The sequence below is a fragment of the Plecotus auritus genome (genome assembly GCF_963455305.1).
Source record: "Plecotus auritus genome assembly, chromosome: 8".
NCBI classification, from domain to species: domain Eukaryota; kingdom Metazoa; phylum Chordata; class Mammalia; order Chiroptera; family Vespertilionidae; genus Plecotus; species Plecotus auritus.
In genome coordinates this window covers 43,499,822-43,788,179 of record NC_137782.1, presented here as the reverse complement: position 1 = coordinate 43,788,179, position 288,358 = coordinate 43,499,822, and the positions used below count along the sequence as shown (strand labels likewise).

Below are 288,358 nucleotides of genomic sequence, written 5' to 3'. Positions count from 1 at the left end.
AGTGGCGTTAGAAGAAGTTTAAGTTTAAAAAATTTGGCTCTCAAAAGAAATTTCAATCGTTGTACTGTTGATATTTGGTTCTGTTGACTAATGAGTTTGCCGACCACTGCCCTAGGAGACATATCAGCAAAAATATTGCTACATGAGATGTCTGAGATTTTACTGTCTGTTTTCTTCTAGGATTTTTCTGGTTCCGTGACTTACATTTAAATCTTTTATCCATTTTGAGTTTATTCTTGTTTATGGTGTAAGTTGGTGGTCTAGTTTCATTTTTTACATGTACCTATCCAATTTTCCCAACGCCATTTATTGAAGAGACTGTCTTTACTCCATTGTGTGCTCTTGCCTCTTTTGTCAAATGTTAATTGAGCATAGTGGTATGGGTTGATTTCTGGGCTCTCTGTTGTGTTCCCTTGATCTATATGCCTGTTCTTGTGCCAGGACCAGGCTGTTTTGATTACAGTTGCCTTGTTGTATAGTTTGATATCCGGCATTGTGATCCCTCCAAATTGGTTCTTCTTTCTCAAGATTGCTGCAGCTATTTGGGGTCTTTTGGGGCTCCATATAAATTTGTGGAATATTTTTTCCAGGTCTGTGAAATATGCCATTGGTATCTTTTTAAAAAATATTTTTAGTGATTTCAGAATGGAAGGGAGAGGGAGAGAAAGAGAGAGAAACATCAATGGACCTGGATCTGCTGGTCACTCAGTCCAGTCCTTTGCGGTGGTAGCCCCGTGGGCTGAAAGGAGCTCGCACACCACGGTAGGAGGTGGATTCCATCCCGCCTCAGTCCTGGACTCCACGGTGTTGTGAATCTCCTCTCAGTTTGTCTGCCGTCAACTCTAGGACCCATCACAAATAATCTCTGGGTTCCACTGTGAGCATGCAGAGACCCTCTCCCCACTGTGATTCCTCCTCCGTCAGCCCCAATTGCATGAGGCCTTGACTTTATTCCTAATTTTAGTTTGATTCACCTACTATGTGCGGAGAAGTGTCTTGGACTGAATACTGGTAGACGTTCAAGGTCCTGTGTTAAGTTTTCCTGCAGATGTCGCTCATTTGGTGCTTCCTGGGGCACATCTACTGAAGATGAGGGCTTCACTTTGCTCTGTCACCTGCCTTCATTTCTTTGTCTGTAGAATGAAAACGGCCCTTTTGTTCTCTGGCTGTTTTGAGGGTTGATTTTTGTAACGTGTGCAGGGAGCAAGGTAGGAAGACAGGTATTACCGGGATTTCCCTCAGAGGTTGGCTTTTTCCCTGCACAGCCTCTTAGGTAAACAGGAAATGCTTCACAAGACAAAGCCAATCCCCTCATCTCACAGGCGCAGCCCAGGGCCTGGTCGGCGTTAAATCCCAGCCTAGGAGGACTGGAGCAAGTCACCACCACCACCACTGCCACAGGCAGCGGGGAGCTCCAGGCCGGCAAAGACACTTTCCATCAGGGAGAGATAGAGCTCTCTGACCTAGAATGAGGGGGAACGGAAAACAATTACAGTGAAACCTCTATTTGTTGATGAAAAGTACTGCAGCTGAGGAACGCAGACTGAAATACTACTGTGCTGTGACGTAAGGCTGTCCAGGCAGAAATAACTACCACAGAGCAAAAGCCTGCAGAACATTCCAGACAGCTGCCGAGTCTAAATGCTCGGGGGCTCAGTCCCCTGATGAAACGACTGAGGATGCCCTAAAATATTCATGCTCTGCCCCAGGAATGGAAATGTATTTCCCCATCAAGATGGTGAGATAAACACAAGGGAGGAAAGCAGCCCGTTGGGGAAGAAACGGGGCAACCGGGCTCTGGGACAGAGGGCCCGCTAGTCCACTTTTACCCGGGCTCGTTTTCCCAAGGAGTGGAGACTGTTCTCTCTGCATCTCTGCTTCTCCGCAACACACGTCACTCTCCTGTCGCCTTCCCTGTCCCTCCCTTTCAGGTGTCAGGGCTCTTGTGCAAGTATGTGCTGGTTTAGCGAAGGTAATTTAGTTAAAAAAGAGCTTGTCTCGCTTCTTTGAAATCTTGTCCCTCTTATTTCCCAGCTCGGTTGTATCTCTCAGCAGTTTCTTCTTTTCGTTAAGGAACAGCCAGATGCAATTATTAAAGCAGGCGTTTTTATGGGATGCATTTGAGGAAGAAAATAATGAACACTGTTCTGTCTTTTCATCTGTTTTTAAAAACTTGCAAACACTTCACCTAGTATAGACTGTGTGCCAGAAATGCTTGTGTGTCTGCATAACTATTAATATATTTGATCCCCATAGCTGATACTGGGGGAAACTGAGGCACGGGGCGATTGTAGGGTTTGTCCATGGTCATAAAGCCTGCAGATGGTGGAGCTTGGTAAGAACTAGGCAGCCAATCAGGGAGCCCTTGATGTGGTCCTTACACCACGTCAGACAGAAAAACCATCTGCAATCCCATATGATTGCATGGTGGGGACCTTGTCTCTCACACACACATTGTTTTGCAGGATTCAGGTGATCATATACTAGTACATTCACTTTCATATCCTGAATTCTTTGTTTTTACTATGTGGTGTTCATGCTTGTTACTTTTCGTGGCTGCACAATCGTCTAATACGACTGGCTACGCCCCTTTTGTTGGATAACTGGGTTGCTTTCAATTTCTCACCAAGAAACACTTCAAAGAATACCTTTGCATTGTGTATTTCCCAATTATTTCTTTAGAATACACAGACCCAATTACCAAAAGCTGTGACAAAATTGACAACTTATCAAAGATCCACCCAGCAGTTTTTTTGTCCCATTGTTTTTTAGATAGTGGGGAGGGAGGGAGAGAGAGACACGTCAACTGGTTGCCTCCCGCATGTACCCTGATATGGGGTGGGGAGTGAGTCCAAAACCCCAGGTATATGCCTTTGACTGGGAATCAAACCCAGACCCTTCAGTGCACAGGCTGACCCTCTAACCACTGAGCAACACAGGCCAGGGCACACCATGCAGTTTTAAAGGAAGGCTAGCTATCCCAGAATAGTCTAATGGGCAGAGTGACAGGTGATTTTTTTTTTGAACAAAGAATACAAAAATAGACCCATGCCCATTTGGGGATTTTATAACTATACGATAAAGATTATATTTCAAGTCAAAGGAATAACATTTGATTATACACTAAAGAGAGACATTGGATAATCTTTAGGGAAAAAGGAAGAAGTTGGCTGCCTACATTACAACATTCATAAAATAAGTTATTGATAGATTAATATACAGGGGTAGGTAAAAGTAGATTCACAGTTCTGAGTAACGCAAAACAGTTTATCCTTGTGTTAACTATTGCATTTTCTATGTGAACAACTATAAACCTACATTTGCTAAATATATGAAAATGAAATACGTAAATAAGAGGATATCATCTTAATTTGGGGGTGTGGAGGTTATTGTATTAGCGTAAGACCAAGACCAAAATATTACATAAAGAAAAAAAGAATAGATTTGGCCAAAGATCTCATAAAAATCGACAAATGGGAAAAGTATGCATAATTTATTCAATAAATGTATTAATCTGATACATAGAAGTCAAAAAGTCCTGGAGAAGACAAGCAAAGAGAAATATGCAAAACACAGACAACTGGTGCCCAGAAATAGCATCTCACACATTCACCAGCCGTTTGTGTGGCTAATTTTTAGCAACAATCATAGAAATACAAACTAAGAGTACAGGATATTAATTTTCAGCGATTAGATTGCCAAAGACTAAGCTATTAATACCAGTTTTATGACGAACATGTGAATAAATAGGCACCTCCTGCTATGTGACACCACATTGGGGAAGGAAAACTAACTATCAGAATGTGAGAAGTGCTACTTCTGATGTGGCAATTCCACTGATAGTTTATCTTTAACACTCAGCACACACTCGGTTTTATTTTTATTACATGCATGCCTAATCTCTCTTGTAGAACCTTTTTTACATGTAAAGTTTGAAAAAGATAATGTTCATCAGAAAGAGGTTAGATGAAAAAGGGCCTCTGTCGGTGAGTGGCGCACACAGAGCAGCCTGATTGCTCTACATGTGGAATCCACATCAAGAGCGTTTGGAAGCATAACTTTTTGGTACTTGGGCAGCTGGTGATCGTTGGTCCTGGCACCCCCCCCCCAAAAAAGTTAAATACACTATTGTCATATGTGGAATTTTATACTGTTGCAAATGAAAATGAGGATCTCTGCTGTGCTGACATACACAAATGTCTGTAATGTCATAGCAAGTCACAGAACAGAACGTGTGTGAAGCTATTTTTAAGATACTGTATGTCTAGGTATCATGCAGACTTCTATATACTATTGTACACATACACACAATATTCTACTAGACACACAAACATGCACACACACATCTACTTCCAGAAGTCTGAGAGAACATACAAGACACTGGCCACAGAGGATGGGAATTATGGGAATGTTTTCTTTCAATTGCTGCTCTTTTTGCTTGTATGCTGAATTATTTATAGGTAGCAATTCCTCTTATGATATAAACAGTGCACGTATTTAAAACTTAAGGTGAAAAGACCGTGGGACCTGAGCACTTTCTATAGCACTGGTGCATGATGCCAAATTATTTCCAAACATGTTGGGCCAGTTTGCTGCACCGAGTCCCATGTCAACCACATCTCTTCGGCCTCTTATGAAACTGAGCTCCGTGCGCGAGTTCTAAGAAAAGGGCAGGGCAGCTCCTGGGCCGGCCGAGCAAGCCCCTCCACCTGTGATGTATCCAAATTCTTTCTCCTCCTCTGCCTGCCATCTCCTGAGCTCCTGTTGACATCTGACCTCTAGCAAACGCATGGGAAGAAAAGCCACCAGTAACAGAAGTGAGATTCCAACCTGTCAGTTTTGCTCTCCACTTGGGCCACTGGTAATAAGTTTAGTGACAAAGTGTTCAATGACTAACATTAAGCAAGGGAAGGTTGCGATTACTAGTATTGTGGGTTTCAGCCATCCATCGAATTCCCTGCCTGGGGATTCACGGATTTCTGAGTCCTCTCAGTGTGCGGATGTTGGCCTCATCTGCACCTCCAGTGTGCTGACTCCCTTTCCTTCCCATAGCTCTTTAACACCGTGTAATTGAGTGTTCTTTGTGTATATTGAAAATTGTCTCTATCCTCCTGTTAGAATATAAACCCCCCAAATCAGGGACGTTCATTGTTTTTTTGTTTTTGTTTTTTAATCTCAGAGAAGAAGGAAGAGGAGATATAGAAACATCAGTGATGAGAGGGAATCATTGATCGGCCGTCTCCTGCACGCCCCCTATTGGGGATCAAGCCTGCAACCCAGGCATGTGCCCGTGACCAGAATTAAAAACAAGTCGCTCACCCCAGGATATTTTTCCTTTGATCTTTTTAGGGAGAGTGGAAGAGAGAGGGAAAGACAGAAATATTGATGTGAGAGCAACACATTGATTGGTTGCCTCCTGCACTCACCCTGACCAGGACCCTGGCTGGGGAGGAACCTGCAACCAAGGTACATGCCCTTGACTAGAATCGAACCCGGGACCCTTTGGTCCTCAGGCTGACGCTTTATCCACTGAGCCAAACCAGTTAGGGCTAAACAGTGTCTTTTATCCCCATGGTAAAATGACTGGTCTCTAACAATCTTTCCAAATAGCCACTAATGAGTTAATGCAAACTTTTTAACGGATGGCAGGTTTTGAGCATAAGATATCAAACTGAAAAGATTAGTATCTTTTTTTGCTCACAGTTTAGAGTCCTTGGATCTCAACATTGGGAGTCCATGTAACTCAAACACAGATCAAAGGCTTGCCTGTGTTCCACAACACCCCCGAACATTCCCTGGCCTGGGCCTAATCAGGACCAGCCCCAGAACTCTCCAGGCCACAGCAAACAAGCTTCAACTTAAAAGGCATTCATTTTTAAAATTTGAACTTACATTAATCTAGAATCTATCTCACGGTGACTTACATTTCTACCCTAATCCTGTTTCCCCAGCCCCCACCCCAGAGCCTTGTAAAGTAAGTGCAATTTCCTTTCCATGTGGTGGACGGACTTGAGTCTGCCATAAGGATGCTCTGTAAACCTGGCTTCTCCAGGCTGACTACGTTCAGTCCTCAGATTAGTGCTGTGCGTTAGCATTTTCATTTCTCTCCCTCCCTGTTTCTACCTTTTGGAAAGAGTCTAGTTTGCCAATGACCATGTCCTATTGAGGTGACAGCAGTCCAATAAATGGGGTCATAGGTTACATTTTGCTTTGCAGAGGTTTATCTGTTTGTTAGTGATGTCATGAGACTCCTCACTCATTTTAAATGTGGAAATAGTGTTCACAGCAAGCAGGGACCTGAGGGCCAGCTTGGGAAGGCTTCCTGCTCTACCCATTTGACGCAGAGGGAGTCTAGGTCCAGAGAAGGCCGACCTGATGTTGAAAAAGGAAAATAACTTAGGAAATCTCCCAGGAAATTGTTGAGGACTCGGTGGTTGGTGGGCAACATTTACAGTGCTCAGAGCATGGGTGAAGGTGTGCCAAACCGTGCTGCTTATGGGTGAGGGCTCCTGATCCCACTTTCTCACCTCCATTTTACTTGACATAATATCATTTAAGGACTTAGCTTATATGACCTCCAATTTATTAAACATCTCCTTCCATAAATAATGGTTATCATGATTTCATTTGATGTAAGCACTTGTATGAAATAGGCACAGGTGACATTCAAAACATTTAACAACCCGTCTGCGTATCAAGGAACCATAGCGGACAGTGGATACAGACATGGCAGCAGACACGCCAGGTGAGCATCAGTCAGCCTTGGAAACAGGTATTATTGCCATTTACAAACAGGGAGACAGGCTCAGAGGGTTCATCGAACCAAATACATTTTCATGTATTTGAAACATGAGGATATCTTGAGTGTTTGGGAGAGATGGAATTTCCTGTCGGCCTGTCTTAGAGTAAGCTTTAAGGGGGAGCATCACGTTCTCAGAATATGTATGTGCCATATAATCTGCTGTGACATCACACAATGAAATCCTACCTGACCCTCCAGATTGTCACCACGGACATGGTATTTCAGCTGGGCGTGACCTGGCCGTTAGGCTGAGCTAGAGAGGAAATGAAGATGATGCCGTGGAAGAGGGGTTAATAAATGCATTCCTGACACTGTGATTGTCTCATGGAGAATGCCCCAGAGTCAATACTGAGAATGGATTGTGCATCCGTGAGTGTTGTGAGGATGAATGTTGAAACTGGAGCTTGAATCACACACTGGTGTTAAAGTCATTAGCTTCCGGGAATTTATTTCTGAAATGCACAGAATTCATAAGCTGTACTGTAATTCTAGTCATTTATACTGAACACACACCTATGCCATTTTTAAAATTTAAATGCACACAATGCTCTAAGCCTCTAGGCATTTGTATTGAAATAAATTTCCGTTCTCCTGACACATGTGCCCTACCATCTATGAATTAACTGTTCCTGCATTACTGATGGGGATAGACTGATATTTCTGTGTAATTTCCATTTGCATTGTATTAAAATGTTCAAGATGCATTTTCTGTGAAAGAAAGTATCATTTTATAAAAGTATTCACTATTCCCCCATATGGAGATGGCAGATGCCGCTCGTATAATCCTCAAATTACTGCACAGAGTGTCTTTAGGCTAACAGACGTATTTCCTGTGTTACAGCATGGAGTGCTGGGTGATCACCAGCATGTGTGATCAGTCTGTTCTCGAGTGACCCATCTAAATTTGTTTGCTTTTACTTCGTGTGTCTGTGGTGTCATTCCTAATGAGACTTTGCTCCTTTTCCTTCCCTTAGCTTTTCCATAGGCATAAAAATTGAAAATAATAATAAAGCTGCTCTATTTCCTTGATTTAGCAACACTACCTCTGAGTGATTTTCAACTTTTCTGTGCATGGAGAACTTGTGAAAATGCAGATTCCTGGACCCACTTTAGGGATTCTAACTTTGAAGTTCTCAAGAGGAGCCCAGGGGTCTGCATTTTTTACAAATGCCCCAATTTCTTGACAAATGTAGAGTGTAGGTCATGCTTTGAGAAATATCAATAAGTACATTAATACTACAAACACAGTTGTAGTCCATGTAAATTACCTTCCCACATTTAAGTTGCCACTGAGTCAACCAAGTCTTACAGGTTTTGTTTTACTTCCCTTCCAACCTGTCCCTGTGCATTCATCTACTTATCTATCATCCACCATTATCCATCCATCCATTCATCCATCCACTCATTCATCCATCCTTCTATTCATCCACTTGGCTTCCATCCATCCATATTTTTAACAATTTTTAACAATTCCTAATGCCAAGACAAATGATCATTTGCTATGAAATACCCTTACTGGTTTCTGGTTAGTTGATGTTCAGCTGCCATTTGAGAGCAAAGGTTAAATTCCTTTTTAACCATAGGGGACAGCAGCTACACAAAGTGGGTGGTACAAAACACAATGAGGCGTTACATGGGTGGATTTTGTTCTCCAAGCAGATTCTGAGTTTTTAATATCCTGTTCATGCACTCAATGGAAAGAGTAATTGGTCACATTTTGATCTTTTCAGTAATATCCACATACCCGAATAGTAATCATATTCATAAAGGGCAATTTAATGTAAATGGGTAGAAACAGCCTCTGTAGATGACCTCGGAACAATGAGGGAAGTATTGCAATCCACACAATCTCCTCTCTATTCAGATGGTCAACTTGACTTTCTTTACGAGGAGTGGCAACTTTGCCAGTATCTACATAGAATATGGTGATAACTAGTAGATATTTAAGTCGTTTAAGTTTGGACTTTTAACCACGTTTAGCAAGCTCCCTTTTTTGTCTTTTTTTGGAAGAGGGATGGCGGAAAGACTGAAAACAGATCTCTGATATTCTACCCGGATCGCAGAGAGACATGGTCTAGGGTATACAAGTCATCTATCAGGTGTCCCTGACCCTCTGTAAGTGGCAACAGCTCCCCTACTCCCTGAACATCCACCCCTGTCCTCCTAGGATCCTTCTGAATGATACTGGCCAAGTTCAGATCAAACTGAACTGTAAGACGGCAACTGTGGGTAACTTGGGTGCCGACCTTCAGAGAGAGCTGCCCAGTGATCAGGTAAGTGGTGTCATCACTAGGACCAAACACCTGACACCTTACAAGTCCCCACCCCAAGGCCTCTGGTGATAGAGCCTCACAGACCTTAAGCCACAGCACAAGGAGAGGAGGGCAACATTTCACCAGGCAGATACCATCTGTTCCAACCATGGCCTTCAGAGGGCAAATGGGTTTTTTCTTATAAGTAAAGCAATTTTATTCTTGAATTGTAGACAAAAAGGTGCCTCTGTTATATGCATTTAAAAAAATATAGAATAACTGACAATACAATTTCTGTTTTCCTTCCTTTATTTTTAGCTAAACTAAACAAATTTTCTTAGATTTCTGGGTGGCTACTTAAATTTTTTTTTTCTATTGTGTTAAAACATATAAACTGTGCCAATTGGACCATTTTCAGAATACAGTTCAGTGACCTTAATTACATTTATAATGTTGTGCAACCATCACCGCTGTTAATTTCCAAAACTTTTTCATCATTTCAGAGGCAAGTTTAAGTCCCATAGATAGTCCTAGACTGAATTAAGCAGGTAAGAGAATAAGAAGCAAGCTGTAATGGGTGATCAAGGTAATATATTTATTATGAATATGGAACTCGGGTTTTTGAACTAAGGGTTAAGCTCAGGTTTCACATCGATGTTCACTGGACCTGCCGGCTTCTGATTTTGCCCCTTTTCTTCAGAATGCCTTCTTCCCTTTCACAGCATCTGGATGCCGTCGGTATTTCCCTTGTACTGCATCCCAGGGGGTCTAAACTTGCCCAGGGTTTTGTGTTTTGTTTTGTTTCTGCTGTTACCTTTTCCAGAGAATATGCTGCGCCGAGTGCCCCACAGCAACATGCAGTACAACCTGGCAGCCACCCTGATGCATTATTTCAGGGCTTAACCACCATAATGGCTTTTTCCTCTTTTGACCGGAACACACCTCTTTTGATCCATAAGTGAGACTTGTTACTAGTGGCAGAGCTGGTGCAAGCCCCACCCCTGTCAGCAGGGGCAGTAGGCAGACAGGTGTGAGGTTCAAGTTTGGGTCAATTCCTCTGGGCCTACAGCACATTTGTAAGTCCCTAACATCCAACTGGAGCCCACTGCAGAGGAGCTGGAGGGATGGTGGGCTGTAGCTCCTGAATTTCCCCTTTGCACACGCCCTTTCCTTCCCTGTGTAATCCAGGGCTGATGGAGTGGATTTCTCTGAGGACTCTGCCGTTGTCAGTATATTTGTATCTATGGAAACAGTAAGATGCTTTTGTGAATAAGGGAGGAAGGTGTTCAAACCTCCCCTTATAAACTGTCAATGCATAAGTTATTTCTGGCTTTAAACATTATTTTTAACAAATACATATTTTTACCGTATAAACATGCAGGAAACACTCTTTAAGAATTATACCCTCCGGGGTGTGTAATGGGAGGCGTATGGTTTCAGTTATGCACTAGGGGAAATGCTGGGAGTCAGAGGGAAGAGAGTGCAATGCAAGAAAAGTGTGTGTGTGTGCATGCATGCATGTGTGTGTCTATACATGTGTGTGTTCCATGTGTGTGATTCTCATGGAGTTACTCCTATTAGTATTTTTGTCACAGCAGCGTGGGGAAAGGCTATTCCAGCAGATGGACCTGGAATTTGATGCTAACACATCTGAAGCCTTGGAAGCAAGGAAGTGAACATTGTGGGCTCCGGTCTATCCACTGGGAGTGGCAGGTGTCCCAGGGCAGCTGGCATTCCTGCATCCTGGCGGTTCCTGGGCCATGCTGATCCTCCCAGGCAAGGGCAGGGAGCCCACTTGGAATCTTTTCCTCAATCTAGGCGGGAGATTTTGATGTTGGTGTATGAGGACCGAGTATAGAATCACAGACATGGGTTGGGGTGGGGAGGGAGGGGGGTGGTGAAAAGGAGAGAAACATGAAGGCGGGGGGAGGCCTAGGCAGGACACCTGCAGGGGTGCACCCACAGGCCCCCTGCCCACACCCAACCGCAGCTTCCTCCCGACCAGCACAGCCCTAAGAGCTCTCTGAACTAGTGCCCAGGAAGACCAGATCCTTCTGTGGATGAGGCAGGGTCTAAGCACAGACACACTCGTCCATACTCAGATCACATTCAATGAGAAACGTGCGTGCTGAGTTATATGGAAAGGAGGGGTGTGCCGACGAGTCCTGCCCACATTCTTCCACCTGGATTAGCCAAGGTGCTGGTGGTGCACTCATTACTGTTCCCACCAGCCTCATGGAGCTCATGGCTGTTTCAGTGGGGGTGCAGATGGAAGGGCAGCCCAGGCTGTGATTGGGCTGAAGAACTCATGATTATGTGACATAAGTCATGGTCTCTGAGCCAGCTCACAATCTTATGTCACATAGTATGGAGAGGAAACTGTGAAAGGACCAGGGAACATGACAGTCACAATCACACCTGGCTGGTCTGGGCGCAGGAGAGCGGTGTTCTCTATCTTGCTACAACCAATGCTCTCCCTCAATCCAATACCCCTCCCCCCTTCCCCCAGCTCCCACCAAGATCCTGGAAAACACGTCAAGATTAGCACACACGGACCGGCTGGTTATCAGAGTCAGCAACAAGAGCCGACATTCATTGAGTGCCTTCTAAATGCCAGCAATCATGCTCGGTGGGATTGTGCAACAACGGCAAGGCAGGTCCGACCTGTCTTCTGCTGCTGCCGAAGAAACCAGAACTCATGGAGGTAATTTAGTGATAGAGCCCAGGTTGAAACCTAACTCTTCCCCCAATGGCCTGGTAAGCAGTTCACTGAGCTTTGCAGTGAGATTCCGCTCATAGCAGAGGAGCAGAGTGGGAGGAGGAGACTTGGGCCGGCCTGGACCAATCCTGTCACTCCCTCTTACAGTAGGGTCATTGCAGGCAGGTGCCCCCAGACTTGTCTTCTTATCTGTAGAATGGAGATTATGGTGACAGGGGTGTCCACAAAAATTACGAGGTACACAGTGACCACTCGCTAAATTCTAGCTGCTGTTATTATAGAAAATGAAAAGCAAAACAGCAGAGAGCATAAAACTGAAGACGGATTTGATCTCAAGTGTTAATGTGGCCACAGTTGTGCTTTGCCAAGCCTGGAAGGGGCCTGGAGGAGGGTAAGAGCAGCCGATTAGGATGGGGTGTATGGGCATCTTTGCAGAGCTCTCTCTTCCAGGACAGGTGAGTGTCATCACTACTTTGCATAGGGGAGCCCTGCACCTCCTTTCAGGGAGCAAACACCAACTGCACTTGAGTTCTGTCTGCAGAGCCCACTGGGGACTCTGTAGTAACCCCCAGATTTCAATGCAATTTGAAGAGCTTCCCTTCTTACAGCCACCTGAACTCCTGTTTTATTTTGGTTTTGATTTACAAAAATACATAACAATCCAAAAAAAGTCATGGTCTCTGAGCCAACTCACAATCTTATGTCAACAGTTACTGTCCACATTTTCAGTGATGGGCAAAAGCAGTCTCCCAAAGAGGGCCCCAAAGCAGCCATCCACTCAGATGCAGTCTAGGGACTCAAATGTTCATATTTACCAGGGGAGTGTGAAGATAAAGAAGTAAATGAATCAAAACAATTCAAAGTTAATTTGATAGTATTTAAACTTCTCTCTATATAAAAGCCTATGCGACTGAACTACTGAATGTCGACTGGTCGCTATGATGTGCACTGACCACCAGGGGGAAGATGCTCAACACAGTGTGCTCCCACAGCCAGCCTCCCGTGGCCCCAATCACCAGCCAGGGCAGGGGACCCCACCTGTGCATGAATTTGTGCACTGGGCCTCTAGTTAGTTATATATTCTTGTTTCTCTTCTGATTGCTTTTAAACAAAAGAGGAACTTCTCTGCCTCGTAGGCATGAATTTGTCTACCCTTGACCTTGTACAAAACCCCCTGAGAATGTATGAAGAATCAGTAGCCCTGCTGGGGTCTTTCTGGTTGGAAGATGAGTAAGCAAAGGAGCCTCTGACATTTCTTTTCACTGACGTTTTGTTCTAAGTCCTTTTTCTCCACCTCAAGTACATTTTCTGCTGAGATTCTGCAAAAGGGCACCAGGATGAGGGATGAGTCAGAGCCCATGTACTAATAAGTGTATTGAGCCACACGGGCTGTGAGACTGAATTGCGTGTTTCACAGGATTTGCACATGGCACCCGATCTGTCTGTGCATGAGAAGCTCATGGGCCAGCATCTCTGTCCCTGTGGGTTGCTGGGTAACCCCTTAGGCCAGGCTCTGGATGCACCAGGATTAAGAATCTGAGCATCTTTATGTACTCAGTGTGGAGTAGAAATGAGGTTGGGATTTGGTTCCTCCAAGGGGAAGCTTCATCCCCCAAAGTTCCCAAACTAGGGGTGTAGCATACCTGTGAAACTGCAATGAGGGGAAGTGTCATTAGTCACAGGTGCAGAGTCTTGGTTCAGGGCATGTTGGATCTGGTCCAGGTGAAGATTCCCACAGATGTCCATGTGGTAGGTTCCTGGGGAAACCCAGGTGTTGGCTGGTGGAAGGAGTTGAACAGCTGAGGTCGATGCTTAAGCAGGGGGTGTTTAGCTGTGGAACAGGAACCCTCTGACTAGGGGAACCCAGACCCCAAACATCAACTCAGAGCAGAAAAGGCCTCTCGCTGCCTCCCAGGGTCAGGAAGCAGAGTCCATGTCTGGTTCTGCCAGGAGCGTGGGCCTCAGAGAGTCCTCTTTTCTGAGGGTGTGGCTGTTACTGCACTGCTCTTGTAAAGAAAGGTTTTACAACCACGTAGAGGGAAGGGACACAAGGAAAGGAGGGAAACAGAAGAGAAAGGGGTGTCCTCCCCTCCCCTCTTGTAGTAAGAGTCTGGGTTTGGGGTTCCCCTTCTTCATCCCGCTGTGGGTCTGTGGGTGTTCTTTGCTTCACTGCACTCAGTGCTCAAAAGAACCCCCGGGGTGTCCTTGGGAGGACCAGAATTTCCCTGTCTAAGAATGCTGCAATGACCACACCCCCCCAGGGGCATCCCTGATGACCCTTCTGTCAGAGCCGGCTGGAAAGCCAGAAGATAATCGAATTTGGCTTTTGCATTCCACTTTTAAGTTATTTATTATAAAATGAATCTACCTGCCCAGCCCGTGTGGCTCAGTGGTTGAGTGTTGACCTATAAACCAGGAGGTCACAGTTTGATTCCCAGTCAGGGCACATACCTGGGTTGCGGGCTCAATCTACAGTAGGGGACATACAGGAGGCACCAGATCCATGATTCTCTCTCATCATTGATGTTTCTATCTCTCCTTCTGCCTTCCTCTCTGTTATATTTATATATATATACACACACACACATATATGCGCACACACACACACACATATATATTTAAAAAAATAAAATGAATATACCCTATTCTGAAATTAGATTGTGGTGATTTAGTAGAAGTGCCTCAGCCTGAGAGGGAATGATCAGGGCTGTGGTCCGAGGACTCCAGGAGCGCCCTGCAGTGACCCGGCAGGGGCTAGAGTGCAGGAGGCCCAGGACCGGGCCACCAAGGACTTCCTTTAATCAAGAGTTAATGCCTTTTGTTTCCCTCTGGAAGGTCCTGGAGCCTGGAGAGGCCCTGACTTGTTCATGACAGTGGGGCTTTGTGCTTCTCTGTGAAATAAAACTTTTATCTCAGAAGGGAAAATGTACCCAATGCAGGATGTCATAATCGCAGTATTCAGATCTTTCCCAACTCTGGTGGGAGGGGAGGAAGCTGTGGGTTCGCTGGGGCATAGGGAAAGTACCAGAGAAGTTGGCTCCTTGTTCCTTTTTCTCCTTTCTGGATTTCTGTTGTAAGGTATCAAAGATACACAGGAAATTTAATTCTGAAACTTGGCTTTGACTTATTTTTCCATTTAACCCTTCAAATGTCAGGAAAGACCTGACTATGTGGCCAGGGGAAGTAACTTTGGGTGAAATTCCCACATGTTTGGGTCAGCACGAGTAGGGGATAAGGAATTGTAATACTCTGCTGCCAGCCCAGGTGTGTCTCCTGGGGAGAGGCTGCCTGTGTGTGGACGTCCCTGGGAGAAGCTGGCTTTCCCTGAGCACAGGGCCCAGACACTGATCACAGCCCCCTTTCTGTTCTCCTGAGGCCTTGGGGGCTGGCACCCCTGGGCGAGCGCAGGACTCTGCAGCTCCACCAGATTCTCTGTCTCACTCTGAGGGGATGCTCAGGCATTTTGGCCCAGCCTGCACTAGTGTCTTCTAGAGGCCTTGGCACAGCCAGGCAACAGACCTGTGCAGAGAGGCAAGGAGGGGTGTCTGTGCAGCCACAGCCCTGAGAGCCTGTGCTCCTACCTGATACTGAATAGGAGGCCTGCCCGGGGTTAAAGTATGGAAGATGTGTTTTTAGGACTGGGAACTCCAGTGTGATGGCCTGTGGCCTGGACTAGAAAAAAATAAATAATGGTGTTTCTTCAAAACCAAACAAAACCCCCTGCGCGGCCTGCGTGTGCCTGCAAATTCCTGGGAGCAGAAGGCAGGTCTGTTTCTCTGGGCCTCTGGCTAAGGTTTCACCCAACTCACTTCGAGCAGTTGGAATGAGGTCACCGCCTGAGTGGCTGGGCCTCGGGGCGGGCTGATGAATGGGAAGGCCTTGCCAGTGCTATGGGTGCTGCCAGAGTTGAGTCGGGACTTTCTGGTTTGCCTTCCCTCCCAACACCGCCCAGCTCACAGAGGCGCAGGAATGGGCTTTCGGAGTCAGGGAGGCCCGGGGCCCCGCATCCACGCCACCCCTGGAAGCCACAGGAGCGGAAAATCGGTCTGTGAATGTGGGGACAGAGCAGAACATGGAAACCATCTTAGAAAAGACACCACGGTCACCCACCCCTCAGCAGGAGAGGGCTTACACATTGTCAGCCCTCTTTGGCTGTCTGTGTTTGGATTTCCTTGGTGGTGGTGGTGGGAGGGGCCATCCTTCCTGGTACTGCAGTCTCCCCAGCAGATTCACTCTCTCAGAGGAGCAGCCTTTCTCCCCCAGCGCAGGGCTCATGGCCTTTGTCTCTGCTGGGGGCCGCGGCGCCCCCTGCTGGCAGTTCTCCAGGACTCCTCCTCCTGCTCCTCCTCCTCCTCTTTCTCCCTTCCTCTTCCTCCTCCTATTTCCCCTTCCCCTCCCCCTAATCTTGCTCAAAGTCTTGGAGGCCCTGTCAGACCCCCAGAGGCCAAGCAGCCCCCCAGCCCTGCAGAGGCAGCTTTCCCCGAGCTCAGAGGCACTGAGGAAGGAGGGGTTTGCTGGAAGAACTCGGCTTTTTCAGCTGGGCAAAGAATCCTGTGCTTGTGCCCACGAAAGCTTTAGGAAATTGACTCATTTAACCTTTCCAAAGATGTTATCCAAGCTACCAAGTCTTGGCACTTTCAAGGCCTTTTAAGTCAATGTGCCAAAAAGCTTTAGTTGGGGATTAAATGCAAAATGCTAAAATTTCACTTTTAAAAACACAAAGTCTAAATGCAATCTAAGCACATTGGAAGGAACACCATGCCAACCAGGCCCTTGGAAGAGCCCCCCCATACCCCTTCCTGCCACCCCCCACCCCATTTGTGCAAATGCTGCTTGCCCGGAGCTTCATGAACCCAAATCCTGGGAACTTTCTTTTTCTGGCAAGCAACCTGAACGTTTGAGCTCACAGAGGGGATGTTTCAATCCCTGAAGGATGGAAGTCAGTGTGTGTGGAAAGCCGACCCTCCCAGCTCCGGGTGGCCTCACAATGGGCCTGAGACCCACGTCTCCTGGGTCCCCTGGCCAGGTGATCCCCTGGAGGGGCGTGCCCTCTGCCAGGGCCCAGCACACCATAGGTCCCCAATACTGAAGCAGAAAAGGTTGCATCTGCCAAGGGATCCACAGCAAGGCACTTGGCCGGCAGGAACCGCGGATGGAGGGCTGGTGTTCAGAAGGAAAAGATGATGCAGCCCTGACATGGAGGCAGAGCAGGCCCCTGAGCCACCCACCACCTCCCACCACTGCAGTGTGCACACCAGCAGTTTGCTTCTGGGACTGAACATGTGGTGCTTGGTGCTTCCCGGCAGCTCTTCAGAAACTCGTGAGTAAATATTTCCACGTGCAAGAAAAGGGCCCTTTGAAATGCAGCCTGTTCTGTTCGGGAGAGACGCGCAGGAGGTGCCATGGCTTTGGTGGCAACACCCATGATTATTCTTCCGGTTTGAAAACATGTGCCCTTCCATTTGGACCCGGAGATGGTAAACACTGATTCCCACGTGAATTAAATTAGTGCGACAGTCCCCTTTGATGGTTCAAGAAACAATAGGGTGACCTCTGGCTGACAAATTATGCCTTCATTTAATGCTTTGATTATCTGTTAAATTAAACACAGTCCAATTCAGAGCCTGCACCCCGCCTCACACTTAATCTGCATTTGTTACTCTGCCCTCGGGTCTGTGGCTGAGTGTGTCCCCCAAAGAGATTAAAACAAAACAAAACAAAACAAATCTGACCTGTCACTAGTGCTGTGAGTTTGAAAAACCACATGACCAGATGTAATGTCAAATTAGTGGGTGAGAGGAGAGAGTCTGTCACAGGATCTCATCGTTTTCTATTCATGCAGATGACCTTTTTTCCTGTGATGAAAATATTCTGACTAGCAGGCCTGCGTGCGCTGTGCTCAGAGGAAGGGGAGAGCAGAGGAAACTCCCTGCTCTAAGGTTTCAGCAAAACCACCGAAGTGAAAGCAAATTCTGCTCAGTCCAAATGCGTCATGTTTAATTCAAGTGAATTTCATTCACTCATCTGCTCTGTAAATATTTATGGGAAGCCTAGTTTGTGTCCCAGGCTGCCACCTCCCAAAAGGCAAGGATTCCTTGGGAGAACTCGAGACCACCATGTGGCAGAAATGCTCACTGCCCGTGTGTTCAGCGTGGCCCCTTCCGTCCCGACGCGGTAATGTGACTGCACACACCTGACCTCAGAGCTCCAGCGTGGTTTGTGGTGGTGGTGGTGGTTGTTTTTAAATCAAACTGCTGTTTAATCTAAATCTTAACACTAAATCTGGACTCTCTCGAATATGTCAGTGATATTTACCAGATGATAGGAGCCGAGTCTTGACTACACGGAAAGAAAATAAAAATGTGGGTGTCCTCTTTCATTCTTAGGGCTCTCACTGTCACCATAATCAACGCCCTGGCACATTAATGGAGGTCTCTCCCCTCCCCCCTTCCCCCTCCCGGTGCCCTCATTCTCGTAATGTAAACAGCTACTAATAGCCCCTATTCTTCTTTGTTCAAACAAACAATAACCTTCATAACTGAGAAGGAAATTAGTGTATGGAGAAAGCCTCATGTTTGGGTGCTTATAGCTCTTTCTCACTACCCCTCCTCTCCCCCGCCCAAGAACAAAGTACGATAGTAATCTCAAGAAGAATTCACATTTAAAGTTTCGAAAACAACAGGACTAAGATCTGTCTTTAAGAATGCATAGCCACTCTTGGGATTGAAATTTAAATATGTTTCTTCTCTCGAATGTTCTAACTGAGAAGCTGAAGCTGGGGCAAGAGAGTTGTCGGAGGTGTGGGGAGTCGGAACCCCCAGCTTTGGTTGTGTTCCATTTAGGGTAAAACCTTGGGGATGGGGGCTAAGCTCCTTCACCAGATTAGGGGCTTATGGTTATAAATATCTGAGGAGTGGAAATGAAAGATGAGCTGGAATCTGACCAGAAGCCCTGATTCCTTCCAGCTTGAAAGGACTGGCCTCCTGCTTGACCTCAGGGCATAAGAAAGCTCCATCTGATTTGGATCTGAAACCCTGGGAGAGGCAGGGGAGACTTTGCAAACTTTGTTGTTGTTGTTTAGTCCTCATCAAAGGATCTTTTTTCATTGCGGGTGTCGGGAGAAAAAACATCAATGTGAGAGAGGCACACATCAATTGGTTGCCTCCTGCATGTGCCCTGACTGGGGCAGGGGATTGAACCTGCACCCCAGGTACGTGCCCTTGACCAGGAATTGAACCCACAACCCTTCTTTGCTCAGGCTGATGCTCTAACCACTGAGAACATGGGCCAGGGCTGTAAACATTTTTTATTATTCTGTGGAATAAATTCAATTTGGGTCTACATTTCAAGAATAATCCATTTTCAGGATATCTGCTTTACTTCATTTGTTCCTTATGTTCTGGCCAATTGACATCCAGGAAGTCATTGGAACAAGACAGAGGAGCTGTGGGTTTCGGTGTCCAGTGACCTGAACTTAAGCCCCAACCTTGTAATTACTTTTATGTGAACTTGGCTCATTTGCACCATGGGGATGACGGTCATCACACCGCCTGTCAGGCTGGGGATCATTAAGATTCTCTTTGGCTTCCATATGTATTTATTTGACATGGGCCTTTTCTAGGTGCGAGGAATACAGAAATACAAGACACAGTCCCTTTACTTAGGAGAAATGCTTCTTGCAGAGAGTGGCAGATAAAAATGTTGGGTAAAGCATAGTCCTTGATTTAAAGGGATTTACAGTCTAGGGCAGTGGTCGGCAAACTCATTAGTCAACAGAGCCAAATATCAACAGTACAACGATTGAAATTTCTTTTGAGAGCCAAATTTTTTAAACTTAAATTTCTTCTAACACCACTTCTTCAAAATAGACTCGCCCAGGCTGTGGTATTTTGTGGAAGAGCCACACTCAAGGGGCCAAAGAGCCGCATGTGGCTTGCAAGCCGACCACGGGTCTAGGGAAAAGACAAAGTAAATACTTACCCATTGGTGCAGTGCATATCATTTTAAAATGCAGTGAAATTTGTCACCTGCTGCAATCCCATCACCTAATACCAAAGTTAGAAGGACAAGAGCCCCCACTGACCCCCCCGCCCCTGCTTCCTGGTTCCCTGATAGCGAAAGCTTAGCTGTGGGACCTGGACCCACCAGGACTTGGCAACTGTGGAATGTGAAGCAACAAACAAAGGAGCCGTTAGACTTTGTGCACAGACACGTAAGGGCTAGCCCTCAAATCAAGTCCAGCACAGCCCGAGCCCTCTTTGCCAGCTTCCAGAGCAGCCTGGCTCTGTGCATCTCACAAGTCTTGTTCTTCAGCCTCATGTGAGCCCGCTATCATTTTAACATCTGAACACATCCAAGAAGCTCAAACTATTTTAAAATTCATACAGAAGGGACTCAAAACAGCCAAAACCATTGACAAAGAAAAGCAGTTGGAGAACTCACCCAACCTGCTTTCAAAACTACTACAAAGCTACAGCGATCAAGGCAGTGTTCAAGAGCATAGACTTGGGAGTCCAGAAATAAGCCCATCTATTAAGGTCAATTGATTTTCAAATAGGGTACCAAGGCCATTTACCAAATGGTGCTGGGACGTCTCCAAAAGAATGAATTTGGAGCCCTATCTCATGCCATATACAAAAATTAACTCAAAATGAGCCAAAGACCTACAACACAAGAGATAAAACTATAACTTTAAAAAGGAAGCACAGGTATCAGTTCTTAGGACTTTGGATTAAGGTTTCTGAGATATGATACATGAAGCTCAAGCAACCAAAGAGAAATAGTAGATAAATTGACCTTTATCAAAATGAAAAACGTTTGTGCCTCAAAGGACACCTGCCAGAAATTGAAAAGAAAACCCACAAAGTGGGAGAAAATATTTGCAAGTCATATATATGATAACATTCTAATATTCAGAATAAATAACCCTTACAACTCAACAACAACACAAACACACACAAAAAAACACAATTAAAGTATGGGCAAAGGACCTGATACATGTCTTTTCAAACAAAATTGACAGTTGGTCAATAAGCACCTGAAAAGATGCTCGATGATTAGTAATGAGAGGACTTGAAATCAAAAGCAAAAATGTTTCTCTTTACCTCCCTCTTCCCCAATTTCATTCTACTGGTATAATCAGAGGCAGAGGGAAATTGTAGATACTCACTTTCTAATATGATCTTGCTGTGTTCCAAGGAAATCAAATAAAGGAAGAATGTAAAAATTGATCACCTACTTTATTTTGTATGATTTTTGCCAACACATTCTGTTAAAGATTTAAAAATCATCATCATCATCATCATCATCATCATCATCATCATCATCATCCTCCTGGTTCACAATTGCTTTTTCAAAGATAGAAACTCACATATTTGAGAATTCAGCCACTTGACTTCGCTACACTATTACTGATTCATGATCACTAGGGTTGGAAATCATTTATAATTCCATGTACTAATCAGTAGAGAGCATGTTATTTTCTGTGCAGATGGAAGGCCTTCACGGCCCCAAGTCAACACAACTGCTCGGCAGGAGGAAGTTAGCGCTGACCAGGTGGTTTAGTTGGCTGGTGTCGTCCAGAGTACCAAAAGGTTGCTGCTTCGATTCCCAGTCAGGGCACATGCCTGGGTTGTGTGCTTAATCCACAGTAGTGGGTGTGCAATAGGCAGATGATTGTGCTTTGCTCTCACATCGATGTTTTTCTCTCTCCCTCTCTCTCTAAAATTAAATAAAAAATATTTAAAGGCACAGGTTATACCGTACAGGGATGGGCAAGAGTAGGTCTACAGTTGTGATATAAATAAATAATATAAGAATACACTCTGTTTCATATACCCACAACTGTAAACCTACAGGGAAGTATATTCCTCCCTGATGTCACCTCTCCCCATCCCCAACTTCACCATATCCTGACTTTGTGTTAATTATTCACTTAACTTCCTTTATAATTTTCCCACATTGCTAGGTATCCTTAACCATATATTGCTTAGTCCTGCATGTTTTTTGAAGTCTCCATAAGTGGAATATATTGTAGACAATGCACTTTTAGATTGAAGTTTACGTTTGGGATGCAGTCCACAGATCCTGATGTATGTAGCTCTGTGTCACTCATTGTTACAGTGATAAAGAATTCCATTGCATGAATATACCATGATCTATCTACCCCTAGGAGGATATTGTTGCTTTTTATTATGTTATTTTAATATTATTCATATAGTATATGTAACAATTACTATACATTATTATTTATAAGCTGTAAGCATTTTCTGAATATAGGCTCCAATACATAAAAGATTGAACTGTGAGTTGGTTAATTTTCTACATAGTTTCTTTGGAAACCAAAGATTTGACAGATGGAGTTATTGCCCATCTCCTTTATTCTCTCTTGGCCTCCCTTTAAAAACAGTAACCTTGTTCTCCAAGCAACATGTCCTCCAAACTGTGACACCAACTCGATGTCAAAGCCCCAGTGATATCAAATGATGTCCTTTGATGTCGAAACATCACTTTATGTCAAATGTAATTTAACTTGAAGCCAAGTTTTCTTCATTGTAATGATAATATCATTTGTCATCTGTCTTTTCTCCACCTTCCTCATTTTGGTTATTGGAACAACACCCCAAGTGGTGCTGGTTTGTTAAATGGCAGGGCCACTACTGATGTGAGTCTGTTGTGAGGAGCAACCTCTGAAGATGGTTCCAAAGCCCTTTGTGATGCACAGAATGTTGGTTATTAAAAATAATCAAGACATTCATGGGTCCAAACAGGCCTCAGGAATACCATAGCAACAAATGAACAGTAATTGCAGCATTACAAGCTGTTTCCTCAGCTACACTCTCACGCAACCAGCAGGCATGCTGTGTCCTTAGGTGGAGCTGCCACAATCCCTGGGACCCAGGTGCAGGCCCAGACCAGATGGACTTGGCAGCCAGGTCCAGGAGGAAGCATGGGTATGCTCTCTCATTTCCAAACTCTCCGCTTCCCGCCCGCTTATTCCCATACACCTCCTCAGCACCCACAGGGATGTTGTAGATCTGGGCACCCAACATCCCAAGTCAGTTCATCCAAGTCACTGAAGAAACTACCTGTGACCCCAAAGTTCTTACCTTGATGGACATCCAGCTAAAGCCAGTGCAACAGATGAGGCTGTGAGCAGATGGTAAGAACATAGTCCATCTCTCCAAGACTAAAGTCAAGAATGAAGCGTTAAGGGCTATGGCTCCCTTGGCCTTGGGGAGTCTGGAAAAGCTCATACAAAATGAGTTTTTTCCCAGTTAATTTTGGAAATTGACATAGCCCCATTTCCCTACAGCAGAGTCAATAAAGGATTCACAGGATATGTAGGATTCCACCATGACTGAAAGCATCATTCTCCATAATAATCTCAGGAAGTTGCCAACATGAGAAGGAAAGACCCCATTTTCTAGGAAATCCTTTGGCCTTACCCATCTCAAGGGTGTGGCAGGTGGCTAGAGATGCCCAGGTTAGGGAGGGCTGCCGAGGATGGAGGTTCTTTCCCATTGGCTCGTGAATGGTAAACCCTTCTGGAAAGATAGACAAAAAGTGAGAGCAAGGGGTTGGGGTGGGAGAAACCAGGCAATAGAGGGAAGAGAGGGGGCAGAGCCCCTCTTTGTTGCTCCAGCTTCCCTTTTGGGTAGTGGCTTGGTATCATTCAGGTCTCCGTGTTTGAGCAGCACTTCCTCTGCACTGAGCCACGTTAGCGCTTTTCTTTGCCTTCTTTGAGTGTGATCTGGATACTGGAGGTTTTACTCTGGGCATCTCAAATTCACTTTGTTTCCATGGTTACAAAACACTGTGCTCTCCCTGACCCACAATGCATCGGGGGCACACTGGCTGCCTGATAATGATGAGATGGTTTCCCAGATGTGCAGACCTCCTTAACCCACCCGGATATTGGAAAGCCAAAGGCCTCCTGTTGCATTTGCTAGCTGGCAATCCTAATTTTGAGTTGAGTATTTTGCAGGGAACAAAATAAAGAGTATTTGTACTACAAGTTACAAATATTGAGGTGTACTCATCCAATAAATGGGAATATCAAGGGAAAAGGTTGGAATGCAGGGCAATGTCAGCAATTGCTTCAGGGCCCGGTGTTTCCTCTTGCCCAGCTCAATCACTTGGAGAGAGGCAACCCGGTCAGGGAGGCCCTGTGCTGTGATGGCCAAAGGCCAGGCAGTAGATCGAAGGCTCTGGATGTAAGTGTTTTTCTTACAAGCCGTGGATAACTTATTTTCTCCCAATTACCATTCTCATGTCTGTAAAAGAAGTAACTTGCAAGGGTTTGTTGAGAGGATACAATGAGATAAGTGAAGGATTTGCTACAGTATGTATTATGCACTTGATAAATGATCATTACTATTCTTGACATGACGATTTAAAAAAGTCATTGATTCCTGTGATACAAACAGTGCAAAGGATGTTGGTGGGATTTAGAGTGAATGAACTGATGACTATGATGATGATGGTGGTTGTGGTGATGATGATAAAGTTATTGAGGTATTAAAACATAGAGCCTTTCATGTAATTTTGCCCACATTTGCTCCACGTAATGAGGGCAGTAGCATAATGCTTACAAGTGGCAGTCCTGGAGCACAATGTGTGGGTTCGAGTTCAGACATTGCCTCATCATGGGTGTGAGGTCTGGCTGACTGAACCTTCACGTGTCTAGTAAAGTAGAGATGAAGATAACACACTGGCTGATGAGAGCTCTGAGTGCACTGATATTTGTCAAGGTGCAGACCAGACACACACAGCACAGGAGGAGCAGGACATCCAGGATATAGCCGAAAACCACTGCGTCTTCCTCATCCCTCACCCACCTCTTCACATGCCCCGCAAGCTGCTGCTTCCTGCCTCCTCGGAGGAAATCTCCAGCCGGTCCTCAGAACCTTTCTAATAGCTCTTGAATCATACAAAAACGTCTAGTCACTTCTTGGCATAATAACAGCCTATTTCAGACGTTCAAGTGCCCAGTCCCTTCTGATAATATACCAACCTTCATTTAAAATAGAAGTGTCTCTCTTTCCCTCACATTATACTGGTTTAAGAATGCATCTGTAGCACTCTTTTTAATTAAACTTTTTATTTTGAGATGATTATAGATTTTCGTGCAGTTATGAGAAATAATACAGAAAGATCCAGGAACCCTTTACCTAGTTTCTCTCAGTGGTCACATCTTTCAAAGCTGTTATCACAACCAGGATATCACATTGATACAATTCACTGACATCACCCTGATTTCCCCAATTTAGTTTGTACTGACACCTAATAGAACCTTAACAAATAATTGTTGAGTGAATGAATGGCTAACACCATCCATAGCACATTGTAACTATCTATCTATCTATCTATCTATCTATCTATCTATCTATCTATCTAAAAGCCTAAGTGACCAGTCAACAGGTCGCTATGACATGCACTGACCACTAGGGGGCAGACACTCAATGCAGGAGCTGCCCCCTGATGGTCAGTGCGCTCCCACAGTGGGAGCACTGCTCAGCTGACCGATGGGTGCCAGACGCAGGGCTCACGACTGGCCGCCGCAGCCCGGAGACTGCACTGGAGCGGCAGCGAGCCTACCGAGCTGCTGTGGCGGCAGGCGCAGTGGGGCCAGGATGAGCAGAAGCGGCAGGCAGGAGCATTGGACTGCCAGTTTCGGCCCGTTCCCCGCAGTCTAAACTGAGGGACCCAGGGCCTGGCTCATTAAAAGTGCTCTAAGACTTGCTTTTTTATGGGTAAATGAGTGAATGGGTAGAGTACCTTCATATGTTCCAATCGTTTCCTTTTATAGATGAAAAGACTTGGACCCTAAAGGCAAGGTGTTTCTCTAATTTGTGTTCTTATTTATGGTGGTCCTCTCACATTCTGCTCATATCAATGTTGTTAATATCTGGAATTGTCCTAAAAGGTAGTGACCTTGTTTATCAAGTTCAAGTTCCCTTTTTGTAGATTCAGTAGTGCTGTCTGAAAACTTCCAGATTGAGTGTAAAGGGTGCCAAGAGAATGGAGAACAGGCCTCATTAATTCCATGAGAAGCACCGTGATTAAGAGGACAGCCTCTGGTATCATAGGGTCCACTCACTGTGGGACATTGGGCAAGTTACTCACCTCTGGGTTCCTCATCTGTGACATGGAGGACAATAACCACTTAGGGGGGAAGTTAGGCATGAGAGATGTCCAGCAAATGACTTTTATTGTTTCCATTTTGCTGTAGACATCTACCAGGAAGGGTCAGCTTTTCCTCCTGGTGCACCAGATTTCCTGTGAATTGGGCTATACATTTGCATAATTTGCCAGTTGTACATGAACTGCAAGTTGATGGAATGAAGCTGACTAAGAGGAAGATATGGAGTCTGGTTGGACACTTTCTATGGGCTCTTCCCATGGATGGATATCTTTCCCTGGTCCCATTCCTTCCAGAATCCATGTCCTCCCCTCCATCCTCTTTCAAGTTGTTGTCTGCAAGGAGATGTGGATCTTTGCCACTGGAAACCACCCAATTAATGGAGAATGTTGGACTCTACTCAACACTAAATCTACTTTATAACTTTTTAATGTCTTTCATCTGGTGTCTCGAACTTCTTTAAAAGGAAAAGAATTTCAGCCCTGACCAACACATCAGTAACTTTCAAAGACTTTTCCTTGAGAAGACATAGTCACTTCTTATCTATAAATTAGTTTTTCGAAAACAACTGCCCATAGTCCACTTTGCCAAGTGCAAGATCTCTTGATGACAAAAGCTATTGTTCATATCAGATGACAAAGGAGGGTTTAGTCACCACTGTACTTGCTTATGTTCCAAATAATGGAAGAAATGTCTTTACTTTTTGAAACAGAAAGTAGTTACAGCTGTCTGGCCCATATACTTCAGGAGAGACTCAACCATCATAATTAAATGGGCAGGTCAATGCTTCCCCTTAAGTAGGAATAATAACCAGTTACTGTTGAAAGTGATCTTACACTCCGTCACTCACTGACTCCTCACAGCAACCCAGTTCGCTGGGGAGGAACTATGCTGAACTCATTTCCTTTTATACTCTGAGACAGAGAGCCTATGCCATAGGCCTCAGGGACACAACCACGGGTGGTGGTCTGGGGTTTGAGCCGAGGCATCTTGCAGGAGAGTCTGTTTTGTCTTGTGTGACATTCTTCCCTGTGTTCCAAGGAAGGCCCTGGGTTAGTCCTGCACTGGCTTGGAAGTCTCAGTATGAAACACATGGTACCATCTTGAGTAAAAGTTGGAATAAGTTTAACATTCAGTGTTCCCTTATCAAGCAGACATAGTACCTGTGTTTCAAAACAGAAAAAAGTTTGGATATTCAAAAGGCATTGCTCTTATTTAAATAAATCTATACCCAGATGTGCAGGGGGAAAAAATCCCAGATTATGACAGCATTACCTACAGCTCCAAGAAAATCACCATCATTATGCTAGACTTCCCCTTCTAAATACACTCGATCCTATTACATTCCTTTGGAAAAAAGTAAACATCTCATGCTTCATCTACTTGTAATATACTTTCAGAAGCAACTGATTATACCTGGAGTGAAATATTTACTAAGACTGTGACTGGGATGGCTCCTGAACACTCAGGCGAGGGGAAGTTGGTGGGTGAGTGGGCTATTTTTAGGATGGCTGTTTTGTAAGCACCTCAGACTGTGATTTGTATTTCCCGTATTTCCTGACAGTAGAACATTAAGGATGTGTTAAGAAGCAGAAACCTGCTAACTTTGTGGATTAGTCAAGCAGTTGGTAGTCTAACAATGTTATGATTGGCTAGAACACAAAATAAATATAATAGGATAATACAAATCAATGAAGATGTCGGTTGCTCTTTTGAATACATTCCAAATTTGAGCAATAGAGGTCATCTTTAATTTCTGGTTCCAAAAGATTAAAAGTCTTACTGTCTCTTACTGCACTATTCTTTCTTTTTTTTTTTAAACTTTTTAAAAAATATATATTTTTTATTGATTTTTTACAGAGAGGAAGAGAGAGGGATAGAGAGCCAGAAACATCGATGAGAGAGAAACATCGATCAGCCGCCTCCTGCACACCCCCCCACCGGGGATGTGCCCGCAACCAGCAACCAAGGTACGTGCCTTTGACTGGAATCGAACCTGGGACCCTTCAGTCCGCAGGCCAACGCTCTATCCACTGAGCCAAACCGGTTTCGGCACTGCACTATTCTTTCAACAGCTCTAGGATTTTTTATGTTTTTGCTCAAATTTAGCAACCATTTATTGCCATCAGGGCCAGGCCGGAACGTTCTGCTCAGACCACGCAGTGATGTGGGTCTACGTGGGTCGCTTGACCCCGCGGCCTTTATTGGGGCTCAAGGCAGTGGCTGTGCCCTCCTGGGTTGGAGAAAACAGAACTAGTGACATATGGTTATCAAAGCACCCGAGGAGCCGGGCTGGAACAGGAGGCGACCATCATTGCTCCATGGGCCTTGAGATCGGGAGCACGTAGAGAAAATCTGAACCATGGCTCAGTGTGTAATTCGGCCCTCAGGGTAAGGATGGGAAGGAACAGGCAGGAGCACGGATAGGGGCGCTGTTGTCCAGCAGAAGCGTGAAGAGCAGCCTGCAGGTGGACAGGTGTTTGGGGTTTTAGCAGTGCCCTCTCTGTTCCCTGGGGGGGAAAAGATTGTTTTAAAACTTGCAGAAAAAAATACCACTGAAACCCCCCACAGGTGGTCTCATTGCTAAGTGGTAATAACATTTCAGTTTGTATATCAAAGAATAAATAATGATATAGTTTCCATTTAAGATAGAATAATTTTCTATCACATATCTAAAAGCATATTAATTAAACGTGTGTGGCACTTAGTGGCCAATAAAAGTATAAATATTTTAAAAACTAGTCATTAAGGAACAAAACGCAAACATTCCAAATAGACCAGGACTGTGTTTTTTAGTTTGTTTTTTTTTTTTTTTTGGTCTGTTTCTGATGTTATGACATGAACCTAAGTGCTGTTGACACTTTAGTGTATGTGATGAGCCCAAACCCAACAGTGTATAGTGTCACATTTTAAAAGTGTATTTGTCAAGAAATCATGCTTATATCACCTAATTATTTTAAAATGCATTAAATGGAGAATACCACTGTTTCAATGGGAACAGCCAAAATGTATGTGTGTATATATCCTATATAATAAAGAGGGTATATGTTAATTGACCATCACACCCTCACAAGATGTTGGCACCCACAGCCACAAGATGGCAATGCCCAGTCCCCTCAGCCCTGCCGGGGGCCTCAGGTCCTCATGCATCCCCCACTGACTGAGGCTCAGGCAAGCAGGGCTGGCTGAGGCACAGGCAAGCCTCGACTGGCAGCTGCCCAGCTGCCCAGGGCCAGCTTGAGGCTCAGGTAACCAGGGCCAGCCGAGGCTTGCTCTACCGGCAGTGGCAGCATCAGAGGTGTGATGGGGGCGTTGCCTTCCCCTGATCTCCAGGCGGCCTCCTGCCCCTGAGGGCTCCTGGACTGTGAGAGGGGGCAAGCCAGGCTGAGGGACCACCCCACTCCAGTGCATGAATTTTCATGCACCAGGCCTCTAGTCCTATATAATGAAAAATGATCAACCTTCATGCTCAAATGAATGTTAGTGCAATCTTTAATGGCATACTGATCAAAAACACCTTTTAAACTTGCCATTGCTTCTTCATTACAAGTTGATTGTAAGATGTGCAAAATTCTCCTGGGGTGCTTGCGATTAGAGATACTGAACAGGGAGCTTGGAGGCTGAGCAGAGGTCAGACGCAGCGCAGCCTGTTCGATAATGAGCCCTTCCTTTTCCCTAGCCACAAACGTGCTTGCATTTCTTCATCTGTGCGGTGGAGAGAGATTGCTCAATGAGAAAGCTCTCTGACTGAATTAAGATGCTCTATTTAGATTTGGGGCCAACTTCCTTTATTGCCCAGTCTTCGTATCAACTTCAGGAAACACTTTTAACTTAGCCCTGGTGCCCATGAGCGACAGGGCTGGGGAAGAGGAAGTGAGGAAAGGAGGAGGGTGGTCCCACTAACACAGTGGTCGGCAAACTGCGGCTCGCGAGCCACATGCGGCTCTTTGGCCCCTTGAGTGTGGCTCTTCCACAAAATACCATAGCCTGGGCGAGTCTATTTTGAAGAAGTGGCATTAGAAGAAGTTTAAGTTTAAAAAATTTGGCTCTCAAAAGAAATTTCAATCGTTGTACTGTTGATATTTGGCTCTGCTGACTAATGAGTTTGCCGACCACTAACAGGACCAGCCCTGCCTGAAGAAGTAAACGTCCCTGGAGTTTAGAGAAATGTGAATGTATCAAGGCTGATGATGCAGCATTTGCACAAACACAGCTAGGGTCTGATTTAGGCTCAAAAAGCCGTGACTTTACGGAGCTGAGCTCGCAGTCCTATCACTGCTGAACTCTGTGCAGATTCACACCTGGCCTGTGAGTCCTCACCTGCAGGCCGGGAGGCTCCGTCCTGCATCGACGCAGGTGTATTTCGTTACACTTCACATCCACATATGAAGAGGAGACTTGCTGTCATCTCATCCACTTCCCAGCAGTGTGGTCCTGGGAAACCCACTTTTCCTGTCTGTGCCCCATTTACTCACCTGTCAAGTAGGGTCAGTAACTGCACTTGCCTTTATCATTAGAGCAGGAACCCAGTTAACAGCCAGGAAGTACTGAGAACGGTGCCTGTCACATGGTACACCGCAGAGTGTCTGTCATAAAATAAAAGTGTCCAACAGATCCATTCATCTCCTGAAGCACTGGACCCATCAGGGCGCATGGAATCAGGTTTCCTGGAGAGTTAGGTCTTTACCTAACTCTGACTGTCATAACCTTTACTGGAGCACAGACTGAAGTAGCACTGTGAGCTGAAAGTGTCCCAGAGAAAAAGGACAGACCCAGAAGGAAAGCAGTCCCAAACTGGGGTGCATGAGCAGAAAGCGGTCACTAGAGTACAGGTCACAGGCTGCTAGGGAACACAGCAAACCTCCAGACTCCGGGGATGGGCCTCCAGAGAGAAGCCACCTGTGGGAGTCCAGGGTCCCCTTCCTGCCCGACTGGTCAGGGGACCCCACAACCACCATTTTCCCTGCTCTCCTGTCTGTCCACCGGGGGGACAGAATGACCGACAGTTCTTACCTTAATAATAACTCTTCATTCCTCAGTCTCTCTTCTCTCCAGACAAAATAAGTTTCCTCTAATGTTTTCTCAGCCGCCCTCTTCTCTAAACTTCAATGAAACATAGCTAGGAATATGATAAGCCATCATTATTGAGCTGCTGAAGCTTCGTTCGAGTTTTCAAGTTCAGAATTTTTGTTAATCATCAGAATTTCCAGTTATCAAAAGGTCAATGCTGAAAGCAGGGTGGGGTGGGAACAGGGGGGCCCCACCCTCTTCAGCAATGTTTCCCACTGGTTTTGCCAAAATTCCCTCGATGCTGTGGCCTCTTCCCATTCCTTGGGATGGTTCTGGTATCGAAATGGGGTTTCCACAGTTTTCCCCACTCTCTAGGGGCAAGGACATTGCTCTGAGCTTCCAGTGGGCTTGAAACTGCATGCTTGTATTGCTAAGTTCTCCACTGAAACGTAAAATCTGTTTATTAGCTTTGAAAACTATGCTACTTAAAATGTTGAAAAGTATCCCAGTGGTCCAAGTTGAAAGAAAAGCCACCATCATGCAAATGGCTAAAATGAGACTGTATCCATTTGTCCCCTTCAAGTTCAGGACTGCTGTTTGAACTTGCAGTTGACTGCCTTCGCCAGTGCAAATGTGATCGTATGCAGGACACACCCAAGCTGGGAGCATCTGTAGGTCTTCAACATAGCTGTCTGCAGATAACCCATTCAAACGGCCAAGGCGCCCTTTTGTGCTTGCCCCGGGACAGTGAACTCTAAAGAGCCCTTCCCTTTGTTTTCGCTGTTATAAGGTAGACATGTGCCTGGTGTGTGTGCTCTTCCATGTCGCTGTCACTGCTGACGTGTGGCTTGGAGATGCCTTTTCCAGTGAGCAGAGAACCTCCATTCCCAATCCATTTCTCACCTTTAATCTGGGGAGGCTGACAGAGCCCCTTTGAGTCATCTGGCTGCACAGATGCAGAGCCAGAGCCGGGAGAAGAAGACCTGATGGGGCTGGGTGTACAGGTGGGTGAGGAGGGCCCGGTCAGCAGAGAGCTCTGGGCTGTTCCAAAGCCTCACGTGGCTGCTTGTTTTCTCGTTGGTAAGCAAGTTATACCTTCCCATCCTGTTGAGCTTGAAGTCAAGCCTCGCCTCCTTGTATTCAGAGAGGACACATCGCCCAGACATCGATACACAGTGCCATACACACCCCCAGGGGAGCCGGCACTGCACTTCCGCAGGTGGCCGCTCACCCACACTTGACTGTGCTTTCTGAGTAGGGACTGCTTTTCTTTTCCAAAAGTATTCGTGATGTAGAAACATTTACTTTGCATTGAAAGTTAAACAGCATGCAGAACCCTACAAATCCAGGAGAAGTTTGTTACCATTTTACCTTTCAATCCTGCGCAGCGGATTTCCTACTTTGCTTTCTCATGGGGTCAGTGGAGAAACACCTGTTGAAGCTGTCTGTTCCTTTCCCCCACCAGCTGGTAGAATGAGTTCTGTGAATTGGAGGCTACAAGCAGCAGAGACCTAGCCTGTGGCCGAACCTGAGGTCAGAAGTTCAAGGTGCAGGTGGCAGCTTGCAGTTCCTCCCGGGCTCTGCAGGAGGGCTCCTGGCCTCTCCCAGCTTCTGGGGGCGGCTGGCAGCCCTCATCAGCCTGGGCTCCAGTCTCTGCCTCTGTCACCACATGGCATTTTCTCTGTGTGTCTGTGTCCAAATTTCCCTTTTGAATTCTGTCCCCATTAAACAACGACTCCCCAGCCCCAGCCCCAGCCCCAGTCCCCGGCACCCACCCTCTCCTTTCTGTCTCTATGAATTTGGCTACTCAGGGTCCCTTGTATAAGTGGAATCACACTGTGTTTGTCTTATGTGACTGGCTGATTGTACTGACATCATGTCCTCCGGTCCATCCTCGCTGCAGGTGTGTCTGAACTTCCTGTTTAAGACTGGATCATATTCTGTTGCTCAAGCGACTCCTAGACACCAGGGTTTGCAAATGGCTGGTGCTGGTGCTGCAGGCCTGGAAGGGGTGGCCAGTCTTGGGGCCCAGCAGGTGTACAGGATACTCATTCACTCTCGGTCCTCACTATTCCTCCTGAGGGTCACAGCAGGTCTGTGTCTCCATCTTACAAAAGAGGGAAGGCCCAGTGGCTCCCCCAAAGTGAGACAGGCAGTCAGTGTCTGTCTGAGTGCCCTGCCAGATGGTGAGACCTGGGGAGCAGACCCAGCTCCCTGTCCTGCTCCCAGTTTCACCTCGAGGTGCCCCGAGATTGGCCACTTGGGAGGGTTTCTAGGCATTCGTGTATGGACTGTAGACTATGGGTCACCCAAATTGAGGTTCAAACCCTGCTCGGCGGTGTCATCTGGCCTGGAACCTGGATCAGGACAATGAGCCCTTAGTGAGTCCTGGTGTCCGCATCTCTAATGTTGGTAAAATAGTAGTATTTACTCCATAGAATGATTTGAGAATTAAAACCACAGCCCTAGCTGGTTTGGCTCAGTGGATAGAGCGTTGGTCTATCCACTGAGCCAAAGGGCCCCCGGTTTGATTCTGGTCAAGGGCATGTACCTTAGTTGCAAGCTTCTCCCCGGCCCGGGCCCTGGTCAGGACTCGTGCAAGAGGCAACCCATCCATGTGTTTCTCTCACATCTATGTTTCTCTCTGTCTTCCCCTCACTTCCACTCTCCCTAAAAGTCAATGGAAAAATATCCTCTGGTGAGGATTAATAACAACAAAAACAAAACAACTCCCCCCTGCAACAAATACTATATGTGGAAGTAGTAAGGGCTCAGCAAGGAGGAGCCAGCATTAATAGTATTAGAAGCATAATTTAAGTGGGAAAACTGTGAAGTGTGGTCCATCCATATATTTCAATTTTATGCAGCCATTAAAAATTGTGTTTATATTTGGTGTTTACAAACTTGCTTAATGCATGAGGAAATGTTTATGCCACATTACATTTTTAAAGTTTCCAAAATTATATATGCTGTATGATTTCAATTATGCTTTTCTTAAAAAAGGCATAAAGACCTGGGAGGAAATATGACCAAATATTAATAGCGTGTATATCTGGTAATGAGATTGTGCATAACTATTTTTCTACTCTCTGCTTCGCTACTGTATATTTCCCGTGATGCAGCAACTGTCTTTATAATTATAAATATAATAAATAAAAGATGTAAGGGAATGTAAATATACACTAATCAAGCTCCCCCCCCCCCATCTCACAGTGGTCCCCAGCGCAGGCCACACGTGACAGCCACCAGGGTGTCTCCCTGTCCGGTGTCCGGCCGCACGCCCAGCCAGTTCATCCTCATGCAGCCCAGGCTGCATCCCCACTCCACAGCCTTGGTCCCGAGGATAAACACAACTGCAGCTTTTGATCAGAACCTTCAAGCAGCTCCCTGGTGCTGTTTGAGGGCCAAGGATGTCGTTCTTATTTTAAGTCCCAAGCACAGATGAAACTCCAGGATTAGAACTTGTTAGTTGAGCCCCTTGTTGATATGAATTACCAGGACCAGGGTAAACAGGAGGTGTCTGCATAATCCTTTATCCCAGTTTTAACCCGTTTCATCATTTCTCGGCACTGCCACCCCCTGGCTCTTGCTAACAAGCGGGGAAGGGGAAGAATGAGCCTCAAGGAAACCAAAGGGGCCGAGAGGGAGCTCTCTGCCTGGCTGGTGAGCGGACTGATCCTGAGTGGCCCTGGGCTCCCCAGGGGCAGACCAGAGTAGAGCCCCCTGATATGTTCCTGAGGTGGCATCGCTCTGAGCCTGTGATCTTTTAGTGAGCTTGTCGGTATCTGCCCTCTAAGGCGGCCCCTGGGGGAGGCCTGATGGTACAGGCACATGTATGCCCAGCTGCCCAGTGTGACTGTGCTCATGTGGGCAGTTGGGTCCCATCATCTTCCCTTCTTCCCCTCAGTTACATCCTCTTACCTTTCCTGCCCTTCATCCACAGCTGCTCTCCTGATTTGGAAACGTAATGTGGGAGACTGTTATGTTTGGTGACTACCAAGCACAGGTCAATGTTACTGTTTTCCTGGAAAGGTCCCTAAAATGTGTCTGTGTGACTGTCCAGGCTCTTCATGAAGGCTGTACTGATGCCGCTCTTTGCCCGTGCCACGCCTCCTCACCCCCCCACCAGCTCAGACCCGTCCAGTTGCATCCTGAGGGTGACAGGAGCCCTAGGAAGGGGACCCCACAGACCCACTGGGACTGAGGGCCTAGGACTGAGTCCAGCTGGTTCCAAGGCCTCTCAGGCATAGTCACCTTCCTCTCCCTCTGCAGGCCCCAGCCGTGGACCCACCAGCAGGCACTGGGCTTCCAAAGGTGAGCTCTGGGATAACGAGGCAGGACCGGCAGGTCTCTCATGCTCTGGTGACTCTCAGACTCCCTGCTCCTTCGTTCTCTCCAGTTTTGTCCAGACTGTCCTCCATCCAGAGCAGGAGACTGTGCGACAGAGTAAATTTCCCTGGAAACTGTTTTCTGAGCCATCCATGTGGTCTAATAGTCACTTTTTGAAAAAGTATATTTTTATTGATTTCAGAGAGGAAGGGAGAGGGAGAGAGAGAGATAGAAAGATCAATGATGAGAGAGAATAACTGATTGACTGCCTCCTGCATACTCCCTCTGGGGATCGAGCCCACAACCCAGGCATGTGCTCTGACCGGGAATCAAATCGTGACCTCTGGTTCATAGGTCGATGCTCAACCACTGAGCCATACCGGCTGGGCTAATAGTCCTTTATTGATGGGTTGATTAAATGCAGTGATCCTCACTATTCCCTGTCAGGTCCAGAGGCAACAGATCTCCGCTTTCCTCCTGGGAAGGACTTTCTAGGGTTTAACATCCGACTTCCCCACAGCCCTCGAGATGAAGGAGATGTGTCTGAGTGAAGGCAACTCCAAATTGTTCATCAGGACCCAACACACGTGGGGTCCCTGCACCCCTTCTCTCTGCACATTGCTGGGTCGTTCTCTCACCATCTGTGAGCACACCTCATGACGGTCTGAGAAGGAAATGAGAGGAAGGCATCTGTGCTTATGGACGGACAGGAAACCTCCATTTTTAAGCTCTTGATTCCAGAAGTGCCAAGTCACGGCGTTTTGCTGAATCACTCACACCAAGAAAAGCATTCGCTCTGTGTCAACTCAACGGTGATTTGCAGAGTAGCTGGAACTCCTTCTAATGCTGTACTTCTAAAAATAATTTATCCAGGAATAAATTATGGAATTGTGCTGAATTGGCAGGCTTTCATTTTTCTAGGAGACTGTGGTTTTTGCCAAAACTGTCCCAACCACTCAGAATAGATGAATATCAGCCATGTTGCCCTGTGTATACCCATGGGGCCCACATCCACAGACCCTCGGACACTGGGCTCCCGGGGCCGCTCCACGCTCTGCACTCACGCCGTCCCTGCTGTGGCCACCAGGCAAATGGCACAATTGGCTTTGCACTGCTGCGTGTCCTACCTGGAACCTTGCAGGTGGGGATGCTCCCAGGAGGGAAGTGAGCCGGACTCTTGTGGAGAACAACAAGGCAGCCCCGCCTGGCTCCTGGGGTCGGGCAGGCTGTGGTTCGAAGACCCTCCACCACTGCCAACTTGACCTTCAACAGGGGATGGTGTTCTCTGTTTGTAATAAAAATGGGGAAAGTAGAATTCTGAACTCCTTATTTGGCTACTCTTCCCAAAGGTTTGTGTTGAGAAAGCAGAGTGCCACACAGTGGGGATGCCTGGCCACGTAGGTGAGAACAGCCACTTCCGGACAGACATGCCAGGTATCCAAGCTCTCAGGGCCAACCCCACAACTGGAGGGGGTGCTCCAAGCACGATGGGGACACACAGTAACGGCTGGGCTTGGTGCCCATGCGGCAGGACCACAGCCCTGCATTTACTCCGGGACCCTTGCTGGCCCGCTGACTCGTGAACCTATGAAACATGACACTCTCCACACACAGTCCTTCCGAGTCTCATGACATCGATTGAACTTGGGGAACGTGTGTGGCCAGCGAGAGCCCCCAGGACCCGTGGACCCGCTGTCCTCACGACTCACAGGTTGAGCTCAGTCCCCAGCAGCTTCACAAACTGCCAGGCACCCAAAACCCTGGGGCCATTTTCGTTTTGCTTTTGTTTTCAAAACCTGGTCCTTTGAGGGGTTGGTTTTGTTTTGCTCCTGAGATGGCAAGCAAGGTGCAGTGTTGTTGTAGAGTTCAGACATCCCTCCAACGGTTTAACCTCTAAAAGAAGGCGATGGTCCCCACGCACGCCTCAGGCGATTTGTAATGACACAGGGTTCTCCGGGCAGACTGTGTGCTGCCCGAGCCATCTCACCTCCAGGTGTCACTGAGCAACACGCTGCTTTCCCTGCCCTGCTTCCGTGAAAAGAGCAAGGTTAACCCAAGCATTGCTGACTTCCTGCTTTTCCACCAGCGGCCCCTCGGTAGCAGCTGCTCACTCTGTGCAGAGGGAGGCCGGGCAGCCTGGAGACAATTTTCCAAAAAGTGGCCGCCACCTCCTGGGAGCCTGTGAAACTGCAGGACTCAGGAGCAAGGCCTGAGTCACCTCTGGTTTGTTTCTTCCTATTCCCCGTGTGCAGGTGGTTCCAGGGCCTCCTGTCAGTGGGTAGGTCAGAATGACCCAGACTCCAACTCACAGAACAATAACACAGGCGCAAGCCCCTCCTCTTGCCAGCAAATAAGAGTTATAAAAGGAATTGACGTCAGCAGACCTCTCCCCGGTAAGTCATTGTTACCAGGACGCAGATATTTTTAAAAACTTGTTTGAGGTCAAGTTCATTAAAATATAGCTTTTTGTGCAAGGCTCCTACCACACTTGACACTCTCATTGACCCCTCACCGCCCCCCCCCACACACACATACCAAGTAGGAAAGGGACAGGAACCGGTAGGGAAGGTTCACTGCTCAACTGAACAGAACCTGTCCAGAAATATGAGTCATTCTTTGGCGAATAAGTCCCTGAAATGAAATTGTACAGCTCGTTGTCTTTCTAAACACCGGCAGATTCACAGAAGCAGGATGACTTCAATGGGTGGGTTTTAACAGGTGACCAGAGAGGGCAAAGTGGGGGAGGGGACTGGGGACCTGCTCCTGAGTTTCAGAGGTAAACAAGAGAACTGAGTTTCAGAGGTAAACAAGAAAATGAACAAAGGGTGCATCTCCGAGATCCTGAGGTGAAATGAGTGTTCGCCTCGCTGTCCGAGCCAAAATGTGGAACAAGTCATTCTTTTTTTTTTTTTTTTTTTAACATTTTTATTGATTTCAGAGAGGATGGGAGAGGTAGAGATAGAAACATCAGTGATAAGAGAGAAGCATTGATCGACTGCCTTCTGCACATCCCCTCCTGGGGATTGAGCCCGCAAACCTGGGCATGTGCCCTTGACCGGAATCAAACCTGGGACCCTTCAGTCCGCAGGCTGATGCTCTATCCACTGAGCCAAACTGGCTAGGGTGAACAAGTCATTCTTCATTAGCTTTTGTTGAGTATGGACTCCACTGGCTGTTACTCCTGCAGCAACCCAGGGATTTCCACAGGAGACCCTATTTCCTGGCCACCAATATCAGGTCTGCTCCGAGATATTATCAAGAATTATGGCGGTGTTCCACACATGCATGAGCACACACACATGCAATGCACACATGCTCACACATATGTGCACACATGTGCATATGTGCACACCAATACATGCACACACAGTACACAGCACTGATGGCATTTGTAATTCACCAGAACAGGGACCTGCTGTTTCCGTCAGAGTGTACCCTTATCTGAGGGCCCAGGGCCCAGGGAATATTCAGTTCCTGACTTCTCGGTGGTTAGGAAGAAGCCAGGAGCAAACTTCCTGAAAAGGGCATTGGGGAAACATCCAGTCCCTGAGGAGAATTCAGACTGGCCATATCCCTGAATTGGCGGGCATGTGGGAAGGAGCCGTGAGAACCAGAGTGACTCAGTGGGACGTGGTTCCTTGGCATCTCTCAGATGGAAGTGCTTTGTCAATGGTGCAGGCAGAGAGCTGGGCTTTGTCAAGGGCGGAGCAGGAGCATCTTGGGGCCCAGGGATGTCCTTGCTGGACTGGGCGTCACTGAGGCCCATGTCACCTGCCCGAGTTCCTGGAGTCTGACAGTGATGCCCCAGGAGGCGTGAGGGGTTCTCGCAGACAATGTGATATAGAGGATGTCGCCTGCCCCCCTTCCTTTCTCTCAGCACTGACATGCCCCCTCCTAGTTTGTCCACTTAGAGTCATGGTTCCCATTGGGCAGTACAGACAGAGCACCTTGGAAGTGGGCTCAGGTGAGTCCTCCCTGCATCTACCTTGGCGAGGGACCACGGGGTTGGGGAAGGAGTGTGAGCCAGGAAAACCCAAATCTCAGGCTCAGCCCTTCTGCCTGTGCCCAAAGGAAGATCTATTCAGGGGCGGGTGGTGGGATGTGTCAGTGTCTGGGAGGAGTAGATTTGCCAAAAATTTGCACAGGGTCGCAGGCCCTGGGAGAGCAAGCCACGGAGGGAGGTAGCAACCTTTGAAAGTCAGGTAACCCCCAGGAGCTGCTAACTCTGAGGTCCCGTTCCCACCTGCTTACTTCCTGCCTGCTCCAGCTCCAAGCCGGTGTGTGTGCTGAGGCTGCGGACCCCATGCAGATGGGTCCACACTACTAGCATGCTGATGCATTGGGGTGGTGCCACAGAACTCTCAGGTCCCCTTCCCTGGGCATGTGTCGGTGTCTGTCGGATGCAACAAGTTGTCCTCAGCTCCCCATCCCTCCCACTTCCCGCCCCATGGTTTTCCCACTGAGGTCAGCCACTGGGGACAGGCTGGAAAATGCCTTCCTACCATGGTCATCAAGAAGCCCGTCCCAGGCCTCCCTCTGGGTGTGGGGGGGAGGGCTCCCGCTCCCGCTCCAGAGCACCTCCTGTGAGCCACATCTCAGGAACACCAGACCTAGTCGAGGCCATGAGCACTGCTGTTTTTCACATCCACGTGATGAGCTAGATTGCCGTTCATCTCACCAAGAATGCGCCACTGAAGCAAAGAGAGGAGAGAGGTATGTGTAACCTGGGTGGGGCGCTGTTGTTTCAGTGATGTGCGTGTGGTCACCCAGGGCCCCGCTGGGGCACTAGGTCCTTCCTCAGTGGCTCGAGATTAAACGATTAAACGCGGGCCTGTGGGGAAGAGGGCGAGGGCCGAGCAGCTCATACCTGACATGGACCATGTGCTTACCTGTGAAGCGCTAGCCTAAGTGCTGGACTTGCACGTTTCTTGTATGGGTCACACTTTATCCCTCAGTGATGCAGACGTGCTGATTCCTTTTTAGCGTAAAAATTAATTCCGCTTTAAAGTGCAGTATTTTGAAACGGTTGAAACGACTCTCTAATCTTTTTTGAACACCAGCCGACAGGCAGGAGTTTTCATGGTAGAAGTGGAGCCACCCGCCCAGCCGTTTATTGAAGCTTCTGCAGGGGAAGGTCAATAGAGGCTCCCCGTACCCCATCGATACAAACGCTGGGTAAACTGCTCACCCATCCCAGGCGCCACCTGCCGCCACTACCTGGAATACACCTCCGAGTTCTAAGCCTGGTGGAAACATGGGTTGGAGAAAATAAACAAATAAACCCGAAGGGCGGAGGGATGGTGCTCTGAGTTCCATTTCCTTGAACCCTTCAGGCATACAGGACGCTGTGGATTGAGCGGGGCTGCCTCCCAGGTGCCTCCTGGGGTCCGTGGGCCCGTGGTGGGTGCTGTGTCTATAAATGAATTCCGGTGCAGAGCAAGTCAGAGGCAACCCGAATGTCGTGCGTTCTCAATGCCAGCAGTGCCATCAACAGGCCTGTGACGCATGAAAAATGCAAACGGGATACCTTATCTCTCACGTCTACCTTTAATCACTGGCTGCCCACCTGGAATTACACCTGGCTCAGTGCTCTGGCCGGCAGGTATTACTCCACGGGAAGCTGTGTTTGAGGACAAGCATCAGACGGGCCGAATGTTGCTTCCAATAAGAAAGGATGGGCAGACAGGGCGCATCAGTGTGGACAAAGGGGCGTCAGCGCGTGTGGCAGGTCTCAGCTCACAGGTCACTGACCAGCGGGCCTTCTGGGCTCCCTCTCCCTGAGGACTCAGTCACACTCTTTCACAATGTCCTTTCCTTCCCCTGCCCAGCACCCAGTGCAAATTCCCACGACCGTAACCTGTGATGGTCCACGGGCGGCCCAGCTCCCGGAGATGGGGACTTTGTCTAATCTCTCTTCACTGTCTATACAACGCAGCACCTGGGGGTCCTCCACAGACAGCTCCTGGATGACGGCCCGGGATGCCTCGGACAAGCCCCACGCGTGGAGAAACCGTGGGTCCTCTAGCCCTGCTTCACAGCCCTGCTGACGGGATTCTGACCTTCACATTTAAACATTTGCTCAGCAAGTTCCTTTCAGTACTTTACCCTCAAAATAACCTGACCTTGGGCTTCGTGCATCTGAGTCACTGGCTGGTCGACCACAACGCCACCGGCAGCTGTGTCCCTGCGGCTGTCACAGCCGCTGGGCACGGAGTTTTCCATGAGTGATGTTGACAGTAATTTTGTGCTGAGGATCTGACTTCTTAAAAAGTGGACTTTTTTGCTCACACTGCTAATATCAAAACATGATACAGCAGACAGCATATCTCATGAGAGTTATTTTTTATTCACTAGCTGTTTGATACAGACAGTAACACCAGCAGCTTGGAGACCTGCCAGTTCTGAAACTTGCCTCCCACAGGGGAAATGTCCTCGAATAAGGAACAACCCTCCCCATAAAGTCAGGACCCGCGTTCCCCTGTCCAGAGACTTAACATGCAAAAAAGCACTCAAACTTAAATAAAGGCAACGCTTCCCAGCCCTGGGGTGGTTTTCACTGCTTTGAAAATATAGTTTTTGGGGGGGAGATGGGGATTTTAATCCTGGCCACAAAACCATCCCCCAAACAACAACCGCTTTGAAGAAGTGCAGTTGCAAAGAGTACGTTTGGAGGCTTTATTCTCATGGCAGAATTCATTCCTCGGTGCACACGATTGCGCTGCCTGTACTCACGTTGATGAAATATGCATATAAAATGGTACACGAGAGAGCCGGGGCCAAGGACTTAAGCAAGAGTGATGGGACTGAGAAGCAAGCTCCACCCCAGGATACAGGAGGAACCTTGTATGTCTGCTCGTCATTCCAGGGAGAGGAGGTGCTGCGATGCCTGAGAAAGGAATGCGGACACTGTGAGACCCACGGGAGGCAGGCCCGCAGGGCGGTTACTCCTCCGTCAGCCAGAGCAGTGAGGGAGGAAGCGAGTTGCCAGACTTGATCCAAAGGCTGCGTGTCCTGAAATGACCCATTTGTAGTTGGAATTTTTTCAACATGCGAAGGCTTGTGATGGGTCCAAGTGGAAGACACAACAATGTTTTGCTTTTCCTAGAATAAAATGAAATGATAGCAGAGCTGGACTGTAGCACACGTTATTCCCTCCCAAGACCATCCAGAACCCACCCAGGACTGTGGACTGGCTGAGACGTCCCGCAGGGAAAGGCCACCCGCGCTTCACCAGAAGTGTCCCTTTTCATTGTGGGACGAGGGGCCATGGACTCGCCAGAGCATCAGTGTGGTTCCCATCTAGGTCCTTTCGCTATGCGGGTTCCAGGCTCTGTGGGAGGGCTGGGGGTAGGTACCCGGCACGGGAAGTCGGAGCCCCTGGTGGAAACAGCCCTGTCTCCTTTCATTCCCAATCTATGCCAATGCCTTAATCTTAATGATAACTTCCTCTTGTATTGGGATTTCTTAAACTTGGGGAGAAAGAGTATATTCAAGGCTGGTATTTTGGTGAAAAGCATCGATCTTAGTACAAATGTCATCCCAGAAGTAAAAAAACAACAACAGTGTCTTGTTTTGATTTATAAAATTGACAGTGAAAAGGAATGTAACATCTTTCCCCACTCAAGATTTTCTTGTTTGAAGAAACCACACTCACTCGCTAGGAGGTAAGCAGGTGGTCTTTAAAGGGGGCGCGCAAAGAGGTGGCTCAGGGTCCATCTGAGCGAAGACGTAAGGACTGCGTTGAGCAAGACGGTATTATCTCATACAACAGCTTTTCCTGCAGGATATTAAAGTGCTTTATAAATATTAATGACCTCATTCATTCTCCTCACCTTGTATGAACTGAAGACGTTATAGGTGGCTGGTCACCCACCTCCCTGGGCTACTAGCTCAAGATGCCTTTCACGGCCGTGATTTCCAATTCAAAATGCTCTCACCTCCCTGTCACTCAGAGGTGGTACTGGTGCTGTCTCCTCTACTCACTGCTGCAGAATCGCTAAGCATTTCTGCCGCTGCCCAACCTCTTTCCCTTTTATACTTGTTAATTTAGCAAAATTAGGGAACATAGTTACATAGAAATAAGGGCAAGCCACTCATAAGCTGGTGATCATTAAAAATTAGCATGGATATTTGGTGTGTCTCTGCCCTGAGGATTTTCTAAATCATGGGATCATGCATTTCTGTTTCCTGTTTATTAATATCATTATTTTTAATATATGTAATTATCTTCAGGTATTATATATCTTTATTTTTAACAGCTGACTATTATTTCACTCTATGGGCATGCCACAATGAAATTAACTAAACTCTTATACATAAACACGGAGGTTGTTTCAACATTTTTGCTGTTATAAACCTCTGCCTCTGCCCCAGACAATTAGTCTGGTCTGTGTCTTTATGAACCATTCTCAGTGGCCAAACAATTATTTAAAAACTATCTACTCATCTAAGGGTTTTGTTTTGTTTTTTCTTTTACAAAAATGGTATCATTCCCTAAAATTCACTCCTGTCACTTAAAAATACATTACGAAAGTTCTTCCAGAGAAGTCTTTAAATAGCTGCATCATATTTCATAGGTACCACTCATTGTCCAGCCATTTCCCCTGATAGGCATTCAGGTTATCTCTTGGTGTTTGTCATAAAATAATCCTGCTCCTGAGATCCCCAAACATAAATGCTGGTGTACCCATGTGTTTTCTTCCAGGGGGTCAGGGCAAAGCAGTGAGATTGCTGAGTCCAATGGCATATTTGCAATGTGAATAGATTCTTTAGATCCATTTCTTAGAATTCAAGTTGTTCTGCCAGTTTCTCTCATGCCCATGCTCTTGCTAGAAATACCTTGTGTGTTAACATATACACAAGGAAACTGACACTCACAATAGAAATGGAACTTGCTTTAAGTCATACAGATAAATATTTCAGAGTCAGGACCAGGACCTCAGCCTCCTAGTTCTTTGGTCAGGACAGTTTGCATAGAAAAGAGCTTTTGGGAGGTGCTAGGGAGTTGATAAAGTGATAAAAAAAAAAAAAAAGATATATCAGTTAGCTATTGGTGTGTAACAAAGTACTCCAAAACTTAGTAACTTAAAATAAGAGCCATGTATTCAGTTACGATTCTATGGGTCAGCATTTAGGCTGGGCTCTGCTAGGAGGATCTTCTGTCTGAGTTGGGTTCTCCATGTCTGTGTGGTCAGCTGGATGCCACGGTCCTTCTCCCGTGCTTCTCATCCTCCTACACACTATCCCAGGCCTGCTCTCCTGGCAGTGGCCCAAAGAGAGTGTAAGTGTGTAAGACCAACCAAAGCTTAGGCTCAGAGCAGGGCATTTCCACTTCTGCTATACTGGATGGTCCAAGAGAGTCACAGGGCCAGTCCAGACTGGAAGGGTGATGAAATAGGACTTGCCACTTACTAGAAGTTGCAGAGCCTCCGAGCAAAGGGCTTAGGCAGAGGCGACTGAGAGAATGGGAGCCAAGCTGGCAAGCAATGAACCACATCCTCAGGTTCATTAAGTTTTCCCCACTTTCCAAACAATCACTCTGGTATCTTGACATGGCTGTTTGGAAAGTCACGGCTCTGTAAGACAATAAAGAATGTCATATTTGTAGTGAAATTTCAAGAAGTTATCCCAAGGTACCTGAGGCACATTTGGAGCACCACCATATTAGGTCAGACTTCTTTCCAATTTTAAAAATAGATTTGTCAGATACAAATTAACCACTATGGCTGTTCTAGTCTCATTACTTGTACTGCATTATATGGAGAGTTGCTGACTCATCTCTTCTTTATTGCTCTGCAGCTGTGAAGAGCACTGTTTGGGGTTGTTCTTTTGTGTCTTTTTTGGTGCATGCGCCTTTTTAAAAGTATGTCTCTGTAATTCTCCATCTCATACAATAAACAAGTGAAGAGGTGGGCATTAGAGGTCATAAAAATAGCGGGCAATAAGTGCAGTTAAACACAGTAAGCTTCCTTTTGGTATTTCAGCAAGAGTGTGCCTTGGAGATGAGAGAGGGATGTGGGACAGGCCCGATGGGCGACCCTTGGCTGTGACACAGGGCTCAGGCGAATGTAGTGTGTGGGTGCAGAGACAGCCCCTTAGGGTGATTAGGAGTGCCCAGGAGAGAACAAACTCTAAATTTAAAAACTTCTGGCTTTAGCCAAATACAAAATGGGTCTAGGATGTGGGTTGAGGATAGGGAGGGAGCACACACGTTAGTATTCTGGTTGTCCTTTCCTGCATCAGCAGCTCAGGGTGGAAAACGACTTCTGTTACATTCCTGTTTGTCGGTCGTTACAGATCAGCATGGAACGAAAAGAAACCGATGTGACACTCTGCTGACTTTCTACACACGGCTTCTTTCGAGGAGTGTGAGTGGGGCAGCCGCTGGTTCTTCCTTGCTGGGCAGAGGCCAGCAACACCAGCTGGGAGCCGGGTTCTGAAGGTGGGATCCAGCGTCCCGGCACCTTTCACGGTGGAAACCTGGAGAGGCACCTCAAACACGCGTGCCCCCCAGAACTATGGATTTCAGAGACTTTCTGTACCAGAAATTCCCCTCTGAGGAAAACAGGAGACACGGGAAAGTGGAGACCCTTTTGTTTATTTGGATGTATGAAAAGAAATGGGTCAGCTATGTGTTTCCATAGAGACTCATTGAAATCAGACAAACTGACACCAATACTGATTTATTTTCCTATTCAAGCCCCTTTAAAAGAGCACTTTAGTCTGAGTTGGTTCTTGAATATAAACAAGAAAACCAAGTTATCTTTCTCAATAGTTATGTCTGTCACTTGCAAATAGGACTTAAAAAAATAATAAGATTAAGATTATCCAAATTCACGCCATACCAGTTTGTGGAGTAAATATAGCACATGCTTTACATACAGGGGTTGTATTCTGGGCATTTTAATTCTAGTTCTTAAAGTCATATTTGTTCTTGCTTTACGCCAAACGGATTTGCTGTTGGTGACCTCGGCAGCCACGTGGTAAGGGTTTGGGTTACACACGTGAACACATCAGATGCACTCCTGGATGACCAGTTCAAATTAGACTTTTAAATCCAAGGCAAGATAAGGCGGGACACGTGGAACACAGCTGTGCACTGGGGAGTCCAGTCATTTGGGCCATTTTAACCATCGAGATGAATCGCAGCTAAACTGTCCCAATCCCCCTCAGGCGGTCGGGTCAGTAGGCATGCGTGGCCCCAACTCCCCAGTTAGAGCAAAATGGAGAAACAGCCCACAGCTGGGCCCCACCGCCCAGGAATGTGGGTCAGAGGATCCTGTTCCGTGTGGTAGGTTTTCCCTGTCTGGACCGTTTCCTTTGCTCAGCTCTTGACCTTTGCAGACAGAGTTAAGTGGGTCAGTTCTGAACCATGGGACATGGAGAGCAAGTCTTATCATTTGTTCCAGACTCGTGCGGCAGAGCCGGGGAGGCTGCGCGGCGCGTGGGTGGTCCGGCTGTGTGTGCAAGTGAGAGTGTGGATGAGAGGGCTTGTGTGCATGAATGTGAGTGTGTGTATGAGTATGAGAATGCGTGTGTATGTAGATGTGACTGTATGTGTGTGTGTTTGAGTGTGGATATGGGTGTGCCTGAGTGTGAGTGAGTGTGAGTGTGCCTGTGCTCTCAAAATGCAGTGAGGGAAGCAGCACAATCCATATCCTTCGTCCACAGTTAACCCTTAGTTGCCTGGGTCTTGACTTCCCCAGTGACCAAGGTGACCCAGGGTCATTCTTCCTCTTTTATACTTGTCTCTCGGAAAGTTCCTATCTTCACAGGTATGTTGGTGGGAGGAAAAGAAGGAAACAATTTCTGGAGTATGATGGAAAGGGCGGAAGTTGAAACGTTTGGCTAAAATTAGGTGAGGTTATGATGGATCAGCACAAAAGTGAGGAGCTTAAGTGACTGGCTTCCCTTCTGCACAGGGCAAGGATCCTGTGTCCTGTTTCTCTAGCACAAATGTTTGTCAAATAAATGTATTCTTCTGTATTTAAGCAATTCTTTTCACCCACATAGACAGGTGCCAGTCCAGAGCTGGTGTGTGATGAGAAGGCAGTGGTGCATAGCGCCTGGCAAGGTAGGAATGTGGACCTCCTGCACAGAAGGCTGCTCTTCTGTTTTAAAGAACGTGAACTGTCCACTCATGGGCAGAAGGGCTCTGGCCCCCCAACCCCTGACATGTGCTAGCGTGGTGGCAGTAGAGGGAAGTCCGTGCTTGTTCTGGGGTGTGTCTAGCCTCGCCGTGGATCTCCGATAACAGCCTCCTCCCACTTGTACATGGCTAGGAACCTGTAGACACAGTTCAGGGCAGTGGTCGGCAAACTGTGGCTCGCGAGCCACATGTGCCTCTTTGGCCCCTTGAGTGTGGCTCTTCCACAAAATACCACGGTCTGGGCGAGTCTATTTTGAAGAAGTGGCGTTAGAAGAAGTTTAAGTTTAAAAAATTTGGCTCTCAAAAGAAATTTCAATCATTGTACTGTTGATATTTGGCTCTGTTGACTAATGAGTTTGCTGACGACTGGTTCAGGGTATTGAGACGTTGTAAGGTGGTGCAGGTCATCCCTTTCCTCAGATTGCTGACCCTGAGAAATGAAATCAGTCGTAACCCAGGAAAGCCATAGAGGAGATTCCTTTTCCTTGCTGTTTTCTGGGAGTACCTGCCACGGTGGAAATCTACACACGGAAATTTAACTCACTAGTCCCTTCAAGTGCTAGACAAATCTGGAAAGTAATGCCGAGTGACAAAATAATAGCTATTTGTTGGTCTTCAAGTTATTTCTAAGGTGTTTTTTGTTGTTGTTGTTTGTTTGTAAGCATCCTGTTAGAAAGAGTAAACTACCTTAGCCCTGGCCAGGTGGCTCAGTTGGTTGGGTGTCGTCCCATCCACCAAAAGGTTGCTGGTTTGAGTCCTGGTCAGGGCACATGCCTAGGTTGTGGGTTCCATCCCCAGTCCAGGTCCTCGCAGGAGGCAGCTGATTGATGTTTCTCTCTCTCCCTCTCTCTCCATCTCCCTTCCTCTCTCTCTCTCAAATCAATAAAAACATTAAAAAAAAAAACAATAAAATAATAACTTAAAAAAGTAAACTACCTTAAAATAAAGTAAAAAAAAAAAAGAAAAGGCAGCCTTTCTTTGAGAATGTGAATTTATAAACTGATGAAAATTTATTATTCCTATTTACAACAGATTGTGTAGTATTCCAGTCCCCATACAGGCCTCTTTGATAAACACATAAGAATAATCTAAAAGCCAATGACCAAATAGGATAACTATGTACTAAAATTGTCCATATTAGTATCAAATTTTAAGAATTTCTTGCAAATTAAGAATGATAGACATTCTAACAGAAATACAGGTAAATAACATAGCAAACAATATATAGAGGAAGAAGAAAAAGGTCAATAAATATCTGAGTACTTTTGGCTAAAATTAGGTAAGCAAAGAAATGCATCTTAAAATAATGAAACTCTGGCAGCAATGAATGAGCACGCCCAGCACCCACCCAGATCTCGGGTTCTGAAGCCCGTCTCCAGTGAAAGGAACCAGGGTTCCTGGAAGACGTGACACTTTAGTGAAAACAAACGAAACAAATCTAGGTGGTCTCAAATAAGAAGGAAAAAAAGTGTGTTGCATTTTTAAAAAACAACACCTGGGAGAATACAGGCCCAAATGTAACACGGATGACACTTACCTGTGTACTGCTCAAGTTATGTTAGATTACAAAATTTAAAAAAAGTCATACCTAAATGAACATAACACTGTTGAAAAACAGACTGGGGCTTGGTTCACATTTAAAGCCATGGGCGTCTATTTCAGAAGTTGGTGTGTTCTGGAGGGTGGACTCTAGCAGCCTCACACGGACGCAGGGGCCGTGAGCCAGGGCAGACGCAGGGGTGAGACTCCACTGCACGGAGGGCTGTGGGCTCGCTGACCTTTTCTACAGCAATGTAAAGAGCTCCATCCTATATAATAAAAGCCTAATATGCTAAGTGCACAGTCGTCTGGTTGTCCGTTCAATTAATCAAAGCGTAATATGCTAATAATATACTAAGGCCTCTCAACCTCTCACTATGATGTGCACTGACCACCAGGGGGCAGATGCTCTGACCAGTAGGTTAGCTTGCTGCTGGGATCTGGCCTATCGGCACTGAGCAAGACAGGCCGGACAAGCCCTGGAGCCCTCCCGTGGTTCCTCCCAGGCTGGTCAACTTCCCGTGTCCCTCCTGGCCCCAATCGTGCACCAGTGGGTTCCCTCAACCTGTCTTGCGCCCTCTCGCAATCCAGCCTGAGGGTCCGCCCCCCCCCCCCCCCCCCCGCCACAAGTGCACAAATTTTGTGTACTGGGCCTCTAGTTTTCTTATAAGTGCAGCAGATTATAACAGAGTCCTGGCTTAAAGGGCTGACTTTGAATAAATCTGTCTCTTATTTCAAAGTCTTTAGATATGGGCAACCTAAAAAAATTGGGGAAACTAATGTTCCTGCTTCTAAGGAAAGAATGGGGACCAGCTTTCCTTACACTGAGATTCTATAATAAACACATGCAGGCCTATATACCCTGGGCTTTTTGTTAGGGCCAGTACTCTGCACAATTAGGTCAGGATTTGGGCCCAAGAGCAGGAGAGGTAGATTTATTCAGTGCTAATATGATTATGTGTGGCACAGGAGGCAAATATTTGCATGTGGGTTATGTCGACTAACACACAGTATAATCTTAAAAGAGGGTCCTGTGGGGAAACACGGGTTTGGGAAGCTAAGCTCTCACCAGAGACCCCAGGAGCAATCACAGCCCCGCCCCAGGCCTGCAGTCTTTCTGACCCACTCTGCAAGTCCATTTAATGAAGCCTCGTATCTTTTCGAATTGCCTTTCTGGCTCTAATATTCTGGAGCGCTCTGATTCGGGACCATGCAGCAGAAGCTCCAAAAATCCCACTCGTGGAGTGGCCATCTTTCCAAACTCAGAGTCAGGGTGCTGCTTCCAGAAGTATTTGTCCACCTAAAGGAGGAAGCCCAGGTACTGGCATTTCCAAGGTATTTCATTTGCTTTTGGAGATAACTAAACAGTATTATACAATGGCCCCCCAGCTCATTTAGGGTGCAGCGTGGATGGGTGAGTATAGCATGGATACCAAGCAAAGTCAGGAAGAGACTTGGTCTTTAGAGCTCTCACTCCCTTTCTTTCTGTCTTCAATTCTTTCCTTAGTTGGTGCCACACATGTCTCCCCCAAAGAGGCCAGGACCCAAGCACTTCCACAAAATTAGGTGAGGTTAAAGGAAGGAATAGGGGAAAGGGGCCCCCTTCATGGGGCCCACAAAATTAATACTTTTGGTTCCATTTCTTTCACGCTTCTCAATCTTTCATTTCCATTGTGCCTGACGCCTGACGCCTGAGGCTGGTAGACAAGGAGGTGATTGGAATAATTTACAGTAAGGTGTGAATGGTCCACTGCAGACCCTTCATTCTATGATCCTCCTCCCAGGCCACTTCAAGGAGTAGCTGAGAAATCCAAAGGGAATGGAAAGGTCAGAGTTACATTCATTTAAATAATATTATTTAAGCACTGTCATGGGTAGCCCGGAGTTCCCTGCCTTCTGCATGGAGATAGTATTGTTAATATTATACTTCTAAAGCTATGATTTCCAAACTTCGGCTGGTGCAGCATTATCAGGTAAAAAATGAGCATCTATCTAAATGATTGAATATATATATACATATACACACAATCACTGCACTGAAATGCTGACTATAAACATGCAGGTTTTAAAGGTTTTAAAATAAACAATATTTTTAAATTATTTTATTTTTACTTTAAAAATATATTTTTTGAACTCTCTCTAACTTATGTTTGAAAGAAAGTCGTAAGAATGAAATACTTCTCACATGAACACCACACACACACACACACACACACACAAAAAAAAAAACAAACAAACAAACAAAAAAAACAAAAAACAAAAACACTGAAAGAAAACCAGTGAGTGTCTCTTGCCTTTCTTCAGGGCACTCTGACCCCACCCAACAGGCAACAGGGGAAGGGGGAAGGGATTGGTCTGTACAGTGTTAGTAGTTTGATTAAAAAAAGAGAGAGATAAAGTTCTAGTGGCTTCTTCCTGTACCCCAGTTAATTATCTTGAGGGTGCATTCACTGATCTGCATGCCTTATTTAAAACGAGGGCAGGTTAGATCCAGGTTTTGTGGAACTTGGGACTGTTACAATTTCTGAGGAGATAATTTCTGAGGAGATGAAACTCTTTAAAGAAAAACAACACAACAAAAATCTTACTTTTGCAACTTTTACAAACTCCGTGACCCTAGGAACACATGACTAGGGCTCTCCCCAGGCGATGGTGGGGGCCCCTGTGAGGGTCTCCTAGCTGGGAGACAGCCTTGAGCAGGTTTGAGGAGGCTGCTCCTGAAATAAGCAAGCTCGAAAGAGAGCTCCTTTGCCAAAGGGTGCTCAATGGCCTGGAATTTATATTTCCTTCTCTGGTTGGGTCCGCTTCAACACACTCCCCTCTTAGAAAATCCTGCCTTCTGTGCTAAATTGTTTAAAGCACAGTGAACTCTGAGGTCTGGCGATGATAAGAATGGAGCAAATGTTTAGATAGCATCACAGCCATTCGCCCTGGCTGTCTGCTTTTCTTCACCCCCATCCCCTGAAACTCTGAGCCGAGGTCTCAGGATAGCAGTGCCCCTGGCTGGAGGAGGAGGATGCACAGCTTTCTGGTAAAGAACAGTCTGGACTTCCTAAAGTAAGTCACCCTGTCAGCTCCTGCCCACTAAGGGGGCCCCTTTCCCCTATTCCTTCCTTGCAGGCTAGAAATTTGAGATGAAACTGGTCTTGCAGAAATCTCTGCTGTGTTCCATGTAAGAGGGCGATGCAAAACCCAAGCAAAGGCAGTGGCTCCTAGAGAACTCTTATGTCCTGGAGAACACTAAAGTGCAGGAGGGGAGAGCCCTGTACTTGAAGCTGGGGTTAGTAAAGGGTCTAAGTGTGGACTCCAACGTGGTAAAAAGTGGGAATGCCCAAGAGAGATTTAATTTTTGAAAATTACAAATCCATTTCTCTCCTCTCCTTTCTCCACCTGTGCACACTGGAGAGGAGTGCCTGCCTCCACGGCATTCTTTTCTTATATTCCTGACATTTCTTCCATCTCTCTGACTTCTGAGTGTTGGAGGCAAGACTAGGGAGACAGCTGCAGCCCAGCGGTGCCGCAAGGTCCCCACGTCCTCTGGGGGACAGCAGTCTGCGGGTGCCTGCTTTTTAATGCCAAGAGGCAGTTCCTCGGGAGACCGGGGCCTGGGGACCATCAGCCTCGGGTCTGTGTCCGAACGTCAGGAGAGCTCTGGCTTCCTGGAAGTGACCCAACAACCAGCTTCCGGGCCACGTGGACGTACTGGACCGCGGCTCTGTGTCTGGACCACCCAGGATCACCCTGGACGACCCGGTTGATCTCTCTCCTCCGCGGGGACTCTTTCCTGCGCCCTCTCCTCCGTGGGAGCTGGTCGGCATTGCAGGCGCTCTTCAGCCCATCGCGGTGCTTCACCCCCGCAGGGTCCTCTAGCCGTGGCTGCCTGTTGTCTTTCGTGCTGGATCCAGGGTGCCCACAGGCAGTTTACTGTGCCATCCGCAGCGACCGTGGACGTGAACCTGTGGTTTCATTCACGTGGTCTCTTACGGTCACATCCAGGCCTCTTTACGAGGCTCCATTTTCTGAGCAGGTGCTGCATCCAGCCCACCTTGCAGAAGTAGGGTCTCCTCTGGCCCATCCACCGGAACCTGCTGGGCAGCCCCCGTGCCCCGAATCCACTCGGGACTGCAGGGCAATTCTCTGAACCAAAGTGATTCTCAGCTTGGGAGTGGGGGCGAGGTAGACCTGTTTACCCATCATGCTCAGGGATACCAGGCATGGTCTGCGAGCCACCACGTGATTGGCCTACTCCACGTGACCAGTGGTGTGCAGCCTGGGGACTGGTAGGCTCATGTCATGTGACTGATACATCCTCCAATCATCTGGCTGCTGGGGCTAGCATGCGCCTGGAGGCGGCTGTGCTGGGTTGGGACTGGGCCCCCTGTGGTTTCAGAGCTACGCAGACCCCAAGTCCTGCACCCTCCACTGGACTCAAATCCAGGCCCGCGTCTTCCTCCCTGGCCCGTGGGAGCCCTTAGAGTGCCAGAGGGTGAGTACCCGGGTTACTGGTTAGAACCCGCCGAGATGTGGACAGGCTGAGTGCGCAGGGAAGCATCAGTGCGCCCCCTGCTGGAATTTGTGTATAACATGAGCTCCAGAAAAGGTCAAATGCATTAAAAATTCATCAGGATAACAGGACACTTTACCTGGGACTTGGTTTAATGTAAAACACAGCTCTGAGGAAAGAGGGTCATGTTCTGAAACCCTGAGCCCCCGCATCGCGACAGTCAGGTTATTGAACAGAAACGGAGGTTTCTGCAGAGGGAACGATAAACCAATAAGCCAGCTGTTGGAAGGATTTCCTGCACGTTTAATAGTCAGGTGAGAACGCAGACATCTGCTGGGCGGGGTGGGCTGAACCACTGTCCTTCCACGTCCCTAAACTACCCTGCGCCCTCCACAGCCACATGCCAGCCTCGGGACTTTGAATGATGTCGTGTCGTACTCTGTGGGGGTCCCCGCTTCGCAGAAACTTGTGAAGTCTGCACGTCTGAGGATATACAAGTCCCCACCCGCTCTCTGTAGCTCAGGAGCCTGGAGCCCGTGGTTTAGGCACCACTGCCACCTGGTGGCCGCAGGCTCGAACTACACTCCAGGGCTTTTTTTTTTCCTTTTCATTTTTTGGAAGGGTGAAAGAAATTCCTTCTAAACGTTGAAAGTGTAAGCTTATGGTTATGAAGCTTCTTCAAAGTACGTGTCAGGAAAATGGAAGCAGCGAGTGTCCGGGCAGGATGGGAGACCTGGACAGTTTCCAGGGCTGCCTGATTCGGGGCTTCACAGGACTGCAGCCAGTTTGAAATGGTTTGAATTCCCATAGCATCAGGTGCCCCAGAAATGAAAGAGCCACAACATGTGACAAAGATGAGGTACCAATGATTTGAATGATCTTTCATTTGGGATTGTCTCTTTCACTCGTTCTCTCCATTTGGATCCCAAGTTGCTTTCAATGAGCCCATTTATAACATCTATACTTGAAACGCAGAAGAGGCAGACCTGATCCCACACTTCCACCCTTGAACTCTGGCTCTTGTTGGCCTGCACAAATTTGAAGGGATCCCAACTCTGATCAGAAAGAACCCAGCGAAGAATAAAATACCACTCCAGAAAATAACAGTCCTCCATGCAGGTGGAATCTGTGCCTCAGAAAACCAGGTTAGACAATTAATGAAGCTGAATAGCAGATGATGTCCCTAAATAAATGTCTCCTTGCTCTTCAGAGCCCTGCACTCCCCATGTTTATACTTTTAAACTTCAGGTTTCTAGAGGTCCTTGACCTTATACTTCGCTAAGCCAGTTTAGAGGAGAAGAGGTCAAAAGTGAAGAAAGGAAGGGACCCGTGTCTGTGGTAGGTTTGGTCCAGTGCTCTATGATTTTCTAGAGTTGCTTCACTTTTCACTGTGAAGTGAAAAACCAAGGCGGAGAGAATTTACACATGGCCCATGTTAAACAGCATGGAGATGCCAAGAATAAACTGTGACACTAGATCTCCCTGCATGAGTGCAAAGGATAGACTCTTCTCAAGCAGGCCTGCAGCCTGTTGGGGCCTGACTCATTCCCTCCTCCTCCTCAAATGGTTTCATGATAAACTTCCCAATGAGCTGCAATATTTTATGTCACCCCAGGAACTAAAAGTGAGGAAGGTTCTCAGCAGAGAAAGCATTAAATCCATGCTGTCCTTTCTTTCCATATTATGCATGAACAAGCTCAGTGCAGAAGAAGGCAGCAAGAGTAAGGATTTTTAGCCTGGTTTCAGGAAGCAGGCGTCTTAATTTTTAGAGCTGCTCTGTCACACACTTTATAGCTCCCTCTTCTAACTGCTAAGTGCCATAAATCTCTGGAGTCTCTGGTCTCAAAACTCACACATAAACACCAGAAATGAGTTGCCACTGAAACAGAGCTGGGAAGTGAGTGACCCGTAAATAAGGAGCATGTTCAGGCCTTGGCTGATGAAGTCCACTGTCCATCCACATGTAGGGAGTTGAGGCAGACTGCCATGCTTCCTGGTTATAGCAATCTGGGCAAAATGGGAGGCCTGAAGGTACAGCGCCATCTGGTCTAGATGCGGGCCTGCCCTTGGTCTAGATCAGGGGTCCTCAAACTATGGCCCGCGGGCCACATGCGGCCCGCCGAGGACATTTATCCGGCCCGCCGGGTGCCGCTGCCTGTCCTGCTTAGCAGCCGACTTGTCCCGGGCCCGCAGTGCACATAGGAATTTGTTCATAGTTTTTTTTTTTTAAACTATAATCCGGCCCTCCAACGGTCTGAGGGACAGTGAACTGGCCCCCTGTTTAAAAAGTTTGAGGACCCCTGGTCTAGATGCTTCCACAGTGCAGGTGGCCCTGGCAACAGGCATCTGAGGGTGGCTGTGATGAGGTCAGGGTACCTGGGCAGCAGCCCCGTTGGGAGTTGAAGACTGGCTGTGTGCCAGGCACTTGCTCATTGGTGATAGTGATTAAACTACACGGTGAATGGCCCTCCCAAGTTGGTCTCTGTCGGCTCTGGCAGTGTGCAAGAGCCACGTTGGAGGACTTACCGCAGACTTCTCTGGGATTCCTATCGGATGGGGACAAGGTGGCTGGAGGAGAACCTCAGAAATAAGGATAAGTTTTACTGTAGAGGGAGGGGCCTGCAAATTTCTTTTTTCTGCAAAGGGCCAGGTAATCAACACTTTAGGTTTTGTAAATTACACAGCTTATTTCAACCCCTTAAGTACTCCGTGGCACAGATGTTGCCACACACCGTGCCTGATAAGCCTGGCTGTGTTCCAATAAAACTTTATTTACAGGAAAGAGGTGGTGGGTGGGATTTGGCCCTCGGGCCTTGTTTGCCAACCTCTGGGATGAGGGAAGGAGCAGAGATGTTGTCATAAAACCCAAAATCCAGTTCCTGTTCCACCATGCACCAGATTCATGACCTTAGGCAAATTTTCTGTGAGCCTGTTTCACCATTAGTGAAAAGGGGTTGATGACACTAACTGCTCAGAGTTGTAGTAATGTGTGCACAGAATGAACATCAATAAATATGAGGCTCTCCATCAAAACACCCCCTGTCTTTGATGGTCATCTTTGCTTTATTTGTTGGACCTGACTCAGAGTGAATGAAGTTTCTTTCATTCTATTTGTATTCTGAAAGTAGGTCTTTCCAAACTCACTGATGTGCTATTTCAAGCTGTCTGGCACAATTCAGGGCTGTGAGGAATCCCCTGGCAATTTCACCACACTGGAACACTGGCTATCCTAAAATTTTAAAATTATAACAGAATCCAAAACAGATGTACCAGATCTAGAGAGGCTAGAGCAGCATTAATGTGTTCTATGGGAATGTCCTTCATAAGCACATTGTTAGGCAGCCATTTGTGATAAGAGCCAAGCAATAAAAAATCCCAGCGTGCTCTAAACACTGCAATGTTGGCAGTTTGCAACAAAATTTGGAAGGCCTGGAAAACTGAAGCAGAACTGACTAAATTTATGGCTCAGGCTTTCATGAAAATGAAAATGTCACTGGTCAGAGAAATGAGGATTTGGATGGGAAAAAATGAGGTCGTATTTAGATGAGAGGAACTCTTAAGTATGACACTGATTAGTACTTGGTTGTTTAGAATATGAACTGGGACAAGTTGCTGCTGGATTCTTTGTCAGGGCAAGTTCATAATATAATGAACAGGAGCTGTATAAGGCATGCTAACTCAAATACTGCAAGGAAGTAGAGATAGGGCAATTATGAACATTATTTATAAAAATTTATAAACTAGAACAAGAAGATGACAATAATGCTATTTTTATATCAAAACCCATGTCCTTGCAGAGTGGAAAAAAGCTGTTACAGAGATAATTAAAGCTATGTAGAATTGGTTTCCAAGATCTCATGAAAGTTGTACAAAGGAAAAGGAAGAATAAGGCTTTTAAAAATATAGCTATAAAGATTAAAAGCTTTGTCCCTAAGGCAAAGTATAAGAAATGCTGCTTTCACATGGTACTAGAAGTTCTAGCCAGAGCAGTTAGGCAAGAAAAAAAGAGATAAAATACATCCAAATTGGAAATGAAGAAGTAAAATTATTTCTACTGCAGATTACATGATCCTACATAATAATTCTTAAGGGTCCCCAAAAATGAATCCTGCTAGAGTTAATAAGCAAATTCAGCAAAGTTGCAGGTGTAAGATCACATACAAAAACTAGCTGTATTTTATACACTACCAATGAATAATTTGAAGAGGAATTTAGGAAATAATTCCATTTATAATGACATCAAGAAAAAATACAATACTTAGGAATAATTTTAATTGAGAAGGTGATAGATTTGTGTACTGAAAGCTATAAAACATTGCTGAAAGACATTTAAGAAGACCTAAATATGCAGCTGTAAGAAGAAGAATCTCTTACCCTTTGAGAAAGCATGGAGGGACCTGGAGAGTATTGTGCTAAGCAAAATAAGCCAGTGAGAGAAAGACAAGTATCACATGATCTCACTTATATGTGGAATCAAATGAATGAAATAAACTGACGAACAAAAAGGATACAGAGACATTGAAGCATGCAACAGACCGACGTATTTTAGAGGGAAGGGAGGGAGTGGGAAGAGATTAACCAGTGAACTTAAATGCATAGCCCATTGACAGACAATAGTTCGGGGACGGCCTGGAGAGGGGGAGGGAATGGGGTGGAGGGGGTTATTGAGGATAAAGGGATGGACATCTGTAATACTTTAAACAATAAAGATAAATTTTTTAAAAGGAGAGGAAAAAAGACCTAAATAAATTGCAAGACATGGTTTTATGGTATGAAAGACTTCATATTGTTAAGATAATAAAACAATTTACAAATTCAAATGCAATTTCTGACAAAATTCTAACGTTATTACAAGGAAATCTGAATGGCCAAAACAATCCTGAAAATGAAGAATGAAGTTGAAGGACTCACACTTTCTGATTTCAAAACTTAGTTCAGAGCTATGGTAATCAAAATAGTGTGGTACTGGCATAGGATAGACATACAGATCAAAAGAATAGGTTTGGAAATCTATAAATAAGACCATATCTATGACCAAGTGATTTTCAACAAGGGTGCCAGGATCATTCAATGGAGAAAGAATGATCTCTTCAACAAATGGTAGTGGGACAACTGGATATCCACAAAAGAAATGAATGAATTTGTAAAAGAATGAATTTGGACCCTTATCTTACACTATATATAAACAACCCATGAGTCAATCATCTAAATATGAGATCTAAACTATAAAAATTTTAGAAGAAAATAATAGGAGTAAATTTTCATAACCTTGGATTTGGCAATGGATTCTTAGATATTACACCAAAAGCACGAGCAGTAAAAAAGAGATAAATTGGAGTTGATCAAAATTAAAATGTTGTATCATAAAGTACATTTTAAAGACAGTGAAATGAAAACATACAGAATGGGAGAAAATATTTGCAAATCACACATATGATAAGGGATAATATCCAGAACATATAAAGAACTCCTACAACCCCAACAACAAGACAATCTGATTAAAAAATGGTAAAAGGGCTTGAATGGATGCTTCTCCAAAAAAAAAGAAATTATACAAATGGCCAAGAGGCACGTGAAAAGATGCTCATAATCATTAATCATCAGGAAAAGGAAACCACAATGGTGGCTATAATTAAGATTCAAAAACAAAGACAAAAGTGTTGGTGGGGATGTAGAGAAATTGGAACCACTGTATATTGCGGATAGAAATGTAAGAGAGTGTAGTTCTTGTAGAAAACAGTATAGATTCTCAAAAAGTTAAAAATAGAATCACTCTATGATCCAGCAATTCCACTTTTGAGTATGCAGTGATGCGCCACATTATAATCCTTCTTCTGTCAGTGACGTACTGCATGTACAACAGTGGTACACCATTTGTCCAGGTGATCAGCAGGCTGGAGCAGCTAGATTGGTGGAAGTGCCCTCTGTGATGTTCACACAAGAAAATCGCCTAATGATGTATTTTTCAGGACATATCCCTGTGTTAAGTGGTGCATGACTGTATACAAAAAATAATTGAAAAAAGGAACTCAAGCTGGAAACAATCCAAATGTCCATGGATGGATGATTGATAAAATGTGTTATAACTATACAATGGAATATTATTCAGCCTTGAAAGGAATGAAATTCAGACACATTGCTGAAACCTAGATGAATCTTGAAGATGTTGTGTTGAATGAAAGAAGTCAGTCACAAAAGGCCACTATTGTATGATTCTATTTATGTGAAAAGTGTAGAGAATATGTAAATCCATGGAGACAAATCTCAGCTTGCTTGGTGGTTGGTGGGGGGAGGGGCAATGAGGAGTGACTGCTGAATGGGCACAGGGTTTTATTTTTAAGTGATGGCAATGTTTTGGAACTAGATAGAGGTGTTGCTTTTACAATGTTGAGAATGTACTAAATGCTGCTAGATTGTTCAGTTTAAAATGGTTGATTTTATGTTATATGAATCTCACTTCAATAATTTTTAAAAATTAATAGCTAATAGCAACAACTACTTTTTAAAACACTGTATTAGGAGCTGATTATGTGATTTACATATATTACCTTTTAACATAACAATTCTATGAGGCTGTAGTATTCAATTTTATACCTGAAAAAACTGGTAGAGAGTGTTGGCCATCCGGTTGGAAATAGATAGATGATAACTTTATACAAGAAGGTGATAGAGTTTTTATTTGGTAGAATAATGATAATTGCTACAATTTATGAGCATGTACCACATATGTGGAGTGGTTTCTTCACAAAAACCCAAGAATGGAAATCACCTCCTGCCCTCCTTACAAACAGTAACTGGGCTCAAGGTCTTGGCTAAGAATGAACTGAGTGCTTCTAAGCAGTTATTTCAAAGTGTTGGGTAACAAAGGATGAAACTGTTGATAGGAAGTGGCTGAGGAATCTCTTTTCTATTCTTGATGGACTAAAAAGCACAGTTGTAAAGGTGGGGTGTGGGGAGAGGGTTGAGAGATGATTGATGTAGTAAAAGAAACCATCTGGAACTTTAAAACCAGTTATAAGCAGTATTTATGTATCTTCTAAAGTTTGTGGTTCTGGTTTTAGAGCTTGAAGAGGAGGTCAGGTCCCTAAGAACCCTCAGTCATTGCACAGTTTTTACATCAATTCAGAGTTAGTGTGATGCTGTTGCAATATAATGAGCTTGAGCCAAGCTTTGTTGAGACAGAGACAGACACACACACACACACACACACACACACACACACACAGAGAGAGAGAGAGAGAGAGAGAGAGAGAGAGAGAGAGAGAGAGAGAGAGAGAGAGGAATGAAAATGAGAATGAATGAGAATGAATGAGAATGATGGTGCACAGAAAACACCAGTTTCTAGTGTCTAGGCCAGAAGGAGGACATAGCCTAGAGAAGCAATCTTAAAGCCTTTCTTTATCTGTCCTGAGAGGTGGTAAAAATGGAAGAGGAGACAGAAAATGTGAACATGATGTTTGCATACTAGGCTCTTGTTTTCCTTCTCCCTTCTTGATCTGGGGACATGGCACTTTAAAATATCCACATGGAGAGACCTCTGTAACTTTTGGAGGCAAGAGAGCCATCAGGTCCCTAGTACCTTCCTTGTTCCAGCATGTCCCCTGAACCTGGAGCTCTGCTCCATGTGGCCCTCTCTGGGCTCTTGCCTCCTTGCCTGTAACGGCCCACTCTCACTGCTTTCCCATTATGCCGAACCTCTAATGGTTCCCCATGAGAGCCCAGGCCTCACGTCTCTACTTCTTTTCTGTGCTTTCTTCTTTGCCTAGAAAGTCCTCTATTTCTCTGTCCCTGTACTTGTCACGTGTCACCCGATATACCCATTTCTTCTTCTTTTTTTTTAAAATATATTTTTACTGATCTCAAGAGAGGAAGGAAGAGAGGGGAAGAGAGAGAAACATCAATGATGAGAGATAATCATTGATCAGCTGCCTCCTTCACGCCCCCTACTGGGGATCAAGCCCACAACCTGGGAATGTGCCCTTGACCGGAATCTAACCTGGGACCCTTCAGTCCCCAGGCCAACGCTTTATCCACTGAGCCAAACCGGCTAGGGCGTACCCATTTCTTCTTTACCTTGAATTAAACAGGGAGACCACCCAGGGCCTGGCTAGTGTCACAGTTATCCTTGGGTACTTGGTATCTAGCAAATAAATACCCCAAGAGCACCTAGAACAAGAGGGCTAGGGAGACCACGCCTGGGGTTCTCTGGTTCCATACACACCTGGTACTCAGATCACTGGTGCTTCTCAGTTCACCAAAAGCGGATCCTGTCCCATCCACCTGTATAATTTTCCCATTGTAGACAAAATAAGTTCTCAACTAATTGTTCTCAATTTGAAAAAAAAAATAAGCATTTAGGATAGCGCCTGTAATAAGGGAAAGACCTGATAAATGTTGAACAAATGAATGAAGAAGAGCAACCAGTGAAGCAACAGTCATTGAAATCACCCAATGGAATATTCCCTTTTCTGTGTTAAATCACCTCCCCTGAGCAGAGAGCAGGCCCTCTTCAAGGTGGCTCACTTCTCAGTTCATCACAAATTTCAACCTTCAAAATAAAGTGCTAAATTCAGTAAGCTGACTTTTAAATACAGGGTCATGTATTTAAGCACCTTGAGTTTCAAATTGGAGAAAAACAAAGAAAAGGGCAAGCAATAAAAAAAGGGTAAGTGTTGAAAATGTGAGCCAAAGATTTCTTAGAGTGGAAGAGAAAGAACCTCTCTGGAATTCAGAAAGTAACTCTGAAAATGAAGGGAACATGGGACTGCAGTGATACTTGAAACAAAGTCAAAGTCAGACGTAGAAGAAGCAGGTACCAGAAATGGAAATTCACAGGCGTGGCTTCAAGAGTGTAACTTTAAAGTAATTCCGTTTTGAGAGGAGGTAAGAACATTGTTAAAGGATCAATTGTGTCACTCACAGCTCAGCCTATGAGGGTGACAAGCACCGGGATGCCTCCCATACATCTGGCAAGTGACTTGAACTTGCGTCAGCAGCAACCAAAGGTTCCATCCTTATCAGCCAGTGCCACAAAATTGTCTTAAGGCAGCAGCAAGCAACAGCATAGAACAAAAAACCTTTTGCTCCATTTCATTTTGGAGATGCAGTAATATGGTTTGTGGGAGACACCACAGCAGTACCATTAACAACCAAAGAGCAGTTGACACCAGGTACTTCCCTTCCTTTATCAGGGTGGGGAAGGGTAACGAGGGGCTTCCTCAGTGCAGACAAGCGAGGCTCCACCCTTCTGAGGAATAGGAACCTGGGGTAGTTTAGAGGGAAGACTGAGAAAGGGCTGACTCCACATTGACTATCCCTTCATGCTCTCGAGCCTCAGTGTTCCCCCTGCCAGTGGGAAGAGTGTGGTCTCTGCCAGGCCGTCAGGGGCCGGTCAGAATGCCACAGTGGTTTATGATGTCAGAGGCACATGACGGTGCTTCTAGGAAGCTCTCGGCTGCATCTGATAGGAACTTACATAAATCCAAGTGGGTGAGATTGGGGTGTTCTGAAGTCCACACTAATCTGGTTCTGTGGCAGACCCTTTTCAAAAGTTCCAGGAGGTCAATGCATGATAGGTCGGAGGTCAATGTGGGGGCTTTGCTCTGAACTCTGACATTTGTCTCAAAATGTTGATTCTTATCATGATCAATCAGAGTGATATTACTGACCCTAGTTTGTAAATAAATAAACTGAGATTTATTGACTTTTCCATGAGGTAAGAAAGAAACATGACTGGAACCCAAGGCCAGTTCTTGTGATAATAGATTATCATTGAGCAATAAGGATGGGGTAATTGAAAATGATAAGACACCTTATCATGTCCATGGGAGGACTTCAACTAGTAACAACCAACTTTGGAAGTTCCAAAATTAGTTATTAATCATGTCCAGAGATAAACTATAACAATTATTTTAGGAATCAAATTCTCAAGTAAGTATCCTAGCCAATTTAAAGAGATTTTTAAAATAAGAAAGTACTTTCTATTGATCACATATTTACCATTTCTGATGCTGCTCCTTCCTTTGTGCAGGTCCAGGTTTCCATCAGGTATCACCTCCTCTGTCTGAAAGGTGTCATTTGACAGTTCTTATGGGGCTGGTGTACCAGTGGTTCATTCTTTCAGCCTTCCTATAGCTGAAAAACTTTTTATTTTTACACGACAATTCTGCTGGATATGGAATTCTAGGTTGGCAAGTTCTTTCAATAGAGTTGGCTCTCCTTATCTGTGGGTTCTGCAACCTCAAATTCAACCAACTGTGAAAATATTTGGAAAAAATGTTACATTGTTGCTGGCATGTACTATGTAGTTAGTCCTAGGATGGTTGTATCTGTACTGAACATGTACAAACTTTTTTTCCTTGTTATTTCCTAAACACTACAGTATAACAACTATTTACGTAGCATTTACATTGTATTAGGTATTATAAGTAATCTAGAGATGATTGAAAATGACCTGTTGGAGTCACCTATGGGCAGAGCTTTCCACTGAGAACACAACCCTCCATTGAGGGCTATAGCTGGGGGTTCAGACACACAGTGACATGTATGTCACTCTCTCTCAGGAACTCATCTGTGGGATTGTGCTCCTTGATAAGTTCATTCACTACATGGAATTGCACAGACATTATTCTCCATTTGAAAATGTTATCAACAACAAAAAAGACACCTTGAAATGTTTACTATAACATATCATTATGTATTTTGTTATAAATTTTACAAATTCTTTAAACAGGAATTCATCTTCTGTATTTAGAAAAGGGTTTACGTTCATAGTAAAGCTAATCCCTAAACAAATATGAAATACTGCATACCACAATGTGTCGCTGAATTAGTTCAACCTACGGGGAGACCTGTACCAGTAGATGGCTATGGTTCGACCAGGGTGGCTGTTGACTAGGGTGCTAGTGGTTCTGCTACCTAGGAACTGCCTACACAGCAAGTAGTTTGATGTCTAATCCAACTACCTGCCTGAAAACTTCTTTCACAGTGGATTGGTCATTACGCAAAGGTCTTCAGAAATCAGACCCTCTTCAGTGTTTGAAGTCCCCAGTATAGAGTCGAGTAGTTTGCTTCTGGCTCTGCTAATCACATAGTTCCAGTCCTGCCCGTTCATAGGCAAAGCAGGGCCTAATGATGTCCCTAACGTGGCAACATGGACTAAGGTGACTTAAAATAGCTTAATTCATAGACTTCTCATGATGATGTTAACAGGGAGTTTGGGCAAAATTTGTTAAGAGGGGAGAAGGTTCCAACAGAATCACAATTAATTGCAATCTTTTGAATAAATTAGGTGTTTTTCCCAGGTTGGTTGCTATATGAACATAAGTAACAATCTCAGAAATAAATTTTTTAAATTTTCATTTCTCTTTTCTAATTTTAAATTAGGATGGAAAATAGTTTTAGAACCTAGGACTTGCTTAGCAGGAGGTTTGGATAAGCTGCTATTTCTACCTCAGGAACGTCCAGCCCACCAACTTAGCAGAATCCTTTTTGTCTACTACTAACCCTAATTTTCATTACTGTGTTTGTTTTAAAATCCTGGCAAAAGCTTCCTTAATTTCAAAAGATGATCTGTAAATTTTCAGTTTTAAGAGATGTAGTTTTGTAAGAGGACAGAAATGGTAAAAGTATTCTAATTAAATTTTTAAATATATTTAATCAAAATGACTTCATTTTCGGGACAGTCCTTTCAGTCCTGTAGGATAACGTACACCACAGTTTTGTGTTCATTTTAACGGTAGGCTGGTGGGGATCTTTCAGAGGCTTGTATCTGGACATGCCAGGGCAGCTCACAGTATTTCCCAGCAGCACTGGCAGTATTTCCCTGCCAGTTTGTTATTCGTTTGTCCTAGTGTGCACGTGAGGAGGACATTTCATGCGGTTTTAGGAGTGTGAATCAGGTCTCTCGCTTTATGTTCCAGGCTGGTTTCTCACTGCATGTGTCTCAGAATGAAGCTCTCCGTCTCAATACAATGCCAATTCTACCTGGATTCCACAGAGCTCTGCTACCAGTACTTCTGAAATTCTGGTAAGATCTCTTTTCTTTCTTTTAGTCATTGAAATAGATTTTAGGCATTCCTATGACAAGAAATGCTTTTAATGTTCAAGCACCCCTTTAGTGATAATTAGCGACTCACTTCAGAGAGTGTCTTGCTGTGAAAGAGATATGTCTACTTTACCAAACAAACCAACGGTTCTGTGAGGGCAGAGGAGGAGCGAGTCTCTGTTTTCTTTATCAGAGACACTGAGTCATGTCTGTCCATCAGATGAGCTGGGGAATGAAGTCAGAGGAGTGGGATCCACGAGACCTTTTAGCATCCCAGCTCTTCCTGTAATCATCCTTTGCCTGGGGGCGGGAGGAGGCCTGCTCCTTAGAAGGCCCCTCTTCTCACCTGCAGCTGAAAGTCTCCCCGTGGGAGCGGGGGGGGGGGGGGGGGGGGGCGGGGGAGGGCGGTGGCGGGGAGGAGGCTGCAAGGTGCTGTCTGCACCCACTCATGGGGGTATTATGTCAGTGTGTGGCTTTTGGCACATAAGGGACCTGTTAAACATAGAAATAGTTTTTGCTCCCTGCACCATCTGTCTTTTCTTCCCTCTCAGTTCCCTGGCTCTGCTTGTTTTGTCTCTGTCTTCCTTGTGGGACCATTCCCTCAAATATCTGGAAAGCTCCCGTTGTCCATGTTTAATAAAAGTAGTCATGACTGGAGGAGTGAGAGTCAAAGCTGATGGGAAGTTGAGTGGTTGACTAGTGGTTCTCACTTTAAGGTAGGAGTTGGCATTTTTCCTCTGTGAAGCACCATATACTAGTAGAACTTAGGCCCTGCGGGCCATCTGGATTCTGTTGCTACTACTCCATCCCAGTGTGCTATACTAGTGTGTCCTAATTGACAGAAGCCATAGACATCCTTGAATGAATGAGTGTGGTTGTGTTCTGTGAAATGTTGTTTACAGAAGTGGGCAGTGGGCCAGGTGTGCCAGCCTCTGGCACAGTGCCTCGTCCATGCCCTCAGCTGTACCCAGAGTCCTTGAGAGCAGAGCGTCAGCTTGTCAGTTCCTTAGAGAAACCTCTCCAGTCTTCTGGGGCTGTGTGGGTCTGGGTGGAGGGATGTTTGGATTTGCAGTTCCTGGTACACACAGATTGAGGGAGTGGGATGGGAGTTGCTGTGAACACCAAGCCTGTGTCCAGCTTTATTCTTTTTTAAAAAAAATATATATTTTTTATTGATTTCAGAGAGGAAGGGAGAGGGAGAGAGAGATAGAAACATCAATGATGAGAGAGACTCATTGATCGGCTGCCTCCTGCACACACTCTACTGGGGATTGAGCCCGCAATCCAGGCTTGTGCCCTTGGCTGAAATCGAACCTGGGACCCTTCAGTCTGCAGGCTGACACTGTATCTACTGAGCCAAACCAGCTAGGGCCAGCTTTATTCTTTAACTTTCTTCCAGAGTAAATGGTGCTTCTAGATCCTGAGGGTTTAAAATACCAGCTGGCTTCCTGTTGACATCCATGAAGCAAACTCAGTTCAGCTCTCTCCCATTACTCAGCCAGGGACTACTCATCCACCTTGTGTTATCAGTTTATGGTTTTGATTTTATTTGTTCTCATGAGTTTATAACTTTTTTCCTTTCAAGTCATTCTGGCGGGATTTCAGGAGGACGTCAAAGCATCATACGTGTTCAATCTGCTAGTGTAACCAGAATCCTCCTGGGAAGTCTTAAAATGTTTACAAAGACCATGGGGAGAATGAGGTCAGGAGAAGGGAAAAAATAAAGAGAAAAGAAAACAAGTTGGAGATCAGAAAGGAAATCCTTTAAGTTTGGGGTTTTTTCCCTTCAAACACAGAGCAATGAAATGTTAAAACATCTTTTGCTTTAGACTTTACTATCTTACCTAATAATAGAGAAACATGTAAATTAAGCCAGTCAATGAAAGAAAAATACCACATGATCTCACTCATTTGTGGATAATAAAAAACATTATAAACTGATGAACAAAAAGATAGATACAGAGGCAGTAAAGCATCAAACAGACTGTTAAATTACAGCAGGAAGGTTAGGGAGAGGTGGGGGAAATAAGAGATCAACCGAAGGACTTATATGCATAAATATAAGAATAACCAACGGATGCAAAACATTGGGGGGTGAGGGCATGTATGGGAGTGGGGTGGGGGGCAATGGTAAGATATGTACACATATAATACCTTAATAAAAAAAATCTTAAAAAAATAAATAAATTGACCATACCTCCGCTACACCCACAGCCAATCAGTGAGTATGCAAATTAACCCAACAAAGATGGAAGTTAATTTGCATACATACCTGGGTTCTGGGAACCTCCTCGACACCCAGGTCACTCCCAACTGGCCATCAGAGGGTCGGGGGGCGCCCTTCCCAAGCCTAAATCCTCCACCAAGGCTTTAGGCTTGGGAAAAGGCCAAGCCTGTGACCAAAAGCAGACCATCCAGAAGTCAGTGCTGGGTTGCCCAGCTGCAGCCTGGAGACCCAACACTGACTGCCCAGGTGGCTGAGACCCAGAAAGTGAGTCAGGGTCTGATCTGCAGCCTCAGTGGAAGCTGTTGATCAGTGTACTTACCTCTCTCTTTCTCTCCCTCTTTCTTTCTGATCTTCTCCAGCAGCCAGGCTTTTCTTTCTCTCCTGGCCTCTGGGGGGGCTTCTGTTAAGCCCCGCCTCTTTGATCAGGCCCAGAGATAGGCCTGGAGATGCTGACTAGCATAGGAACTAACAAATGAGAACCAAATCTGGGTGCTGTGGGGAGACAATGGCTGCCTAGGAGGTGAAACTTTTGACACTGGCATAGGAACTGACCAATCAGAACCAAATTGCCAGCAGAGGAGGGCAGTTGGGGGTGACATCAGGCCTGCAGGAGAGGGCAGTTAGGGGTGATCAGGCTGGTAGGCAGAGGTAGTTAGGGGCAATCAGGCAGGCAGGCAGGTGAGCAGTTAGGAACCAGTGGTCCCAGATTGTGAGAGGGCTGTCTGACTGCCGGTTTAGGCCCGATCCTAGGGATCGGGCCTAAAATGGCAGTTGGACATCCCGCAAGGGGTCCCCAATTGGAGAGGGTGCAGGCTGAGTTGAGGGAATCCCCTCTCTGTGCACGAATTTCATGCACCAGGCCTCTAGTGTCAATATAAAAAGCAGCGAGAAGTAAAATAATAAATACGGTGAGGCTGGAGCAGAAATACAGGGAAGCTCTCTAATCCACTTTCTCCATGTTTCCCTGAGAAGCCAAAAAAACCACACTAAACATGAAATATGACTTCCAGGGGCCATTGCTTCTGACAACAGTGTTATTTCTGACAGTAGAGCAGTTTCTTACTCCTTCTCCGGGAAATGCTGAGGCAGGAACCACATTGAGGTCAGATGTGGAGAAATCATGACTTCAGGATGGCCCAGGGCTCGTCACTGAAGCACTTGCCAGGCGGGCATTATATCCCAGCCACGCAGAGGGAGCACCCGGTTTACCAGAGAGGTTCTGAGTCAGGGTTTCCTGTCATTGCAACTAAGTTTACACAGATAAAATACCACGGGGCTCTCAGAACTAAATAATTGATTTTTTAAAGTGCTGTTCTTCAGAGAAAATAGTGTTCCTAAAACAAAAGCATAGCATCGCATCACCCACCTCTGCCATCCCCATCAGGCACATGCACAGGCATGCATGCAGACCCCTTCACCCCAAACTTGCTGTTTTCCCTGGGACAAGTTCTATTACCTGACTTAGAGTTGAGCTAACTTACAGTTCTAGTGTATCTGAAAGCTGACTGCAGAGGGAGTTGGAGGGAGGTGCTCAGGAGCTGTTGGCCTTTACAGTGCGGGGCTGGGAAGGTCTCTCCTGTTTTTACTCCTGTGTTGTTACATCCTCAGTGTTCCTTGATTGTGTGGAAGGTAGTTCAGTTTGACCGTGGGGCTTACTGGCTGTTAGAAGGGCAAGGAAGGGGGAAGACTGGGAAAAGCGCATTTACTCTTCAAAACCAAACTCCCGCCCTAGCCGGTTTGGCTCAGCAGATAGAGTGCCAGCCTGCAGACTAAGATTCCAGTCAAGGGCATGTACCTTGGTTGCAAGTTTCTCCCCGGCCTGGACCCTGGTCAGGGCTCATGCAGGAGGCAACCAATCAATGTATTTCTCTCACATTGATGTTTCTCTCTGTCTTTCCCGCTCCCACTCTCTAAAAATAACCTCAGGTGAGGATTAACAAAAAACAAACAAACAACAACAAAAAACCTTCCTTCCTTCCTTCCTTCTTATTAGATGATATCACTGAAAACAGAGGCGTTTACTAACTTGCCCAGGGTCACCCTCGAAAGTGATGAAGCCAGGAGTTGAGCCCAGGCAGTGGAATTCTGGAGTCAGTCATCTCCAGGGGGACCACCACACAGGCTTCATGCTGTTGGAGGCAGGGGACCCAAAGTCCTCAGTTTCCTGTCGTGCTGAAAATGAAAGGCACAGACAGAGAGAATGTTGTTTGATTTCTATTTCCTTATTGATTTAGGATGTTAAGCAACTCTTCATGTGCTTATTGGCCATTAGTATATCTTCTGTTCAAGTTCTTTACCTATTCTTTAGTTGGGTCATTTGTCTTTTTTGTCGTAGAGTTGTAAGAATTCTTTATATATACTAGATTCTTATCAGACATATAATTTGCAAACCTTTTTTCCCATTCTGTAGGTTGTATTTTCCTTTCCTTGGTACTGCCCTTCGATGCACAAAACTTTTAATTTCGATTATCTAATTTATGTTTTTTCTTTCATTGCTCATGCTTTGGTTTTCTATGTAACAATCCATTGGGATTTTGATAGGATCCATATTGAGTCTTCATATCACACTGGTGATGTTAGCATCACCACACAATCTTAACAATGTTAAGTGGTCCAGTTCCCCCTGGTTTTCACAACACTGCCCCCTCCTTTTCACTCAGATCTCAGCCTGCTCCCTGTTTTAATTCCTGGCATAGTACTCACCACCGTGCTGTACTGTAGTTTACTCGTTGGGTTGGCTGTTTCTGCTAGTCCCTGTCCACTAGAATGCAAGCTGTTGGTACGCAGGATCCTGCCTGTTTGTTCTCTGCTTTACTCAGCATTTGGAATCGTGCCGGCACCTAGTAGATACTTGATAACTGTGTGTAATGATGAGTGAATGACCAGAGCGGGTATGCCAGGGACCTGAGCAGGAACAGTACTCTTCTGATCAAAAGTGACGGTCATGACGTTTTCCTGACGTGCAGACACGCCTTTTCTGTCTTCAAGCCCTAGGCTCTGCAGTGTGGCTGCACCTTCACACATTCTGTGTAAGAAAGGTGGTGGGATTGATTTTCACAGTTTAGAATGCATGAGCAGTAACTACTTGTTATTACATGCTTACGTTTCTCCCCATTTTATTCTAAGTTGTGCATTATCCATCAACCTATTAATATTACTAAAAGCTAAATGAAGTGAAAGTGTGTTTTGCTCCTTCATCTAGTCTGTAATCCCTGTGGGAAGGTGAGCTATTTGAATCTAGAGGTTTTACCCTAAGCATGTCCATCCTCCCAGCGATGGTGCAGCACCAGCAGCCTCCCTGGACAGGGCTTCTGCCTGACCCCCATCTCCTGTTGTTCAGAGAACAGGCACCACTCACCAGGGGCTGTCTCCTCTCACTCAGCGACTCCCAGCCTGCACAGGGTCAGAGTATTCTGGACTTGGCCCTGAGTGCAGTAGGAGGCATGCCATGTAGCGTGTGGGCAGCAATAGGACAGACATGCTGAGGGGCTGGCAGCAGGCCTGAGTGAGCACAGTGTGGCTGAGACTGAAGTTCAGGTGGGGACAAACCTAGACCCGAATCTGCTAACACATCAGAATATCCCAACAGCATATGTGTTGGCAGTGAAGCAAAGGCCAGACGCTGGGAGACAAAGGCTGGAGAAATGGGTGTTTATTCTGAACCCAGGGTGAAGCTGCATCGAAGACCCAGGGTCCTTGCAGAACAGGAAGCACTGGGCCAGCGCCCCAGCACCCACTAGGAGAAGCAGCAGGTTGGTTAACAGCTGACTTCTGACCTCTGCTCTCATTTCACCTTGCTCAGGAGATAGGTTAAGTGCACAAATACACCTGGAGCCAGGAAGATGCCGAAGCCCACAGGTACCATCCAAGTCTGCTTGTGTAGTGGCACAGAGCTGGCCTTCCTGCAGGTGCTCACAGCGAACCTGAGAGGGCAGCATAGTCCTCATGTGCCTACGAGGACAGTGGTGTTCCTGATCTCGGGTCCTATGGGAGTCCGGGAGGGAGGGCAGACCCCATCAGTCTGTCCTGGCTTGACTGTTACGCACTGTGCGGAAGTTGAGGTGGAGGCCTTGGAGAAAGCTGCCCTCGCTGCCCACCGCTGTCCCATGCGCCCTCACCCAGGTCCCTCCCTCAGCTCTATCGTGTCCTCCCAGCAACCCCTCTGTCCTGCCAACTCCTCAGGTGTCTTCTCAGAGGACTGTTTCACCCAGGACTGGGTTAGTGTAATTGGAGAAAACAGTTCTGTTTACTCTTTTGTTCAATGAATTGGTGAGTGCAAGAAGAAAGAGTGAGATGGAGAGTATGTGTTGACACAAAGGGGTGTAGGAATAACCCACAATAGACGAGTTCCATCATTTGCAACCTCCTCACCGGTTTCAGCGTAGAGCGCGTGGCAAGGATTGGTTCACATCCCCACCGTGTCGACAGCATAGAGTGTCTCTACTCTTTATCTGCATAGCCTGGTTTTACTTTGAAAGGAACAAATGTTTTAACCAAATAACCTTTTTAAGAGGATGTTATAAAATGATTTGGGTAGAAATGAAAGTGTATGGCTTTCTCTTTCAAAGGGTCATCTGTTGGTCTCCCAGGAGGGCAAGATATTTTTACCTGTGCTTCTGTCCTATTCTCTGAGAGTCCTTTTCTCCTGTCCTGTGTGTGCACTGTGCCACCCATTCTCTGTGCTGAGCCTCCTGTGCTTACTGGTCAGTACAGTGAAAGGAGGCCGTTGCAGACCTTCCCTCAGGAACGGAGTGCAGGTCAGGAGGACTCACGATGCACTGGTTTGACTACCACGCACAGATTGTCCTTTCCTGGGTGGATAACTGAAACATTGTCTGCAGGCTCCAGAGGAAACTGCTTGTGATACATAGATGCAAATGAAAACCAGGCTCTAACCCGGACATGGTGAGAGCTCAGGATGGGTTTGAGTCTGTGTACAATAGACCCTTTCACACTTCAGGGCAATTGAAATGTCACATAATTCTTAGAGCATAAAGTGTGGCTTGTTAATCCCTACAAACGTCTTAATGCTCTTTGTGCCGTGAAGGAGAGGGAATTGGAGCAGGGCCCCGCCTGCCTCCCATGTGTGCCCCGCGGCACCAAGAGCACACTGGGGCCTCACAACCCCTGGCACAGGCCTGTCCAGAGTTGTGGAGAATAAAGGAAGGGGGCCCAGCATCCTTCAGGGGTTGGAAATGTTCCACCAAGCTGATAATCGGAGACAATGAAGCGGTTTGAATGATTTACTAATTAATCACTATTGCAGTGTTCCTAATGACTAATATATAAAATACTCCTATAGGTCAATAAGACAAAGGTAACCCAGTGACTACACCCCAAAAGAAAAATGGTCAAAGATCCAAACAAGTATTTACAAAAGAAGTTGAAAGTGCCAATAAATGCGTAGAAAAAGTCCAACCTCACAAGTTGCTAAAGCAATGCAAAACAAAAATAGGGTAACATATACTTTTTTGGGTTCCACAAGATGGCAAGGGGTTCATCTCCCCAAAATGTTAGTGCTTAGTGTTGGTGAAAATTTGGGAAGCAGGTTCACTTGTGTGCTGCTGGTGGTGAAATGAGTAGGCAACACTTTCTAGAGTGTGACTGTCATCTCTCAGCTCCAGCAAGATGGCTATTTACCAGGAGGGCTCGTGAGTCTCTGTGGGGCCAACCCCATCACCAGGCTCCCGCAGCAGAAATACTTAGACACAACCAGATGTCAGGTAGCAGGGTCCCTCTGTTTCCTGATTGTGATAATTTATTAATCATGCTCCTATGGAGGAGTATGTGGAGTATTCCCAGGTTTTTGCTCCTGAGAACAGAGCTGTGTTAGAGAACATATACAACATTCCCCATGTGTCTGTGGGTGCACATTCGCCATTTTTCTCTGCTGTACTAGTTTCCTGGGGCTGCCAAGATGAAGTGCCGCAGACTGGGTGGTGTAAAGCAACAGATACGGATTCCCTCACAGCCTGGAGGCCACGAGCCCGAAATCGAGGTCCCGGCAGGGTCATGCTCCAGGGCAGCTCCCTACTTGTCACTCCGCTTCCAGTGGCTCCTGGTGATTTCTGATTCCATGACATAGCATTTCCTGGAGGGCACAGTTCCAGGATGGAGGACAGATGAGCAGTCGTCAGGGGTAAGGGCTGGGGTGGCTAGGGTAGTGAGCTATAGAAGGGATCTTTGTGATATTGGAGGCATTCAGTGTGCTTGGGGGACACAAAAACTATAATGCAATAAAACTGTATAGAACTAAACACAAGTGAATGTAAGTAAAATGGAATCTGACTAAGATCGGTACACTGTGTATTCTGGTTGTGATCCTGTGCTATCATTTTAGAGAATGTTAGCATTTAGTATTAAAAAGCGAATTTATTTACCTCCATGTATGTTTATGTTTCTTTGGAAGAACTGTTTGCCATTAATACTAAGTAAGCAAATGAATGTATAAGCAAATCTTGTTGCCCCTCCCTCCTGGAAACGCCTGGCTCATCAACAAGCATCAACTGGAATAGAGCATCGGTGCTTGCTGTGACCTGCCTGCTCTTCTGACTTTTAATAAGGCTCATATTCAGCCCACTGCCCACTGCAGGTCAGTATGTGTGGTGTTTCCCTCAGGTGAACAGGGAGAGGCCTGGCATCATCCCTCTGGTTCAGCTGCTGAGGAGGACAAGTGCCATCTAGATAAAGACCCCCTGCCCCTCAAGGTTCCCCAAAGTTCACTCAGATGCCATAGAGCCAAATATACCCATCCAATGTGGGGACAAGCCATCCCACTATTTTTATTCCCAGTGGAGTCATAAACAAATACAAGCTTCACATTAGTTCCAGTTTCCTTCTGGAGGTGTAGGCAGTTGTAACTTCATTCTTCTTGCCTGTCTTCCATGTGCTGTGCAGTGCTGTGCAGGGTGGACATGCAGGGGCTACTGGGAGTGGAGAAGTGTGGTTTCTGCAGTTGAGAACAGATTCCTCCAGGGTGCTTGACCTCCCCCCTCATCTCCCAAATTGCCCCTCTGTCGGTAGAATATGTTGTAGGCATCTATAGGCCCTCTCAGTGTCCAGGGTCCCTGGGTGGTCAAAGTCCCGAGCAGGGAGGGCCCTGCAGAGGGCAGGGGGTCCTCAGGCTTATCTGATCCCAGTCCAGTGGTGACTCAGGGACATGCGGGCTTGGGACATGCGGGCTTTCAGGATGGCCCAGAACCAGGGTGTGTGCCTAGAAGATGCAGCTTCGTCAAGCAGAGAAGGAACATACTGTCTGCCTTCTATGTCCCAGACATTTGCACAGATTATCACATTAGTTACCTCGCGTGCACAAACCTAGATGTTAAACTCCATTTTTCAATTGAAGGAATAGTCTTAGTGTGGGCATCTACCTTGCCCAGATCACAAAGAGCTAAGAAGTGGCAGAAACCCTGCACAGATGATGAATGACTGGTCATGAGAGTGAGTTACTGCTGCAACCCCTCAGCTGCTGCTCTCTGAGATGGTGCTGCCCCCCAGCGGCCCTGGAGCCCAGGCTGCTCCTTGAAGTCCTGGGCACCAGGGCTGGGCTCCTTTCCCAGGGAGGCTCCACTCCACAGCAGCGCCCTTATTGGTCTGCCCTGTGCTTCTCTTCGTTGTGATTGCTGTGTGAAGGGCCACTCTGTCCCTCTTGTCGAGTAAAAGGCCTCAACTTTGGCCTGTGACTGCCAGAGGCCCTGCTTTTGTTGTTATAGGGTTTATTTTAATTTATGGTTTGAGGTCCTGTTTTAGGTGACCATAGGCAATAGAAATAGTTAGGCTGTATCTATGTCATTGTAAGGTATATACCAAGCTTTACCTGTAAAAATAGTAGTAATGGACCCCAAGCCGATTGTTCTCACCTTCCAGTGCTTTTGACTTCTGCCTAGTCGTCTGGCACCTGGGCCAGACAAGTCCAACAGGTTCCTACTTCATGCTGGTAGCCTCACCTCATCTTGAACCTTTACTTGGTGCTGCCCACCACCTAAGTATTAATAAGTATTTCTGATGTTTCTTCATGGCATCAATGCACCCATGACCTCGGAGGCACCTCTTGTAGGGATGCCTCTCACTTCCCCCACCCCAGTTCAGTGTGCTCTCAGCCTCACTTTTTCCTCCAGCTGGGCCCCATGTGGGCTTCGAGGGGTTCTGCAAAGGGCAGCCAGACAGCTCCCTTCCTCGGGGCAAAACACACATCTCACTCTTTCACAAAGCACCAGTGGGCTGAGGAGGCCTGAGCATGGGGTTCTTGGTCAAGTCCATCTGGTGGACTTGATTCCTGGTCACAGTGGTCAGTGACCGGAAAACCTGCACATGACTCCGTGTCATGAGGGGTAAGAGACGTTTATGGTAGGAAGGGCCAAGTGGAAGTTCCTAAAACTGACCCCATTCCCTGTCAGTCCCAACCAGGTAAATGTGAAGCAACACCACACTCCTGGGAGCTGAGTGCCATATCCGGAGATAGGATACAGGCATGGGGTCCTTGTCACATCCCACTCAAGTCAGCTGTCCAGCTCCTGCAAAAATCTGATGTATTTTGGTGAATGCTGGTGGATGAGCAAGAACCTTGCCACATCAGTGACCCAGTCTATTAGCCTCCTCACTCATGCAATGAGCCACAGGCAGAGTAGCCTTGGTGACAGGGAAGGACGACAGCCTCCTCTTACCCAGGCTGAGCTGTTCCCTGCCACTGCTTGTACCCACCGGCAATCACAGACACATACTAAGCCCTCGATAAAGGATCCTACAAGGAATCCTGCAGTCTCGTGATGGAACCCTAAGTATACTAGGTTTCCTCTTACCCTGGCAGGGACAGGGACTTGTCCTTCCTGGATTTGGACCCTATTCCAGAGAGTGACACTCTAGGGCTTCTGAGGAGCCCACTCTGCCCTCAGGCATGTACCACCCAGAAGTATAGGGGTGGTAATGCTTTCTTTCCATTCGCCTGAAAGATGGTTCTGAATTGTATTTCATGAGGCTCCTCAGTTGGTCCCAAGGTTCATGGTGGCCCCAACTGGAGAATGCGTCCTTACATTGGTCCTCCTCCTGCTCCGGCTCCCCGAGGTCACATTTGCAAATGTACCACCTGCACACAAGCCTCTGTGCTTAAAGTCAAACCAAGCTGGGACACTGCTGCTCCCAAGAGGCCTTATGTAGAAAACAAGGACTAACGGAAGGAATTCTCTTGAGTGTCTTTGATTGAGGAAAACAAATCTCTCATTATTGTTTCCAGGTCTTACTTGATTTTTCAAAGGCACATAACTAATTTTTTGACATCTCATTTTGGCTCCAGAGAAACTGTCAGTCTCTGAAAGGATGGGTTTCTTTGGAGAGTTGAAGAGAATGAAGAAGGGATGAGAAAGAGGACTGAAGGCTGAGCAGGGGGCATTCAAAAGCTGAGGGTGAATAGGGCCAGTCTGTGGAACGCCACATAGCAGCCCATGTGGCGCCACACAGCCCCGTGCTCAGGGAGTGTGCCTGTGGGCACAACAATGGCTGACCTTTACTGAAGGCTGTGGGTGGGCTCGGCTGCTCCAAGTATTTGCTACACCGCTTAGTATTCATAGTAAGCTCTGACTGAGGCACTAGGTGCCTTCTTGTGCACAGACTAGAAACAAGGCAAGCTGACCCTTCTGCTGCTGGACTTTCTCAGTGCCCAGAGCTGGTGAGCCCAGCTCCTGATGGTGGGCTCTCCATTAACGTTGGATTATGGATGCGAATTGTCCTAAAATGATGGCATTGTTTCACTTTAGACTGAAGTTGTCATTGCAGGTTTTTCATCGTATTCAATTTGTATTCATTTCTGCTGCTGAGTGTTTAGCCCAACACCCAACATGTGGTGTGTCTGTCACCTGTCACAGGAATCTCAGGTGGGCTTGGTATTTTCCACCCACATCTTTGTTGTTTGTTTCAGATCTCATCTGAGGATGAAGTAAAAGCTTCCGTTTCCTTCCTCTTGTGGCTAAATGTCAGACATACCCTCCTTTTGCAGTTTTTTATGTAGCTATTTCCTGTGCCTTACAGGTAAGCTTCACAAATCATTGACTCAAAAAGCCAGAGCTGGAAAGAACATGAGCAATCACGTACTTCAGGTTAGTAAACTGAGCTCAGGGAAGTTAGGTGACTTGACACAACAAGGGGAGAACAAATCACTGTGAGAACTCTGCCTTCTGTCTTTTGTCAAGTCCTCTCTCTGTGGTGTCACTATACAGGAAGAATCTGGAATGCAATAGAAGTTACATAGTCTTTGCAAAGCATCATTTGAAATTAAACCTCAGTTATTGTAGGCACCATGTCCCAAATGATGCTATTACCAAGATCTGCCTCTGGGAGCAGAGGTTATATTCACGTGTTACGGGCTGAATGTTTGTGTCTCCCCAAGTTCATGTCTTGAAACCTAACCCCCAATGTGATGGTATTAGTAGATGGGGCCTTTGAGACATGATTAGGTTATGAGGGTGGAGTCCCCATGAATGGGACTAGTGTCCCTATGAAAGAGACCCCAGAGAGCTCCCATACCCCTTCCACAAGTGAGGACACAGTCCGAAGACATCTGCAACCCAGAGGAGAGTTCTCAACAGAATCTGACCATGCTGGCACTCTGATCATGGATTTCTAGTCTCCAGAGCTGTGAGGAATAAATTTATGTTGTTTATAAGCCACTCGGCCTTTGGTACTTTGTTATAGCAGCCTGAATAGACTAGGACAGATATCAAGAAAATTATGAAATAAACGTGCATGTAAGTGTGTTCCCAAGGCAAATGGTATTGAACAATGTTGGTGTGTGTTAAACCTCCTGCACCATGGGTCATAATAGTCCACTTGTTTATGTCTAATCAAAGATGCACTGATGGGGAGTTTTCATGGATGTGATTATGGTTATTTTGCTTTGAATATATGTCCACAGAAATGAATCTGCATTTTTGCTATTTCACTTTAATTGGGAAATATTTAAATTTTTTTGTACACATACCACAGATGGCATAGGAAATTATTTTAGGTGACACTTCAACAAATATGTTTTATTTAAATATCTGTGTATTTATTTCATATATATTAAAATATCTTTCAAAACACATATTTGATAAATAACTGGTAACCAAAATGTATAAAGTTAAAAAACTCAACAAGAAAACAACCCAATTTTAAAAATAGGCAAAGATCTGAATAGTCTTCTCACCACAAAAAAATGTACAGATGGCAAATAAGCACATGAAAAGGCACTCTGAATCATATGTCATCAGGGAAATGTAAATTAAAACAATGAGATACCACTACACCTACTAGAATGGCTAAAATCCAGAACACCGACAGTAGCAAATGCTGGTTAAGGATATGGAGCAGCAGGAACTCTCATTCACTGCTGGTGGGAATGCAAAAGGTACAGCCACTTTGCAAGACAGTTTGCAGTTTCTTACAAAATTCAACAATCCAGCAGCCTTGCTCCATGGTATTTACCCAAAGGAGCTGAAAACTTAGGTCCACACAAAAACCTGCACACAGATATATATAGCAGTAATTGCCAACAACTGGAAGCAACCAAAATGTCCTTCAGTAAGTGATGGATAAACTATGGTACATCTAGGACATGGAATATCATTTAGTGCTAAAAAATGAGCTGTCTAGCCACAAAGAGACATGGAGGAACCTTAAATGCATATTGTTTAGTTAAAGAAGCCAACCAGAAAAGGCTACTTACTATATGACTTCAACTATATGACATTCTGGAAAAGGCAAAACTGTGGAGACAGTCAAAAGATCAGTGGTTGCTAGAGGTTAGGGGGAGGGAGGGATGAATAAGTGGAGCACAGAAAAATGGTGCTGATCTCTGATATCACAATGGTGGGTATGTGATATGCATTTGTCAAATCCATAGGAGGTACAACACCAAGAGTCAGCCTTAAAGTGTGGGATTTGGTTAATACTAATGTATCAATATTGGTTCATTAAATGTAATTTATGTACCATACTAATGCAAGATGTTATCAATAGGAGAAACTGTATTTAGGGGGAAGATATATGGGAACTCTGTACCAGCTGCTCAGTTTTTCTGTAAGTCTAAAAAATTCTGTCAATTAAAAATAACTCACAGTTGTTGCTAAATAAATAGATGTTACCTATTATTATAAGCTGCCAGTGTGTGCCAATCACTGTTTCATCACTGGAAGTCAGGCCTGTGTAACAAATGGCAGGAGTCTGGGTTGCTCCTGAGACGGTGGTGGCAGCATCATGACTTGCCACCAGGTGGCGCTCCAATCTCTCGCTTTTTCTCTCTCCCCCAACCCCCTCCCTCTTTCCCTCTCCTCCTCCACCTTTCTCTCCATCTTCTTCTGAAACACATCCTAAAGAGGGAACCAGCTGGAGTGTCACCCCCACCATGAGCCAGGCCACAGCAGCTCAGGTGCACTGACTCTGAAGTAGCCCAGAGCAGCCTTCTTAGCCTTTTGGGGTCTTAGTACTGGCGAACCATTGGTGACTGACTGCACCATACACTGCATAGGAGGGTGTGGCATCCTGTCCTTTCTTTTTTCTTTTTTTGGTTAATCCTCAACTGAGGATATTTTCCTACTGATTTTTAGAGAGTGGATGGGAGGGGGAAGACACAGAGACCAGGGCCCAGGGATCCAGCTTGCAACTGAGGTATGTTCCCTTTGACTGGAATTGAACCCTTTAGTCTGTGGGCTGACACTCTATACACTGAGCCAAACCTGCTAGCGCCATCCTGTCCTCTCACATGTGGCTGCCTTTGTGCACCCCACCTCACAGAGCTGATGGCAGGCATCAGTGAACTGCACAAGTGAAGCTGGGCTTGCTAGTGAATCAACAGTGCATTTTCATTCTCATTACAGCCACGTGTAACTCTCACACTTGCGGTCCACGGGTGCAGGAACGCCTGCCCTGGGAGTGTGCTCAAGGGCCACTGGCTCCAGCTTTCATCCACTGGACTCTTCTTGGAAACAAAGCACTGTTTGCTGTTCAGGGCCCAAGCAGAAAGCCGACTAGAATATGAAGACTGCCTGGGGACCTCACAGAGCCACCAGCCCAACTTTCTCATGTTAGTGTCGGAGACCTAGAAAGGTAAAGGGACTTTCCTGGGGCCACACAGCCTGGCACCTGCATTTCCTGTGAAATCTATGGGAGAAAATGTGTTGGAGGTTTTTAAGCTTCACAGGGCAACTGTCACCCCAAATCGTTGACTATGACTATGGAACCTGCTTGTAAGCTGAGTGTGTGTCTAGAAGGGTGTATGTAGTTCACAGTGCAACTTGGCAGGTGCAAAGGGGTTATTTGAGGTTAACAGGGTGGCAGAAAGACTGTTTACATAAAACCTCTTAGTTTTAACGAGGAATAGAATAGATGAGGGTTTCCTGCCTCCAAATATGAGACACAATTAAGACCATATCTGCTCAGGAGAAAAGTGATCAGACTGTTGCCCCCCCCTCACCCCACAATAGAAACAGCTTCTCTAATTTTCTGCAAGTTATTAGCCAAGGCTGGAGGCTGGCGGGCCTGGAAAATGCTGATGGGTAACATTCCCATGGAACACTGGCAGGTGTGGTGTGTTTTTAAGTGGAAGTGTACACATAGGTTACACTCTGGGACAAAAATTTATGCCACTCAGATTCACACTGCACTGCACACTGCCCAGCAACACTTTCTGAAAATGGAAATTCAAAAGATTTATCGAGTGCCGTGAGACAACCTAAGTCTCCATCTTCCTTCACTAAATGGGGCTGATAGCTGCAATGCAGACAGGAGTCCATGCAACTGTGTCAGAAGGGATATACTTAATCATCCCTTCCAAGAAGGTTTATCACCTTTTCCCAGGAAATCAGCTGTTGATGAGTCTGCGGCCACAGTGATTCCATGAGTGACAAGAAGCTGCAAGCAGTAGGAGGAAAGAGCATCTCTTGAGTTGCTGGTCCAAAATGACTGTACCCTTTATGAGGAGCATGTTCCATCTTCTACCACCTTCTACACTAGGAAATGGGAGTCATAGTGGAAATAGGTGCCTCTGCCTTAATCCTTGGTGCAGGGAATAAAGAAAAAATATAGTCACAGATTCCAGAGGACAGGAGGCTGGGATCTGGGCATAAACACCGAGAGTAGAGATGGAGCTGGTTTAGGTAAAGACCACATGGAAAAAGCTCTGGGCTGCAGATCTGAAGGTCTCTGGAGAACTGTTCTATTTTGTTTTCCATGAACTGTAAGCAAGAAGTTACTTTCCTAATTGAATGCACTTAGTGCCACACTTGAAGTGGTTAAATGGTAAATATTATGCAATGTGTGTTTTCATCTCAATAAAAAGAAACAAGCAGTGTTATTCTCTATTGAAAGGGCTGTGGAATCTCCTTTGAAGTGCATCTTCCTTGCTGACTTACACAGCAGGAGGAATGTCAGATGTCTCCTTGAAGAGGAGGAAATGACTGGGGTGCAGAGACCCGCCTTGGGCTGTGACAGGACCCACCTCAGAGGACACTCAGGAAAAACCCAGGCTTTGCTACTTGGTTGTGTTTCTCAAAACGCAGGCCAAGCACAGGATCCCCTGTGGAACGTCCATGCCAAGACTTGACACAATGTTCATAGCAGTTTCACCTCCATCAGGCAAGCGCAAGGGTGAGGCAAGAGGAATATCTGCACAAACGTGAGAGTGATTGCCTCTTTAAGTTTTATGAAAGAAAAGTTAAGAAACATGGAGAATAAAATGAGAAGACCTACCATAAATCTGGTTGGAATTCCAGGAGAAAGAATGCAGCTAAGGCCATATTTTAGAAGTAATTCGTGAAAATTCCTTATGAATCCCTGAAAGTATAAATGAAAATCCAAACACAGGCACTCCAAAATGAATCGGCAAGACACCAATGGTGGAGAGAAGGTCTCAAAAGCTTCAGTGAAGCCAGGCCTGTTTGTCTCAGTGGATAGAACGTCAGCCTGCAGACTGAAGGGTCCTGGGTTTGATTCGGTCAAGGGCATATGCCCGGGTTGCAGGCTTCATCCCCAGTGGGGGGTATGCAGGAGGCAGCCCATCAGTGATTCTCTCTCATCATTGATGCTTCTCTCTCACCCTCTCCCGTCCTCTCTGAAATCAATAAAAATATAAATTAAAAAAAGCTTCAGTGAAAAAGGTGATCACCAAAACAATGAAGACTGATTCTTCATCACCGACGAGAGGCCAAGCTGAAAACAGAATATTTTCAGTAGATTAGAAAGAAAATAATTCTCACCCTAGAATTATTTAATTAGAAGAAACTATCTTTAAGAATGAAAGCAATATAGAGACATTTTCAGGTAAACAAAAATCAAGAATGTTTGCCACAGGTCATGCTTACTAAATGAAATAGTAAACATGTATGAGACAGAAAGAAAGCAGAAAGAGGTCAGAGATACAAGAAGGAATGTAGAGGACAAAAAGAATGGAACATCTAGGAACATCTAGACAAGTTAAATTGCTAAGTAAAATATCTTCTGCAGTTCAAAAGCAGAATTACAAAAACAGAATAGTATATAAATTAAGAGCAGGGTAAAAATAATGGTTAACATTGTATTTTCTTAAATATCATCTTTAAATTTCTATGTACCCTTGGGAGAATATAGTATATAATTTTCAAACTAGTGAATGGGAAAAAGTAGAATGAGAAATCAATCTAAAAGAAGGCAAGAAAATAGAGAAAAGTAAACCTAGATGACTTGGGACAAATTGAAAGCAAAAAATAAGATAATAGATAAATATTTTTTCATACTGTATTAAAAAAACCTCCAGAAGTATCAGAATACAAATAGTATGTTTATAAAAATAAACAAGCCAAAACACAACTCGGCATAACCCAAAAGTCCATTAACAATGGATTGAATGAATCAACTAGCATAATCTTACAATGAAATACTATACAGCAGTGAAAATAAATGAGTTAAAGCTATATGCATCAACATCAATAAATCTCACAAGCACAGTATTGAACGAAGACTCAAGACACAGAAGAATTCAGAAGACTTTAAGAAAAAGTTCAAAAATTGGACCAATTTACTAACACTGCATTTATTTAAAGATATCTAAATAAACTTGTACAACTATAAAGTCAAGGGATGATGCAGTACCAGGAGAGCAGTTACTTCTGGGAGAGGATGTCCTCAGGGAGGAGCAGATATGGACTTCCAGGGTGTTGGCCCTGTTCTCTAACTGTGCTCTGTGTGGTTCTGAGGAGCATATACTAACTAATAAAAGGGTAATATGCAAATTAACCATCACTCGGTCACAAAGATAGCCACAAGATGGCAGCGCCCAGTCCTCTCAGCCCCGCCCGAGTTCCCCAGTCCAAGGGGGGCGGCCGCTGAGACCGGGCAGCATGAGCAGCCAGGTGGAATGCTTGCTGCTTGCTTTAAAGCCTGGAGCGGAGCCAGGGGTGCCCTGCCCAAGCCACAGCAGAGGCTTGAGCGGAGCCAGGGGACCCTAACCAAGCCACGGTGGAGGATTGAGCGGAGCTGGGGGGCCCTGCCCAAGCCGCGGCAGAGGTTTGAGCAGAGCTGGGGGGTGGGGGGGGGGGCTGCCCAAGCCACGGCAGACGCTTGAGCAGGTCCAGAGACGGGGGAAGGAGAGGGCTGCCAGCCGCGACTTGCCAGCAGTCCCACCTCTGCACATGAGCTGCAAAGGAAACACATTTTCTGACCACTCATTGGGTAAGCTCCCTGTATGCCACTGGCAGTGTTCTTGGTAACTTGGGTAATAAGAATCCAACAAGGTGATCTAGGGTTTTTCCACCTCACTCCTGGAGGAAAAAAATGAAGGTCCGCTGCTGGAGGGCTAAGAAATGTCATATCCTGCCCTAGCCGGTTTGGCTCAGTGGATAATGCCTTGGCCTGAGGACTGCAGGGTCCGGGTTCGATTCTGATCAAGGGCATGTACCTAGGTTGCAGGTTCCTCCCTTGCCGGGGCCCAGGGCTCATGCAGGAGGCAACCAATCGAAGTGTCCCTCTCACATTGATGTTTCTGTCTTTCCCTCTCTCTTCCACGCTCTCTAAAAATCAATAGAAAAATATCCTCAGGTGAGGATTAAAAAAAAAGAAATGTCATATCCTATGAAAGACACATCTTGAAAATGCCTAAAGAAAGTTGTCATTTTTTCGTGGTGAAGGAACTGGAGTCCGTGTTGATGAAAACACCTTGGTGGCTGTGGCAGCCAGCATTGGCAGCAGCAGCAGGGTGATGGGGGTGGCGCCTTCCCCTGATCAGCCCAGTTGCCTTCTGAAGAGGGAGGCCAGACTACAGCTGAGCAGGCCTAAGTTGTCAGTAGGACATCTCCCGAGGGCACCCGGACTGTGAGAGGGGGCAGGCTGGGCTGAGGGACCCACCCCTCCGCCCCCAGTGCATGAATTTCGTGCACTGGGCCTCTAGTGTTTTATAACTCCTTTTAATATCCAATATAGTTATCAATTTTAAAACGAAAGGAAGAGCAGCCTTCTACAGAATTTTGAGACGTCTAGGAGGGTAAGTCTAGGAAACCAACCTACATATACCCTACCAAGACTGAATCATGAATAGAAAATATGAACAGACCAATAATGAATAAAGAGATTGAAACAATAATAAAAGACCTCCCACCAAAGAAAAGCCTAGGACCAGATGGTTTCATCAGTGAATTCTATCAAACACTTAAGGAAGAATCACACCAGTCTTTCTCCAAGTCTTCCAAAAAACTGAAGAGAGGGAACACTTACAAACTCATTTTGGGAGGCCTGAATTACCCTGACACCAAATCCAGATAAGGACAGTAAAAGAAAACTATAGGACAATATTCTAGATGAACATATACATTTATATGTTTTTTAAAAAAATACTAACAAAATGAGTTCACCAGCACCTTGAAAGGTTCATACACCATGACCAAGAGTAATTTACCCATGGAAAGCAATGCAAATCAATAAATGTGATATGCCACATTAATAGAATGAAAGATAGGATTCATCGTTTCACTTACATAGATGCAGGAAAATAATTTGACAAAATTCATCCTTTCAAGAGAAAAATTCTCAAGCAATTTGATATAGAAAAATGTCCCAACATAATAAAGGCCACATGTGACAAACCCACAGCTAACACCACACTCAATGATGAAATGTTCAAAGCTTTCTTGCCAACATTAGGAACAAGATAAGGGTGCCCAATCTCACCACTTCTAGTCAACATTGTACTGGAAGTCCTAGCCAGAGCAATTAGGCAAGAAAAAGAAATAAAAGGCATTCATATCACAAGGGAAGTAAAATTGTCTGTCTGCAGATGATGTATTTGCTATGTGTATCAATGGTAAAAAGAACAACAGGAATATGGTGATAGGGATACAGATGTCTTTTATGGATGAGAATCTGGTAACTGATCATGTCTACTACTTTATTTGGGACAAGAAATCTGCAGTTCCATTTCCTATTCACCTTTTATAACTACATAGGACTTTATTAGGTACTTAATCCCTTTGATTCTTTACTTTTTTCCTTTATCCACATGTATAAGTTGCTTCAATTTTCAGAAAAAATTAGGGTGTTCATTGATAAGCAAATCATCATAATCCAAACTGATTTGTAAGTAGCCAAGGATTCTTATGATTTGCCTACAACCTATTTTCTTAGCCTTATATCCCAATCCTCCTCTAATATGCATATGGAAATACTGTCATATTGTATCTAAACTTAGTAGTTTTCTGCTTTGATACAACTAGTTGTATAGGATTGTCAGTTAAAATTTGAGACTTGGATTTGCCTACAGTCTATGTAGCCTGAACCAAATCACTTAAATCTTTTGAACCTCAGTGTCATCTGTAAAATGGTACTTGTAGGATTGTTGCAAGGATTAGAAGTGTTTTATGTAAGAAGTATTTAAAAGCAGCAATTAATAATTATGAAATCCCATTAGCCATTCACTGGCTGGCCAATGTTGGTTAGAAACGCTGAGCTTGTTTCTTATTATGATTATCTAATTTTTTTCAGGAATTGGGTGAATACATGAAAACATAATTGAAGCTATATAAAGGACCAATTTTAGTTTCCCCCCTCTTTACCTCAACCTGGAAAGTCCTTACCAACCATATACCAAGATTGAGTTGAGATTCTTTCCTATTTTTCTAACTGTTCTTGCTTTATCTCAAGGTTCTCCGTGGATTATTTAAACCTCCATTATAATATTTTGACTAGTTTTGTGTCTTTCCTGACCCATGGTTCCAAGTTCTGTAACATTAGGTTTCTATTCCCTCATATCTTGCATGTAGTTGGTGATCATTATTTATTGCCTTGAATTCCTTCTTCAGAGAATACTAAGGTGACTTACTTGCTTTGGGCTTGCTTCAGCCAATGATCACTCCTTCCACAGCGCAGCTTCTTAACCTCCTGGCACTTTGCTGTCCCGTTTCCGTGAGAATGTTGTGGGAGTTAGAATGGTCAATAAAGGAAGATCACCACATTTGGAACCATGTGGCTTTCATGTACTCCGTGGGAGGACGGGCACACTGAGGTCTGCTCAGTCAGGTCCCGGGTCTGGGCGCAGCGCTCCCCAAGGCTTTCCTGACTCAGCAAGGTATGGGCACACGAAGGGCCCTTCCTTGGTGGGGTTTTCCATTTTACCCCGGTGACCCACCTGAGAAGCTTCCTCAGCACCCTGCTGTCCATAGGGCACTTTTCCTACTTATAGCCCCAAGACTGTCCCAGCGGGTAATTCGGCCACACGCCGGTTTTCAGGTGAGGCCGCCATCCGAGTCCCGGCTACCAGGTGACGCCGCTCGCCCTCCGAGCGCACCAGGCCCGAACGCGCATGCGCACGGCACCCCTCCCCGCCCCCACCACCCCCACCACGGCCCGCCGGGCCATGGAACCCGCCGCGGTGGGCGCGGTCCTAGCGCTGCCGTTCGCCTTCTCGGGCGCCTTCCCCCCGTGAGGTCCGCTCGCGCTCGGCCGAGGTTCGGCGGCCGCCTGGGCCGCTTCGCCCGCCTCCACGCTCGGCCGGGCGCGCGCCGCGTCCGCGCGGCCTGTCCCCGCGCGTGCGCGCTCCGCCGAGCGTATGTGTGTGAGTGTGTGTGCGGCCGAGGGGTGGGCCGCCGCCGCCGACGATGCCGCGGGGCCGCCCCCCGAAGCCCAAGGAGAGCAAGGCGCGCGGCGACACCGGTAAGCGGCCCCGGCCGGCCGCCGCTGTGCCGCTCCGCGCGAATGTAGTCCCCGGATGCGGCGCGTGGGGCTCCAAGAACGGCCGGGCCAGGCGGGGCGGCGAGGGGTCGGGAGGGCCGGGGCCGGGAGGGCCGAGGACGCCGCTGCGTCCGACCGTCTTGCCACCGCCGCCGCCGCCCGACTGCCGGTCGCAGGCGCGGGCGGAATGATACGGCGCGGCCCTCCGCCGGCTGGGCCTACTTTCCTGGGCCGGCGGCGGCGGCGGGCCGGGGGCGAGGTGCACGCAGCCCTCCTCCTCCCTTCTCCTCCTCCCTGTTCTCTCCTCCCCCTCCCACTTCCCTCCTCCTCCCTCCTCCCCCACCCCTCTCCCTCCTCACTCCTCCCTCCACCCTATACCCTCCACCCTCCACCTTTCTTCAACCTCCTTCTGCTTCCACCTCCCGCGAGTCCGGCGTCTTCCGCCCGCCCGTCAGCGGAGATCGCGCCCCGCCCTGCCCTCCGCCGGACTGTGGAGGCCTGTGGGTGCTGGTGCCGGCGCAGCCGAGCGGCTGGCGGGGCGGGGAGCCGAGGTGACAGCCGCGGCCCTCGCCCTCGGTGTCCCCAGGCCACAGGGCCGCACCAGGCTCCTCTCCTCTGGGACGCTGTGTGGTCCTGAGACTGACGCGCCTGGGCATAGGCAGAGCCCAGTTGTTGACTTTGTGCCCCTGTCCTGCAGGAGGGATGCTCAGGCTCGCGGAGCACAGGTGCAGGTGTGGGGCTGGCGCGCACTTTGCCCATGCTCCCCCTGAGGTCCTCAGCGAAGGGGGTGCAGCGCATGTAGGGAAGTTAGGGACACGCTGTGACGGGCCAGGTTGCAGGCATTCCAGCCAGGACTGACCCTTCATGTAGCCTCGAGCGTGGGCTACTATCCATGTGCGCAGTCGTACCTGGGTCATAATCACCACGCTTGTCATTGGTGATGGTTGGTGGCTGTGAGGAGATCGTGAAGGCCCCTCAGCCCGGTGGCCTTGTCCTGTCGCTGTGCATTTACCTTATCTTGTTAATATGCCTCCCGCCAGAAACCGCATCAGGCTCACTATCTGGGTCAGCAGGAAGAAGGCTCAAGACACAGAAGGACTTTCCTGTCCTACCACGTGGCATAGGCGGTCACCTGGTTTTCCACAGCGCCCCGCCCTGCCCACCTCCTGGCTGTGGAGGCCTGGCAGGTCTGTGGCTTCACCACAAATGTGTATTTCACCCGGGCCTCTATGCTTCCCACCTGGCAGTCATATGTCCCTCAGGTGCACTTCTGTAGGAGCCTTAATTGGTCTCTGCTCCTCTGTCCTGTCAGCCTCAGGGTCCCCTTAAAATGTAAATCAGGGGTACACTCCCTGGTTAAAACTCTTGAATGGATTCCTCCACCCCTTGACCTTGAAATCCAGGAGCCTCAGGGGTCCTAACTGCTGTGGCCTTGCCCAGCTCTTTTCTCAAGAGTCCCTTGTCAGATGCCACGGTGTTTCTGTGTCCGGCCTTGCTGTCCTCATTCGGAGAGTCTACCCCCCCTCTCATGCTGTAGGTCTCAGTGTCCCAGCTTCCTGAGCTTTCCCTCTTACTGTTGCTCTATCTACCACGGTGGTTCTCAAAGTGTGCTTTGGGGACCCCTGGGAGTCCCACACACTTTAGGGCTCTGCAAGGAAGGCATTTTCAAAGCGATACTAAGACTGTTTGGCTTTGTTACTTGGTTCCCATTTGCACTAATTATACAACAGCAATGAGGTCTTAGCACAGTGGTGGCACCAAACTGTGAGGCTGCATTATCTTCATGTATTTCACTTACAAACAGCATGTTGCAACTGGGTGAGTGCAGAAACAGACATGGGGATCCACCTGTCATTGAGGGAGCATTAAAAAGACTTGTAAGCCTGGCTGGTATGGCTTAATGGTTGAGCATCTACCTATGAACCAGGTCAAAGTTTGATTCCTGGTCAGAGCACATGGCTGGGCTTGCAGATTTGATCCCCAGTAGGGGGCGTGCAGGAGGTAGCCAATTAATGATTCTCTCTCATCATTGATGTTTCTATCTCTCCCTCTCCTTCCCTCTCTGAAGTCAATAAAAATATATACATATTTATACATATATATATATGTAGTATACACTGAGTGGCTAGATTATTATGATCTCTGAACATATAATAATTGGCCACTCAGTGTATATCCTATATAATAAAAGGCTAATATGCAAATTGTCTCCTCGACCAGGAGTTCAACCAGCAGGCAGGCTGGCCAACCGCCCATGTCCCCTCCCCCGGCCAGGCTGGCTGGACCCCACCCATGCACAAATTCATGCACTGGGCCTCAAAAATATATATATATATATATATATATATATATACACACACACACACACACACACACACACACACACACACACTGAGTGGCCAGATTATTATGCGTTCAGAGATCATAATAATCTAGCCACTCAGTGTGTGCGCACACACACACACACACACACACACACACATATATAAAGACTTGTAAAAGTGAAAACACTTCTTACTACTATTTTGGAGTTTATATTTTTCATAAAAATATGTATGTTAAATAGATTTATTTTTAAGTGAATAAACATTTAAAATTGCTCAGTTTTAATTGCTAATAGAGCAAATATCAACAGATACAATCTATATAAACTTAAGGTCTTTGGGTTCTCGGTAATATATAAGAATGTAAAGGGGTCCCAAGACCAAAACATTTGAAGACCCTTCTCTCAGTTTACACTTTTAGTAATGTTTCTTATAATCTGATTTTTTTTGTCACCCATTATGAATTTTATTTCTAAGAAAAACCTGGAAGGTAGGTGGGGATTTTTATAGATAGGAGAAGTGAGGCTTTGAGAGGGAAAGTGATTTGGAAGGTCCACCCAGCTAGTGAGTGTCAGAGTTGGGATTTGAATCTACATTTGAGTCCAAAGTGTGCATTTCATGTTGCTTTGCCTTGATAAATGTAAAGCCCTATGTATGGGCTCATTAATGTATTCAGCAAATATTTTAAAGCACTTTCTGTGACTGGTGGCTCTCTTCTGGTGGCTGGGGATACAAAGTTCAGCTGCAGAGACAAGATCTCTGCTCTGGCTTGTCAGGACAGTGTTCCATGCTGGTGGGAGCAATCTATGGCAGCAGGGAAGTCTGGGCTGCCCAGAGAAAATGATGTCGAACAGAAACCTCATGAAATGTTTAGGAGTGGCCTACTCCTAATCATTTGGAGTAGTAATTAGATGGGACTGAAGTAAAGAGGTATGCCTCCTCTCTAAGTTGACCTGGGACTTTTTAATGAGCACTTGCTTTGTACCTGGCCTGACTCTGGCGATAGAAAGATGAGTGAGGTAGGACTATTTTTCTGTATCTTAGTTATTTTAGTTTGTGTTTTTTTTCAAGAAAAAAAATAGATTTTAAATAAAATAATATTACCAAACTGTACTAACAAAGTAATTATACAAAAGTTGTAGGAAATATTAAAAATCTGCAAATAACAGGATTACTTCGTGCCTGGCCTGACTCTGGTGATAGAAAGAGGAGCGAGGTAGGACTTTTTTTCTGTAGCTTAGTTATTTTAGTTTTTTTTTTTTCCAAGAAAAAAAAAGATTTTAAATAAAATAATATTACCAAACTGTACTAACATAGTAATTATACAAAAGTTGTAGGAAATATTAAAAATCTGCAAATAACAGGATTACTTCTATTATATTCTAAAGTATTTTTTTCTCTGGCTCTATTTTTGTTCACCAGTTTATGTTGTTCATTATATTCCACAAATGAGTGAGACCATGTGATATTTATCTTTTTCCGACTGGCTTATTTCGCTTAGCATAATGCTTTCCAGGTCCATCCATGCTGTTGTAAATGGTAAGAGTTCCTTCTTTTTTACAGCAGCATAGTATTCCATTGTGTAGATGTACCACAGTTTTCTAATCCACTCATCTGCTGGTGGGGACTTAGGCTGTTTCCAAATCTTAGCTACTGTGAATTGTGCTGCTATGAACATAGGGGTGCATGTATACTTTCTGATTGGTGTTTCTGAGTTCTTGGGATATATTCCTAGAAGTGGGATTACTGGGTCAAATGGGAGTGCCATTTTTAATTTTTTGAGGAAACTCCATACTGTTTTCCATAGTAGTTGCACCAATCTGCATTCCCACCAGCAGTGCAAGAGGATTCCTTTTTCTCTGCATCCTGGCTAGCTAGCACTTATCTTTTGTTGATTTGGTTATGATAGCCATTCTGACAGGTGTGAGATGGTACCTCATTGTCGTTTTGATTTGCATCTTGGATGATTAGTGACTTTGAGCATGTTTTCATATGTCTCTCTCAGCCTTCTGTATGTCTTCTTTCGAAAAGTGTCTAGGTCCTTTGCTCATTTTTTGATTGGAGTGTTTATCTTCTTTTGTTAAGTTGTATGAGTTCCCTGTAAATTTTGGAGATTAAACCTTTATTGGAGATATGGCAAATATGTTCTCCCATGCAGTGGGCCTTCTTGTTTTTTGTTGATGGTTTTTGCTGTGCAGAAGATTTTTATTTTGATGTAGTCCCATTTGTTTATTTTCTCCTTAGTTTCCATTGCCTTAGGAGCTGTATCAGTTAAGATATTGCCATGACATATGTCTGATATTTTGCTGCCTGTGCATTCTTCTAAGATTTTTATGGTTTCCCATCTTACATTTAAGTCCTATATCCATTTTGAGTTTATTTTTGTGTATGGTGTAAGTTGGTGGTCTAGGGTCTAGTTTCATTTTTTTTTTTTTTGCATGTATCCCTCCAATTTCCCAACACCATTTATTGACGAGACTATCTTGATTCCATTGTATGCTCTTGCCTCCTTTGTCAAATATTAATTGAGCATTATGGCTTGAGTCGATTTCTGGGTTCTCTGTTCTGTTCCATTCGTCTATATGTTTGTTCTTGTGCCAGTACCAGGCAGTTTTGAGAACAGTGGCTTTGTAATATAGCTTGATATCTGGTATTGATATCCCTCCTACTTTGTTCTTCTTTCTCAGGATTGATGCAGCTATGTGGGGTCTTTTTTTATTCCATATGAATTTTTGGAGAGTTTGTTCTAGGTCTGTGAAATATTCTGTTGGTATCTTAATGGGGATTGCATTGAATCAATAAATTACTTTGGGTAGTATGGACATTTTGATGATGTTAATTCTACCAATCCATGAACACGGTATGTTCTTTCATCTGTTTATGTCTTCCTCTATCTCTTTTTTTAATGTCCTGTAGTTTTCTGAGTACAGGTCTTTTACCTCCTTAAATGTATCCTGCTACCTTGCCAAATTCATGTATTAAGTCTAATAGTTTTTTGATGGAGTCTTTGGGGTTTTCTATGTAAAATATCATGTCATCTGATATCTGAATAATGACAGTTTTACTTCTTCTTTTCCAATTTGGATGCCTTTTATAACTTCTTGTCTGATCACTACGGCTAGCACTTCCAGTACTATGTTGAACAGGAGTGGTGAAAGTGGGCATCGCTGTCTTGTTCATGTTCTTAGGGGAAATGGCTTTAATTTTTGCCCATTGAGTGTGATGTTGGCTGTAGGTTTGTAAAAAATGGCCTTTATCATGTTGAGATATGCTCCTTCTATTCCCACTTTGCTGAGAGTTTTTATCAAAAATGGGTGTTAGATTTTGTTGAATGCTTTTTCTGTGTCTGTTGAGATGATCATGTGATTTATGTCTTTCATTTTGTTTATGTGATTTGGTTTGCGAATATTGTACCAGCCTTGCATCCCTGGAATAAATCCCAGTTGATCATGGTGTATGATCTTTTTAATATATTGCTGGATGCTATTTGCTAATATTTTGTTGAGGATTTTAGCATCTATGTTCATTAGCATCTATGTTCATTGACCTGTAATTCTCTTTTTTTGTAGTGTCTTTATCTGGTTTTGGAATTAGGATAATGCTGGCCTCATAAAAAGGGTTTGGAAGTGTTCCTTCCTCTTGGATTTTCTGAAATAATTTGAGGAGTATAGGTGTTAGTTATTCTTTGAATGTTTGGTAAAACTCCCCTGTGAAGCTGTCCGGACCTGGGCTTTTGTTTGGTGGGAGTTTTTGATTACTGCTTCTATTTCATCGGTTGTTATTGGCCTATTCAGGTTTTTTTATTCTTCCTGATTCAGTTTTGGGAGATTGTATTTTTCTAGGAATTTGTCTATTTCATCCACGTTGTCCAGCTTATTGGTATATAGTTGTTCATAGTATTTTCTTACAATCCTTTGTATGTCTGTGTCAGTGGTTACTCCTCTACTTTCGTTTCTGATTTTATTTAAGTCCTCTCTCTTTGTTTCTAGTCTGGCTAATGATATATCAATTTTGTTTAGTCTTTCAAAGAACCAGCTCTTGGTTTCTTTGAGTTTTTGTATTTTTTTTTAGTCTATATGTTATTTATTTTGGCTCTAATCTTTATTATTTCCTTCCTTCTACTTACTCTGGGTTTTTATTGTTGTTCTCTTTATAGTTCTTTAAGTTGTAGGGTTATATAGTTAATTGCTGACTTTTCTTTTTTTTTTTTTTTTGAGGTATGCTTGTAGTGCTATGGACTTCCCTATCAGGACTGCTTTTGCTGTGTCCCAGAGATTTGGGGTTGTTGTGTGTTCATTTTCATTTGTTTCCAGAAAGTTTTTGATTTTTTTTCTTTTCCTTTTTTTAAATATATTTTATTGATTTTTTACAGAGAGGAAGGGAGAGGGATAGAGAGTTGGAAACATCGATGAGAGAGAAACATTGATCAGCTGCCTCCTGCACACTCCCCACTGGGGACATGCCTGCAACCAAGGTACATGCCCTTGACTGGAATCGAACCTGGGACCCTTGAGTCTGCAGGCCGATGCTCTATCCACTGAGCCAAACAAGTCAGGGCTTGATTTTTTTCTTGATTTTGTTGGTAACCCATTCATTGTTTAGTAACATGCTATTTAGCCTCCATGTATTTGAATGCTTTGGGGTGTTTTTACTGTAGTTGATTTCTAATTTCTTTCCACTGTGAACTGAGAAGATACTTGGTATGATTTCAATCTTCTTGAACTTGTGGAGACTTATTGGTGTCCTAACATGTGGTCTATCTTTGTGAATGATCCATGTGCACTTGAGAAGAATGTATATTCTGCTGCCTTGGGGTGAAATGTTCTACAAATGTCAATTAAATCCATCTGATCCAGTGTGTCCTTAATTTTTTATTTATTTATTTTTTAAAAAATACATTTTTATTGATTTCAGAGAGAAAGGGTGAGGGAGGGAGAGATAGAAACATCAATGATGAGAGAGAATCATTGATATGCTGCCTCCTGAATGCTCCCCACTGGGGATTGAGCCCACAACCCAGCATGTGCCCTGACCTGGAATTGAACCATGACCTCCTGGTTCATAGGTCGACGCTCAACCACTGAACCTCGCCAGCTCAGCCCAGTGTGTCCTTTAGAGTCTTTGTTGCCTTGTTAAGTTTTTGTCTGGAAGATCTATCCAGTGAAGTCAGAGTGGTGTTAAAATCCCCTACTATGACTGTATTGTTGTCGATCTCTCCATTAAAGTCCTCTAGAAGTTTTTTTTTTTTTTTTTTAATGTATTTAGGTGCTCCTATATAGGGTGCATATATGTTTACTGGGGTTATATTCTCTTGTTAGATTAATCCCTTTAGTATTATGTAGTGACCTTTGTTGTCTCTTGTGATGGCCTTCATTTTAAAGTCTATTTTATCAGATATGAGTATTGCTACTCCAGCTTTTTTTTTCTTTTCCATTGCATAAAAAAATTATTTTAATCCCTTCACTCTCATCCTGAGTGTGTGACTTTTGTTTTGAGGTGGATCTCTTGTAAACAGCATATAGTTGGTTCATGTTTTCGTATCCATTCAGCTACCCTATGCCTTTTGATTGGAGCATTTAAATCCATCTACATTTGGGGTTATTACTGATAGGTGCTTATTTACTGCCATTTTAATTTTGTATGGCTAGGTTTCTCTCTCTGTTTCTTCTTCTCATTACAACAATCCCTTTAGCATTTCTTGTAATGCTGGCTTGGTGGGGCTGTACTCATTTAGCCTTTTTTTTTTTTAATCTGGGAAGCTCTTTATTTGATCATCTATTTTGAGTGAAAGCCTTGCTGGATATAGTAATCTTGGTCTCAGATCCTTGCTTTTCATTACCTTCAGTACTTCATGCCATTCCCTTCTGGCCTGTAGAGTTTCTAATGAGAAATCAGATGTCAGCCTTATGGGAACTCCTTTGTAGGTAACAGTTTTCTTTTCTCTTGCTGCCTTTAAGATTCTCTCTTTGTCTTTAATTTTTGGCATTTTAATTATGATGTGTCTGGGCGTGGGCCTGTTTGAGTTTTTCTTGTTTGGGGTTCTCTGTGCCTCCTGAACTTGTGTGACTTTTTCCTTTACTAGGTTAGGAAAGTTCTCTGCCATTATTTCTTCAGACACCTTTTCTATGCCTTTCTCCCTTTCTGCCTCTTCTGGAACACCTGCTATTCTAATATTGTTACCTTTCATTATCCCACAGCTCCCTTAAGTTGTCCTCCTGTTTTTAAATTGTTTTTTCTTTTTGGTTCTCTGATTGAGTGATATTTTCAACTCTGTCTTCTAATTCACTGATTTGATCCTCAGCTTCACCTAATCTGCTGTGTATTCCTTTCAATGTGCTCTTTATTTGTGTTATGTCATATTTTATTGCAGACTATTCCTTTTTCATAGTTACTATATCTTTTTTCATACTATTGAGCATTTTTAACATCATTACTCTGAACTCTGTTTCAGATAAATTTCTTATCTCTGCTTCATTTATCTCTTCTTCTGAGAATTCTCTAGTTCTTTCATTTGGGGATTCTTTATCTCCTAATTTTGGCTTTCTGTTTGGATTTGTGATTATGTATTAGGTAGATCCTCTACACCTCTCAATCTCTAGTGCAGGACAGTGTTAAAGGCTGTTTCTGACTAATTACTAGGTGTACCAGTTAATAATGAGGATTTTTTTCAATAGATGGAGTTATACATATGTTGATATATATGCGATTTGATATGTATGCTATTTTGTTTTATTGACAGCAAGCTTCAAAATTTCATATGTCAACTTTTCTGAAGGTGTTAACATAGATATTTTTGTGCTTAAAAATGTCAATTTTCGTGCCAAAAAAAAAGTGCATTTGCAGGAAGTTTTAATTCATTACTTTATTTTGAAGAAAAGTGCTGCTAAATACTTCGGGAAGCTTATGGTGAACATGCTCCAAGGAAGATACTTGTGAACGCTGGTTTAAACACTTTAAAAGTGATGATTTTTATGTGAAAGACAAAGAATGTCCAGGTCAACCAAAAAAGTTTGAAGACCAATAATTATACAAGCATTATTGGATGAAGATTCCTGTCAAATTCAAAAACAACTTCCAGAAAGATTAAACGTTGCTCAGCAAACAATTTCTGATCATTTACAAGCAATGGGAAAGATTTTAAAGGAAGAAAAATGGGTGCCACATCAACTGAATGAAAGACAAGTGGAAAACCAAAAAGTCATCAGTAAAATGTTGCTTCAACTGCATGAAAGAAAGTCTTTTTTGCGTCGAATTGTGACTGGAGATGAAAAGTGGATTTACTTAGAGAATCCCAAATGCACAAAATCCTGGGTTGATCCAGGTCAACCATCAACATCGACTGCAGGGCCAAATCACTTCGGAAAGAAGACAATGCTCTGTGTTTGGTGGGATCAGGAAGGTGTGGTGTATTATGAGCTTCTAAAACGCAGTAACTGTTAATACTGATCGCTATGGACAACAAATAATCAATTTGAACCACACTTTGATGGTGAAATGACCAGTATGTGCCAGAAGACAAGGCAAAGTAATTTTGCTTTATGATAATGCACCATCACACACTTCAAAACCAGTTAAAGACAAGTTAAAAGATCCTGCCTGGGAAGTCTTAACCCACCCACTGTATTCACCAGACCTTGCTCCTTCAGATTACCACTTGTTCCAATCGATGGCACACACACTTTCTGAGTAGTACTTAAAAACGTACAAAGAAGTGGAAAATTGGGTCTCTGAATGGTTTGCCTCAAAACAAGAAAAATTCTATTGGGACGGTATCCACAAATTACCTAAAGATTAGGCAAATGCGTAGCTAGTGATGGACATTACTTTGAATAAAGCCGTTTTGATGTTTCTCTTGAAATTATTGTGTTTTCTTTGATTACAAAATCTGAATTATTAACCGGTACACCTAGTACCGTAGATCAGGCATAGACTGAAAGCCTCCAGAGACCGCCTCTGCTTATGGACTGATAGGATTCTAACTTGAATTGCCCCCCAGGCAATCATTATCAGGTGTGATGAGAGGTTTTTTTTGAACAGGGTGGGGCAGTTTCTTCTGCTTTGAGGCTAATTGTTATTTTTAATCTCTTAAGTGGCCTCAGGGCAAGGTGTTTTCAAATAGGGTATGTCGATGGTCTTCCCTGCAGGCAAAGTAAATGTCTATGTGGGAAAGATGTCCTCTGCTGTGTGAGGGAATGACTCAGCCCTGGAAACCTGGGGTGTCTGCCTTCTGAGCTCTATCCCCCAAGTCCCCAGTCCTGGCTTCTCTCACAGCTCCAGTCCACTTCACCCACCCCCTGCGGGAGTACAAGGTGGGTGGCTCCACAGGGAATTTTGTGTGTTGGCCCTTTAAGAGGGTACCTGAATTTTCAGCTGTTAGTCCCTGGCAAATAGCACCCTGCTGCCTTTCACAGCCAGAAGTTATGTGGGTACCCTCCTCAGTTTTGGTGCTCTCTACTGGGGGGCTCAGCTTGGGGATTAGATCCCAGAGTTCTTAGTGGTAACCCCCCACAGCTGAGATACCTCTTTGGGACTTCAGTTGCTGTCCGTGGGTGCCCGGCCAGCCCTTTCGCACCTCTGCCCCTTTTACCAGTCTCTATGTGGTCTCTACTTTGGGTCCTCGGGTATCAGGGTTCTCTCCTGCGGGTTTTCTGTTGATTATTCAGGAAGTTTTTATTTATTTTAGTTGTAATACCAATTTATTCCTGGGAGCATGTCCGTGCAGCATCCACTTACTCTGTCGCCATTTTTAATCCTATTTTAGTTTTCATATGGAGTAATGTGACCTTGATGGAAACCACATTTAGGGTCTTGTATGGCTTCATCTGTTTTTTTCCAGTAGAATGCTTGAAAGTTTCCTTCCTAGCTTGCACCTTCAGTTGGCTTCCTGCTCAGTTTCTGTTTTCTGGTGGAGGGATGTTTGTCCTACTTCATTTCTAGAAACCTGAGACAGGTAGATCATGAACTAGACAGGTAACAAGCTTTCTTGCCCAGGTTGCCAGGTCAGACCATGGCAGGTCTTGGATGAATTCAGGGACTGCACCTTTCCCTTGAAGGAGAGGAGACCACTGGGAGAGGCTAAAAGGGGCAGAACTTGAACTTTTTATGAGGCAGCAGCAGATGTGGAGCCTCTGGTTTTAAGGTGACTTATTTGCTTTAGCAGCAGAAGGAGGGGAACAGTTCAGGAGAGACAGATTCTGCTTAAAAATAATAACTTACTAGTCATATCAGGTATCTGAGGATGAAAATATTTCTTCAAAGAGGAGCACCCTTCGCTCTCAGTAATTGAACTTCTATGATAGGCAGAAACTTAAGAGCATTGAGAATTTTGAGGAAAGTGTGATTATATAACACTTAAAGTGTAAAGATTTTACGACCCGGAGCCAGTAGCAAGTTAATGTGGGTTTCACATCGTAGTCTGTGACACCAACTAGTCTGGGACAACCACACTGAACCATAATTCTTCATCACATAGAGTCAGTTCACCAGTTTTTTACTAGGTTATCCTGTATCAGAGTCTTTACACTGTCTCTATATTAGGTAAGATTTGCGCTGAAGGAATTAGATGTGTTTTTCAGACCACTCTTCAGCCTACTAGTAGAACTTGACTTGAAATGTCACCAAAAGCAAGCCTCGCTGGTGGCTTGCTTTCACTTTTGGCAGTACATTAGGAATCACCTGGGAACCTTGCTGGGTCGATTACATCCCAGCCTGTGAGGCGGGACCCAGCATCATTGCTTGGAAGGCTCCCAGGTCACTCCACCATGGGAGTCAAAAAACATTTCATTATTAATTTAGTGCAGGAATTTTGAAAGCAGGTTTTAGAATAGAATGTGGATATAGTTAAGAACGAAGAGAATAAAAATTAGGTATATTTTTTCCTTAATAGAACCATTTCATTCATGAATAAAGTTGTAGTTTTAAAAATTATGTTAATATTTCTGGAAACTGCAGTTTGCTTTACTGCCATTCTGCCAGAAGAATTTTTGAAACTGTTGCCAGCTCTCTCCAGTCCCTGCCCCACCTCCTGTCCCGGGGATTTCAACTCCTGCTCTCATGAAGATGCTACAGCAGGCTCAAGGACTGCTGGCCAGAGTTGGAACTGCAGGCTGTTTACTCAAAAGAGGTGTGGAATGCCTGTCAGCACACAAGGTGTTTGAGAAATACAAGGCTTTCTGGAGCTTACTTGAGTCTTTAACATAACCTCTGCTGTACTTCCACATTTGTAAATTCTAATATTTTTGGGTCAAATTTGCTATGTGACCTATTTGCTATATATAGTTAATAAGTATTATATATATATATATATATATATATATAGAGAGAGAGAGAGAGAGAGAGAGAGAATGAGAATATTTTTATTGATTTTAGAGAGGAAGGGAGAGGGAGAGGGAGAGAGAGAGGAACGTCAACGATGAGAGAAAATCATTGATCGGCTGCCTCCTGCATGCCTCCTATTGGGGATCAAGCCTGCAACCTGGGCATGTGCCCTACCAGGAATCAAACCATGACCTCCTGGTTCATCGATCATACTCAACCATTGAGCCACACTAGCTGGGCAATATGTATTTTATATTGATGCTCAAATTATAAGACTTGGAGTCTACTTATTTTAAAGAATTAGAGAGATTTAGGACATCTTTATTTTATGACATCATGGACAAATGTCAGTGAGTATTCCATAGTTTTTCTTTAAAAAATATTATTGATTTCAGAGAAGAAGGTAGAGGGAGAGGAGATTGAAACATCAATGATGAGAGAGAATCATTGATTGGCTGCCTCTTGCATGCCCCCTTTTGGGGATGTGACCTGACTGGGAATCAACCATGCCCTCCTGGTACATAGGTCAACACTCAACCACTGAACCACACTGGCCACGCCATAGTTTTTCTTATTTGAAAATACCTTTAAATTTACAGCTGTTTACCCAACTGGATTTAGAGAAACACATTGCGAAGCACATTGAGGATTGTCCAAAGCTTTGCAGCCCTTTATCTTCCGACACTAAAACTATCTGAGGGAACAGTTTCTGCTCTTGCTGACTTATTCTTGCTTCTGCAGTTTTCAGAGGTAGATTGAATTAATGAACTAGCATTTATATTTTGACTGGAGTTTGTTTGCTGAGTGATTTAGGAACCTGTGTTCCTGATGACCTCTCAGGGTGACTTAGAAGTGAAATGCCCCCAGGATCTGTAGTGACTTAGAAAAAATTGGAAGCAGCAGGCAAGAGTACAATACTATGGCTTTGGTGTGTGTTTGCGGGTGTGTATCAGGTCTCCAGAGTTGAGTTTTAGGTTTCCCAAACTCCTACTGAGAAGAATTTAGGATTCTGCAGCTCAGTCCTCTCAACATTTCTCATTTGTAACCTAAAAGCATGTCAATTTAAAAAATTCAAGATGTCATTAATGTCATTTAAAATTCTCAAAGTTTTGACATAATTTGGTTTCTAAACAATAACCAAATAATTGATGCGATGAGAATAATAACTGGTATTTATTGTCTATACTTATGCAATTTTATAGATGGAGTTTTAACATTGAATGCGGAGAACACTAATTATGCCTATCAAGTTCCAAATTTCCATAAATGTGAAATCTGTCTACTGTCTTTTCCAAAAGAGTCCCAGTTTCAACGCCACATGAGGGATCACGAGCGAAATGACAAGGTAAGTATTTTTAAAAGGGGCATCAGAAATGTGAGCGTTGAAGCTGGAGGTGTTGTAACATCCACCTGTGAATTGAAATTATTTACTATAATTTAGATTCTTAAATTGAGGAGCATTGTATATTATATAAGTACATATTTTTAGCTGTATTTGTATTCCTAGCCATTATGAGATCAAGAGGGAAAGTGAGAAATTGTCTAGGGAGTCTGTGTATGGAAGTTCTTAAAATATGCCCTTCTCTAGTATTTTCTGTTTCCTCTATGAACACAGAATTGGTACATGCTGATGTGTTTTTCTCTGGCAGGGCAGTTACCCTTATGTGTCTTCATTGTAAAATGGTGTTCAGTTATGTTAGATCGAACTTCAGCAGGGAGCATGCTCTCTTACATAGAGATTTGTATCCTTTCTTGCCAGGGCCTGTGATGAGAGTGTTAGTATCTTAATGGGACGGTTTGCCTGATAGATGGAAAGTGACAGCTGAAACTGCAATGAGAAAGTGGTTGCGACTTTCCATTAGGTAGGAGAACGTGAGCTAGTCAGCCTTGTGAGACCAGAGCATACCAGCTCTCTTCTCTGGAGCCAGGGCCTGACCAACTTCGCTTTACTGTCCCCGTGAGTGATAACATAATGCTAATACCACTTGTGGGGAAAATCTCAAAATACTGACTCAGTCCTTTTTAGGGCCTTGATATTTCAGAGGGAAATTAATGCCAGTGGTTACTTTTTCTTTTTGCATGTAAGTGGCAGAATACCTTCCATTTGGGGAACATTTTAGACTTAGATAAGCAACTCCGTTAAAATCCAGTAAAATTCTTATGATTCTTATTTTACCTGAAGTGATTCTGTTGACAGCAGTGGAGTTGGTTGGAAAAAGAGGGAAAATTGCGCCAGTGTGAAGCCCCTTCATTTTGTCATCAGAGAGCCCATACCCTGGCACACTGAGGTGCAGCACTCCTACCAGAACTCTCCTCTTGCTTGGATGGGTGTGGTCCTTACCACGCCTGAGACATTCCCTAAGGAACTTTATGTGTTAATGTGGGATTTATTGACTTGGAAGTTTCTTAGAAAGATTGTAGATCATGGTACTTGTTAATATTTGAATGTTGTTTACTGTGGAAAGATTGTATTTCAGAGACTTCTTGACTGTTCTCTCCCAACAGCCACATCGCTGTGACCAGTGTCCCCAAACATTCAATGTTGAATTCAACCTGACGCTGCACAGATGTACCCACAATGGGGAGGACCCGACCTGTCCTGTGTGCAACAAGAAATTCTCCAGAGTGGCCAGCCTCAAAGCGCACATCATGCTGCATGAGAAGGAGGAGGTAATATTTTGGCCTGCCCTTTGTTAACTGATTCTTAAAAGGCCTCTAATCTGTGGGGGGACCTTAGGTACAAACTAGTTTACAAAGCCTTTCATGTAGATTTCAGGGAGCGAATGTTAAATTTGCCTTGGCTGATCTCCAGTTCACTGATGAAACCTTTTATTTTCTGCCATATCAGTTGGGGTAGAGACACTTAATATATATTTGGAGAATCAAAATATGTCTGCATTGGCTAGAAAAGCCCCTCTTAAATTTTCTGCCTGTGAAGATGGCTCCTGGATCCCCTGACCTGTGTGCATTTGAGAGAATATATAGAAAGCATTTGTGATGATACACAGCAGTTACGCACCGAGTGAGCAATCCAGAACTTATAGGATGGCCGGGTTGTGTTGCTGTTGCTAGGAGTGGGGCCTCATCCTAATATATAAAAACCCTGGGTCCGTCACGACCGGAGGCTTGACCAACTGGAAGTCAGTCCTGCAGTCAGCGCTGCAGCTGCAGGCGCTGTGCCCCAGCTCTGACTGCTGAGGGGTCTGCGAATCAGGCCCAGAGAGAGGCCTGAAGAGAGAAGCAGGGTCTGATTCGTAGCCTGTGTGGCAGCTGTTGATCAGCACTTGCCTCTCTCTTTCTCTCCAGGCCGGGCCAGCAGCCATGCCTCCATTTCTCTCCAGGCCTCCACCAGGGCTTCTGATCAGCCCTGCCTTTCTGATCAGGCCCCATTGATAGGCCCAGAGAAGCTGACTGGCATAGAAACCGACCAATCAGAACCAAATCTGGGTCAACTGTGAGGAGCCAATGGCTACCTAGGAAGCGGAGCTTTTGACGCTGACTGGCATAGAAACCGACCAATCAGAACCAAATTGGCCAGCAGAGGAGGGCAGTGGGGGGTGAGATCAGGCCTGCAGGAGAGGGCAGTTGGGGGCGAGATCAGGCCAGCAGGGGAGGGCATTTAGGGGTGATCAGGCAGGCAAAGGCAGTTAGGGGTGATCAGGCTGGCAGGGAAGGGCAGTTGGGGGCAAGAACAGGCCGGCAGGGGAGGGCCATTGGGGGCAAGATCAGGCCAGCAGGGGAAGGCATTTAGAGGTGATCAGGCAGGCAGAGGCAGTTGAGGGCGAGATCAGGCCGGCAGGGGAGGGCAGTTAGGGGCGATTAGGCTGGCAGGCAGAGGCAGTTAGGGGCGATCAGGTAGGCAGGCAGAGGGGTTAGGGCCAATCAGGCAGGTAGGCAGAGGCAGTTAGGTGCGATCAGGCAGGCAGGCAGGTGAGTGGTTAGGAGCCAGCAGTCCCAGATTGTGAGAGGGATGTCCGACTGCCAGTTTAGGCCTGATCCCTGTGGGACATCCCCCAAGGGGTCCCCGATTGGAGAGGGTGCAGGCTGGGCTGAGGGAATCCCCCCCCACTCCGTGCAGGAATTTCGTGCACCGGGCCACTAGTTTCAAGTATAAATGGCTGTTGCTTTAAAAATATTACCCCCTACCCTGATTATTATTGTAGAAAATTAGGAAAATGCAAAAAAGTAAGGAGGGGAATGTGAAAGAAACCTGTAATTTTATCTCTCATGGCTAATTACAGATAACTATTTGGTAAGTTTTTTCTCCTGAGACAGAAAAACAAATATAGTATTTAAATTACATACATAAAATTTCCATCCTAAAAATTGAGTTCCTACTTTCTGTGCAGGCTTGTATATTTTTTGTATGTCTTTAATTTTTAATATAAAATCATTTATTTATCTTTTAAATCTTATTGTATGAGTAATGCATGTGTAATTTGGGGAAAGTTGAGTCTACATCACCAGAGATTCCAGTCCTCACAGGGCACTCTGCGCATGCCCAGGCTCCCCTGCATTCCCTCCATGCAGCCCTGTTATTCTGTGCCTTTTTTCTTCAGTCAACTGTCATAGGTGATGTCACACAAAACCTGCTGGTCATAGATTAACACTTACATGGTGTGATGTTGTGGTCACAGGTCACTGTGGGTAGACATGTAGGTTGTTTTCCACTGTGGTAAACCTGGTGCAAACAGAGCCACATGAGCAAATGTTCCCAAGGCAGGCAACTTTGTACCCAGAGGACATTGTGGTTGTCACTGCTATGGGGAAGGAGTGCGGTACTGCAGGCATCTAGTGACCAGAGACGCTCCAGAAGGCCCTTCAGTGCATAGCCCTCCTCTCCTTCCCAGCACACACACAGTGATCCTGTTCCTAGAAATGGAATTGCTCAGTCAGAGCAAATGTAAATTCAGAATTGGATAGATCTTGCCAAATTATCTCCAAAGAAGTTCTATCAATTTATGTGCCACACCAGCACGGCCAAGGGTGAAACCTGAGGAGGGGCGGTGAAGGATTGAAGAAAAGACAGACAAGAGAATACAGCTGGGGCTTGGTAGATTCCGTGCCTGGATGAGGACACAAAAGACCCAGCCTGCAAGCCGATGCTTTATTTTATAGTCTGATTAAAACAAGGGTAGATTAGCATGCATACAAATGTTCTTGTTTTGGCAACACTTGCTGAACCTCCTACAGCTACTTAGGAAGGAATTAGGGAGGGCTACAAGGTCAGGCTTAATTATGCTAGGAGAGCTCTGCCCTCCAGGCTGGGACTTGTTTGTGGCCCTGCCACAGGTCAGCTGGAGGCTTGACCCAGAGCCGCTCCCTACAAATTTATACTCCAGCCAATAGTGTATGAACATGCCCCTTTCTTCATAGCATTTTCAATATCTGTGTTATAAAACTTGTCTTTTCCAGTCTGGTAGTTTAAGATGATATGCTTCTGTTGTTTTAATTTGTATTTCCTTAATTATGAGTAAAGTTTAGCATCTTTCCATGTTTATTAGCCATTAGTATTTTTTTCTGTCCTTTAATTTTCTTATTTTGGGGGAGTGGGTGGGGATTATGGGTATATTATAGATATGTGTAAGCTGTTTAATATATCTAGGACGTTAGTTTTTTTGTCTTTTCTCGGTTTCTGATTGTCCCCTCACCCCGGTGTAAACTTGTAAATTGTCAAATACTTATAAAATTTTAATCTGTTCATTTACAGATTCTGGTTCTTGTGACTTGCTTAGAAATACTTAACACGTCTGCAGTTTTTATTTTTTAAGTCTCACCACGTCTTTTAGAGCAGGTGCACACACAGTGCAGTGCACACCCCATTCCAGAGACCACAAGTTCACACTGATCCAAGTCCAGCCACCATCCCAGCTTCTGTGAGCCTCCCCCAGTTCCCACGTGTGTCCTTGAGCACAGCAAGGACGTGGCTTCCACGTGACAGCACAGTCTCCTGTGTTCTGTCTGCAGCAGCATCACAGTTGGGTAGCTCACCCTACTAAAGGCATGCAGGGTGGAAGGGGACTCAGGGTCATTTGATTCAGCGTTCTTTCTATTTCAGGGCCACCCTGACCCATTCTTCCAAGCCACAGCCCTTAATGAACTGCCCTGCATTAGGGTTCGGTTGGTCTGACCACAAAGACAGCCCAAAGCAGAGCAGGGACTGAGAGCTGGAGAATTAGGTGATGGGTATTTGATTTTTAATCTTCTCTTAGAAGACCGAAAGATACAAAGAGCAGTCTGTCCCTTCTGTCCCCTCTGCTGGGCCTTGCCTGGGGAGGGACTACCTTGATTTTCTGGTTTGTCTTGTTTCTCTTTGGAATGATAAGCAAATGTTTGTGTACTTCTTATTTTCCTTTTCTGGTTTATTATTAATGTGAACTTTAGAATTTTGCCTACTTAAACATGAATTTTTATTTTGGCTGCATAAAATTTTTAGAATGTTTCAGGAGAGAACTGAACATGTTTGCAAAACTGAATCTTTATCAAAACATCACTCAGTAATGTTTTGTTCATATGGATTCAGTGCATTATTTAATTTATTCTTAAATGTTTAAGATTTTATTAATATCATTTGGAGGTCTTTCAGTTACATGTTGATGGGATCTGATTAGAGTACATGCATTTTCTCCATGAAGTCAGCTTGCCACTTAGCACTCATTGAAATTACCCTAGAACAGTCTGTGTCTAGGGTAGAAACTAGCTTCTGCTTCCAGCCTGGAGAACTTGGCATAACTCTGACTGATAAGGTGGAAGTCTGTTAGCTGCCCCTGAGGCACAACTGCCCCTCCCCAAAGATGTCCCCTGCGCATCCTGGCTCCTTGGCCTGCTGGGATAAGGCGGTAATGGTGATGGAACTTCTGTTATGTGGCCTGTTTTGGTTGTGGCTCCGGGTATACTTCACCCTGTGTTTGCCATATGAGCAAACTGCTCACAAAGCAGAGTTTTTACTCAGAAAATTCTGACAAATCTCTGATTATAGTCATGCCAATAGGTCTTACTTACTAATCTGATCATTAGGTAAGATAGTAAGTAAAAAGCAGATGGATCTGAGCCAGAGCAATAAAAGAGTAAGGGTGGGAAAAGGAGGATAAAGAGTCCAGTTTTATTTCACAACTAAGACTGGAGACTTGGAGTTGTTGGTGGAAAATGAATAGTTTGAGTAATTTCTTCTCTCCTGACCCTTTTGTGGTGCCATAAAAATTCAGGAGCTCAGAGGTGATTTTTTAAAAAGAGATGCAGCAAATTATGTTAGGTATTTTTTTCTTTTGATTGTTTCTTAGAAAGAATTTTCTTTATTTTCAACAAGATACTGACAATCTAATAATTTGTTAGGTCCTTAAATTATTATATAATAATACCAATTTCAAGTTATTTAGTTGAAATCATTATGGATTGCTCAAAATATTTTCCCTTCATTGTCACTCTTCTCTTTTTTTGTTAATCCTCACCTGAGGACATTTTTCCATTGATTTTCAGAGAGAGTGGAAGGGAGGGAGAGAGACAGAGAGAGAAACATTGATTGGTTGCCTTCTGCACCAGGGCCAGGGATTGAGCCTGCAACCGAGGTATGTGCCCTTAATTGGAATCAAACCTGGGACCCTTCCACTGAGCTAAACTGGCTAGGGCCAACCTTGTCCTTTTCTGCAAAGGATGCTCTGAGTAGTGTCGATGAGCAACCTCATTTTAATGTCAGTTACATACATTTCTAAGACTGTACAGTACTTAGAAAGCACTGGTGGAAAGAAATAGCTGTATATTTTGTTATTTGGGAATAACAGTTTATGCCATTGCTAGGTTACACTCATTTCTTTTTCATCTTTGGACAGTTCATTTTGAGAATCATCTAAGTAAACAATTATGTTACCAATCCTTGTGAGTGAGCTCACTGAACCTTGGGCTAAATTGGCAGTTTCTACTGTTCAAGTCATAGTGAGGACTTCCTCTGTGCATGCTGTTCACCTCTTACACATTCACTCACTTCACTGCAGTTCAGATGTTGGGTGAGGGCAGGGTACCGATGTCCCTATTTCACAGACGTGGAGTGGTTAACCCATCCAGGTGCATGTAGCTATCATGTTATCTAATTGAAATATGAGTTATTTAAAATTTATAGTAGCCATATTAAAAAATCATAAAAAGCATAAATTTTATTTTAATATATTTATGAAAATGTATCCAAAATATTATAATTCAAATATTAAAGTGCTTGAGCTCTTTTTTTTTTTGCAGTAAGTCTTTGAAATATTTTGTGTATTTTATACTTCCTCTACAGCCCTCTTCAGACCACCTGTTTCAGGTGCTCAGCAGGCCACGTCTGGACAGAGTGCCAGACTTTTTCTGTAATCCACTACCTATAAACCAAGTGAAAGAATGATAGATGTTTTCATCTAAAACTTTATCGGCTTCCCTTTTCTTTGGAGGTGGTCTATCAATCTATAATCTTAACTTCTCTTCTGACCCTTTTGTGCTGTCGCCATTCTGTAGAGTGTTCATAGCATAGATTGACAAAATGCCAGTCACCCAACATCCAACTTGAAACAATTTACTTTGCTCAAAAATTGTACTATTCTCTCCTCCTTTTCCCTGTTTTTCTATCTTTTTCTACCAACCAAAAAAAAAAATGTTTTTTTATCTTCATATTTAGACACTAGAGGCCTGGTGTACGAATTTGTGCATGGGTGGGGTCTGGCAGGCCCGCCCAGATGGGGGACCATCAGGGGCTGGGCCAGCTGGGGGGAGGGGCCGCGGGTGGTTGGCCAGCCTGCCCTGCCCCCTGATCGGGGTGTTGGGGGCCGATCGGGGGTGGGGTGGGTGGGGGGAGGTGCCACGGCAGGGCTCCAGGTGTGTCTGGCCCGTCTCGCTCAGTCTGGATGATAGGCTGGACCCCAGCAGCAAGCTAACCTACCAGTTGGAGTGTCTGCCCCCTGGTGGTCAGTGCATGTCATAGAGACTGGTCGACTGGTTGACTGTCTGTCCCCTGGTGGTCAGTGCATGTCATAGTGAGCGGTTGAGCGGCTTTAGCATATTATTAGCATATTATTAGCATATTATGCTTTGATTGGTTGAACGGCCGACCTGCTGACCAGACACTTAGCATATTAGGCTTTTGTTATATAGGATAATGATATATTTTTTGTGAGGTGAGAATAGTGTCTGTTCCAGAGGGAAGTATAATTTGCATATCGACCGTCTACAATACTGGCTGTGCTCATGGATGGTGTTCCTTTTGCAGAACCTCATCTGCTCCGAGTGTGGGGATGAGTTCACTCTGCAGAGCCAGCTGGCCCTGCACATGGAGGAGCACCGCCAGGAGCTGGCCGGGGGCCGGGCCCACACCTGCAAGGCCTGCAGGAAGGAGTTTGAGACGGCAGCGCAGCTGAAGGAGCACATGAAGAATCATTACAAAATTAGGTATGAGCCTCTACTTGGGCTTGGGAAAAATTTGTATAATGTATTAAGAATTGGCAAATTTTGCTGTGATTGGTTAAAAATATTAGCTAATCTGGTGTAGTGTCAGGATGTCTTTTATAATGTGTAGCTCATATCTACAGTAGGAAAATTGAGCTCAGAAATTAAAAATAGGTTCCAGGCTGTCTGGGTAGACAGTTTTAGCCAGTATTTTAATGTTGAAACTGTAGAACAAGGTGCTGGTGTTGTTTTTACGGGCAGGTAACACTGTGTAGAGTGGATCAGTGAGGTTCAGTTTAGGTCCTTTTTAATGCATTGATTTATTTATACTGTCTCACTCTTTACAATTTACATGAGCCTGACATGGTGCTTAGCACACATGTAGAAACACGTATGTCAAGCCATGCTACTTGTATGTCTCCAATTTGCAGATGTATGTGTGTATTTAAATTTAGGCATGGTTACTAATATTATGAGCTCTAAAACTAGACTATTAGGGGTAAACATGTGCCTGGTACGGACCAAGTGAAAGAATCAGTCAGTGCAACCATTTCAGAAGGTGGTTGTATTGAGAAGGAAGTAAAATTGCATTGATCTGGGCAGTGAGAGCCCACCAGGCCAGGCAGGTGCTGTGGCTGAGTTTGAAGGACACAGGGCCTGGGACTGTGGGGCCTTTCTTGGAGGCTACCGTGGGAATGAGGCTTTTATTCTGGGTGCGGTGGAAGCCATCAGAGCATTTTACACACCGAACGGCCTGCCCTGACTTTAGGTGTGGTGTGGCTGCCCTGTGGTGGGGTTGAAGCAGCAGACCACTGAATCGGCACCATGGGGAGACAACATTGTAGAGGGACACGGGGTCATCTTTGGAGATGTTCTGGGGTGAAACCAGCAGCCTTTGGAGATGCACTTGAAGTCGGGGTCAGGGAGAGGGAAGCATGGGCCCTACTCCCCAGGCGTAAACTTGCACATTGGGGGTTGCCCTTTCCAGTCACAGAGAGGAGCAGGCTAGGAATAAAGGAAGAGTTTTGCTTGCGACACACTGGAGTTGAGCCACCCTGAGCCATCCCCAGAGGTCGAGCAGAGTTAGAGGTAGGGGGTTGGTGCTCAGTGGAGGTGTCAAGAGTGGTTGAAAGTAGGACTTGGGAGGTCACCATTATCAGGTGGTGTGAAATGAAGGGACAGGAAGAAGTAGCAGAGGAGCAGGTGGAGGTACAGATTACAGCTGCGCAGACTTTGGTGTCTGACCATCACAGGCGAAGCTTGTCTGTGAGAGGCATTCCACCTCAAACACAAACTGTTTCTCTGTCATTACACTTGGAAAAATGAGTTCTTATGATACTGGATACACAAAACTAATACATGTATGTGTGTACGTATGTGTGGGTGGGGGACACACACACTTATATGGGATTGACTTTTCACTGAAGCATGTTCTCCTGACCAGCCAGTTAACCTTTCTGGAAGGATTTTACTGTCGAGTTTGTAACACAAGGGAGACGACTTCATGAGCACCCCTTTTATTATACTAGGATGTCAAGTACGAGGTCATACAATCGGAATGTCGACAGGAGTGGATTCACGTACTCATGCCCGCACTGTGGAAAGACGTTTCAGAAGCCCAGCCAGCTCACTCGACACATCAGGATACACACAGGTGTGGAACATGCTTACCTCTGGATGACTCATGATGTGGTGCACAGGAGAGAAATGTGCCCAGAGCCCACTAGACCTAGAATTTAACTTTGGCATTTCCATAGTTTGCTGTGTAATCTGGGTGTCAATTTTGAGATTTTGGGCTAGGCAAGGGGATATCTGAGTCTGCAGTCACAGGGGGTTGTTCTAGCTGGAAGGATGGTTTGGGGCCCTGAGTCTGGGTAACCAAAGTATTTCTGTTTTAACCCGTCAGAGGCTCTCACAATTCTGTGTCCATTCTCCCCGCTCCCTAGGTGAAAGGCCCTTTAAGTGCAGTGAATGCGGAAAAGCCTTTAACCAGAAGGGGGCACTGCAGACTCACATGATCAAGCACACAGGCGAAAAGCCCCATGCCTGTGCCTTTTGTCCTGCTGCCTTTTCTCAGAAGGGGAACCTGCAGTCTCACGTGCAGAGAGTGCACTCGGAGGTAAGCCGGGCCTGTGGGCTGTGGGTTTCCCAGGTGTGCGGCTGCTCACGGGGCTGCGGAGGTGACTGTCAGCACAGCCGTGAGACACGGGCCTGTGGTGGGACACTGAGATGCTCCAGAAACCTCCTCTAAAGATTAGTTGCTGAATATTATTCAGTCCTGTGATGAATCTCTTCACAAGGTGTTAGGAATAGACTGAAAGTCTTATGTAAGTTCAAGGCAGCCGCCACAATGTAATAACTGAGGTGGGCTTGATGATGGTGAGAGAATAGGTGCTTGGACCTGCCCCTTCACTTCCTGCCTTCCTCTGCAGGCTGTGTTGTAGTATTGCAGCAGCTGACATGCAGTGCTGGGACTGGTGATGACAAGTTCACCTACCATTTGACAATCCTTCCTAACTTGCGCACTTTATCCCATGAATGCTCAGTCAGAGTTATATCTGTATCTGTCTAGCCTTCATTTCAGGCTGTGTGCAACCCTTTAGGAAATTGAGAACATACATCGGACATCTTCTTACTAAATTATAATAACTGACAACTACTTTTTTTTACTCTAATATAAAAAAGACTGTGATATTTCATTTAATCTCATGCTACAATATTGATCAAAGAACTGGGTCATTTATTCTAGAGCTATCTAATTTAAAGGAAAAAGTAATGTTAAAGGGTTACATTATTACTGTCATTTTTAATGCAATGGTCAATTATGTGTCCTAATTCAAATGTTTTTATCTAATAATTAAGTGTAAAAAATAATTTTTTCTCCTATTCTTTAAGGTCAAGAATGGCCCTACCTATAATTGTACAGAATGTAGCTGTGTATTTAAAAGTTTAGGTAGCTTAAACACTCATATCAGCAAGATGCACATGGGTGGGCCACAGAACTCCACGAGCTCTGCAGAGACTGCTCATGTTTTAACGGTAAGTTCAGTGAGCTGGCTGGTAGAATATTCTTTTACCAAAATCTATCATCTCATAATCTTTAAAATTGAATATTACTTAGAATATTATTTATTACCATGGAGGTGCTATGAAGTTTTTCTACGTGGTTGTATGGTGCTACTATTTTTTAATTAGTAAAGAACAATCAATCTTTTAAATTTTAGAATAGTGTTAGATGATTCTGATTTATGGACTATCACCTGAACCAATAAAAATAAGACAAATAGAATCATCAATTTATTGAATTGGAATTCCTGCAACATTATTGGTAATTACCAGTGAATATTCTTTATCATTATTCTATAATTTAAAAATCAAATATCCTTTTAAGCTATATTTCTCCCTAAGGTGACAGTGATAATTTTTCCTTAGACTTTGGATTTTGGTTGGGGAACTAAATTGTACTTTTCAGTACATGTATTTAAAATTGTATGACTTCACACACACACTTACTCTTTTTTTTGGAGGGATTCTATAGCTCAGCCTCCTCAGTCTGTTACTTCCACCTCTCAATTGATAATAAGTGGCAAAATCTAAGCACAGTGCAGTGTCATGGCAGTAGACCTTAGACAGAAGTGTGAGAGTGTGGGTGTGTGCTTACAGTGAGCTTGGCTGAGAGTCTGTGGCTTCCACAGCTGCCTCCTGCCCCACATGAGTGTTTGTCTTTAAGCATCAGGCTCACGGTTACTGTTCGTTTTTTCCTTCCTTTTCTCACAATATTCCTAGCTTGGGATTGATACCTCAGCTTACTCTCCATCAGGGAGGGTGTTGTAAATAAGTCAAGAAACTGGGGAATGATTAGTGCCTAATAATTAAGTCTTAAAATTCTATTTTGGACTGAGTATTTTTTAAAGAAATTTTCATTGTGTAAATCGACCAAATAGTAAGAGTTTTCACCATTTCCTTCAGCACAAGGCAAATCAAATATGTAGATGTAGTGACTAATCTGGAATGATAATCCAGATAATTTAAAAAATTATCTTGATAAATACCTGAAAATGCAGTGTAGGGTTGTGGAAACCTGAACACTTCCTCTCTTTCCCTGTTGCACAATGTGAGGGCCCAGCATCGTTGCACGAGCCAGTTTCAGGACTGCCTGGGAGCCCATGTTCAGCCTCTGGGTCAGTGGTTCTCAACCTTTCTAATGCCACGACCCTTTAATACAGTTCCTCATGTTGTGATGACCCCCAACCATAAAATTATTTTCGTTGCTACTTCATAACTGTAATTTTGCTACTGTTAATGAATCGTAATTGAAAATACCTGTGTTTTCCGATGGTCTTAGGCTCTACAGCAGTGGTTCTCAACCTGTGGGTTCTCAGCCTTTCTAGTGTCACGACCCACAGGTTGAGAACCGCTAGCAGGGTCGCCTAAGACCATCGGAAAACACAGATATTTACATTACGATTCATAACAGTAGCAAAATTACAGTTATGAAGTAGCAACGAAAATAATTTTATGGTTGGGGGTCACCACAACATGAGGAACTGTATTAAAGGGTCACGGCATTAGAAAGGTTGAGAACCACTGCTCTAGGTTCTTTGTGGCTCTTGTTTTGCATCTCACTTTAAAAAAAAAAAATATGTTTTTATTGATTTTAGAGAGGGGAAAGGAGAGGGAGAGGTAGAAACATCAATGAGAGAGAAACATTAATTGGCTGCCTCTTGCATGCTCCCTACTGGGGATCAAGCCTGCAATCCTGGCATGTGCCTTGACCAGGAATTGAACCAGCAACCTCTTGGTGCATGGGACGATGCTCAACCAACTGAGCCAAGGTCGAGGCTGCATTTCATTTTTCTAACTCTTGGCCTTTTTGCTCTACTTTTATGGGTTTTCCTCAGCTTCATTTTATGATTCTCTTATTGATATTTTTAGCTACAATTTTTAATTTCTGGAGCTCTCCTTCATAATCAGCTTGTTTCTTTTTCAAGACATGCTTTTCTGGTTTATTGTACTTTCCTTGGAAACCTAATTAGCATTTTCCTTCTAAAAGTTCTCTTCCTTCTAGAGTCTCCTGCCTGGGGTCATCTGCCAAGGCTCCCTCTTTCAGATGTAATTCTTATAACCCTTGTGCCCATTTGTATTTTGGAATGAGGCAACAACAAACCCTCATGTGAACTTTTCACAGAGGATGGAGCTGGTTCATCTCCAAGGTCCCTTTACCTGAGATGGGCCAAGGAACCAGTTCCCAAACTTGGGGTCCCTGGAGGCAGCACAGAAAGGACTTTGTGTTTAGTCTGGGGACCTAAGTGCCACAAAAGGCTTCAGGTTCTCCCTAAATCATTGTTTACTTTTATTTCTTTTAGAGCCCCCCACCCCCTTTTTTTTTTGCCTGAAGGTAAAAGCCTCACTGCCCTCTTTCACTGGAGGAAGCCAGGGGTTAATTGTCAGTCCAAAGTAGTTTTCCCATGGTTTTTCTTTTCTTTATTATTAGACTATAAAAATAATTTTTAGAGCAGCTTTAAGTTTACAGAAAAAGCGGCAGGGAAGTCCATTCTCCCCCTCATTACTAACACCTTGTGTGGGTGTGGTGCCTTTGTTAGAGTCCAGGGCGGAATGCTGTGTGTTATCAGTAGCCAGAGTCCACTCTGTGCTGTGTGTGCTGTAGGTTTTGACAGACGTGTGATGTCCTGCATCCACCATTACAGAGCATACAGAGTCGATTCTCCTTCCTCTGCTCCACACCGTGTTTGTGACGAGGCATTTCAGATTCCTGAGTTTCTGAGGAATTGGATCAGCCCTCTCCTCAGATGTACTGAGCTGTAGCTTCACAGAGCATGTATTCCTCCAATGCTTCGCTTCTCCAGAAGAGTTTTGAATTTTTTGCCCACAGTGGATTCTTTCTTTTTTTTTTTTATTGTTTAAAGTATTACACATAGTAGTACATATATCTCCTTTTTTTCCCCCATTGACCTTCCCCCAGCCTCCCCTACACCCTGTCGCATGCCCTCATCCCACCTCCCCAGTGTCTTGTGTCCATTGGTGTGCTTATATGCATGCATTCAAGTCCTTTGGTTGATCTCTTTCCCCCCATCCCCAACACTCCCCAACCTTCCCCCTGTAATTTGACAGTCTGTTCGGTGCTTTACTGCCTCTGTATCTATCTTTTTGTTCACCAGGTTATAATGTTCTTTATTTTCCATAAATGAGTGAGATCATGTGGTATTTTTCTTTCATTGCCTGGCTTATTTCACTTAACATAATGCTCTCCAGGTCCATCCATGGTGCTGCAAATGGTAAAAGTTCCTTTTTTTTTATAGCAGCGTAGTATTCCATTGTGCAGATGTACCATAGTTTTCTAATCCACTCAGCTGCTGATGGGCATTTAGGCTGTTTCCAAATCTTAGCTATGGTGAATTGTGCTGCTATGAACATAGGGGTGCATATATCCTTTCTGATTGGTGTTTCTAGTTTCTTGGGATATATTCCTAGAAGTGGGATCACTGGGTCAAATGGCAGTTCCATTTTTAATTTTTTGAGGAAACTCCATACCGTTCTCCACAATGGCTGCACCAGTCTGCATTCCCACCAGCAGTGCACCAGGGTTCCTTTTTCTCCGCATCCTCACCAGCACTTGTCGTTTATTGATTTGTTGATGATTGCCATTCTGACAGGTGTGAGATGGTACCGCACTGTCGTTTTGATTTGCATCTCTCGGATAATTAGTGACTTTGAGCATGTTTTCATATGTCTCTTGGCCTTACTTCTGTCTTCTTTCGAAAAGATTCTATTTAGGTCCGTTGCCCATTTTTTTATTGGATCATTTATTCCTTTTATTAAATTGTATAAGTTCCCTGTAGATGTTGGAGATTAAACCTTTATCAGTGATAACATTTGCAAATATGTTCTCCCATGCAGTGGGATTTCTTGTTGTTTTGTTGATGGTTTCTTTTGCTGTGCAAAAGCTTTTTATTTTGATGTAGTCCCATTTGTTTATTTTCTCTTTAGTTTCCATTGCCCTAGGAGCGGTATCGGTGAAGAAATTGCTTCGGCATATGTCTGAGATTTCTCTGCCTGTGGATTCCTCTAGTATTTTTATGGTTTCCCATCTTATGTTTAAGTCCTTTATCCATTTTGAGTTTATTTTTGTGTATGGTGTAAGTTGATGGTCTAGTTTCATTTTTTTGCATGTATCTGTCCAATTTTCCCAACACCATTTATTGAAGAGACTCTCTTGACTCCATTGTATGTTCATGCCTCTTTTGTCAAATATTAATTGAGCATAGTGGTTTGGGTCGATATCTGGGTTCTCTATTCTATTCCATTGGTCTATATATCTGTTCTTGTGCCAGTACCAGGCTGTTTTGAGAACAGTGGCTTTGTAATATAGCTTGAAATCTGGTATTGAGATCCCATTTACTTTGTTCTTCTTTCTCAGGATTGCTGTGGCTATTTGGGGTCTTTTTTTATTCCAGAAGAATTTTTGGAGAGTTCGTTCTAGGTCTGTGAAATATGCTGTTGGTATTTTAATGGGAATTGCATTGAACCTATAGATTGCTTTGGGTAATATGGACATTTTGATGATGTTGATTCTACCAATCCATGAACATGGTATGTTCTTCCATCTGTTTATGTCTTCCTCTCTCTCTTTATTCAGTGTCCTGTAGTTTTTTGCATATACGTCTTTTACCTCCTTAGTTAAGTTTATTCCTAGGTATCTTAATTGTTTTGGTGTGATGGTAAATGGGATTGTTTTTTAGTCTCTTTTTCTGTAAATTCACTATTGGTGTATAGAAATGCCATAGATTTCTTGGTGTTAATTTTGTATCCTGCTACTTACCGAATTCATTTATTAAGTCTAATAATCTTTTGACGGAGTCTTTAGGGTTTTCTATGTACGAAATCATGTCATCTGCGAATAAGGACAGTTTTACTTCTTCTTTTCCCTTTTGAACGTCTTTTATTTCTTTTTCTTGTCTGATAGCAATCGCTAGTACTTCCAGTACTATCTTGAATAGGAGTGGTGAGAGTGGGCATCCCTGTCTTGTTCCTGTTCTTAGGGGAAATGGTTTTAGTTTTTGCCCATTGAGTATGATGTTGGCTGTGGGTTTGTCATATATGGCTTTTATGATGTTGAGATATGATCCTTCTATTCCCACCTTGCTGAGAGTTTTTATCAAAAATGGGTGTTGGATTTTGTCAAATGCTTTTTCTGCGTCAATTGACATGACTATTTGATTTTTCACCCTCAATTTGTTTATGTGATGTATCACGTTTATTGATTTGCGGATATTGTACCATCCTTGCATCCCTGGGATAAATCCGGCTTGGTCATGGTGTATGATCTTTCTGGTGTACTGCTGGATCCGATTTGCTAGAATTTTGTTGAGGATTTTGGCATCTATGTTCATGAGGGATATTGGCCTGTAATTCTCTTTCATTGTGTTGTCTTTATCTGGTTTTGGTATTAGGGTGATGCTGGCTTCATAGAATGAGCTTGGAAGTGTTCCTTCCTCTTGAATTTTCTGGAATAGTCTGAGGAGGATAGGTTTTATTTCTTCCTTGAATGTTTGGTAAAACTCCCCTGTAAGGCATCTGGCCCCAGGCTTTGTTTGCTGGAAGCTTTTTGATGACTGCTTCAATTTCTTCCATAGTTATTGGCCTATTGAGGTGTTTAGATTCTTCCTGATTGAGTTTTGGGAGGTTGTATTTTTCTAGGAATATGTCCATTTCCTCCAGGTTGTCCAGTTTGTTGGAATAGAGTTGTTCATAGTATTTTTTAAATAATACTTTGTATTTAGGTGGGGTCTGTTGTTATTTCTCCTCTTTCATTTCTGATTTTGTTTATTTGGGTCTTGTCTCTTTGCTTCTTGGTGAGCCTGGCTAGAGGTTCATCAATCTTGTTTATCCTTTCAAAGAACCAGCTCTTGGTTTTGTTGATCTTTTGTATTGTCTTTTTGGTCTCCATGTTGTTTATCTCCGCTCTGATCTTTATTATTTCCTTTCTGCTTACATGGGCTTTTGTTGTTGCTCTCTTTCTAACTCTTTGAGTTGTAGGGTTAGGTAATTTATTACCATTGTTTCTTGTTTTTTGCAGTAGGCTTGTAGAGCTATGAACTTCCCTCTCAAGACTGCTTTCGCTGTGTCCCATAGATTTTGCATTGTTGTGTTTTCATTGTCGTTTGTTGCCATGATGTTTTTTTATTTACTCTTTGATCTCTCTGGTAACCCAGTCATTGTTTAATAGCATCCTGTTTAGTCTCCATGTGTTTGATTTTTTTGGATTGTTTTTATTGTAGTGATTTCCAGTTTTGTGCCACTGTGATCTGAGAAGATGCCTGATAGGATTTCTATCTTCTTGAATTTGAAGAGACTTTGCCTATGTCCCAGCATATGGTCTATCTTTGAAAATGACACCTGTGCACTGGAGAAGAATGTATATTCTGTGGCTTTGGGGTGAAATGTTCTGAAGATGTCAATTAATTCCATCTAGTTTAGTGAGTCATTTAGGATTGATGTTTCTTTGCTGATTTTTTCTTTAGAGGATTTGTCCAATGGTGATAGTGGGGTATTAAAGTTTCCTACTATGATTGTATTGCTGTCAATCTCTCCCTTGATATCCTCCAGGAGTTTTTTTTATGTATTTGGTGCTCCTGTATTGGGTGCGTATATGTTTGTTTACCAGAGTTATTTCTTCTTGTTGGATTGCTCCCTTTAGTATTATGAAGTGGCCTTCCTTATCTCTTTTTAGGTCCTTCATTTTGAGATCTAATTTGTCAGAAATAAGTATTGCTACCCCAGCTTTTTTTCCATTTCCATTCGTCTGAAAAACCTTTTTCTATCCCTTTACCCTCAGTCTGTGTGTGTCTTTTTTTCTGAGGTGGGTTTCTTGTAGACAGCAGATATATGGGTCATGTTTTCTTATGCAATCCATTACCCTGTGTCTTTTGATTGGGGCATTTAATCCATTTACATTTAAAGTTATTATTGATAGGTACTTGTCGCCATTTTTATTCTTTACCCCTGTGTTCCTTCTTCGCTCCCTATTTCTGTTTTTTTGTTTGTTGTTGTATTTTTTTTTTTTTTTTTTTTTTTTACAGCAGACCCTTTAGCATTTCTTGCTGGTTTGGTGGTGATAAACTCCCTTAGTCCTTTTTGGTCTGTGAAGCTCCTGATTTCACCTTCAATTTTGATTGATAGCCTTGCTGGGTACAGTATTCTTGGATTCAGACCCTTCCTTTGCATGACTTTGTATATTTCATTCCATTCCCTTCTGGCCTGATGTGTTTCTGTTGAGAAATCAGTCGCTAGCCTGATGGGGGATCCTTTGTAGGTAACTTTCTGTCTCTCTCTGGCTGCTTTTAATATTCTTACTTTGTTGTTGGTGTTTGCCAATTTAATTATAATGTGCCTTGGCGTAGGTCTTTTGGGGTTCATTTTGCTTGGGACTCTGTGAGCTTCTTGGATTTGTGTGGGTTTTTTCTTCCCTATATCAGGGAAGTTTTCTTTCATTATTTCTTGAAACAGGTTTTCTATTCCTTGGTCAGTTTCCTCTCCTTCTGGCTCCACTATTATGCAAATGTTGTTTTGTTTCATGTTGTCCCAAAGTTCCCTTAGGCTCTCCTCCTGCTTTTTAATTTTTTTTTCTATTAGCTATTCTATTTGGATATTTTTTAATACCTTGTCTTCTAGCTCACTGATGTGGTCCTCTGCTTCTTCTAATCTACTCTTGATGCTTTCTATTGAGTTCTTTACAGCAGCAATGCCATTTTTCATTTCTTCTTGGTTCTGCTTCATTTCCTCTTGGTTCTCACACATATTGTTGAATTTGTCTTCCATTCTTTTCAGCCACTTTATGACCATTTCTCTGAATTCTTTCTCTGACAGGTTGCTTGCCTCTATTTCATTTACTTCCTTTTTTGGTGATGCCTGCTTTTCTTTCAAATGATGGCTGTTTCTTTGTCTCCCCGTGATCTTTCTTCTGCGGGTGTCTGCTTATGTAGTTCTCTCTCTCCTGTGTTGATTTAAAGGCACAAAATACAACACAACAAGGTACAATGCACAAGGCACTGAACACAAATGTATTCATGATATTAATAACCCCAAATAAAGGTGACTATCAGAGAAAGGCGAATTAGAGGATAGGAGAGAAAGAAGAAGAGAAAAAAAAGGAGTGCAAAAATGAAATTGGGAAAAGGAACAAAAAGTAAGAGAGAAAAGAGAGAGAATAAGAAAGAAAAGGGGAAAAAACTATATATGGGGAGAAAACTCCAATAGAACAGCCACTAATCCCAACAATTGCCAGCAACAAGTACCTGGAGATGAATACAAACTACAAACAACTAATATCAAGGAAGTCGAGGGAAAACAGAAGCAAAAAACAAACACAAAACAAAAAAACAAAAACAAAAAGCAAAACAATCTCACAAATAAGCATAAATATAATCAATATAATCAACAATCAAGCAAACAACAACAAAAGGACAGAGAGAGAAAAAATTTTGGATAGTGAAGAAAGAGAAGAGAGAGGTGTGTATGGACTTGGAGCAGGGTATTGGAAATTAGATATATAAGTAGGGTGAAATTTTAACAGGGGGTAAAAAGAAGGAATAGGGAAAATCTAAAGCATGAATAGGGTAAGAGAAACAGGACAACAAAACGTGGAAAGTGAGGAAGAGAGTGTTGGCATGAAGGTAAAGTTTAGATAGAGTAAAATGATGCTAAAGGAAAGATGAAAATAGAATGTAGAACACTAATCCCAAAGTAAAATCAAGAGAAAATAAAATACTTTTTTCTAAAAAAAGGTAAAATAGTAGTAGTAATAATACTCATTGAAAATAATAATTGAAAAGGTAAAATCAAGTGAGGAAAAAAGAAAAAAAATTTAGTTTCTTAAGTAAAAGATAAAATGTGCAGTAGTGAAGGTCATTCACTTCCTCTACTGTTCTGTTTGGCACACCTGTTTCCTAGTCAGGACAGTTTTGAAGTTCCCTGCGTTCTGCTGCTCCTCAGTGTTGTAAGGCAGTCCTGATTTTTAAGCAGGCAGTATTTCTCTATTTCATATTTTCCTTTATTTGTTTTCACACAAGAGTCAATTTGTGATTCAACCCCTGGGTGGCAGTGTTTCTGGATTGACCTCCGGGTCTGTAGGTCCTCTCTAGCTAGTGTTTAGATTTGTTTTCCCTGTGGTACTTAATACTGGTTTGGTGGAGTGGGTTGCCCCAGAGCTGGTTCTCTGATGGTTATTCCCCGCTCTGATCCCCAGGTTCCAGAAAAACAACTTTCCTCTGCAGTCTCTTAGAGCGACCCCAATTGGGTGATCCTATGTATTGGGCTTAGTAATCAGAAGCAAGGATTTAAAGAGGAAAAGAAAAAAAAAAAGAGCCAGAGTAAGTGTGCGAACTCCAGGGCTGTGCGCAAATCTGTGCAGTCTTTTTTCCCCTTGGGTCTAAGCAGCTGGCACATTTTTAAAATTTTTAGGTTGTCCTTTTGCGCCCAGATCAAAATGAGTTGCTTTTTAGAGTTCCCTTCTGTTAGCAGCTCTGCGGACCCCCTTCCACATTCACGGATCACGCCAGCCCCAACAGCCACGGATTTTCCTAGGCGAAGACTTCCCCAGGTCTTCAGCTCCCGCAGTGCGCGTGTTTCTCTCTCCTGCCGGGAACAGAGACCTCACCTTATCCCAGTCGAAATCTGACCTTTCCGTGGTGGAGTGTAGAGCTCCTCTGAATCCTCATGCTTGCGCCACTCGGGGACTGATGTTCTCGGGTTCGCAGCTGTCCGGTGGGTGCTGTAGTTGTAGATTTTCAGGCTTCCGATAACATCCACTTTCCCCTTCAAGATGGCGTGGTCTCCACATCCGAGCTGGTCGCTCTGGGAGGGAACCCAGCAGCAGTGGGGGCTGCCCGGTCAGGGGAGCCCCATCCAACAGTCCCCCACAGTCTCCTGGAGTATAGCTGTCCCTCGACTCACCAACAAACACTCCCCGTGTGACCACACACTCTCCCTTTGTTTTCTCTCTCACACACTATCTTGCATTCTGCCTTCCGGTTGGCAGCCATCTTTTTTCTCCAGATTCTTTCTTATTTCCTTTATTTTGTAACTCTTTCTATCCTTTCATTCTAATAGGTAACAGGAGTCTGAGGTTTGCTCAGTCCCCATCTTGAATTGCTAGTATCTGCTAATACTTAATAAACTTTAAATGCTTGTAGTAGAAAATTCACTGAATATGATCTTTTAAGAGCCAGTGTTGTGCCAAAACATAAAAATTAATGAGACAGTATATTTAAAATTTGGGATAGAATTAGATTTTAATGCTTATAGGGAAGTTATGCTTCTTTCTTTTTTAAAAAAATTGAAGTACTAATTAATGTAATTGTTTATATTTTTTAATAACAGGCCACGCTGTTTCAGACTTTACCTCTTCAGCAGACAGAAGCCCAGGTCCCGTCAGCTGTGAGCCAGCAAAGCTCACAGGCGGTGACTGACGTCATCCAGCAGCTGCTGGAGCTGTCAGAGCCTGTGGAGTCTAGCCCGGTGCCCCCGCCTGGCCAGCCGCTCAGCATCACCGTGGGCATCAGCCAGGACATCCTACAGGTGAGTGCACTCCAGTTTTTGGCTGTGTCTGTGGGAGTCTGGGCATTGCTACTGGGAAAGAAATAAAGGGCGCTTGTCAGAGTAAAGGAATCTTCACTGAAAATGTGTCCTAATTGAATAAGTTATAGTGAAGTAAAATAGGCTTATTTAATTACTTGTGGACAGTGCAGAATTCTAAATGATTTATTAATCTATACACTTTTTAAAAGTTTAAAGCCCTAATTTTTCTAAGTAAATTTACTTTAAAAGAATGGGCTTCTCAGAACTTTCTTGTGTCTGTCCCTGTTGACATAGCAATGTTTCACTGTTTCCTGAGGTTGTGCTGTAACTATTTGGAATCACCTCTGTGCTGTCTGTGTGTGTGTGTCCCATGCACGTTGGGGAGGCAGTGGAGGAGGAGGGGGAGGGTAGAGAATGGAGTTCTTTCCTGGTTCTGACCAGCCAGCCTCATGTCCAATCTTCATTTCTAAACAGATGGCCTTGTTCCTCCTCCTCTCTAGTATGTACTTACTATAAAAGCTAACCTCTCCTCCACCCTGTGGGGACAAGTTGGCCAGATGTCACAACAGCGACTATCTTAAGAGTAAACCCAGTGTAACTTAAAACTGATTTCCAAATCCTTTCAGAGACAACCAGAGTTGTCTGAGGTCACATACCTAAAAGTCAAATTAATTCACTAAAATCCCCTTTAATTGGGAAATTTCAAAGCTTGCTATACCATGTTTGGGTGGAGGTGAGATGTCAGATATTAGAAGGGATATGTCAGCCTCAAACCTTTGGTTGTGTCACTTACAGATGGTTCCTTGGAAATGCAGACTTACGTTTCTAGGCGGTAGCATTACAGTTCTGTAGGTAAGGCTGACTTGGTTGCAGGTTTGGGGCATTGGATCTCCTAACCTTCGAGTTTTTTCTGTCTCAGCAAGCCTTAGAAAACAGTGGGCTGTCTTCAATTCCAGCTGCAGCACACCCCAGCGACGCCAGCCACCCCAAGAGTTCCACTGTTCAGGGTCAGGATCCGGACCTTCCCGACGTGCCCAGTGAGCCAACTGACCCTGTAGATGCGGAGCCGGAGAAAGAACAGGAGAGCCCAGAGAAGCCAGACAAAAGGGAAAAGAAGCTGATAAAGAAGAAATCACCATTTCTACCTGGTAATTTCATTGTGCTTTAACCTTTAGATGTTTGCTTATTTTGAAGAAATACCTTTCTTTTTCTTCTGAAGGTGATGATTGTTGAAAGTTCTGATAATGTCTACCTCATAGTTAGTATTCGTTTGATATTTAAAATTGAAAACCAGGAGATAAATTTGTTAAACTATCTCTTTTCCATGGGCTGCCTTCTTCCCATGATTCGAGTCTCCCCCTGACTCTTTCCAAGGGCTTGACCTTAGTTGTCACTGACCCTTCTATGCTCTAGCCCATGGGTGGGCAAACTTTTTGACTCGAGGGCCACAATGGGTTCTTAAACTGGACCGGAGGGCCGGAACAAAAGCATGGATGGAGTGTTTGTGTGAACTAATATAAATTCAAAGTAAAGGAGCGGAGGGGAGAGCAAGAGAACCGGATAGAACAGCCGGATCCGGCCCGCAGGCCGTAGTTTGCCCAAGGCTGCTCTAGCCTTTCTTGCCTCTGAGGCTGTGCATTCTGGCTACACTGCTATGGCTGCCTTCGCCATCTCTTCCCTTCCTTCCTCCAAGTGACGGTGCCACCACCGCTGACCTGGAAAGTGCAGCGCTCTGCTCTAAAACCCCAGCCTTTCCCTTATACTCATCTCTGCTTCTTGGCCTTTGAGCCTCCATAATCTGCCCCACAGGTATGTCCCGTCTTCCCACCCCTGCTCTTTTGGTGCAGACTTACCTGACAGTAACGTGGGACTCCTGCTGTTCCTCAAGGCCTCACCTCTTCTGCATGCCATGCTTCCCGGCTGTTCTACATCAGGAAGGCCTTCTCCCTCCCCTCCTCGAATTCCATACCCACACTCCTGTGGGTGGCGCTCCTCACAGAAGTTCCCTGCAGAGGGCTCCTCCCCTCCTTTCTCTGTCCTGTGGTCTCTGTTAGCGGTTGTGGTAGTGGAGTAACTTGTGTTCCTTTCTGAATTCCCTGCTCCCTCAGCATGTCTCTTTGCACAGGGACAGGGTTACTACATCTTTCTTGAATAAAATAGATTCCTGTCTTTTGGGTGGAAGCTTTCCCATGAAAATATTTTCTTAGTGGCTCTAACTCTCTACCTCTCCCAGTTGTCTTGGGGGGAACTGGGCTTTCTTGCTACACAGCGTGGAATGATGTTTTCATCTCCGTTCACTTCTGAGTATGTATTTCCTCGTTGTTAACAGGTGGTTGTGAAATCCTCCTTTCTCAGCCCACACAGCACTATAGCCTGCTCTCCTTTCCCCTGGATCTGCCCTTCCCCAGGCGAAAGTGGACAATGGAATTTGAACAGTTTTTCATCAGGATTTTCCTAGTAGCGAGGAAGGCAGGAAGGAAAAAGGGCTGTTTGCAAAATTTGTGTTATGACAGGACAGCCTGGCAGGTCACAGGGTGCTTGCATTTTGAATATCTACTCTCCATACACCTGTTGAATGAGCGGAGATCCCCAGTGGGGGGTGGAGGCTTGCATCCGAGTTAGCACTGGCTGCATCTGTATTCGTCATGCCGGAACTTCTGAAAGTGCACTGACATAAAGGCCAGACCTGCTTCCTGCGAGTCCAGGTAGCAGTAGCTCCTCAAACTGAGGAAGGTGGGCTTCATTCTGCTGCCTCTCCCAGCTCTCCAGGGGTTGGGATCAACTTCTCTTCTGTGCTGAGCATTAAACAGATTTCAGAATGGAGTTCTGGTCAACCTTACCTATAGTATTGTAATAGGGAGGGTTGTGCTTACAGAGTTCGTAAAGATTCTACAAGTTAATTTTTGAATAAGTTAAATACATATATACAGTACTGAGCAAGGTTTTGCAGTTCTAGTAAATTTTAGATTTAATTTTTCATTTCTGTCTATCACTCCTTTTCCCTTTATTTTTCTATATGACACTTTTTATTTTGGCCAGTATTTTCTTTCAATTTTACTATGTAAAATATACTTTTTAAAATAAAAAATGTGTAACATTGGTGCTTTTAAATCAGTTAATTTATGAAATCATTAAATCATAACAATTCACAAATCATTCAATGTGTAGGACACACATTGGTGTTGAAATAATTTAAAGAACTGTAGTTGTGATGTAGCAAAAAATTTGCTTTATTATATTTCCCCCATACTTTGTATCCACACACAGAAAAGAAAATTAAAATTTTCAAACATTTTCTATTCAGTAGTTAAAAAAATACGCTGTTTTTCACTGCTATGGTCTTTATAAAGGACTTGAGTTAAAGTTTTAAATAATAAAAATTAAGGTACCAGGATAACTCTGCTGTATGTTTCAACAATGTTTTTATACTGAACAATTTGAATTGGCATGTAAACAACTTCTCTTGTCACATATCTGTATTTGGGGGAAATTATTCCCAGTGTATAGAAAAATCCCATATACTGCAGTAAGCTGAAGGTAGTGTTAAAAAGACCAGTATGAATGACAGGAAAAAAAGTGCTTCTTTATGAAGTGTTGTGTTCCTGATGCTGATGTGAGCACGGGAGACTCAGACCCTAGGGTTGGCTCTCTGGAAATACCCTTTTAGGTAATTTTTAAGAATTTTGGCATCAGGCTCTTGGAGTGCTTGGGAGAACTCTTAGTTATTTCTGTAGCTATCTGCATGGAGGGTAGGTGTTCTCATTGAATGCACCGCACACATTCTGGCCATTTGAAATGGATGGTTTCCAGTGGCCCTGTGCACACAGGTGAAGTGATATTGTTTATGCACCTGCCTGGCACAGAGGGTGCTAGGGCATGTGTGGAGGCACTGCGCCTCTAAACTAATCAGCAGCCCACCTATCCATCTTCATGTGCCCGGGTTCTACCAGCTTTGGTCTCTGCCATTGGATCTGGAATTCGACTGTCCTTGGGTGACAGTGACATTCTAGGAACCTCACACCGCATGACTTTGCAGGAAGCTGAGTGACCCTCCCTAAAGAGCAGACCGTTCTCTGCTTCTGCTTGGCGGACAGCACTTCTAAACTGCACAAAGCAGAGGCAGGACTGTGTTGTAACCAGGTTCCTGCACCTGGTCCCTAGGAAAGAGCTCCCGGAGGCTGCAGTTCCACTTCCAACATGTGCTCTGAGGTGGGTGGGTGAACAAGACTCTGCTTTCTCCAGGAAGATAGTCATGCTGCCACTCCCTGCTGAGGGCTGGCAAAGACTTTGTAAATAGTCCAGATATGCTGCTGGTTCTGCCGGCAGGGGCGGCGACATGGCCCACACAGGCTGCTAGAGACGCCTGCTTTCCTCACCTTGTGCTGTCAGTTTTTATAACAGAATTTAACTTCTCCATTAGTGTCCAGAAAGCTCTGCCGTGCATGTATGATTATACCACTACACCATGTTCCCTTTGAGGGCAGGCCCATATCTGCGGTCGCCTGTGGCACATGGTGAGCACATAGTGCGTGCTCTGCTTCCGGGGGAAGTGATGTGGTCTCAGAATGTACCTCGATTTTTGCATTTACTGGCATCTGACCTTGGGCAACCTAGTTAACCTTGAAAATGTCAGCTTTCTCCTCTGGAAAGGGGGCAATCCTAGCTAATAAAAGAGTAATATGCAGATTGACCATCACTCCAACACACAAGATGGCTGCCCCCATGTGGTCAAAGATCCTGCCCCCATGTGGACACAAGATGGCCACCACAAGATAGCCAGCAGGGGAGGGCAGTTGGGAGGGACCAGGCCTGCAAGGGAGGGCAGTTGGGGGCGATCAAGCCTACAGGGGAGGGCAGTTAGGGGTGACCAAGCTGGCAGGGGAGAGCAGTTGGGGGCGACCAGGCCTGCAGGGAAAGGCAGTTAGGAGGGACCCAGGCCTGCAGGGGAGAGCAGTTAGGGGTGACCAGGCCTGCAGGGGAGGGCAGTTAGGGGTGACCAGGCTGGCAGGGGAGGGCAGTTAGGGATGACCAGTCTGACAGGGGAGCAGTTAGGCATCAATCAGGCTGGCAGGGGAGTGGTTAGGGGGTGATCAGGCTAGCAGGCAGAAGCGGTTAGGGGCAATCAGGAAGGCAGGCAGGCAAGCAGTTGGGAGCCAGCAGTCCTGGATTGTGAGAGGGATGTCCGACTGCCCGTTTAGGCCCGATCCCAGTGGGATCAGGCCTAAACGGGCAGTCGGACATCCCTCAAGGGGTCCCAGATTGGAGAGGGTGCAGGCTGGGCTGAGGGACACACACACTCCCGTGCACGAATTTCGTGCACCGGGCCAATAGTGGTAGAATAAAAGGAAGAGAATTGAGAAAGTCCATGTAAAGTATGTAGAATGGTGTGACACATAGGAAGTGGTTAGTGAATACAGATAGTTCAAAATTATTTTGTAGATAGGTGAAACTTGCTCATGCCACACAATTCAAAAGATACAAATGCTATACAGTGAGAAGTCCCTTGGTCATCCTTGTCCTTTACCCATCCTTCCCCAGGGCAGCTGCTGTCACTGGGTTTTTTTTCCTGTGTCTTTTACACAGGCCTGGGCATATTATTACATGTTTCATACTATTGTTTTTAGCAGGATGGGTGGCATACTGTATATTATTTTGCAGTTTACTTTTTTCTACCTATCTTATTTTATAAAATGCCTGGGTCCTATCCCATTTCAGGTTAGGTGCAGTCTTTTGCTAATACAAACATGCTGCAGTGGATAGTTTGTGGCTGTGTGGTTTCACACATGAAAATGCATCTGTAATGCACATCTGCAGAAGTGTCAGAGGTTGCACAGGCTAAGCCCTATAAAGATTTCTTTAAGGTTTTAATTTTGAAATAATTTTAGGCTTAACTGAAATGTTCCAAAAACAATACAAAGAATACTCATATGCCTTTCATCTAGATTCCTCAAGTATTAACATTTTCTTACATTTGCTTGCTCTTGACCTGGGTTTTCCCTCAATTTTCTGAGAGTGACCTGCAGATATAGTTAACACCCTGATAACTCTTAACTTCTTGAGGGTGTATTTCCTATGACCAAGGACACCACCGTCTTGCATACCTTTAGTGCAGTTATCAACGTCAGGGTGTGAAAGCTGATCCAGCCTGCAGACCTGATTCATTATTTGTGTTACTAATGTGCTTGATTAACAAAAAGAAAAACATTTGTAAGTACTTTAGAAAATTTGGTCAATATCACCTACTTCTTTGCTTGGAGTCTTTGGGATTCACATGCCCAACAACATAGGAGCACCTGTCCCCTCACAGGGAAGAGATTGTTACCAGAGCTCTGGGATCCCTTTACTCCTCTCCTGGGTTAAAACCATTCTTATTGTGGTTCTAATTTCATTTCTTAGAAGGAGTATGGTTGAGCAGCTTCTCATGTTAAAGAGCACCTGTGTTTTCCATTGGATGGATTTGATTTTTATTTGCTGTGATTAATATGCTAAGGATGATAGTATCTTGTGAGCTGTATTTATAGTTCATGTCCTTTTCTGATTTGTTTGCCTTTGTGTGTGTGTGGTTTTTTTTGTTTGTTTCTTTCTTTTTTCTTCTTTTTTTTTTTTGTTTTGTTTGCCTTTCTGAGTTAAAAGGGAGAGAGAGTTTGTTTTTATATAGCCAAATGGAGAGAAATATTTTGTTTTCATATAGTCAAATTGGTCAATGTTTTATGACTTTTGGACTTGTGTAATAGACTTCACCACTAACATTATGGATAGCAACCTCTTTTATCTAACAGTTTCATACTTTCATATTTTAAACTAAATCTTTGACTCAACTTTATTTTGTTCCTAAATGAGCACCCAGTGTACAAACACATTTCTTTATGTTGCGGTTTCCTCAATGAAGTGCAATGCCACCTTTCCCATCTGTTATCCTCTCAGACCTGTGTGGGTCTGCCTGGACTTTATTGTACCTCACCCATCTGTGTTTTTATTCATGTGTTGTGGTACCGAATGGTTTTAGCATTAATAGGGAGCCCAGTCCTTTCTTGCTACACTTTTTTGAAAGTGTATTTTTGACTGTTATCACATATTTTTCCATATCTGCTTTAGAATCATCTGCTAAACTTCCACAACTGTAGTTCTAAAAAAGTCCTATTGATATTTGTATGTAAATAATTTAACTAGGGAGATTTGATGCCTTTATAATGTTAATCTTTATACCAAAGAATAGAGTGTGCACTTTCATTCATTCAGATCTTTTCTTTTTCAAATTTTAGTCGTATTTTAAAATTTTCTTCTGGGTATAGTTTGCCGATATGGAGGATGCTGACTTCCATGTATTAAAACATGGGCCTTTTTCTGAGATTTTTTTGGGGGGGCATGTTATCATATCATTTGTAAATAATGATTTTATCTTCTTCTTTATAGTTTACTAGAGGCCCGGTGCATGAAAATTCATGCACTCGAGGGGGGGGTCCCTCAGCCCAGCCTGCCCCCTCACAGTCCGGGAGCCCTCAGGGTCGGGAGGCGACCTGGGGATCAGGGGAAAGCGATGCCCCATCATACCTCTGCTGCTGCCACTGCAGACAGCGCAAGCCTCGGTCGGCCCTGGTTACCTGAGCCTAGGCAGCTGCCATCTGAGGCTTGCCTGCACCTTGGGCTGGTCTGGGTGTCTCGGGGGCTGAAGGGACTGGGGGACTCCGGAGGCAGGTGTGTGGAGTGGCCGCGCCTGCCACCCCGGTGGGACTGAGAGGACTGGGCGCCGCCATCTTGTGGCTGTGGGTGCCGCCATATTTGAGGGCGTGGCAATTAGCATATTCCCTCCTTATTGGCTGTGGGTGCCACCATCTTTGAGGGTGGGATAGTCAATTAGCATATTCCCTCCTTATTGGCTGTGGGTGCCACCATCTTTGAGGGTGGGACAGTCAATTAGCATATTCCCTCCTTATTGGCTGTGGGCGCCACCATCTTTGCAACAGTGTGAGGGTCAATTAGCATATGTCCTCTTTATTAGATAGGATACAGTATGTCTCTTTATCTTACCTAATTTCATTGGCTAATATTTCTAAACACCATAAATTAATGGCAGTGATAGTGGACTTTTTCCTGACTTTAATTAGGATTGCTGTATTTTTCTATTAAGTCAGATGTATTGGGATCTGTTTTATTCATCTCCTGTTTTAGAAAATTTTTTGGAAGTTAAGACTAGATGTTGAATTTTAGTAAAAGCCTTTTTATCTCAACAATGATTATAATATATACTTTTTCTTTTAAAATTTGATAATACATTTGAAGAGGAAGGTTGTTGCCCAGCACCCAGGAAGGTTGCCATGGGGAATGCAGCTGTGGTTTTCTCCATTTTCCTGAAGTTTGTCAAAGGGCCAGATCTGGCTTCAGTTTTCCATTGTAGCCCTGGATGGGCCAAGCAAATGTGCAGGCCAGATTTGTAACTCTGCCTCATCTATCCCCTCAGATAATTAGAATCTGGTGACAATCTTAACTCACATAAAGATAGGTTCTCATCTTTGTTTGGAAAACATTTGATTTTCCACAATGATTTCCTAATTTTGACTAATAGTATAGTTCCTTCTTACTTTGTTATACCTTGCTTTTTTTATTTGTCATGAAAAGACGTTTAGATAATTATTCCACTTTCTTGAATTAATTTTTTCTATTAATTTTAAGCAGTCTTAAGTTTTAGTCTCCCTTAATACAAGCAATATGACCATGAACTAAATGTCTTTTTCTTATTTTGAAATCATTTCCCTGTTTCCTACTCTCTTTTTCTCCTCGTGGTTGTGTTCTTCTCGTTTCCATTGTTTCACTTTTTTTTAATGTTATTTTTCATTCATTTTCCTAACCTATGTTAGTCTTGCAAAGAGCAGTGTGTTCAGGAAAATACATGTTCTCTTCCTACAGTTACTCGCACAGTGGAGAGTTCTGGTATTTAATGGTAGTACGGAGTAGGAAACACGAGATTTTCTTTTTCCTGCTAAAACTACGTCCGTGAAGCAGATCCTCGAATAACCTCATTTTGTTATAATGTTGATGAGGGAAAAACAACCGGATTCCCGGCCAGGCCCCAAGTCTGTGCGGTTGCGTTTTCCCATGTCTGCGTGGGCTTTCTCTGGATCCGGTTTCCTCCCACGTGCCAAAGCTGTACACGTGATGTGCGGTGCCTGGCGTGTCTACACTGCCGGGTCTGAGTGAGCGTGGGTGTGCGTGAGCGTGAGCGTGACCCTGTGATGGAAGGACGACCTGTCCAGGGTGGCCCCCCACTGTGCTCTAAGCTCTGCGCCGCCTGACCCTGAACTGGAATCAGCGGGTTGGAAAAGGATTATCTTGTTTTTGTTCATTTTTCTTAAATGTAGGATAGTTTACATTTATTTCACTGTTTAATACTAGAATGAGTTGGGTCTTAATTTGGAAGTTTGGCGATGTGTTTTTGACCAGAAAAGTACTATAGGAATCTGACTCGTTAGCCTGGGATGCGGTTGGTTTCTTTGTAGTGATTTGGCTTTAAGTCATAGTTTCCACAAACCTCTTAGCATTAAGTGAGGTCTTACTGTACAGACACAAGAGTTAACATAAATAGCTAATGTTTCCTGGTGAATTTCATTAACTTTGATTTTAAGTGGGTTCTTTATATTGTATGTCTATTTCACATGAATAAATCTAATTAAAAAATTTAAAAATAGTGATTCTGCTTAATTTTGTTTTTAAAATTTTTTATACTTTACAAATCATTCCGGTTATTATGGTTCGATAAGTTATACTTGTGATTTTGTTTTCTAGTAGGAATAGTTTTAAACTTGATTCAGAGTTGAATATTTACAGTTACAAAAGAACTTTTGATTTTGATCATGAACTCGTTTGTGTTATATATATTCTTTTTCATAACTACGTATGTTACCTTTTATAGCATAAGGACTTACCATTTCTGAATTATTTGCATTTTTTATTAGTGATATTGGATAGGTTCAAACAGTACAACGTCATTCCTTCTCATGTTGAGTCAATTTTGGAATCACTGTTTTTAATTCACATTCACAGTGGACTAAGTCTGCAACTAACTCTCGACTTAGTCACATCACCTGTCCAGTTAGCCCTCTTGTCTCGAACAGGCTATGCTTTCCGTTCTTGGGACTGTTAGGATTTTTTGCAAGATTAAATCATAACTCCCACTAATTGCAGTAACGATGGAAATTTCCACCATTTCCATAACTGACCAAGTATCTTCCGCTGTGGCGAAGAGAATCAGGGCTTTTACAGTTGCGGGGAGCTGTTCTCCTGACCCTAGGGGGACATTAGGCGCCTTGATACCTGGCATCTCACAATTTGTCTCACTGCGCTGCAGGGTCCATCCGCGAGGAGAACGGGGTCCGGTGGCACGTGTGTCCCTACTGCACCAAGGAGTTCCGGAAGCCCAGTGACCTCGTGCGCCACATCCGCATTCACACGCATGAGAAGCCTTTTAAGTGCCCGCAGTGCTTCCGGGCCTTTGCGGTAAAGAGCACCCTGACTGCGCACATCAAGACGCACACGGGCATCAAGGCCTTCAAGTGCCAGTACTGCCTGAAGAGCTTCTCCACATCCGGGAGCCTCAAAGTGCACATCCGCCTGCACACAGGTGCGGGGGTGGGTCCGCTGTACGCAGACCGGCGGTGCCCAGCAGTCTGGGCAGCGCCACCGAGCGCCATCAGGACTTCTTTTCCTTCCTTAATCCTGTTTATGGATGGCGTCTGTAGGCTAGGCTTGAGGTCCGTACTGGCGGAGAAAACCCACGTGACTGTGGTCCTGTGGCTGCCGGCAGCAAGAGGGGGTCAAACGTAGGGCTCAGGAAGGAGCACATTAGAGCAGAGGGTGAGAGAGACCACCTTTGGGCAGCCAGGCTCAGGTTTAGACAGTGGGCCTTGGTAAGGAAGAGCAGCATCCCCCTTTGCGAAGACCTGACCACTGCAGCCGCCGGCACCCTTAAGGCAGGGATGGCACCCACGTCTCCTCTAATGTTCAGATATTTTGTAACCAGTAATAAGTCAGAAAAACTTATATTCGGGCTCTAGTTTTACTTATAACAGCTTTATTGAAATATAATGTACAGATCATAAAACTCACTGTGTTAAGGTGTACAGTTCAGAATTTTCACACATTTTTATCATCCCCAAAAGGAACCCTGGAGGTTAGCAGTAACTTGCCTGACCTGCCTGAGGTTCCTGGGCTAAACTGACCATGGGAATGAATGTTTGAAAAAGCTGAAATTAGTCAATTTTGTTATACGCCCTTCTCTGGAATCTGTATTTTCATTTACCAATAAAATTGCAAAAGAAGGAAATTTCCTTCAGAAAAGGAAAGTGATAGTACAATATATTATTACTATCAGCAGCAGCAGCGGTGTTATTATTTACAATCAATAACAGCTTGTTTCCTAAATGCTGGGTTCTCTCTAAACACAAGTTCACACAACCCCAGCAAAGCCCAGAGGCAGGCATGTGACTCCAGGCCACAGATAATGGCTTGAGAGAGAACAGTTCATACGCTTTAATATTCGTAAGGACTTCTAGTACTTTGACTATCCATATTTTACTTTGCCCTGAAAATAGTACATTTTTTAACTTAAATGCTTTTATTACATGCCTTAACATCTATAATATGAATTATATGCAAACTAGGGAAAAGAAGTGATTTATAATAGCCAGGAAACTATAAGCATGAAATGACAAATTGAATGTTCAAGTCAATAGTAAAATATTAAAATTTTATATTGGCATTAAGATGTATTTCCTTGAAATAATTCTATGATTACTTATGTTTTTATTAGGAGTCAGACCCTTTGCTTGTCCTCACTGTGACAAAAAGTTCCGGACCTCAGGCCACAGGAAGACACACATAGCCTCCCACTTTAAACACTCGGAGTTGAGAAAGATGAGGCACCAGCGGAAACCCACCAAGGTTCGTGTGGGCAAGGCCAGCGCTCCAGTCCCTGACATTCCTTTGCAAGAGCCAATCCTCATAACCGACGTAGGTAAGGTTCTCTTCCCTCTGGGACCTCTGAAGGCGTATGTCATGCTATGTATGGTCACAGCCTTACGTAGTTTCAGGCTGGCATTAGTGCAGTTCTTGTAAAGCTTTGCTATGTTATGGGCCCGTATATTACACACTTCTAGTTTAAATCCTAGTTCTGTTTAAACTGCTACTCAAATTATGTTCTTGGTTAGAAAAGAAATATGTGTAAGTGAAAGAAAAATTTCTTCCTGAATGGAACTCTCAAAGTCCTAGCTGGTTTGGCTCAGTGGATAGAGTGTTGGACTGTGGACTGAAGGGTCCCAGGTTTGATTCCTGTCAAGGGCACAAGCTGGGGTTGCAGGCTCGTTCCCCAGTAGGCAGCCAATCAATAATTCTCTCTAATCATTGATGTTTTTATCTCTCTCTCCCTCTCCCTTCCTCTCTGAAATCAATAAAAATATATTTTAAAAAAGCATAGGTGGTCATTATGTGAAGTGCACTTTGTACTTTGATGTTTTATCTTAGAATTTTTATCTGGTGTGTAATCAGTTATTATTTGGGCTGCTTTAATCTTTGAGCTTCTAAGGAACTATAATTCTTAGGGAATTTGATTGTTTAGAGCATAAAAACAGATCAACACTTCCATGTTGTTAGTAGTTAGAATACTTTGATATCCTTATCTGGTTTTATTAGCTCACAAACAAAACAGACCAATTTCACTGAATGTGTAATGTATTTAATTTTCACCACAGTTTTAGGTTCTCAGTGGTTTGTGTTATTCCTGAAAAGTCCGGACAGATTAAACATTTATTTAATGGCCCTAGAATTACCCTTCATGCTTGAAGGTTACCCTCATATTGCCAGTTTTTTCAGGTTACCATAAATCAAGTTAAAAACCTATGGGTTTTTTGACCTTAAGTTTACAAATCCTTAATTGAGTGAACTAGAGTCCTGATTCTCCAGACTTTTTCCAAGGTTAAAAATGGCACATATTTTACACGTTGGCTTCACAGATACCTGTATCTTATACCAAATTAGTGGAAGCGGAATTCAAAAGGGAAATGATTCATACAGATAGCTTCATGCTATAAAATGTAAAATATCATAAATATTTATTTTCATGCTTACCTTCTTCGTTACGTATATTTGCGTCTGACTCTTCTCTCAGACTCTGGGCTCTTTGGGGGCTAGTATTTAATAGATGTGACTAATAAACTTTGGGGGACATTTGATAAAAACACGTCAGAGAGAATTTTAGCATGTTTAGTTATAATTATTTGACTAAATTGGGAGATGAGATGTGCCAGTTCAGTCTAGTTACTTAAAACACAGTATGTTGTACATTGAAACTGTCACTTTGGAAAGTATTATAATGCATTAGAAATAACTTTTACAGCTTCATGGGAACTTAAAAACAGTCCAAAACTTCTCTATATCTACTTACGTAAACACTGGGTCCTAGAGAGGGTTGTAGCATTGCTAATGGGTGTATGACCAGCTTGTGCTCAGGGCAGAGCTGGTACCTAGGTGTTCTGGTTCTAGGCCAGGCCTATGTTGAGTGAAACTCAAGCCTCCCATGTCCATTAGCACCACCCTCAGCATAGGAATATGGAGAGTGCACCTGGCTTTTCACAGTCCTTGTGTCATGCTGTTGAGCACCAGTAGTCTGTACCAGCCTTTAATGTTGCTCATTTACTGCACTTTAGGGCTCTAGACATGCTGCCCATTTTCCTCTCAATGTTCTTTTTTCTAATTTAAGAATGAAATTTTAAATAAAACGTGCAGATTGAGGAAGTATTGGAGTTGGGTGTTCATAATATTCTGATCAGTAGCTGTTTATGGATTTTCAAATTATATATATTTAGGACATGTCTATTTTTTTTAAATTACCATTTTTCTCTCTGTATGATTATTTCGTGTGTGTGTGTGTGTGTATGTTTAAGTGTAATATTTTACATAGCATAGATGTTTGAGATATCTTTTCTTTGAAGTGAGCCAGGCTTTGGTTATCTCTTGTTTTAAGCCTTGATCTTCCAAGTTTATATTTGTGTTTTAATCTTATTAGTTTTAGTACATGTATCTTGCTTTTCTTTAACACATTTGTCTAACCTAGTATATCAAATTTATTGTATGTGTTGTTAATCATATATACTTATGGTGACCCAATGCACAAAATTTGTGCACGGAGGGGCGGGTTCCCTCAGCCCAGCCTATACCCTCTCCAATCGGATATCCCTCTTGCAATCTGGGACCACTGGCTCCTAACCGCTCACCTACCTGCCTTCCTGATTGCCCCTAACTGTCTCTGCCTGCCTGCCTGATTGCCCCTAACCCCTCTGCCTGCCTTCCTGATCTCCCCTAACTGCCTCTTAAAACACAGTATGTTGTACATTGAAACTGTCACTTTGGAAAGTATAAAAACACACCTGCCTGCCTAATCGTCCCTAACTGCCCTCCCCTGCTGGCCTGATCTCGCCCCCAACTGCTCTCCCCTGCTGGCCTGATCTCGCCCCCCAACTGCCTCTGCCTGCCTGATCACCCCTAACTTCCCTCCCCTGCGGGCCTGACCTCGCCCCCAACTGCCCTCCCCTACCCGCCTGGTTGCCCCCAATGCCCTCCCCTGCTGGCCTGATCTCGCCCCCAGCGGCCCTCCCCTGCCGGCCTGATCTCCCCTCCAATGGCCCTCCCCTGCCAGCCTGATATTGCCCCCAACTGCCCTCCCCTGCAGGCCTGATCTCACACCCAACTGCCCTCCTCTGCCGGCCAATTTGGTTCTGATTGGTCAGTTTCTATGCCAGTCAGCATCAAAAACTCCGCCTCCTAGGCAGCCATTGGCTCCTCACACTTCACCCAGATTTGGTTCTGATTGGTCGATTTCTAGGCCAGTCAGCATCTCTGGGCCTATCAATGGGGCCTGATCAGAAAGTCAGGGCTGATCAGCAGCCCTGGTGGAGGCCTGGGGAGAAATGGAGGCGCGGCTGCTGGCCAGACTGGGAGAGAAAGAGAGAGGCAAGTGCTGATCAAAAGCTGCCACAGAGGTAATGGATCAGTCCCTGCTTCTTTCTTCAGGACTCTCTCTGGCCCTGATTCGCAGCCCCCTCAGCAGTCAGCGCTGGGGCACCGCACCTGCAGCAGAAACAGTCAGCGCTGGGTGGCCACAGGTTGACTGCAGGACTGACTTCTGGTTGAGCCTTGGTTGTTACTAGTCGTTACAACTCAGGGTTTTTATATATTAGGATGTTTGTCATTTTGCAATATTTACATTCTCTTACTATTTGCAATATGTGAACACTCCTGTAAGACTAAGTTGTATTTTCCTCAAGCATCATAATAAGATGAAGCTGTTTTCTTCTGTTACTATGAAAGGGATTACAGGACATTTTAAGGATATGTTTAGTCTGTTTTTAGAGCATATTAAGTGAAATTTACTCATGCCTTTCTTTGAGATTAGTAATTTTCCCTTAAAAAAACCCCAAAACCATATTAAAGGACTGATGGATATAAGAAATGACATATAACCAACATCTTAGGACTTTTATGTATGCTTAATTCACCCTTAATTTTTTTCTTCAAAGATTGAGATCTTATCTTTAGCCTAAGTTTTTAACAGAACTTAGTGTTTGTAAAATTATTAGAGGTGAAAAACAAAGCATCTAAAAACTGAGGTCTATTATTTTACTTTCTTTAATAATTCAAAGTAGGGACCCCTCCCCCTTCCCCTCACAAAGGGCTTAGAATCTTCTTGGGTCTGTTTCAAAATACTTGTGCCTGGGTACCAATCCAGAGAGTCTGTGTCTGGGGGAACATGAAGTCACAGTTGTACATGCTAGGTTGTTTATCACGCATCGTGACAGTGCATAGTTAGAGGTGATGAAAACATCCAGCAGTACTGCATGCGATGTCCTGAGCATGTTGGTGCAGTGGGATTCCTTGCAGACCCAGACCTAGAGGATGAGAGGGATGCTGTCATATGCAATGACTTGAACAGATGTTAATGAACAAGTAATTACAGAACAGCATGTGTGGTTGATCCCACTTGTGTTTGTAGGTAACAAACCCTTTTGTTCAAGTGTGCACAAGCTGTTCATTTACGGTTTTCTCTGAGGTGTTCCTGACAAGCTCTTTTGTTTTTCTTTGTATGATCTTCTGAATTATTTCAGAAGAGCCCCAAAATGTGCAGTTGTGGAAAGGATTGGATGTGAAGGGATTTGGCTGGTGTAGTGCAGGCCTGTGGGGAAGGAAGGGAAGACAATTGGGAGACAGAGACAGCCACCCCTCAAGGCCAGGGCTCCTTAGCTTCAAAGAATGGGTCCTTAGGAATGAGACTGAGAGCTTCAAGGGAAGCATGGGACCAGGGACATTGTGTTGTGGTAAAGAAATTATGAACCAGACATTCTGTGAGGTTGTTTACGATGGAATACGTAGGTTCCAGAAGCCAAAAGGGAAAGAATTAGAGGAGTAGGGGCCAGTTGGGGTATGTGCTGCAGAGGTAGGTAGCTGGAGGGGGATTCTGCACCAGTGTGGGGGTACCACAGGGAGGAGGGACACATGTGGGTCTTGTGAGGGTTCTGAGCTTGAGGCTGGGTGCGGATTGCCAGTTTGCAGTCTCTAGGTAAGATTCTGAGCAGCTTGCTTCAATGAAGGTGAGATGTCAGAGCTGACAGTGCTACTGTCTGTCTGTGTCTGAAGGAGCTACACCAAGGGTGGCCTAAAGCCTGCGGGAGGAGAAAGTCGGTTTTAGGGAAAGAATTGAGCTCTCATGGGGGCTTTTGGGGAGATCAGGGACATTACCCATTATCAGTCATCTCGTGGGAGTAAGTGGTACAGCTGATGGGAGACTTCGGGCCAAGTGAGGTCATGGCAGAGGGCTGCCTGTTGTGAGGCGGGCGGAGAGCCATGGTGGGTTCATAGGGCACTCTCCTTAATGCTCCTGTAAACTGCAGTCACTCAGGTTCAAATGTGTATGCCTCCTGAAGTGCCTCAATAGCTCAGGGGCTTGATCAGGACCGAGTAGTCCATGGTCAGCCACGGGAAGCCTCTATCCGTGTAAAACCTGAATAACTTATGTTCTTCAGTTATTAATTTTAATGAAATGTCTGTGAAAAATGCTGACTTTTTCAGAATAAAAGATCATGTTAGAGTTATTTCTGTTTTGCATTTATTATTGGACCTAGCGTACAGTCTTTATACTACTGAGCAAATAAGGGATTTAAATTCCGATTAATCTCAATTTTGGATGTACTTATGTAAATTTCATGCCAACAAATGGTCATACAGAAAGTAAGTGTAGATACCTGTTAAAATTGACTGTAGAACCAAGGAACTAACTGACGATATAGGTATTCTTTATGTTGAAAAATGTGTATTTAATATTAACTTTATGAGTATTTCCCCATTGGTATTTTTTAAATAGCCAATTCCTAACACAGTGAAAATACATTTAGTTGCCATGTTGGAATCTATACTTTTAACTCCTCAGAATGTTCATCTTCTGGGTAAAACAGATGCTTTTGACTTTACTTTCTTAGTAGCACTGAATTATTCCTGATTTTCTTTTGGTTTGTAGGTCTTATCCAGCCCATCCCAAGAAACCAGTTTTTTCAAAGCTATTTTAATAATAATTTTGTAAATGAAGCAGATAGACCGTACAAGTGTTTTTACTGTCATCGTGCATATAAAAAATCTTGCCACCTTAAGCAGCACATCAGGTAAGGTTGCACATTAAAAAACGGAATCTGGAATAATGACAGTGATCTGGTGGTCTGGTGACTGGTAGAAATATGAAGGGTGGCTATGTTAGCTTTTGGAATTTCAGGTGTCACATTTGACCCTAAATATCAATTGGTAATTTATATTTTTATTCCTTAGTATCTTGACTAAAATATTTTAGCCAGAAATTGCCACTGAATTTTATTTACACTCCTGTTATATTTAAGTATTTGCAATTTCTAGGACATGTTGAAGAAGTATTTGGTTTGTTTCATTAGAATTATGCTCTTTCACATTTTTTCATGTATATGTATTTATCAGAGTTTAGGTTAATTTTCAGTGCTAGCAATAATGAAAGGAAACTAGAAACTTGACCAGGGGAGACAGAGGTCATGAGAAAAGCATAGAACCCAGAGAAGCCTGGGGCTCCAGTTTGTCTCAATTGCACATAATTGAGGCTGCATCTTGGGTGTTCTTGCTGGTGGAGGGGAGAGCGTGTCTGCTGCTCAGTGAAATCCTGTGCAAGAGTGCGTTCTGAGTTACAAAGCATTTGAAAGTGTCAGCAGCTCACTCATTCATTCACATACTTATTTGTTTTAGATCGCACACAGGTGAGAAGCCATTTAAATGCTCTCAGTGTGGAAGAGGCTTTGTTTCTGCAGGAGTGCTCAAAGCGCACGTCCGAACGCACACGGGACTGAAGTCATTCAAGTGTTTGATCTGTAATGGAGCTTTCACCACTGGTGGCAGCTTGCGGCGGCACATGGGCATCCACAATGACCTGCGGCCCTACATGTGTCCCTACTGCCAGAAGACCTTTAAGACCTCCCTGAACTGCAAAAAGCACATGAAAACCCATCGGTAGGTACAGTTCTGACGGTCACTGTAATAACCCTTATAATTTCTACTAGAAGCCCGGTGCACGAAATTTGTGCACGGGGGAGGGGGGGGCCCTCAGCCCAGCCCTGCACCCTCTCCAATCTGGGACCCCTTGAGGGATGTCTGAGTGCCCGGTGGGATCGGGCTTAAACGGGCAGTCGGACAGCCCTCTCACAATCCAGGACTGCTGGCTCCCAACTGCTCACCTGCCTGTCTTCCTGATTGCCCCTAACCGCTTCTGCCTGCCAGCCTGATCACCCCCTAACCACTCCCCTGCCAGCCTGATTGATGCCTAACTGCTCCCCTGCCAGCCTGTTTGCCCCTAACTGCCCTCCCCTGCAGGCCTGGTCACCCCTAACTGCCCTCACCTGCAGGCCTGTCCCCCCCCAACTTCCCTTCCCTGCAGACCCAGTCACCCCCAACTGCCCTCCCCTGCAGGCCTGGTCATCCCTAACTGCCCTCCCCTGCAGGCCTGGTCCCCCCCAACTGCTCTCCCCTGCAGGCCTGGGTCCCTTCCAACTGCCTTTCCCTGCAGGCCTGGTTGCCCCCAACTTCCCTCCTCTGCCGGCTTGGTCACCCCTAACTGCCCTCCCTTGCAGGCCTGGTCCCTCCCAACTGCCCTCCCCTGCTGGCCTGATCGCCCCCAACTGCCCTCCCTTGCAGGCCTAGTCCCTCCCAACTGCCCTCCCTTGCAGGCCTGGTCCCTCCCAACTGCCCTCCCCTGCTGGCCATCTTGTGGCGGCCATCTTGTGTCCACATGGGGGCAGGATCTTTGACCACATGGGGGGCAGCCATCTTGTGTGTTAGAGTGATGGTCAATCTGCATATCACTCTTTTATTAGATAGGATAGAGGCCTGGTGCACGGGTGGGGGCCAGCTGGTTTGCCCTGAAGGGTGTCCCAGATCAGGGTGGGGGTTTCCTTGGGGCGTGGGGCAGCCTGGGCGAGAGGCCTGTGGTGGTTTGCAGGCCGGCCACGCTCCCTGGTGACCCAAGTGGAGGCCCTGGTATCTGGGGTTTATTTATCTTCTACAATTGAAACTTTGTAGCCTGGAGCGGAGCCAAGCCTTCTGCTTGCTCCGTGCCGGCAGCCATTTTTTGGGGGATTTATGTATCTTCTATAATTGAAACTTTGTAGCCTTAAGCAGAGGCCTGGGCTGGCCAGGGTGTGCGGAAATCTTGGCTTCCTCCATCACCGAGGGCAACCCTAGCCTCCTGCTCTTTCCAGCTCCGTGGCTGCCACCATTTCTGTTTGGGTTTATGTATCTTCTATCATTGAAACTTTGTAGCCTTGAGTGGAGGCCTAGGCCAGCAAGGGCAGGCGGAAAGCTTGGCTTCCTCCATCACCAGGGAAACCCAAGCCTCCCTCCTGCTCTCTGTGGCCGTAGCCATCTTGGTTGGGTTTATTTGCATATTCGCTCCTGATTGGCTTGTGGGCGTGGCTTGTGGGCATGGCTTGTGGGTGCAGCGGAGTGATGCTTAATTTGCATATTACTCTTTTATTATATAGGATTGGTGCTACAGAGTGTTCTTGAGAAATAGTTGTCTTTGACTCCTGTGTTACTACTTCTAATTTGAGGTGTATGGGCTAAAAAACTGTCAGTGTCTAAGGATCTATTGAGAACCATAGGCATTTTTAATTTTTAGTATCAAATACTTCATATTGAGCTAAATATTCTGTAAGCTCTCTGTTAAAACTAATAGTAACAAGATATAGTGCTAGACTATGTCTAGCGTAATTAATTAGGTAGTGAAGATTTCAAAAAGACAACCATGGTCCATCCTATGATTCTAGGCATATCATCAGTGTATGGAATGGTTCTTAGTCTGTGTTGTTATTTAAAAGAATACACATTCTAGCCACCATATAAATCCATCATTAAAGTAGACATATATTTTTACTTGATGAGCAGGCACTCTCATTTCTAAATGGAGTGATCCAGCCAGCCCTGGCTGACCTGCATTTGTGGTGGTATCTGGAGCTTGTTCAGTATGTATTTCTGTGAAGCCACATAATTCTGTTTGTAATGGAAAGCCTTGGTAAGGCAACATCCAAGGAGACTTGGAAAGTAAGAATTACCAGGCTTATTATAGCAGAATACTAACCCTTCTGCCCTTAGAACATTTACTTTTAGGCAGTATTTTAACCCAGGGGTCTCTGCTCAGACATCACCTACAGTACAAACCTCCAATGTTAGAGTAAGTTAGCTGTGACAAGTTATCTTGGTATTACCCACCTGGCTACCTCAGCACACCTGACAGAATTGACCTTTGTGACCGTCAGAGGTGATTCCTTAGCCCGGAAGTTTAACTGCTTCTGGAGACCATGTGGGGAATATGACATTGGTGGTGTCAGTCTAGAGCAGGCGTCAGGGACATCCAGGCCTGAGAAATCATTGGTCTGGCCCTACCAAGGCAACCACAGGCAGGACTCAAAATTCAATAAATCTAAGAGCTTTTTTCATAGCAACATAAACTTATATTGAGTGAATTATATTAAGCGATGATGTTATAAATATCCAAATGGCCCTTGGCAGAAAAAAGGTTTCCCACCTCCGGTCTAGAGGAAGCTTGCTGTTACATACCCAGTTATATTTTATTGCATTTAGGGAGGAAATTACATGCTTCCTATGCATTCAGGACCTGGGGATTCCTCATTCAGGGTGCTCAGGCCACTGTGCTCTGCTCATGGCAACCAGAAGCCTGATACCGTCGTGCTCAGTGCGTGGTGAAGAGTGTTTTTCTCTGTCGGGAAAACAGCCTTTGTAATGCATTCTTTGTGGTGGTGGTGATAGCACGGTAAGGCCCTAGGTGTGGACTGAATGGCCAGCAACAAAGTTCCTCGGAAACAGGTCAGCATTTTGGCTGGGTCACCTCTGGTAGGTGGAGTGTCACATTGGCCACTGCTTCTCAGGATTCCACCCGGGGACAGGTGCCACAGTAGGTAGGTGGGTGTGTGGGTAAGGTGGCAATCTAAAGACTGGCAGGTCTACCCTTGCAGGGCTGGCATTTCTCTCAGGGAGTGTGTCCATTTCAAACCTGCCACTGAGCAGAGCAGCTGCAGTATTTCAGCCCTTGTGGGAAGTGTGGTGATTCCTGAAGCACCGTGACACACTGAAAACATGTCTAAAAGGTTCCATTAGTAAAAGCCATGGAAAAATCCCAAGCCAATAAACAGAAAACTGGCCTCCACATTGGTGTGCAGGACCATCTCCTTGCCTAGGGACCTGTGGAGAAGACGCGATACACCATGATGTCGCTGTGCAGTCACTATTATGGTCTGTGTGACAACCAGGCCCCAAGTCCTTGCTATTTTTTATTGTGTTCTTGTTCCCCTTTCTCAGCAAAAGTCATTGAGAGGTTATAATTTTTTTTTTTATTCCGCGATACTTTTTCCATTGATTTTTTTTTTAGAGAGAATGGAAGGGAGAGGAGAGGAGGAGGAGGAGAGGGAGAAACATGGACATGAGAGAGACTCACCAATTGGTTGCCTTCCGCTCATGCCCTGACTGGAGCCAGGGATCAAACCTGCAACCAAGATACGTGCCCTTGGCCCAGAATTGAACCTGCAACCCTTCAGTCCCAGGGCCGATGCTCTAACCACTAAGCAAAACCAGTCAGGGCGAGAAGTGATGATTTTGATATCATAAAGTGAAAAGATTTTGTGTGGAGCTATGAATGGAATTTGGGTTGGCAGATGCCTAAAATTCTGGAATGGAACATAGAGTGCAGCTCCTATGGGTCTGATCATGATGTCTTAGCAGACAGGTCACTCTTGTCTAAGATCATGTGTAGCCTGTTCAGCAGATAATTGTTTCAGTTGTATTTTAAGTTCTTTGACTTATTCACTTGAATTCATTGCTTAATTTTTCTTTGACAGCAAAATTGTTGACCTTGATGAAAATATACTTGACATATTTTGTATAGTAAAATCGCAGTCTTAATATTTTGCAAAATAGCAGAGTGGCCGCATGCCTCCTGGTCTGCTCTGTGAGGCAGCGGGTCATTGGTCACAAAGACGTCTGTGGTCCTGGCTGTGAGACAACAGGTCATAGGACTTGGTCCCTATCCACACACCAAAGTGTTTATAATATTAAAATCAGTCTGTAAAGGCACTGTCTCACTTTGCACAATTCTTTTTCTGAAACTTGAACTCACTACAATTTGTGTTGGGAGAGTTTTACTTTGAAATATGTGGCAGGCTTTTAAATTTTTATTCACTTAAAAATTTGGGATGTTGCCCTTCACTCTCAGTTTGCTGCCTCTGTGAAGGCACCGAGGCAGCGTAATTATTCTTCAGAATCATAACAGTATTTAATTTTTACCTGGATTGCCATTGTGACTTCAGAATGAAAACATTTAAAGATGTAACTTAATTCAGTTATTATGTAGTAGTAGTAATTTATGATTAATAAAGCACAGATTGTTCCTTAGCCTCTCTACCTGTCCCTGCTGCAGCATTTAACTTGGTGCTCATGGTTGGTTTTTTGAAGCTACGAGCTTGCTCAGCAACTACAGCAGCACCAAGAAGCCGCCTCGCTCGACGGCAGTGCCGTGGACCAGCAGGGTGTTCACGTGGCCACTCAGATGCAGGTGGAGGTCCAGAGTGACGAGCTGCAGCCCCCTGTGGATGCGGTCACTGCAAACCCCGATGCCATGCTCGACCTGGAGCCTCAGCATGTCGTGGGTGCGGAAGACACGGGGTTGGGCCAGCAATTGGCAGAGCCGCCTCTGGAGGCGGATGAAGGTACACATGTCAGGGTTTGACTTCTAGAACCATCCGTGTAGTGCCTTAGCCCTCATTCTCATTCAGGTTCTATGGTGTCTCCATCTCTGACTAGGTCACAGAGTGTGCTGTGTCTGTGTGTGTGAGAGAGAGTTTGATTTGAGACAGGACTTTTCGATACCTGTCTTTCCTGTAATCTACCAGCATCCCTTAGTACGTTGCAAAATGTTTCATTTCCAGTAAGTATCCATCTGTTAAATCATTGCTATTCTGGTACATTGCCATCCCAGGCTACTGCAGGTCTGCAAACTGTTTGTCACTGGTCTGCAAGGACCTCACGCTCCAAACCAACATGTTGCTTCCTCCATCGACAGGGTCTCACCATGAAAATTTCAGCGCGACTGTGAACAGTGAGCTTAGTGCCACTATCAATTATATCTGGCTCAGGCTTCTGTCTCGTACAGGCCTGTCAGCAGGCCAGTTCGCTGGCCAATTTACTGTTTTGTAGATGTCCCAAAATATATTTAATCTTTGAGCAGGATTTTGTAGTTTGTATCCTTTCTGTTTCCTGGAAGAATGCCCATCCACAAAGGTTTTAAGCAGTTGCTGACTGACTGCATTTAGAACTTCACGGAAGACTGTCTGAATGTCTGGGTGATGTAAAGTGCTTCTGAAGCACAAGGTGAAAGTGTCCAGATTGGTAGGCTGGAAATAACTTGCACTTCTTTTTGTGTTTTTGTTCCCAGACAGGTTTGTGGCTCCGCAGCTACCAGGGCACATGGACCAGTTTGAAGAGCAGGCTCCTCCGCAGCAGTCCTTCGAACCGGCTGGCTTATCACAGGGTAAGTGCTGGCCCCAAGTGGGGTCGTCGTGCGTTGTCCTCACAACCTGGTGTTTCTTCTAAGGCCCTCTGAAATCGGTGGTTTCAAACTAGAGAGTTTTTTGCATGACGTGTGTGTGTGCACGCACCCTCTGTTTTGTGGCACACTCACATTTTCTGGAAAGTGACTTTAACAACCATTTTATGTGCAGTTTATAGCCAGGAAAAAGGGATGGAGTAGAAGTGGAGACAGGGGTAACTGGGTGTTGGCGGCAGGCCTGTAGGCCTCTGCACTGCAAGGCGTGTGCTGAGCACAGCCTCCCGCCTGTTCACAGATGATTCTAGAGAATCCTGGTAAGAACTGCTACTGATTCCAACTCAGAAGTAGCAGTGTTCCTTTAAACATCTTTAATTATAAAACTAACTTTTTTTGTGTAACTCATAATTTTTATAGAACTCATTCTCTAATTTATTTTAGATTTTACAGTACCTGATACATACAATCAGCAGACTCAGTTTCCACCTGTGCAGCAGCTGCAGGATTCTAGTACACTGGAGTCTCAGGCCCTGTCCACAACTTTCCACGATCAGAACCTACTTCCGGTTCCCAGCTCTGATCCTATGAACGTGGTGAGTATTTATGGCAGAGACACTTGTCCTTATTGAGCACATCCTTTTATTCTTCAGTGTAAGTATTTAGGATTCCCCTACTTAAGAGTGCATACTAACTGTTGATAATTAAGATTATTGTGTTAGCTGTGAAAACTTAAATGTTTAGTATACAGGGCTTTTTCCTTAAAACATTTTAATTTTACTAAAAGATTTCCTCAGCTTGATGTGGCTTTACCTTTTTAGTTAAATGTCAGGATGGCCAGTGGAGTGCTGTGTAATAACATCTGAAGAATATTGTTGCTTTAGTCACAAAACCAAACATTTTTACGTGTGCATTCTTAAAAGAAACATGTTAGAATGGAAACATAATGAGCACTGACATATGAAAAATAAATATTTGAATGCATAATCTTAAAAACTTTATCTCTTAGTCAACTTGAAGACATTAGTTTTGGTTTTGATTTTTCCATTTTGGAAAATTTTCAGTAGTTATAAAAATGATTGTCCAATCAATTGTTCTCACTCTTTAAAAGCTTCTTTTGGTAGCCTTGCCGCGGTGGGTTTGGGCTGGTGGGAGCGTTCTCCGTAGGCACATGGCTGCCCCTGGAGTGTTCTGTTGTTTTTCTCCCGTGATTTTGTGATGATCCAGGAGATTTAATATTTTCAGAAACTAGGCCTTTGAGTCACTGTCAGGGTAGAGTAGATGAAAGGTGATCTCTTAAGAACTCTTTTTGTGCTTGATTAAACTTTGTATTAAAATAAGTTAATGGGAAGTAAATAAAATAAGTGTTTTATAAACTCGGTATAAGTGATTTCTATTATTAATCTGGCCCAGTGACTGCAGTGAACTACTTGGAGTTTCTCCCTTTTAACTCCACATTTATGAATGTTCTTTTTATTGATTGTTAGTTGTTTTGTACTTATTCATAGATACTCAGGTAGCCTGCTTTATACTTCCGTTAAATTTCAGACAGCTCCTTTGATTCAAGAGCCATCCCAAGAGGAGCTCGATCTGCCGCCACCACGCCGCCAGTTCCTGGAGGACAGTGAGGACCAGAGCCGGCGCTCCTACAGGTACACACACCTGCTCGATGGCCAACTAATACCACCTGCAGCCGCTGCTGAGAGCGCCTGCCTCACCATTCTGAGGACTCTGCAGTTTAATTCTCTTAAAACCCCTGGAGATAGGTTCCATTATCATCTCCATTTCTCAAATAAAGCATTTGGGACAAAAGACATTTACTTGCTAACATTTCTACAGCTGGTAAGTGACAGGGCCAAGGTCTGGATGCAGTAGCCTCTCCCTGGCCTGTACATTCCTGCTCAGCTGTATCTTCCTGTCACCACTATAAGTCATTACTGTGTTTGCAGACATAAATTTATATTGTGCTTTTTTGTCCAAGGCTCTTCTGTGATATATATAAAACAACCTGTGTGCCAGGTACAATATGATTATAAAGACAGTTTTTAAAAATTCATTCATTTGCTCATTCTCCCTCCTTCCATCCACCCACTCACCATCCACCCAGCAGTGTGTGCTGAGCAACCTCAAGGAATCACGTACTGCTATGGATGTTCCGAATACCTGGTGAGAAAAACAGACAAGGCTTCTGCCCCAACTCAGGCTAGGACAGTGAATAAAATACATGTGTTCTTATACAATTAAACATGAGTATATATGTAATAAGAAAATGTATTATCTTTATAGAGACTGTCTTGAGCTTCTAATATTTTAATAATTTTATTATTTGCTTAAAATACTTTTTAAAGTTTATAATTTTTTTCAGAGCCATTTAAGAAAAAAATATGCCTCATTATTTACTCTTTAAAAAGATGTGAGCTACCTTACCACAAATGAGTGGTCTTAATTAAAGCTTTTGAAAATGGGTTTGTTTTGCTATTATTATGAAGCTTATACTTTTTGGGAGGCCAAGAAAGTCCTTTGTTTTATTTTCATAGGATTTGTTTCTTGTACAACATCTGAAGTGCTCTGAACTGGTGTTCTTACGCGTTAGATTCTGTACTTTAAAAAGTGTGTTATCCTGAGGTCTTCGTGAATTCGCAAATTCAAAAATATATCAGAGCAGGAGTTCTGAATCTGGGGGTCTGTGCCCTCTTAGGGGGACACATAGATGAGCTTGAGCGTCAGTGATGCTCTTAATGTTTCATTCACAGTTTCATTTATTCAACAAGTGCTTGTTTGCTGATTTTTAATTTGGGGTTTTGCATTGGCATTTTAAGTGAAATAGTCTAATGTTTGGCCATGAACCCTCCGTGACATCACCTGGGCAGTCCTGGATGTCTAGCTTTGCACCCTTCTTTCATTCAGCCTATATTAAGAACCTGTTAGGTGCCAAGCACTAGGGCTGGATTAATGAGCAAAACAGGAGAAGCCCTCAGTCCTCATGGAGTTGACATGCTAATAAATAAAAAGCTGAATGAAAGGAGGTGCAGCTGTTAAATGACAGGGCCAAGGTCTGGATGCAGCAGCTGAATGAAAGGAAGTACACAGGGCCTGGAATGACACACAGGGCAGGTGCTGAGAGCGTCTGTCCACATAGCTGACTGAGGAGTGATAGTTGCCATCAAGGGGAATGTGTGATTCTGGATCCATTTAAAAGGCATAACCTCCAGAATTTATTATAGGTAAAGATGTGGGAGAAACAAGAGTTAGGGGTGGCCCCTAGGTTGACCTGAGCAACTAGACTGATGGAATTACCATCGCTGGAAGGGAAAGATCCTCGGGTGAATGGGCTTTGGTGTCAACACCAGGACTTGATTGCACCCTTGGATGCTGTGCTTCGATTGAGTGGTGAGGATGGCCAGCTACTGGCTTCTCACAGGGTCAGGGATACATCCCCCAAGACATTGAGAACATGGAGCCTAGAATGTTAATTGTGTTACTTCTTTTGTCATATTATTACTTCTTGTCCCATAATTACGACAGATGTGGGTGACAGTGAAGTTTTCTAGAGATGTGATTGCTGGGCAGACTCTTGTTTCACAAGAGCCTTTTCTGTGGGTCCTGATCCTGGGAACTCAGCAAGTCACATGATTGCTGTGTCGGCTCCTGCGTTTTAGGTTGTTGGACAGTTTGGAAGAATAACTTTGTTGTCAGTAGTCACTGGGGAGAAAGGAAGTGGCATTTCACAGGCAAAGAGGGGTCCCATTCAGTGTGGGAGAGTGGCCGGAGGTGAGGCACGTGTGCTGGGGCCGGGTTGTGGCCGGGTGGTGAAGGTCCTGCCTCAGACTTATCTCCAACAGGCCATTTCTTCTCGGCCCTGCCAGGATCGCTTTGCTGTGGTGGTTGGTTTTAATGAATAGATGTGACTTTTTTGAAAAATTTGCTTTCCTCATTGGAGAACTTTTCTGAGCAAATACCACCTGGTTTAGTGCAACTCAGTTCTCAGTAGATTATTTTCTTCTACTGACACGTGGACCAGAATCCATCTCCATCTCATCTGCAGAATTAACTTTCAGAAATCAGCGGTGATACTGTTGGCTTGCTTTTCTATATAGTATTTAATAGGAATCCCACTGAACTGCACCCACATACTAGAGTGAAATTTCAAAACATGTTCACAGTCAGTCAGCCTTTAGACTCCGTTGGACACTGGAGGAAGGAGAGCTCTGACTGTGTAGGTTCCTGGTCTTAGGCGGAGGGATTCACTGACTTCCTACTATAGACTGAAAGTAGGAAATGAAAGAAGTGGGGGGATATAATGGGATAAGCTTTCTAAATCTTTTTTTTTTAGTTTTTAATATATGAATAGAAATTTTGAAATGTGTAATTATTTCCATTCTTAAAGCAATTTAAATATATTCCATAACAACTGAGGGGAAGCATAATACTGTATATATATATATACATTCAAAGTGGCTCCAATAAAATCTGGTTTGTAAAATGTTTTATGAATTGACTTTTCCATGTGTCTAACTCAGGAATGATTGACTCTTAAGCAAAGGAAGCTTTCAGTGTCTGATGACTTAGTAAAGAAAATAACATCTAGTAAGTTTTTTTGTTCTCTAAAGAAAGACTATAGTAAAATACTATGCCTGCTGGGGAATCACTGTAGGATTTACTGAGTATGTTTAACCCTGCAAATACTTTGAGCAGAATTGTTACTGCAGATATTATATAGTGTCACGTGTTGGAGACCCTCTAGTTTCTGACCATGGTTCGATGATTGGGGTGGACCTCGTGCTTGTTTTCATCTCAGAGGTAACATCTCACTCGTGCTGTGAGTTCACGGGGCCTGTGCTTTCCTTTGTGTTACAGATGCGAGTATTGCCACAAGGGCTTTAAGAAGTCCAGCCACCTGAAGCAGCACGTGCGCTCACACACGGGGGAGAAACCTTACAAGTGCAAGCTCTGTGGCCGCGGCTTCGTCTCCTCCGGGGTCCTCAAGTCCCATGAAAAGACACACACAGGTCATTGTCTGCCTGCCCTGGGATTGTATAGGTCTTGGTGTGTTCATGGAGTTGTGTGCCACTGCCACTATCCACTTCTGGGACATTTTCATCACACCCAAAACAAACTCTGGACCCCTCCATGCCTCAGTTCCACCAACCACCACCTGCTTTCTGTCTCTCTGTAGTTTCCCTTCTGGATGTTTCATGGAACTGGAATCCTACAACCTGTGGCCTTTGTCACTGGCTTCTCTCTCTCAGCGCACGTTCACGGCTCATCCACATAGTAGCATGGGTATCAGGGCTTCATTCCTCTGATGCCCAGTGGTTTTCTACTGCGTGGTTAGAGCCCACATTCTGTTTCTTCACTCAGCAACTCTGGACATTTGAGGTGTTTCTGTGTGGGGCTGTGCACATCTGCATGTAGGTTTTCGTGTGGATATCAGTTTTTATTTCTCTGTTTAGGAGTGGAATCCTTGGTCCTGTAACAATGCTGTTTACATCTTTGAGTCCCCCAAACTCATTCACTGGTCCTCCAGCACTGGAGGAGGGTTTCAGTTTCACTTCTCATCACAGCTCATTGTCTGTCCTTTATTAGGACCATCCTGAGAAGTGGGAACTGGGATCTGATTGTGGCTTAGATTCACATTTCTCTAATGGTTAATGATGTTGAGCCTCTTTTCATGTGCATATTGAGAAATGTGTATTCTAATTCTATGCCATTTTAAAATTAAATATACTCTTATTCAGATGTAAGAATTTTTTAATAGACTATCAGGTATATGATCTTCAGTTAAATCTATCACTTTTATCTCCTTAATACATTTAAGATATTAGTAACATCTGTTTAATATTGATATATATTCTGTATAAGGTTTTATTTGAAAACTAGAGGCCTGGTGTATGAATTCATGCACAGGTAGGGTCCCTCAGCCTGTCCAGAGATCTGGACCAATGGGGGCCATCTTGTCCAGTCCCGATTGGGGCCTATCGGGGCTGGCTGGCCAGGGGGAGGGACCGTGGGAGGTTGGCCAGCTGCAGGATGTTGGCTGTGGGAGAGCACTGACCACCAGGGGGCAGCTTCTGCATTGAGTGTCTGCCCCCTGGTAGTCAGTGCGCATCATAGCAACCAGTCGACAGGTCGTTCGGTCGACCGGCTCTAACAGTCACTTAGGCTTTTATACACACACACACACACACACACACACATATATAAGAGGCCCGCTGCACAAAATTCATGCACTGGCGGAGATGGGCTCCCCTTAGCCCGGTCTGTGCCCTCTCGCAGTCTAGGACCCCTTGGGGGATGTCTGACTCCAGGGATTGGGTCTAAGCCGGCAGTCAGACATCCCTCTCGCAGTCTTGGGCTCTCGCAGTCCGGGACCCCTTGCTCCTTACCGCTCACCTGCAGCAGAGGCAGGAGAGGCTCTTGCCACTGCTGTGCTCACCAGCTGTGAGCCCAGCTTCTGGCTGAGCAGCGCTCCCCCAGTAGGAATGCACTGATCATTGGGGCAGCTCCTGCGTTGAGCGTCTGCTCCCTGGTGGTCAGTGCGTGTCATAGTGACCAGTTGTTCCGCCGTTTGGTCGATTTGCATATTAGGGTTTTATTATATAGGATAGAGGTGTACTGCTTAAAAACATACAATGAAACAAGGAAAGGTTTTGCAGGCTAGTCTGTAGTTTGGTGGGTAGGCAGTGGCTTTAATGGGTGAGAGCAGGTCACCTGGAGCTCCGAAGGCCCTCCCAGGAGGCAGCAGAGCCGTTGCAGTAGAAGCCATGTGCCTTGATCCCCTGTGTGTTTAGAAAGTCAGGGTGGCCCCTCTGTGAAGAAAAGACAGGTCAGAGGAAAGTGCCCTTCTTGGCTTGCTTCCATGTCATCAGGAGAGTGGCCTTCTTGTTCGTACTTCATGTGAGAGTGAAGCTGTATAGAGGTGTGTGTGTAGGCTCTTCCTCAGGGCCCACTCTCTCTTTTGCTGTAGGAATGTGAAAAAAGATGGATTTGAAAATAATTTCTGGAGTAGGTCCCACAAACACATTGCTAGTTTAAATGTAAGACCAAGGGGCAGAGAGACCTTGAGGTTGTTCAGAGAAAGGCTCTTGGAGCTTTGATTTCACTGGGAGTCTAGGAAGATGTTGTCAGTGTCCATATTCTTAGAGTCAGTTCCTCAAAATAGGTGACCACAGTTAATGACCATTCTTTGGCTTATTGAACATATCTCTGTTGGCTTTGACTACTTACTAATCTAAGGTAACAAAGGACATGTTTTTCCTCGTTCCCGTTGTCACAGGAGTGAAGGCATTCAGCTGCAGTGTTTGCAATGCTTCGTTCACTACCAACGGCAGCCTCACCAGGCACATGGCGACACACATGAGCTTGAAGCCTTACAAATGTCCATTCTGTGAGCAGAGCTTCCGGACCACAGTCCACTGCAAAAAACACATGAGGAGGCACCAGGCAGGTCCCTCCGCCACATCAGCGCCTGGAGAGGCTGAGGGAGGAGGAGGTATTGTCCATTTTTTGATTCAAGGCTTATTAGCCAGATGCTAATGTAGTGATAAGTTAATGTACAAGTCACAAATAAAATTAATTTTTTTCTGATTATGAAGCAGTATATGCTCTGTGAAGCACAAATTCAGAGAGACCCAAAGAGAAGTTATCTCACTAGTCACCACAGACCGGACAGTCAGCCTCCAGGATGTGCAGTCTCCCTTCCAGGTGTACACACGTACAGACAGAGATCTTAATTTCCTAACCAGTAGGGGTCTGCCACAGTACCCCATGTAAGATTGTAGCCCACTCAGTCTTCCCTCCCCTAGTGTGTATCCTGGACGTATTTGATGTTGTTATACACAGGTCTCATCAGTTCAAACAACTATACGGATCCCGTCATGCTTTGTTCTGTCCTCTCCTGTAGACATACATGGAGCTTCACCTCATCTCGCTGGAATAGTCAGAGTGTTTAGGGACCTGTGCTCCCCACATTCACTGTCTCATTTAATTGACATGAGAACTATAGTTTGTGGGACTTCTCTCACTTTGTACATGAGCCTGCTAAATGTTAGACAAGCTGATTTGCCCGGTAACTGCAAGTAGTATGTAATTTCAACAGTATTATTTTGTGCTTGTATTTTTTGGGTTTATCAGTTGATTTATTTTGATCAAATTCCACAAGTAAAATTACAGTGTCAAGAATGTACACATTGTATATTTTGACACAGAATGCCAGTACACAGCATTTTAGTATTTTTAACCAGTGTTAGTCCGTATATAGCTTGAGGTATGCTAGTTTGAACACATGTCACAGGGCATCACCTCTGGTTTGGCAGCACTGTGTATCACTCATATATGTGGAATGAACATGCAGAGATGGGGTGTGTGTTTGGCGTGTACTCAACGAGATCGTATGCTTACTCCCCATCTGCTGTGCTAGACTGATTGCCATGGAGCTTTTTCTTCTACTTGGGGGAAGACGTCTTTAAATGTACCTTACCTTCCTCAGGTAGCAAACCCAACTCCACTGCTTAGTCAGAGAGCTCCAGCTTGTTAATCTGATAGGTGGAGTCTTTATATTTCTTTTTTCATCATCATGTGATTTAGTGAAGTAAAAAGAAAGAAAATAGTAACTTTTCCTTTCAGTGAATTGAAAAAAAATATTGGCCATCCATATGTTATTTCTAGAACCCCCTAGTTTGCAGCCAGTGACAATCTCTAAGTCTAACATGTGTGCTCTTGCCCATCAATCAACAAGTCATCTAATGCCATGAGTCAGTGCTGTGAGGACCGATGTGGAGGCTTGTTACGGCTTCATCACACGCTGCGTGTAGTTTCAGATGCTCCCCTTAGGTCTTGGTATTTTCCTACTTTGGATCAGCGACAAAAAGAACTTCACATGAAATCCCTTGTCAATAGAAGAAAAATCACCAGTTAAATTGTTTTTTGTTTTTTTTTTTACTCAAACCTTGTAATGGAAATTTAATTCCTTGGTTTTGACTGACAGTAAGCCTATCTGGCCTAACACCGCTGTCTTATTTTATATCTTCTGTTTATTGTGTTCTATTTCACTGCCCCTTGTTACTAAATGGCTTTTTGTTATGTTGGTTTTGTTCTGGGTTACTTTAAAATTTTTAATACAGTTATCCATATTACTTTATCAGTGTTGGTGGGGCCTCCATCTATAACCTGCTGTTCCAAACTCTTTCCAAGTTTTCTTGAGAATGTGGAATTTGAATTCATTATATTTTCTTTTTCTGGAATTCCTACTAAAAATGGCTGTCTCCCAGGACTATCCTTCTCTCCTTCCCCCCCGATCCTTTCTTCCCTTAAGTTCCTTCCTCCCCCACCCATTTCTCCCATCTTCTCATCTTTGGTCCCTGTATTCTAAGAGAAATCATCCAGTTATTCTTTAAATTCACTCATTTGGTTTTAGCCACTGTCCACTTTGCTAGCTAGTGTTTCTGTTGAACTTTTTTCAAAAAATTTTTTAAAAAAATATATTTTATTGATTTTTTACATAGAGGAAGGGAGAGGGATATAGAGCTAGAAACATTGATGAGAGAGAAACATCGATCAGCTGCCTCCTCCACACCCCCTACTGGGGATGTGCCTGCAACCAAGGTACATGCCCTTGACCGGAATCGAACCTGGGACCCTTCAGTCCGCAGGCCGACGCTCCATCCACTGAGCCAAATCAGTCAGGGCCAAAATTTTTAACCATCTGTGCAATAGTGACCTGCTCACAGCCAGACTTATCTTCCTTCTGTACATTTTCATAGCTGATTATTCTTGTTTTTAATCAGGGTGAGTATGTCCTTACAGTCATTGAGAGAATACATACACACATATATATTTAAAGACATGTTTTCCTTTCAGTAATTGGGGGCTGTTTGCCAGTTTATTGATTGGGCCTCTTATGGGCTGCTGCTTTTCTTTATTTGATGATAATTCATTTCCTGCCCATGTTAACAAATGGGTGACTATATTTATGAATACCCATGGCTGGTGTGGACACTGAAAGTCTCAGAGCTCACTGTTGGGCTGGCAGCTGTGGGTAAGAAGTGGACTTTTAGGCATAGTATCCCTCTGATGTCGCTGATCCGCCCCCAAGGTGCATCCTTCTTGGACTTTCTTTCTGGTGACCCTGCTTAGTTTCTCAGTACAATAGTGGTGGGAACAATCTCTTTGAATCTCAAATGTAGCTCCACTTAGTAACTAGTAAATTAGTAATTTAACCACACATACTTGTTTAGTCTAATTTACTTGTTCTGTGGAAACACATTTTTCATTAGGATTTGACCCTTTGCCTGTACTTTGTTTAGATATATGCATGGAGGAAGAGGAAGAAAATTCTGAAAGAAACGCATCTAGAAAGGTGCGTCCTGAGGTCATCACTTTTACCGAGGAGGAGACAGCGCAGTTAGCCAAAATCCAGCCCCAGGAAAGCGCCACAGTGTCAGAGCAGGTGCTGGTGCAGTCGGCTGCCGAGAAGGACCGCATCAGCGAGATGAAGGACCGACAGGCCGAGCTGGAGGCTGAGCCCAGGTTCGCCAACTGCTGCTCCTACTGTCCCAAGAGCTTTAAGAAGCCCAGCGACCTAGTCAGGTAGGCACGGCCTTGTGTGTGGGCCTCATGCTCTGTGTCCCTCTGGCCATTGTCACTGCAGTCAGGGAGGCCGTTTCTGAGCCTAGTGCCACTAAAGGCACATTGACAGGTTTCCTGAGTCCCCACTTCAAGCTGCTGTAGATTTTGAGGCTTCCTTTTAAGCTCATGCAGAATATTAATTAGAAAAGTGTTTGCTCTGTAAATTGCTCATACTTATTTCTACATGACTGTGGTATTAGTGAAGTTCTAATTGGAGATTAGTGATTCATTGAAGAGGACCTGGTGCACACTCAGTAGGGTGCAGCCTGTAGCGGGTACTGCCGGCCCCCACATTGCTGGTCTGCGAGAGCTCTTGTTTTTAGGACAGTGTACCCTGATTTCATTGGCCTTTCAAGTTTCATGTTGTCTTTTGGATTTGTTTATGGTTTGTTTTTGTTTTTTGCAGAGAGTGAAACTTAAAGGTTTTATTTGGCTAAATGTATTTGGTACCTAGTCCACATAATTTTTATTTATATGGATAGTTATAAATTTAAAATCACGAAGTTTGCTTGAATTGTGTATCACATAAAAAGGAAAAACACTGAATTGCTAATGCTTCTTGGCTAGGCATGTTCGAATCCACACGGGAGAAAAGCCATACAGATGTGACGAATGTGGGAAGAGCTTCACTGTGAAGTCCACCCTGGATTGCCACGTGAAGACTCACACAGGTAAGAGCGGGTCGCATCGCTGGTGCCCGACTGTGGCATCTTATGTTTGTTTGCTCCTTTGTATTGTGCACACATAAATACTTTCAAAATTATGGGAAGCGTAAAAACCAGGAACCATGATAAATGGATATAAAAGTTTTTTCATTCCTGATGTGGGAAAAGTGATCTACAAAGCACTAAGGAAAAGGGACGAGGTCTCAAAGATCCAGTTGTCAGTTATCTTGTATTCTCAATCAGACATAAATGCCAAAGAGATTTGGTTTATTGAAGTTTTGTAAACACTGGAATTTAGCATCTGATTACAGTTATATGGTAGTAATTCTTTTCATGTGGGGACAAATCTTATAAAGGAAAAAATTAATGTACAATTTCTGCGGCCACTTTCTCTCCTTCATCTAACTTGAGGGACTGAGGTTAATTAAGCTGTTCTGAGCCTTTGAGTCCTGATTCCACAGTGTGTCAGAGTGGTTGGGAGGCAGTTGCCACCCTCCACCTGGCTTGGACCTTGTTCTCCGCTTCTGAGCCACTGGTCTGAGCCTCCAGGTTCTCATGTGGAAAATTAGGAGTTAAGTGACTCTCAGTAAATGTTAGGGATGTTACTATGTTTTGTAGGATGATGACTGTTGAGGTAATTTATAGTCTTAATTTTTGGTTATAAGCAGAATTAACCAAAAGAACACAATGCAGTTTCACAAGTTTCTATAAAGCCCCATGATGCTTTCCTGGTGGGTTAATATTTGGAACTAAGTAAACAGGTACTTGAACCTATTGACATGCCTCTTCTGTGGACAGTTTTTCTGTTTGTTTGTTTTTTTGTTAGGTTCTGGGTGTTTGACCCTCTTGGAGACTCTATGAACTGCTGGGGTTTAGGGGGAGCACCCCACATGTCCTTGCCTCACTAGGTATATAGGTGTAGCAGCCCGCTGACTGCTCAGCGAGGTGTGGTGACATTTGTGGTGACTGCGCATGCTGGGGTTTCCAGTCCACTCCATGCACTTGGGAGGGAAAGCAACGTCTCTGAAAAATGTCAGGGCCTCTCTTGTCCTGGTCTGTGTCCCAGCTGCCTGTTTCTGGGGGAGCAAGACCACGACATTTCTGCTCCTGGGACTCTGCTGGGCAGCTTGATGCTCATGACAGGGCCCTCAGGTGCCTGCGAGGTCTTCATGACACGATGGACACAGTGAGAGGACTCGTCCAGGTGCTGGGCACACGGTGCTAGACCTGGGGCTCTGCAAGCCCAGAGCTCATGCTCCCAGGTGGCCTCTACCTGTGCTGGCTCCTGTGCAGCATGCCCTGTGCAGAGTCAGAAGTGGTGGTGGTGAGAGCTGGGCTATTGTCGCTCTCAGGAGGAGGGACTCTGTTCCCTTTCAGACCCTGGGTCACAGGCTCCACACTCACGCCGCCCACCCTTCCATGTACGTGACGCTGACTCTTGGCTCTTCACAGGTCAGAAGCTCTTCAGCTGCCATGTCTGCAGTAACGCCTTCTCTACCAAGGGGAGTCTGAAGGTCCACATGCGCTTGCACACTGGAGCCAAGCCCTTCAAGTGTCCACACTGCGAGCTGCGCTTCCGCACATCTGGCCGGAGGAAGACTCACATGCAGTTTCACTACAAGCCTGACCCCAAGAAAGCCAGGAAGTCCACACCACGCAGTGCACCCGAGGGGCTGCAGCCCGCCAGCCTCCTGAGCCCGGCCTCTGCTGACCCGAATTTGCTGATCATGAACAACTCGGTTCTGACCGGCCAGTTTGATCCAAACCTGCTTCAGCCAGGACTAGTGAGCCAGGCCGTCCTCCCTGGCTCCGTGTCAGGTATGGCTGCAGCTGGCGGGTGGGGACTGAGTAAGGGCCCTGAGACGTACCACGTGTCTACAGATGTGAGAAACGACTCTCCCTGTGTCTGTAACCTGGGGTGTGATCAGAGCCTAATGAAATGTAGTTGCTATGTTAAGTGTCGACTAGTCAGTGTACCCGCCCTGAGCCTCTTCTGATCTGTGATGGTGATGTTACCTCTCATAGGTGTGTTTTGTGATGATTGAATCAGACAATGTGTGTGTATGGTGTAAAGTGGGTTTTAGTGTTCCTTCACCAGATCATATTGATACATATGTAAAACTTAAGTTTTCCTATTAAAGAACCTTTCCTGATACTCGTTCCTTCTTGTTCTTTTTCTGTGCAGGTGGCAGTGACTGGACAGTGTCTTTGACGGATGGGAGCCTGGCTGCCCTGGAAGGTATCCAGTTACAGCTGGCAGCTAACTTGGTTGGGCCTAATGTTCAAATTTCTGGAATTGACACCTCTGGCATTAACAACATCACATTACAGGTGTGGCACCTGCCATGGTTTTCTGTGCTTGAATGTTATCTGAGTCACACAGCATGAAACTTCATTACAAATGTCTGTGCTGCCTTTCAGATTGATCCAGGAGTCTTGCAGCAAAGCTTACAGCCCACCAACCTGCTTGCTCAGCAACTGACTGGGGAGCCAGGCTCGGCCTCACACAACAGCTCCCTTCAGACAGCGGACAGCACGGTCCCAGCCAGTGTGGTCATCCAGCCCATCTCAGGCCTGTCCTTACAGCCCACGGTGACCTCTGCCAACCTGACCATCAGCTCGATGTCGGAGCAGGACTCTGTGCTGACCACCAGCAGCAGTGGTAAGAGCCACTCTTGTGGGCTTGGACTGTGGAGGGTCAGATTTGTGCTCATCATCATGAATTTGAGTTTAGGATGCTGTGATGCCATTTCTTCTCTTTTTAAAGCTCACTAAACAAATGTCTATGCCTTAACTAATGTTTACTCAATATATGCATATAGATTGCAACATTCATGGAATTAATTTTGTCCTATTGGCTTCCTATTTCATAAGGCTTTCTTATCTTTATAGGTGAAGGAATTAGAGGTGACTGATTTTATTTCAAATCTTTCTCATTTTGAAGTAACATTTTCACTAAAGTATCCTATCTAATAAAAGAGTAATATGCAAATTGACCGTACCTCCGCTATACCCACAGGCCATGCCCACAAGCCAATCAGGAGGGGATATGCAAATAAACCCAACCAAGATGGCTGCAGCCACAGAGAGCAGGAGAGTGGCTTGGGTTTCCCTGGCAATGGAGGAAGCCAAGCTTTCCGCCTGCCCTTGCCAGCCCAGGCCTCCACTCAATGCTACAAAGTTTCAATTATAGAAGATAAATAAATCCCAACAGAAATGGCAGCAGCCATGGAGCTGGGGAGAGCAGGAGGCTAGGGTTGCCCGTGGCGATGGAGGAAACCGAGCTTCTGCAGCCCTGGCCTACTTTGGCCTCCACTTAAGGCTACAAAGTTTCAATTATAGAAGATAAATAAATCCCAACAGAAATGGCTGCCGCCACAGAGCGAGCAGAAGGCTTGGCTCCACTCCAGGCTACAAAGTTTCAATTGTAGAAGATAAATAAATCCCAGATCCCAGGGCCTCTGCTTAGGTCACCGGGGGGCGTGGCCAGCCTGCAAACCACCACAGGCCCCTTGCCCAGGCCGCCCCATGCCCCAAGTGAACCCCCACACTGATCCGGGACACCCTTCAGGGCAAACCAGCTGGCCCCCACCCATGCCCCAGGCCTCTATCCTATCTAATAAAAGAGTAATATGCAGATTGACCATCACTCTAACACACAGATGGCTGCCCCCATGTGGTCAAAGATCCTGCCCCCATGTGGACACAAGATGGCCACTACAAGATGGCCAGCAGGGGAGGGCAGTTGGGAGGAACCAGGCCTGCAAGGGAGGGCAGTTGTGGGCAATCAGGCCAGCAGGGGAGGGCAGTTGGGAGGGATCAGGCCTGCAGGGGAGGGCAGTTAGGGGTGACCCGGCTGGCAGAGGAGGGAAGTTGGGGGTGACTGGGTCTGCAGGAGAAGGCAGTTAGGGGCAAATAGGCCTGCAGGGGAGGGCAGTTGGGGGGGAGCAGGCCTGCAGGGGAGGGCAGTTAGCGGTGGCCAGGCCTGCAGGGAAGGCAGTTAGGGGCAAACAGGCTGGCAGGGGAGCAGTTAGGCATCAATGAGGCTGGCAGGGGAGTGGTTAGGAGGTGATCAGGCTGGCAGGCAGAAGCGGTTAGGGCAGGGGTGGGCAAACTTTTTGACTCGAGGGCCACAATGGGTTCTTAAACTGGACCGGAGGGCTGGAACAAAAGCATGGATGGACTGTTTGTGTGAACTAATATAAATTCAAAGTAAAGGAGCGGAGGGGAGAGCAAGAGAACCGGATAGAACAGCCGGATCCAGCCCGTGGGCCATAGTTTGCCCACGGCTGGGTTAGGGGCAATCAGGAAGGCAAGCAGGCGAGCAGTTGGGAGCCAGCAGTCCTGGATTGTGAGAGGGATGTCCGACTGCCCGTTTAGGCCCAATCCCACTGGGATTCCAGTGGGATCGGGCCTAAACATCCCTCGAGGAGTCCCAGATTGGAGAGAGTGCAGGCTGGGCTGAGGGACACCCCACCCCCCGTGCACAAATTTCGTGCACCGGGCCTCTAGTTTTTAATATAAGAAGAGAATATTGCGTTTTAAGCCCAGCTTTGTTTTGTTCTGTAATGATAACCAGGGACTCAAGACCTTGCTCAAGTGATGCCATCACCAGGCCTGGTGTCCACCTCCAGTGGCCCCCACGAGATCACCCTGACCATCAACAACTCCAGTCTCAGCCAGGTCTTGGCACAGGCTGCTGGGCCCACCACGTCGTCCTCGGGGTCCCCGCAGGAAATCACCCTGACTATCTCTGGTTAGTCATTCACGTTCAGCATATTTTCGCCTGCAATCTAAGTCTGTCTTATTTGTATTATTTTTTCTGTACACTCAGCTTTGCATAAAGCCAGTGCCCAATACGTGTTTGTAATTCAGGTAAGAAATTCAGGCTTAGTGACAATGTTACTGCTCAAATTTAATAATAGAAATTAAAATTGATAGTTCCGTCACTTCCAGTTTAAGTGATTTTTTTCTGACATATTTTTTGTTTAGCAAAGAGCAGAAAACTGTTGCTTCACAAGTCTCATTCGTGCTCCATTAAACTAAAGGAATATAATCCACATAAACTGTGCGTTGTCAAAGATTATAGGGAGCTTACTCTACTATTTTCAGAATTCTCCTCAGATTATGTATACAAATGTGAACTATGGCAAACATTGAGAGGTAAATAAACGAGTGAGAATACCCTTTGGCAGTTTAAGTCACTTGAAACTGGCAGAAGAACCCTATGAGTCTGTCACCAAGCCCATGCATTCTGCCTTAGACTGCAGTATTCGCTGTCAGGTGTTTCTCCTGCGTGTCATTCATGCCCCCAGCGTGTTTTACCTGTTAGCTCAGAGCACATGTTACAGGTAGCTCTGCCCACAGGACCCTTGGCTGTGAGTAAATATTACTTCAGTTAAATTTTACAGTCTGTTAGCCATTCGTAAGTCATTTGAAGAAAAACATTACACACATTGGGTAAAAGGAGAGGCTGATCTTCACCTCCCTGAGTTACCTTGCACATATGCAGTGAAGATTCTGTAACTCATGTTTTCAGGCCAGTTGTTAATGAAAAGCTGTGTGAAACAGAACCAAAAAGTAAATCCTAGGTCTCCTGAAAACGGGTCCGCTCTGCCCATGGCAGTTGGATGGTTTCATTTGCCCGTACACAGCCCGCCGTGTGTGGCTTCCTGTCTTGTTTGTCTGTTTACAGTCCCAGAAGGTGCTGGTAATGACAGAGCAGAGTGCAGCGTGCTTTTGTCTTCTGATGCTTTTCCTTCCAGTTTTGTATAGTTGCCTTGCTTATGCCTAACCTGACAGCAGAATTTTTTTAAAAGCAACTTGTCCTTGTCCAGTCTTTCCCAAGAATTCTGTTTGGTACTCACTGAAGCGTCAGCAGGTTTAACTCTCATGTTCACCTGCTTCCATACTATTTGGTTCTATGACATGTGACAGTAGCTGAGGGGCTGGTATGAGCAGGTGTGGGACCCTGGTGGGAACACATGGCCGGCGCGCTAGAGTGCTTGTGAGCCTCCTGGTGGCAGTGAGCCCCTCCTACCGGGCGTCCGAGGTGCTGCAGCTTAGTTGCAGCTAAGGGAGCCAGCTAAGGGAGGTGCTGGTATCATTTTGTAGTATCTCTTTGACCCTTTTTAACACACTTTGCTACACCTGGTAGTCCATCACATTGGGAAATATTTTCAATTCAGTTTAAGTTTTATTCAACGAAGTGTGTAATTTAAGTGCCTAAATGCTGAGTTAAAGCAGAACTTTTAAGAAGCAATTGAAAAATACAGCTTAAAAAGTGTGAACAAATACTTTCATTTAGGGAAATGTATTTCATGGTCTTATTTTCACTTTTTTCTATAAACATGGTATTATACATACATCACACTTGCCAGAGTGTAAGTCACATGTTACTTTCAGATTTTACAGTATTAATTTCCATTTAGGTCAAGACCTTATTCAGCACAGTTCTGGTGGAAGCAGTGAGCTAAACGGGACGATAAGATTGTCCGGGGCCACGGTCAATAATCAGTCTGCAGGTGCCACCCTGACAATCAGCAATGACCAGCTTCTCACGCAGAGTGCAGCATTGACCTCTTCAGGTATGCATCTGATGGTGACATTGTGGGATCTGAAGGTCAGTGGAAAGGAGTGAGCCATCCGTTAGCACGACATCTCAGCCCCTTGTCCCGTCACATGCAGTGTCATTCCACAGTGGTTGATGGTGATAGAGGTCTCTGTAGAGTTATCAACCAATTGATAATTCTATCTCTTAAGGAACAGCGGTAAGTAATGGTATTCAGATACCTAGGGCATTATGTATTTATGCACACGGGCACTTGGATGGCTCCATGACAGCTGCCCCTTCTCCTCTGGGCTGTGAGGTCCTGGCTCGTCATCCTCTGTGCCCTGCAGTGTGAATTTTCTGCCCAGCCACAGTAGATAACACAATTGAAAGGCATCCTTCTAAGGTGTTGAGGAGTAGACTTTTATAAAAATAAATGAGCACAATTAAAAGGAAATGAGCTCCTATAAAATCACAGCTTCATAAGTAACTGTTAGCAGTTTAGGATGCCATACCTTTCTCATGTTCTTTACCTTGTAGAGATTTTATCAGTTTCTTAGCCCTCTTATTTTCCAGCTCTCTAGTTCATTTTTTGAGAAAAAGTTTGACCTATAGGTACTTGTATCCAGAGCTAGACTTTTTTTGTGCTTCATTGAAATGCTTTCTTATCGAGTAATTCATTTATTCAACAAGAGATTGTGTTGTGTACTGGGTGTAAGCATTGTACTAAGTCTGAGAACATGATACTGAGCAAGACAGACATGGTCCCCTGGCATTTTGGGTCCTAGAAACTAATAGAGCACAGACAGTTATTGAAGAATTCATGTAATTACATAAACAATATATACAGGAGATAGAATGGTGCCAGCGAGCAGGTCACAGGGGATTTGACTCAGTCCGGGTGACCTCTCTGGACACTGGGCTGAGCAGGAAGTGGCACTGTGGGCCCGTGGGGAGCACTTCTCCCAAACAAGTGACATTGTGTTACAGGCCAGTTGACCTCTGCTAGGCTGAGGCGAGGTGCTGTGGTGTAGAAGTTGGCTGGATCCAAGGAGGGCATGGGCACTCAGGACCTTAGAGGAACTTTCTGTCTACCCTCTCATTTGCTAAAGGGTAAACTGAGGCCTGAGTGATTAGGAATGGTCTAAATAGCATATTGACAGATCCAGCACCCCAGCGTCTGGCCAGTGATGGTTCCCACCAGGTCTCGGGCTTGAGTCTGCTCCAGGCTCTGTTCTTCCTGCATCTGCTCGCTTGTTCAGTTTGGGGCTCTGGAATCTGTCACAGAACTTACTTCTTACTCATTTGGGAAATGAGAGGTGTTTTATTTTTCAACTAAGGGGAATTTTTGTTTTATGTTTTAATTGGCTACAAATTAGGACTTTCAGGTTATAATTTGGTCTGTAATAAGTAAGACATCTGAGGTATATCATGTGCTTTTAAGTTACAGAGCAGACTTTTCTTTGAAAGTCATCCTTGTGTCTTTGTTGTTAAGAATGAGATAGGTGTTTTCTGACCACACCCAGAATCCTGTCCCTGGGCTGTGAGATTATCCTCTTCCCCCCTCTGTGTGGGTCGTGTTGGACCAGCAGAGTGGAAAGAGGGTTAGCAGGCTCTGGAGTGTCAGGAACCCAGGCTCCCCAGCCTGCTGCACTGGGCCTTGGGCTGGCCAGGGTGGTGTGACCTATGTCTCCAGTGAGCCCTCGGCACACTGATGGCCAGACAGGGAGAGTGCCTGATGTCTTCACTTACATGGACTGGTTTTGTGCTACTTGGTGATCCTGGAGTTTTGATCAGGTGGAGAGAGCGGGTGGAATGAGGACACATGAACTCTGAGGCTGTCTCGGCTCCAGTCTTGAAACTCCTGCCATCTGGTTAATCAACATGAAGCGTCTCCCTTCTACATCTGCCTCCTTGGACACGTGGTGATGGTGCCTCTTGAAGGTGAAGGTCTTGGCATCCATCTTTGAACAGTCCTGAGTTAGGAAGAGACTTCAGATAACTACTCCATTCTTGGTGTTAAGCGCATCTTTAGAGAGGTTTGCATATTCCATTAGTACTACTTATAATTAAGTAGCTGATCCCATCTGCACAGTATTGGTCAAGAGATTGTCATCTTACTTAGAGTATTTACCTTAGAGTCAAAGTCACTTCCAGACCAGGATTCAGGCCACACCAATGAGCCTAGGCATTACAGTGACCTTGTTTCAGATTAAACATGCCATTTCTAAGATAAACTCCTAGGGAGCAAGTGGCAGGCTCAGGCAGCATTTCTGTCCAGTTTTATCTGGATGGCCTGTGCTCAGGACAAGCAGATGTGAGGTGAACGGTGTGAACATGAACAGAGACAGGCAGCTTCTGCATGGGGCCTGATGGTTGCTCAGGGATCGGTGGACTCCTCTCTGTGGCTGGTCTCTGGTCCTGCTGGGACAGGGTCCTGGAAGTTCTTGCTGGAGTTTCCTTCCATGGTGGTAGCAGTGACGGAGGCTGTAGGGTCAGGTTTTTACTCTCCTTTCACTGTTCTTTCTCTCTGTTATACTGAAGCAGAGTATATTTATGTAAAAAGACTTTTGAAACTGTAGAAAGCTTGCCGTAAAACTGGAATCAAAGATTCTGTGGTTTCTGTGATGCCATTTCAGAAGTTTAGACAGTGTAGGTGCTGGTGACGACAGGCTTGCTGCTTTGTGAAGACTGTCTTTCCCACTCCCCCAGCTTTCCCACTGATCTGCTCACCTGACCTTTCTTGTAGAACTCGGCACTGCAGCCAGCAGCCTTTCTTCCACGGCTCCCGCGTCCCCGTCGGCCCTCTCTGCTCAGAACCTGGTCATGTCTTCGTCAGGAGTGGGAGGTGAAGCCAGTGTCACCCTCACTCTGGCTGACACTCAGGGCTTGCTCTCAGGAGGACTGGACACGGTCACACTCAACATCGCTTCTCAGGTAGGTGCACACCTGTCCCGTCCTTGACAGAGAGCAGTTACGGCACTCTGTCAAGGGGTGATCGGGAAACTTTATTAATTCTTCTCAAATATGTGTTCTGAACATTTTCTTTTGAAATTGAAGGTCTTTTTCTGATTTTAAAAAAAGGAATATGTTAAGTGCAAAAAGGGGAAAACAAGAAAATTTAGACAATACAAGAAAGTATTCCTTAAAAAATCTACTTCCCAAAGGGAACCACCGTTAACATTTCAGTGTATATTCCTTTCCACACCTTCCTGTGCACATACACTGACACATATTTTAAAGTTTTCAGAAAAGAGTTCCTGTGTATTTTGTGCAGTGTAAACTTTCCATCTGCCTGCATGCTGAAGGTCGTCCCCATCCATGGTTCCAGCCCAGGCTTTAGTGGCTGCACAACGTGGAGTTTTATAGATGAGTTTATTGAGGGGCGTATGCTGCATCGAGGACTCCATAAGTAGTCACTTATGTGCTCAAACGAGTCCCTGCCGGGGGAGTGCAGTCTCAGGGTGTCTGTGTCACATAATGCATTGAGTGAAGACGCTGAAAACTTGGGCAGCTTTAATTAGAAAATCATCAATAATTATAATTTATTCATCATAACTAAAGTAAGAGGTCAGTGAGCAGTTCTTTGCATTCGCTAGGTGACAGTTTTAGCCTGTCCCTTGGATGCAGCTGGAGCCAGAGCCCCGCCCTCAGCCAGCACGGGCACTTGGGAATCATGTGCCCTGGGGAGTGAGATTATTGTAATTTCTACCTCAGTGTAAACCAAATACAGTAAAGGAATAAATTTATTCAAGTAATCATGCAAACCAGAAACAAACAACTTCCATGTGCTACTTCAGTGGATTCCAGCTGACCATTGGGGGTTTATTTTATTGGGCTTTGCTTATTGAATCAAGGCATTTGCATTAGGAATATTTAATATTAGCAATTGAAACAGCAATAATACACTAGTAAATTACATTGTGTATAGGTTTTTAATTAAACTTTTTATTTTGAGATAATTGTAGATTCACAGGCAATTGTAAGAAACAGTTTAGAGAGATCCTGTGTACCCTTTATCCAGTGTCCCCCAGGGATGGCGTCTTGCAGATCTGTAGATGGTGTCACCTAGGCATTGCCATCCACAAGGTCAGGCACAGACCATATCTGCCTGCAAGGACCTCACACCTCCTCCCGGACGACTGCTAGTCTGTTCTTCTATAGCTTTGTCAGTTCAAATCAAGAAGGAATTGTCATTTCCCCTTGATAAGCCCACATGTGCTAAGAGTCTCCAATATCATTGTTTTTGGTTGGGAATGTTAATTTATGAGCCAACACTGATTCTTAGGTGTATCTGAATTTCGTATTTATCTTTGATTATTAAAATAGGAGATAGGAATTTATTAATTTTGATTGACACCATTTTTCCACATTGGTATTGTGCTAAAGCTTTGTGTTATGACCCCCTTACAAGGGAAGGTTACCCATCTGCCACGTCCCAACAGACACGTAGCAGATGGGTAACCTTCCCTTGTAAGGGGGTCATAACACAAAGCTTTGCTAGTACAGATGGCATCGTTTCAATCTATCCCATGTTTGGGTAAAACAATTTGATACATGGACATACCTAAAATACCATCATTTCACCTTTTTTAAAGGCACATATGGGAAGTAAAGAATCCAAGTCAGCCCTAGCCAGTTTGGCTCAGTGGATAGAGCATTGGCCTATGGACTGAAGGGTCCTGGGTTCTATTTTCAGTCCAGGGCACATGCCCATGTTGCAGGCTTCATCCCCAGTAAGGGGCGTGCAGGAGGCAGCCGATCCATGATTCTCTCTCATCATTGATGTTACTATCTCTCTCTCTCTCCCTTCCTCTCTGAAATCAATAAAAACATATTTAAAAAAAAAGCATCCAAGTCAATTTGAGAAGCTCTGCTTGTCTGGAGCTGTAAAAATGACTTTGTAGAGTCCCGTCTGCCCCACCTGTCTGTGTCCTACCCATTGCCCTGCTCTGTCTGCCTCAGGAAGTGTCTTTCCCGCAGGAAGTGGGCCCAGTGTTCTGTTATGGGTGAAGTTTTTTAAAGCCTTCTCAGTCCTCCCCCTCCTCCATTCTTTATCTTCCCTATGGGAACCCAGATTGTTTTGTTCTGGAGACATTGAGAAACAGCCTCACCTTCAGCTGCAGGGTACCTGACATATGGCCCAAGTGTCCTAGTGACTCCTTACCCTTCAGCATGAGGCACTGATGTTGAGTCTTCAAGTTAGTATGCTTCAAAAGAGCGTTTGGAGTCTGCGTAAGGTATGTTTAGAAGTAGCTTTGATTTTAGCAGTTCCAGTTCTGTATTAAGTTGTTTATATAGATTCAGCATTTGTAGTACAAAGTCTGGTCATTTAAGCTGAGCTTCCCCTCTGCACCCCCATCCCGCTGACCACATCTATTATTGCCTTGTCTCCGATTCCCAGTCAGTGGAGAAGGGTGTGCTAGAGTGGTCATAAGACTCATAGTAGTTCTGTGCAGTACAGCAAAGTGGTATGTGTATTTTTAACAAGGAAACATTCTTTATATGTAGTTTATAACAACTTTATAGTCTTCCATGTGCTTAAAAATTTGTGTGACCATCACCATATCTACTTGTAGGACACTTTGTGACTTTGTGCCATTGGCAATTAGCATCACTCCCATGTCCCTCTGGACCGCAAGCTCACCATGCCGTGCTGTGTCCTCCAGCCTCTGAAAACCATTGATAAACTTGCTGTCCCTACAGATTTGCCTGTTTGGACATTTTCCGTAAATGGAATCATACAATGTGTGGTCTTTTGTGACTGGCCTCTTCCACCTAGGGACTGCTTTCAACGTTTATCCATGTTGTAGCCTGTGTCATACTTCATTCCTTTTCATTGTTGGAATAATACTTCCTTATATAGATATCACATTTTGTTTATCCAGTTCATGGATATTATGGGCTGTTTCCCCTTTGTGGCTACTGTGAGTAGTGCTGCTTTGAGCATTCATGTACAAGGTTTCAAGTGGACATAGGTTTTCATTTGGGGTATAGATACCTCCAAGCGGAATTGCTGAGTCATATGGTGATTCTGTGGTTACCTTCTGAAGACCTGTCAACTTGTTTTCCAAAATGACTGCACCATAACAGATCTTCTAAATTATTACTGGATATGATAATGTTATGATGTCTAAAGTAGTGATTATCTTTGTTCGGCAGGGTCAGCAGTTCCCAGCCTTGCTCACCGATCCCTCCCTCTCAGGCCACGGAGGAGCAGGCTCGCCACAGGTCATCTTGGTGAGCCATACCCCACAGCCAGGGTCCACTGCTTGTGAAGAGATCGCCTACCAGGTACAGGGCACGCTGTCACTCACAACCATTCATGCTTTTTAAAAGCACAGACTCAGAAGAAATGGGGAATGAAAAGGTGGGTCCCCAGCAAATCCTGAGTGTGAATAGTATGAGCTGTGGAGGGTCCAGGGACAGCGTTTGCTGAACTGCTGATACTAGATATTGTTCCTTCCATGATTTATGAACCACACAGTGAAAGGTAGCAAACAATAATGTATGGATCTAGTCAGAAATTTATTAACATCTTCTACTTGCCTACTGATCAGATCTCACATGCTATTTACTCCCATTTAGTTTTTTTTATACGTTTTCTTGAAAGACCTTTGCTGATCTTCTATAGACTTGTTATATTTTCTCTCATATACACAATCATATGTTTGTGCATGACCTACTTGTCATTTGACTAGTCTTGTTTCTGAAAATGCATGTTGTCTCATACTCAGCGAATGATAGTTATAAATATAGAAGAGTCTAAACCAGCCGTGGGCAAACTACGGCCCGCGGGCCGGATCTGGCCCGTTCGGCTGTTCTATCCGACCCGCGGAGCCGAAAGAGTGGAGGGTTCTCTTGCTCTCCCCTCCACTCCTTTACTTTGAATTTATATTAGTTCACACAAACACTCCATCCATGCTTTTGTTCCGGCCCTCCGGTCCAGTGTAAGAACCCATTGTGGCCCTCGAGTCAAAAAGTTTGCCCACCCCTGGTCTAAACACTCTTTCCTTAAAGCTTTTCAGAGTTACAAATACAGTAACAATCTCTGAATGGAAGAAGCATTAACTTTATGCTTCAGCAATTTCAGCAAATGATTTTCAAGATAACGACTTACTGGTTTTTAGTGGGGCCAGGACTTTCCATAGAAGGTAGACATGACCAGCATAGGGAATTTCCCTCATCTTGCTGAGTTTCTCTTTGTACAAAGGTTGCACACTGGTCTCAGGGTCCCCAGGACCACGCTTACTTCAGTAATGCACTAAGGGCACCCACGGCTCAGAGACATCCGTGGTTGTCACGGTGCAGGGAGCGGCACAGCGAATGCTCCCCTCACAGTGAGGTGTTGGGTTCAGAAGCAGTTGTTTGCCGATGAATATTGAGTGTGCTGGTGGATCTGAGCGCCATGCGCTCGGGCTCTGTCACCGCATGCTTTGCGTGCACCACTCGTAAACCACGGTGTGTATCTGCACTCACAGAGCATCCTGAAGCTTACTCTAGTGGTTCTCAAATTTGTTTTTGACTCACAAGAAATATGCCTCATTCGGTGTCCTGAATATACATGGTTGTTTTGTTGTTTCTGTTTTACACATAGGACTCATGTAGACATGTGCACCTGACACAGTGTCACAGAATCACTCCTGCGGCACATTGGCATTCTCTCTGCTCTCCTGCCTGACCTTTGCTCTTTCATTCCATTCTCTTTTATTGAGTGCTGATCAATATTAGAGCACCCTATAGACACTCTGTGCTGTTTTCTTTAAAGTATATCCATTTTTGTCTTTTCTAGTATTACGAAGAAGTATTTGATAGGCTGGAAATAGAGAACTCCATCAGTTTTCTTCAGAATTGTTTATAGTTTTCTTTCACTAAGTCATCATAAATTTTTATCTGCAAAACTAAACTCCTACCCATTTTTTATAAGAGCTAAGCAGGGAAGGCCTCCTGCCTCATTCATTTATTTTGTTAGTTATTTTTAGGGTGTTGACAAAAGCTGAGCATTGTTTGTGGTGCAGTTTGCTAAAAGACATCCCTAGCCATAGCAATAGTACGTCTTAGCAATATCATTTCTGTGTGGCAACGCTAACCCTCGCACTAACAGCATTTTCTGGGTCCTTGCTGTGTGCCAGGGACGGTCCCTCATTTAACTGTCACTGAACCCTGACAGGCAGGTACTGTGATTAGTTACGTTTCTCAGATGAGGAAGCGGCCCTCATTGGGAAAGACAGCAATGTGGAAGCAGACAGGCAGCTGGCAGTCACTCTCAGGTGACCCCTTCTGTTCTGTGAACCCACTCAGGTCTCTCAGTGGGTGCCATCCTAGTCTAATGGCGCCAAGCCCCACGAGGATACGCCGGGCACTGTAGCTGGTGCCTATGGAGTGTGTCTGTTGTCTTCTGTTGGTTTGCCAACTGCACCATTGAGTAAAGTCCTGGATTTCTGACCCATCTCAGGTAACTGACGTCTCTGCTCACCTGGCCCCGGGCAGCCAGCCTGAGAAGGAGGGCCGACAGCACCCATGCATGGAGTGTGGCCGCAGCTTCGCATCGTCCGCACTGCTGCTGCACCACAGCAAGGACGCGCATGGCCGGGAGCGCATCCACGTGTGTCCTGTGTGCAGGAAGGCCTTTAAGCGGGCCACCCACCTCAAGGTACAGTGCCCTCAGCCGCCGCTGCAGCCCCTCCCCGGTGCCCAGCCCACTCACGGTCAATGAAGGGCACCACTCTTGAGTCACAAACGTTACTACAAATTTCATTGACAACTTGTGCAATTTTTTTGAGGAAAAAGTCAATTGAGGTAAGGGTGTTTACCAGGGTGTTTTAGTCCTAAGAGGGTTGGTGGCTACATGAGCCAATTGCATGTTTATACGTTAGTCATAGTCAGTGTCGAATGCAGATGAGAAGAACACGGAGAGACTGTTTGTCATTCCTCAGAGTGGCTAATCCTAAAAAAACAGTCAGCACCTGTGGCAGGTGTGGGGAGACTGAAATCCCCTAAGTGCTGGTGAGACTGGGCTTGGTACGCCTTCTGTAGGAGAATGAGGAGGCCCCTAACCAAGGGTCTCTGCACCTGCTTGTGAATCAGCACAAAATATATCCAAGGCCATTCGTTGCAGCATTGTTTGTAGCCACATGTAATTGGAGGACCTGAATGCCCGAAGGTGGGGCAGTTCCTGTGACCACGGACATTCCTTCATTCCTGTGTTGTCTTTAATAGGAGCACATGCAGACACACCAAGCTGGCCCTTCCCTAAGCTCGCAGAAGCCCAGAGTGTTTAAATGCGACACCTGTGAGAAGGCCTTTGCCAAACCGAGCCAGCTGGAGCGCCACAGCCGCATCCACACAGGTGAGGAGCCGTGGGGCTGCAGGGTCCTGGCACGGGGACCTTTGACCAGACCTCGTGGAACCAGGACTTAGCATGGAATACTTGTTCACCATAACACACATTGTGTGTAACACAAGGACCATGTATGCCGTTTGTCGTAATTTTATCACTTATCGCGGTAACTAGCCTTTAAGTGAAAGGTTTTGCTACTCTGACCGTGAGCATAAAGCGCAGTGTCAGGCCAGACTACCTTGTGGTCCCTCAGGGCTTCCTTCCTTTCTCTCGTCCTCACACTTCTCTGCCAGCTTTTCCTATCTCCACTGTCAGTCAGTCTCAGAAAAACACCCGGGCAAGGGAGCAAACTGTCTCCCTGCCTCTCGCCCCTCTCTCCTCACACAGAAACCCGTTCCTATGTCCCGGGCCCTGTCCTCCGCCTCCGCCTGTCTGGGCTCCCCTGCCTGAGTACCTTCTGCTCAGGGTAGGGCCTGAGGCCTCCTGGGACCTGCCCACCTTCTTGGTCCACATGCAGGCACCCAGCAGAAGTTGCACTGAGCAGCTTTCCCTTTCACTTTCCACTGTCTGAATTAACAGGAAAACAGTTATATGTTTTTTAAAATATTTCATATATCCTACTTTTAATCAAGTGGTAAGACAGTCTCATGTCCTGAAGGTCCTTTTGCTTTCCTGCCCCAATGGGTTGGAAACACTGTGTAAGCCCCTGTGCCCCTCATTTCTGGAGCCTTCAGGACTGTCAGCAGCCTCTGGCAGTCTCTCATGTGTCACCATGGAGCGGACTTGCCAGCGGGAGCAGGAAGGACACCATGGTGACCCCTGTGAACCAGCCCTCATCTGCCAGTCATTTCCATGTGTGTGCCCGGCTCCTGCATGTGCCCGTCGTGTGCATGTGCCTGTCTCCTGCATGTGCTCCTCGAGGGCAGCTCAGGCACTGACTTGGTTGCTCTTCCCTCAGGGGAACGGCCCTTCCACTGCACGCTGTGCGAGAAGGCCTTCAACCAGAAGAGCGCGCTGCAGGTGCACATGAAGAAGCACACGGGTGAGAGGCCCTACAAGTGCGACTACTGCGTCATGGGCTTCACCCAGAAGAGCAACATGAAGCTCCACATGAAGCGGGCACACAGCTACACTGGTGAGGCCCCTGCGCACATCGCGCCTTCTGTAGAGGGGGCTGGCGCTGCATCCTGTCCACGGGCACTGGGGAAGCCTTCCCCAGAGTGCAGTGAAGGCCACGTGTTAGATACAGGATGCCATGTGTGGGTCCAACCAGGCCGCTCTGTGCCCAGTGCTGTCTGTGTGCCTAGCTCTCATAGGGTAGAGTCAGGCCATCCTGTCCACAGACAGGCCTCTGTTAGTAACACACTAACACTGGGGATATTGAGGCTGTGGGCCCCCTGCTGTGTCCCACAAATCTGGGCCTGCACCAGTCTTTGTAAAGAGTGGGGTGATGGTCATTGGCTGGATGGGCTGCAGCGGCCCAGTGGCCATGCAGGGCTGAGCTGCTCGTGCTGTATGTATATGCTGACTAGAACCTTTGGTGTCTGACAGATGGGCCTCAGGTTCACTTAGGTGTTTGGGTGGTGTGGCCCGTGCGTGAAGCTGACGGGCCTGCATGGTGACTGGCGACCAGAGGAAGAGAGGACACTGTCATGGGGTTTTGAGGGAGAAAAAGTTCATTTTAACAGATACACACCAGGCCCTGCTTTACTTCCTATCAGGAAAAGAGGCGAGTTGTGAATGTTGTTGTCTGCCCCACCTCACTGATACTGAAGGAATAGCACCCTCACGGGTGGGTTTGTCCGTGGCCACTGCCATGTTCACAGTCAGTACCGACATCATCCCTGAGTCATTCAAACTGCGCTCAAATGGCTCTCCTCATTGGGGTGGAAAGCCCTCCATTTAGAAAGTCCTTGTCTGTATTCCAGCTGTCCTTTAACTGAGTAATTTTGTGCTGCTGGAGTCTGATCTGCCTGTGCTCTGTCTACCCTGCAGGAGCCTTGCAGGAACCCGCGGGCCCCCAGGAGCAGGGCACCGAGGAGCTGAGCCAGACCCTGCATCTGGAGGAGGTGGTGCCTGAGGCCGCCGGCGAGTGGCAGGCACTGGCCAATGTCTTCTGAGCAGCCCATGGCACCCTGGGACATCTCTAAGGTTCTGTGCTGTGCAGAACGAAGCACTTGGAATTTCTGTTTTGAAGCTTCAAGTGTTGAACATGTTACCATAGTAGGTTTTTAGCTATAAAATTATCTAAAGAATCATTGTCTTTCAGAGACTTAGGAAAAAAACCGGGGAAATGTAACCACATTGTTCTCATTTGTCTACAAATCACTGAACTCAGGTACGCAACAGGCAGTTTCACCCTCTGCTCCGTGGCCAGTGCGTCTAGTTACACACAAATTAACTGGATCTTAACTATCATTGTAGTGTGATTTCTTTGTATTACAAAGACAAGTTAACATGGAAAAGGTCATATTTTCCTTCATGCTTTATGTTCTAAGAAGCATAGCTTATAAAACAAATGTCAGGTAGGTGCACAAAGTCTAAAAAAAATGTTAGACCACACAGGGAAGTTCCTTTTCTCTGTGCATTTTGAAGGTAGTAGAACTGACTGTTTTTAGTCTGTAAGTTAATAGAACTAATACCTTGAGAAATGGCTGGACCAGTTCTCTCTGCATTAAAATATCTAATCATTAGTTATAAGAAGGCAGCCTCTGAGCGTAAACCTGGGGAGCAGAGTAAACCCGACACACGGATGAGGACAACTCGGTCTGCACGTGACGCTGCCCTGCCTCACCAGCGACAAGCAGGTCCACGGGCCAGATCGTTGCAGAAAGTACAAGCCCTTTGTGCCAACAGCAAGTGAGAGAGGAGCTTGGCCCTGCTCACCGCGACATTAGGTACTTCTGTAGTCGAAGGGCAAGAGCCCTCCTGAGCCCGTGTTTTCCTCCTCGTGCATCAGCAGGTGTGTGTTTATTTCAGGGAATTCTTGTCTCATCAATGGTGCCACATTCAACATGTCCCACACCAAGCCCCCCGTGCCGGGGCGGCGTGTCCTTCCTGCAGCATTCCAAAGATGGAAAGTTCTCTCTCCATGTGAATTTCCCCTTTGAAGTTATTTATATGTTCTATATATAAGTGCATATGTACATACAGATATATGGGCCTCTGTGTGGCTGAACAGTATATTTTGTAAATATAAGCACTCGTCCCCATTACAGAGAGAGCGTCAGCGCTTTTACCTCCCTGTGAGCACTTCAGACCAGTATTGTGTTCATTTTATTAATAAATGGGTCTCTTTTTCATTGTAACATAGAGCTGGGCTGTTTTTATTTTTCTGAAAAATAACTGCCTTTATGTTCTCTCATTTCTTCTCTGGTTTCAGAGGGCAGTTTTATTATACTGTAAATAGTGTACGGACTTTGTATATTAAGAGAGGAACTCGTTTCAGGTTCCTGAAAAAAAGAGACATTTCACTTTTATTTTTTTGAAAGGGCATCTTTTGATTTTTTTTTTTGTTTTTGTTCACTTTTGGATATGTATATAAGTAATATGGTGATATAAAAAAGCTTTTGTTATGTGAAAATATTTAAGTCAGAAAACTGTTAAATAATATTACTTTTTTTTCAAACTGTTGTGTATTGTATATTTTTTTAAGGGGAAAAAGCCTTATTTGACTTATTCTTGTGATGCTGGACTTATTATATATCTTGAGGTTTTCCTTGAATGTTGGTGTGTGTACCTGGCTGTAGTCAGTGTATTCAGAATAATGTAATTTTGCCAGAGTTTTAAAGGTTCTGCTTCTAATGCACTTTCTTTTATAATTTTGTATTAAAATATTTTAGAAATGTTCATTAATTTTGGTAAACAAAAATCCCAAGTTGCAATTATTGGAATTTAAAAAATTTTGTTCTTGCTAGTTTATTTATTTTGTTTTTAGCATTAAATGTCATCTCAGGACAATCTCTAAGAGGGTTTATTTAATTCTTAATTGTACTCAAGCACAGCCCTGCACTGTACCACGAGAATCTAAAACTACTTCTACGTTGGTTAAAGAAAAAGAAAAAACCCTATCAGCAATTCGTTTTGTGAGTGTTCTCAGTTTATTAGCGAGCAAATACAACATACTAGTGTATTATTTTGATTCACTTTCTAATTATAAAAGCTGCTTCTTTGCAAAACATTCCTTGAAAAGATAAGATTTTGTAAAGACAGTTTACGGGAGCCCTGGGTGGAGTGCAGATTGCTCTTTATGACTTAGTGGCCAATGAAGTCTCCTGACGAGAGATTTCCAGCCTTGCACAACCAGGACCATGAGGATAGATAACAGCATCTTCAGAAAGATCTCCTCTTAGCAGATCTCTTTGGAAGAACAATAAATAAAACATGAAGTTAGGAAGTGTGACCCACTTTTTCTTTTAGAATATTTAATATAAGGAAGTTTGACACATGAATTCATTCCAAGTTCAGAGAGTTTTTAACAGAAAAGAACTTGGACACTTTCCTTTCCCTCTGTGAACCCAGACAGTGAAAGCTCACTGGTGCCAGGTTGCGGGTCTGTGAGAGAGCCTGGGTGCGGTTCCTGTGACGCCAGGTCTCGGGAGGAACCCTGTGTGCATGGAATCCCATCCATTATGTTATTCCCATAGAATGTCAGTGGCTTAGGAAAAAGCATCCTTTCAGAAATGGAAACTCCAGTGCCCTTGCCCACACAGGGTGCCCTGGTCCACACGAGCTGCCCTTGCAGCTAGCCTTTGGCCTCAGTTACACCCCTCGGTGCTTGCAGGGGTGTGAAAGGAGACCACACCCACCTGGATATTGCCTGTGGCCCGTCAGGTCGGTGGGATGATCATAGACTGCCTGTGTCCTCTGGCCGTGTGTCCCTGAGGGGACGGAGAACACCTGTCCTCACAAGGAGTACCCAGTGGTCCTCCCCATGGCGAAATTCCAGTGCCATCCGATCTCAGCATTTAGCTAGGGCACCTTTCTTTAGGATAGTTTGTACTCCTCTGCCCATTGTCATTTTTAAGGAAATGTGAGTTTTTGTTTTACAATTATACCTAGTGTTCTCTAACCTCTTACGTAACATGTGCAAGAGGTGTGCGTGTTTAGTCCAGGTCTGAGGTTCTGCACAGTAAAGTGCATTCCCCTTCTTCATGTGGATTCCTCTCTGTGGAAGAATATTCTAACTTACGAAGAGACACCTTTTTTAACAACAACAAAAAAGATCCCTTGGATTTATGTAAGCGACACCTTTTTAAGAAAACATGTAAGATATATAGGACTGTGGTCTGGTTACATTTTTAGAGAGATCTCATGCCTTCTCTGCATACCACCCCCCCCCCCCCCGCCCCTAGCCCAGAAGTTTATTTTACAGTCAATACTCTACCCTTCCCCCTATCACCAAGAAAAAGTTAATCCAAGGGTCAGTTGTTGCTAATTAATTTCTTTTTTCTAGACTCTCTTGTACAAAGTGAGGCAGAGATGAAATTATGCAGTTGATACTTGTGAACCTAGATGTCTTCTTGTTTTGCCACTTTACTCGTGTGACGTAGGTAATTTGGAGTTTGTAGAATGGAATTTCAGAAGTGCCTACATACACATGGGGCCTCCGTGTCTTTACCTTATTCTAGTGAAAATTAGCATTTTAAAATCTAATGGCATCTTCTTCGTCATTTAAAAAGTGGGGCGGCAGACTTTTGGTTAGAGTTAGAAACCCTGCATATCCCTCTTAAAGAAGCAGTCTCTGCCTTGGGGAGGTTTCTAAGCAAATGTCACGCTTGGTCATTGCTGATCTCATCTGAATTTACGCGCTTCCTCAGTCATACCAATGAGTCCACACTCATCCTCTCATACCCACCCGCTTTGTATGGGTGCCTCGTACAATATTTCAGCACTAACACTGAACACTAAGTGGCCGCATCAGTGGCAGGAGCAGTGGGCAGTCTCGGCGAGGCTTTGCCGTTTAACCATTTTTATGTGTGGTGCTTTACAGCACGATGGCTTCTGTGTTCAGTCAAGATTTGTAATCTATTTGACCAGTTCTAAAATGACAAAGTGATTCACTCTTGATTCACCACTGAAGAAGAAAAATGTTTTTTTATTGTTTAAAGTATTACAAATAGTAGTACATATGTCTCCTTTTTTTCCCCATTGACCTTCCCCCGGCCTCCCCTACCCCCCGGCACATGCCCTCACCCCCCCCCCACCCACCCAGTGAATTGTGCGGGGGTGTCTCATTTTCAAACTTTTAGAAGCTGGTGGTTTATCCAGTCATTATCTTGTTGAGATAGTAAATGAAGGACTTTTGTCTTGGTTCCCTTTGTTTCTAGCACAGAGTAGGGACTCCATACACTTTGGGAGGAAAGTGATGTGACTGGACTTTCTCAGAGAGGCTGGTTAAGAGTCTTTGCCCCACCTCGTTGCCTGTTTGTGGGGGGATTGCTCTAATCATTTTTAAATATGGGGGTGGTGGGATGGGACTATTTCAAGTGATCAGATTGTGGGAAATGTATTCCCTCTACAGTGGATTGCTTAATTACCTAAAGTGCTTCTCCCAATGAATTTCCCAGAATACTTGGCTCTCTTACGATGTGAGATTGTTTGCATTTAAAGACAAAGGCATGACTTGGCCCAGCATCTTGTGCAAATCTGTGACGCGAGGTGACTTGGGACCTCAGGTTAGCTGAGCTCTGGCACTGACCGTTTATAAATTATCTCTGCATGATTTTCCAAATTCCTCCATCCTAGGAGGTTTGGGTAGAGAAGTAAAAAGGAAGAGGGTCGGTCAGTATTGGCTTGGAGTCCCTCAGCCTCACCGTGGGGCTGCCTGCTGCTGAGCATGGCTGCACACACACTCTGAGGCTGTGGGCTCCGGCAGACTCGGGCTGGGGGCCCTGCCATTGTCCCGCCTGGGGCTGCCCTTGCTGAATTTCACAGATGCACAGAGTTCAACACCACTGCTACTGAGGCAGAAAGGAACCCTTGGTGGTGTCAAAAGGAAAGCAAAATAAAAAATAATTTTAGTGGATCTTTTTGAAAGAGAATTCTTGTATAAAATCAACTATAAGCAAACATTCCCAAAATCACTTGTCAATGTCTCTGCAAGATAAAATGTGGTAAAAAGTAATTTGTCAGAGATTCCTTACTTCACATGAGCAGGGTGCTCACTGGTAAATGCATGTAAAAGATGGTTTAGCCAGGCCGGCATGGCTCAGTGGTTGAGCATCGATCTATGAAGCAGGAGATCATGGTTCGATTCCTGGTCAGGGCACATGTCCGGGTTGTGGGCTCGATCTCCAGTAGAGGGTGTGCAGCCGATCAATGATTCTCTCTCATCATTGATGTTTCTATCTCTCTCCCTCTCCCTCTCCCTTCCTCTCTGAAATCAGTAAAAATAATAATATATTTTTAAAAAGTTGGTTTAAAGATAACTTGAAGATTCTCTTGGTGGTAAATCAGAGAACCGACGCCCTCACAGTGACCCATCTCACCTTCTCTCATCAATGTGTGAGCCATGCCATGACATCGGTGCTAGAGGTGCTGGCCTGCTGTGTGCCGTGACCACAGGTCTGTACCCGCGTTTGCTCGGATGTGATGATTGCGGCATGTGGGCTCACGTTTCACGGACGCAAATAAGAGACCCCGTGCAAATATCATTAAAAGTTTATTTATGTCACTATTCAAGAACAGTGTGTTCTCCCCGTGACAGCCATGGCTGCTGTCGGGGGGTCATCTGCGTGGGGCTCACACCAACATCAGCTCACGCAGACCGCTCGGAGTGAGCAATTTGGAGGTTTTGTTTACCGAAGGTTTTTTTTTGTTTGTTTTTTGTTTTTGGGTTTTTTTTTGTTACCCTCTCATCACTGAGGCTATGAGTTAATAGACATTATATAAACCCACACTCAACATTCAGGATTAGATGGAATTAGAGGGGCCTTACGGAGGCCACTCCTCATCTTCATTCTACAGGAAAAGGAGGCTGCGGGGGTCTGGAGGGAAGGCTGAGAAGAGGCACTAAAACTCAAAAGGCACAATCAGTACGTTATGGAGGGGCAGGGGGTGTCTGCTCATATTAGAAGGGTACTGTGCAGAGGACAGCTTTTCTAGCCTCAGTAGCCAGGCCCAGCCATAGGTCAGGGTCAGGATCAGGGTCAGGGGCAAGATCAGGGTTAGAGGCAGGGGCAGGATCAGGGGCAGGGTGACCAGGGGTGGGCCCTACTAAGCCTAGTCACGCAGCACATTCACTCCCAGGATGCAAGCACACGGAGGGTTATTCTTCCACAAGGTTAGTGTTTGCAATGTGCACTGCCATGCTGAGCATGCCACCTGTCATGGTTGGCTTTCCAGTGACCAGGGTGACACTGTGCGGCCACCCCAAAATCTCCTACAGTCCACTTTCTCTGTGCAGGTCTCCCCGAGCTCTCAGCCGGGCTCTGGTGACGAAACAGGGCTCTGGAGGGGCCACTCTGGTCCCCGCTATGTCCTCGCCTGTTTCCTGCCACAGGCTACTGCCCGGCCCTTTTGCCTCCTTCCCCTCTCCATCACACATGAGGTCAGCCCATCTGGCGTGGGAGCACCCCACAGGGCCTCTGCGCCCACCACTCTGCTCTCTTCCAAGCTGCCCACCGGCATCCACATACCGAAGCTCCCGCGGGGGTGACGCCACTCCTGCTGCCTAGTCCTGTTAGGAGGTGAAGGGGCCTTAGGAGGTGAGACAGGGCAGGGACAGGAACTGGAGGAAGCGTGGCCACAGTCCCACCACCCGCACGTGTCCTGTGTCACAGCAGTGCCTCCCAGCAGTGGCCGAAGCCGGGGGTGGGTCAGCGTGCAAAGCAAGTCCAAGGACGGAGGGTCAGTGGGACGAGGCCGGGCTCCGGGGCGCCCGGCACGCCGCTGCGGAATGAGACTCCAGGACACTTTGTCTTCAGACAGAGTAGGAACAGTTGAACTGTTTTGTGTTTGTGTTGTCCATGTAGCTGTGGGCCAGAAACTCCCAGTAGGATGTGGTGTGCCTGACCCGACTGTGCGCACAGGCCAAGGCATTAGCGAGAAGTCGTGTCTAGAATGAGGGATGGACTGGATGGGACAGTGTTAAAACCCTAGGGCGGGATTATTAAGAAGCCAGGACAGGATTCTCGAACAGGAGTCAGGCTCAGCGTCTAGCCATGGGCGATCCAGAGCGGCTGTCTCTTCCCCCCTGAGAAGAGGAAACACAGCGTTAGGTGAGTGCTGGGCCCTCGGCCATGCTCCCCTTTCCTCGAAACCACTGGGGGCTCTCTGCCACTGGGTCTGTTGCTAGAAATTAAGCCACATAAAGGTGTCTTCGCTCCATCTCTCACCACTCCCTGATCAAGCGCTGAAATTCAGGGCTTCAGATGAATCACTGGAATTCAGTTCCCAGGATGTTCTTGGCTAGAAATTCAGTTCCAGGTGAAAAAGCTCAATGTCTTCATTAGTATGCTTGGAGTGAGCACCTCTCTGGTTTTGGCTAGAAATTCCCAGGGTAATGGAGGGAAGTTGTCTGTAAACAGTGACAGGGACAGGGACAATCTCACCCCTGGAGTGACACACCAGTTGCTGAACCTCACAGGGTTAAGGGGGGTGGGAGGTGGGGGGGGAGGCTTCTCCCTACTTGTCTGCCCCTCATCTACCTCGCCCAGACAGACTAACCTACAGGCGGGCTGTCAGCAAACTTGGACTTAATGGGGCTTAAAACCAGGAATGGACATGTTTTCTGTACAATCAAAAAAAAATTTTTGACATTGGCCTTCACTGAGACGGAGACAGCTGTGCAGGGCCCGCAGTGTGGAGGTGGCTCGGGTGTGGGAGCCCACTCTCTGAGAAGACAATACAGTTGGTCACTCATGTCATTGAGATGGACATGGGAGAAACTCGTTAATTTTGCATTCAAATTTTGGTCTCTTCCTCCTTGGGTTTCCCCTTTTCCTTAAGTTTCCACTGAAAAATCAATCTCTCAAAACAAAGACGTCCTTTAGAGTGAGCCCCAGGAAGCAAGATATACATGGAACATGCTGTTTCCCAGACAGTGAGCACTGAACTGATGCGGTCTAGTCTAATTCTGTGTTCCCCACGTGTGGCCCGCAGGGGAGTGTCTGGAGCAGCGCTCAGGCGGCCTCAGGGCTGCAGCTTTCTGGTGGGAGCCTTGAACCTCATCCTCAGGGCCCTCAGAGCTGCCCTCGGGGAAGTCTGAAGAGCCTGGCCTTTTTCTGAATTTCCAACCCCAGGGCGCCTGTAGAGTGTGACTCATTCCCGACCACAGCAGAACCACCACTACTATGCAACAAAGCACACGTGTGCTGGAATGGGTTCTGTTCCGACATCCTTTGTGAGGCAGCTTAAGTGAGGTTCCATTTACCCTCTGGATGGTTCCTGTTCAGATTAAGGCTGGTGGGCTTCCTGGTTTTATGTTCTGTTCGTGTACCTATGATTTATTGAGTACCTACCATGAGCCAAACCGTTCCATCTGTTCTCTTATGAACGAGAAAGCCCAGCCCAGAGGTAGCTTTCACATTCCCATGTTATGTGGGAGCTGCAGCTCAGAGGTGGGTCACTTCCCAGAGTCACTCTGGCGCTCCGCCTCCTGTTTCCCTCTGTCCTGTTTGTACCACTTTCAACCCTCTGCCTAAGGCACTGGTCTGCTTTGGGCAAGGTCAAACTGATTTGTATTTTAGGGCAGGGACAGAACAGAGGCTAAGGCAAAGTCACAGCTCTCCACTCTTACACGTCACAGTTTTTGGGACTCGCTCTGGGTAGGAACAGGTACTAGCTCAGGTGTGTGGGAATGAGAAACTCCTGCACATTTCAGGGTGGCTCCAAGTGGTTGGGATAGATGTAGTGTTCTCTGCCCGGTTTCCAACCATCAGCCCCAGATAGCCGAATCCGGGCCCTTCCCCCCACTTTTTCCTCTCACCACTGATTTTCTATGGTGAACGAGGAGGAGGGAGAAAAGACAGGGGACATGCTGCTACCTTAAATACTGTCAAACCTACCATTTCCACTCATCTGCCTTGAGGCCTCTCATCTCGGGGGGATTTTTAAAATCTGTTTTAACTGCTCCATGTTGAACATTCAGCCCCCATGTGATCAGAGTAGCAGAGCGGATGAATTTTTATGTAGTAAAATTGAATTAAAACCATAATTGAAATTTGTTTTAATTTGATAAATGGAAGCTTCCCTTGAACTGTATAGAAATTTTAGAATTTCTAAACCACTGCCTGTAAGAAGAATTTTAGGGAAACATTGGCCCTCATTAAGGAACAAATGGGTTCCATACACAATAACTGTGGGAGGTATAAATGGGTCCCTGCTCAGTGCCCTCCCCTCACCTGTTGGTCATCACTCATATGTGATTCATAGACACTAAGCTGGTTAGTGCAGTAACTAGTTCCCCAGAACAGGACAACCTGCACTTCTGGGACAAGAAGGAGATTGGTACAACTGCAAAAGCTGGGTTCTCCCCGGGAGTCTCTGGCGCAGGGAGTCCTGGGGCAGCGCAGAAAGGGTCCGGGCACCGCAGGCCATCCCATCGGTGTGGCCTCCGGCGGCTCTGGGCCACAGGTGGGAACATGGCTGTGCTGAGTGCAGGGCTGGGTTTGGACCCAACACTCCGGTAGGTCCAATCTGCCTGTCTCTGCCACATTTCAGAACTGAGGTGAGTGGGTCATGACAGCCTCCGTCTGGGGTGGAATTCACTTCCTTCCTCGTAGTTACATCGAGGAGTGGATCTGCCTACATTTTCCCTGACATCAAACCAGTTAGCAGCTCGGCTACTCACCACTCACTTCATGTTTTTAAGGCTTCCTCTGAACATCTGTGACTTTCCTAAAAGGCAGCGCCTGCTCTGTCCACACCACCTGTGCGCCCAGCACCACCAGATCTGGATACATGGGCTCCGCATGCATCTCCCAACCCCGGACACACCACACGCATGACTCATACTGAGTTAAAGGGCAGATCGGCAAATCAAAGGGTATTTGGATTACAGACCAAGTTATTACACCAAATTGTAAACTCTTGATGTTTTAACGAACCAGTTAAAGGGTCAGAGACCTCCCTCAGTGGGGATTTGGGCTGCAGGGCCCTGTGCTCTGTTGGCAGAGATGAGCCCTGACCCGGTGTCGCCTGGAGCTCACAGGGAGCAGGGTCCTGCCCTTTGGCTGTCACCTGCTCGCCCGGCCTTCTCTGGCCACCCTCCCAGAACGATAACCACCTTGGACTCAGAGGCACACGCCACCCTCATCACCCTCAGCCCCTTCCTGCCGGTGGTCACAGAAAATGGACACGTATTTTGTCCATTTTCTGTGAGCATCTTTAAGTCGGTCCCTTCCCAAGGCCCTTGTATGACTGGCCTCCAGGCGGAACCTGTCCACAGGGATGCTTCTCAGGGCCCAGTATCATGACCTTCCCCAGCATGAGGGGGTCAGCGCCAGGGACCCTCTGTGACCGTGAAGGCGTCTGGGAAGGAGCGAGGCCTCAGCCCCTCTGACTCCGAGAGTGGGTCCAGGTTAAGGCCTAGACGGGGCAAATGGCCCCTGGAGACCTGCACTGCAGCCTTTGCTGACCAGAAGGACATCCTGAGAGCTCGGGTGTCTGAGCATGGTTGTCGCTACGATTAGCAATGGTATCAGCTGCCATCCTTGCGAGTGACCTGCAGGCACCTGTGACCACATTGTTCTCATCACCTCTTACTGTCACAGCACTTTCCCCACATGTCGCTTTTCACAGAGCAGGAAACCAAGGCTCCGAGGTCACAGGCCATGGGCTCTTGGGCAACAAATATGAGCCTGGGTCTGTGGGATTCCAGTGTCATAACCAACGGGACATATGGGCTGTGGTTTCCGGGGTCTCTCACCTGGTCCAACCATCCCCACCCCATCACCTGGTCCTGCTCATTTCCTGGGAGGCGAAGATGCTGCTGCCTCAGGTGCCCCCTGGCTTCCAGGTGGGTCAGCACCCACAGACTCCCCCAGCTCAGCTGTAGCCTGTGGCCCATCTTGTCCTTAAGCCCTAGGGGTCTGGCCTTGATGGTTCACTGCTCACTGAGACGCCTGAGGAAAGGAGTGAGGAGGCTGGACAGCTGCCCCACCCACCCAGCGTGTCCCGGGACAGGGGTGGCTACGTTACCAGTTTGAAGAATTTGGAAAGCGTGCTCTGGGTGTCCTGGCCCTTCAGTCCCTTGTGAGCAGATTTGTAGTCGGCAGCTCTGCTCCCGTAGCCAAATCCAGGCTTCTGCCCCTCGGCTCCCTGCAAGAGAGGAGCACAGCTCTGGTCAGAGCCAGGCCCAGAGGCCCTGCCGGAGCGGCCTCGGTGACCCGAGGGCGCAGTGCCCTCCACTTGCGTGTCTCAGCGCTGGCCTGGCCTGGGCGAGGGCTCTGTTATGAGTTGTCCGAATGCTTTTATTTGAAAGATTGAGGCCTTTTCTACACCAGTGGCCTCCCTGCTTCTCGTTGTCTGGTCCTCAAAGAGAAGGTCAGCAGATGTCCTAGGACAAGGTAGAGAACCTTTGCCCACACGGGGCTGGAGGAAGGGCACCCAGAGTGGCTGTTCCTCACAGAGGCCTGGAGGAGGCCAACACTGAGTCTGGGGATGTGTCTGGGTTGTTTGCAAGGACCGTGCTCTCATTCACTCCGTCTCCTAGAGATCTCAGGAAGGCAGCTTGGGACAAGGTGAGATCCCTGGCCCACACCTTTCTAAAGTGTGAGGACGAGACTCTTGCTCTCTGGCCCACATGAGCCTCTCCCACCGTGCCAGGAACCATGGTGCAGAGTCCCGAGGGTGAGCGTGCAGACCTGGGCCCTGGACCCCTGCGCTGGTGCCATGGAGGGAAGGGGCAGGTCTGGGCAGGTGAGCCACGTGCCTGCGTCGTGCACCAGGGCTCAGCCCGGCGGCCTGGATGGCCTCTGCTCCCCTGCTCCCTAGCTGTGTGACCTTGGGCAAGTGTGGGAACCTCTCTGAGCTTCAGCTTCCTCCTCTATAAAATGCGGATGAGAACAGCCGCTTCCTCGTCGGTTGCTGTGAGGATCCGTGAGTTAATGGATGCCCTGCTCTGGGAACAAAGCTCTAAATTTGCCATCCTCATGCGGGGAGGGCCTCCATCCCTGCCTCCACCCACCGCCCAGCAGCCCGCCCTCCCTCTAGGGGCTGGAGACAATTTCCTCTGTGGGCTGAAGCCATGGCAGATGATAGTAGAAATATGAGAAAGTCTGTAGCCCTGGCAGGCTTGGCTCAGTGAATAGAGCGTCAGCCTGCAGACTGAAGGGTCCCAGGTTCGATTCCAGCCAAGGGCACATGCCTGGGTTGCAGGCTCTATCCCTGGGTTGCGGGCTCTATCCCCAGTGGGGGCCGTGCAGGAGGCAGCCGATCAATGATTCTCTGTCATTATTGATGTTTCTATCTCTCTCTCCTTCTCCCTCACTCTCTGAAATCAATACAGAAATATATATATGAAAGTCTGTGTCCCCAGTCTTTTCTCAAATGCATCAGTTTCCCTGGGATGTTCCACATGAGAAAGAAATGGGACAAACTGCGGTGTGGACACACGCATGTGAGCATTCAGAGTGAAGTGTCCCAGATGTAGGGACGATGCTCATAGGAGGTGACCCCAGCTGCCCACATCCCAGGGTAAGTCTCTACTCCATGGACAGGGTCTGAGGTTTCCCTTTGTTTTGCCAACAAGAAATAGGAGGCCGCCTATGTTTCTCCCCAAAGAATTCTAGGAAACAAAATGGAACCATCTCTTGATCGAGACTCCCAAATCCCCTCAGCCTACAGTTCCTTACAATCTCTTAAGAGTGTTTGAGGGCTGGGGGCCTCAGGAACCACCTCACCCACCCAGTTATGTTAGTGGTGCTGGAGCTGAGCTCTGAAGGCTCAGGTTCCCCCAGGTCACCTCTGTCACTCGACTGGGCAGGACTGAGCCACCTGTCCAGGGTCCCACCACACAAGCTGTGTCTGCACTGTCCTTCTCACTCAGCCGAGGCCGGAGAACGGACACTGGACACCGGGTTTGAGGCAGCTGCTTTCATGTGAAGGTCCGTTTCAAGGTTATCGAGTGGAGCAAGGACAGGGGAGTGAGGCAAAGAGGTCTGAGCCTCCTGCTAGAGAAATGCGAGCGCTGCCCTTGAGTCCCGGAGGCGTCCACAGACACACGCTCTCCAGAACGGAACCCAGAGGGGTGGGTGACAGTGAGGGGCTGCTGCGCCTCAGACAGAGAGCCACACTTCCCCACCCGGACGCAAACTCAGCCTGTCTTGCTCTCTTGTTTTTCTCCAAAAATAAAGAGCGTCTGAGAACTAAATTCAAGGATTGGTTTTCGGATTAATAATGTGCTTGACTTTTCCTCCTTTCAGATTCATGGTCATTTATAGCTTTGAACGACCTAGAATATATCAGAAAGCACACAGAGTGGTTGAGCAGGGCTGAGAACTCCCCAGAGGAAGGCAGTCTGAGCTGTTGGAAACGGATAGGCAGGCAAGCGAAGGCAGGGAGGAGTCTGCTTGGGGAAAAAGAGAAATGTAACACATTAACAGGACGAGAAATGAAGGGTGGGAGGAGTGCAAAGGTCTTTCTGGTTAACAGCGGGTCGAGGTGGCCTGGGGATGACTGGTGGGAAGAAGGGGGGACCCAGCCGCCAACACGTGCAGGGGGAACTTTGTGTCAAGCCCGGAGTCCGCGCCTGCAAAGCTAAGAGGCAGAGCACGCCGTTACTAACACAAGGCTCTGGGTCAAAAGTGGGTTTCTTTCTTCTGTCTCATCTCTATCTCCTCCTGGCACAGAAAGTCAACAATTAATTGTAGGTGAGTGCTAGCCCAGGGCCATTTCTACATTATTGTTACCTGTTTGCAAAGTCATTCGGTCAGGAGAAGGCTCAAGTATATTTATGTAAAATTGCAGCAAATATATCAGTTTATAATTCAATGTCATAATGCGTTGGAGGAAATCGGGGGCTCTATGAAATCTTTTCTCTACCTTATCTCTGCAGGCGTCTCCCCTCCCTCCAGTCCTCTCTCCCTTTCTCTTTTTTCTTCCCTTTTTAAAATTTTTAATCTTCTCTCATTCATTTGTATGATGCCTATTAATTGAGCATCTCGTATATGTGGCCTGTACTAGAGATTAAGGATATTGTGTTCCCAAGACACACCCAATCCCTGGCCTAGAGGTTATTCTGAAAATCGTAATTTTTATAAAGAAAGAACAATACTTAATATTTACCAGTAACAAAAGACTATACATTGGGTTAGAATATTTTAAGTTGGTTCAGATGCCAAATTTCACTAGTATCTAAAAAGTGAACAAATTGCCTCTTTAAGGTCTTCATTAAAATTTGTTCTGTGTTCAAGAGTCTAAAATTCCTCAGAAGGTTTTCCTGGATGGCTTAATATCAAAGGTGTAGTTATTACTAAGACACACACAAAACCCAATGTTTTGGGTGAGTTAGGTCATTATAACTCTGCATGTTCCCTACTGGGGATCAAGCCCACAACCTAGGCATGTGCCCTTGACCAGAATCAAACATGGGACCCTTCAGTCCGCAGGCTGATGCTCTAGCCCAGGCGTCCTCAAACTATGGCCCGTGGGCCACATGTGGCCCGCAGAGGACATTTATCCGGCCCGCAGGATGCCACTGCCTGTCCTGCTTAGCAGCTGACTCGTCCCGGGCCCGCAGTGCGCATAGGAATTTATTCATAGTTTTTTTTTTTAAACTATAGTCTGGCCCTCCAACGGTCTGAGGGACAGTGAACTGGCCCCCTGTTTAAAAAGTTTGAGGACCCCTGCTAGCCACTGAGCCAAAACAGCTAGGGCTGTTTTTCCTCATTGAAAAGTCACCATCTGGGGGTAGGCTGGCCATGTAGATGGTGCGTCAGCCGCAGGCCCACACTGCAGTGGTGCTTCCTTGTGGGAGCCCCATGGGACTTGTGGGGGCCTGTGGGAGGAGGGTTGTTGGCCCTGGGGTGCCTGTCACCGGTGGGAGGAAGCAGGGATATGACCTATGCGGAAGGGGGGTTGGCTGCTGCAGCAGCTGCTCATTTCCCCTCGAGGAGAACGCATCCTGGGTCCTGGGGACAAGCTGGGCTGCGAGGAAAGGAAGGGGGAGTGACCGTTAGGCAACTGAAACTGAGCAGAACAGACTCCCAGTGGCTGCGAGGACCGGGAGAGGAGAAGCCGCACGGACACGAGATTGTCACCTACCCAGCTGAATCTGCTGAGGGACTTTCCTCGCCCCTGGATGAGGAAAGAAAGAAATAATGACATTGTGATCAGTGCAGGGGAAAGTCCTTTTAATACAGAAGAAACACAATCACAGCAGCCTATGCTGAGACTGTGCACATGTCCCGTCCAAGGGGGTGGCAGTGGCCTCCTGTAGCTTCCAGGGAGGATTTAGGATAAGGTTTTAGAGGGAAAGTGAGAGGGGATTGATTAGCACTGTCTGCACGGTTGTCGGAGGAGCAGACGTCATGCATCTCAGCCTGTCTACTTGGGACCCACTTGGCAAAACTATGAGATTAAGTCAGGTAGCCATGAGCCCAACTCTCTCTTTGGTACATTTAGGGATTTCAGGGGAGGTGTGTAAGTAAAGTGATGACTAATGAAGATATTCAGAGGTCTTACCTTTCCTTGTGACGGAGGAGGTGTGCGAGGCGTCACCTGCAAAGACACAGGGATGGTGAGTGGCGGTGGGGTTCCTCCCGCAGAGCGGCCCTGAGCCTGTTTGTGAGACTCCTGTGTTGTTGGGAGTAGCCCATGTCTGCTAACAGTGTCCACTACCTATTAGGTGAGGGCCATCCCTCTGCCCGGCTCCCTGTTTCTGTCCTAGCTGAGTGAGAAGTACCGCGGATCTGAGAGTTTGAAAATACCCAGTGCTATTCAGATCTTCCAGAAGTCTCTAAAGGCGTTTGAGAGAATTGAAAATGGACCAACAGGCTCTAAACCAGGAAACGGACTCGCCTTGGCATGTGTTCCTGTGCACACTCCGGGCACGCTGACGGAGACCGTGAACGTCACCGCACCCCTTTCTGGGGTAGGAAGTAAGGATCCCCTGATATGCAGGGGTTCTGAAGGAACGCCACCTGGTCTGTGACTTTGAAAACTCATCAACATGGAAAGTATCATTTAAAATTGTTAGTCGCACAGAAAGTTTACAGTTAGAAGACTGCGGCTTTGCTTTTGTTTCTAAGACTTTTTTTTTTTTTTTTTTTTTTTGCAGTTTTAGGTTTCAAGAAAATAATGCACAGAAATTACAGAATTCCCATGGGCCCTCTCTGGTTTCCCTATTACCATCTTGCCTGAGTGGGTTCTTTAGTTCTCCCTGTGAACCAGTACTGTACCGATAATTAACTGAAGTTCATCGTTCACATGGGTTTCACTGTGTCGTACATGCTAAGGAATGTGATAAAGGTCTGAAGTGTGTCCACCATCACATCACATCACACAGAGTAGTTTCACTGCCCTGAAAATGCCCTGTGCTCCACTCGTTCATTCCTCCCTCCAACCACTGGCAACCACTGATCTTTTCACTGTCTCCACAGTTTTGCAAAGCCTGGTTTTTTAACTAAGCCCTCACAGTAAGTTAATTTCAAAAGGAGTGAGCTCTTTGGTAAAATAAAAGGTCAGTAAGTAGCAGATGCCACTGGGACCTTGGTGCCAGGTGCTAAGGCTGAGCTCCACCCCGAGGAGGATGGAAGTTTCATCTGGAGAAATGCTCATGCCCCTTGTGGATTAAAGCTGAGTCATGTGGGATATACTCAGACACCTAATGGATTACAGCTGAGTCATCTGGGATATACTCACACCCTTAAGGATTAGAGCTGAGTCATCTGGGATATACCCACACCCTTAATGCATTAGAACAAGCCATCTGGGATATACTCACATCCTTAATGGATTAGAGTTGAATCATCTGGGATATACTTATACCCCCTAAGGATTAGAGCTGAGTCATCTGGGATATGCTCATATCACAGTGGTCGGCAAACTGCGGCTTGCGAGTCACATGCAGCTCTTTGGCCTCTTGAGTGTGGCTCTTCCACAAAATACCATGTGCAGGCACACACGTACAACGCGATTGAAACTTAGTCGCCCATGAACAGAAGTCGGTTTTCAGCTCTCAAAAGAAATTTCAATCGTTGTACTATTGATATTTGGCTCTGCTGACTAATGAGTTTGTTGACCACTGTCATATCACATAAGGATTAGAGCTGAGTCATTTAGGATACACTCACACCCCTAAAGGATTAGAGTTGAGCCATCTGGGATATACTCACATCCCTAATGGATTAGAGTTGAGTCATCTGGGATATACTTATACCCCCTAAGGACTAGAGCTGAGTCATCTGGGATATACTCACATCCTTAATGGATTAGAGCTGAGTCATCTGGGATATACTCATATCCCTAATGGATTAGTATTGAGCCATGTGGGATATACTCACATCCCTAATGGATTAGAGCTGAGTCATCTGAGATATATTCACACACTTATGGATTAGAGCTGAGTTATCTGGGATATACTTACATCCCTAATGGGTTAGGAGCTGAGTCATCTGGGATATACTTATACCCCCTAAGGATTAGAGCTGAGTCATCTGGGATATACTTCTACCCCTAAGGATTAGAATTGAGTCATCTGGGCCATACTTACATCCCTAATGGATTAGAGCTGAGTCATCTGGGATATACTCACATCCCTAATGGGTTAGGAACTGAGTCATCTGGGATATACTTATACCCCCTAAGGATTAGAGCTGGGTCATCTGGGATATAATCACATCCCTAATGGATTAGAGCTGAGTCATCTTGGATATACTCACATCCCTAATGGGTTAGGAGCTGAGTCATCTGGGATATACTTATATCCCCTAAGGATTAGAGGTGAGTCATCTGGGCCATACTTACATCCCTAATGGATTAGAGCTGAGTCATCTGGGATATACTCACATCCCTAATGGATTAGAGCTGAGTCATCTGGGATATAATCACATCCCTAATGGATTAGACCTGAGTCATCTTGGATATACTCACATCCCTAATGGGTTAGGAGCTGAGTCATCTGGGATATACTTATATCCCCTAAGGATTAGAGGTGAGTCATCTGGGCCATACTTACATCCCTAATGGATTAGAGCTGAGTCATCTGGGATATAATCACATCCCTAATGGATTAGACCTGAGTCATCTTGGATATACTCACATCACTAATGGGTTAGGAGCTGAGTCATCTGGGATACACCCACACCCTAATGGATTAGAGCTGAGTCCTGTGGGATACACCCACACCCTAATGGATTAGAGCTGAGTCCTGTGGGATACACCCACACCCCTAATGGGTTAGGAGCTGAGTCATCTGGGATATACTCACATCCCTAAGGGATTAGAGCTGAGACCTATGGATACACCCATACCCCTTGTGGTCAGTGCAGTACTCCCCTCAGCTCTACTCACAGTGGAAGAGCACTCACAAGGTTTTTGAAGAAGTGGACTACGCGATTCTCATCTTGGGGCCGCTGTGACTTCTGGGGCAGGGAGCCGTAGTGGGTGGTTCTGGCTGCGTGGTGTGCATCCTGAAAGACAGAGCACAGTGACCTCAGGGCAGGCCGCACCCTCTGTTCCATCCCTCTGACTCCTGGCTGCATCAGGATCACTGGAATCAGGACTTTGTGCTGGGAATCTGCTGAAGCCGCCCAGTCATGCATGTGGTGGGGAGGGGACTCGAACAGGATCTCTGCTGTGAGACTCCCTGAGCTGGGAGCTCTTCCCATCAGTCCATGTCTGGGCCCCCAAAGTCAGCTAAGCACGGGCAAGGGGCCATGAAGGCCATTGAAGGGTGATGCCATCTAAGACGGGCCAGGTAGCCAAAGCTCAAATGGAAAACATCATTTCCTCAAGCTCCTGGTTTGGACAAATACTCAGGAATTACACACAAAACCACGGAAACAACAAAGACATGTGGCTTTGGGGTCGCATCACGTGGACCAGCCTGTTTCTCAAAATCAGTGACTCAGGCCACAGCGGCACTGAGTTCGCCCAATTTGGGAAGACAATTTGTGGGCCTGCACTCTGGCATCCTTCACCTGTGTGTGCCTCCCCAGCTGTGGGTCTCCCCGCATCACACCCTGGGGTCTGAGACCCTGCTGTCTCCCAGACTCCCCCCTGCTCGGCTTCCTGCTCACTCAGCTCTCAGCTCGCAGGCTCCCAGGTTTTCTTCACCACAGTCCTTGCACTCACCCCTCTCCCATCAGCAGGACACCTCTGCAAGGTGGCTCTGCCCTCTCCCTCCCTCCTCTGATCAACCACATGCAGCCTCTTTCCCCTGGTCTGCAGAGCCCTCGGAGCCCGAGGCCCTGGGAGTGTCCGGTTTCCTCTGCTTTCTGTCTTAGCTCTGAGGGGACTGGCCACCTTGCTGGCCTCTGAACAAGTGGTCCATGCACAGGCCCAGACTCCTGTGCGATGCTGGCTCGCTTGGCTCCCCCATGAGTGTCTGGTCCCTGCCACACACTTCAGCGGCAAAGTTGCTCCTTCCCAGTCCTCCTGGAGCCCAGGCTTCACACCGATGGCCTTGCATCCTCCCTGTCGCCCTTCCCAGCCATTCTCCCCACGGTAGTCAGAAAAGGTTCGGAAACAGCCCCTTCCTCATGTCCGGTGGCCCACCAGTGCTGGCCCACAGAGAGCACTTCTGAACAGGAGCCCCTCTGCCCACAGCGCCCCCTCTTTGCTGGGCATCTGCCCCTCCCTGGACTGTGCCACTCAGCTACAAAACTAGGCCATGTGTCCATGGGCACAGCCTCTGCGCAGGGCTCACTGCAGCCTGCAGTCCCGTCCTGGGCCTCTGTCGCAGCCCCTCTTCAAGGTGGGCTTTCTCCATCTCAGCAGCCTGCTCGGTTCTGGGATCTGTCAGCTCACCCATCCCCACCCTCAGACTGGAGCACCGGCCACGTGACGGGCTGGGCTTCTCTCCCCCCACATCGGGCTTCATACTTCCTGCTTCTAGGACCCACAGGGCGCCGAGTTATGCTGTGGGCACAAGAGTGTGGGCAGAAGCAGATGCTAGGGCATTTGAACACAATGATGTCCACAGCAGGCTAAACAGCCAGTCCTTCTTATTCTTATTCTCCTGATGTTGCAAGAACCTAAGTAATCTGGTCCCCTCAAGTTATCTTGCCTTTACCCAGTGCCTTTCTGAACTCACTGGCTAGTCCAAATAATTACACCAGTAAAAGAATGGGTGTAAACTTAAGAACAACAACAAAAAAACAACAACAACAGACGGGCCAGGAAACTGTTTAAATTGCTTACTTTAAGACAAACATTTTTAAATGTCTACTTTGCCTGGTGACGTTATTTATTAGATACCATCCTAATGGCTTGAAATAATTAAAAGAGCTCAAAATTTAGCACAACTTACTTGTCACTCATTTATGTACCATTTTCTGCAAACTGTGTACCGCATTTTGAGTTGTAGAAGCATCATCTAGCTTTAATTTAGTTTAGTGATTAAACTAAATAATGTCTTAAACGTTGCATACAGGTTTTTTAAAGAAATGAGATGTTCAGTTGTACCATGCAGGTCTCATATCATTAAAATGTATTTGTGCAGTGAGATAGTGAATGAAGGGTTATGTAGATAATAATATTGTTCACAAGTGAATTGTGCATGCCTGCTTTGAATGCTAAAAGAAAAACTCTATATTTTTGTGATTTTTATAATGAATATATTGGTCACCAATGGGAAAAGTAACTTAAATCTTTTAAGGACACATGAAGTTGGTAGGTTGCATTATACCTCTCGGAGCTATGAAATCAGGGGTCAGACGGGTTCATGGGAACAGCTGGCGATGGGTCTCTATGGTGCTCAGCACAGAGCTATTTGTGCAACGAGCGTTAACCGCCTGTTGAATGTGCACTGTTCAGATCACTGTTAATCCAGAGTCTAACGTACAAGAGATCATAGGCAAACAGAACGGAGTTCATGGAATTACACGATTCTTTTGTTGTCTCTGGAAGAGTTTCTGAGCTAGACTCAGATGGACTTCTGGGCTATAAATGGTCAGTTGCACAGATAATGTGATGTAGTCACATAGTTGTAATTGTATCATCATATTATAGTTGTAATGGCCTGTTACATAAAGAACATTTCGTCAATCATATTTCCATATGCTAACAGTAAAAAAACACAAAACACTACCATATATAATAAGCAAAATATTAGGTATAAATCTAACAAAACATGTAAAGAATATTTATGCTAAAATACAGAAAATGCTAGTGGAAGAAATCAAAGATGACCTCAATAAATGGAGAGATACTGTTGTCAAGGATTGACACAATGAAGATGTCAGTTCTCCCCAAGTTGATCTACAGATTTAATGCATTTCCAATCAAAATCCCATCAAGGTTTTGTTTAGACATCTACAAACTGATTCTAAAACCAAAGGAACTGCAGGAAAAAACACCAAAACACTACCATACAACTGTAAAAAAGAAGAATAAAGTTAGAGAAATTCCACCACTTGATTTTAAAATTTCCTGTGTCTATAGTCATCAAGCAGGTGGTGTTGGATGAGGGACAGATATACAGATCATGGAACATACTGGGGTCTAGAAATAGACCCACACACATATGATCAGTCGATTTTTGACAAAGGCACAAAGTCAATTCAACATAGAAAGAATAGTCTTAGTCTTTTCAACAAATGGTATTGGAACAAATGGACATCCACATTTTTAAAAATTGACCTCAACCCAAAATCACACCTCATAAAAAATTAATTCAAAATAGATCATAGCGCTCTATCTACAATGTAAAACCATATAACTTTAGAAGAAAACAATAGGAGAAAATCTTCATGACCTGGGTGTAGGCATCAAGTTCTTAGACCTGACACCAAAAACACGACTCATAAAAGAAAAAAAATGGTACATAGGACTTGATCAAAATTTAAATGTCTGTTTTGCAAGACACTATTAAGAAAATGAGTAGAAAAGCTACAGGACAAGATAAAATATTTATAAATAACATATATGACAAATGACTTAACACCAAAATATGCGAAGAACAATCAAAACTCCATGGTAAAAAACACAACTCAGTTATAAAATGGACAAAACACTCGAATAAACACTTAGTCAATGAAGATGGGCAGAAGGCAAATAAGCACATGTAAAGATGCTCATCATTACTCATTAGGAAGATGAAAATCAAAACCATGAAGAGATGCTACTATACACCTATCAGAAAGGCTAAAATACAAAATATCGACAAATAAAATCTAAAAGTTTGTAGAGGAAATGCTGCCGCCTATGTTCTTGTTTACTTGTTAGACCTGGTTCTTGCGTCGCATAGAGGACTGTGTAGGCACCTGGGATCATGGTCACAGCATGCATACATGTGGCCCTGCTGTGTCACCTTTCTTTCTTTCTTTCTTTCTTTCTTTCTTTCTTTCTTTCTTTCTTTCTTTCTTTCTTTCTTATACTCACCCGAGGATATTTTTCCATTGGTTTGAGAGAGAGAGAGAGAGAGAGAGAGAGACATCGATGATGTGAGAGAAACACATTGATTGGTTGCCTCCTGCATGTGCCCTGAACAGGGCCTGGGCTGGGGAGAAGCCTGCAACTGAGTTACGTGCCCTTTACCAGACTCAAGCCCTGGACCCTTTGGTCCACAGGCCGACGCTCTATCCACTGAGCCAAACTGGCTAGGGCATCTCTTAGACTCTTCTTACTCAATAGTAAATTCCCATCAATATGGCTTTTCATGATGATTAATGAAATGAGGATTCCTTGATGGCAGATTAATTAACATGATGCTGGAAAGTTTTAAACACCCTGGGAGGCAGGCCAGGGGGTAAAGGACAACCGTTTTATTTCTTTTTAGGGCAAATTGCTTTTTCCATTAGCCTGTTTCATTGCACTGTTTTTGAAAAATCCTTCCTTTTCCCTGCACTTGTGATAACGTCCTTCACCAGCAGGGGGAGCCCGCCTACTGGGTCTGGATGGCTTGCTCCTCTCCACATTATCAGGAAGAGATTTTAACTGTTTTCCAAGGTGCTGCCAAGCAGAGTTCTTCACTTGGAAGTAATGACAGGAGATTCGTTTCGCCTGGCACATCTGAGATCAATGACCATCAGATTGGCAGAGATTCGCTCCTTTGACTAGAGGGCTGCTTTATGAAGACAGAGCAAGGTATTTGCACCACCACCAGCATTGGTTTTGGCCAGAGACAAATTGATGGAGTCATTTCCTCTGAGAAGAAAATGCGGATCTTGAAAAAAAAAATCAATATTTGCTGTGCCTGTGGGTGTGTGTTGATGGGAATAGTTCTAGCTCTTTTTCTGTTTCTTGTCTGAGAGTGGAATTTAAGCTGAATCCCCCTCAGAATGTCAAGGAATGAGTTGCATGGAGTCATGGGGGTCTGGACATGTCCCCTCTGTGTGCTCCGGGCTCAGGGTCTGGGCTCGGGTCCCCTCACTGCCTCAGCGTCCACGTGCTGTCCTCTCTCCTGGGTGGGTGTATTGGGAGGGTGCAGACGAGAAGCCGAGACCATAACAATAAATCATCAGACACATGAGCAAAAACAAAGGCCACTGGGCTGTCAGTACTCACATTGCAGACTGCACGCCGGGTGTGGACAACCATCTCTCTGGTCTTTTATAACCCAAAGTCCAAATCCTGTCTACACTCTGCCCCTGAGAATGAAGCGTGTTCCCAGTGATATGCTGACTTAGTATAGTATTCAATGTCATTGCGTGTGCTCCAGCCTCCTTCAGGTCACAGGTGCCAACGGAAAGGGCATCTGTTCCTCGACTCTTAGTGAATTCTATGTGCCTGTTTGGGGGAAATTGGCCCTTCAAGTAGGATGTGTGCCTACTCCAGAGGGTGGTGCTGTCTGCTTCATGTCTCCTGCCAGATGGGGAGGGGCTGAGCTCTGGCGGACACCTCTGCCCTTTCATACATCTGACCCCGAGCATCGTCACTGCGGTCACCAAGGTAGCTGTCCCTCACACCAGTTCTGTCCACCTCACGACGCTGCTGGCTGTGGGTCGGTCAGCAGGTGCCCAGCGTGTCCCATCAGCGTCTAGCCCTGTGATAGGGACCTGAGCCCCCGGGGGCCACCCGCAGGTCACTCTACACTGTGATGCAGTCATCAGCGCCATTTCAGAATCACACACTAGGAGGAGGTCTCTCTGTTAATCCGTCTCAAATGGTCCCCATAGTAACGTCCAGTGGCTGACAGTGGTGACAGTTTTCTTCCTGGCATTTTCTTAATCAAATTCTAGCAATGCACATTTCTCCCCATGTCCCCAAAGGACGCAGCGTTAAAAAGGAGTAAGCCCGACCGGTGTGGCTCAGTGGTTGAGCATGGACCCATGAACCAAGAGGTCACTGGTCTGATTCCTGGTCAGAGCACATGCCCAGTTTGTGGGCTCGATCCCCAGTAGGAGGCATGTAAGAGGCAGCCGATGGATGATGTTTCTCATTGAAGTTTCTATCTCTCTATCTCTCTCTCTAAAACCCAATAAAAACATTTTTTTAAAAAAAGGAGTAAGAGGTGTTTCTACTCGCTTTCGAGCATGGGGTGTGTGTGTTCCTATGTCACCCTCCTGCCCCTATGTTGGGGGGCGGGGGTTGAGTGATGTGTTCACCAGGTGTCCTCACATTCCATCCAGGGCTCGGTCCATCCCGTTGTTCTGCCAGGTGGGTCTAGTGGGTTCCATGTGCGGTGACAGGCTGGGGCTCCTGACCTAAAACTCACAGCAGGTGGGGAAACTCACTGCGTGGACACATGGCAGAAGGCAAAGCTAACGGAGAAGAATGGACTTTTTAAAAACTTGGGTTCATTTTGCTTATCTTTTTTCAAAGTTTGTGACTTTAGGTTAAGTTTGAAGGTCAGATGAGCTAGAAAGTGCTCGTAGGGTAGAGAAAGTGAGTATTTGATGGAGTTAATTAGACCAGTGGTCGGCAAACTGTGGCTCATGAGCCACATGCGGCTCTTTGGCCCCTTGAATGTGGCTCTTCCACAAAACACCACGTGCGGGCGCACACGTACAGTGCGATTGAAACTTCGTGGCCCATGCGCAGAAGTCGGTTTTCGGCTCTCAAAAGAAATTTCAATCGTTGTACTGTTGATATCTGGTTCTGTTGACTAAGGAGTTTGCCGACCACTGGGTTAGACTCCTCAGTTAAAGTCTGGAGAACTGGGAAGTTGTGATGGTGCTCGCCCCTGGAAAATGAGTTCCCACTTGTTTCGTAAACACTGATAGTTCAGTACAACAGAGGCCGTCGAGTTCATGAGGCCAACTTTTTCCATTTGGTTCTAATTTTAAAAGATGCATTTCTATGTCATTAAAACCAGGGGCCAGTCAGCTCCCACTTTAAATGGGAAATACTTCTCAATACAAAAAGATTATATCATCGGCATTGTTCTATTTTGTTCACGTGATTAAAACCACCAGCCTCCAGCCAGCAAGCACAGGTCTGACACTTGCTCCTTAGTCCACATGTGGGATGTGGTGGAGTTCGCAGATGTCTACACAGTGGCACCAAGGGCACTGGTCCTTCCCTGAGGTGGTTTCACCAGTGGCCCGGGGAGTGAGGGAGGACAGGAATTTGCAATTTGTTTCCCCCGATTTTGCATCACTCTCAAGGCATGCAGACACCGGCAGTGAAGCGGTTGGTTGGTTAACCTGTTGGGAACCACAGACTGTAACAGTGTCGGCATTTTTTTGGACCACGGTGAGCGGGCAGCCCACCCAGAGGCAGACTCAGAATCAACAATATGATTTTTTCTTATGAAAGTGCTAATAAATCCCATATGTTTTTCACATTCTATTCTTTATGTCGAAGAAATGCAGGTCACGGTGAGACGGGTGGACTTTGTGCCCTGTTCTCCTGCGCACACTTCTTTGGCCTCTGAAGTCCTTCAGTGGCTCGGAGTCTGGTTGAAGCGATGCCTCCCCTAAAGGAGCAGTGGGCTGATCAACTTCCTGCTTCCTGCAGAACGCCTCCACCTGGCTGCCCACCGTTTCCCGGACAAAGCAGGTGAGAGGGGAACCGCTGCCTCTGTGCCTCTTTGAAGCCCCCGACAGGAAAGGGTCGTGACATCTTTATGTCCCCACGCCACTCGCCCAGGTGCAGGCTAGACGCCAATGAAATAAATACTCTCAAACAGAGCTGCGGTTTCGAGGGTCACCAGTTTGGGAATGAAGTGACACGGTCTGCAGGCTGAGCTAAGACATGTCCCTTCAAAGTCGGTCAGACAGGCGTGGCACTGACCTCCAGGTTTCACCCCATGACGCCCTGACATTCTGAGAAGGGGCCGGACGCTGAGGCTCTCCCGCTTCCATTGTTTATCTACATTTTTCTGAGGGAGCGCTTGCACCATTTCTGGTCAAACAGCCTCTGAGCTGTCTCAGGAGAGCTTGGATTGGTTTTGGTTTTGTTTTAGGCACGGTGGGCGTCTTGGGTTTTGCAATGTGGACAACGCTTTCCCGTCTGAGCGACACGTGCAGTTTGCCTGGCTCTTGCCCTTTGCAAGTTTAGAAACGTGCTTGCTGCTGAGTGACTGACCCGAGTGAGTTTAATTACAGCCGTGGCCTTTCATTACTTCGGAGGAAGCTGAGCTGTATTAAAGCTGCGCGGGCTCTTCGCTGTTGCTGGGGGAATCACAGGTGAGCCTTCGATTTAGATGGAAATGTTAGGTACCTGCTGGCTGCTCAGATAACACATTTCTTCTTGGATTCTGGAAAATGAGGATGTGGGTGGTGTGCCACTTGCTGGTGGTGGCAGGGGGACCATCCTTTGCCCTGGAAGTAGAGGGACCAGTTTTCCAGTTGGAGAGTCTGGAGTGCTAGCGCGTTGTGAGGCGAGGGCAGCGGGAATGACCTGCTGTGAGACGCGTGAGGGCGGGGGGTGGGGGGCACAGGGGGGGGGGGGCGCATCTGCCATCCTCTCGGACGCTTCACCTGAATGGAGGACGTGCAGCTCCCACCTGCTGGTGAGGACGGCCTCACCCCCACACCTTGGCTGTGTTGAGTGGAAACCAGAGACCTCCTGGCACAGTGACTGAGAGGGAGGGTCTCACCTGGGCACAGAGAGCCCGGAGGGAGTCGGTGTCGCAGGCCCGGCTTCTGCACATTTGGGAGGCCCTTGTGGTGCCTGCACTTTTCTGACCTGGGATTTGATCCTAAAGGAGAGCTGCTTCTGGAGCTGGTGTCCCAGTCTCACCTCCTGGCAGGTGGAGGGGATGGAGGCGAAGGCACGGACGGGGAGAGGCCAGAAGCTGCTCACAGTTGGTGACAAAGTCATAGAAATGGTTGTGCCTTTTTCCTTAGGCGGCTCTGCCGTCTCCTCCATCTGGGATTCGCAGCCTGTTGCACGCCGGCCAGAAGGCTCTTACGGCCACGTTGCCCGACGGGGCCTCCATCTAGGGCTACGTGACTATGGCAATGCCCAGAGCAGCCACCACGGGTCATCTTCCCCGCAGGAAAGGCTCGTGGTCACCTTTCCCCCGCTCGGCCGGCTCCTCTGCTCGTGGACGTTCTGGGGCTTCCCGCCCTCTCCTCCCCGAACAGTGGGAGCAGAACTGGATGTTGGCCGTAACCATCCTGATCTTCCCTTTGCTTCGAGCACCTGCTCTGGTGAGACCTCCTTGTGCCTGAAGTGTGAGAAAGCTCCCTCCAGCATCGACACCAGGCTGACTGCACCAGATCGTTACCCAACACAGGCACCAGGACCTGCTCTTGGCTCAGACCGAGTTGTCTCTGTGCACAGTGTGGGGTGGGGCGTGTCCTGGGAAGGAGCCGCCAAGCAGCCTCTGAAGGTCCTGGCGGTGCCATGGCTTCACCATGAGGCAGGAGGCTCCGAGGAGACGCGAGGGCCTGAGTGGGGCCATCAGACCTGGGACATGAGGTTCGGATTCCCACCGCTTTCCTCAATGTGACAGGCCTGAGTCCTTAACCCCACTGGGCCTGGTGGCGGCTGTGGAGTCAGAAGCGGGAGTGTCTTGGGGAGGACTCTGTGGCCACAGGGCCCTGCTGGGGCAGGTGGGGAAGGGCAGGTGGGGACCTGTGGTGGCTGGGGCCACGGGTCAGAGCAGACACTCTCCAGGGGTCCTCAAACTTTTTAAACAGGGGGCCAGTTCACTGTCCCTCAGACCGTTGGAGGGCCGGACTGTAGTTTAAAAAAAAACCTATGAACAAATTCCTATGCGCACTGCGGGCCCGGAACGAGTCGGCTGCTAAGCAGGACAGGCAGCGGCACCCAGCGGGCCAGATAAATGTCCTCGGCGGGCCACATGTGGCCCGCGGGCCGTAGTTTGAGGACCCCTAGGCCCTGGAGCCAGCGGCTGATGGAGGGGAGGGTGTGGGCTTCTCCTCGCTGCTGCTCTCGGTCCACCTCCAGGGCACGGGAGGCCGGACCTGCGGGGCGAATGTGGGCTGAGCTCCTTCCTCCGTCCCAGGCAAGCGGCCTGCATCCACCCCCAGCAGGTGTCTGAGGGGTGCTCGGGCCACCTGTGATGGTCCCACTGCAGGTGGAGGCACAGGGCTGTGCGGATGAGGGCAGTGGGGTGAGAAGGATACACTGTTCGCCATGGAGGGGCCGTCCCTGTCATAGTTTTTCCTCCTCCTTTCTCCCGTGGGTTTCTTGCTTTCCCAGCATGCTTTTGACTCCTCAAATGTTATTTCCTTCCTTCGCTTGAGCGCCTCCTCCCACCCCCACAGTCACGTCACAGCCCCGGGAGCCCGGCTCAGAGCCTGGGCGCGATGCAGGTCTCCTGCACCTGAGCTGCTTCGTTCTGTGGCGTCTCCTCTCCGACTTCTAGGCAGGTGGGCCCTTCGTAACCTTCATGCTGGATTTGCAGACACAGAGGCCAGGAGGAAGGCCCTGGGGGGTCAGGGGTCACACGCCAACTTGTCACTGCCCATTGTCACCTTCAGGGTTCAGAACCGTAGGGGAAGGGCCTCATTGGCTGTGAGCCGTTGGGTGGACACCGGCAGCTCCTGGCTTCCCTGGAGACTGTCTCCTCTGAGAGCCGGTTTCAAGAGCCTTTGTCCTATGACCTTGGGACAAGGTATTTCAGAACCACTTGCTGCAACTGTCCTTGCTCTCCTTTCCCGGGGGCTGGTGCTGTTCAATCTGCCCCCCGACCCCCCAGTAAACATGACTTTTCTGGGAACAGGGAAGAGCCCCACAGCGCGGGGGAAAGAGCCAAGACCAAGACCGGCAGGAGTGCTTCCTCGGAGGGGAGGTCCCGGGCGCCTCTGAGAAGGCGCGGCAGAGCTGCTCCTGCACCAGGTGCTGTGGCTCTGGGCCAGGCCACCTGCCTCCTCATCCCACCTGGGGCCGAGCCTCCACTGGAAGTGGGTCGCTGAGAGCGTCATGTTATCACAAGGTCCCTGAAGGGTCCTCACCACCAGCAACAATCTGGGGAGCCATCGCCTGCCTCGCATTTTGCCTTTGATTTCAAGTCACTTCTGTATCCGCCTCCCTTGCTCTTAATAGACACACACATGCTACACACACCCCACCACCCACTTCTCCCTCCTGCGTCTGTACTGGGCAGGGGGTGTGCGGGCCAGCGGGCCCCAGGCCTGTTTGACAGACGGGCTCTCCATCGGTGGAGCTGAGGACATAGCTGGCTCATTCTGCACAGGAGTGTGCCGAGCCGGTCGGCATGGAGATGGGAGGACGGGGCACGGCTCTTCCTCAACCAGATAATTGTTCAAAAGAGAAAAGTGAGACATTCGGGTGAAAGGTCCTTGCCATCACCGCCATACCCTGGCCGCACACCCTCCCCATTCTGCAGTTTCTGGGGATGTCTCCATCTCTCCTTGGGGGCTCAGGTCTCTGAAGACAGAATGGGGCAGGAGCGTCCAGGTGGTTTGGGGTGAAGGGAGCAAGTTGGCCCTGTCCTGGGCTCTGTGACACCCCTGCTGTCCCCTCCTGCGGGCCAGGTGTGGGTCACCGCAGGATGAAAGTGTGCCTCCACCCAGCACGGCCCTCCCAGTGTGGCCCCGCCCAGGAGGCATGTCATTGCCCCCCTGGCTTCACCTGGACCAGTCCCGACTGCCCCAGGCGGACAGGGGCTCACGAACTTCCTGGGGACAAGGGTGTTTGTTCTCACAAAGGAGCCACTGAGAGCCCTTCTTCGAAAAGAAAGCACAGTCCCACCTGGAACATGGCTCAGGAGGCACATGGACCAGGAGCAGCGTCCCGTCCAAACCCTCGAAGCTCTCGGTACAGAAATAGAGTCATGCCCACCGTGCCTTAATGGGCAGGTCCTTGTCAGGAAGCCAGCAGCCCACAGGCACCGCTCTGGGGCCAGGTGACAGGGTCCCATGCTGCCAGCAGGGGCGCTGGGCCATGTGCCCACCTGCTGCCAGCCCTGGGCTCCTCACTGCCCCAGAGACCCCGCCAGGGCCATCCACCCTCAGGTGCCGGGCCTCTGCCTGTCTCTCCCAGGCCCTCCTCCCCACAAGGGCATAGCCTTTAACACGTTGGAGCAGGAGGGTCCTCAGTCACTGTCTCCCCAACTTGGGCTCGTCAATCACGTCAGGGCCAAGCCCTCTATTCCTGTACCGAGCACGTGTTTTCCACCTTCTGTATTTCCCAGGTGCCCATGCACAGGGCCTGCTGTCTCCTGAAAGTGTCATTGTGACAGGACCTTGTGTGCTGGCCGCCCACCTGCGTGAGTGGCAATCCGACTCGGGGTTGACGTGAGGCCTCCACTGAGCCCCCCGTCCCCTTCCCTCCCTGCTGTCCACATGTCACTAGAGCTCTGAGCAGTGGCCGCCTCCACTCAGAGCTGCAGGACCCATGACAACCGTGTCCTCCAGCCCCGGGAGCTCATCTGAGCTCAGGTGAGCACAGCACCCGTGACCGTGTCCCCAGGGCACTGATCCTGCAGGAGTTTAAGTTCACCAGTATTTGTGAGCTCAGTATCTGCTGGGCACTGGTTTATCACAGAGCTGGAACACAGGCAGGTGAGCGCCACGGTCACAGGTCACCTCGCCAGGCCAGCGCTGCGTCTGCCCTGGGCCCCGTGGAAGTGCCCTCAGTCAGCTCATTCCAGGGCTTGTCCGCTGCCCTGCCCTGCCCCTCAGGGCCCTTATCCATGCAGGACCCCGAGGATCAGGGCGGCTTCTCCCCTGCCCCCAGGACTCCTCTCTGTCTTCACACATTGTCCTTTGCTGGCTTTCCCCAGGGGCTTTGCAGACCCTGTGGGGGGCCTGCTGTGCCCCCTGGACAGGAGCGTGCCCTAGACAGCGCCCACAGCACTTGCATTGACAGACCACGATGGGGACACGGCCTGAAGCGTGGCGTGCGGAGGAGCTGGTGGCTGGCGCGTCTTACCTTGTACATGTTGCACAGCCCGGGCTGGCTGCGGGCATGAGGGGGCAGAGGGCTCCGGCCCTGCTTGAGCCAGGGTACCTGCCAGGGGACACAGAGTGGCCGGTTGAGTCCACAGGCAGCGCTGGTGGAGCCCCCAGTCCTCCGCAGCGTCCCTCCTGACCCGGTGTGGCCAGACCCCAGGTGGTGAGGAGGGGCAGGCAGATGGGCGTTAGAGGACCAGAGGCACGGAGCGGTGAGGGATGAAGATGAAGGGACCCAGGGAAGGAGAACAGAGCTCCAGCCCCGAGAACACTGGGTCGATGGATGACAGAAGGAAAGGGACAAGAGAAGAGACTTAGGGAAGAATTCTTTCCTTTAGTGCAGCCGTGGGCAAACTACGGCCCGCGGAGCCGAAAGAGCGGAGGGTTCTCTTGCTCTCCCCTCCGCTCCTTTACTTTGAATTTATATTAGTTCACACAAACACTCCATCCATGCTTTTGTTCCGGCCCTCCGGTCCAGTTTAAGAACCCATTGTGGCCCTCGAGTCAAAAAGTTTGCCCACCCCTGCTTTAGTGTCTATTCTGAGGCCCTGTGTCTCCTTGGTGACCAAGTTTTCTTAAATTGTAGCTGGCATCAGACAGTAAAGAAAGCAGCTCCCAGTCCGATGCAAAGTCCCAAAAGGGCCTTTTGAAGGTTTAAATGGAATAAATGCCACATCCGTTTATTCGCAGAGTTTAACTCTCTTTCATAGCAGGTCTGTCTGCCTTTGCATTGGACCCACCAGTGGAACCCATGCCGGCTGTGTGTGGGGCGGAGAGGGGTGGAACGGGGGCCGTCACTGTTGGGCCCTCAGTATAAGGACATCATTTTAGGAGCGACAGGTGCGCAGACTCGATGCAGGCAACCACGCGGAGTGACGGGCTCTCACGGACATCCTTCCCTGTTGGTGGTGACCTTTAGGAGACTAGTATTAATAGGACTTAATATTCCTTGACATGAGCAATGAGTTCACCTTAACTCAATTGTCCTAAGTCCTCCTACAGAGCATTTGCTGCTCTTTCATTGGCTAGGAGACAGTCCCTGCAGCTATGAGTGATGTGGCTGAGAGAACATCATTACAGAAGCAAAGCAAACAGCCTGGAGAAGTCCCTCTTTTTAACTGTCCACAGCCAATGGGAAAGGGGGAGGAGAGGGAGAGGTGAGGCAGAGAAGGAGAAAAATAGAGAGAGAGAGAGAGAGAGAGAGAGGAAGAGGGAAAGCCAAAGGTTTCAAGGGAAGTCTTGAATTGGCTACAGAGAAAATGGGTTTTTAGTAAACAGGTTAACTTCTGGTTATTCATGGAGATAAACAGTAGTTATGAAACAGAAACACGTTACTGCATTCCAGAAATACTGCTACAAAGTGAGCACCCTTGGGGTCCAGAGGCAAGTCCGTGGTGGGCGTGAGCTTGGCCACGCAGCTCCCCCTCCCATCCCCCCGTGTCTCTGTGCAAGAGGCCGTTTCTCTGGCAGCAGGAAGCACTCAGAGCTTTAGTTCCCAGCGCTGAGAACTTGCATGAGTGAGACGATTGTCTATTTTAGGGCAGGTGTCACTAGACAAGTCTGTGGTGGTCTCTGCCATGACTAGGCCTGGCTGCCCCCACAGGGAGCGGTGACCCTCCAAGGGTGGGGTACAGGCAAGTCTGCATCAGGACCTGGTTCTAACATGGTCACTAGGCTAGGAAGATTTTCTAATGGATTTCTCCTTGATCTAAGACAATGCCCCTTCCTCTTGAGGAGCAGCATCTGAGATGTCTGACCCAGCATCCTCGCTGTCACATGTGGACATCTGGGACACTGGCCTAGAGGAGGGGAGGAGGGCCCAGCCAGGACGGGCTGCAGCCCTGAAGTCACCGGCCCTGGGGGCTGGCCGGGGCATAGAAACGCAGCTTTAGCCCGGCCCATCCCGGCGGGGGCAGGCAGAGGACAGCCGTCTCTCTGTCTGTTCCATGAGAGGTGTCGGCCTGTTTGGAAAAGCAGAACGCCCCCTGGAAGAAGTGGGAACAGGAGCCAGGCCCCAACAAGATGGAGACGAGGGCAGGGCAGCCTCGTGAAGACCTGCTTGTCTGGCCTGCGTTAATGGATAGCAGAAGGGCTCATTTTTTTTTTTTTTTTGCCTTTTCTCTTTTTTTACTATTTTCTGTGAATTGGGGTGCCTTCAGAGCATTTAGGAGTTAGTGAGACACCGTGGGAACCTCTAGAGACTTTGATGAGAGACTCCCACAGTTTCTAACGCTCCCTCAATTCCTTCATGATTTCCACGTGGACTCTGTGGTTGGTTTTCCTTAATGTGACAGACCCTGCCGAGGTCAGGCTCGACTCTCCATCAGCCCGTCAGAATTGCCCATTACCCAGAGGAAAGTGGAAGGGTCTGTGCAGGACGTGTGCACCGAGGACGGAAGACCAGGGGGAGTTTGTCACATCTTTGCGTTCACTTCTAGTTTGCCAGGGGCCCCACGCTCACCCTTAACCTCTGAGACTCTCAGCTGTCCTGGGAAGAGCCAGCCCCTGTCCCCAGGTTCCCGAGTGTTCCCTGCCACCGAGTGCACCCCACCCCATGCTCACGCAGCCCATGCTGTTGTGTATGGTGTGGTAGACACACAGGACCCGCGTCTACATAGTGCCATTTCCCTACATGTGCAGGACAGCACTCTGAGGGCAACACGGAAACCTCACGCAGAACCCAGCAGTCCTGGCAGCAGGACCAGATGCCGACTGTCCGCGGAGACAAAGGAGTCAAATGTCTTTGATGAAGGCAGACGCGTGAGGAGCTATGACCTTAGGTACAGAGGCGGGTGCTGGGCCCCGGACTCACCTGTCGGCAGCCGGATCAGGAGCCACGGAAACACCAGGAACAAATGTGCTTAGTAAGGGAGGGACACCAAAGAGGACAACTTAAAAAATTCACATGCAGTTAGTACACCATCCTCTGTGAAAATGTTTAATAAATGCACAAAAACCAAGACAGATAACAAGCAAAATGTCATCACAAAATCAAACTGGAATATAATCACTGGGAGGCAATCGCCACTCAAGGCGTCACAGTTTTTACAGACGTGTCACTGATAGGACGCGGCACGACCTCCGCTGACAAGGGGACTAATTTAACTGTGGTCAATGGCAGTACAGAGGACAACTGAGGGTGTGGGGACGGCAGAGGACACAGTCAGGAGCTGGTGGCTAAGCTGGGGACACCTTTGATCAAAAACTGATCAGGAAATGACACTTCAAAACAAATCCCTGGAGGAAATCTCCAAATGTTTTTGTTGGGGTGCAGAAGCAAATGCACCCACCACCACATTAGGCTTTCTTCTAGAAAGATCTTTCGGCAAACGGATGCACCGAGTGGCTGGGTCGTTGCCACGGAGACTCACACGGAGATTTCGTGTGGTTCCAGGTGCACTGTTGCACTCCTGTGAGCAAACACACTGCACAGAAGGGAGTGCGTGCAAGGCCCCTGGCGGAGACCCTGGGGCCGGACGCCCACGCAGGGTGACGGCGCCACTGAGCCGCGTCCCGCTGTGTCCTTCGTGCCTTCTCCCAGGGTCACACTCCCCACAGGGTTACAGAGTATGCCGCCACAATTAGGGTATCATGTTAACAATGAAGAATTAAGTTACTGCAGAACTGAAATGTGGCTTAATGAAACTCAAATGCAGTGGCAAAAAAATCAGGAAACAGAACACTGTGGTTAATAGACAAGATTGATTCGACCCCATAGCATTCAATGACAGTGCTTCACACGACCCACGTTCGAGGTACAGAAGTAACACTGAATAACGGAACACTTAACACGCTGCTGTGAAGGTAGAGTGAGTAGAATAAAATAGGTGAAAGCATCAGGACGGACCCTGTTTACAAGTGTGCCGAGACGGAGGAATGGATCTGTGTTCCCACGGCATCCCACCGGAAACTGTCCAGGGTTACCTGTGTCCAGCTGGTTATCTCGTAAACCTTCCTACTTAGTCCCCCCAAAGAGGGACACGCTCAGTTTCCACAGCTGGGCTTCCGGGCTTTGGTCAGTGAGGCCTGAGCAGCCGCGGCCCAGCCCTGGCCCAGGAGTGATGCTGGCGGTGCAGGCTCCACGGAGCAGGAGGGGAGGATGCGGCCGCGGAGAGTCACCCTTTCCAAACCCACCAGCTCATCTGATCTAGTCCTCAATGCCCAGCACGCCTCACCGGCGCCACATCCCGGGGGCTGGGAACCTGGTGCTTAGCCAACAACAGCCCTCTCTTCCCTCTTCCAACAAAGGGGCGTTTCCTCCATCAATGCACTTTTCATGGTGGCTCCCAAAGATTCTGCCTCCTCAAGGAATTTGTAATGTCCTTTCCTTGAATGTCAAGTCCCTGCCACACAGAGAGTAGGTGTGTGGTGCATTCCCAGGACTGGGGGCGGCCCCGGTACGGCCCGGGGGGAGGGGTGGTGGTGTTGCCCAGGGCAGCACAGTCTCCTGTCTCTGTCCAGGCATCGCTCTGAGCCGTCCTGCACAATTCTACCAGCAAACCTACTCCAGACGGGCGAACCGAACAGCTGCTTTTCCAGACACTTGCCCGTCGAGCAGGCGACCACCCAGGCCTGCAGGCACCCTTCAGCATCCTGTGACCCTTAGGCGCTTATCTTAGAAATGGTGACATGGGCTCTGTGGACAAGAGCCAGGCCTTGGGATTCCCTTATTTTCAAGCTTCAACCCAAAGGACCCTTCTGGCATATAAGGACCCTTCTGGCATATAAAGTGAGGGCTCTCCTGAGTTATAGACAGAGCAAAGAAGAAACAAAACCAGAACAGAGCACCCCAGCAGCTCACCCCACTCAAGCCCACACACCTCTGGGGCCCCTGTGGGTGTGTTGCTGGGCGTGCAGTGTATTAAACTCACCTCTCCAGTGTTTAAAAGCAAATGAAGACTGACAATCAACAGGTGAGCTGAACAAACATTGCCAGGAGTTCTCACTCATCCTCTCCGCCAAGACCCTGCACAGAAGGCATCTGCCCCGTGTCTGTCATAAGGAACCGTGCGGTTCTGCAGCAAACTGATCAATGCCTTGGGCATCAAAGGGCAAAAGGCTGATCATTTTAAAGCCTTTATTCCTCAGTCAGCAGTGAACACAACGGGTACTTCCAAAAGTCTAACACAACTACTTAAACACTGTTTCCATTTTTAAAAGTCCCGTGGGAATGTTTTGATTTTCCCGAATCCTTGGTTTCTGGCAATGCTATTTGCACAGCTGGTGCCTACTCCTGAAACTAGAATCTTTTCTTTAAAAACATTGAAGCACATAAGAGACTTAAAGCAATAAAAGTTGTAATTCTACCTGAAGGGGGAAAAACGTGTATGTGCTTATATATCCATTTTCTGATAAAGTCACAATATCGGAGATAAAAGCTTTCACAATTTTATTTTAACTGAAACCATGACCCTGGAATGAAGCTTGTTTTATAATATATGCTCTCCGGCTATTGAATCTGTTCTGCACAGTTTACGTAGGTTTTTCCTGCCCCTTGGAGGAGTTTAAGGTTTCGGAACTGGCGATGCTGCGTGCACGTGGGTTTCCCAGCATGAGAGCGAGCCTCCTATGGGCAGCCAGGGCTGGTGTGCTTGGAAAAGCAGCTCAGGTTGAAGTTAGCATTAGAAGTGGGTCAGATGACCGGCGCTGCAGGGGAAGGGAAGACGCCCAAAGTAAAGGCACATGGCTACAGACAGACAGACACTGGAGGAACCAACCAGAGATGAAGGCCATGAGCTTTTAGGTATACCAAGTGTTATTCACCTAAAGCCATGGCAAGCGAAGATGCGACCCGAGCCTGGAACCCCAAGCACTGTCACATCTCACAACTGACATGTGTCGTCTCCAACAAGTTCACGATCATTTATTTCAGCACTGTAGTCAGAGCAGACGAAAGCACATTTTAGAAACTCCTTAACTCCGAGTAGCCCAGGGTTTTTGGGGTGCTGTTCCCAGGCCGAGGGCCCTCTGCTCCACACTCAAAGCCTCTCACACTCCCCAAGGCCCTGCTGAACAGGCACAGTCCCAGCCGGAAAACAAGCTGCATTTTATGGGGACCGTGAGTGCACCCAATAAGCCGGGGGCTTTTCTGAAAACTTCTCTCCTTTCCCAATTACCCGGCCACCCAACACTCCAACAAGTCACGTGAAATGCCATGTGTGCGCTCTTAGAATGCCACTTGGGGATTCATGACACTCGCCACAGAGGACTTATTCACCACCAAGTCCGGGACACACTGTTGGAAACTGGCCCACAGGAGGGATGTTTTTCCTTGGGATACATTTTAATCTACAGAATATTTAAATAATGAAACTTCATAGACTCTATATCCAAATGAATGGAATCACAAAATAATACAGTTTTGATTCATAGATACACGCGCTTATCCCTCCACCCTCTTCCCCTAAACTCAGATGAGGGAGAAGGCTTGCTCAAGGCAAATTTAAGTAGCGACCTTGCTCCAAAGACCTCAATCACATTATTGTTGCAAAGCAACACCACGCGAGCAGCACTCAGGCCAAGAAAAAATGAGCATGACCCACTGGTGAAGCCCAAAGCGTGGGCAGCAGAAGCAAAATCAGCCACAAAGCCTGAGGGTAAGACACAGGAGACCTGTGGGCACGGGGCAGTGCCGCGTCCACCCGCCCCAGGGATGCAGAGCTCAGTTTGACCTTGTGCCCCTGAGCCACATCCTGAGGACAATCCCTTGTGAGAGGAGGAGGAAGAGGGTGAGTTAAGTGGAAATCACAGGAGCAGCAGCCCTGGCCCCTCCCACGAGCCAGAAAGCATTTCCAGAAAGGACGACACCTTACACAGCCAAGAGCATCGCCTCTGTGGCTCAGAATGCCGCGGACTCCCTCCTTTGCATTTACACGAAAGGCTCCTCACTCCTCAGAGCTCACCTTGCCCGAGCCCCGCTTGGGCACACCCCTGTCACCTCCAAAGAAGCGCCCCAGAGAGTCGAAGAAGCCCGTGTCTCTGTGCTTCGGGAGGAAGACGTGCTTGGCGTGGTCCATGGTGCTGGCGGAGGCCAGGTACTTGGATCCGTGCCTCTGGGAGGGTCTTTTCTGTGACGCCATTGCATCCAGGCCCTCGGGAGCGGCTGCACTGTCCTCTTGGATGGTCTGGAGCTCGTCTGACTCCGAGGGCCTGTCTTTGAAGGTGTTGTCCTCCCTCCCCGGGGCATCTCGGGAGAAGAGGCGGATCAAGTGGGGGCGGCCGCCAGGGTCAGCTGGGTTGGCGTCCGGCCAGGCATTCTTTGGGTCCGCTGTGCGCTTGGAGTCTGTCACCGCTGTGTCCCGAGAGGGGGGCCCATTGTTCTGGCCCACATCTGCCTCTCCTGCAAACAACAGTGAGATGTGAATGAGGGCCGTGCAGAGTGGCGGGACAATGCCGCTTTCTTCCCCGATGCTCCACGGGTCTCCTACAAAACCCACAGATAGCCCTTGGCCATGGAGCCGTGGCAGCCAATCTGCCTGGGCACCAGCCTGGGCCGGGCAGCCTGCTGCAGTTCTGTGCCCCAGGGGCCCGGGAACGGCCTGCCACTCCAGATTTGGGGCCCTACATGAGGTACAGGGGGCTTCCTGGCCGAGCGGCCGAGCACAGAGCGATCCTGTCAAAGTTTCCCTTGGGTGCTGTCCCTGCTCCATTTGGAGAACCCAGGATGGTGGGCACCTTTGTGGGACATATATGCTCGAAAAGCCCCTGAGGCATAAGCGAACATGTTGGGAGCATTTATTTGACAAAAGGTATTTTCAGTGTTCTTGGTGAAAAGGGAGCTTCCCACAGCTTTCTGCAATTCCTGCCTCAGAGAAACGGGCATTTAGAATTCCAGCCCAGAATCCACCAGAGGCTCCACGTGAAATGCTCAGTCAGGACATTGTGTTCCGGCTTCTGCGCTGGGAGCAGCAACAGTGCGGACGTCTGCGGGGAAATGGGGCATTTCATGCTGTGTCCCAGTTCATTGCTTTTTATAAAAAATACAGTGTTTCTCCCAAGAATGGCAATATAGCCATTTTGCTCTCAAGTTATAAGTTAGGTTTAAATGAACGAATATGAGTTTCCTGTGAGCTTTATTACTCATCTACAGAGATGTGGTTTACTCACACTTTCCTGTAATACCGCCCATTCACCTGACTGTCCGACAATCTGTTCACTGACATTACCCAACACATCCGTCCAGCCATTCATCTGTTTAGCCTCCCTGGGGAGGGAGGACAACACCTTCAAAGACAGGCCCTCAGAGTCAGACGAGCTCTGACTATCCATCCACCCACCCACTCATCCACCCCCCTATCCATCCAGCCACCCTCCATCCATCCACCCATTCACCTACCCACCCATCTACTCCCCATCCACCCATCCATTCCCCACCCATCCATTCCCCATCCATCCATCTACCCACCCATCAATCCATCCACCCCCAACTCATCTACCCACCAATCACTCCCATACCCATCCATCTACCCACCTATCCACATACCCATCCACTCCCCATCTATCCACCTACCCACCCACTTATCCACCCACCCACCCACTTATCCACCCACCTATCCAACCATCTACCCACCCTTCCACTCACCTATCAATCCATCCTCCCATCCACCCACCCACCCACCCACTTATCCACCCACCTATCCAACTATCTACCCACCCTTCCACTCACCTATCAATCCATCCTCCCATCCACCCACCCACCCACCCACCCACCCACTTATCCACCCACCTATCCAACCATCTACCCACCCTTCCACTCACCTATCAATCCATCCACCCATCCACCCCCCAACCTATCTACCCACTCACCCATCCATCCATTCACCCACCCACTCATCCATCCAACTTCGCACTCATCCACCCACCCATCTAACTACCCATCCACCCATCCACATTCACTGAGTGCCTAACAAGTGTAATGTCCTGTGCCAGATGTTTGAGTTATAGTGATGAACAAGATGAGTCCTTATCTCATGAACATAGATAAAAATGTACGTATGGGTTGAATAATGTCCCTCCAAACAGTACGTCCACATCCTAACCCCTGGTACCTATGAATGTGACCTTATTTGGAAATAGGGTCTTTTGTAGGTATCATCAAGTTACTCTGAGGTCAGATTGGAGGAGGGTGGGCCCTGGTCCAAGGACCGGTGTCCTTCTAAGAAGAGGGGATTTGGACACAGGCACATGAAGAAGAGGCTGCTGGACGACTCAAGCAAGGACTGAGCTGACGTGTCTACAAGATAAGGATGCCAAGGCTTGCCAGGAGCACCAGAAGGTAGGAGACAACCCTCCCCTGGAGCCTTCAGGTGTGGTCCTTTCGACAGCTTGATTCAGCCTCTGGCCTCCAGACTGTGAGAAAAGAAGTTCCTGTTGTTTTCCGTCACCCAGATTGTGGTAATTTGTTATGACAGCCATAGGAAGTGGATATAATAAGTAATTTCATATCAAGTTATAATATGAAAGAAAACAGAGCAGGATAGGGGACAGGAAGGCCCCTGGAGGGACATGGGGGAAAGGAGACTGTGGCCGTGTGAGCACTGGGGGTGCTACTATGGAGGAAAGGACCACAGGATGGGGCCGGGGCAGACTAAGCTTGGTGTGTGCTCCAGGAAGAAGCAGAGGCCTGGAGTCTGAGGTGGGAGCGGGTGGGGAGGGGAGAGGTGTGGCGGGAGATGGTGGACTGGCCAGACTGTGCTGGGCTTTCAAGGGTGAGCAAGTGGCTGGCCTCTCCTAGAACAATGGGGGACACTTGCAGGCGTGTGGGGGAGACCAGACTTCAGGTGGGCACAGGGTGAGGGGCTGCCTCTAGAAGAGATGAGGGTGGCTGGGTGGGGAGGAAGGGGACCATCCAGGGATAATTGTGCATGCCACGTGATGCAGGGTCGTTTCCTTTGTCACCTATATTTCAGAGGTTTATATATCACAACACATACTTCCACACACATAAATAGTAAAAAGCTAAAAGTTCTACCCTCTTTCAATAAAATCACTAGGTGCATATTAGATACTCAGTAAGTGGCAGGTGGGTGGATAGGTAGTTAGATGGGTCAAGAGGCTGTCCCATGAGCAACAGTTGTCATGCAGTTGATGTATCGGCCTGTATTTGCAAAGCATAGTAACTTACTCCAAGCAAAAATCATGAACATTTGCAAGTTAGGAAGCCCAAGGCAGACAGTTGGCACCAGGACCACCGTGACCTCATCCGTGCTCCTGGGAGAGCTGCCTGATGCAGCCATGCTCACGTCTTGGAAACAGCACGTAGAACCCAGCACGTCTTCCGTGACCACTGATTCAATCCAACCATGAGGGACACCGACATTTACAACACACCTGTGAACACGCCTCATCGCACCGCAGCCAAAGGAAGAAACCTGGCTGGCATGGAGCTGCAGGGTTTGCAGGGCACAAAGCTAATTCCTAGGTCCCACAGAAAGAGCCCAGCTTTCTAGCTGTGTTTCAGATTCTGCGGCTCATATGCATCATGCAAATGGGGAGGAAAACAAGGGCTACATTGTACTGGGTTCAATGCATTAACCAAACACGAGCACATCTGAATACCAACGTTTTCACCACAGTTGGGCTTTGTGTCCCTGAATGTGGCCATTTGTGAGGCGCAGGGATGGGCATTTGTGCCCTGAAAGTAGCTGCTCCCGCGCACAAGGGGAGGGGGAAGTCGGAATCTGTGGATGTGCTGTGGTTTTGGAAGGCCAAGTGCAGTGTTAATTTGTCAATTAATATCAGCTTTAATCCTGTTACAGCCGATGCCCAACTCTCAGTGAGACGCTGGTCACAGCGCCGAGCCTGTGGCACAGTGTGAGGCTGGGATCTGACGTGGCGCGAGTGTCACTGACAAGTACTCCGCCTTTGTGCACATTCCACAGGAGCTGCGAGAAAATTTCTTTAAAAAACAATAACCTGCTCTGACTGGTTTGGCTCAGTGGATAGAGTGTCGGCCTGCAGACGGAAGGGTCCCAGGTTCGATTCCGGTCGAGGGCATGTACCTTGGTTGCAGGCACATCCCCAGGAGGGGGTGTGCAGGAGGCAAGTGATAGATGTTTCTCTCATCGATGTTTCTAACTCTCTATCCCTCTCCCTTCCTCTCTGTAAAAAATCAATAAAATATATTTAAAAACAACAACAACAACAACAAAAACCCCCAATAACCCCTTGATCTAATTGCCAGAATGAGGCCCAGAAAACTTCGGTGGGTTTGCACCGGCCCTTGGAAGGTGGCGATATTAAAATCACAGGATGGCAGAGAGACACTGCCATGCAGGATGGTGACATCAGGGATGGTGTTGACTGTGGGCCGAGACTGATAGCTGTCAAGAATGAGGGGGCTCCAGCAAAAGGCGATGGTGGCCTTGCTTACGCCCTGAATCTAGCTGCTCCCACCGAAGTTACCCCTTGCAGGCAGGCAGGGTGCCCTCCCTCCGTGGCTTCCTCCAGGCTCAATAAATCAGGATGCATACGGACGACGCCCAGTTCTGCTTTTTAAAATAGACCACAGGGGAGTGGGCCACATGTTATTCACTCTCCCAATAGCTGAGGTCCGCCCTCCTAACTCCCACACTGCGAGCGTCAGTGACCCGCCCCACTCAGCCACTCGCAGCCACGGTGATTAGAAGGGAAGTTCAGTTTCAAACATGCCCATGATCTTGAACCTGCTGCAGTGTGTGGGGCTGCACAACCTTCTGTTTGATGGCGCTGTGTGCCCTGAGTGCCTCCTGTCACTCCTCTCCCGGTGACAGCACTTGCTGCTGCTGTTGGTGCTTGGACTCGGGGGCTCGTCACCCCTCTGGGTTGACCTGGGAGGGTGTTGTCCCCGCAGTGGGAGCTGTGCACAGACACCTGTCTGTAGGGGTGAGACGGTGAGAGCCCCACCTTGGTTTACCTCTGGAGTTTGCTCCTGCCTCTGAATGCCAGGGGTTCCCAGGTCAGCAGGAACAGAAAGCATTCATGGAGTTACTCAGAGCATGACCAGACTGCTCTCCAAACCAGAGTGACACAGAATGCGGAAACCCCTCTGTGTGAAAAATGATCACTGCTCCGCTAATAGGGGCTTTGTCAATTTTTACACCTTAAAAACGTGCAGTGAGGCTTAGCTCACCAGAGGTCATCACTGTGGGTTTGTATATGCACGTTGCTCTGGTACATCAGGCGACCCAGACTTCACAGACCAGGGAAGTGATGAGGGGTGAGGATGATGGGTGCTCATGCTGCCTCCCAGAACTTCAAGAAGTTTCCATTTTTCCAGCTAAGACATGAAGAGAAACAATAGCCACCATGTAATAGTCCCTGATTTCACTACAGAATAAAGGCAATTTGGAATCAAAAGAACAGGAAAAACCTGGTCTGAGAGTAAGTGCTGGGGAGTGTGTGTAGGCCTCTTTCTGACCCACCTGCACAGTGTAGGTGACCAGATGGCCCTGTTTCAAGGCCTCTTACTGGTTCAAGTTCACACAGCAAAGGGGGATGTGCACCCCATATTCACGTCCTCCAGTGTGGACAGTGTGGCCACACTCCCATCTTTGTGGAAGGTACAACATTGGTCATTTACTGCCTAACAAAACCCCCAGGTTACTTACTTTCTGGCCCGTGAGGCTCCTGACACTGAGAGTGCTAATCTGTGCTGTCGAATAGGAGACCATCCTGTCCCACAGGATGTGCTGAGTCACAGAAGACAGAAACAAGGCAGTCCTGCTGGGGACCAGAGGCCCCTTTCCATCTTGGTGTCCTGGTGGGGTTGCAGCGTCGGCCCTGCGGGGCTCTGATCAAACTTGGACCCAGGCCCTCCCTGCCGGGGGCCCCCTGCAGAAGCCCGGTGCTGGCTGCCAGCTATGTACTAGGGAAAGGTGCCTGGGACCAGAGCCTAAGCACTCAACTCTTGCCCCCCAGATGAGGACAGGTGGGGACTCCATTCTGCCTTAAACCCGTGCACTATGAACTGGGCTGCAAGGCTCTGCACCTTCGACAGAACTTCAAGCCAAAATAATGGAGACAAGCACGTTGTCCAGAGGGGTGAGGGTGAGCGGGGGCACATGCTAAGAGCATAGGACCCTGCTTGGCTGGCCATGGGGGTACCAGCATGTCTCTGGCCTGCCCAGCAGGCTGCTCTCTGCAGAGGGGCCTGCGGGCCCTGGAATTTGTCTTTGTGGGCCAGCGCCGAAGAGGTCACCATGGAGGAGAGGGAAACAAAAGGCCTCGCTGTGCCGTGGATGTGCTATGGCAGACATCCTGCAGCTATGAGAGGCATGCGGCTGCCCGCCCGGCTACCCCGAGGTTTCTTTAAAACCTTTTCACAAACGAGTCTTATCAACCCACCCAGCTCACTCGAATGCCTCCTTTGTGTGCCCAGAACATATAGTTTTTATTTGCTCTAAATAGCTCACCCCTTGAACCCTCCCACAGCAGGGTTGGGGCTGGGGGCTCCACCGTGCATTGCACAACGGGGAGACAGTCCCTTGCCCGCCTTCCCAGCACAGGAGTCGTAAAGATAATGAGATTTAAGCCAGAGCCTGGTATGCACATGGGTTCCGTTCCATGTGCAACATCTGACGATTCTCACAGTAACTTTGTCCCGACAACCATGATGCTCAGCAGCCACAGAGAAGCAGGCTGTCCCCATTCGAGCCCCCGGCCCCTGACCTGGTCATTTTCTTCACTTTGACTCATTTTGGCCCTTTGTCCCTGTCATCTTTCCAAATGGCGCTGAGACCCTCCCGCCGTGTCCTGTGATCAGCAGTAGCTTTTATTACACGAGAGGAGGAAGCTGTGACCTCATTTCTGACCTGTGTGGAAGTCACAGTCCCATCTGACATGAGGTGTCACACCCTGAAACTCCTCACGGAATCGCTGGGCTGGAAAAGGCTGGGAAGAATCGCATTCCTGGCCAAGAGCTCAGCTTGCTACCTCCCGCCAGCCATGGGGTCCCCAAAGTTACTCAGTGCATGCACAGGCAGGACAACTCAGCCCAGAGTCCAGCCCCAGGTGGGGACCAGGGTGTCTGTGGGGCGGGAGCCTCTTCCGGCATGTGACAAGGTGGGAGAGCCCTGTCGGGGCTCTGGGCCGGTTCAGGTCCAATCCTCATCCCCAACCCAGACTCAGCTCCCACCGCCCTTCCCGGGGACCTAGGAGATGTCTGTGCTGCCTGCTTCCTTTTGTGGGATAGAAATGCAACAAGAGGAGCTGAAACACATGACCCAAACCACCTGACCTCCTGCAGCCACATGGTTTGAGTGGTACTTAGGGGTTGCCTCTGGGCACAGGTCAGGTCAAAGGGCAAATCCAGTGGCAGAGCCTTCGCTGTGCTGAGCACTCAACCACTGCCCTGCTCCCAAGCAGCCCCAGACAAAGACACCTGTAAGAGGCAGGAAAAGATTCAGAAGCAAAGGTTGGAGGCAGTGTGGACAGGGCAGGTGCAGAGGGGCCACGCTGACGACCGACATGACGGCGGAGGTGCCGTTGGTGAAGATCTCTTTGACACACCTTCATCCTTCTCTCCGTGCTCACAAAGAGCTCACACCACCACCCGATTCCGCATCCGAGGGGATCAGGTCAGGGAGGCTTATCCACAGCGCACAGCAGGCAGGACCCAAGCCCAAGCTTCCTGCCTAGTGCGTGGTTTTTCCTGCCACTCCCACTCCAAGACTGGGTCCTGGGGAGGAAGGGTTGGCTCAGGTCAGCTCCCAGACCTGGGACTGTCTATCCACTGACCCCTGTACACGGAGCAGCCGCATGTATGGGTGATGTGTGTGTGCATGTTATTGTATATCTGAGCACACACATATCACACATATCACATGTGTATGTATAGTATTTGCTTAATGGAAAAATTATTCATCAATCAATTCATATGATAGGTGCTGCTGTTAGTTTTTTATGTAATATTTTAAAGTACAAGAGATGTTGTGACTGGCTGATCAGCAGAGTTTGCCCTTTGCATTCTGTGCTGAGTGGAAATCCAAGTGGGTTCCCTGGTGAGCAGGGCCCACATTGGCAGTGATGGGAAGGTGTCAGCAAACTGTGCCCAGGACCAACCTGGCCTACTTCCTTTTTTCTACAGCCTACAAGCTGAGGATGTTTTTACCTCCCTAAATAGTTTAAAAAAGAGAGGAAAAGGAAAAAATAGTATTTTATGATATGTAGAAAGTATATGAAATTTAAATTTCAGTGTTCACCCATAGTGTTGCTGAATAGCCACACCCATCTGCCAACATCTCCATAGGCAGCGTTGAGTTGAGTAAGCCTGACAGGGCCCGCGGGCCTGCAAAGCCTGAACCATGACCGTCTGCCCCTCTGCAGAGAAAGTGCGTTGACCTCTGTGATCTAGAATCTGAAGGGAGCTCTGAGGACAGGAGTAATTAGTCAGTGCAGCCCTGACTCAGAAGTGACCATCAGGGCAAGCCAGCTGCAGAGGTCAGAGTTTGGGAGCTAGAGAGCAAGCACTTCCTCAGTGTGTGTTCACACCCAGAGAGCAAGAAGCCACGGGAAGATATTTGCACTGTTGAGGCGTTGTGGCTTGACATGTAAGGCAGTTTTAAACACATTTATTTGGTTTAATTTCATAAATAAAATGAGTGACAATTATTTTAAATGAGAAGAAGATCATGTATGCTTGTCCAAAGGAAGTCAGGCTCCCTGGGGGATTTATATTTAATTCAGACCCAGGGCCACTCAAGAACCTCGGCAGGGATCCAGGGACCCAAACTCAGAAGGTGAATGTAGGTAAGTGATCAGTCACCTGACCTCCCGGGACTGGGTGTCAGAGGAGAACGGTTACTTAGACTGAAAAGCAGCCCTCACATCAGGCAGGAGCTGGGACTAAATAGTGGGAGGAAGGAAGGGTTTCTGCTGGTTTATCACCAAGAGCCAGAGGAGACGAAGGACCCGAAGGAAATGTGGAGATGAACTTACAGCACCCTACTGTCCCCAGAACAAACGCCATACATATGACATTTCCATAGACAGAACTTGTAAGGGAATGCTGCAACGCCTTCCTCACTTGTCTGCCTCACTGCAAATTACTTCCACACTTTACTTTCACTGCTCTTAAAACAGGCAAATTGTGCTGATCATTGAGAAGTGTATTAAAGCAAAATCACATCTATACTAATAAAAGGGTAATATGCTAATTAGACCGAACATTTTCCGGACATCCTTCCTGACAAAGCCGGGGGCGTGGCCAGCCTGCAAACTGCCCATGGCCCCTTGCCCAGGCTGGCCCCACCCCCAGCAGGGACCCCACCCTGATTGGGGGCCCCCTTCAGGGCAAGCCAGCCGGCCCCCACCTGTGCACCAGGCCTCTATCCTATATAATAAAAGGGTAATATGCAAATTGACCCTAATGGCAGAATAAGCAGAACGACCACTGGACCAGTCACTATGAGGTGCACTGACCACCTCTTGGTCCCTTTCCCCAGCTGTCAGGCACCGATCACCCAATGGTGAACGGGGACCTGGGGGTGGGTGGTGGCAGGGGGCAGGGCCAGCTGTAGGCAGCAGGGGAAGATGGCCCTGATCAAAGGCCAGGCCGAGGGACTGTACCCGCACATGAATTTCATGCGCCAGGCCTCTAGTATCCTATATAATAAAAGGCTAATATGCAAATAGACCAAACGGCAGAATGACTGGTTGCTATGACACGCACTGGCCACCAGGGGCCAGATGCTCAACGCAGGAGCTGCCCGCTGGTGGTCAGTTCGCTCCCACAGGGGAAGTGCCACTCAGCCAGAAGCCCTGAGCCGGGCTCACGGCTGGCAAGCACAGCGGTGGTGGTGGGAGCCTCTCCTGCCTCCGCAGCAGCACTAAGGACATCCCCCGAGGGCTCACGGACTGTGAGAGGATGATGCAGGCCGGGCTGAGCTCCCCGCTCCATGCACGAATTTCATGCACTGGGCCTCTAGCAAATAATAAAATCCCAGTTACAGAGAGGAAATGCAGCTACCCTACCCTTCACATATATCTTGTACAACTTCAAGAACTGAGTGTTAGAATTTTCTCATATTATCTTTTTTCTTTCCTTTCAATTCTGAATAATCACTTAATAAAAGATAGTCTATTTTGGAAGAATTGCCACTGAAAGTCTTGCAAAAAAACAAAGAACCAATATGATTTATTTGTAACCAGCAAAAAGATGTGACATTTCTCGTGATCCCAGGGCCACAAAAACAAGTCTGAGCTGGAGCTGCCACTGCAGAGATAAAGAAAAAACGGTGTCACAGTCAAACGGAAACAACTGTCACTTTCTGTGACCTTTCTGGAATTCGTGCATGCCAAGTGCATGAATGTTTAACATCTACCTGCAATTTTTGCAAAGTAAGGAGAGGAGGGGAAGAGGGTGAGCAGAAGGCGGTATGCTTTCCTACGCCGGCCAAAGGCACACATTCCAGAAGCTCAACACTGGGCAACGGGTTGTCTCGCTTCGGCATTTGCTGTCATCAAATGAACCGGGAGCAGGGGTCCAGATTTAACTCATTTTGACTGGGGTCCCCTCTCTTAGCTAAAACGTAGTATCAAGTTTAACCATCACACTTCTACAAACATTTCTGTTCCTTTGTAAGTATTCAGAGGATCTTTTCATCATTGGCTACCTGGAAAAAGGGTCAGAAACAGTCACCGTGTACATGCTCTGTGCTGCAGGACAGGCATAATCCATGGGTCCCAAGGTAAAACTTCATCCATACATTGACTCTTGGGTGTTTTAGTCAAGGGAGGGTCACGTTCAGATCTTTTCTTGGGGACAGTGGCAGAGCTGAACTGCAGCACTGTGTCCCCGGGAGCCACAGGAACAATGGTGTCAAAGGTCTGGAGTGGGGACAGGGCCTGCACACAATGCCTGCTTTTCACAGCTGGTCCCAGCAACGAGGAGGTGCCCTGTGGCGCAGCCGGTACCAGCCAGCGGCAGCCACTGCAATCTTTTAAGGGTAAAAATAACTTCAAAACTCTTTAAGTAAATGAGTATTCAGTGAAATACTTACAAAAAATCCTCAGGCAGTAAAACATGAGTTTTTAGATTGAGAAAAGATGGTGTAATAATTAGATACATGGGAATAAAGGAGACATTCCAAGATATTTATAAAAATATAAATATCTCTTTATCTGCTGCTTTAACTATTTCTAGGTATATATTGTTTTAGAAAAGTGTATATACTAATATATTAGTTTTTTTGGGGGGGGGAGGGGGTGTTTTTTATTTTCTTTTTTGAGAATCATTTTGAGATAATTTTTCATGATCACATAATCACACACATTTACACTTTATAAAGTATCTGACTGAAAAAATGGAAAATATATTCCCTGTTTACTCATCTAGTGGAGATAGATACCTTAGAACAGTGGTTCTCAACCTTTCTAATGCTGCGACCCTTTAATACAGTTCCTTATGTTGTGGTGACCCCCAACATAAAATTATTTTCGTTGCTACTTCATAACTGTAATTTTGCTACTGTGACCCACAGGTTGAGAACCACTGCTGTAGAGCCTAAGACCATTGGCTCAATGTTTCTTTCTCTCCCTCCTTCCCTTCCACTTTCCTCCTTCCCTTCCACTTTCTAAAAATCAATGGAATAAAAATATCCTCAGGTGAGGATTAAAAAAAAAATATCGAATAGATTGATAATTTCACAAGAATATTATCATATACTAGAGGCCAGGTGCACAAAAATTCGTGCACTCGGCGGCGGGGGCAGGGGTGGTCTCTCAGCCCTGCCTGCATGGTCTCACAATCCGAGACCCCTTGGGTAGGGTCCAGTCCCATTGCACCATGGCTCTGCTTCCCCAGAGCCTGCGGGTGGGGTGAAGGACCCAGAGGCCAGTCCGATGGCAGCATGGGTCTGTTCCCACAGCTCCCTCCCACCGCTGCACCGCGGACGGCTGGGACCCAGGACTGACTCCCACCATGCCGGCTGGGACCCTAGCCTGTTGTTCAGTTGTCCGTCCAGACTTTTAGGTTGTGATGGACCCTGGCTCTTTATATATTAGGACAGAAAGTCAACATTTGCATGTCATGATAAAGTCATATACACATATGTATGGATGTGTTTGTATTGCCAAGTTCTCCAAAATGGAAGAAAAATTCTCCTTGAACTCTCTTCAACATTTTAAATTTTAATCAGAGACAATTTGATGCTATTTTCTACAAGTCCTGGGTAATTTCCAAGTGGTCCTGGTTTCTGACTCACTAAATGGCATCCATCTATCAGGCACTGCAGCAGGTACCCTAGGGTGCTGGGTTGGTGCCACTGTCCTGCTCAGTTCGGATCCCCCAAGGCCAGGATCGCTCACAGCTGGGCTGCAGTGAGTTGCAAAGTCCCCTTTTTTCCTGAAACTCTACAAATGTCCACATGCGGTGCATGAAACATTTTCATCAAAAAGTGTTTTATTGAGGATGAAGTATCTATCATCTATCTTTATGTGCCTCAGGCATGAAACACTCTGGCCACCAACACAGGCCTCAAGCTAGATGAACTAAGGACTGTACATCTGCTTTGCCCCTGATTGACATAAGAGCAATACTACCAATCAGGTGTCTCCTTGGGGGTGGGGATGAAGCTTTTCATCTCTTTGTGCATTGTAATGGGCTGAGCGGTTGCTTGGCGTTGTGATGTGAAGAAAGGCTGTCTTTAATTTCTGTCTCTTTTAAGTTCTGCATGTTGAGAGTGAAAAGCTATGCGAGGTGGCTTGGTGGGACCTGAAGTGATGCCTATTGGTTTGGAATGAATTCTCTGCCCGTTTGAGGATGTTGGCTCAGGTCTGCCCACTGATAGACAGTAGTGACACAACAGTATCCACTGCTACACAGTCCTACCTCCATGCAGGCAGGTGTGTGAGCAGCTCTCATCACTGGGGACAATGACCCCTAAACTCCCCAAATGAAGCTTGTTCCTGTAGCCTTGGGAACAAGCCCTGCTTTCATTTGTGCTAAGTTGCTGAGATTCTTATAGAACAACAACGGCAACAACCAAAATTACAGGCTCCCATTGTCCCCATATCCTTTCCCTCTCCTGGCTGCAAGAAGTGACCTGTCTCAAAACCATTGCTGTTCCACGGAGACACCTCCAGACTCTCCAGCCCCTGAATCAGGAGGCAAAGATACTGTCCCGGCCCAAGAAGCCCACTGGAGAGAGAAGCATTGTAAAAACAAAAACCAATTGACACTAAAAATTTTTAAATAATTCCGAAGGAACATAGAAATAGCTCTCTATGGACAGTGAAAATGATGAATGATGTACGTTCCCCTGAATAAGCGCATGGAAGCCGGGTCTCGCCTCAGTGTTAGTTCTCTGTTCTCAGGTGCAGTTCCTGCTTGGTGACGGGGGACTGGGCTACAGGCATACCTCATGGGCACCACTGAATACATGGCTTAGAAATGCCAACTTTTGGTGAATTTGGGCCATTCTAGAGAGATGTCTTTTTGGGGCCAAGTTCAGTGGTCACCCAGGCACCCCAACCTTTAAAAGGGCATTGCTGAAGCCTGAGGACTAGGAGTACAGGGCTTTGGGGTCATGTCACCCCTTCTGAGCGACCTGCCATGTCCCTCACTGTCCACCCCGGGGGCCCAGCCAGCCTGGCCCCTGCCCTCCCTGGCCCTCATGGCAGCTGCCTCGATGATGCCACTCTCTCCTTTGTTCCCTAACCTCCCCAGCCTGGCTCCCTGCTCATCAGGATTGCAGGTATGTATTTTCCTAAGTCGGTTTTAATGAAGGTGAGTAAGATGCCTGGGGATTGGCAGTGTCCTCTGGAACAATGTGCCCACAAAGCCAGAACCAGGACCTGTCTCTCCCGAGGGGACACCCGAGGGGCCTCCTTCTGTCCAATCATGTCACAGAAAACCACAGTGACAAGGTGCTGCCTGAGCACACAGGAGAAGACTTCACCCTGCGAGCTCACCAGTTATAACTCCCTTTAATCTTCCTTATGGCAACAACTGCCTGCAGGCTGACTGCTCACTGGTGACTGGACAAAACACTGTGTCCCTCCAGCTGCCCCTGCAGACAAGCAGCGACCTCCCCGCAAGGGCGTCAGGCTGCCCTGCACAGTGAGGAGAGGAGATGACACCACCAAGGGGCCCAGGTGGTCCCTCCCCACTCTCCCACCTTTCCTTCATGTGTGAGAGTGTATATGAGTGTGTCCATGTATATGTGAGTGTGTGTCAGTAACTGTGCACATTGTGTGAGTGTGCCAGTGTGTCCAGTTCCATGTCACTGTGCTGGGGCTGTCTCTGCTCTTGGGCAGATGGACACCCTCCCACATGGCTCCCCAGTCTGGTCACTGGCATCTCAGGAGCAGGAGCTGCATCAGTGTGAGGGAGCACTGTCCGATCCACTCAAGGTCCTGGACCCTGCACCTGTGGCAGATCCTGTCTCCATGCTGTGCCACCTGCCGGTTATGGACCACAGGTTATAACACCACCCACCCCATCTGGGTTTGTAACAGAGTTTCCAGGAGAAAGAAATGGAGTACTAAGACACACTTTTTTGAAGCAATTTAAATAAAAAGGTTTCAACTAGAGGTAAAATCTACACTAATAAAAGGGTAATGTGCAAATTGGTCAGGATGCCCTCACAGTAATGACCGAACAGCAGGCTGCATGGGGCGATCAGGCCAGCAGGGGTGTTAGTGAGGGACGACCAAACGACTGAACAGCAGGCTGTGTGGGGTGACCAGGCCGGCAGGGGGGTTAGTGAGGGGCGACCAGGCCAGCAGGGGGGGGCAGTTAGCAGCAACCAGGCCAGCAGAGGGAGGCAGGGAGGGGCGACCAGGCCAGCAGATGGGGCAGTAAAGGGTGTTCAGGCCAGCAGGGAGGGCAGTTGGGGGTGACCAGGCCCGCGGGGGGGGGGGGGGGGCAGTGAGGGGCGAACAGACCGGCAGGGCGTGGGGCAGTTAGGGGCAACCAGGCTGGCAAAGGGGGGCAGTGAGGGGCAACAAGGCTGGCGGGGGGGGGGCAGTTGGGGGCAACCAGGCCAGTGGGGGGCAGTTGGGGGCAACCAGGTTGGTGGGGGTGGGGGCAGTTAGGGGTGATCTGGTCAGCAGGCAGAGGTGGTTAGGGGTGATCAGGCTGGCAGGGGGGCAGTTAAGGGCGACCAGGCAGGCAGGCAGGTGAGCAGTTAGGAGCCAGCGGTCCCAGATTGTGAGAGGGATGTCCGATTGCTGGTTTAGGCCCAGTCCCGGCAGTTGGACATCCCCCGAGGGTCCCAGATTGGAGAGGGTGCAGGCTAGGCTGAGGGGACACCCCCCGCCCCCGTGCACGTATTTCGTGCACCAGGCCTCTAGTTTTCTAATAAAATCAGATAACATTTAAAACTAAACCATCCAGGTAGTGTCACTGCTGTTAGTGTGTCTGGGAGAGAAAGAAGGGCAGATGTGTCTTCTTATATAAATTATTTATAACTAGAAGCCCGGTGTATAAAATTCGTGCACTCAGTGGGCGGGGGGCTGGTTCCCTCTGCCTGGCCTGTGCCCTCTCACAGTCTGGGAGCCCTCGGGGGTGGTCAGACTGATGGCATTGGCAGTCGGACATCCTAGTGCTGTCGCAGAGGTGGGAGAGACTCACGGAGGTGCTCGCCAGCCATCAGCTCGGCTCAGGGCTTCTGGCTGAGCAGCGCTCTCCCTATGGGAGCACACTGATGACCAGGGGGCAGCTCCTGTGTTAAGCGTCTGCCCCCTGGTGGTCAGTGTGCATCATAGTAATTGGTCATTCCGCCGTTTGGTTGATTTGCATATTAGCCTTTTATTATATAGGATGGAACTACTTGACAGTCTATGTGCCCCCCTGAGGGGTCCCAGATTGAGAGGGGGCACAGGCCAGGCCGAGGGACCCCACCAGTGCATGATCAGGGCTGGGGAGGGATGCAGGAGGTTGGCCAGCTGGGGAGGGCCCATGGGAGGGCTTCAGGGTGTGTTTGGCCTGCCTTGCTCAGTCCCGATCGGCCGGACCATAGCAGCAAGCTAACCTACAGGTCGGAGCATCTGCCCCCTGGTGATCATTGCACATTATAGCCAGAGGCTGAGCGGCCTTAGCATATCATTAGCATATTATGTTTTGATTGGTTGGATGGACAACCGAACGACCGGATGCACTTAGCATATTAGGCTTTTATTACATAGGATTATATATAGGATCAAAAAATGGTTGTACTGAGCCCTGAGAAATAAGAACAGCCTGGATGCACTACATCTACCTAATGAAACATTCTGATTCAATGTGCCAAAATTATATCAATTTACCTACATTTCACTTGCTGGTGACTGATATAGGCAGCTCTAAATTGCCTTTACATCCTTAATGATAAAATTATTCTGCTAGGAGCGTGTCACATCCATTGTGTGCTTTAAAAGCCTCCTGCCACAGTCTCCACAGCTCAGGGGCTGCAAGGTGACCTGCCGGAACAAGTGTGGGGGGAATCAGGGCCCAGCAGCACTGATGAAGCGTGGTGAGACTGTGATGGCTCAGCAGTGACACAGGGCAGAGTCAGGGACCTGATTCTCACCAAAGCCTGATCTCTGAAGGCAGGTGCGACCCCATGCATCTTGGGGCAGGTATGTGAGCAGGGCTGTATTTGGCCAGAACCAGAGCTGGGGATTGTCTTATTTTAATTTTTTAAATCCTCATGTGAGAATATGTTTGACTCATTTTAGAGAGAGGGGATGATATGGGGTGAGAGAGACACACAGAGAGAGAAACATTGATTGGTTGCCCCCTGTATGTGCCCCCACCAGGGATCAAAGCTGTAACCTAGGTATGTGCCCTGACCAGGAATTGAACTGACAGCTTTTCGGTGCATGGAAAGATGCCCAACCTGGCCATACCGGCCAGGGCTTATTTTCCTTTTAAAAGACTTGTTTCTTCAGTTTAGCAAATACTGATGGCGATGCTCTTAGAGGAAGGAGAGGTGTGGCTCACCAACTCAAGGATTCATTGGAGAAGCAAGTTCACTTATTCAATTCGTTATGGGTTATGGCCCCTCCCAAACTGCAGGGGGTGGAGGTAGGGACTCAGCTGGGAGAGGTGTGAGGAGAGCTGCCTGCCCGGGACTGGGCCCTCTGCAGGGACTGTCCTTCCCCTGGCCACTGACCAGCCCAGGGGACTTGGTGGCTGAGGAATCGAGAGGAGAGAGTCCCACAGCCACACTGCAGCTTCCAAGTCCACACGACAAATTCCATTGGGTGTTGGGTGAGATTAGAAATAGTAACTTTTCTGATGGAAACCTAATGTGGGTGTTTTCACTGGGTCTCAAGCTGGGATAGGCCACTGCCCACCGGCCACGCCCATCACAGCTGCCACTTGTGCCTTAGTGAGGTCTGTATCGCTTTGTTCTGGAGGTTTCTCAGCTGTTCCATTGTGGCTCTGTTGGCCTTAAGTGACCCCTAGTGCACATGTCATTTTGAAGGCCAGGACCTGCGGGTGGGCACACAGGGCAGGCAGCAGTGGCCTCCTCTCTCCCGGGGCGCACTGCTGAGTCACCACCCTGGGAAATGGCCTCCTTTGGACCACAGCTTCATCCGGTCCGGGACCCAGTGGGACAGCATGTGCTCTGCCAACCTAGGACACAGCAGGCAAGCCCCACGTCTCACACCTCCTGGCACAGGGCCCTCTCTGCCAGCACACAGCCGTGCTGTCCACCGCCCGGCCTCTTTCCTGAGCTGGGCACCCCCTCCTCACCTGATCTCACCTGTGGAGACACAGGGAAGGTGCTGGGAGCTTGTGTGAGCCCACACCCTGCTTGGAGACACCTCCCATCTCTCTTTAGAATGTGAAAAAGGGACTTTGGTTTCTGAAGTGTTGAAAGCTCAGCAGAAGCCAGGGCACCAGCTTCCCCTGTGACAGGTCAGTGTGGCCTCAGGGAGTGGGGATGCTGGCAGGGCCTCTGGTGTTTGCGACGACACTGCCCAGCCAGAGTCCCCACCTGTCTCTGCGGTCACTGGGGACATCTGCAGGGTGTTCCTCTCATCAGGGGCATCGGAAGGGCAGAGGCGTACATTTGAGGACTCAGGGGATGGAGCTCTTAGTGGGGAGCAGACTGCTCAACCCACAGGGACAGCATGGTCCTGGTTTTACCACCATGTGGATTCATGTTTACAGCTCAGATCAACTACCAATACACCAACACCAACAACCCATGTCCATGGACACCGTTCCTATGGAAACACTGGAGTGAAAGTAGTCTTGGCATCTCATAATTCAAAGAACTAAGCAACAGAGTGTCAGAGATATTTTGTCTGTGGAAAGATTATTATATGCACATGTGTGCAAATACACCCATACAAATGTATGCACACATTAGCACACTTGCACATGCAACCACACATATGCACAAACACGCACACACATGCACACAGTGCACACCTGCATACACGTGCACACACATGTGCATGCACACATGCACCCCCCCACGCACACTTGCACACACACACATGCTTACACATCACGTATTCAGCAGCAGCCTAGAGGCAGAACTTCTCACTAGTCAAGAGCTTGGGCCTCAGGACACATGGTCAAGGTACAGGACCTTGTGAATATAACAGTTTGCAGAGGTTGTCTTAGGGACAGAAGGGGACAGAGATTCAGGGTGAATTGGTGTCCCCCAAACACTCCCATCACTTGCAGATGCCACAGGCTAGGCCCCAGTGACCTCATCATCCTCAGGAAAATGAGCCTCAAAGCAGAAAATCAAGCAAAGGAAGAAAACAGCACATGCATATAATTAAATACCAAGTTTGTACAAAGACAGTTATAGGTCTCGATGGGTTTCTGAGGGAGGTCCCACATCTGGGTGTAGACAGTGAGCAGGGCCTCTACCCACAGGCACCCCTTTCACCATCATGCAGGTGGCAGTTCACGGGCTGTTCTATTGTTGGAGCCGCAGGACCAATGAGGTAATTCTAGCTCCACTGTTTGAGCAATGAATTGGCGGACATTTTCTAATGATTTCAGTAGAATTTTGCCTTGATTTTTGCACAGGACTGAGCTGTGTAAGATGCTATCAGCGGAAGCAGGGAGGCGGTACTTTCTGTCCTTCCCCATGACCCTGTAGGCCTGCACTTGCCCCTCCAGTGGGACAAGCTCATCCTTACAGCTCTGACCTGGAGACCTGGGTCCCCCCTGGAAGGAGCCCAGGGGTTCTGGAAAGAGCAGGGGCGCCCTCTATTGGGGACTTCTCTCCTGTCAGCATAACTGAGGGAGACCCAAGGCTTCCATTCACCTCACTGACCTGAACAGAGCCATGACTGGGGAACTGGGAGGGGCAGGGCGGGGACATGACACTGCCTTTTCTGCCTGGTTTTCAAATGACAAGAACAGTGTCTGTCACATATTGGGTGTGAGCTTCAAAAAATGCCTGTGACGGGCCTACCTGCTTCCCCAAGGAGAACAACCTGCTTCCCCAAAGCTTGGACAACACCCTTAAAATGTTCTCTTCCTCTTTGGGTAGCCAGGCAAAGCCGCTCTGGAGTGTCACTATCAGAAAACCAGTCACAGAAGGGATTTTAAACATGCCCTGGTGTGTCGTTTGCTTAGATCTGAAACAACCCTTCAGGGATTTTCCCAGGAAATGGAAAAGTAAACGAAACTCTAGAGAGCATTGATGAGAAAGTGGGGGCGCTGGCCCTCACAGGGCCAGGAGGAAGCGTGTCTGGTCTCCTTGTGCAACCTGTGGTTGGAGCACGTGGCCACGGCACCTGCGCCGGCCCTCCTCAGCCCGGCTGCACACTCTCTAAGGTCCCCAGTTTGGTTCTCAGGGGGGACTCTGACCGTGGAAGGTACAATACTGAGACCTGGAGGCCTGTGACCCGCAGCAATGAATCAGTAATAGACAATGGCCCCGGCTTCTTTCTCACAGCCCCTGATTCTCCTGACACGGGGGCAAAATGAATCGCAGGGGCTGGGACATTATTGTGAAAGGAATGCTGATGACCCGCGTGGCTCAGAGAACATCACGAAGGCCTGGTTCCCTATAACATTCAGGGGGTTTCTGTTTGGTCAAGAAAAGGCCTGTTGTCATTCTCAGTGACGTTTGTGGAACACTCCATAATTTAAAGAGAATTCGCACGTAGATTTTCCAAGACTACACAGGGAGGTGGGCAGCCAGGATTATTGAGCTCCTTTCCCGCGGTGGCTCAGCACCTGCAGACAGGGATTTCTCTGGCTTCCAGGGAAGCATGAGGCACAGGGACTATGAGGTTCAAAAGCAGATGCAGCAGCTCTGCGGGGCCTCACCGTCTGCACCGCTCAGGGTTGTTGGGCAGAGTGATGGAACCCACAAGGCATCTGGGCTATCTTGCTCAAGGTCACATGAAGTGAGGACATCGTCGGATCCTCCCACTTCCCCTCTGCTGTGACTCAACCTTAACCTAGTATGGGCTGTGCATGCCATGGAGGTGCCGTGGAGGTGGCTTGGCAGCTGTGGGTGCACTCATCCAGCTGATGTGAGCAGCTCGAAGCTCCAGGCATCGGGAAGTCACGGGAAATCAAACAGGCAGAGTCTGCTTATTCTTCCCAGGAAAAGACAAAGCTGAGTTTGTAATATGATTGGAATGCTTGCATTTCCATTGGTTTTCACATTCAACTCTAGGTAATAATTCTCCAAGTCGAATATGTATCTTTGGAGAAGGGGACAGAGGGCTACCTTTGAAAGAGCCATGGGACTTATATCATTTTCATCATGAAGGGAAGGCCTGTTGCAGGCCTTGTTCACATTACATGGTATTTATGTTACACATATGTGTATGTAGGTCATGCTCTTTTCCCCTTGGATAGACCAGGGGGATCCCAGGCTTCACCCCGCCCTGTTCTCACTGCTTCAGGAATACGAGGCAGATCTTTGGAGTGTCCGCCTACCTATGGGGTCCCAGATGAATCACTGCATGTCACTGTCATGAGGCCACAGTGGAGCCAAAAGCCTTCACGTGAAAACCACGTGAGAACCTGTCCATTCTGCCCTGGCAGCAGAAAGGACTACATGTAAAGGCAACTTTTGTCCCTGGGGCACCACGAACAAGCAGTTTTATAGGAAACAGTTACTTCCCAACACCTCGAGTCCAGTCGTTCTTTGTAGTTAAAATAACCACCATAGTAACTAGGCTTTGGGCCAATTTCACTTCCTCATTAGGGATTTTTATGGGCAGTGTTCGGCTTTCCAATGCCCGCACACAAGAACTAGCAACTTCTAGAAATATCGTACAGAGTGGAAAATCAGGGAAATCCACGCAAAATAAAATAAAACAAGCTAGCAGCAGGTGGGCACGGATCCCGGGCCCCAGGCGGTCAGGACGGGAGAGGATTGTGAGGTGAGGAAGGGCTCGCCTCCTGAGAGTCGCACTGCCAATAAGGACAGCAGATTCACAGGTCGCCCAGGTTACTAGAGAAACTAAACCTTCCGGTGACAGTGCATTTGCACATGGCCATCCTATGAAACCACTGCTCCCAGTCAGTGTGTCACCTACCAAATACGTCGCTGTCCTCTGAGGGCTCACGGGAGAGTTCTCGGAGGTTCCTCTTTTTCTCAAACTCCCCTCTGGAGGCTTCACCCTCCTGGAAAACAAAACAAGTGTTTTATCATCAAAATAATTTACCGCGCTTCTGTCCTCATGATTCTGGAGCCGAAGGCCACATCCCCATGTCCGTCCTTGGGTCCGGAACAGTCCCAGTTCCATTGCTCAGTCCTGGCTCAGGCAGATTTACTATAAAGGATCCCAAGCTCCCACTCCTTTTCTCGGCCCTAGCACGAGGCCTTCTCCTGTTCCAGGGCATATATTTTCATACAAAAGAAACTGAATATCATCCCCGATAAAGTAATGAGCTGACCCTCACCCCAACCCTGTTTTTCTAACATACTGACCGAGTTGAAAACATTTCTCAGTGTTGCTGGGGATGTGGGACAGACAGGGACCCTCCTGGGAGCTGGGACAGACAGCCACAGCCATCCTTAGAGAACAAGCCACAAAAACCTGCTGTGCCCCCGCCTGGAGCTCCCCTCTGCTGCCTCTGGAGCCTGGAGAAGGCAGAGGTCTGGGAACTCTGACCCCACCCGGCCAGGTCCCCTCAGTGGCTTTCCTGTGCCCATTGTCCTTCCTGACCCGCTACCCCGGAGATCTGCCATGGTCACAGACACCCTGTGTCTTTATTCCTTTCTCCCTGTGACATTGAGCGTTTGTTAAGAATGGGGATCTTGCCTTATGCATCTTTCTGTCCCCAAACCTCACAGTGCCTGGCACCCAGCATGTGCTGGACAGAAAACTGTTCAGTTTTATCCTATTTAAGAGTAGTTCAAAATAGACAATTTCTGTTTTGGCAGTGGACACTAAAGGTGGGTTAATAGACATGGTTTCATATCTACCTGTTTAATTTTAGAAGAGAGTGTAACTGGGAACAGAATTTCCTGATAGTTTCTTTCATCAGCTATACCTTCTTTCACATGTATTTGTTTCACATCTGGCTTCTATGATGATATCAGTCATATTCTTCACTAAGTACAAAATAATAGTTTTACTTGAGGACTAATTAATGATTATCATGTAGCTACCAGTATAATCACCAGTGGATGTAATTTTTTTGTGCTTCAGCATCTACCAGGTCACCCCTTCCAACCTATCGCGTCTTCCAATGAGAACTGGGAGTGTTTTTTCCTCCTTAGTGGTAAGTAATGGTGAGTCTCCGAGGGGAGGGCATTTCAGGTTCAGAGTGAAAGCTGGAAGTTAAAGCAAAGGATGGAGGTTGGTCATGGGCTTCCAGCTTCCCAGGTCCATGGCTCAGGCCGGAGAGGCAGAGGCACCTGCATCTTACCCCGCCCTGTGCAGATGTCTGTCCTGTAGCCACACAGCGTCCACCTAACCTAGAGCAGCATCAGGCGGGGCCCAGAGTGAAGGTGAGGGGCAGGACCTCAAGCTTCACTTCCACCTCGGGTTTTATCCCTCAATATCAGTGACGTGCACATGGTGGGTTGGACAGGGGAAGTACGTGTTGCCCTCGGAAATCTAGTGACTAATATCTGTTCAAACAAGAAGCTTGTTCCTGAGACCTGACACTGTTGCTATCCCACGAACATAAAAATATCCTTGTGACTAACACATTTTTAATAAGCAAAATGTCTATAAGCAAAACAAACAACACCAAGATGATGTGTGTCAAATGCAATGGAATTTTCCTGATAAAGAAATAAAAGCTTCCCACAAGTTGTAAACACTCAGGTATACAACCGAGGGCCTGACCCCATGACCCAGGAACCCCCAGAGTGTCATTGTCCCAAGTGTCCTCATTCCCAGATACTGTGGCTGCCAGTATCTACTAGGAAAATTCATTCGAAGCCATTATGGTTTTTCTCTTCAAAATGTTTGTGCCAATTTTCCCTGCCATCAGCCTAAGTATGTGAGGGCTGACCTAGTAAGAGTCCACTTACTTTTCCATAATCATTTTAGGGGAACATGCAATGAGAAAAAATTCTTATAATTAAGGTAGATTTAAAAATATTTTCTAATAGAGATGAAATTTATTATTCAATAGCATTGGCACAATAATCACTATAAATTAAGCAGTTTGCTGCATCCCCAGTACTTTATTTTTTACTCAACGGTTTTCATTCCTATGTGATGAACATGTCTTGTTTGGTTGATTCGTTCTTTGCTTAGAGGATGAGCCCTGGAGTAGCACAGCGTTCAAACCCCACCGCGTGTTTGGTGTCTGCCCCATCCCCCCTCCTTAGGCCTGTCTGGTGCCCCTCCTGTCACTACCCAGAGTGCAGTGCAGCCCTGTTCCACCCCACGACTCCTCAATGGGCCCAAGGCCTCTCCCTCCTGTGCATCTTGGGCGCAAGCTGAGCTCACAGCCTTTGTCATCTTCACTGGTTCCATGCACCGACCTGAACAGGAAACCATGGGATGGAATTTGTCGACTTTAGTGTTGGAAGGGTTTGTAAATTCTCTTTAAATAGAGGAGTGGATATTTCCTGCATTTCTTAAAAAAACAAAAACAAAAACACAACAACAGTGCCTTTCAAATGCCTCCTCTGGTATGGTCGGGACAATAAATGTTTTCTGCAAAGAGGCACTCAGAGCCCCCAGGCAGCCGGTGGGGTGTCCATCACAGCCAGGCGAGCATCTGCTCTCAGGGAGGACTTGCTTCCATCAGATCCAGAGGAAATCGAATTAGCTCAAACCAGAGATCCCAGCTGGACTGAACGGCCTCGGGAGAGGGGAGTCAGGCTCTTCCCACTGTTCTAGGGCATCAGGGGTCCCAAGGGAGAAGATCCAGTGAGTCGGGGACCCTGCCTGGGATGCAGGGGGTAGGGTCACCCTCCTTTTGCATGGCCTGTGTTTGGAGTCAAATCTCAGTTCTTTGACTCTCTGTGTGTGTGTGTGTGTGTGTGTGTGTGTGTGTGTGTGAGATAATAAAAACTCTTCTTACAATGTAGAGCTTATTACTCAGCATTTTTGGTTTGTTTCTTAAAAAACAGAATTATTCTTGCTGTAAGCTGGGTTTGGATAAGTAACAAAGGATTCTAGCAAAACATTGAAAGCTTTCGGGATCAAAATAAAGAACATGAAGAGACATGAAGACTGGGATCATGTGAACGGGCTCATTTTGAAGCCATGTCTCCCCTCACGCAGGATCAGGGCAGGACGGGGACATCCGTGCATGGGCAGCCATGGCCTGTGCAGCCCAGGCCTCTCGACATTGGCATTGGTGACGTTCTGGGCTGGGTCAGTCTTGGTCATGGTGTAGGCTGTCCTGTGTGTTGTGGGATGTTGAGCAGCATCTTTGATCTCTACCCATTGGAGGCGTGGTGCACCCTGCCACTGTGACAACTGGACGCTGGCAAATATCCCACCCGGGGTGGGGAAGGGACACCCTGGTTGAGAGCCACTGGTCTAGACAAAGGGAAGCATCAGAAAGGAAGCAAAACCTACAAATCCACTTATTCATGCACTTTTCTAAAAGACACATATAAGTCATCAAAACGCTACTTTTAAAAGAACAATTGGAGAACAGGGACAGCATGACAAGGATTAGAGACTGACTGAGGGTGAGAATCAGATGGAATTGAGTCATGAAAACCAGTGCTGCCTCTGTAATAGTTTCTCAGATGTGAGCCTTAGATATGCTCTTAAAGCACAAGCAACAGAAGACGTTCTTGGAGGCTGGACTTCAAATCAGAAACCGCCGTGCTTCAATGGACACCACCAAGAGCACGAAACAACCACTCAGAGAACCGGAGGACGTATTTGCAGATTGTGTGCCTGATAAAGGTCTAGTGCCCAGCATATGTAAAGTGCTCCTACAGCTCAACAGAGAAAAATAAACCACCCATTTCAAAACATGGGCAAAGAATCTGAACAGACATGTCTCCAAAGAAGATACACAAATGGCCAGTAAGCATGTGACAGATGCTCAACATCGTTATCCCTTAAGAAAATGCAAATGGAACCAGGCTGAGGTCCCACTTCACACCACTAGGCCAGTAAGCATGTGACAGATGCTCAACATCGTTATCCCTTAAGAAAATGCAAATGGAACCAGGCTGAGGTCCCACTTCACACCACTAGGGTGGGTACAATAAAAAAGACTGTAATAAGAATCATAGGCGAGGATGTGCGGAAGTCAAAACACTCATCAGCCAGTACGGTGGGGGACCATTGTGGAAACAGTCCGGTAGCCCGCAAAGTTCAGCCTAGAAGTACCATGTAACTCATCAAATCCACACCCAACTATATGCCCAAGAGAAATGAAAACATATGTCCACACAAAACATTACACATGGATGTTGTTAGTAGCATTCTTCATAATACCAACAAGTGGAAACAACTCAAATGTCCACCAAGTAATGAATGGGTAAATTCCTAGGATGGAATGTTACTCAGCAATGAAAAGGAATGAAGCACTGACGCGTGCTACAATGTGGATGAACACTGAGAACATGATGCTCCAGGAAAGAAGCCAGACACACAAAAAATCATATATGTGCATGATTACCCATATATGAAGTGTCCAAAACAGGCAAATCTATAGAGACTGCAAGCACATTAGTGGTTGAGTCAGGCTGGGGAGTCGGGTGGGGTGGGGGGTGGGTGGTGACCGTTAACGGGCAGGAGGGTTTCTCTGAGGGATGAACAAATGTTATAAAATTAGATTGCTGTGATGGTTGCATAATCCTATGAATATGCCAAAAACCCCACATTGATTTATACATTTTGCATGAGTACATCTTACGTTATGTGAATTCTATTTCAATAAAAGCCATTAAAAAACAGCAACATCTGCACTCAACAGCCAGGACCCAGTGGCTTTTGGCTGGGCATGTGTCTCAGGGGGCAATGACATGGAGGATCAGGGTCCTTCCCGCCCATGCTGGTGGCCAGACCTCTGTGGAGCCTGCGTGGGGCTCAGTGCCAAGGCCCAGGATTGGCTTTTGAAATGTGGGAAATTAAAATTTTGGAAGACTTTGACTCTTCTCTCTGATGGCTAGACTGGTTAATTCTACTTCTGGCTAGAGTGATGATCCTGAATGGATTTATAAATAAAGGCTGAGAAATTGCTTGCTACTCAACACTGAGGACCCCAGAAGAAAAGTACGAATCTCACAGAGCTGAGATTTCAACCCCGGGACTCCTTCCTCGACCTGTGTGTATGGTGTCAGAGGACACAGGAAGTGCCCTTGGTTACATGAAGTCGCTGCCCAGAGGCTCTGTGACTATAGATGAGTGACCATGTGTAAAGTGGGGAACAGGGTCCTGCCCCCAGCTAGCAGAGTCAAAGCCAGAAACCATCATTACTTATTTCACTACTATCCATCTTCTGACATTTTCCATGCTTTAGAGAAGGTGGAAATAAAAGCTTAAGTAAAAACAGGGTTTAATGTGTATACCAATGCAGTGAGGTTAAGAAGTAATAGAGAAGAATTTTGTAGAACTCTGATTGCACCTGCCTTTCGGTTTCCTCGCTCCAAATTTCGGGACAAACTTGCCTTGCAGGAGGAATGGTCCCTGGTCTGTGCAGACACCCTTCTTCAAAGCTGAGCTCTGCTACTGCTGTGATGGAAGGGGGAAGCCTCGGACAGAAACTTGCCCCGACTCGCTCTAGGAGCTGCTGAACCAAATCAGGCTAAAGTCTGTTTCCACTCTGCCAGCATCAAAACCAGTTTCCTGAACTTTAATAACCAACCAAATGCATCTCAAGAATTTCATACCTACAGGTGCAGATAGACGCCGGTCAGCAAGATCAATGTGAAGTGACCATTCTTCACTTCATCAAGAGTGTGAACATGATATTCCTACAAACGCACTAACTTGCAGGAGAAATTTTGCTTTTCAGGCCACAGACCTTCCCCTGGTTTCATAACTGACAATACAAGTAACTCAGATTATAGTTATTAGAAGATAGAAGCGTCAAAATATTTTGAAAAACCTGTTATGAAGCAGGCAACACAATCCGCCAGGTCATATGACAACTCAGTGATGCAGAGGAGGTGCATCCAAATGGGTTCCCTGTGATACTCAGGAAATGATCCTCCTGCGTCAAATGCTGAAGGAATTGTGACTTAGCACTCACACTCAGTTTCCCAGTCTTCAGTGTTGTTACAAACCCACGAAGAGAAACTTAAAGTCGCAAGGTTGATTTTCTTTTAAACATTGAAGCAATGATTAAAAGGCACGTGACACCATGTACCTAAACAGAGGAACCAAGTGCTTTGTATCCCGGCGGTGAAACGAGAAGGGCCTATGGCTCGTGGGAAGGAAGTGTTAACGCTCCTGGGATATTCTCCAAATACCACGTCCTATTTCCCTTTGAAATACATTGCAACAGACCGCTTTTCAAAAAGACTAAAACTGTCAGAAAATAGAAGAGAACAGCTAAAGATTTTACACTGCTTATTTTACTGGAAAAGTAGGGTTCTGGGCACCTTAGGGGTGATGTATATCCAGTGGGGCCACGCTGTCACTTGAACATACAGCTATTTAAATCTAAATCATTGAAATTAAATAGCATTAAGAATGTGGCTCCTCAGGTGGACCAGCCACACTCCATGTGCTTCCTGGTCAGGTATGTCTGATGACTACACATCGGGTGACACAGACAGAACATTCCCACCAGAACAGCCGTGTCTGCCTGGGGTGGGTGGAGGGTGGCGGGAGGCAGAACACAGCTGTGCCCTTTTACTGCACCTGGAGCTTGTGAAAGACAGTCTCCTGTTTTGCAACTGAAGTCGAGAGGAACCCTTTAGGGGTGTGTGTGAGGGAGACGGAGGTGGAGATAGAGATAGACAGAGAGATAACAGGAGGAGAAGAGAGTGAACCTGAGACTCCTGTAGGTACGGTACGATGGGAAGTCTGCGTGTACCTCGCAGTCTAAGAACTCGCCTCATTGTCTATCAGGGGTCCTCAGACTTTTAAACAGGGGCCAGTTCACTGTCCTCAGACGGTTGGAGGGCCGGACTATAGTTTAAAAAAAAACACACTATGAACAAATTCCTATGCGCACTGCGGGCCCGGGATGAGTCGGCTGCTAAGCAGGACAGGCAGCGGCACCCGGCGGGCCGGATAAATGTCCTTGGCGGGCCGCAGTTTGAGGACGCCTGGAGATGTTTCTCTACAGCGGGGTATCAGAGGAGGTCAGTACATGTCTGTGGGGAAATGCTTTCTACATTTCAGTTCCTTAAGCTCTTAAGTATAGATTATATGATTAACCTACATATTACCTGAGTTCTCAAATGAAAAAACCAAACTTGTTTACGGGACTTGCCTAAGAAAATGGAAATTATACAGATGGGTCTCCAACAACTGCCAACGCACTGCAATCAACTCAGAAATGTACAATTTTGGGGTGAATTTGGGGCTCAAAGGCACCATGGCCCCATCACACCATGCTCCAGGCTGGAGTCTGGGGGACTGGAAGGATTTCCATTTCTCAGTGATTCTGCTTTCCATTCTGTGACATTGTTACGGTGACAGCAGCTGGTTTAGCAGGAAGTGCAGGAGGAGAGTGAGGCAGGAGAGAACAGCGATGCTGGATTTGGGGTTGGGAAGGGCCTGGGTCTCAGTCCCACTGGTGCTCCTGTCCCAGCAGTGGGCGTGGACAGTACCTGCCTGGCTCAGCAGGCAGAGGGCTGGGAGCCACTCTTTGCTGACACTCCAAGGAACACAGGCCAAAGCCAAGAATCAGAACCAAGTGGAGGAGCTGATGCCTGTGAAACAGGCGGGAAATGGCGAGGGCTGCGCTGGAAACGCAAAGATGAATTCTGGCAGCTTAGAAGGATTCAGATGGAGTTTATTTCCACGTTTCCTGTCTAGCTGCATTTTGAAAACATTCCACAATAAGGGGGTGGGAAAGGCTGCGGAGGCCCCAGCACTGGGCGGCCGAGACCATGGTGGTCTGGAGTCCAGGCCCAGAGCTCGAGCTGTAGCGGCGGCCGAGCGCTGCCCTGGAATTGCTGGGGGCTGGAGGGTAACAGTCTACTGGTGTTAGCAGAAAGCCAGGAGCCACAGCACCCACTCAGAGGACTGAGGTAAAAATGCACCCCCAGGGTCTTGGAGCCCCTCATTCCTACCTTATGGGCCTTCTCCGTGCAGATCTCCCGCTTCCCCACGTGGTTCCCCATCCCGCACCGAGGAAGCTGCAGAGGCTGGAAGAAAAAGAGAAGGTATTAGCCTAAAGCTGGCACGTTTAGAATTCTTCGTGTCGTTTTTTCAATCATGACAGCATTCCTGTGAGATGTGCTGTATCCCTTTCCGAAGAGAGAAAACTAAAACCCCAAACTCAAGACACAACGAACATCTTATTAGTGGTCCCACGGAAATGGCTAGAATATAGGGGAGCTGCCGAGCTCAGTGCTGTTCAGTAACAAATACATGCCGGGGTGTTTCCTCATCTGTAAAATGATCAGGCCATCCCCAGCAATCTCGGGGGCTGTTTCTACACAAACCATCCATACAGAGGTGGACACAGCTCACAGTCAGGGGCCACGTTGGGAAACGACTGAGATGCACAGAGGTGCCTACAAGTGAAAGGTAAAATGTCTGTGCCCGCTGCCCAGGGAATTGTCTGCACAGAAACCTCAAGATCAGACCAACGGCGGCTTATCAGACAAGTATGCCAAGAATCTGCAGAATTTCCAGGGCAGATAAAGTTGGATTATTTTTTAAAAAGTGTGTATTTCTCGTTCATATTTCCTAACTCAAACACTAACAGCAAATTCACAGGTTTTGTTTTTTTCCCCAAAAAGGCACAAAACTGAGTAAGTTAGTCTAAACCAGGGGTGGGCAAACTTTTTGACTTGAGGGCCACAATGGGTTCTTAAACTGGACTGGAGGGCCGGAACAAAAGCATGGATAGAGTGTTTATGTGAACTAATATAAATTCAAAGTAAAGGAGCAGAGGGGAGAGCAAGAGAACCCTCCGCTCTTTCGGCTCCGCGGGCCGGATAGAACAGACGAACGGGCCGGATCCGGCCCGCGGGCCGTAGTTTGCTCATGGCTGGAGCCTATTCCAGCACACTTTGGGTCCCACCGCACCCCTGCACCTGCACTAACCCTGAGCTCCATCCACACACCTGCCCACCTGGTGCAGCGACCGGGCTTTTCGGGCAGTCACCCATGCAGTTTTCCATGATGCATTCTTTTAAAAAAAGGACACGTGGGTCCCATCCTCCTGCGGAACACAGAACAGTTTTCCTTCCAAGGTCACAAACATGAATCATTTCCTAAAAATGGGGGGGAGGGGTTTCTAAAATTTTCGTGTCTGAATGAAAGGCAGCGCGTCCCCTGAAGGCTGTCCTCTTCAGAAAGGAGGGAGCTGCCTGCTGGCATCTGAATTTTCCCAAAGGCGCCGTAGTCCTGGGGCCTCGTCGATACGAATGAAGGATGTGGATGTTCTTTTCAGAAGGACCTCAGTGGGCACACGGACGGTCCTCAAGACTGGAGAGAAAGAAGCCAGGACACCTGACAGTTCGCCTCCCAGTGTGTGGGGGCCCACGAGCCGGCACAGGAGGAAGCACACAGCCACCCCTCGACAGTGTGGAGATGAGCGCTGGGCAGGAGACGTCTCCAGAGAGAGCCTGCGCAGAGGGAGTTTTAAAGTGCTGGACTTCAAACAACTCAGATGAAAGCAGCGATAATGTGCCCGTAAATCAAAGACATGGTTCTAGTGGTGACAAATGCACTAGCTTTGAAGAATCATATGAATCCCTCATGTTTCACAAGGAGAGTGAAAAAAAACAACAATGCTTTAAAGTGTATGATTTTAAAAATGCAAGTACAGCTTTGCGGATCATTTCAGTATGAAATGGGAGTCTACCGTCTACCTTCCCCATTTATTTAAATTAGACAAAAACAACATTTTGGGGTGATGTCACTGAAGAGACTGAGGTTTGGGGCACATATACTCCTTTCCTTGATAGGAATGGGTACAGAAAGGGGAAGACAGACGTTATGTTGTCCTCATGGGGTCCAAGCTGTAGTCAGAGAGCATGAATGAGTGGACAGTACCTGTCACTCTTTGATTCCATGCAGGGTTCTAACTAAATATTGAGAACTTGTAATCTGTATAGAATACATGGAATGGCATTGCCCCAACCATTTGTGGGTCTATCTCCCTATTTAAGGAATAAGAATTAGTCTATTCTAAACTAAGCACAGGAAAAATCGTTAACTTCATTAAAGTTGACAGCTTGGACTTTCGGGGGTCTCCCATTGCCACCATCTTTGTTTTCATCTCAGCAGCATCTCCAGCTCACATCCTCTATCCCCAATACCCTGCCTCGTCCGTCTCCATTTCCGTTGACCCTCATTTCATCTTTTCATTTCCCTATCAGGTAAACCCAACCTAATGCTCCCTCCTCCAGGGAACAAGCTTCACGCAGGACAAGTGAATATTTGGGGGTTGCTGTGGACTAAGGGGGAGTGTTCTGGGGCGAAGGGTCTCTGAAGCACAGCTGAAATCTAGCTGCAGACACTTCCTTGGCTCCTGGAAGAGAAGTAATAATTCTTCCAGCGTCTCCTATCAAAACCTCCTCATGTTTCAGAGCAAAACTTTAGGCTACCCTTGCGGGGACTGTAATCCACATTTAGAAAACTCGTGGCCCTTGGACACAAACAGAATAGACCGAAGTACCATTTAGAGCAGGCAGAGCCTTACACGCACAATTCACATGCTGGCGGGAAAAGACAGACAAGAAAAGCAAAGTTAACAGGTGATGTGTGGCGGGCCCTCATCAGTGGGAAGACAGCCTCTGAGCATCCTCGCTGGGCACTGGACCTGCATTGGGTGGCCTTGCTGTGAGAAGATGCTGTGGACAGGCAGTCGCCTGCACTCTGCACTCAGTCTGACTGCGGGTGGGAGGAGGGGTTGGGAAGGCTGAGTTCCTCGCTGTGACTGTGCCTGAGAACTCCACATCGGCAGCTGGGCTCTATAATCTATGAGATGAACCATCTGCAAACCAAAGAGCCGGAAGATGAGGGTCATCTTCATTTCATCTCACTGTTGCAATTAATCAAAATGAGAGAGCAAGAGGAAAACTTGGTAAACATGTGGAATGCCGCATGGAAGCCAGGCTGACTCTGAAGCATTTCTGGGTAATTTCAGAAGCTTTGGATGAAATAATGAACAATGAACATGTGGGAAATGGGAAGGACTTTTAGGTTATATCAGGACACTGTTCTAAGGCAGAAATTCAATTCTAGATGAGATTTCCGAATAGTCACTGGATTAGTGAAAATTTCCATGTTTACAGGATCATCCACAATTTGTGTCAGCTAGAAGCTAAAATGAAGCATGTGCAGTAGAAGCCTCAAGATTGATGGGAGAGCCATCCAACCTAACGGTGTGGTTTCATTTCTATAATATGCTCCCACCGCTCTGAGATTTCTGCCTATTTTCTTGGTGGACACCCTGAGAAATCAGCACATCCCTCGAGCATGTGAGCGCCTGGGAACGGGGCAGCTGACATGCTGGAGGCGTGGCAGGGAAACGGCTTCTAGGTATTTTAACCAGGGACGTTCTAACTCTTTAAAGTGCTGTACTTGAACTTGCAGAAGCTCATCACTGTGAAATGCATGGGCCATCTGCGATGCTTGTACTGCACATGCTTCATTTTAGCTTCTAGCTGCAAGTTCAAGTACAGATCATTCTAACTCTTTAAAGTGCAAACAGGGCAGTTGAGACCTGGGTTCCAATCCAAGTTCCTGCCCATGACCTAGGGCAAGTGACTCACCTGTCTGAGTCTCAGTTTCCTATACAGTGGAAGTAACAAAAGCTTCCTCACTGAGCTGGTGAGAATGAGATCCATGTGGGAGCTGGTGAGGGTTGGGGAGAGGGTGGGCCCTAGATGCTGGCTGGTCCCTTTCTCATTCGTCCCACCAGGTGTCTGTCACCAGGATGGGTGGTGAGCAGTGCAGATGCTCCTGGCTGTCCAGTGACCCACCATCACTCATATTACAGAGACCTTTCTGTGGGTGCCCACACATGTTTATGTCCACTTCAAACTTCCAAGTTCAGGGAAGGGAAAGGAGTAAAGATGCCAGTTGCCCTTGAGGAGCCCAGAAGTGACCACACTCAATGAGCCCATACCAAGTTCCCGCTCCATCACAGATGGCCCATGCATTTCACAGTGATGAGCTTCTGCAAGTTCAAGTGCAGCACCGGGAATACAGTCAATGGTATTGCAACAACTGTGGATGGAGCCAGGCAGGTACTACTTATGGGGTGCTGGATTACTCGGTAAGGCATATAAATGTCTAATCATTATGTAGCACACCTGAAACTAATATAATATTGTGTACCAACTATAATGGAAAAACTTTAAAAATTATATAAAAGACTATACTGAGAATGGGCAGTGAATGAAGAGACAGCCATTCCCTAAACTTCAGAGACACCTTCCAATATTAAAATGCTAAACTGGCTATTTCTGCAGGGCCCTTGAGTGCATTTTTACAGGTAATGGGATTATTGTGAAATCTTTTGTTTCAATTAGTTTATTGTGAAATAGAGGTTTCAATTCAAGTCTTTCTAGAGGCCTGGCTTCATAGATGTGATCCCCAAGTATCTTTCCTGTCTCCCCAAACCTCCCCCAATATGAGGAGATAAACAGAAACTCTAGGCCAGCCGTGGGCAAACTACGGCCCGCGGGCCGGATCCGGCTGTTCTATCCGGTTCTCTTGCTCTCCCCTCCGCTCCTTTACTTTGAATTTATATTAGTTCACACAAACACTCCATCCATGCTTTTGTTCTGGCCCTCCGGTCCAGTTTAAGAACCCATTGTGGCCCTCGAGTCAAAAAGTTTGCCCACCCCTGCTCTAGGCACATTGAGGCGGGACCCAGGGTGGGGCGGGGTGGTCTGTTATCTGCATGTTACTGTACGCCTGGGCTCATTTCTAATCAACTTGTCTAGTTGTCTTTATGCCCATGTTGTAGGAAATGCACCACAGTTGTATAATCTTTATAGACTTATGGCTCTTTTGGCTTCAGTTTCATAAGATGCTGTTGGTTGGACAATTTTTTTTGTTTGAGTCCATGTTCAAGAAAGCACTCCTAAAGTGAATGTTTCAATGGAGATGCAGGATTGATATTACGTGATGTAATTATAGGAATAACCCTGTAAGCTTTATTCCCATTTTACAGTTGAGAAACTAATGGTGAGAAAGCTGACCCAAGCAAGAGAATAACAATGCCTCTAGGAAAATATTTCAGTTAAAAATTGGGGTCCGTCGGATGGTATGAACTTATCTTAGGAGGCAAGTCTAAGACAGCACACATTTCTAAACTGTCAACACAGTAAGAGAAGTAGGGCTCTCCTCTCACAAGTATCCTTGAGAAAATATGAGTTACAAGGACCTGCTCCTCATGAACACCTGTGTGTGCATACACAGTTTTATAATGAAAACCGGCTTTCTTCATTCTCCGCCTAAGATCTTACAGAGACAGCTGGTGAAAAGTGCACGCAAGGAATGATTTGGGTGTTAATTCCGTGCCTCCCAATTATTATTTACTGTGGACCTTAGCAAATTTAATTTCCCTTAGCTTCTGCTTTCTCATCCTCTCTGCAGTGTGGCGTTGTAGAGGATTAAATAGGGGACAGACAGATGAAGCCACCGGCCCACCACAGTCCAGCAACATAACTGCCTGTCTTCCCTTAGAGAGGGGCTTGTGTGGTACATAAGGGGCCCGAGGCAGAGGAGACAGACATGAAGCTCTTATGACCCCAAAGCGCCAATCGCCCATGTATATCTCAACTGTCAAAGTTCACCTTTCTTGTGATAAAAATTTTCCAGTAACTCTATTGCTTCATAATGAGCAGAGAGCCAGCAGGCGATCTGTCTCTTCATCTGTCTCTGGTGTGATTATTTGTGTATAAAATTTCAGAGCAAGTTTTCTTTTGTTCTGATGCACTTGCGTTAAAACACCAGAGGGACGTCATTGGTGGGGAGGGGTTGAAGTGGGGGCGGTGGGCTGAGGTCCCCTGGGCCACAGGGCAGGGTCAGTGTGAAACCACAGAAGCATTGAGCCCACAGTTCCCACCTCAACATCCACGCCCTGGGAATCCACCAGTCTTCCCAGCATGGAGAGAACAAAACATGTCCGTGTGGCGGCAGAATTTAGAATCCACCCGGGAGTGACATTTGCTTTCTTGGATTTTTAAAAATTCACTAAAGCAGAGCTTTCACAATTCCGTGTGCTTTGCCATTAACGTCAGTGGTCTTTGCTTTTCACTAGACTGTAAAGGCACCTGGACTGTCCTGTTGTTGCTACAGAGCAGCCATGGTTCCTGCAGAGCCTCCCAGCCAAACCCAGGGCTCTCACCTCTCGTCCCGGGAGGCCACGGGGGAAGGCTCAGGTCACACCTGCGGAAAGGTGGACACGGGTCCTTCCATGAGCCCCAGCCACCTGCATTGTCTGCAGGAGCACCCCGTGCTGATCGGGTGTCTTTGCATTTTGGAGGTGGCCTCGCTACATTCTGGAGGGATGACAGGTGAGGGGAAGGTGATGGTGCGTTTTCACATGCTACCTGCAACCTCTGACTCATGTGATGAGCCCCGAGGGAGCATCTGTCGGATGCAGACTGATTGCATGAAGACTGTGTCCCAGGAGAGGGAAAACGTGAGTCAAGTGACAGAACAGGACAGTGTGACAATTCCAGAGTGGCTTCATTCTCTCCTCCTTGGGACACCAAGAGAAGACAGGGTGAGCCCTCTGGAGAGTGGGAAGCTGATAGTCCCTGCCCATCCTCGGGAGAGCACTGCTCCCCCTGCAACCCCAGCACCCAGAGCAGATCCTGGGCCCGGTGACCAGCTTCCCCTGGTGGGTGTGGTTCTCGAGAGGGTGACTGCGCCCTCCCAGCAGGTAAAACAGACCCTGTGGCCCCTAAAAGGCGATATAAAAGGTGATAGGTGAGAGCAGAGAGCTGGCAGGGCAGACAGATAACTGCATGTTTAATCTTTAAAAGAAAACCCAGAGAGCAAGTTTAAAGAGCAAGGAACTCATGTATAAAATAAACAAAAAGGTGAGCGGTTTAGGTTTCCTCAGCTCTGAGGAGAGAGAAGAAATATCTGTGCAAAACCAGGAAGTCACAGGAGGCTGGTGTGCTCCGGTGCCCTCAGTCAGGTCCAGACAGGCCTTTCTGGTGCAGGGTGGGGACTGGCTGGGCACACGCAGGGCACACCCTCCCTAGGCGGATGGGGAGGCTGGAGACTGGAGTCCTGGTGTCTAACTCTGTCATCCCCCTGCTTCTGTGCACAGGCCCGATAGCAGGTCTGCCCTGCCCATCATCCCATCCAGAGGCCCAGCGGCTGGGGCAGGCAGGCCGGGCTTCCCAGAGAAAGACCCAAGTGTGAGTGGCAGAGAACTCAGGGCGTGTCCCCTCTTGTAGGCAGGCGCTCTGGCTTGCTCCTTATCTGAAACCCCGGAGGGTAAATGTTACTTCCTGGGGAGCTATGGGAACAGCTGGTTAATATTTCACAGTCACCCGAGGATACAGGCATGAGCGAGAGGAAGAATAAACCCAGCCGGGTGTGGCCTCTGTGTGACTGGCCCCTGTGGCCTGCTTCCAGGGGCATGTCCCTCATTAGCCAAGGAGGGAGTCATGCATGGCCATGCATGCCACCCGGCCCAGGACACTGACAATGTAATTAGAGGGAATGCAGCCATGCGTGTGCCGTTGCCACAGGTCCGCGTGCGCCAGGTGACCCAGGACACCGCAGCAGTCATAGAGGAAGTGTGAATACTTCAAGCATTGTTCATGGCCAGAGCCAATGATGGAAGGGCAGGACACGTCTGTTTAACTCAGTGCACCCCAATAGCCTCCAGAACAACTTGTAGATTCCTTAATGCCAGGCAAGATGGCTCCTCATAGCTGTGTGTGGGGAACACGTGTGCCGGCTCAGGCCACAGGGATGTACGTGGCCCGGGACCATGGAGCTACAGTCTGAGTCTGACTAAAGTACCCCCCGGTTTACCAGCCCACAGAGGTACTGAATCCCCAGCTTGTTGATCTGATCTCCAGATTCTAATCACCCACCCACCTGGGCCCGCAGGAGACACAGCTCAGAGCCCACCTCCTACGGGGCCTCGTCTTCACAGAGACATGCACCAGTTTATTGGATGAGTCCTCACTTCTTGAGAAAATAGAAAGATAAATGATGCTAGCAAATGACAATTTTATTTAAAGAAAAGGGCAGTGACATGTCCCCAGAGAGTATGATGCAATGAAAAGGACTCTGGATTTGGAGTCAGGAGTCCTTTGATGGCAGCCATCACGCCCTGGAGGACTGTCTGAACGTTTCAGAAGCATGTCCTCTTCATCCTCTCACCCCTCATGCACAGGTGACCCACTCTGAGGTCCGAAAGAGTGGGTAACCCCGCCCACAGGGCAATGACTGGTGGGCGGGGCGGGCTTGGGTCTGCCTGGTCTTGGCTGTATGTGTAAGGATAAGACAACACACGGTCTCTCCAGAGTTCTAGTTCAATGTCAGCCATGGACTGACCTCATGGCTTGAGCAAGGCACTTAATTTCTTCAAAAAAAAAGGGTTTCTTGATGCATTAAGCCTCTGATTTATTAAGGCAAGGAGTTCCATCAAAAGGGACACCTTCTCCTTCATCTCACCTTCAAGGTGTGCTCTGAAGACTCAACGTACATTAAGGCCAAGTTGGCCAGTGATTTCACACCTCTTTCCTTTCATGTGAAAACGAGGGCAGAGTGACAAATGATGAAGCATTATAGAAATACACCATGAAATTAAATCTCCTCTGTGACTCTGTTATTGAAAAAATGGCATTCAAATGAACAACGGAATGACAAATGTCTAGAGTGCCTGACGTGTAGTATGAACACAGGCTGCCAATGCACTTGCATTCTGAGCTGGATCTATTCAAGTGGGTTCCCACGCCCTTCAGTTTCTATGTGGTCTCTGTAAGGCCCGGAAAGATCAGTGCCCTTTTGGAAGGCAATGATGTATTTCCACTAGGTGGAGGCCTTTTAATGTTATTGCTCCACCAAAGTCAAGACGGTCCAGGAATATCTTTCATAGGAAATAAAGAATATTGTTTGAAAAATGCAAACACCTTTTCAGAGTATATTCTCTACAGTGTGCTTACCTGACAACTACACATGCGTTGTCCAGCCTGTGGCTTTGAGGAGAGAGCCCTCAGGCTGAGCTTAACCTTCTTTTGCCTGAAATAGTTTAGAGGGAGGCAGGGCATCACAGGAAGTCGAATCCCAATAGACTGACAGCCCAGAACCTGGTCTGCCCTCAGGTGGAGCGGAAGTAATGGCCCAGACCACAAAGCAGGGCCTTTTGTTTGTCCATGGCTGGACTCCAGCACCTACTACAGTGGCTGGTACATAAGTGCTCAGTAAATACTTAAGTGACTGGAAGAGGACTCACTGAAGCTGCTCCCTGCACCCAAACCACACATGTGCTCTCATACACATACACATTGCACAAGCCTGTTTTGAGTCCACTAAGCTGATTCTTGGGTTGTAGCATCATACCCAATAGAACAAGGCGTGAACAGAGAAGCTAGAGGAGCAGCGTGGCTGTGAGGACCAGCATGGCCATGGAGCACTGAGGGAGGTCCCTGCAGCCTCTCACAGGAGCCAGGAGGGGTGGGGCTAAACTAGGGCAGAGTGTCCCCTGAAAACGAAAGCCCTTGTTCAGAAGGAACACAGGACACTGCAGAGAGGAAGTGGGGACACCCATACCGTTCTGTTCATGGGCTGCTCCTGGGAGGAAACAGGCTGGGCATAGATGGGGCGTCGGGCACAGAAGGCGGCAGGCAGAGCCAGCGTGCCCGACCCTGCACACAGACCTGCCTCCCTCAGCTCTGCACCGAATCCTCTATGGGGGCCAAGCAGAGGGCAGGAGGAGCAGACACAGCGGGTATGGGAGCCTGAGCCCGGACAGTGTTCCTCGAAGGCCTGAACCCGCAGCCCTCCCTCCACACTGCCACACAAGGTGCCCAAGGTCAAGGGTAAATGTAAACCCTAAATGGAGCCAGCAAGGGGATCCAGTGTGGAGACTGGACACTGCCCTTCAGGGGTCAAGGAGAACTTGTGACCAAATAAGCATGTATAGTGTTCAGCACATGCATCACTAGATACAATACAGTTACAATACGTAGAAACAGCCCAGACAGAGGGAGGGTTCTCACTCGAATTACCACCTTTTCCAAAGTGCTAATTTAGAGACTACCTGTACTGTGAGCTTCCTCGAATGTTAAAATAGAAACACTGAAACCAGGTCAGCCCACAGAGCCTGCTGTGCAGACACAGCCTCCAGGAGGGAGCAGCTTGGTTACCTGGTTACCAGCCTGGTTACCTGTGCAGACAGGTACACTCCGGAGAGGCAGGCCCACGCTGGTGCTGCACAGAGGCCTGAGCTGGCTGCTTCCTTTCTTCCTTCCCCCCCTCCCTCCCTCCCTCCCTCCCTCCCTCCCTCGCTCCCTCCCTCCCTCCCTCCCTTGAAGCCCCACAGGCACCAGTTTGGGTGTGGGCTTCCCCTGCTTTGAGGAATGAATGAATCCCACCTCTCTACTCTCTGCCCACTTTCATACCCGCCCTCCCTGGGTGTCCATAATATGTTACCCCAAAAGTCCGTAAGTCGTCAAGAAACCCACCACGTCAGCCATGGGCAGAGAGCCCCAAGACAGTGACCAGGAAGGTCAGTCTAAGGAAAGGATGGGGAAGATGCTGGGAGTCCACCAGCAGAACCATCCGCCTCCTGTCCCCTGGACCACAGGTACTGTGGTCACTACGTGGGCCAACGAGAAAGGTCAGGAACCAAACTCTGGGAGGGAGTCCAGGGGACATTTCAAATTCCTCTTCGACCCATCTCAAGAAGTAAATGGAGACTCAGAGATTTAGACTCAGTGAGACGATGATATCATGTTAGCTCCACAAAATCACCGCCAGGCCTTTCCTACGTTCATGCACGAACACTGGTACAGTGTTTTGTTTTTTATAATGGGGTGACATTTTGAACAGGTTTCAATCTCCCTCCATATTAAATTTTACTTTAAGTTCCTAGCACACTTTACTTAGTATTGCTAACCCTGTGTAAATATACATGTATAAGACATGTACACTGAGTGGCCAGATTATTATGATCTCTGAACGCATAGTAATCTGGCCATTCAGTGTATATATAGACATTAGAGGCCTGGTGCATGAATTCGTGCATGGGTGGGGTCCGGCCAGCCTGGCCAGGGGGAGGGGACATGGGCGGTTGGCTGTCCTGCCTGCTGGTCGAACTCCTGGTGGAGGGGACAATTTGCATATTAGCTTTTTATTATATAGGATATACACTGAGTGGCCAGATTATTATGCGTTCAGAGATCATAATAATCTGGCCACTCAGTGTATATGTCTTATACATATCTCTCAATACAATGCACATGTCATTCCCGTGCTTTTGCAGGAGGCCACCTGCCAGGTCTGCACACCTCCGGGTCTCCCTCTCTTTACATAACAGCATCCAACCATCAGTCTAAAAGGACTAAGATTCTCTTTCAATGTCTGGTTTAAATCCTGTCTCTTTAAAAATGAGTTTTGACATTTAAAAATAATGACAAAAGTAAAAGGATCAGCGCCTTCCCCGTTAGAGCCAAAGGTCTCTCACAAGCGGTGTAAAACAATGCATTGAAGCTCTGCATCCATGACACTTTCTCTGAGACAATCTCTCCTCCTCCTGTTTCTAGAACCCTGGGTCTCGGCTATTCCAAGGTTAATACATCTTCAGACATCGAGGAAACAACCAGCATCACAGTCCTCACCCCCCTGCACACTCGCTGGGAGAAAACTGGCTCCTAAAATATGAGAATCAGTTTTGTTTATTTTGTTAAATTCCTGCTCTACTGTATCTGGTCTTGTGAGGCAGCTGATAGGCCAGGACGCACATTCTTCTCTGGGTGAAGCAGAGATTCGGCAGAGCACCTCTGAGGAGCCCAGATCTGCTGGGCAGCCATCGGGGGATGCGCATTAGAACATGAGGACCGCCCACCCCACCTTGGATGCGTGGATGCCGCAGGTGCGAGCCCTGCACACGAAGCAGAGACACATGAGGGAGATGCGTGCATTAACTTTCTCACCGACCTCCCACGGTGGATGCGGCACCTGGGAGTACTGGGCAAAGCAGAGACACAACAGAGAGACGCGCGTTCACTTTCCCAGCACTAAGCGCGCTGTGGACCATTTCAGCCCCTTATACACAAAAAGGTCCCGAAACTAAGGGGAGAGTCTCTGGTGCTGCAAGCTGTGCGGGAAGGCAGACATCTGGAAGGGAGGTGAGGGAGCAGCCCCTCCATGAATGGGACTTTGGGAAGCAGTCCTGAGGATCAACACCCAGGCAGGCCAGGGACAGGCAGGCGGCTGGGGGTAGCTGTGTTCAGGGCAGAAGAGACTTTGCAGCCCAGCGTTGATTCCAAACAGCCAGGGAGCCTCCGTCCCTCCTCCAGTGCAGCCCCTCCTCAAAGCCCCGTGGAGTTTTGTCGCACACATCCCAGGGCACTTAGAAATAGTCCGCCTCGGGAAACTGGTCCACCACCACCCCCTGGGAAACTGTGGCCCTCCAAGTCCTCTCCTCACACTCTAAAGCATTTTCAGGGCAACAACGCCATCTACTTTATCGCCACGTCCTTAGACACGCATGGCACAGCAAGCACACCACACGGGCAGCGAGGTTTTAAAAAGTAACCATGCGTTTGCTCTATTTCAGAAGCCTGCAACATAGCTCTGCACTTCTTGCTTTCCTAGTTTAGCAAAAAATGTTGGGTTTCAACTATGTGAGAAACCAGATGAAGAGCATGAGGGTCCATAAATATTCCTCATTAGATATGCTGGCATGCACAAGGCAGGAGGAAAAATGTTATTCTCTAACTGTGGGGAAAGCATCAAATTAAGCATATAAGTGAAAATATATCGTCAGCATAGAACTTTATTTTCCATGAGTCATTCTTTCTAACGTAGAGCCAGATTATCAGGAAGCATAAAGAACTTCTTGGGAGCTCATTTAAATACATACTCCTGGGCCCGATCCCCGAGACTGTGGTGTGGTGTGGCTGAGACAGGGGTCTAGGACTGCACTGAATAAGAATTCTGGGTTAAATGTATGCAGGTGACTGGAAACCCCCAGGGGAACATTAGCGCCAACCCTGCCCCATAGCCTGGAGAGAAGACCTAGGTCCAGGCAGGTGCTTCTGCTAATGCTTTGGTGGGAGCCTGCTCTTGCCTCCCAGCCAGCTCCTGCCCTGCTGGCAGCATGACTGACTCAGTGAGTGTGTGGTGTGTGTTGCCTCTCGGTTTCCAGATCAGACTCCAGATGCAGCAGGGATTGCGCTGAGAGTTTCTCTCTGTTTAGGTTGGCGGGTGATATGGACGTGGCCTGGTGTGTCTGGGTGAGCTCTGTGGGAGGAGCCATCCTGGCAGCTGCCTGTGCTCCGGCCTGCAGGGCAGCACTGACTGGAGGGGTGGGCAGGACTGAGCCTGGGGCTAGGGATCTCATGTCGCGGGGACATCCCATGTCATCTGATCCCTAAAGTTTGGGGCCACTGCCAGCATGGTGCAAGCAGTGAACAAGGGCCATCAGGAAAGTGAAGGGGAAGTAGTTTTCTTGCTGTGATAGGACACACCTCATCAGAACAACACTGATTTTGAAACTGGGTCAGTGGCTGATCAGTGGTGACAGAGGGTGACACCAGTCAGTGTGTGTGGGAGTTTCTCTGAGGCTGAAGCTGAAGCTTTTGCACAGGAAATGCAATCTGGTCAGAGCCCCCTGGCTGCTTTTCCTGAGGGCATAAGGCTTCTCCTTGGTGTGGACTGAAACTTGTAAAATGCAAACATAGTTGCAAGAGCCATTTGTTTCGTGTTATGAAATGCACTGGCTTCAACAGCATGCTGATTGAGGCAATGTTGTAATTCAGGTTGGTGGACAACCCTGCCTTGCTGGATTTCTATATTTATTACACATGCATGGAATCACAACACATAGTATTCTTTTATGTATTTACTAGAGGCCCAGTGCACGGATTCATGCACGGATGGGGTCCCTCGGCCTTGCCTGCGGGGATCGGGCCAAAACCAGCTCTCCAACATCCCCCAAGGGGTCTCGGATTGTGAGAGGTCACAGGGCAGGCTGAGAGACCCCACTGGTGCTCGATCAGGGCTGGGGAATGACCACGGAAGGGTTCCAGGGCATGTCCGGCCCATCTCACCTAGTCCCAATCAGCCGGACCTCAGCAGCAAGCTAGCCTACCGGTTGGAGTGTCTGCCCCCTGGTGGTCAGTGTGCATCATAGTGACTGGTCAAATGGTTGGAGGGACAATTAGTGTATTAGTTTTTTATATATATACTAGAGGCCCGGTGCATGAAATTCATGCACGGGGGGTGTGACCCTCAGCCCAGCCTGCACCCTCTCCAATCTGGGACCCCTCGAGGGATGTCCAACTGCCTCTCACAATCCAGGACTGCTGGCTCCCAACTGCTCGTCTGCCTGCCTTCCTGATTGCCCCTAACCGCTTCTGACTGCCAGCCTGATCACCTCCTAACCACTCCCCTGCCAGCCTGATTGATGCCTAACTGCTCCCCTGCCAGCCTGTTTGCCCCTAACTGACCTCCCCTGCAGGCCTGGTCACCCTTAACTGCCCTCCCCTGCAGGCCTGGTCCCCCCCCCCCAATTGCCTTCCTCTGCAGGCCTGGTTCCCCCCCCCCCCAACTGCCCTTCCCTGCAGGCCTGGTCGCCCCCAACTTCCCTCCTCTGCTGGCCTGGTCACCCCTAACTGCCCTCCCCTGCTGGCCTGATTGCTCACAACTGCCCTCCTCTGCTGGCCATCTTGTGACAGCCATCTTGTGTCCACATGGGGGCAGCCATCTTTGACCACATGGAGGCAGCCATCTTGTGTGTTGGAGTGATGGTCAATTTGCATATTACTCTTTTATTAGATAGGATACTAGAGGCCTGGTGCACGAATTTGTGCACGGGTGGGGCCAATTGGGGGTGGGGCCGGCTTGGGGGAGGGGCTGGCCACCCCCTGGTAGAACTCCTGGTCAAGGGGACAATTTGCATATTAGCCTTCTATTATATAGGAAGATATATATTTTTTCCAAGAAATAAACATACCATATTTATTCATTAGCAATGTGATGTTTCCCATTTAACATTGTTACTTTGAACTTGAGCTATGTGGATACCTGAAGTTCTAGGTAATTTAGTTTAACTCCTATGACTACGTCATAGTATATACCCATAACCCTACTCATGGGCCATTTGTCTGTTCCTCTCTTTTTTAGTGTCAAAATCTTTATTCATTAAAATATGTAGGCATAGCTAAGGGAGTGCTAAGAGGGAAATTTATAGCACTAAATGATTACATCAGAAAAGAGAAAAAAATCTCAAATTGATAATCTAAGTTCTAACTTAAGAAACTAAGAAAGAAACTTAAGAAACTAAGAGTTAAATATAGCCAAAGACAGTAGAAATAAATAAATAATGAAGATAAGCATAGAAACCAATGAAAATGAAAACAGAAAAATCAATGAAACAAAAAGCTAGTTCTTAGGAAAAAAATCAATAAAATTGATCATTCTCCAGCAGAACTGACACAAAAAAGAAGAAGACACAAATATCACCTCTACTGAGAATGAAACAGAGGCTCCTACTATAGACCCTGTGGCTGTTAGAAGAACAGTAAGGGGTTCTATGAGCAATGATGTACCCATGAATGGTGTGGGTGGTGGTCCATTTGTACCAGGGAATACTGCTCAGCAATGAAAAGAATGAGCTATAGATACACTCAAGAGAATTGTGTTTAATGAAAACAAGCCAATCTGAAAAGGTTACACATTGTAAGGTTTCACTTGGACAGCATTCTCAAAATGATGAAATTATGGAAAACAGGGAACAGATCAGTGCATGCCAAGGGCTCAGGGAGGGAAAAGGGGGAAGATGGCTGTGGTTTTAAAGGACCACATGAGGAACCCTGTGATGAAACTGTCATATGTGACTGCAGATGGTCCCACAATTCCACATGTGTGATAAAATTACACAGAACTTCGAGCACACACGCACACACACCCCCACATGCACCCTGGTGAAACCTGGAACCTCAGTAAGGTTGACAGATTGTATCAATGTTCATTTCCTGGTTGTGATATTGTTCTATAGTTTTGCATGATGTTATGTATATGGATCTCTCTGTATGATTTCTTACAATTATCTCAAAATAAAGTTTTTAGAAATGGCTTCCATGAGCATCCTGTGCATGTATGTCACACACAGAGACCAAATTCTCCCCAATGAGACCCCAGGGTCATAGGGGGTAACCATCTTTTCTGGCCATAGGACAACTTTCATCTCCAACTTTTCCAGATCCTTCTCTAAAGTAAACACTGTTCTTTTTTACCCTCCTACTCATAACAACGTGAGTCAGAATTCAACGGTGTTTACCAGTACGATGGATATGAAAAATTTTCCCATTGATGTGATTTTCAATTCCCTGATAACATGTGGATAAAACACCTCAGCATATTTTATTAGCCTGCTTGGGTTTTCTCCTCCAGGCCAGCCTGTTCTCTCACATCTTTTTCTATTGCATGGCTTGTTTCATGTTACTGAGTTTTAGAATTTTTTATATATCCCAGAGACCCCACCTATGTCCGCTTGTTCCCGTCCTCTGATTATCTAGTTTTTATAATAGAGCCTCACACCTACTCACTGGTGATCACAGAATCCAGGGTAAAATAACATACAGATCCACATTTTTTAATTTTTAACAATGACTGAGCCTGGGACATTCCTAATGGCTTCAGAATACGAGTTATCTGGCTGGAGCATGAGGGCGATTCTGCAGAGGCAGTTTTGGCGCATGCTGAGAGCTCCAGCCTCCCTCCCTTCTGGTCACCTCCCCAGCCCTGTTCTTGCAATAAGTCACTGCTATGCATTTCCTCCTGGCTCTGTCTCTGGTTTAGCTGGACCACTACACACTTGGGTGGAGAATGGGAGGCTGCTCAGGAGAAAGGCCAGCCGTTGTTGGCTCTCTGCATGGCTAGAGCACAGGGCATCCTGGTGCATTCACTGTGGTGTAAAATCATCTCCAAGCCCCCAAGTTCAGCTGGTTTCAGCTTCCTTCAGGGTGTCTTTTGGACCAACAGAAGCATCTTACTGCTGGATGACTACTTAATAGAAATCACACGTCTTCCGAATACGTTCTTCTCTCAGGAATGACAACTGAGGAAGGCAAGGAGAGGATGACTAACAAAGACACGTGCAGCACCATTACAGCCAAATCATCCTGAAGAGGAAGCATGGTTTTGGGCGTGGTTACTCACTCATGGTGGAATTTTAAGAAGAAGGAGAAGAGGAAGCCAGCTCTGTAAGGTTCCTGAGCTGTCCTATTCACCAAGGCCGCACAGGGCGGCAACCCAGGCTGGTGATGGGCTCCTGGAACTGAGCCTTGGTGCCTCCGTGTCTCTGTGCCTTGGTTTACTCAGCCGAAACCAGGGTGTAAGAGAGTCATTATATCAGAGGAGAGCATTCTGGGGCAGTCACAACTGTGACGAGGTGATCTGCGGCTCTCAGAGGAGCCTGGGCAGGAAGTGCTGCCTGGATACCTGGGTAGAAAGGCAGCCAGACAGTTGCTAACTTTGTGTCAAATTTTTAAAGAATCTAGAGAGAAAGGAAAAAGCAAACAAAATAACCTTCGATGAAGAGTTAAAAATCCAGACAGAAACAGGACAGGTACCAGAAAAGTTTTCCAGCTCGTTGTCCTCATGGACCCGCCACCGTTCAAAACTACGACTGGGCATTACAAGCCAAATCACAGAACAGGAAGCTTGCCTTACGCGTCCTCACCTTTGGGCAGAAAGGTGATACTTCAGAGAGATTTTCTAAGTGGATGTGAACCAAATAGCTTTTGCTTAACCCCAAGTTAATGAAAGTAGTTGTTTCAGGACAGTTACATCCTTGTGAGTTACTGTTAACCACGTTTTACAATACTTTTTAACTGGAGTCTCTCCCTTCAGGTTTTTGTTTACCGCACTTAAAATAAAACTACTGATGGGCACTGTGCCTTGGCTGGTAGAAACATAGCTATTAGGCTGCGGCCTCCTCCTGGGTACTTTGGCCCATCCTTGGGGAAGAGCTGCCCCCTGCCAGCTCCCCAGCTCTGCACACCTGGGCCCAGAGGCTCCCAGGTAGCTGTCAGGGAGCCTGGGTGCAGGACTGAGTGGATTAGGGATTAGGGTGGCCCTGGCCTTTGAGCTACTGTTCTGTACAAGTCTCCCTGACTTTGGCAGTCTATAATCTTCTCCCCAAACCACAAGTTTTAAATAGAGGGACCCATAAAGTTCCTTTCTTTTGAAACACAGTGTGGGTGTCAGCTGCCAGTACAGCCCCTCGCCTGCCCACCCAACCCCCCCTCCTCAAGCTGTGCCAGTGACTTCCGTGGGTGCAGAGATCAAGGAACACATGGTATTGATTCTCGTGTCTTTCAACTGCGAAACAGACAACCAGGAACCGGAGTGCACCCATTTCCTGCCAGCGTCCTACCCAGGTCTCCAAAGAAACCGAACCCTTTTCACAAACCCCACTGCTCCCTCGGAAGCCGAAGAAAGTAGACCCTAAGGGACACTAGGCGCTGCCCCCAGCATCCCACCACCTAGAGCCACCTGGGCTCGGGGGATGACTGCAGACACACCTTCGGGGCGCCCCTCCTAGCCTGTGGGGCTCAGGGAGTTTTCCCGCCCAGGAGGGCCCGCGCCAGCAAGTGGGCGCAGGTGGGCGAAAGTGGAAGCCAGTGGCTGCAAGCAGCGCGGCGGGCTGGACGGGCCCAGCAAAGGCGGAAGCCGGGCCAGTCGCTTCTCCCCACCTCTGAGCACAAAGGGAAGCTAGGGTTCCCCTGGGGGTGCGGGGGAAGGGTGGTCCCCTCTACTCCAGGTGAGGAATTAGGAGGCACTTTAAGCTCCTAGGGACCCCAGCCTTCCTCTCAGCTCCTCAATGAACGTCTCCGTGCCGCCCAGAGTGGCCACTCCGGTCTTGGTCACCTCCCACCCCTACACCGCCACCCCCAGCCGAGCGCTCCTCCGCGACCCCGACCGGGAGCTGGGCCAGAGACCGCCCGGGAACCCGCTGACTCCAGACTCTCTCAACACCCGCGCCCGTCAAGTGCAGGGAACTGGCCGCCACCTGCCCCACCTGCCCTGCCATCTGCGCGTCCGCCAAGGGGTCCCCGCACGCGGCCTGAAGGGACCCTAGTCCAGAGCAAAGACAGCCCCCTCCCTGGGCCTCCTCCCACCCCGCGCCCCGCTCTCCGCTCTGGGCCCCGCCGTGCGTCCGCGCCCCGCTACCAGAGCTCGGAGACAAAGCGCCGCCGCCCCCGGGAGGTCACCCACCTCGCTACGCTCGCCGCTCCCAGGCCGAGGGCTCCGCGGGGTCCAGGCCGCCTCCCCCCTGCCCGGGCCCCAAGCGCGGGGTCCCCGGGCCTCTGGCGCCGCCTTCCGGGTCGGGGACGCGGGCCGCCAGGGCCGGAGGCTCGTTCTCAGCGGAGCTCAGAGGAGACTGAAGGCGCAGCTCCGAGGCAGGCGCGCACTCCGCCCCTCCCCGCCTCCCTCCTGGGCTTCCTTCTGCCAGGTAAACACCCCTGAGCCCCACCTCCTGCCCCGCGGGCGGGCGCAGAGGGAGATCGAAGGGCCCAGCGGACGACCTCGGGATGGCCTGGCCACAGGGAGCCTGGGACCCGCGAGGACCCGGGCAGGTCAGCCTGGGAGGGCGGGGCCGGAGTGCGCCCCGCTGACCTGCTGTGCCTCAGCCTCTGAAACCCCAGAGAGCACCTCCTCTCTGCACCTCACAGCTGGCGACTCAGGCCCAGAGTGAGGGCAGCTGGTCCGAATCCATTGCCCATCAGGGTCCAGTGACAGGTCTTCAGTGCTCCGGGTCCGGGTCTGAAGAGTCTGGCCCTTGGGGACACTGAGGGATTAGCCCTGCTACCTTCAACCACAGGCAGGTCTGGGCTGGAGAGCACAGGGTTCCCTCCAGGCGGCAGGTGTAATGTGCCAGGAAACAACCAGAAAGTGCCCAGGAGAAATGGGTCCCGCAGGCTGCAGCATATGTTGGCTTGCGGTCCCTCCGAAGCCTGCTGTTTGGACATTAGCCACCTGGAGGGACACACAGATTGGGTGGATTCAGAGGACCTTTCCCTGGATCCTCAGCCTCCTCCAGATGGTGGAAAAGTGGGAGTGAGAGAGAGAGAAAGACCCTCCACTGAGACCCTGGCATCCCTTCTGACTTATGTTCCAGGTCAGGGAACAAATCTGACACTTCCCAGGAGCCCAGGGACCAGACAGTGGACTGACACCGTGCCTTTGGGGGGTGGGGGTGGGGGTGGGGGGCGGTGTCTGGTGCTGGGCAGGACTCAGCAAGCCCCTGTACAGGGCCAGCAGTATAGGGCCTGCAGAGGCCACTTCCAGTGTGTTCCCAGGCTGTGTGCCCAAAGCACCTTCACACACCTGGGATCAATCACCATGTTCAAATGCTGCTGATTCCAAGAGAAATACTAGTAGGTCTGCGATAATACAAATATTTAATCTGAGCCTTTCTCAAAGGATTGGCGAGAGGAGAGGACATCAGGGTGGCCCTCATCCACTCTCACTGGTGTCCTCATAAGAGGAGGGCAGAGGAGAAGCCACGTGCACAGGGAGGCAGGGGTTAGAGGGAGGTGGCAACAAGCCGAGGAAGGCCTGGGCCACCAGGAGCTGGAGGAGGCAGGAAGGACCCCCTCATACACACACCCAGAGACGCGTAGTGACCACACCTTGGTTACAGAGTTCTTGCTCTAGACGGTGAGAGAACACATTGCTGTTGTTAAGGACAAGAGGAAAACTGGGTGCCCGATGCAGAGAGGCCAAGGGCTCAGACCTGTTCTGGCCCCACCTCAGCCACCTGAGCCAGCTGGGCTGCTTCAGGACAGCCCCATACAACACCCAGCCTCCTGACCGCCCTGCCCATCTTCAGGAGCCTCCCCTGCCACTGCAGGCACTTGGTTCCCCAGTGCCCTCCTGGTGGGAATGCCTGTGGGCAGGCGCAGGCTCCCACCCACCAGGCCAGCATCAGTCATGTCTGCATGGGCGCCTGAAAAACCCAGAAAGTGGGCGGTGAGCCTGCTTGAGGTCGGAGAAGACCTGAGGTTCCCCTGATGTAATCTTTGGGGTGAAAAGCACAATGGAGCAAGGACAGGTAGGGGTGCCAGCCGAGCGAGCTCAGGGGCATGAGATGCAGAGGAACTGCGGGACTTCTGGGGCGCAACACTGTGGCAGGGTGGTGGGAGAGAGGAGGCAAGGGACACAGGGAGGGCTGGGCAGTCCTTGCCAGGAGCTGCGAGGCTTCCTGCAGTGAGCAGGGCTTGAGGCCCAGGAAGCTGTGGGACTGTGGGCTCCCAGCTCTGGGGGTTGGAATAACGGGGAGAGATTGGAGTACAGAGAACACTCGGGAGAAAAGCGGTAATTACAGTGATCAGCTAACATTGCTCCAGCCGTGGCCTAGTTCCAGCACTGCTCTAAATCCCACGTGGCTGGGGATGCAAGCTCGATTCTGATTCTGTGTTGCAAGGGGCACAGGGCCACCCAGGGACACCAGCTGGAGCCTTTCCCGCTGCATCACTACTGCTTTTTAAGCCCGTGAAGGTGAGGGAGGGGGCCCTGCATGGCTGCCCAGGATAAGTATCTGCTGTTTGTCACAGGGGCTGCAGTGGGGATTCAGTGGCAGGTAGGCTGGGGCAGGGCGGAAGGCAGGGCCCATTGCTTTGCACAGGGGTAGGGGAGGACCGGGAGGGGCTGCAGAAGAAGCGAAGGCCCCTGGATGACACTCAGCTTCTGCCAGGATGGCTGGTGGGTGTTGGCTGAGACCGAGAGCATGGGGTGAGCTGCAGGTCCGATGGAAAGAGGGAGACATGGCTCCCCGAGGCAGGCTGGCATTGGGGTCTGGGATGTTCAGATGACACATGTTGGTAGTCATATTCCTAAGGCATGGTAGGTAGGATGTCATGTCATAAACAGCTCCGGCTGAGTGAGCCCCCTTCTTCTCCCACCCTTCCGTCCCCAGAGCTGCTGGTCCTGGTGGCCGAGGCCTCCCTCCACAGTGCAGGGCCTGGATAGGACCCGCGGTCCCACGTCCATACGTGGAAGTGCTTCTGAGGGACTGTAAATGCCCCAAATTAATCTCCCTTCACCTTGTTTGGTGTTTATGGACACGAGGGGGCATCCAAGTGTTGTGGGTACAAAGCCTAACCATTGGGAAGCCATTTTAAAAAAACAGGGCAGAAGAATTGAATGTGCTGTGAGGTCCATGGGCAGTAAGGGGCCTTGGAGGCAGAGCTCCACCAGCCCTGTAACCGCCACCACGTGGCTCTGTGGTCTTGCAGGTAAAATGCTCATTGAAAGTCAGGCCCCATACGTGGCCACATTTATGTTAAGAAAAGCTGTCTATGCTGCTCCAGATCCAAACAATGTTAACCTACCCTGAGATCCTGTGTCCACAGGTCTGACATGACCAACTAGCCCTCAGAGTCAGACTGTCCCATAAATCAGATTGTGAGCTGTAGGGGGAAAGGTCTTCTGTTCACAGAGCTGTGGTTCATGTCCCCTCTGTCCTCAGGAGGTGGCTAGTTCTGAAGCAAGCTTACATCTTTCCTGCAGGGCCTACCACTCTCCCACACTGGGAATGTCCCATGTTCCCCAGCCCCACAGCATACATCCTCCCAGTGCTAATGCATAACCACAGTGCTTTAGCCATGTGTTCACCTTTAAAATGGCAAGATGGCCAATCACTGCCCCATTGGCTTCAAATCAGCCAATTCCCCATTTAGAGGTTGTTCCTAATAACCTTCTACTCCTGGACCACAGTATTTGCTGGGTGCAATGAGAAGGAAACCAGCAAAACAGTGACTGAGCATTGAAAGGAAGTTCAGAAGGAAGGCTGTTCAGGTACGAATTGAATTGGCAGCTCGGATGACATGACAAGGGTCAACGTCTCTCCTTCCACTTTGCACTCAGCACAGTTTCTTTTTTTGGCAGGACTCTCTCATTTTCCTGGGGGCTGCTGGCAGCTCCTGCACCCGCATTGAGAGTCAGTCTTCACACAAAAGTCTGGGCTCCGTCTGGCAGGCCAGCTGCAGTGTGTGATCATATTTGAAACAAGGACCATGATCAGAAGGCTAGTCCAGTCAGGAGCCCTAAGCCCACCAGGAGTAGCGGCAGCTTCCTGGGAAGGTGGAGCTCACATTTACACGTGGGAACTCAGGTAAGAATAATTTCTGTCACTGACATGTACAGTAGAGGTTTAGCATAGAACAAAACATGGACAAGGAGCCAGCCATCCTGGCTTTGATCTTTGCTCTGTTACTCACTGGCTGTGTGACCTTGGTCGAGTTATTTAACCCCAGTTTGTTCACTTGTAAAACGGTGATAAAAATATTTCTCTCCTTATTCTGAGCACTGTCCTGAGAATTAAATGAGACACTATGTGTATGATGCTCAGACAGGGTCTGATATGTAGTAAAGACTGAGTAAGTGTTTGCTCTGTGTCTGTGTATTTTTATATATAAAAGGAAGTAAATAGTAGTTTAAAGGGCATGAGATAACCACAACCAGGCTAACTGATTATCATCAAATAGCAGCTTTATGAGAAGGGCCTTGTTATCATTAAACATGAGTAATGAAGACAATCTCAACTTCTTATTACCTAGTGTTCATATGAATGAGCACCAGAGAAGGTTTGAAAAGTTTATTCTTGTAAGTAGCTTGAACAGTCTTCTTGCAAAATTGTATGCTTTTGCTCATGGATAATTTAAATGGTGTGGTTTTCAAGTGAGAGAAGCATTTGCTGTATCCACAAAGCTGGGAGCTGGCTTCCTGAGTCAGAGTCTTGAGGCATAGATCCCTCCTGAGCTGAGTGGGCTCCATTGGCCAATGGTACACCTCCCTGAGGTATGAGAGTGGAGGCCCCTGACGTTAGGGTGTTTGGTAAAGTGAATCACCTCCCGTAAATGATGAGGAATTAATTAAACTTGGGCTGCTGGTTTGTCTCCCAGGAGAAATCTCAGAAACAGCTCTTCTCCACTCTCTTTGACTCCTGGGCCCACGCTGTACAAAGCCTGGGGTTCCTTGCTTTAACTGCGATGATTGAAATTGGGAAATAAGACAAATATATAATCAAGTTGGCAGAAAAGCGCAGTTAAAGCTGATTAAGTATTAGGTTCACCCTCCCATTACACCTCAGGACATCATCCGATGGCTTACCTGGTGCCTTGCACTGTGTGTGCAGTATGTAAATTCCATCAGCGTGGTTCTGACTAAAGCACACAGCATTCATCACCATGAATCAGGTCCTTGAAGTGAACCCTGGAATGGTAAAGGCCCATTTGGAAGCTGTCCTGCTTCTTGAGGACCCCAGGCAATTTGTTTTGGGCACTAAGATTATGACTTGAAAAAGCTGAGTCAGTGCTACAAAGAATTTACTCACAAAGGCAATTTATCTCAATACTAGTATTTTCCAAGAGCTTCTGTCCTTGCAACAACTGTCAGAGGTGGCGTGTGGATCAATTACTATTGTAGCATGAGGATGTGTATTCCTCAGGGTGCTCAGGAAAAGTAGAATCAATCAGAGATGGAGGTATCAACAGAAGCAATCAGAGATGGAGATATCTACAGAAGCAATCAGAGATGGAGAGATCTACAGAAGCAATCAGAGATGGAGATATCTACCTATCTACTGACCTATCTGTCATCAATAAAGACATTTATTTGAAGGGATTGGATTACAGGACTGTGGGGCTGGTAACTGTGGAGTGTGCAGGGCAGACACAGGCTGAATCTCAAGCTGCAGTCTTGGGCAGAATTCCTTATTCTCCAATAAACCTCAGCTTTCCTCAGGTGTTGCTCAGTAGGTGCCAGGGTTCTTGTTCCAGCCTTACAAAGGGTTCTGCAATCTGGAGAAAGGAGCTGCACGTAGATTCAAGAAGGAGTCCAAAGACGAAAGATAATTTTGAAAGGCATTGGGGGTCAGAGGAGCTTGAGCTAAAGGAACTGAACACTACCCCTTGTCTAAGGACCCTGTGCTATTTATTAACACAATTTGTCCTAAGGCATGGTGGAGATAATACACTTCAAAGGGTAGGGTACAGAAGCATTGTCAGTTTGGGGAATAGCCTATAGATGTTTAGGTGTTTGGCCAACAGGAGATAATAAAATGCAGATTTAAGATGCTCTGAGCTGTCTCGCAGTAAACAATCTTATTCAGGTTTGGGGGAAGTGCCCTTCAGCCATCCCAGATGATTCAGCCCTGCTGACATGCCGGAATTGGCTTCTGGCAAGTAGGCTTCCCAGAGACTGCAGAGTCTCACCCATATTATCAATGGTAAGGTCGACTGATGGAAGGTATTAGTCAGGAGTACAAGATACCTTTACAGCAGCCCCTAGATCAGTACTTGATTAATAACAGGTACTTATAACCTCACCCAGCAGAGATAAAATTTACCCATCAAAGAGGCATTCACTGTTTCATCAGAAAACTTGGGAATGTGTACAGACTTTCTTGACAAACATGGACTTCCTCACATCACTGACTAGAATTACACATACTCCTCTTTTCCTTACAACTTTTAGAGTTGTGGTCCAATTTCATGTTCAACATACTAGTAGGTGGCACAAATGCTAGAATATGTTTTCCCTTGTCTCCAACTCTTTATGAACGTTAAGGAAATAATCACCTTTAGGAAGAGCTGGAAGATAAAAGTCCTCCAACACCTTTGTGCCCAACATCCTGGGGCATGGTGGTGTTTTGTGCTAATACTGCCTCTCAACTTCCTTAAAATGCTGAATTATTCTCTCCTTGGAGGGGTGCAATCACTTCTCTGCTGACTATTATGAAGACTACAGATAAAGGCAAAGTCTGAAACATTGTTCTACAAAAGTTACTTAATATCTCTAGCCTGTTGTGGAAATCCACCCAAGATGCCCACTGATGTGTGGCTTTGCCGTCCTGCCTGGAAGCCACAGTCATAGCTGCTTTTATGAAAAAAATCAGTCTACTCTCCATGCAATATACACGGAGTTGCCAGATTATTATGATCTCTGAACGCATAATAATCTGGCCACTCAGTGTATATCCTATATAATAAAAGGCTAATATGCAAATTGTCCCCTCAACCAGGAGTTCGACCGGCAGGCAGGCTGACCAATTGCCCATGTCCCCTCCCCCTGGCCAGGATGGCTGGACCCCACCCATGCACAAATTCATGCACTGGGCCTCTAAAAAATATATGTATGTATATATATATATATATATATATATATATATATATATATATACACACACACACACACACACACACACACACACACACACACACACTGAGTGGCCAGATTATTATGCTTTCAGAGATCATAATAATCTGGCCACTCAGTGTATATTTTCATGACAGGAGAGTGCAGCTGAGGTCAGCCAAATTCTAAGGCAGAAGTGGCTGGAACTAGGAGGCCTTGGAAATGTCCTCTCCTGCCTTCCCAATTATATCAATTTTCCACTGTCTGATAATGGAAATTCTAACATTATAACATTATTATTTTAAAGCTTTGATTCATTATAAAATGCAAATGCCACTGGGAGAGGTAAGGGAAATGGAAGCTATCAACTATTTTCATGTTGGATAAATGCATTTCGGATCTTTCCTGATCTGATTTCACAAGGATGGAGGAACGGTCATGAGATAAGCAAGCTCTTGGTGGGCATGTTGCTGAGGAGGCGGGCTGGAGGTGAGGTCAGAGGCCCTGCAGGCCATCTTTTTTCTTTACTTCCCCATTTTATCCAACATAAACCTGACCAAATGTTTTTAAAAACATAAAATCAGCAATGAATATTGCAGGATCATTTCTATGACATTCAATGCTAATGATTCAAAGAATTAACTAACTGTAGGAGGTAGAAAGGTTTGGGAGATGATTTAAATGCTGAAAATGTTGTGAAATGGTTCGAAGTATTTTTATAAATCATCACTTGGAAAGCCTGGCTAACATGTGGTCTGATTCATAGACTACAGGACCCAAAAGGTAACATTGTCAAAGAGTGTGTCCGCCTATAGTGCTAGCTTGCTGCTCATGGGCTCTCAAAGCCTGGGACAGTCTCTCACCTGTTCCCAGCCTGAGTCCTCCCAGGGCAACTGTGTTGGCAGTTTCTGGCTTATCCTTCCAGAAATATATTATATCATGACTATGTGTTTGCTCCTGTATGTATTAAAAAATAATAATATATGTATTATATATAACATATACTTTCTCCCTTTTCTTAACCCTTCTGCTATGTGACATACGTGACATTATGTTTATGTATGTAATATCTAGTTTATAAGCTGTTCCATACATTGTTTTCTTACGCTCAGCACCATATTAGTCCTTGAGGAATACTCTCATTTCTCAACATCTGAATAGAATTTTATTTTGTGAATGTAGTGTAATTTATTTGCCTGGTCCCATAGTCAGAGACTTTTGGGTTATTTCCTAACTTTTATAACACATAATGTCGAAATACTTCACACCTTTGTCATTCTACACACCTGTAAATCTATCTGTAAGGTAGTTGTTGGGTCCAAGGTATGTGCCGGAGGAGGTCATGGAGAGGAGCTGATTGCGGTTGACCCTCCAGCTGGCCCTGGATAATGGGAGGTTCCTTTCCCATCTCCTGTCCTTGGAATGTACATCTAGTCCACCGTGGGAGCTTAAAGGAGGTGGGAGAAAGCAAGGTGGGGATTGGGTGACAGGATAGTCAACAGGATTGTGAGCTCTCTTGGGGGTGGTTTTGGACTTCTGAAGGGTCTGAAAAAAGGCATTTCCAAGGTGTGTTAACCTAGATGCACAGAAACAATGGACAAGGCTTGCTTAAAGCTAAGATAAGCCTTTTCCTATAGAAGTTGTGATTTATGATCAGACCACCCTGTGAGGTTACATTGTGTAGAATGCCTTTTCATCCACAAAAGGTGTCTTCATCCTTACAGTGTGTGACCTAGCATTCATCAGTTGATGGGCCTCTGGATTATTTAGCAGAATTATATTTTTTGAGTTGATTAATTGATTTTATTTTTTCACTAACATGACATTTATCTCAAAACAAGTTTCTGTATTCTTAGTGGGGAGATGTCATACAGTTTGACTGAATTTATAGTTACCTTGAAAATAATTCTATTACTATTTTTACAGGATCTCACCCTTGGAGAGCTAATAATAAATTCAGAGAGGTGAGGGAAAAAGTGATGCATTTATTTTATCATTGTTTTTCCTTTAAAATTTTTATTTTGCTGTCTTATTATATTCATGTTTTACAGTGAGCCACTGCAAAATATTCTTTTCCCAAAAGAGGAGATACATAACTAAGCAAGGAAGTGGTTTTGAGAATATGGGTCACCTGTTGGTGCTGTGTCCTGGTTTAGGGAATATGAACAGAGACTTGGCTGCCAGGGAGTTTTGTGCCAAAATATAAACATCAACACTCTAGATATCTTGAGATTTGTAAAAACTGTTCGCATTTCTGACATAAACTAATACAATTTAATACTTTTCTAAGAACTTCACTTATCTGTGAGCTAATTGCTGGAGTTGTATAATAATATGTTCCAGACAGGATTTAGATTTTCCCCATCACTGTCTGACAGAAATATTTTTAAAATATTATAACTTAATTGCTTCCATGCAATTTTCTCTTAATGTCATTACATGGAGGGGCAGGGGCACAGATGGGCATTTAGACTCTCATTCTAGGCAGAATAATGCAGGTGGCAATGCGTTTTCTTGCACCTTAACAAGCAATATTTTTATAAAGAAAAATTTTCTCAGATATATATGTAGTTATGGTTAGTATTTTTGCTTAGAGGCGGCCTACAAATACAACATAGAAAGCAGCATCTCTCCCTATTTTTCCTCCATAGCAAGAAACAAACAAAAACACTATTCAGAAATGTAAGGTCCTCATGATGTTATGATTGGAAGTTTATAGCATCTGTGACAGTTAAAATGAAGCTCCCTCAGAAAGTCACCTCAGCTTTTACTGGACTGTAAGTGTGAATGGACGTCTTAAATGCAAAAGTAATTTGAGAAAAGATATTGCAAGTGTTCACTTTTTATATTGCTAAGGGAAGGGTGGTGGGAAATTATAATTTTATGTATTATGATTTTATGGTACAAATTTACAGATTTACTGGGAATTTATTATTTTTCATGCAATTACTTCCTCCCCATGTGTATCCTAAACAATCTTAACTTCTATGAAATTCCTTTAGAGATCCCAAGACTGCACTTTTCCTAGTTCTACCCAATTTTAGATGTTTCAGCATCAGTGGCAAAGAGCCCGGTGTGGACCGGATGCCTTGTCGGAGCTCCTCTCTGAGAGGAGCTGCTTCCTGGCAGGTTACAGGATGGTGTTAGAGACCATGGAAGATTCTCCCCCTGAGTGGGTGGAGCTGGGCCCTTGGAGACGGAGCCTCCGGCCTGCACTCTGTCCTCCTGGCTGAGCGTCTGGTCAGCAGGCATCGTCCTCTCACCACTGGCTCTTCACCTGGGCTTCCCTAGGCTCCTTCCTGACCAGGGGCAACCTCTGCTCCTCGCTGTTTTAGTCCATTTTCCTGGTTCTAAATTCAGAGTTTACTGGTGGCCTCTCATAGTGTCATTTCCTTTTGGCTGCTGCCTGTGGGTCTGCAGGTTGATAGGGCCTGAAATGCTCTGGACAGCTGAGCACAGCTGGCGAAACCTTGGGAACTTGAATCACAGGGGACAGAATAAATGGTTTGGTCATTTTCTGGGCCTGTTCACCCCTCACGTTTTTGGTCATCTGTAGAGAATTTTCAGCTGACCAAACTCCCCAATTTGTGCTCCTCTATTCTGTGCTTAGACACTCCTTCCTCCCTGCTATTGTTGTTTTGTTTCTTCCAACGTTGATACAACTTCCATTTCATGTATTTCTTCTCTGCGTGAGCTGTGTTAGCCTGGGGTAGCCTACCTCATGTTTCCTTCATATTTGTAATGTTACTTTCCACCTGACTCTGCTCCAAATATTGGGCATGACCACATTTAATACTTAAAACACCCTGGGAGGAAAATGTCAGCATCTCTACTTTCTAGATGGAACACGGAGGCTCATGTGACTTTGCCCCCAAACCACACATACGGATGGATGTACCAACAAGCAAATGAAGCTTTAGGGCCCTTCCATTTATGAACCCCTTTCTAAGCCCTGTGCCCAGTTTGGTGTTCATAACCTTGTATTCTTTTTTCAGAGGACCCACCTTTTAAGCTTCAGGTGTCACAGCCTGTGGGTCTGTCCCAAGCCCCGTGACCAGCCTGGATTTAACCAGCCTGGCGGCATTGGAGGCCAGTGCCCCCTCACTCGGCACCGGCCCACTCCCGAGCGAGGTGGAAGGTTCTACGACAGGGCCACGGGCTTTCCCAGGTGCCCTCTGTCTCCCTCACCTTTCAGGCCAGGCAGCCACATTCCTGCAAGGGATTAAGTAGTGCTCAGAACAAAGACCCAAACGTGGATGTGAGCTCAAAAATAGACTCTTGGAATGCATAGTAGAGGCAGAGGTTGGGAGAGCTAAAGAGCTTTTCATGAGCAACCACAGCCCTTGGGGAGAGAAGATGGATTTTTTTTTTTTTTTTTTTTTTTTTTTTTAGCATTAAAAGGCTGTGTTTCCTGAGAATAAGAGCAGGATTTCTACATAAACAACAACGGGTTGAAGGCATGGGGACCGCAGAGGAGGCCTGCTGCTAAAAGCATTTAGGAAGTGTTCTCTAGGGCAGAGATTTTCAACTGTGTGCCGCAGAATTTGTTTATTTATTTTATTAAAAAATATATCTTTATTGATATCAGAGAGGAAGGGAGAGGGAGAGAGAGATAGAAACATCAACAATGAGAGAGAATAATTGATCAGTTGCCTCCTGAACGATTGGGGATCGAGCCTGAAACCTTGGGCATGTGCCCTGATTGAAAATCGAACCGGAACCTCCTGGTTCATAGGTCGACACTCAACCACTGAGCCACCTTGGCCAGGCTGTGCTGCAGACTTTTTAAAACAGGCAACACCTGACTAATTAGTCAGGGGCACTGAACTCTGTTCCCTTAGATTTCCAAATAAAAAAACAAACAAATGACAAAAGCCACACAACAATTGTCTGGTGTGAATGAATCAAAATTATACCTATTTTTAAAAATATTTTTATTGATTTCAGAGAGGAAGGGAGAGGGAGAGAGAGAGATAGAAACATCAATGATGAGAAAGAATCATTGATCAGCTGCCTCCTGCACGCCCCCCACTGGGGATCAAGCCCGCAACCTTGGCATGTACCCTGATGGAACTGAACCTTGACCTCCCGGTTCATAGGTCGATGCTCAACCACTGAGCCATGCTTGCCAGGCAAAATTATACCTATTTTTTTTGTGTGAGATTGGCAAAAAACATATTTTTTGGTGTGCTGTAAAAAATTAGTTATTAGTTTACGTGTGCCATGAGATGGAAAAGGTTGAAAATTGCATGTCTGGGAAATGGATGGCAGGACCTTGCTGTCCAGATGGTTATGATTGTAAGGCTTTCTTGTATTCTCTGGAATAAAATTAGCAGGTTCCAGAGCTCCCGTCATTATCAAATTAAGCTGTGAACGTTGGGCGGCAGATGCCCTAGGGTGGTAATGGGGTGAGTTTCTATCCTTTCCTCCAGAAGACCCTCAGAGACATGGGCACTCTGCGCTTTGGGTGCTCGTCATCTCACCACAATTTTCTATTTTTAGGCTGGTTTGTGTCCTTCACAAAACCACGCTGCCACCCCATTCCTTTGGGGAGCCATTCTTCCCCCACAGTCTGGCGACTTCAGTGGGGTTGCAAAGGTGGTGCCTGTGCCCCAGAGGCCCCAGAGCAGGGGATGTGGCCTGTCCCACCTGGCACTTTTTTTTGCCCTTGTCCCCCCCTGCCACCTCTTGCCCCCCGCCTTCCTCTGAGCCTGTGGGAGAGGGAGAAGCCTCATTCTGTGTGTGTGTCGTGCTCATTGAAGATAGAATTCTGAGGTTCTTATAAGCCATTTCCTTTTTAAATAGAGAGAGGCTATCTGAGAATAAAAGAATTGCTTTTACCAGAGACCAAGAGATGAGGTGATAAGTGGAACAAAAGAGAATTGGACAGGTGGTTTTGGTGGCTGGATTCAGCCGAGCCAAGTCCCCTCAACCATGGCTCACGATGACAAGAAGCCAGAACATTCCCTTTGTGGCTTAATCTGCTATGACATCAGGTTCCAAATTCTACGGAAGGGTCCTTGCTAGTACAGTCCCTTTATTCCTCAGTGATGATAATAATGATAAAGGTAGTGGCAGCCGTGGGGATGCTTGTTGATGACATGCTCAGTGGGTATGCAGCTGTGTGCTTGGTGATCTGCAAGCGTGGTTTTATTTAATCTTCAAAACAAGCTTCACAAATGAGTAAAACAGGGTCAGATATGTTGCCAAAAGTCACAGCCCAAATAAGCAGGGGTTCCAGGACCCACCTGGTGTCTGAGCCCAAGTTTGTGGCCACCATCTGACGTGACCCTTAACTGTCATGTTCACTCCTCTTGTTCACTCTTGTTTATGTCACCACATGAGCCCATTATTTTGAAGGTGGCACACAGATTTGTGTGCAGATGGCAGTTGCGTTCACTTCCGGCTATCCAGGGAAGGTGGTGGCAGGACTTGTAAGGAGGGAGGCAGCTGACCTTGGTGGCAGAGTGCACAGCAGTCGCCCTGGGGGTCTGGCTTCACATTTCAGGGGAGCCTGCTCTTACTGGGAGGGAGTCCCCCCTCTCTCAAGGGTTCTGTGCTCAGATTAGCTAAACCCATAATGACTGTGACTTCAAGACATACCCAAGCTCTGGGCACTGCTCACCAGGCCATCTGTGTACTGTCCGGTCCAGCATAGGTCCTGCCGGGAGCGAGGCAGCAGCCTCCTCCCGCCACCTAACATCTGCCTTGGCTCCTTTTAGGGAGGCCATGTTAGGTCAGGCGACCTCATACCAGCCACACAGCTCTGTGCTTCGGGGTGGCATTTACCATCCTCTGATGCCTAATGGTTCGGTGCACTCCCTGGGGACAGCAGCACTGGGTTTACATTTAGCCCCCGGTTTGGGCACAGCATGCAGATTCTGGCTGTGGGAGTCATGAGCAAGCCTGTGAGGCCTGTGCAGAGGCCTCCTCCCGCTTACTGATGGAACCCTTGGCCGTGCTCACTGTTTTGTCACTAAGATTCATTTTTGCTCATCTATCTCTATATATAAAAGTCTATGACACATACTGACCACCAGGGGGCAGACACTCAATGCAGGAGCTGCCCCCTGGTGGTCAGGGCACTCCCACAGCTGGAGCACCACTCAGCCAGAAGCTGGGATCTGGAGCTCAGTGGCGGTGGTGGGAGCCTCTCCCGCCTCCGTGGCAGTGGTAAGGAGAGAGCAGCAAGCAGTTAGGAGCACTGATCGCGGAGCACTGAGCCTCGCTCGGGCTTCTTCCCAGCTGCTTGCTGCTTCAAGCACTGCTACATCCCCCAAGGGGTCCCAGATTGCGAGAGGGCACAGTCCAGGCTGAGGGACCCCAACCAGTGCACAAATCTGTGCACTGGGCCTCTAGTTTTAATAATAATCTTTTAGGTTACTTTTTAAAAAATTAAATAAAGTTGCCTTACGGAGGGCATCCAACTCCTATCTTTGGATAGAATGCTGACATTTTCACCCTGGTACAACTTCTGAGTTATACCTGGAGTGGACTGTTAACTTATCAGTAGATTGGTTTCTTCATCATCTCATTGGCATGAGAGGTACACGTAGCAGAACAGTATTTATTAAAACAATTTACATTTACCCAACACCAATCTATATTCTGGATCGGTGTGGACTTGCAGTTACAAAGGGTTCCAAAGAGGCAAAGACGCACACTCCACCCACCTGGAACCCAGCTATGACACCTGAGGTGGGTGTCACATTGTCAGGGTGATGGCTACAGAGGGGACCTGTGTGGAGAGCGGGGTGCCTCACCCTGGGCTCTGCTGCCCTGTGGGCCAGGTCACTCTCTGTTACCGGGTGTTCTGCACTGACAGTATGTACAGCACCCTGGCCTCAACCCACCGGATGTCAGCAGCACCAACACCAGTCCTGACAACCACAAATGTCTCCAGACATCTCCAGATGTTCTTTGGGGGCAAAGTCATCTCCCCCCACCCCCGGGGTGTTGCTGCTTCTTACAGAATCCGGAGCTTTGTTCGGTCCTGGAGCTTTGGAAAAGGGACTTTCTAGATTGACAAAAGGAGACCGAGTAGTCCTGGGGAATGACAACTCACAAGGAGCTGTCTGTTATTTTACCCAATGTGCTGCTTCACCAAGTGCAAAGCCCAGATGTCAAAGGGGAAGAAGCCGCCATCTGTGGGATTAACCTAAGATGCGAGATGTCTTGAGTCGGAATCCTTCAGGCATGATGACCTGCTGTTGCCATAGCGATTCTGCTGAAGGGCCCTTTGCAGGGAAAGGACTGCTGCTGCCCAGGGAACCTGCCAGGGAAGGCAAGCTGCTCCCGAGGGAGACGGCTTCTTAATAGACCAGAACATCAGCCTTAATCAGGCCGGCAGGTTGACTTTAAGGGAAAAGCCCATCAAGTAGGGTCAGCCTTGATCTTCGGAGTCAACTTTAGAGGTGAACTCATCATACTTATCTTAAAAAATGGCCACTTCACCTCTCTTAGCCTATAAATTGTATTTAGTTCGTAGGGTTGGGATGGGACTTTAAAGAGCAAATAATGTACATGGTAAGTTCTTAATAAATATCAACATTATTAATGTAATTAATATCAACAATGGAAATCATTCATGATTAATAGTACATTATTAATCATAGTAACAGTAATGATGCCACCCTGTAAAATTAGATAGGCCCGAACTCGGAGAACCTAGATACCCGTTGAGATGCAAGTGTTCTGCTCCTGAAGACGGTGAGTGAGGACTCTGAGGGAGGCGGCCTGGGCCTGCGTTGCCCACACTCAGGATCCCTACCCAGCCAGCCTGACATGTGAGGCTGATGTTTGGAAACCAGGACCTGGTGCTCCACAGCCCTTGGCAGGGTGCAGACACCCACCATCTGTACTACAGGGCCTCTCTCCCCTTCTAATTTTTATCTTTTTCTTGTTCAGAATTGCCTCCCGCCCCCCAGTTACTTGAGTCAGGAGTGGAATTCTTGAACGATTCTGTTTAGGAATCCATCCATAGGACTTGCTGATGGACATGGGGGTGAGGAAAGGAGATAAGTGCACATATTTCCAAACAATTTGTCATCTAATTAAAACAGCATACGTCTCTAATCCTCCAAGGTCTGCATGTTTTCATCATAGGGCTCCCCCGTGTGTTTTTGTGGAGTATTTGAAGAGGCCCATTGTGAAGGGTTTTATTATGTTTTCGTTAAGCTGCCCTTGAATGGGCCATTGTTTGGGGGCAACATATTAGGTTCTGGTAAGCCATCCCTTCTGGTGACAGCTGGCTGGGAAACCATGGCGACCGTGGGCCTGGCACTCAGCTGAGGAACTGAGCTCTCAATCAATGGCCAGGTGCTTCCATGTACTTGCAATCTCCGCTGTGAAATCAACCACACTAACCTATGTGACCCATCATTTATTGGTCTGTTTGTTTTAATCCTAGCATTCCATGTTTTTGAAAAATTTCTGTTTGAGGCTTGTAAGCAATGGGGCATGAAAGAAATCACCAGTTTTTATGTCTCTACACAGTGCTCAGCTCCCTTTTGCTGGGAGAATCAGCCCATGATGATTGCAGTGCCCCCTCACAGAGCCAGGCCTGGTACACACCGCAGAAGAGTGCTTGTTAAATGACATTCAAAATCTGTGAAATACTCATGAGTCATCTGTGGGGGCTAAGTGGTGAAGCCGATGGACCAACCAGGATGTTATTACAATAAACCAGACCAGAGACATCGGTGGGTTGGCCTGGGGTGGGCCATGATGAAGTCTTGTCCACAAGGGACCTAGAGATATTCAAATTATCCCAAAGTAAGGTGCTTAGGTTGGAAATCCATGGTAAACACTTTCAAAATAAAAACACTAGTTAAGAGTCTAGTTATCATTAATTCCTTTCACAAACGGCAATAATTGTTAAGGTACTTTCTTGCGTATTTGGAGCTAAATGTACCAATGGGGAGATGCTGAACAGATGGAAATGTTAAGCAATTCCTGGCTTTTGACTCTGTACAAATTTATTGGGTTGAACAAACACCACGTGAGCTATGCACATCATAGAACCATGCCCAGGCATCAACTACAAGAACAATGCCGTTTATAAAAGAAGGTGTGAGCACAGCAGTGCCTTCTGTTTCCCCAGAATCTGGATCCTCTCCACTACACCAGGGCCATACTGCACACCGTGGAGATCACATCTGAACCTTCTTCTCCCAGGCTGGGGTGAATCCCTATCAAATTTCTTCAGAGTATACATCAAAGTGGTTCTTAGTTCATCTGACTCTATCACAAACTTGACCATCATAGATTCTTTTTGAAGTATCCGTAAAACACAAATCCTTACATAGTATTGTGTCGAACAGGAGACTATTTTAGTCAAAGTTGATTTTGAGGAATTCAAATCAATATGTGGTCATGATCAAACCTTATTAATCATAAAAATTCATTAAGCTGAATGAGAATTTGAAGACTGTTAGGATAACCTGAAATAGATCCAGAAAATGATAATAATGATAGAAATAAAACAATAAAAGCACTATTAATAATTATATAACAATAGTTGTTATAGAAAACTCATCAGCAAGTTTTCCATTTCTCAATATGTCATTTCTTGTTCAATATTAAAAAGTAGTCCTGTTGGCCTATTGATAAGATAATGTTCCATTAATGAGATGCCTCAGTCAAGAGGACTTGAGGATTTATGAGGCAAAGTACAAGGTATTTTAGACTTTTCTCTTTCTACATCTCTATTTGGCTCATTTGCATTACAAACAAACATTTTTGCCAAGAATGCTGAAGCCATTAGCAACTTTCCTCAGAAGCCAATGGAACCCTGGAAAAATCAAGCAATGAGAACCCTCACCTCCTGGCCCTGCATTTGCCAAGGTGATCTCATCTGGTTTCTCCCCATCATCACATAAGGAAGGGAAGAATAACCATGAGATGGACGAGTCTGGGTGTTGTGTGAGTGAAAGAGTGGGGACAATAGTTTAACATTAATATTCTTTCCATTATTTTGAGTTTCTACGGGTGCTTCCTATAGACTTGGTCTGTTTTGAGGCTAGAGAGACTAGTAATTTCTCTTTTTTAAAAAAAATATTTTTATTGATTTCAGAGAGGAAGGGAAAGGGAGTGAAAGATACAAATATCAACGATGAAAGAGAATCATGGATCAGCTGTCTCCGTCGGGATTGAGCCTACAACCCGGGGAAGGGGCCTTCACTGGGGAATCGAACTGTTACCTCCTGGTTCATAGGTCAATGCTCAACTACTGAGCCACACCAGCCAGGGAAGACTAGTAATTTCTCAAAAATAATAATTATTATTTCTCAATAATAATAATAATGTTTGTGAAGACAACATTGAGTATATACATTTTTTATGTTGCTATGTGCTGTTTGACAGTGTTTGTTTTGGAAAAACTCCATATTAAAACTAGGGACGAGATAAGTGTCCTGAAAAAAGACTCCCAGAAGGAGAATCTAAGTGGATGATAAGAGTTAAAAACTTCTAATGGAAAATTGCTTAGACATACATCACCCCAAATCTATTTAATAGCAGGTCAGGGGAATATTGTACATTACAAACTAATTTTGCAAATGACATTTCAGATATAGTTTAACCTAATTTAAGTGCATTCATTCCACTGTGATTCTCTACATATGGCTTGTGAATAAAATTCCAATTACCATTGCTAGATGAATTACAATTCTTCTGGACACAGCCATCTTTTCCGTCTTCCTGAGAATGCTAAAGAATGTTGCTTGAACTTTGAGAAAGTGAAGGCGGAAATGTGCAGTCGTTTGGGGAATCTGAAAGCATTGTCCCGCTCCTGGGAATTTCTAGGGAAGTCTGGATCCATAAAGTCCCCACCACCCCTGCAGGTTATGTTGCCATCAAGTGGTGACAAAGAGACATAGTTAATCAATCTGAACTCTCTAGTTGACTTGAACAGGAGTTATACATTTTCAAGCTCTTTATTAAGAAATTCATGGGTTCACGTAAAATTTGACCTCTAGCTGGATCTTTCACATAAGAAATGAATAATAAAAAAGTTCCCCTTTCAAGCCTGTAAAATTTGTATGGAACTCCAACAAAAGTTGGATCTTTCTTCTACTTCCTTTGGTAGCTTAGTGGCTTTGTCTGTTTTTATCTGCCATGGACTGCATTTCCTCTGCCTCTGGGTGATTGGATGGGCCCGGTTTACTGATCCCCTGGCTGAGTATTCTGCAGGGTTGGAGGACATGTCCTCTGTTCTTTGGTGTTGTTCTAGGAAGATTTTTGGAGGGATGGGGCCTGAGGGCAGGTGCCCAAACCTCATGTTTAATTTAGGTCAAAGACAAGGAGCTTGTTCTGGTTTGTTTCCCCCCCCACCGTCTTTTTAAAAAACAACCCCTTTGTCTTTCTTTCTCTCTTCACGTATGACTTACCTTCTAAAGATTTAATTCCCTGCCTCTAAGTTATTTTCAAGTTTATCTTTCAAACTAATCAGAGCATGAGCATTATAAAGGCAATAGAAAAATCAAGATGAATTTGAAAATACCGAAGTAGTTGTTTTTATTGTTGATTTAACTATTAAAATATCATAAAAACAAGCACAGTCATCGTGGAGAAAAGTCTGGCAGCTTAGAGGTGAAAATGAACATGCCTGCCTGTTCCTTGCCTGGCAAGGCGTGCTGTCCTGTGAGCACCACTCCGGGAAATCACCACCAATCTTTCTGCACATGTTTTGAGACAACCCCAGACACACACAAAGATATTGCTGTCATAATTTCTTCTACCCCTTTTGTTTAAAAAGGCACTGTACTATGTGTTCTCTCTTACAACTTGGTTTCTTAACACATTTCTTGAAAAACTTTGCAAGCTATCCTTATAATTCTACTTCACTCTATTGTATTAAAAACATTTGGTTAAAAAATATGTTATTCACTTGGTAACAAACAAATAGTGCAGAAAGGCTTAAGGCCAAGAGTCACAGTCATACACACACCGGCCATCAGCATGCTATTTTCCAGAGGCCATTGCTTGGGATTGTTTCTATTTTCAGTTCTATCAGAAGGAGCATGCATGACTCTAGGCAACATATTTATATCTACTTTCCTATTTGTAGCATCAGACAATATTTATTTATTAAGTCCCAGATAGGAAAGATGAATATTTTGGATCCTAATATGGATTATATTATTGATTAATTTAGATTTTAACATAGAATCTCTAAAACTATTATTATTTCCAATCTTATTTATTTATTTATTTATTTATTTATTTATTTATTTTTGTTAATTCTCACCCGAGGATAGTTTTCTTTGCTTTTAGATAGAGTGGAAGGGAGGGAGGGACATGGGGAGAGAGAAAGAGAGACACATCAATTAGGTGCCTCCCACATGCACCCCAACCAGGTCTAGGGAACGAACCTGCAATCCTTGACCCTTTGGTGCTCGGGCCAACGCTCTAACCTTGGAGCACACTGGCCAGGGCTATGTCCAATCATTTTTAAATAACAGCTTTATTGAAGTGCAATGGACATACCATAAAACTCACCCTTTTGGAGATTACAGCCAGCAGTTACTCCCAGAGGAGTGCAGCCATCACTACTATCTAGTTCCAGAGCATTTTCACTGCACCAGAAAGAAGCCCCACTCCTTATCCTTCCTCTGGAAGCCACTGACCCACTGTCTCTGTCTATGGATTTCTTCACTCTGGGAGTCTTAGGTAATTTGAGTTATGAATTACGTGGCCTTTTGTGACTGGCCTCTTTCACAGCATAATACTTCCAAGGTTCATGTAGTAGCATGAATCAGTACTTCATTCCTTTTATGACAAACTAGTGCCCCGGTTTATGGATTCGTGCACATTGAAAGGAAGTTAATTAGAAGGTGGTCAATGGGGTGGGACTGGGCAAGATGGACCAGACACGCCCTGGAGCCAACCTCCCACAGTACCTCCCTGGCTGGCTGTACCTGGGGCTGTGTCGTGGCTCGAAGGGCATCTGTGGAATGAGTGGGGTCCCTCTGGCAGGTGGGGTTCCTCGGCCTGGCCTGAGGGGATCTGGCCGAAACTGGCTCTCCAACATCCCCCGAGGGGTCCCAGATTGTGAGAGGATGGTTCTCTGGTTCCAGGTGCATCACCCGAGAACTGCTGCTGCCAAGTCACCACAGCTCCACAGCTCCTGCATTGTCTGCCGCCTGGTGGTCAGTGCACATCATAGCTACCTGTCGAAAGGTCGCTTAGCCTTTTATATATATATAGATTATATTCCATTTTATGGATAGGCAAGATTTTGTTTATCCATTCATCAATTGCTTTTTTTTTTTCATTTGGGTATTTTGAATAAGGCTAGTATGAATATTCATGTACAAGTTTTTTGGTTGCTTTTGTTTCGTGTGTGTGGATATATGTTTTCAATTCTTTGGGTTTATACCTAGAAGTAGTATTGCTGGCTTAAATGAAAACTCTATACTTAACTTTTTTAATTAAACTCAAATTGCCAAAACAATTTGAAAAGCTGTTAAACTCTTTTCCAAAGTGGCTGCACCATTTTACACTCTCACCAATGAGGGAACAGTTCTACTACATCTTTATTAACACTTGTTATTATTATTATTACTAGATGCCCAGTGCACAAACTCGTGCACCAGTAAGGTCCCTTGGCCTGGCCTGCAGGATTGGGCTGAAACTGGCTCTCTGACATCCCCCAAGGGGTCCTGGATTGCAAGAGGCTGAGGGACCCCACCAGTGCATGATTGGGGCCAGGGAGGGATACAGGGGTTTGGCCAGCTGGGGAGGGACTGCGGGAGGGCTCTAGGGCATGTCCAGCCTGTCTTGCTCAGTCCTGATCGGCTGCACCCCAGCAGCAAGGTAACCTACCGGTCAGAGCATCTGCCTCCTGGTGGTCAGTGAACATCATAGAGACTGGTCAACTGGTCAACTGCTGCCCCCTGGTGGTCAGTGCACGTCATAGTGAGCAGTTGAGTGGCCTTAGCATATCATTAGCATATTACGCTTTGATTGGTTGAATGACCAATAGGATGACCAGACAACTGGACACTTAGCATATTAGGCTTTTATTATATAGGATAGCCATTCTAGTGTGTGAAGTGATATCTTGTTGTGTGTGCAAGCGTGCGTGTGGGAGTATGAGTGTGTGTGCAAGTGTATGTGCTGGGGAGAGGGTGCCCTGAGTTCCAAAATAAGTTGTTCAAAGCCACTGAAATTGGTGGCTGTGAGTGAGAAAAGGTTACTTGATGTCCCCAGGTGATGTCCTCCCAGCCCAAGAGTGGAGAGCACAGGTGACATCAAAGCATTTGTCCACACAGACACTTTAGGGCAGGCGGAGGAGAGGAGTCTGAGGGCTGATGGAGGATGTGGCTGGTGTGGCTGCCATGGCTGGGGCTCAGGAGCAGAGAAAACTGGTGTCATCTCAGAATCCAGGAGGCAAGTCCTGCTGGCACTTGCAGTCCAGCATGCAGGTACAGTGACAGCAAGCAGAGTGGCCTGCTCAGGGCTGGGTCTGGGGGATGAGAAGAGAGCCAGAGGTTTCCCAGGCTGGCTCACACCTCCCTCTGGAGACCATGACATGGAAAGACATCCATCCTGAGGAGGCCCATGGTCTGAGCAGATAGGGAGCTGAGAACATAGAAGGGCGGTGACAGAGGCCCAAAGGTTTCAGCAATGGTTGCAGACGGACAGGGGCTGCCTCTCAGCACAGGGAAGTCCTTCCCTCCCAGACATGGAGCTGAAATAGGAACCTGCCCAGAGGCTGACAGTAGCTCCATGGAGAAGAGAGAGAGAAGGATCTAGCACTGACCTCCATATTTATTCAGAAGGGACTGGGAGTCTTGAGAGTAGAAAATGCATGACTGTGACACACAAAATATGATCATTATGCTGAGAAATGGAGCTGAAACCTTTGTAAAATACAAGGATTCTGAAGGCTCCACCATCAGTGAGGAAGCCAGCTATACAAGCTCTCCTGCCAAAGGAATGCATGTGTCAGCTTTGGTTAGATTAACAAGTTCCTTCTTCTTCCCATTTTAAGGTGAAACAAACTAACAAACAAAAAATAAATCCAAAAGATATAAAACAAGAGGGATTAAAAAGAAGCATGGACATAGAAAACAAATGGAAAGTATAAAATAAAATGTTAAAAATAAGTTCAGATGGATCAATAATAACAATACATATAAATGTACCAAACTCTCCAGTTAAAAAAATTAGAGATGGTCAAATTGGAGTTTAAAGTAATTCAGCTACGTGCTGTTTCCAAGAGCTACTTCTAAATCACAGGACATAGGAAGTTTGCAAATTATCTAGCAGGCCAATAAAAAGCAAAGAATGTTGACATATCAATAGTAATACCAGGCAAATTATACCCTTAGGAAAAAAAGTATTATGAGACCCAATGTATAACATTAAAATAAAGAAAAAACAGTTTATTATTTAAAAACATATGCATATGCCACAAATGTGTAAATAAATTACTAATAGACAACACAGGTTACCTGGAGATGGTGAGGGTGGGGGTGGAGGTTGTGATTGGGGAAGTACATAAAAGTAGCTTCAATTCTATTGACAATTTTTTATTATTCTAAGTTGGGTAGTGGCTACATGGGTATTGGATATAATTTCTTCATATATGTCCCATGTTGAAAAGAGTTTATCACAATAATAAAAAAAACAACCCACTCTCTTCTAACTATTATTATAAATAACTTTCAGAGCAACGAAGCTGTCCGCTACAGAACACCATGAAAGTGTAGGTCAGAGAGCTCCTTGGGAGAAACAGTAACTCTGATGGGTAAGGCAATTTAATGAGATTTGGCAGCATCCTCCTAGAGAAGATAAGAGTGTTCTTGTTTTAGCAAGATACTTGGATAAGCAAGTTACTTATACTCAATTTTGTCCTCAGGGAAATGTGTGTGGATAAAACAATTCCCTTGCCAGAAACTCCCTTATCTTGTTATGTTGTAAGTCCCTTGCAAGAGAATCATAAGTATTAAATTGTCAAATGATGGTCTTTGGTGCTAGTTCAACACCAAAAGGAATCCCCAATTAGGGGTGTGGTGAATAAGTAAACTTTATTCAGTGCAATCAGCTCAATTGTGAGACAGCAGGCTAAGCGGCAGCCCTGGGATAAGGCTCCTATCTAGCTCTGCTCTGCTCTGGTCCATTGAGACATCTTTGGTGTTTTAGCTCCATCAGGGAAACATTGTCTTCAGTCTCAGCTGGAAAGGGAGCATGAACTCTTAGAGCCAGAAGGGAAGGTGACTTATATAGAGAGAAATCCCCACCCCTGACCCCTGATTGGTCCATCATCATGCAAATTAGGACTCCAAATCCTTGCAGTTTGATTGGTCAGAACGAAGACACTCTGGTT

General features: G+C 46.6%; 2 protein-coding genes and 1 long non-coding RNA gene across 6 annotated transcripts; 1 reads left to right on the top strand and 2 right to left on the bottom strand.

Moving 5' to 3' along the window:
* Nucleotides 1–78,579: 78,579 nt before the first annotated feature.
* Nucleotides 78,580–88,076, bottom strand: LOC308255632. Its single transcript, XR_013961381.1, has 3 exons — nucleotides 87,032–88,076; nucleotides 82,438–82,896; nucleotides 78,580–82,353 (listed from the first exon to the last, which is right to left on the bottom strand). It is a non-coding gene; the product is annotated as an uncharacterized lncRNA (long non-coding RNA).
* Nucleotides 87,742–178,824, top strand: ZNF236 (zinc finger protein 236). The gene is made up of 32 exons (XM_080683382.1): nucleotides 87,742–87,861; nucleotides 101,723–101,865; nucleotides 103,026–103,190; nucleotides 109,753–109,931; nucleotides 111,458–111,582; nucleotides 111,875–112,047; nucleotides 112,824–112,967; nucleotides 123,327–123,524; nucleotides 124,444–124,672; nucleotides 133,867–134,139; nucleotides 135,328–135,531; nucleotides 141,079–141,220; nucleotides 141,822–142,082; nucleotides 146,592–146,845; nucleotides 147,571–147,666; nucleotides 148,123–148,274; nucleotides 149,227–149,330; nucleotides 152,536–152,687; nucleotides 154,955–155,170; nucleotides 157,983–158,265; nucleotides 158,872–158,975; nucleotides 160,422–160,787; nucleotides 161,155–161,300; nucleotides 161,391–161,631; nucleotides 163,549–163,725; nucleotides 165,401–165,556; nucleotides 168,269–168,456; nucleotides 171,682–171,813; nucleotides 173,975–174,172; nucleotides 174,739–174,868; nucleotides 175,818–175,994; nucleotides 176,855–178,824. The coding sequence occupies exons 1-32, from the start codon at nucleotides 87,807–87,809 to the stop codon at nucleotides 176,977–176,979; spliced, it is 5,688 nt and encodes a 1,895-aa protein (XP_080539508.1). The 5' UTR covers nucleotides 87,742–87,806; the 3' UTR covers nucleotides 176,980–178,824.
* A 3,685-nt stretch (nucleotides 178,825–182,509) lies between these two features.
* On the bottom strand, nucleotides 182,510–264,248 carry MBP (myelin basic protein). Of its 4 annotated transcripts, XM_080684680.1 has the most exons (10): nucleotides 264,100–264,248; nucleotides 244,776–244,850; nucleotides 236,683–236,770; nucleotides 215,145–215,581; nucleotides 208,223–208,300; nucleotides 195,334–195,435; nucleotides 192,488–192,523; nucleotides 192,068–192,100; nucleotides 188,003–188,122; nucleotides 182,510–184,055 (listed from the first exon to the last, which is right to left on the bottom strand). In XM_080684680.1, the coding sequence occupies exons 2-10, from the start codon at nucleotides 244,824–244,826 to the stop codon at nucleotides 184,011–184,013; spliced, it is 990 nt and encodes a 329-aa protein (XP_080540806.1). In that variant the 5' UTR covers nucleotides 244,827–244,850; nucleotides 264,100–264,248; the 3' UTR covers nucleotides 182,510–184,010. The 4 variants fall into 4 exon arrangements, with proteins under 4 accessions (XP_080540806.1, XP_080540803.1, XP_080540805.1 ...); XM_080684677.1 differs by lacking the exon at nucleotides 192,068–192,100 and having other exon boundaries at nucleotides 264,100–264,229; XM_080684679.1 differs by lacking the exons at nucleotides 192,068–192,100; nucleotides 208,223–208,300 and having other exon boundaries at nucleotides 264,100–264,229.
* Between the last annotated feature and the right edge of the window lie 24,110 nt (nucleotides 264,249–288,358).

Bases quoted from the DNA above. Each gene is read 5' to 3' on its own strand.
- MBP (XM_080684680.1), bottom strand. From the start codon at position 244,826: ATGGGGAACCACGTGGGGAAGCGGGAGATCTGCACGGAGAAGGCCCAT. The intron at 208,301-215,144 runs GTGAGCTCTGAG...GTCCCCTGGCAG, and splicing joins CCAAGCGGGGCTCGGGCAAG to GTACCCTGGCTCAAGCAGGG. The intron at 192,101-192,487 runs GTAAGACCTCTG...TTCCTCATCCAG, and splicing joins CTCCTCCGTCACAAGGAAAG to GGGCGAGGAAAGTCCCTCAG.
- ZNF236 (XM_080683382.1), top strand. From the start codon at position 87,807: ATGCCGCGGGGCCGCCCCCCGAAGCCCAAGGAGAGCAAGGCGCGCGGC. The intron at 148,275-149,226 runs GTGAGTATTTAT...GTTAAATTTCAG, and splicing joins GCTCTGATCCTATGAACGTG to ACAGCTCCTTTGATTCAAGA. The intron at 163,726-165,400 runs GTTAGTCATTCA...ATTTCCATTTAG, and splicing joins AATCACCCTGACTATCTCTG to GTCAAGACCTTATTCAGCAC.